General features: G+C 37.5%; 2 protein-coding genes, 2 long non-coding RNA genes and 1 pseudogene across 6 annotated transcripts; 2 read left to right on the forward strand and 3 right to left on the reverse strand.

The window, feature by feature from the left end:
• The first annotated feature begins 25,745 nt into the window (after positions 1-25,745).
• LOC100615773 (elongation factor 1-alpha 1-like) lies at positions 25,746-27,173 on the forward strand (annotated as a pseudogene).
• Positions 27,174-47,175: 20,002 nt separating this feature from the next.
• Positions 47,176-151,547, reverse strand: MOXD1 (monooxygenase DBH like 1). Its single transcript, XM_527504.8, has 12 exons — positions 151,135-151,547; positions 124,971-125,117; positions 123,168-123,335; positions 122,946-123,029; positions 79,468-79,647; positions 79,066-79,168; positions 74,990-75,156; positions 73,735-73,926; positions 71,687-71,746; positions 66,695-66,837; positions 48,905-49,073; positions 47,176-48,435 (listed from the first exon to the last, which is right to left on the reverse strand). Exons 1-12 carry the CDS (start codon positions 151,396-151,398, stop codon positions 48,271-48,273), a joined length of 1,842 nt encoding a protein of 613 aa, XP_527504.4. The 5' UTR covers positions 151,399-151,547; the 3' UTR covers positions 47,176-48,270.
• LOC129144327 (uncharacterized) lies at positions 151,545-192,381 on the forward strand. The gene is made up of 3 exons (XR_008548668.2): positions 151,545-152,259; positions 184,466-184,608; positions 191,214-192,381. It is a non-coding gene; the product is annotated as an uncharacterized LOC129144327 (long non-coding RNA).
• Positions 192,382-195,816: 3,435 nt separating this feature from the next.
• Positions 195,817-207,296, reverse strand: LOC134810374 (uncharacterized). Its single transcript, XR_010158202.1, has 4 exons — positions 207,233-207,296; positions 206,585-206,871; positions 205,903-206,163; positions 195,817-196,291 (listed from the first exon to the last, which is right to left on the reverse strand). It is a non-coding gene; the product is annotated as an uncharacterized LOC134810374 (long non-coding RNA).
• Positions 207,297-207,870: 574 nt separating this feature from the next.
• Positions 207,871-263,213, reverse strand: STX7 (syntaxin 7). Of its 3 annotated transcripts, none has more exons than XM_518745.8 (10): positions 262,906-263,041; positions 253,447-253,589; positions 225,575-225,644; positions 222,277-222,370; positions 221,458-221,595; positions 220,538-220,590; positions 219,914-220,010; positions 218,362-218,434; positions 213,956-214,038; positions 207,871-210,792 (listed from the first exon to the last, which is right to left on the reverse strand). In XM_518745.8, exons 2-10 carry the CDS (start codon positions 253,529-253,531, stop codon positions 210,700-210,702), a joined length of 786 nt encoding a protein of 261 aa, XP_518745.1. In that variant the 5' UTR covers positions 253,532-253,589; positions 262,906-263,041; the 3' UTR covers positions 207,871-210,699. The 3 variants fall into 3 exon arrangements, with proteins under 3 accessions (XP_518745.1, XP_009450296.1, XP_054542303.1); XM_009452021.5 differs by lacking the exon at positions 207,871-210,792 and adding an exon at positions 211,152-211,809 and having other exon boundaries at positions 262,906-263,213; XM_054686328.2 differs by lacking the exon at positions 207,871-210,792 and adding an exon at positions 211,152-212,362.
• Between the last annotated feature and the right edge of the window lie 23,620 nt (positions 263,214-286,833).

A 286,833-nucleotide genomic window follows, 5' to 3' on the forward strand; every position in this document is an offset into this window, starting at 1 on the left:
GGGAGGGACTTGATGTGGTGGAGTATAGTTATCAAAGTGGGATGACATTTCAAAATGACATTTTCCTCTTTCTTAATTTTGCCAGAGGCCAGCCCTTTTTTTGTAACACAAAATGGCGAATTTTGTTTTCATCTGAATGCTTAACAGTATAGATGCAATCTTAATGTTCATGAACAATCTAGAAGTAAAAAGATGAGAGCACAAAATGCAGAAGCCAGCAGAATCCTTCCAAGGCTGGAGGAGGAGTAAACAAATGCTAATAGGAATGAGCTGAGCACATCTCCCCAAGCCACATGGTCCTTCCCAGGCATACTCAAAGACTCAACTGCTTGTCTTCCACAGGAAAGGGGTACAATGCCTGCCAGCAAAACTGCTTACCCTGCACTCTACAAGAACCCTCTTCCTTCTCAGAGGGTCCAGCTCGGTGCTCAAAAGCACAAGGAAAACCAAATGGTTTGGAAAGAAAAGTTGTTGATGTCTCTTGCCCCCAAAGGTCCTTCAAGCAGTAAATGAACACACACAATCTGTGTTTATTTTCTTTTAAATATATTTTTGAAAATATTCTGTGATCTAAAATATGTGTTTTCAATCTTGCCTGCCGTTCCCTGGCCATGAGTGATGTATTTTATCCACATTCATAATCATGCACAAATTTTCTATTCATAGCTCACTCTGCAGTATCAATTCTGGCGGCAGTCGGGATTTCCTTGTGCGGCCCGCATACGGTGATCCCTTACCAGAGGCCTGGCTCCACATCAGTGTTTGCATTCCTTCGATGGCTCAGGTTAAATGTAAAGGAATGAGGTACTTGAGTCTTCCTGCAAAAAATTAACTGCATTTACATGTCCGGGAAGGATAGGACAGTGTGTTCTTAAACTCTTGCTAGCTTCAGGAATGTCTAACCTGATTTCCTGTCATAAATATTTCATTACAAAAAAGACTTTAGAAATATGCCAGTTCAAACTCGGCACAGACCCTTCCCACCAGCTCTCTGCGGCAGCGGGAAACCAGCTCCACAGTGCCCGGTGCCGGGAGGTCACGGGCATCCTTACTGCCCTCCTCTTCGTTCTCAGTGTGAGGAAAAGCCATGCCACCTGGGGGTTTCTTCTGGGTGGTAGAGGTAGAATTGTGGGTGGCAGCCCAGTGTGTGTGCAGAGCTTGGAGAAGAGGCATGTTTTCTAAAGGGCAACTTCAAAGCTGTCTCACAGAGGAAGTATCTGTCCCCATGTCCACCCCTGCTCCATAGAACAGGCCTTTGATTTCAGGTAGGAATCTTGGTTGGATTTCCCTCCTTTGAGTGACTGCTGCCAGCCCCTTTTCTTTGCACTTTGATGAGGTGACACTGGCTAATCACAGGTTCCTCCTGGCACCCAAGTTTGAGGGGTACCAGGTAGTGTGTGCCTGCGGGCTGATATCTGAGATGATGTGCCTTTTGAAGTGAGTGAAGCTGCCTCCTAGGTTGAAGCAGTGAGGCCAAGCCATGTCACATTTCAGAGTCCTTCACTGAGTCACATCTTCCCACTTGGCATTGGTTCCTGGGACTGCTAAGTGAACTGAAACTGAGAAGCTATGAAAATATACACAGGAGAGAGAGTGTGTGAGGAAGGGCATGTGCTGTTTCTCTGGGGTCCAAAGTCATAACTCTCCCTGTTCTCTTGTTTTTGCTTTTCCTCATCTGGCCCTCCTGCCCCATGTAAGATATGCTCCTGCTTCCTTTGATTTGCTGTTCCTAGGAAAGCAGTATAAACTTTGGGAGAGGAAGCAAAGGGATGTGTTTAAATCCACTAGGAAGCAGCTACAGAGCGCTCCTTCTTTCTGACAGTTGATATTCTTCCAACGGGAAATAGCAAAATTTGGGTGTTTTTATCGTATACTTCTCAGATGCAGTTCTCAGGCTTCCCACAAGAGGAACTCAGGAAGATCCTATTTTTACTATTAAACTTGGTTCATTCATGTAGAGTTGTTGCAATGGCTGTTTTGAGTGCTTTTAAACTGACCGGCATAAAGTTAATAACATTGACCAAGGCCAGCTGTGTCAACAGAGCTCAAGAAATTATTGAACGGCTAATTCGTTGATGATATATTATAATTCTTGTATAATGATGTGTCAGTAATTATCATAATCAACAGGTAAGTGAAATGTTGATCTACATTTTGTATATACTGAAGACAACTTCGTCAAAAGCCCTCATATTACTAACTTGAATATGTGTCTCTTTCCAGAACAGGCTTACATTTTGCAACAGTCATCAGTGTGTACTCAGTAATGCATCTACGAAAGGATCAATGTGCACCTACATTTTTCTGGGAACTGTGTGATACACAGAGGATACAAGGAGGGAAGGCATGACTTTCTCCCTTAGCGGATAATACGGATGCAGAAACCAATAGCTATGACACAATTCTATAAATCTAATTCTGGAAATGTGTTTAAGGTGCAATAAGAGTAAGAGGTATATATCTAAGTCAGATTGGGAAGTGGGTGTCAGGAGTAATTTCTTTTTAGAATAGAATGGTAGTTGAGTCCTGAATGATGAAAAAGATTTACCAGGCCTGGATGGGGTGGAAAGTGTGGTGGGCTGTTCCCACTCACCACCATGGGATATGCAAAAGCATGAATGTAGGAGTGGGAATTTGAAGAATCCATAGTTTGCTAAGATTGGAATATTGTACATACTTTGGGGATACCAGGAGTTAAGTGGAAGAATTAGGTTAGGGGAGGTGTTCATGAAACTTTGATGCCACTCTGTAGAATTTGTGATCCATGAATTTTTGTCACCTTCCTGGGGAAGCCAACCCAACATTTTATCAGGAGAATGATGCACAGTTTTTATCTTAGAAAGATCATTTGGGCAGCGACATTGAGGACCATTAAGAAGAAAAGCGAGGCAATACGAGCAAGAGGACCTCAGGGATGCTATTAAGTAGCTACAGAAATTGGGCTTCAAAAAAAGAGGAACTCTAAAGCTCTGATGGGAAAATATAAAGTTCTATGTCTAGTATGAGAGAGGCATGTATACATGAGTGAGGGAAATGTTAAGAACTACAGTTAGTCTATACTCTACCTGCAGATTAACAATTTAGCCTTCTACAGTTTTATGGATGCTGACAGCAGACAGAAGTCTCCTGGATCAGAGACAAAATATAATTTATTACTCATAGCAATAGCAGCAGCCAGAGTATCTGCATTTTTTATGCCCGTTTCCTAAGGCTTCATGTCCACAGGGCATTACAAAAAAAAAAAAAAGCTGGGTGACACTTGCTCACACAGTAGATTTTATTACAGAAAAAGAACCCTGAGTTTAGGGAACCCAAAACTTTCATCATGGCCATTAAGCACGCCTGTCCTTTTCTCTAGAGGGATATACTCTCACTATCTTCCAAGACTGAAAGCAAATTTCCACTTTGCTACAGAGAAAGATACCAACTCTATCATCAAGGCTCTTCATTCTATAGATATCCTTGTAAAGATAATTTACAACAATGTGTCTTGCTTGCAAGACTTGCAGAAATTGGAGATACCCATGAAAAACTGTCTCCCAACAAGAAACTAGAATGACTCCCAGTCCTGTAGCATAAACAACTGTGGCAGCACAGTAGGAACAAGAGGAGAAGGTTGGGTTCCATGTACATATCAAAGCTGAAATGGTAAAGAACTGACTTAATTCTTGTGATACTGAAACTTCTCACAAGGTAGACATACTGAATTATATATGACAATGATTAACCTCTAAGTTTATACAGAGTTTAGAGTTCTGTTCTCTATACTTCAGTAATGAAACTCCTTAATCCATACAGCCTTTTCTGGAAGAAATTCAGAACTGTCGCCAAGTTTGAACTGATGTCCAGCTTGAATAGCCTGATATGATACCGGTTCTTCTTGCCTTATAAGAAGAGTCAGTGAGACTAGGAGAAATCATTGCAAGGGCAGAATTAGCAGATGGCAGGAAATGCATAATTTAATCTTTGACACACATTATGGGAGATGTTTCTCAAATTTTCCCAGACCAAGGATCCTAACAGTTAACATTCTAAAGACTTTTCTTAACCACTTGGCATCCTCCATGCTAAAAGAAAGAATACTGAGTTTATAATAGATTGGACTATGGTTTGGGAAACCCTAACATACCCATTCTCCGTCCTACTGTAGCACTGATTTCTCTGAATTATAACTCTGAATACAATAGTTCATCGCTTCCAATAAACCAAACATTTCTTAAAGCTAGGTAGTATCTTATTCATTTTCTAATTTTTCCCATGCTTATCATGATTATGATTATGTTATATGGATTATAGAGAAGTCAATTTACTTTAAATGTAACTTTTGGAATTTAATTTTTGCATTTTTAAAGCTCTCTTGTCCTGTATAGCATGCATCTTGAATACCATCCAATGAATCAAATTATCTTCAAAAATTAGGTAAAATGGCTCAAGTTGTTTCCACTAGCAAGATTTAGAAAATCTTATTTATGTGCCATTAATATTTTATTCTCAGATGAACAAAATTTTCCCATATGAAAATATTGAATCACTCTAATCCGTATGTTCCTTCTTAAAGTCATTAACGGATTTGGCTACTTTGATGGAATAATAGGTTGTTTTGTAAAGAAAACAGTGACATCATTATTATAATCTGCAGATTAAGTATAAAATTTTAGTTGCTCTGAAATTTAACAGCCCAATTAGCATTTGTTTTGCTGTTAGCCTTTTTAAAGATACAATCTGTTTACACATGTTAATGTTTTGCAGTTGCTATAGTTTGCCTGGGTTCCAAGGCTTATGTCACTAAGACCAGTACAGCTAAGTAAAGTGATTTTAGTAGTACACAGAGAACATTCAGTGGCTTTGTATACCACTAGGACTTATATCTGAAAATCCAAGGCCTAGAGTTTTGCCAGAGGATGGGATGGTAACCATAAAATTTGACAGCAAAGCAGGAGACAGTTTTTAAATGCTGGATTAGAATGATTTGGAACAGGGTTATGGAGACTTATCAGGATTTTCTTAAATCAGTAGTTCCTTACTAAAGGATTCACCTATTATATTGGTTTGGTAGGGCTGTTGTAACCAAGTACTACACATGGTACTCTGAATGGCTTAAACAGCAGAAATGTCTTATCTCACAGTTCTGGAGGCTAAAAGTCCAACTCCAAGGTCCCAGTTGAACTAGCTCCTTCTCTGGTTGTAAGGAAGAATCTGTTCCATGCCTGTGTCCGCTTCTGGTGGTTTTGCTAAAACCTTTGTAATTCTTTGTCTTGCAGACACATCACGCCTAACTCTGCCTTGATGTTCGTTCACATGGCATTCTCCCTGTGTTTGTGTCAGAATTTTCTCTTCTCATAAGGGCACTAGTCCCATTTGATTAGATCCCACCGTAATGACCTCATTTTGAATTAATTACTTCTATAAAGACCTTCTCTCCAAATAAGGTCACAATCTAATACTGAGGATTAGGAATTTAACATCAGAATTTGGGGGGACACAATTCAACCCATAACAGACATTAATACCAAAATCCCCACTTCACAGCTGAACCCCTTTGAGCACATTTGGTTCTTTTCTCTAAAACCCTCCATCTCTTTTGATGACATACATTAGCTAATGTGGAACAAATAATACTCCAGTGAACTCAGTTGATTGAAAAATAATTTCCTCCTCAATTTTTATAATTCAGATGGTCAGGCACCAGGGTTTTTGGGTTTTGAGTTTTTTGTTTATTTGTTTTTAAGACAAGGAAGTACAATTCCAATTAAAGTGAAATCACAGTTTTGATAGCAGCAGGAGGCAGACAAATGCCTAGGCAGGTAGGGGCAGGTCCCCAGTGAAACCCCATCTCCAAGCCAAAGACAGTTTAAAGCCTGAAAGCCAAGCTACTCATCAAACTTCCTGTTTGTTGTGCTTTCCTGTGATTGATCCCCAACCTTCACCTATTTCACATATACCTACCCTTTCCTAATTGGTTTTTACATTGTCATACCCACTTTTGAGTGGTGCCTTTAACTTTTTTTGCATACTCACAAACCAATCAGCATATACTACCCTATTCTGAACCCATTAAGGCCCTGGACCAAGCCACACTGTGGGAGAGATCATCCCCACACCCCCTCTCTGCTGAGAGCTGTGCCATTGCTCAACAAAATTCTTCTCTGCCCTCCTCTACCTTCAATTGTCAGCATATCCTCATTCTTCTTGGAAGTGGGACAAGAGCTTAGGAACCACTGAACATGAGTACATGCTATAACACAGGCAGGCTGGGGCATGCCCGGCCAGTCACGAGCTGAGCCAGTGTGCAAGCCAGACTCGGCCCTGGCAGACCGAGTGCATGGAGCACTTCTTGTGACAGGTAGTGTGACTGAGGGAGGCCCAGACAGCGGTGTCCCTGGCTGGAGTCTCCTGGCTGGCAAAGTGACCAAGAAAAATCCTGCATCCTTTCAGTGCATTACCATGTCAACTTCCATCTAGAATATCAAACATCAAGTAAAAGATAATAAATTATTTGCTTAGTTGTGTGTCAGAGTGCCCAGGACTTTTCTGAGCATACACCACCTCCTTGGTCAATATCGGTGAACTATTTAAATGTAGCAGTTATAAATCCTAGGCTCTAGAAATAATCCGTTTCTTTATTATGTACAAATCATGCTAATTCACTTACAAAGTCTTCATCCATTGCATGAGAAGGAAATTCCATCTCAATGGGATTCTAATGTTCTTGTACAGACACATCTTGCTGAACTATCCCCACTGGATCTGTCCAGGGAGATCTCTTTCTAGTTCAGAAAGAAATTCTTCCTTGCTTCATTCTTCTCCAAATAACTCCTTATGACTTCAAATCTTATTTTGAACAATAAAACTTATACCACAATATACTCAGGGCCTCACTCATGAGCAATTATAAAACTTTTTTACTTTCTTTTTGGACAAAATGATTTTAGCATTCAAATGTTCCAAAAACATGAAAGATATATTTATATTTTAGACTTCTAGTAAATTAAAGAAAGGGAAGAAGACAAGAGAATTAACTTCCCTGAGGACAGAGGGCAGATCTCTATGCACAGTGAGTTGCTGAATGAATGAAAACAAGTAGTACTTTATGAACATTGACATAGGAAAAGCTCTCAAGTATCTTGAGGAAAAAGAGGAGTGGGGGAAATAGGCAATATATTTTAGTTCAAAGGGCCTACGATTTGAAATGACAAGATCCATATTCAAATTCCTGCCCTGCAGTTAATTGCTTCTTTACCCATTAAGAGCCTTATTTTATGCAATAGTAAAATTAGAGAATATCTTGGTGTTCTTCCTACTCCACTGTGCCAGCAGACAGCTGCCCTTAATTAGCTAAGTATGTCATCAAAAGAGATGAGGGTTTAAGAGAAGAGAGCCAAATGTGCTCACAGTGGTTTAGCTGTGAAGTGGGGATGTTGGTATTAACGTCTGTTATGGGTTGAATTGTGTCCCCCAGAATTCTTATGTTAGATTCCTAATCCTCAGTATTGTGACATTATTTGGAGAGAGGGTCTTTATAGAAGTAATTAATTCAAAACGAGGTCAGAAACCTTTTAGTATTCTTGTGAGATGTAGGGGTAATTTATCTCAACATATCTTGGCACCTACAAGTACTTCCCACATTGGTAGCTGTGTTATTGTTTGTTATTGCAATTATTGTTTTACATTCTCAACAAGTAATATAAAGCTTGGCACAGAGTTGCTGCTCAATGAAAGTTTAACTATGGGAAGCTTCTGCTTTCTCATGGTTTCTATCAGGTAGTACTGGTCTACTGAACACTATATTTTAATGTTTCATTATAAGACACTGTCATACACAAAACAATGCCTCCCCCCAAAGATTTCCATGTCCTAATCCCCAGAACTTGTGAATATGTTACTTTATATGGCAAAAAGAACTTTACAAATATGATTAAGTTAAGGATCTTGAGCAGGAGATTATCCTGGTGGGCCCATTGTAGTCACAAGAATTAACATAAGAAGGAGACATGAGAACCAAAGGCAGAGAGAGGAGAATGGCAGAGACAGAGGGTGGAGTAATGTACTTCAAAGTGGAGCAAGGAGGCATGAGCCAAGGAATGCAGGAGGCTTCTGGAACGTGGAAAAGGCAAGGAAATAGATTGTCTTCTAGAGCTTCCAGACTCTAGAGCTTCCAGAAGGAACCAAGCTCTGCCAACACCTTAGTTTTAGCCCAGAAGACCTATTTCAGGCTTTTGAGCTCCAGAACTTTAAGATAGTAAACTTGTCTTGTTTTAAGCCACGAAAGTTCATGGTAATTTGTTACAGCAACAATAGGAAACTAGTCCAACCCCTTAAATGACTTCAAAGATCTCTGTCTGAAAGCAATTAACTAGAAGCTTTCCGGGTGCCAAGAAATGTTTTTCTATGAAACTAGGCATCTTAACCTCCAAATCCAGAGATCACTGGGAGTGCTAAGTTATGCAAAGCAAGCAAATAAAAAAGAAATTTGCTGCCTGGTATATAATAGATGTCTAATAGTAGTCATTTATTTATCATCATAAATCTGCTAATATCCCAGTAAGTGACTTCACTATGGAAGATATAAACCAGCCAAAATTGTGGCTAATCTTTGAGATTGTCCAGCTACAGTCCACCGCTAGTTTCTCAATCACATTGATCCCGTGTGAAAAGCCTACCCCATAGGAAATTAATGGTTCTGCATCTGCATTCCATGGTACATCTTCATCCTCTAATCATTTTGCTTTTTGTAATTCCATCTAATACAGCTTGGTTTGGCATGACAGAAGACCACAGGTAACATTGAAAGAAGAGAGATGCTGTTCTAGAGTACAGAGGACAACAGGCAAGACAATTCATGGATGGTACCAGTGACGGCAGAGTAACCAATGAGAGGGAAGAAAGCTATATGTAGGCAGTTCAGCAGGGAAGTTCTGAAGGGACCAGGAGAACGTGTTCAAAATCCATAGTGATTATTTTGGTAGATTCTTATAGAGTCAGCTATCAGTAACGTTTTGTCACCAGCTTGTTTAATAAAGAGACTCAGACCCAACTAACAAACAGTGGAGTAAGAAGAATACCAAGAGAGTGTGGTATCCTGGAACCCACGTGAAGTAGGTGTGAAAGAGATGATCCACCATGTCAGATGCTGGTGATAGGTCTCATGAGCAGCCCTCATGGCAGCCTGAGGTTTATAGTTGCTACACTGGAGTAAACCCAATTCTTATTTCATGTAAGTACAAATTTTATATCCAGACAGTGCTAGGTATTTAGGTATTATACATATTCTAGCACATAAGTTATTCTCTTTTTCACAATATTTTCTCTCTCCTAATTGTGAGGGGGGTGGCAATGTACCAAACTTTGTTTTTCACCTGTAGTATTAATTCATCCCCACTCTATTACTCCTCACATCCATGATACACTCTATACCCAAGTTCCTATGTACACTTTGCTTTTTCCAAATAATACCTCCACGTACTTTTCAACCTTGTGTCCCCTTTCTGGCTAGCCATCCTTTAACCAACCTCAGGTGTCTCTCCCCTACCAGATTAGCCCTCTTTCTTCTTCATTTTTGGCTAGCATTTATCAAGGGCAACTGTCTGCTGGCACTGGACTACTATTTTCCATACATGATCTCAAGTAATACTCAAAACAACCCAAGTAGGAAAGTCCTGCTATTATTCCCATTTCACAGAAAAGGCACAAAGAGATAAATAATTTGCCCAAGGCCCACTAACTAATAAATAGTAGAGCTTCACTTGCAGTGCAGGTCTGTTGAATGATTCCAGAGCTAGGAATCTTAACAGCTATACCATCTTCCCCAACCATTGCTCCATCCTTTCCCCTCTCTCCCTCTCCACGCCCTGCCCAGAGGGTAACACACTTCCCTCTGCGCACCTGCACCCCTTCCTTCCTGGCACTAGTGTGCTTCTATAGCACTTTCCATGTTGTTTGTTAGACAGTTTTGTGTCTGCCTCCTTGTTAGAATCTGAGTTGCTTGAAATCCATCTTTTCTCTTTTCCTCAATAGTATATTCTCTGTGCATGGTATAGGGATGGATACATACTAGGTTCTTAGTGTTTGTTGACATGGATCTCTTCTCCAGAGCAAAAAGGCTTACTATGTATTCTAGGCATAATATTCAGCTTAATAGCAAGGTGGTCTCATCATATACAAATGAATATAGTAATAAGAGGTTCTTGCTCATTCTAGTTTTACCATGGAGGCTCCCTGGGATGATATCATTTAACTGTTGTTTTTAAAGCTGGATAAAGTTATTATGAAAAAAAGCAGGATAAAACTGATTTTAGCTGATGTTTTGATGCAATTGATGTTATCAGTAAAGAAGTGCTAATTTTACAAAACTGAGAGTACAGAATAAGTATGTGAGATAAGGCAGGATACTCAGGGGATGTCTTCCATGTTTTGATTCCTATGCAACAGCAGATAAACTACTAAAATCAACAGTTCTATTGAACAGAGGGCTGTTTTTAAAGTAAAAAAGGAGGGCTGTTAGGAGGGCTGTTTTTAAAGTAAAGAAGGGAAAGGTGCCTATATATTTTTGTGTCTCAGGCAAAGACTTCTGGTCCATTATTTAAAGAGTCAGCATTTTAGTTAAAACTTTATCAGTGTTGGTGAGATACTTCTGGACCCCTAGCCCTTAACTGAAAAATAATTTATGCACCTTTATTTGCTAATATGTGAATCATATTCAATTTTTTTACATCTATTATGGTAAAATAGGCTACGTGAAAGTTCTGTAGACAGAAAAACCAATTTCCATTGGTCCTGCTTCCAGACTGGGTCTTGAAAGCTGCACCCACCCTGAAGGACCCCTTCCTGCTCACAGCCCCACTCTGTGTGATGGTACTGTGTGCCCAACAGGCATCAACTCTACCCATGCGAGGCCATGGCACTCAGCATTTTTGTTTCAGGAGTCACACTATCTTACAAAAGTAGAAAAATATATTCAACTTCAACTTTTTGGACCCTTCAAAGAATATTGCTATGGATAGATGAGTTTTGGTTCTAAGAGGGTATTTTCTCCCCAAAGTACTACTTATCGGTTTGAAAATGATTAGCTAATTTGAACAGAGATCTTTCCATACAGCATTTTATGCTCTCTTCTTCTTGAACCAATAGTCAAAAGTGGTTTGATATTTTTTTCATGATTTATTGTCACCAGCATGAACATTTCTTAATGAACTCTGGTGCAAGGCTATGTTTTTTCTAGGGTTCATTAAAATTGATAAGAATTTGGGCTCTTGCATTAAGTGACCCGATGTAAACTCATTCCCTGCTGTGAATATAGATGTCAATGAAAGCAGATCTGAATTTCCTTGGATTTGGAAACCACTTTTGTCTACAGTAACAACAGAGAAATTGTGTAATACAATAATAACAGGTACATGCAGTGTATGTGCTAATTAATGGCAAATACAGTTGAGGTAAGGGTCAGCTATACCCTCCCAAGAATACTGTAACTGTTCTTTGGTGCTTTGATTTGGTGTGTATTTTATCCGCTCACAAGCTGTTTTTCCCCCACCTGGTTTATAACTGTATTTCAAATACATAAGATTGCCAAACAGATGAGTTCCTTAGTAGATTAGGTGATGATGCAATGAGTTTGTTTATTTTATACCTGTACAATTATGTTTATCTACAGCATTCAAATGAGAGCTTGTATCACGCAGTGGATAAGAGACCAGGCCTGGCTGTTTGCAAATCCTGACTCAGCCACTTAGCAGCTGTGTGCCTTTTAGGCAAGTCATTTAACCCTTGTATTCCATGGTTGTCTTATCTGTAAAATAAAGATAATAGTAGCACCTAACTCATGGGGCTTCTGTGAAGATTAAATATGTAGAGTCCATACAGTGATGCCTAGCACACACTAAAGACTCAGCTAATGCTGGTTTTTGTTAACATTGCTTATTGCAAACAGGATTGTGAATCTCAGTGTTAAATTGAGTCACTACAGGTGCTCAATATTCATGTCCCATTTATAATTCTGCTTCCTGCAAAGACCTTTTCCTAAACGTAATGAACCCTCTCTTTAAAATACCAGGGGAACTTTGATCTACTTTTCTTTTGGTGCTTATGTTGCTGTACCTACCACATAAGCAGTCATGAGGATACTGGCTCATTTTCCCAGTGGGAGAAAAACTCAGGAGAGGGCAAGAACTATAGTATCCATTACCCGCTCCTAAAGCACTGGCATTTAAGACCAATCAGAAACTAGTATGGAACTGAGAATAAATGAATATTTATATGTTAGGCAGCTCTTTCACTCAAAAGTGATATATAAATTGCTTCTTGAGGAATGCCCCTGTAATGATAATCTTACAGAGGAGAACTTGCCCTGGGCATGCATAATGTTTACCATGAAAATAAAGTTTTCTAAGTGCTTTTTTGGACTGGCTTACTCTCAGATCTGCAAACCAGTAGAAAAACCAACCACTCCAAAGAATGTGACTTTCAGTAAGAACAGCAGGGCTTTCCTTTCATGCCCAAACCTTTCTCTGGGAAAAGGAAAATCAATACCCTGAAGGGGATTTTCCAGGTTTGTTTTCTCCAATTTTGCCCTGCTCGGGCAACACATGTTGACAGCCCAGATGGAAAATGTTGAAACACTCAATAAGGATGCTCTTCCAACTACATCAAGCTAAAGCCTGTGGGATATCCTTTCGATACAACTACACTTTTTCATACTCTTTCAATTCTCTCAAGTTAAGGAGAGAGAAATGTGAATTAAAGGCATAATACTTATCAGTGATAGGCAGTCTGTATGAATCATTGCTTATAGATTTTAGTCCTCGAACAGTTCACATTCTGTAAAAATAGTCATAAATTCTTAACTCAAAAATGTTTTATGGCTGAAGAAGAAAAGTTGCACGCTGTAGGGTGTATGTATTGTGTGGTTACTTCTAAAAATAAAAGTCATCTTTCAAGACACTTTAGAAAAACAAAAAAGGGATTCCTATCAGTTAAAGAGGAAGAGATGCCAGGAGGAGCATTGTTGTTTTGAAGAAAGGGAGGAACTCAGCCTCTGAAGAAAATACTACAAGTCCATCCCAATTTCTTAACTTACAAACACCTCCTACTCCCAGCTCCCACCTCCACTGCACCACTTCTCTGCTTTACCTCCTCTGAGGCTGCACTTTACCCTTTTAATCTCCATTATTCCCTCCTTGCTATGAAACAACCAAGCTAAACTGGACTCTTCACACCACCTTGTGGCACATCTAAAAACTTGGGATTTTTGTTTGTTTCTTTTACTCAGAAGTACTTCCAAAAGTCTTCATAATATGGTTTGGCTATATCCCCACCCATAATCTCATTTTGAATTGTAATCCCTATAATCCCCATAATCCCTACATGTCAAGGGAAAGACCTGGTGGAGGTAATCGAGTCATGGGAACAGTGACCCCCATGCTGTTCTCATGACAGTGAGTGAATTATTACAAAATCTGATGGCTTTATAAGTGTTTGGTAGTTCCTGCTGAGTTCATTCTCATTCGTGCCACCTTGTGAAGAAGGTGCCTTGCTTCTCCTTTGCCTTCCACTGTGATTGTAAGTTTCCTGAGGCCTCCCCAGCCATGCTGAACTGTGAGTCAGTTAAACCTCTTTCCTTTATAAATTACCCAGTCTCAGGCAGTTCTTTATAGCAGTGTGAAAATGGACTAATATACTTCATTTAGCTCTTCTTTTTCTAATTAAGCTTTTTTAAAAATGGTAAATAACTAAAATTTTCCTCATCCCATTAAATGGTTGAATATATACTATTTTGTACTTCAGTAGTATGGGTTCTTGTTAAGGATGACTTATCATCATTGGTATTTATGTTCTTAGTTTTGTCCTACCGATTAACAATGAACTTCTATAACATAAACTTCATTTTTACTTCAAAAAACTTAAAACAGAATTACCATCGAATCAACAAAACAATGATAGCTTAAAATACAGACAACAACAATAATAGGAAGCACAAGGAAATTAGCTGCACTTCTGCTTTGGACACAAAGACCTCTTCAAATAGTCTGTAACAATCACAGGTCTGCTATTATTCCTCTCCCTTCCAATAAAAATCCTATACACATTTGATATCTCCCAGACCCTGCTTTGTTTCCAAAGATTCAGTAACTTGAAAAATATATGGTGTGTCCTAGTTGAACACTAAAGTCTTTGTACAAGAGCATGGGTGTTTGAAGACTTATTACAGCATTTGAATCAGGTTCAAGATAAAAGGGATTTGAACAAATAGCTAAAGGCATGAAAGTGTCCATGGATAAAAAGCAATGTAAGCTTCAGAGAAAATAACAGAGATTTCTAGATTTGGAAGAAAATTTCCAAACTCTCATTCATTAGTGGAGGAGATGAAGAAACATAACAGGTTACACATGGCTTATTGGTAGCGGTGTGGGATGAGTCAAGGTCCTCTGATCTCCAGTTTATTGGACTTTCCTCCAACAGGGAAAGAGATTCTTGGCATCTTGAAATCATACCAATGACAGGAAATAGGACAGTGACAGTAATGGTCCCCTTCTAAATCTAGACTTACCTTGCTGCATTGTTCTAGGTTGTAATACACAGATTTCTGTATAGAAGGAGAAGATCTTGGAGACACAACAGTTCTAATCATAAAGGTAAATATACCAAATCACTTTGTCCAGCACTTCTAGATGACTCAATGAATGAAACAACAAGGGCTACTTTTGGCTTTCTTGCCAGCCACACAGGCATATTTCAGCAGATCATTAGACTACACATTGGTTATGAATGAGTTTTCCAAACCTATTTTATTCTTGTGCTTGTAACAACTGCAGGCTCAGTCCTTCAGTCTGTACTGGAAACAACTGGAGCAGTCTCAGAATGAAGCTCTTGATGGATAACACTCCTCTCAGTACATCTCATTTCCAGCAAAGTCTATCTTCCCTGTGACTCTTATCTGTTCTACTCTCTCAGTCATGGATGTCAATGAAAAGTCTACTTAATGTAAAGTAGAACATCACATCTGATTTTTATAATATTCAGCTAAGGAGAATTTCCCTCTTATAAGTAAAAATTCTCTCTCATTTGAATTACGACACACTGACCATTTCTTTTTGTCTCTCTCTCTCTTTTTTTTTTTGAGATGGAGTCTTGCTCTGTTGCCCAGGCTGCAGTGCAGTGGCGTGATCTCAGCTCACTGCAACTTCTGCCTCCTGGGTTCAAGTGATTCTCCTGCCTCACCCTCCTGAGTAGCTGGGATTACAGGCGTACGCTACCATGCCCAGCTAATTTTTGTATTTTTAGTAGAGATGGGGCTTCAGCATGTTGGCCAGGCTAGTCTACAACTCCTGACCTCAAGTGATCCACCCACCTCATCCACACTGACCATTTCTTATATGACTCTTGTATCTGTACTTGAGGGGTAAATGTTGGGAAAGATGCAGGAGCCTTTGGAATCTGGCATGCCTCCCAAGCATGTGGTGTTACATGATCCACATCACTGTTATTGAGCACAAGAGAGACAGACATGTTGGGACAGCTGTCATTGTGTGATGTCAAAGAAGGGGTTTGCTGCAGGCTTTGGCTTGACATGCTTTGAAACATTTCTCAGCTTTTTGGAAGCATAACTATATTTTCCATGTATAACAGATCAACTTTTTAATTCTGAGAAAATATGTTACATGAGAGAGACAACATGGAAAGCTGCCTATGCCTACAGGATTCTAGCTTTTTTGAATCTCTATGATCAAGTTAGGACCTGAGCCCCATCCAGAGAACAATCATCACTAACACATTATATCATTGAGCTACTAATCTTTATGTAACATAATGTGTCTAAGCATTCAGACAACAAAAGCTGAGGTAGTACAAAATAGTGGCCAAGAGACTGGCCTCAGGGTCACATCATATAAGTTTTCCAATATGTAAAATTGAAAGATATGTCTTTAGGTTTGTTGCAAATATTAAATTATATAATGCAAGTAAAGTACTCACATTTACTGACGCAGATGGAGTGTTCTAAAAATATTACCTACAGTCAGCATTACATGATGCCAACACCCAGGATTAAAAGTGGGAACAAGACAATAATTCAGATTTTGTTAAAATGATTAGGGATATTAAAATATTTGAAATAATTTGATTAATTGATTTTTTTTAACTTGGAACAACACAGACTTATCTTTAAGTTACCTTCTCGAAACACTTTATTTCACATAAGGTGCCTAGCAAAGAGCTTTGCATATAGTTTGGAACAATTAATGTTTGTAAAATGAATGAATGAATGCATGATGTGTTGCTATCCATCACACAGCACATGATTTGTTCTCTCAAACCCCATGCAAAAAATACAAAGACATGTATATTTAGCCTCCATTTTCCTGAGGACATATGAGAACCATAGGAAGATCTATTTGTATGTAAGTGAATAAATTTTCTTATTTTCCTGGCCCTCATTTATATGAATGTGGTCATTCCTAGTGATAATTATGTTAGTCATAATGCTAATATCTTACTTTTGAAGATAAACTCACAGTTTTCAAAGAACTTTTTTTCAAAGCATTTTCTTCCACACACACAAATGAATATTTCATTTAGACTTCAAGGGCAAAGAATAGATAGGAATCATTGCCATTACTTTATAGGAAAGAAAAAGTATTCAAGCAGGTTGTGACTTGTCTAAGGTCACACAATCAGTAAATAAAAGGAAGAGAAGAGTGTCCACATATGGCCGGCGCTTAAGACATGCTGAATGTTTGCATGGATGGATGGATGGATGGATGGATGGATGGATGGATGGATTAGTGGATGGACAGATTAATGAACCTGCTGTAAATATTCTAAGTCTACTGCACCAAAACAAAGAGATTAAAGTATTGTCTTAGTACTTGTGTCTATTTCTAGTTTTTAACATCTTTTCTATGTGTTTATGGTAAAATTATTTGCCATATTTGATCAGCAAGTTAATCTGTACACATACAATTATTGACACCCTACTATTCACTAGGCATTGGTGAGTAAACAGCTGTGAGTGAGAAAGAGCCTCTTCAAGGTATTCATATTCTGTTTGGTGACTGGAGAGCACAGACAAGAAACACTATAAGAGACAGTGACCCATGGCCTAATATCTGCTATGGATTTCAGGCAGAGGAACAAGCTGCAGACAAGGGACCCTTGTCTATCTAGTCCATTAATTTAGTGGTCAACTGTAAGAATGGTATTTGTGATTTTCAAAGACACACACAAAATCATACCTACATTGAGGAAAGGGGAATTAAACTATGTTATTTATATGTTCAGTAGTAAACAAGGTAAATAAATGTATGTAGAAAGTATACAAATTTATATACAAAAAATATACAACAATGATAATAAAGTGATCAAAACATAGCATGTCCATGAAGCGGCTAGGGCTATGAAGATACAGGCATTTATTTACTACATAGCTTAAGAATTTTAAGGCACCAGACTGAAGATTCTCAAAGGCTTTTAATACAGTTCCACTCAGTTCAACATATATTGACTGCTTATTACTGACCAGACATTGAATCTAGGTCAATTTCATCAGTATCTTTACAAACCCAAGGCCTAGCATGCAGTGTGTGCACTACAAATGCTTTCTGAGTGAATAAAAAAATGAATGAATGAAACTTGATGGCCCATCCAAGGAGCTGAATCAGAAACTAAATTCAATCATATTTTTCATTCTGATTCCGTTTCTTATATTAACTATTTTACTTATAGATACTTGCACATTTCTAGCAACCCAAGTTGACCTTAGCTATTTCCTTGCTTGGATTTTTTTTATTACTTTTGTAATAAATTAGTATAACCTTAGTAGCCTAGAGCAACACCCATCTATTACTTCAGTTCTCCAGCTCAAAAGCCCAGGTGAGCTCAACTGGGTTCTCTGCTTAGAGTTTCTCAAGGCTGAAATTAAGTTACTAGCTGGGCTGGGCTCTTATTTGGAGGCTCTCGGGGAAGAATCACCATCAAACCTTATTCAGGCTGTTGGCTGAATTCAGTTTCTTGCCGTTGCAGGATTAAGATTGCCTTTTTTCTTGCTGACTGGTAGCTGGGAGTCTTTTCGAGCTTCTGGAAGTAATCCTCAGCTTACCCTTTCTGTCTTCAACCAGCAATGTGAAGTGCTTCTCACAGAGGTGGAATAGTTCTCATGCTTCAAATCTCTCATCAAATCTCCCTTCTGCTCCCAACCAGAGACAACTCTGCTTTCAAAGGGCTTGTATGATTAGATTAGGAGCATCTGGATAACCTCCCCTTTGCCACACAAGGTAACATAATCACAGGAATAGCACCAGGGTGCCAAGGTCATATGGGCCATCTTAAAATTCTGCTTACCATATTCCCCACCATCTTGCACATCCCGAAAATGATCAAGTCCTACAGACCCTCTCATTCTCTCCTTTGCATTACTATTACATACAAGTGAACAAAGTGGGTTGATGCATTTACCATGAAGTGGGAGTGACTAAAAAATGCATGTCTGCCTAGGCAATAACCCAATGTCAGATTTTCAAGAAAATTCTAAATATCCAGAATTGGAGAGAAAAGTATCCGTATTTTGACATATATATATTTAAACTCTGCAGATCAAAACAAACATTTCTGCCACCTACTTTTTAATTTTTTGAGATGAAGTCTTGCTCTGTCTCCCAGGCTGGAGTGCAGTGGCACAATCTCAGCTCACTGCACTCTCCGCCTCCTGGATTCACACCATTCTCCTGCCTCAGCCTCCCGAGTAGCTGGGACTACAGGTGCCCGCCACCACGCCTGGCTAATTTTTTTTGTATTTTTAGTAGAGACGGGGTTTCACCGTGTTAGCCAGGATGGTCTCGATCTCCTGACTTCGTATTCCACCTGCCTCGGCCTCCCAAAGTGCTGGGATTACAGGTGTGAGCCACCGCACCCGGCCTCTGCCACCTACTTCTAACCCTGGGTTACCAGTTTATATAATCTCTGCACTAGACTCTGCACAGATTTTGTTTAGCCCTTCTTAAAACAAGGGTTCTATCTCTATATGTCCAACATCTGGAATTTCTCTGACACCTGTTAAGCCCTCAGTTAATGTGCATTCAATGAAGTAATGGTTATATTAACTTTCTGGTTAAAATGGGTTTATGCTGTATATTATCTGCCTTTCACAGGAATATAATGAGAATCTGATATGTTTCATCTCCTTAGCTAATGCTCATTGCAACTGATTTAGGACCGCAAGAGTGGGTGTATTTTTTAATGTTTATTTTTAATTGACAAATAATAATTGTATAGATTTATGGAGTACAATGTGGTGTTATAATACATATATACATTGTGGAATGATTAAATCAGACTAATAAAAAATTCATTACCTCATATACTTATTTCTTTGTAGTGAGAACATTTAACATCTACTCTTTTAGCACTTTTGAATGGTACAATACATCATTATTAACTATAGTCACCATACTGTACAATAGATCACTAGAACTTATTCCTTCTGTCTAACTGAAACTTTGTACCCTTTGACTAACACTTCCCTTATCTGAGTTCATCCACCCTACCTCCAGCCTCTGGTAACCATCACTTTCTACTTCTAGGAGCTAGACTTCTTAAGATTCCACATATAACTGTTATCATGCAGTATTAGTTTTTCTGTGCCTGGCTTATTTCATGTAGCATAATGTTCTCTAGATTTATCCATGTTGTCATAAATGACAGAATTTCCTTCTTTTTAAGGCTGAATAGTATTTCTTTTCCCACTCATCCATTGATGGACACTGAGGTCGTTTCCATATCTTGGATATTGTGAATAATGTTGCCATGACCATGGCAGTACAGACATCCCTTCAACATACTGACTCCCATTCCTTTGCATACATATGCAGAACCAGGATTACTGGATCATATGGTAGTTTATTTTTAGTTTTTTGAAGAATCCCCATACTATTTTTCAAAATGGCTGTACTAATTTACTACCAACAGTGTACAAGGCTTTCTTTTTCTCTAGATCCTCCCAATGCTTGTTGTCTTTCTTTTTTTTATGATAGCCATTCTAACATATGTGAGATTATATCTCAATGTGGTTTTAACTTGCATTTCCCTAATGATTAGAAGTGCTGAACACTTTTTATGTACCTGTTTGTCATTTGTATGTCTTCTTTGGATAAATGTCTATTCCGGTCCTTTGCCCATTGTTTAATTGGATTATGTGTTTTCTTCTTATTGAGTAGTTTGAGGTCCTTATATATTTTGGATATTAGCCCCTTATCAGATATATGATTTGCAAATATTCTTCCCAGTCTGTGGGTTGTCTCTTCACTCCACTGTTTCTCTTGCTGTGCAGAAGCTTTTTAGTTTGATGCAATCTCATTTGCCTGTTTTTGCTTTGGTTGCCAGTGCTTTGGGGTTATATCTAATAAATCATTGCTCAGACCAATATTGTAGAAGTATCTCCATAGGTTTTTTTAATACTTTCGTAGTTTCAGTTCTTATGTTTACATCTTTAATGTATTTTGAATTGATTCTTGAATATGGGGTGAGATAAGAGAGGGTGCATCTTAATATGTGAGAAATAATATATGTTCCAGGAGCAAGAGCATTCGCAATATATAAAATATTTCCATCATTGAAACTGAGATTGCTCAGGGAACAAATCAGCCTTTGACAATATTTATATCCACATCATTTAGAGATTGGCCAAAAGTATTTATTATGTATGTGAAGCTACACTTTGAACTTCCATAACCCCCTGAGCTATCTTTTGAATACTTTAAAAATGACTTCTTCACTAGCTGTCTGAAGCCCAGGTTTGAAAGTACATTATCAATCTCTTATAGCTGATGCATTTCTCACATGGCTTTTTACCAGTGTGGCAGTATTGTCTGATGATATATTTAGTACTAACTTTGAAGCCTCACCCAAAATTTAAGCATTGTATGTTCTCAAAAAATAAGGTGACCCCAAAATCATGGTCAGGTGTTAGAATGGGGGCAGGATTAAGAGCATGAATAATAATTTTGTGGAATTACTGAAAAGTCCCTCAGTCCATTATATAAATGAAAGGTCAATCCACAAAAGAACGTGCAACATATTTTGAATTTCTGAGCCAAATATCATGCCTCATTTCTATGGACTCTCACAATCTATTTCTTACCATAGCAAAGAAAATTTATTTCTGAGCTCAGAAGCTATCAACAAAGAAAGCTAGGAGAACTGCCAGTTCTATTACTACTGTACAAAGATGAATGACCTCCAGTGAATTAGCCTGAAGACTAATTTAGACACTCAAAGCTAGAGTGTTGGGCAGGGCACAGTGGCTCATACCTGTAATCCCTGCACTTTGGGAGGCCGAGGAGGGTAGATCACTTGAGGTCAGGAGTTTGAAACCAGCCTGGCCAACATGGTGAAACCCCAACTCTACTAAAAATAAAAAAAATTAGCCAGGTGTGGTAATGTGCACCTGTAATCCCAGCTACTAAGGAAGCTGAGGCAGGAGAATCACTTGGACCTGGGAGGCGAAGGTTACAGTGAGCTGAGATTGCGCCACTGCACTCCAGCCTGGGCGACAGAGCAAGACTGTCTCAAAAAAAAAAAAAAAAAAAAAAAGCCAGAGTGTTGTTATAGTGTCATTTACTATAAAAATTAAAATTAAAGGATATGGGGGCTGAAATGAAGAATTTTTTAAAAATAATATCTCTCCAGGCTCATCATTAAAACATATGGTTGTAGAGATGTTGTTTCCCAACAGATATATAAAAATGTTATTCTCCCTTTAATATCCAAATAGTATGTTCCAAAGGCCATTGCATTGGGTTTAGATGGATCACTAGCCATTTTCAGTTGGCAATTTTCACTTCCTCTTTGAAACCTCAATGCTTTACATTTATAAACTAAAAAGAAACCAGACATTTTTAAACACCATGAAGGAAGCTAATCTATACTTTGTAGTAGAATGTTATGATTTCTATTTTATGACTACAAAACTAAATTTAGTTATCCAGCCAATAATGTGTAATATCTTAAGCCAATTGAATCATACTGAGTTCTCAGAAAAATAAATGAAACAAAATGGATTGTTTTAAAGGGAGTAAATCTTACCCCATAAAAGACAGCTGCTTTTCAAATAACATCAATTGGATTTTTAATATAACCTACTAGGATTTTGTTTTCTTCCTTTTTTGGAGACTTTCTTAGTCAAATATAACAACCAGAATCTACAGCTTGGCTCACTTCTCTGTGAGCATTCTTATGTTCAATTCCCACTATTTTTAGCTTTATGCAGTTGTTCCAAGAACACACCTTTTCTCAGAAAGCAATATTTTCTCTACCTTCAAAGAGAAAATTTAGAAAACGTCAGAAAACACAGAGTCCCTAAAGTGGGATTTGGCCTGCTTCTTAGAACTTAAAAACAATTGGGTATTTTTAGTCCAGTCATTCTAAACTACAAAGGCAACAGCAGAATTTGTTGCTATAACTATATAACTTGACCAGTTGCAAACCATCAAACATAGACCCCAATCCCATTTAAATGTTTATGTCCCTACTTAATTAACTTACTTTGTTTTGTAATTAGTTCCACATTTTCAGTCTCTTGCAGTAGAGACTGGGCTTGATTGCCTAAAAAATAGTAGCTCAGGCTGGGCGTGGTGGCTCACACCTGTAATCCCGGCACTTTGGGAAGCCGAGGTGGGCAGATCACTTGAGGTCAGGAATTCGAGACCAGCCTGGCCAACAAGGTGAAACCCTGTCTCTACCAAAAATATAAAAATTAGTCAAGCATGGTGGTATGCACCTGTAATCCCAGGTGCTCTGGAGGCTGAGGCATGAGAATTGCTTGAACTTGGGAGGCAGAGCTTGCAGTGAGCTGAGATTGCACCACTGCACTCCAGCCTGGGTGACGGAGTGAGACTGTTTCAAAAAAAAAAAAAAAAGAAAGAAAGAAGAAAGAAAGAAAAAAGAAAGTGGTAGCTCAAAACACTCAATTATTATTTTAAAAGCTTTTTCATTAAAAAATTAGGGTACTCAGCAGCATTTATAACTAACTGGTATCTAATAGTAAGAGAAATTGGCATGAGATAATCTGGCTAATTAACAGTATGCAGTCACCGCATTTATGTTTTATTGTAGGGATGTGACGAGTTATAAATAAGTAAGAACAAGTAATGCTAGTATAAAGTACCTAGAAATACCTGACCTCTTTGAGGTCAGGAGTCAAGTGTTATTCACAGGGATGAAAATTATTACAAATGAAAGCTGACCATGGTGACTTCTACTGCCTAGGGATGGAATAGGTATTTGAATAATTAGTAGTGGAATAAAAAATCTTTATTCCATTCCCTTCCAGTCATAGAAGCTGTTGGAGAAAAGGAAAGGCTGAAATTACAAAGCCTCTGCTATAGGATAAGACCCAGAGCAGGTGATTCTTTTTTGAGAAAGAACAAATTAACAGGTGTTTTGGAGATGAAACGTAGGCTCAGAAGTGAGTGGATGGTGGAAAGGTAACTTGCAAGACACCATTATGTCATGGGTTAGATAAATGGAGGAGATGGGTAAGCTAGGAAAGGCCCCGATAAAGGCGCAGGGACTGATTAAAGTGACCGGACTTACCAGGGCAATGAAGAGACCCAAGAACAAGGATGGGCAATAATCAATTTTGAAATGTTTGCATTCTGTAGCTGTAAAAACCCACTGGGTTGCACCTAAACTTTGGTAAAAGTCTGAAATAAACACAGTGCCACCAGTTGGTCTGGTGAACTCTTAATGATTCTCAAGCATTAGCTCAAATGTCTTCCCCTCTTTGTGACTTCATCTGATCCGCTCATCTCTCAGGAAGTCCATCAGAGAAAAGCCATCTCTTTTGGCTCAGTGCTCTCATAGTAAGTACTTCACACATAACTTCCAGAACTTACTTACCTGCATTATAGTATTGCTTTAAGAATCTGTCTCACCTGTTAAGACTATAAGCTATTTTTAGTTAGGAGCTTTTCTATGCATTTTTGTAACCCTCAAATCCTAGTACTCTGCCTGGCTGGCCCCTAATAAGCATTTAATAAATGTTGGTTGAAATCTGTCAAGGAAGCCTTCTAAGAATAAGTGAACTTTTTATAAAGAAAGAAAAGCTAAAAAGAAAAAGCTTCCATAACTTATTAATCAGATAGATATAGCAATAGATAGCTATAGATAGATAGCAGAAATAATTCATTAAATTAGTAATTAGTGGGGATTTTAATGTTTTGTAGGTTGTTAATCTGGACACATGGTACCTTGTACGTGAGTCTCTTGGTGGATCGTGTTGCTATTATTTGTTTTCAAAACTTCACTAGATTTGTAAACATCCTGATGCAAAACTATTTGGTATTCCTACATACATACCCAGTAGCTGCATAGGATGTGACATGCATAGTAAGGCTCTAGAAAATATTTAGGGAAGGATACAGGAAAGGGAAGGAAGAAAAAGGAAAAGTTTTAGAAGAGTGAAAAAAATTCAAAGGGTAAAATTTTGAGACTACGGTATAAAAATATTACAGAGGTGTTTTTTTTTTCCCCCATCAGCTTGGGGGTGTCTAGGCCAAAATAAGGCACTCAGACATGCAAGAGTTTCCATCTTGACAGTGATGGAGCCAAAAGGGAACCTGATCCTTTGTCTCCTCCTTGTTCCTCAGGTGCCACATATGCATCTGACTAATGTCAAAACAGAAGGCTGGATTCCTCATATAAAAATGTGCTGGCGAGCACTCCTGTGACCTTTAAAATCAATCACTGCAAATGGGTATTCAAGCAAGAGGAAATGATCTACAGCTGGGCGGTTTCTCGTCTACATCAGCTGGCAAAGAGGCAGACATACAAATTACAAGCAGCATGATTTTTGTTTTCAGACTCCCTGCCCAAACCTTCCAGTATTTTCCATAGCTTTACTGCAAAAAATAACACTAGCCTCAAGTTTAACAGGATGTGAAAACTCCTTCCATGTCTTGAGACAATTTCCCTCCTATGCTGTTGCTCAGCTTGTTGGTCTGTTCTTACTCAGCCCAGTGTGATTTGCGTAAATTGCTTTAACAGCCAGATATTAAGAGCAAACATTGGCCTTTCTTATTCCTGTGTTCCTGAGTTTTCTCTTTATCCAAGTGCACCTGGCAATTCACCCAAATCACGAGGTATTGCCTAGGTTGTATTTATAAGCTCAGTGTGGGTAAACACAGCTGATCACTGGCCACTAGTTTTCCTTCCTTGCTGGGTCCTTTCCTTTCCCTTTTCAAGGCTGGCTTCCAACTTCCTACCTTTTGTGGCTCCTTCTGGAAGACCATGTGGAGTGGGATGTCAGGCAGCAAATGCAGGACCTCTCCAGATCTTGAAAAACAAACCGAAAAGATGGTTTCTAGAATAATATTGCTCCTTATTTCTCCAAGCTCCTTCTTGTGAAGCTTATCCTTTTTTGTTTCTGAATAGTTGATAGAAATGGACAGTTTCTGGTTTTCCTGTAATGAGGACACACATGCATGCACAGTCTCTCACACACACACCTTCCTGCAGAAAACATATTTTGTTTCTTTGTTTCTTCTTGGAATAGAAAAGAGGAGGTGGGAAGAGGAAGTTGTTTTGTTTTATAGCACATGTTGTTTTAAGGTTAAAAAAAAACCTGATGTATTGGCTTTCAAAAATGTATATTTCTTCATACCAAAAGTATTAGATTGCACATTTAATTGGTGAATCATATGATATATGAATTATATCTCAATAAAGCTATTTTAAAAATCATACTGTATCAGAATATTAGATGTAAGTCATTTTTTTCTAAAAGATAAATTTCAAGTACAAGTAAAACAGGTCAGAAAAGACGCTGCTTTCCAAAGCAATGTTAAGCTTTTCCTTGGCTACAGGAACACAGGTGTTGCTGCCAGAACACAGGTGTTGTGAAATCCACCCCTAAAAGCCAAAATGGAAAAGGAAAAGACTCACATCAATATTGTGGTCATTGGGCTGGTAGATTTGGGCAAGTCCACCCCTACTGATCTAAACATGTGGTGGGACTGACAAGAGACCCTCTGCAAAATGTGATAAGAAGTCTGCTGAGATGGGAAAGGGCTCCTTCAAATATGCCTGGGCCTTGTATAAGCAGAAAGCTGAGTGTGAACGTGGTGTCACAATTGATACTTCTCTGTGGAAATTTGAGACCAGCAAGTGCTATATGACAGTCACAAGGCTTTATCAAAAACATTATTACAGGCACATCCCAGGTAGAATGCGCTGTCTTGATTGTTGCTGCTGATATTGGTGAATTTGAAGTTGGTATCTCTAAGAATGGGCAGACCCCTGAGCACACCCTTCTGGCTGCATGCCAGATGTGTAACAAGTAATTGTTGTTGTTTACAAAATGGATTTCACTGAGCCACCCTATAGCAGAAGAGACATGAGGAAATTGCTAAGGAAGTCAGCACTTACATTAAGAAAATGGGCCACAGCCCTTACACTGAGGCATTTGTGCCAATTTCTGGTTGGGATGGTGGCAACATGCTGGAGCCATGTGATCACGGGCCTTGGTTTAAGGGATAGAAAGTTTAGGGTAAAGATGGCAATGCCTATGGAACCATGCTGCTTGAAGCTCTGGACTCCTTCCTACCAGCAACTCATCCAATTGACAAGCCCTTGCGTCTGCCCCTCCAGGATGTCTACGAAATTTGGGATATTGCCACTATCCCTGTGGGCCAAGTGGACACTGGGGTTCTCAAACCAGTAGCGTAAACACTCTGCTCCAGTCAACATCACAACTGAAGTAATGTCCGTTAAAATGCACCATGAAGCTTTGAGTGGGCTCCTCCTGGAGACAATGTGGGCTTTAATGTCAAGAATGTGTCTGGCAAAGCTGTTCATCGTGGCAACATCACTGATGAAAGCAAAACCACCCACCTGTGGAAGCAGCAGGCTTCACTGCTCGGGTGATTATCCTGCATCCTCCAGGGTGAATCACACTGGCTGTGTATGCCCCTGTACTGGATTGTCACACGGCGCACATTGCTTGCAAATTTGCTGAGCTGAAGGAAAAGGTTGACTGATGTTCTTGTAAGAAGCTGGAAGATGGTTCTTAAATTCTCAAAATTGGGTGAAAACTATCGTTGATATGGTTCCTATCAAGCCTAGGTGTGTTGAGAGCTTCTCTGACTATGCTCCTCCAGGTCATTTTGCTGTTCGTGATATGAGATAGACAGCTGCTGAAGTGTCATTAGAGCAGTGGCTGCTGGAGCTGGCAAAGTCACTGAGTCTGCCTGGGAAGTTCAGAAGGCTAAATGAACAGTATCTCTAATATTTTTCACCCTAGTCTTTTTTTTTTTTTTTTTTTTTGAGATGGCGTCTTGCTCTGTCACTGACGCTGGAGTGCAGTGGCACCATCACGGCTCACTGCAGCCTCAACCTCCTGGGCTCAGGCGATCCTCCCATCTCAGCCTCCCAAACAGCTGGGACCACAAACCTGTGCCATCACACCAAGCTAATTTTTTTTTTTTTTTTTTTTTTGGTAGAGATGAGGTCTTGCCGTGTTGCCCAGGATGGTCTCAAACTCCTGAGCTCAAGTGATCCTCTCACGTCAGCACCCTAGTCTTAATCAATGGTGGAAGAACCATCTCAGAACTGTTTGTTTCAATTAGCCATTTAAGTTTAACAGTAAAAGACTGGTTAATAAACAATGCATCATAAAACCTCAGAAGGAAAGAATGTTTTGTAGACCATTTTGTTTTTGTTTTCGTGTGGCAGTTTTATTAGTTCTTAAAATCATTACTTTTTAACGGAAACACCTTGACTAAAAATCTATCACAGAATTTTGAGACCTATTAAAACAAAGTTTAATGAGACAAAAAAGGTAGAGCAGAATAATCAACTTAGAATGTAACATTTTGTCACCAGCTGATGATAAGTAACTACATCACTGAAGAAGTTTACATCATATTCAGTAGTGAATCTAATATTATAGATGGAATACTACCAATAAAAATATTTTTCTGTTTTGAAAAATCTGTCAACTATAATACATATAATGGCCATTGTACATCCATCTGCAATTAAAATATGTTCATGTAAATGCTTTTGAATAAAATTTATATGGCATCACTTCCTAAAAAGCTTTTTCAGTACTCTGTTTTCCTCTTAATACATCATATGGGAGTAAATTTCAAAATCTCTTAATCTTTGTCCTGTTCTGTTTATGTTTCTCCTTACAAATTTGGGGTGACCTCAAAGTCTTCCTAAGCATTAGGAAAGGCTTCTTTTCAACAGGATGGTTTAAAATTAAGTTTGCTAAATAACATGATTGCCATCACACCATTGGCACCAACACCCATAGCAGACATCGCTAATTAAAGAACTAATTTCTCCTGCAGAGTATAGATTAGACTCAGCTGTGGAGCTCCAGCCAGCTAGGAAAACCTATCTCTTGAACTGGTTATACAGCTGAAGGAAGTCAGTTCAGTTGTCCAAAGTCCCTCTCACTGTTTTATAATGGTGGTCTCTATTCTACCACAATCACTGTGAGGGTTTGTAATGCCCAGTTTGAGAAACGTGGTCATGACGTGATTCACTCCTGCTCTTCCATAGTTCTGTAAGAAAAAGGAAAAAGTTTTTACCTCTCCAATTTTATAAGCCAGGGAATTTTCCAGAATATTAATAGTACTGGAAAAGACCCTGAACAGTTAGTGCCGTGGCAGGAGGGTCCAAGCGGCTGCAGAAGAAGCACATTCTGTTCCTTTTCTTCACCAGCCAGCCAGACCAAATAAGAGTGGGTCTCCTCTCCTCTCCAGAGCCACATTCCAGCCTGGACAGGAGAGGTGCCCCCGACACACAGTGTTTCCTACTAGGAAATGTGCTAAAATTAACTGAAGTTCCTCAAGTCCTGGCTGGGGAGGTAACACCGTCAGCAGAGCTCCCCGTTCCTTCCTCAGCACACTGCTTTCCTTGCTATCTCTGGGGCAAGTTGTCTTTGGCATCTTGAAGGATTTATACGTGTTGTGTCTTAAATGTGTAACTCATTAGTAATGAGCCAATAGTGGAAATTTCAGTGAACAGAGCTTTTTACTCCAGTAATTCCAGGTGTGAACCACAAATAGAAAGGTTCTTTTTGTGAAGTTTTCCTCTACGGGCGCTAGCTATCTGGTGTTTGCACCCTGAGTCCTAGGAAAGCTAACACGGAAATAAAGCCTCCCAGTGTTTGTGTCTGTTATCTATAGGTCCTCCTAATATTGCCCTTCTAGGACAAAGGTGCCTTCCTTTCCAATAAGCTTTCTTCAGGGAGAACGCAGTGAAGGAGCCGGATCCTCTGAGACCAGTTCAGAGGCACCCCCTCTCCCACACAGCCTGGTGCAGCTGGGGCCGGCAGGCAGGAAGTTTGCCCCACGGGATAGCAGTTGCGGTCCTGCAGGCTCCCTAAGAATGGCATTTGGTCTCCTCAGAGAGGTTGTTAAAGTCATGTTAATCTCTAAGGAATTTCCTCACTTACCCCAGGCTGACTCCAAGCCCCAGCACAAAGTTTTCACTTTGGATCTCCTCCCCTCACCCACAATCCCTTTGGCCTGAGGTGATTTCCTGCCCTCTGGTCAAGACTGGCCCTGGTGCCCTCCCCTCTCCATTACCAGCCTCTCTCCTGTGTCCCATGCAGACCCACAGAGAGTCTTGCCTTCTGCTGACAAAACATTCCCATGCTCTGTGATCCTTCCTCTCCAGGGCTCTAGTCTCTTTCTGGATGTCTTCAAATCAAGATTCCGCTTCCTAGAAAGCAGGAAGTTGGGCCAAAGCACAACAATATGGCTGCCGGTAGAGCGATGTGGCAGGAGAGAAGGTGACATGGGCTCAGAGGCACAGCCTGGGGAGCGCTGTTCCTCACTTGCCTCCTAATCTTGGGCAAATCTCTTACCTGCTTTGAGACTTTGTTTTTTCATCCTAAAAAAGATTATACTCTTATCCCAGGAGTAATTAAATATTCTCTTCAGCCCATTCAGTACTGGGCTGGCAACAGGGTGCTTCTCGATATTAGTATTACTTATTAACAGTGGCATTCATCGAAGTATCTCCTGAAGAAACTAATCTCATGATTCACTGTAGCAAATAGGGTTCAAAATTCAAATATGCTTGGGAAATTTGAACTGTGAACTGAAGCTTACACCGGGCCATATGGAGATTTATAATGATCACAAGTAGTTCTTCCCCTGGACAAGCTACTTAACTTCTCTGCCTCCATTTTCTCATTCATAACATGGGGGCTAATAACAGTTTCTTCCTGTTATTATTTTTGTGAGCACTAAATTAGGTGCCCTATATTAAATGTTTTGCAAAATGCCTGCTGTATCACATATGTGCAACAAATGTTAACAAGTAGTATTAGAATTAAGTAGTAGTATTACAATTAAGTAGTATTACAGTTTATAGTGCTATCACTATTTAATGATACTGAAAATTCCTAAAATTAAAAACAACAAATAACACCGTCTTTTTAATGTTGCTGAACTGTTGCAATGTTGCAAACTTTATTTGGCCAGGGATCTCTTTTCTGGTGACCAGTGGGAAACACTAGCTAAAGAATTAAACCTTTGAGAGATATTTGGTTTGGAACAGAAAGCACCTGAAGATATTGTGTCTTGATCCAAATAACTTTTCAGCTTCTAGGATTTCCCCCGAACTCTTATTGGCATAATGGTTCATGCTGTCGGAGAAGAAATGTTGAAGATGGCGCAGTAGTGTCTGACTTGTGGGCTTCAGTGTCCAGACAAGAGAGCATCCTAGCAGAGACCCAAGAACATGGATCTAATGCTCAGATGGAACAGAGTCTAAATCCTCACTGAGTATTCTTTATTATTTTGGAGGAGGGAATAAAGAGAAATTTTCTAATCTCACTAAACTTCAGTGTTCTCATCTACAACATTAAAAATAATTGTACCTACCTCATAGGATGGTTATATAGTATAGTAAATGTCATGTAAATTAACCTCAATAAAGTCTGTCTCCTAGTTATTATCGCAATGTATTAGTCTGTTCTCATGCTGCTAATAAAGACATACCCAAGACTGCGCAACTTATAAAGGAAAGAGGTTTAATGGACTCACACTTCCACATGGCTGGGGAGGCCTCACAATCATGGTGGAAGGCAAGGAGGAGCAAAGCCACGTCTTACGTGGCAGTAGGCAAAAGCTTGTGCAGGGGAACTCCCATTTATAAAACCATCAGATCTCATGAGACTTATTCATCACCATGAGAACAGTATGGGGGAAACTGCCCCCATGATTCAGTTATCTCCACCTGGCCCTGCCCTTGACACATGGGAATTATTACAATTCAAGGTGAGATTTGGGTGGGGACACAGCCAAACCCTATTGCATTATATCATTAGAATCTTTGTTATTATTATTCCAGATTCTCTGCCTGACTGGTATGTGACCTTTCACATCATACACTTGTATGCCTGGAAATTCCTTACAGACTTTTCAGGGTTGAAAGAGAAAATGGACGTGAAAAGTGTGGCCTTGGAAAACACTCACTGGGTAGAACTCCATTCCTTCCCCTGGCTTGCAGGACAGCCAATGTATTTCATTTTTTACTGTACCTCATTGCTTCTTATATGGAGACATTGCTTTGACCAGACTATAAATCTTGAAAAACAGATTGAATATTTCCTCCCCTTGCTCTACCGTTCTCTAAGTACCTGGAATATGCTGAGCTTACAGGAGAGTATCAGATTCACTGCATGAAAGGAATAATGGAAAGTCAGGTATTAAACCTGACCAGTGTGGGAGAAAGTTTCAAACTACCATCTTTCTAGAACCTTCAAATTAAAACCAAAGAGAAAAAACACATTAAGAAACTCTTGTCTGGCTTTGTGTCCCAGAAACAGGCACCATCTGTTCTGTGGAAAAGGGCAAATTTAACTCTTGGCATGCTTTATTCTTTCTGAATTAAAGTATTCTTTTTGGGGGGATGGAGGGTGGCCTGTGGGGAGACAGTCTTGCTTTGTCACCCAGCTTGGAGTGCAGTGGCACAATCTCAGCTCACTGCAACCGCTGTCTCCCAGGTTCAAGTAATTCTCCTGCATCAGCCTCCCAAGTAGCTGGGACTACAGGCTTGCGCCACTGTGCTCGGCTAATTTTTTGATTTTTTTTGGTAGAAACTGGGCACCATGTTGGCCAGGCTGGTCTCCAACTCCTGACTTCAGTTGATCCACCCAGCTCAGCCTCCCAAACTTCCGGGATTACAGGTGTGAGACACCATGCATGGCCCTAAGTTAAAGTATTCTTATGTGAGGTGTTCCTTAAATTCAACCTCAGAGTCCTCAACTTGAGGAAGCAAAATCCTATGGGTAATTTTTAACTGTTATTTTTAATTGGCATATAATAATTTTACATATTTATAGAGTATAGCGTGATATTTTGATACATGTATACAATGTGTAATGATAAAAATCAGGGTAATTAGCACATCCATCCCCTCAAATATTTATCATTTCTTTGTGTTGGGAACATTCAAAACCCTCTCTTCTAGCAATTTCCTATGTGTATTTTGTCTTGCAGAATCTGATCCTCCCAGAATTGGTCTGCCAGTTTCCAGGTCCTAAATAGCTCCCAGAACACTGCAGAATGGCTAACAGCAGTCCCCTAGTGTAGAAGTCAATGTCACCTACTTTGTTCTGAAGATTGTGTACTAAGGTAATTAAATGAAAAAGGAAACTTCTCATCTCTGGATGTCTTATGATCTCAAAATTCTACCTTATATAACTATTCAGAAGGCAGGAATAAGCGTCATAGGATGGCCATAACATGCAAACAATTTTATATTAGTTACATTTTCATTTATACTCTCTTTATTGTAAAAGTTGAGAAAATAACAAAATTAGCCATAGAAGTAGATCTCCTTTGGGGAAAACTAAATTAACATGTAGTTTATTATTAGATAAATTCACTTTGTTGAACAATCTGATTCATTTTTTAAAAAATAAAATATAGTAGGTAGTTGTCTGCTTCTTTAGTCAGTAGTCAGTGCATTCCTGGAAAACAAGGGCTTTACCTTCTAGTGTAATGAACTTCCTTTAAGCATACTTAAAATATAGAAATTAATGTGCGCAGCTTTCATTGCCTAACCCATCTATTTCATGAGAAGGACCATATCTGAATTCTTGAAGACAGATAATATAATGCGAAGCTTCCTATTTATTTAAAAAATCAATGGTGCCAATATGTTTCCATTATGCCAGACACTTGCCAAGCATTCAGTTTCTTGAGACTGAAAATTTTAATTTAGCAGCATTTCTTACAAATGGACATGAATAATGAATTTGGGTGCATTTTATTGTTTGTTTAGTTGTTTCAGTTTGAAGTGAATAGAAATATGTGGCCATGTCACTTTTTTCAATATATTCCACGAATGTACACAAGACACTGTGAAGGAAACACTGTTTGGGTCCAAAAGCAATACTTTCTAACAAATTTCCTTTAAAAAGCTGTAGTAAGATAACATTTCTTGTCTTTATTATGTAATAATAATAGTAAATCCCATTAGTATTGCATTTGAGATTCCTATGCAGATCCTCAAATGTCCACCCAACCATATGGCAATATTGAAGTCCTTCTTTTAAGTCTTACTTTGGGTTGTTTTAGGAAAGAATTTACGACTCTCTTTGCAAAGTGCCAGATCTACCAGAAGAGGGCACTGTGCTCCTAATTCACTCCGAAAGAAGCAAACATTCTCATTTTGAGAAACAGCTCTGTGTCCTGTCTTATCCCAGAAGATTCCAGGGGCTGAAAAAGGAATGTTTACACCACGCATCTATTGCATTTGGATGGAGATGAAACAGGGAAGTCGTAATGAGTTCAATAGTTCCAAAGGCAAGAAAACAAAGGTGACAACTATTTACTGGTTTGTCACCACTTCGAGTCATTTTTCGTCCATGCCACACGGTGGCGCCTCTTCATCAATTATAGCTGCGCTGCCGCAGGGAACCCGCAGACAACTTCGGTCCCAAAACCTGGAGTTGACAATCAGCACTGTCACTTTGAAAGTATATATATATATTTTTTTTACATAAGTAAGAAGCTTTATGGAGAAACTTTGTAACAGCTTAGTTTTCTTTTTTTCCCTCTACTTATAAAAATTTTCTTCTTTTAGAGAATGTTTTCCTGTTAGAGATGATCAAGTGTTGGTTCAACGAAACAGAGAGCTATTTTCTTTGTATCTGGGGGATTTTCACCAGTCCCTGAGCAGAGTCTCCATTCAATGTAGAGAATTCTCAGCTGCACCTTGTCACTTGTTTCCACTACTAGGTTAAAATTCTCTCAGCAAAACTAAAGGAAAGCTTTATTTTAAGCAATCCATCCATAACAATCCACCTGTCCAAGCCATGAAAAAGATAAATTTTTAAGGAATATAATTGTATTACTCATGTTGCAGTTAGGTTTTCAGTTATGAAGAGCTTAGCTGGATAATTTTCTAACTCATAATACTGGCTCTCAATTTGCATTTTGACTTGTACAGTCTCGTGAGCTTGAGACATTTCTGGGCTGTACTGCAGAAACTGGAGCCGCGGTCTCTCTTTGTCACATTAGAGTGCTGCACTTTCTAGAAAGACAAAAGAAGAGAGCAGCCTGGGCATCAGTGGGTTTATGTAAGGAATGCATACTGATACGATGTCACAATAAAACTACTGATGAGGGCTGGGCGCGGTGGCTCATGACTGTAATCCCAGCACTTTGGGAGGCCCAGGTGGGTGGATCACCTGACATCAAGAGTTCAAGACCAGCCTGGGCAACATGGCAAAACCCTGTCTCTACTAAAAATGCAAAAATTAGCCAGGCATGGTGGCATGACCCTGTAATCTCAGCTACTTGGGAGGCTGAGGCAGGAGAATCACTTGAACCCGGGAGGCGGAGGTTGCAGTGAGCCGAGATTATGCCACTGCACTCCAGCCTGGACAACAAGAGTGAAACTCCATCTCAAAAACAAACAAACAAACAAAACAGACTACTGATGAGTATCTTTTTTTTTTTTTTTTTTTTGAGACGGAGTCTCACTCTGTTGCCCAGGCTGGAGTGCAGTGGTGTGATCTTGGCTCACTGCAAGCTCTGCTTCCCGGGTTCACGCCATTCTCCTGCCTCAGCCTCCCAAGTAACTGGGACTGCAGGTGCCTGCCACCATGCCCGGCTGATGAGTATCTTTAAAAACCCACCACATTGGTTAGTTAATCATTTGAGAATGCTCTAGGTTCATCCTCTACTCTCATGCTTCAATGGGTATGAGGTGGGGACTGGGAATATTTATTTTTACAAAATATGCCAGGTAATTCTCCCTCACTTCCAGGTTTTGGGGTCACTGAAATGGAAAATATGGTAAAAGAACAGATGAGAGATAAGAAGAACTTGAGTTAAACCTCTAACAGTGAGGATGGCAGGAAGCATTTAAGACACAGGGACAGATAGATTGTGAGGACTGGATAAATGAATGAAATCTATGATAATTCCAAGTTTATGGCTATGTGAATGAGAACACTGTGGTGCCAATTCACTAAAGCAGGAAATAGATAAGAACATAGAATTATAGAGTAAGATGAGTTCTGTTGGGGATATAATACATTTGAAATGAATGCATGGCTCCAAGTTGCTATGTCTAGTCCAGTTTGGAGGCCAGGAATTATCAAGATACAAATAATGTTGAACCCTCAGGAGAAAATGAAATGCTGAAGAGCACTGACATTTAAGCCTGGAAGCTGCTGAATCGCAAAAAACATATTTATGGCCAACTCAGAATTGTTTAAATTAAAAAATATATTGAAGCCTCTACTTGAGACTTGTATTCTCCCATTTGGCTAAGGATTCCTTTATTTCAAATTTTCTTAAAATCAACAAGAATGCTTGCTCACATCACCTTCTTGGCCACCACAGTTACTGAGTTTGCCAGCCCAGATATAAGGAGTGGACAGGGTTTGAGAAAAACTGAAAGACTGGGAAACAATGATGAGAGACAACATAACCAGGAGAGAAAAGTATGAAGCAGAAAGAAGGTTTCAGCAATCATTCTGTTGAATGCAACAGAGAAGGTCAATGAGACTGGTCTCAGAAGCAATTTGACTTTTCATCTAATAATTCATGAGAGAGATGCATTTTTTCAACAAACGTCTGTTGAGCACCTTCTCTGAACCTGGTAGTATGTTAGGACCGAGTGAGATGACAATAAACAAGATAGATGTAATTGATGTCTTCGTAAAATTTATAGGCCAGAGGCCATAGAAAATATAGAGGGGATACAGAGAGATGAAACCTATGAAAAATGTGAGTGCCTGATGCTATCAGGGAATAGGAAGAGTGCCCGGGACAGTCTCCTTGAGAAAAGGACATCTACTGCTGGCCCTTTCTGCTTGGGTATCCGGCTTCCTATGGCTAGGACCAATCTGGCTTAGCCTTTGGCTTTCTGCTCTTCTTTGGCTCTGCACATTCTCCTGGTCTTAGTGTTGCTTTTAAACCAGGCCCCATCAAATGGGTGGAATCTTTGTATTCCTGCCATGGGCCCAAGGAACCCCATTAACCAAGTAGATAAACTTTTCCCTACATTTATGAAAATAGGAAGAATTTAAGTGGAAACCAAGTCATTTCAGATATTAGGCCATATGAGCTTTTTGACATGTAAGCTTATCAGTTTCATGAATATTAATTTAGAATGCTACACATTGGCACCTAGAAGTCTGAAATGAGGAGACAGAGCTGAGATTATGGGAAAGTCAAGGCTGCTAGGATTCGCAGGAAGAGTATGAGAGAGGAGAGAGACGCACGGAGAGAAAATTCCAGGAGTTTTCCCCATTAAGTATTCAGTTGACTACGAATCATTTCTTGCGGAAGCCAGGGAGAAAACCACTTGAAAGGACTACAGGGAACAGTGCCTGGAGGTCACACAAGCTGGGAATAATGCTAGCGCCTGTTCACAACAGCCAGAGTTGAAATCTCACAATTTATCAGGTAGAATACTGAGACGAATTTTGCTTCAGTAGTGGGAAACAATCAACCCTAGACTAAATGCTGCGATTTTCACCAACAAAGCATAAAAGCAGATTTGAGGATTAAACCGTTTCCAAGTAACTTAGGAGTGTTCCAGAATAAAGTTCAAGAATATTTATATTAATATAAAAACATCTGGCAACCAACATGGTAAATCTTTAAATGTTTGGCATTCAGTCAAAAATTACTGCAAATAATTTTTGCAAAGAAGCAGGAAAATAGAGTCCATAATGAGAGAAAAAAAGTCAGTCAGTTGAAACTGACCTAAAGATGTCAAGGTGATCGAATTAGTAGACAAGGGCATTATAATAGTTATTATAACCATATTTCATATGTTAAAGACAATAGCAGAAAGATTGGGCCTGGGTAAGAGAAACACAGACGATATTGAAAAATTAAGTTAAAATTTCTAAAGATAAAAATTACAATGCTTTTGATGAAAAACAAGCTGGATGGGGATATTTCCTGGTGAAAAGATTGAATTTAAAGGCAGCTATAAAGACCATGCAAAATGAAACACAGTGAGAAAAAAGACAAAGAAAACAAATAAATAAAAAATCAATTAACTATGAAACAATGTCAAGGTGCCAAATGTATTAATTGGAATCTCTGAAGGAGAAGGATAGGGTTAGAAAAACAATTTGAAAAAAATCATAGCTGAAATTTTCCAAATATAATGAAAAACCATAAAACCAAGATCTGGGAACCTCGAGCACAAGAAACATGAAAAAAGTTACAACAGAGCATATCATAATCCAATTGTTCGATACTAATGGTCAATAGAAAGCAGAGAAAATACCCATTACATGCAAAAGAATAAAGATAATGATGACAAAATATTTTTATCAGAAACAATACAAAAGAGTAACATCTTTAAAACACTGAAAGAAAAAACTGTGTCTAGAATTTGCTACCTGGCAAATATATTTTTCAAAAATAAGGTGAAGTAAAGATTTTTTAGAATACAAAAGCCAAAAGAATGTGTTACTAGTGGACTTTCACTACAAGAAATGTTAAAGGAAGTCTGACAAGCAGAAGGAAAATGATACCAGACAGAAACCTGGATATGCACAAAGGGATGAAGATCATCACATGGTTGCTAATTGCATGGATTAAAATAAAGGCTTTTGCATATTATTTAAATTTGTTTACAGATAATACACCTTAAAGCAAAAATATGTGTCATGGGGTTTATAACACATGAAGAAGTAAAATATACGACAAAAATAGCAAAAAGCTCTGAAGGGAAGAAATGGGATTTACTGTTGTAAGTTTTTGTGTATAAAACAGTAAAATATCACTTGTAGGTAGACTGTGATACGTTAAAGGTACACATTCTAAACCCTTCAACAACCACTAAAATAACACAACTAAGAGTCACAGCCAGCCAACAAAGGAAATAAAATGGAACTATACATAACACTCAATCCAAAATAAAGCAGAAAAAGAAAGAAAAGAGAACAAAGGACAAACATAACAAATAGAAAACAAGATTATAAATTTTAACCCAACAATATCAATAATTGTATTAAATATAAATGGTCTAAATACCCCCTATTAAGAAACAAGTTACCAGATTATCTTTTTAAAAAAATCAAGACCCAACTATATACTGCCCAAAAGAAATTCACTTTAAATACAAAGACAGAAATCAGTTAAAAGGATTGAAAAATATATAGCACTATTCAATATGAACTTAGTACATGAAGGTTATTTTGTTATGAACAAGTGGCAGCCTGTTCATAACTGTAAGACAGATGAAAATAAAACTTTATTTTATTAGAATATAATCACATTTTATAGCATCTACTAAAGGAAATGAAGCTCCTAAATTGGAGAGCAGCAGTTTATATTGTTGATTCCAGCCACCAAGAGAAAACATTGTTACTCCTTTGTCCCAGTATATACTGACAGAATTCTTCAAATGATGCTTAAGTTGGTAAGAAAGACAATTTCTGTAGAAACTCAGAAGGCGTGGCCTTTCTTTGGAAAACTGTTCTTTAGAAGTTCCATCAACTCTAGCAGTGACACTGGGATGCAGGAGCAGCCTTAAGGAATCTGGAGTGACCCTCGAAGCTCCAGCCAAGGTTGGTCAAAAGCAGGAAAGGCAGCTCAAAGGGCTCCACTGATAAAAAGACACCTGCAGCTTCTGTCCTCACCGTGACCGCAGCTGACCCTGAGCTGGAGCCGAGCTAACTTAACGTTCTAGATTGTTTCCTAACTCTCATCTTGAAATGAAACACCCTCCTAACACCTTGTGCTTTTCCACTGAGAACAGATCATAATTCTAATAAATTATTTATTTGTGTGATTTTTTCCCAGCATATACATAGCAAATGATTTTTACTTTCATTATTTAAAAAATATGCATGTATACTTTTTATTTTGAAACAGTTTCTCACAATAAGTTGAAAAATTAACACAGATAACACTTGCATATCCTTCTCCTGGCTTCTCCTCATGATAACATCTTAAAAGCAATTAAACTGACATTGGTACAATAAAATTAAACTACAGACCATATTTTGATTTCATTAGTATTTGCATGTACTATCGTGGTGGGGGCGGGCGGCAGTGCAGGTTATGTAGTTCTATGAAATGTTATCGCCTAAAACACAGTCATGTAACTAGCACCACAATCAAGATATAGAACTCTTCCACTATGTAGGGTCCTCCAGTTCCCCTGATTTCTTTCTGTGTCCTGATCAAAAATCACAGAATGAGTCAGGCACTGTGGCTCATGCCTATAATCCCAGCACTTTGGGATGCTGAGGCGGGAAGATTACTTGAGGCCGGGAGTTCTAGTCCAGCCTGAGCAACATAGTAAGACCCTATGTCTACACATTTTTTTTTAAATTGATGGGCATGGTGACATTCACCTGTAGTCCCAGCTACTCAGGAGGCTGAGGTAGGAGGATCACATGAACCCAGGAGGTTGAGTCGAGGCTGCAGTGGGCTATGATTGTGCCACTTCACTCCAGCCTTGGTGATAGAGCGAGACCCTGTCTCTATTTAAAAATATTAAAAAACACAGAATGCCTTGACTTCTCTGTGAGACAGACAGCTGTAGGTTTTTCCCAGCAAGTTTGAACCTAAATCAGAGCCTTGAACATTTTCAGGTACCGACTTCAGGCACTGAAATGTATCTAGGTTGTTGCCCAAAGAAACTGGCCCTGGCTCTGAGCCAAATTCCTTTAACTCTCATATGAACTCCCTACCCTGACCTTCTTGCTGCAGACGTACCTAGGCAGAACACTCCCTTTCTCTCGCCATATGTAAGCATGTTCCCTTAATAAATGCCTTGCACTGATCACTCAGCGTTTAGTGCTTCTCTCTTTGGAACCCCAACCAGCCCCCTCTCTGGACAGTTTGGGGCACTCCCTTGTGGGAAATCACCTGGCATTGCTTTTGGGGAGATGCCAGCTGTGGTTCAACAGGGCAAAAGACACTACCACAAAGATACTTCCTCATTTTATTTCTTTATAAGCAAACCCTAGCCCAACCTAGTCCCTGGCAACTACTCATATGTTCTCCATGGCTATATTTTGTCACTGTGATAATATTATATAAATGGAATCATACCTTATGCAACCTATTGAGATTGTCTTTTTCATTCAGTGTAATGCCATTGAGAACTATCCAAATTGTCATGTGTGTCAATGGTTCATTCATTTTTATTGCTGAGTAATATTTCATTGGTTGCATGTACTCCAGTTTGTTTATCCGTTCATCCATTGAAGAACATCTGGTTGGTTACCAGCTTTCAGCTATTATTTTAAAAGCTGCTATGAGGATTCATAAAGGTTTATATGTGAACATAAGGTTTCACTTCTCTAGTGTAAATACTCAGGAGTATGATGGCTGTGTTGTACAGTAAATATATGCTTAACTTTATAAGGTACTGCAAACCTTATTTCAAAGTGGCTGTACTATTTTATATTCCCACCTGCAATGGCGAGAAATCTACCAATTATTACTTCACATCCTCATCAGCATTTTCCAGTTTTTATTTATTTTAGTCATTCTGATATATGTATAGTAGTAGTTGTGTTATTATTGTTCATTGTGTTTCTCTCCAGTGAGGCTGTCAGTTCTAGAAGGTCAGAAAATGTGTCTTATTTATGGCCTGGCAAACACTGACATTCAATAAATATGTACTGTCTAGCTGAAAGAGTACAAAAAAAGACAAGGAAATGAACGGAGAAATGGAGCAGTAGAAATGGAGTGTGGGGAGGAAACAAGGAAGAAAGAAAGACGGGTGAGGAATCTGTGGGTGTGGGTCCACAGTGTTTGCTCACACTCTAGGCTGCTGCTCTGTCTGTGAGACCAGACTGCTGGGCCCTACAGGAATGATGTGTTTCTGTAGCTGCCTGGGCATCTGCCCACACAATGGGACTTATGTTCTTTAAGACCAAATAAGTATCTCAATGATATGTCACCTCTTCTATTCTTTGGTAAAGTCACACCTACCACCAAAAGGGAAAAGGAACATCTCTTATCTCTTATCCCATAATCTTGTTGCTTAATCAAGTCCATCTCTAGTTGCAGAAGACTGAAAGAAAATGTTTCTCTTGTGTATGGGGGTAGGGGAGAGGGGCATTTTAAAATTTGAATTCTGTTTTTCCACTTGTTAATCCATGGACTCTCATTTTACACTGGAATAAATATTTTGCTGCTTTTATGGATACCAGGAGAGAATCATTGAATGCAAATTATCTTGAAAATCTTGGATGTGCAGTTTATGCACATATATAGTGCTAGCACAGCAAAAGGGAGAGGAAGTTGTCTTAAACTCCTTTTAGCACCCATCGCCTTTGCAGGTAGTCTTGTTCATTCTTTCCCCGGAGTATGCCAACCAGTTCATTGCCTCCAGCCTTCCTGTCTTCACCACATTCCCATTGTATTTCTTCTCTCTCAGGAAGAAATAACACTAAGATGTAATGTGTTACCTTTCCCATTACCAAATAATGATGATCTATTTTTGGAATTTCAGGTAGCAGCCTGAAATGAGCACTGGTTTATCATCTATCCTGTAGGCTTCTGAGTTCATGAAGCTAAATCACATGAATGGTTATCAATTTTAACAAAGTAAGCCCTGCCTGTAAGACCTAGCCTCAAGCTAGTCTTATAGTTCTGTTTACTGTGTTTTTTGACCAGCAATAAGATGGCCCATGAAAGGGGTTTATATGGAAAAGCTTGATTTATTTAATCTGACATTACATGCTCTATATCACATTGATACAAAACACTCTAAATTCATATTTTTAAGAGCTATAAAAAGCATATTTATGCTAAGCCCCACTTAGCCTATTGGGCTCTTGGCAATTTAAAAGAAATTTTAAAAAACATCCTTGGAGATTATCTAAAACTACACGATTTCATAGCAATTCAACTAATATTTATAATAAAATCACTATATGCAATTGACTGTGCTGAAAACTTTACAGGGGTTACAAAGAGAAATGTGAAAGCTTTTCAATTAAATCACATTAGATACTCTAATACACATACATTTTTAAATAACGATTTTAAGATGATTTTTTAATTAACATTCTATTCTAGCTTCTTCATTGTACTTGGATCAACTTTAAATCAATCCTTTGTTCATTGTATTGAAGTAAGACAAAGACTTAATGTCAGTTCTTCACATAAGAGTAAGTACCAAAGGTACTATTACCTGGAGACTAAGCATTGTATAACAATTCCAAGTGTTTTTCTGTAGATATGCAAAATTAGCTACAGTACAGAAACAAGATTCTCCTTCTTTAAAGACCCTATGCTCACTGATCCCACCTTTCCCTTTCACTCCTGCAGGCAGAGTGCTCAGAAGAATAATTTATAAATTAGGTAGAGTTGAATCAATCCAAATAACAAAAAATAATATTCTTATTGGAGATGCAAACATATCTTACTTAAAGAAAGTTATTTTAAACTATTGGATGTTAATAAATTCTTCTATATTTAGAAGAATTCTTCCACTTAAACAAAATTTTTTTAATTCTTCCCTTTTTTTTCTACAAAGCGCATTCTCTCCACTGCTCACAATCAGCTTAAGCACTTCTCAAGTTGTTATTAAAGAGTATCTCTTCTTAAAATAACTAATTTCTAAATATAGAAAAATTTATATCTTTTCTATATTTTCTATAATATAGAAAATATGATAGTTCTAAAAATACCACTAACATTGAGGGCAAATACAATACTTAATTGAACACAACATATATGCCAAAGATTATGAAAAGTAAATATGTATACCATATGTGAAAAGAAATTATGCCCTATGGCCATCAGAACTGATGCTATGTCAGCTAAGTAAAGAGGACTCAGAAATAAGAGACTTTAAAAAAATTTGTAACTACAGTCTCTGTTTTCTTCACTAGATTTCATCATTAGCTTTCTTGTTCACTCGTGTATTTCAAGTATGCGGCAGACTGGTTCAAGGGTGAATGATTGATGACAAATTAAAATTATTTAAAAGCTGCATATGGACTTCCTGCAGAACCCATATGTACAACCACATGTCAATTAAGCAAAGAACAGACTATAGGAAATCTCTGTTAAGCACACAAAAAAAGGAAGATTTTAAAAGAAGGAAAGGGAAAAGTTCTCTATCTAATTAGCAACCACCAAATAAGAGAAGAAAGCTGGCAACTTGCAGAGAAGGCTTAGTACACCGCATGGCTCATTTCTCCAAGTGCACTGCACAAAGACAGCTCCTGACTAGGGAATGGAAATTGTCATAGTTTACTCCAAACCCTATGGTTTTGTCATTTGGAGATAATGGAGTATTAAAGAACATGGTTCTTCATACGAGGACTAAATGGTCTATGGAAAGCAATTCCATTCTTGCAATTCCAGTATCCCATCTGAATGACGGTGCTTCTAACTCTAGCAAGATTAGCAAATGACTAGGCAAGTTCATTGCAGAATCTTCATTTGGCCTGGGAAATTCTTTACAGGGAGCCAGTGATGTAAATGCAGAGAGTTCTAAGGGAAAAAAAATCCTTCACTTTTTCTGTCTACAAAGTGCATTCTCACCACTGCTCACAATTGGCTTAGGCACTTCCTCAAGCTGTTATTAAAATAAAGAAGTATATCTTCTTAAAATAACTAATGGGCTAAACAATTAAAAGATTAGCAAACAATGCTTAAACTGATTAGATTAGAATTAAGGCTGGAAATTAAATTTAAAAACAAAAAATTGAAGATAAAAGAACAAGAAGTTAAAGATTTAAATACAGTAATCTCAAAACAGAAGGTGAAGTATAAAATGCAAGCTACTACAAACTAACAATTTGGAAAATTTCAAAAGAGACTCAGAATCATTACAGTAAAAGGTTAGGAGACTTAAGGTTGATCTTAGAGCTCAACCCTCAATAAGAATTATTTTAAAATTATTTAAAGGCTGCATGTGGACTTCCTGCAGAACCCATCTGTACAACCACATGTCACTTAAGCAAAGAGCAGACATTAGGAAATCTGTGTTAACCTTAAAAATGGGAGATTTAAAAATCTTTAAGAAGCTTAAGGTAATTTGAATTTAGAATTAGCAAGAAAATGAAGGCAATAGGGAAATAAGTATGTAGGCTGGGAAGGGCCGGGGCAGGTTCTTTGAGAAGTCTAATACCTCCAAGCCAACATTGGCAGGATTTATACCAGATAGATATGCAGTAAGCCATCTAATGGCTGTAGGGGAGAAACACATCCCTTGTTTAATACACAAAATCCCCCTCTTCCCTTTATTTCCCATATTATTCCTTATTTTCAGTTAATAGTAATATAGTTTTATTTGATAGAATTATTTCAAAAAGTCTGTCTTTTAAATATATTCTAAGAAGAGAAGACAACTTATGAAATAGTCAAAGTGAGGTGAAGATACATGAACAAAATGTGGAAGAAAAGTCTCATGAAGCAAGGAAAAATAGGCCAAAATTGTAAAGCTTTCCTCATAAAAAACTAGAACTCCATTTTTGCAAATCATAAAAAAAACGAGAAAGGTAGATTGGTTCATTTTAACTTTATTAGTTTCATGACAGCAGATTATTTCCAGGAGGAAAAAAAAGCAAAGAATAATGTCTTTCCTTTTCACAAACATGAGAAATGACAGGTAGCCAGTCATTGATTTTTTTTCTTTTTGAGAGTGATTGCCAAATTCACTCAGACCTAATATTCATTTGATTAACTGTCATTCACTTTGAAAAACTGATTCAGTTAAAACAAAATTTCAATTGATTATATCTGGAAAATGGTATAGAAAATAAAATAGGAAACCTGCCTCTGTTGCCAGGAATTGTGCACCCTAAACATGGGGTCTTGCAAAGGAAAGAAGAAAACTGATATTGAGTGAGCTCAATGTGTCAGATGCTGTATCTTTATTACCATATTTAATCCACAAGCAACTTCTTAAGATTAGAAATTATTATCACTACTTTACTGATGGGAAAAGAGAAATTTACTAAGTCATTTTGGATATAGTTTATGTCCACATAGTTTAAAGTAAAGCAATTGGAAATTAGGTCTCCCATAATTACCACAGTACAACATGCTGTCTACTTACCTTTTCTGAATATAACTATTCACTTGTAAAAGCAGTTTTAAGCATTAATGAGAATATTGTGAAAACACTTTGCAAATTCCAAAACATTATAAAAATGTATGGCATTATTTTGGTTAGTAATATTTAATGGATTAGTAAAAATAAGAGGGAAACTTGGGTAATTCAGGCTTTCATTCTACATTTGTATATTATTCCCCCCAAATTCCTTTTTTCACATTATATCAATTCCACAACAAATATTAAAGAAGTTGGAAAAGAAATGTCTTTATTAAATAAACCTTAGATTGAGGCCACAGAGTCCTCATGCTATTGTTAATCAAAGGACAATGAAGGGAACTCTATAAAACAACTTTCATTAAAAGTTGCCTTTTTAACGTAAGGTTTTCCTTATGGTAAAGCAATTTAGCAACATCATGATGACCAAAAAAGTCACTGGAAATATTTTGCTCTTTGTGATGGAAAACCTTTAGAAAGGGCAAAAGCTGTGACTGGTCAAAGAGAGTCACTTATAACTCATCTGATGAATTTTGTTTTTTAATTTTTCTGCTTTCATTGTTGGGAAATAAGGCAGGATTTTGAAATTTAGCATTCTCTTAAGGAATAAAATTACTTAGGAAATAAAGGTAGTCTCTATCTATAGGTCTGAAATGTTCCAAAGATATGCCGCCTTGTCAACATTTCTGAAATACCTTATTGATGTCAAATAATTCATTTTAGCATATTCCCTGAGAAAATGGTAAATTGTTTTTCATTTTTTCTGTAAGTTGTACCACTCTAGATTAATAAAAAACAGAGGGCCGGGCACAGTGGCTCAAGCCTATAATCCCAGCACTTTGGGAGGCCAAAGAGGATAGATTGCTTGAGCTCAGGAGTTTGAGACAAGCCTGGGCAACATGGTGAGACCCTGTCTTTACCAAAAACAGAAAACCTTTTTAAGATTTCATCTGTGTATAATGGTCACACTATTCACTCTTAACAGCGGGGCACCAGAGGCTTTAGGCAACCTAAGCACCATAGTAAAGCTGTCGTGCCACCTTGTGGTGTTTCAGATGGTTACAGACTGATGATTTTCCCCTAGCATTTATCTGGTTATAAAATTGATTTTCTCTTTTTCAAATTAGGCATTTTATCTTTTTGAAAAGTAAGTTTTATTTTTAATAATTGACTTAAAAATATAATATTACAGAATATTTGTTCTTGGTAAGAACAAATATAATATTACAGAATCTCAGGAGGAAATCATTTGACTTTGATACCTCAAATTCAGAAATTCTGAAGTAAAAATCAACGTAAAATTTCAAATAGGGAGCATTTGGAATTATATTTCTCATATAAATATTTGAATGGAAAATCATAGAATGTGAAATAGCACTTATAAAATAAAAAGAAATAAAGTAAACTCAAAAATATGCCTCAAAAATATTAAAAACATTTCATCAAATGTACAAGTTCTAAGAATCAAGAAGGAAATACTCCGAAACATATTTATTCAAAAGGCAATACGGTTTGTGTTGAAGACATTGTGGGGCAAAAAGGGCTTCAAAACGGAATGGAAAATGCAACATTCTGAATTGACTTTTACTGTCAATACTAGTACTGAATCACTTACTTTTCTTAAACAATGTATAAAATACCACACAAAAGTGTAATTTCATTTAGTTTATTAATATGATCCAAACAGATTTAGCTTAAGAGATGAGGACAGGACATAAAACAAGATTTGGCTGAGCTATATAAAGAAAACCAAAAGAGTGACAAGATTTTCAACTGGTGACAATTTAAAGTCATTTATTAACTAATATAAAAATAAATCTACAATAGAACCATGACTTAAACTGAGCCAGTATGTGGTACATGTGTCACCCAAAGTCAGCAAGGAACCATTCAGAACTTACACCCTCCTGGACTGGCTCACACGGTCTGTCTTTGATCTGGAACCTCATATAAGTCACCTCACAGCACTGGGTTTGCCGCCAGCTACATTTTTTCTCCTCAGCCTATGATCAGTTATTAATACATACCATTTCTATGTTTCCCATAGCCTCCTTCTTTTCAGATAGTGACAGAGCTCTAGAAAAAACTCATCTGGCCAGTACTAAACAGGGAAGGTGAAAAAAAGTACTTTAAGATGGGTGTGGGGTCATTTGGGGTACCAACAGACTCAGATAAACAAGGGAACCAGAGTGGGCATCAACAAAAAGCATTGAGGTAAGGGGCCCAGTGGTAATTCACAGAAAAGACCAGAACTGGACAATATTAAAGTCAGGAAGAATGGCTGTTACACTTGAAAAGTCACACTAGAAGAACAACAAAGAAGAAGAAAACTGGAATGAACAGTAGTCCCTTTTATGTTTTTTAAAAGGAAGGAATTTTTTAAAGAAATATAAAAGTCAAGTCAAAAAGTGAAATAGCAACAAGTATTTAAATAAAACAGAATGTAGTAGGAAAGAAAGAATTCTTTTATTCCTGCATGACAGCCCAATTTTTAAAAATGGTTATCTTAAGTCAGGCCAGTTTTATTTTATTGACCATGTATATATAACATCAGATATTTCTAAGAAAGAGAAGAGAACCTGATTGATGTCTCTCATGTAACATGGAAAGGAAAAAGGAGGGAGGGAAAATGGGGAAGAAAAGTCTCCACACTCTTCATGCCCAAAGTGGACACAGTCTTTAACCTGTACTTCAAATGACAGGTTCAGATCATAGAAAACATTGTCAAGTCCAACAGAATTTTGATCACAAGCTCTTGGTGCTCAGCGTGCAGCTGAGTAGCAGAAGGCACACAAGCAAGTTGATGGAGAAATCTCTGTGCAGGGAAGAGGAAGAAGACGTGCCACACACCAAAGGTTCTGCTTTATAGGGTCTTTCTATATCTGGAGGTAATGCTGTCATTCCTTGAATCTGAAAATGGAAGCACAAACCATGCAAATGAACATCTGATTTAAGGCAGCACAGTGACCAAGTTGCTCAGCTGCCCACACTTCTGCAGGGGATAAAGGGGGCAGGAGTGGTTACTAAAGGAGTCACACACTGGGGGAGTCAGAAACCTAGGGTTAAGGAGGAAACAGAAAAGAGGGCCAGACACTCCTTTGGGAAAGAATACAAAGCAGGCTCTATTGCTCTTTGCAGCACTCATTCCGGCCTGTTCCTGCTCTATCCCAACCTTAGTTTTAGAACTAATTTTTCTCTTGAAAGGGGGTAGAATGAGGAGTTTTCAGTCAATCCAAGTAATCATTGAACAAAAATTATCAGACATTAGAAGGCAACTGGACCCCTGGATTTATGGATATTTGTCTTCTCCTTAGGTTTTCCTGTAATAGATTCAGATAAAATGTGTCATCTGGGTTGTCAGAGGTTAAAAAGAGCTTACCGACCACTCAGCATTGTCTGTCTTGGAACATCTCACATTCACTGGAAGGCTGAGGACCAGCTTGTTGAAGGAGAGACCTTCCTTTTTAGTCCATTTAAACTTATTCATAGCATCCATGAAAGAAAGGTTTTTATATTGCTTGGGACTTTTGATAATGAAAGGCCAGGTCCTGAATTTAAAAGACACAGTTAGTCATATTCAGAACAAATGCATTACATGTTTCCTTTACTTTTCAGCATCCTAAAATAGATCTCACACTTATTCATTTTCATACACATAGATAACCTAATGCAAAACGTTGATGAGCTCATCAGTGATTACTAGAAGAAATACCAAATAAAAGATTTTTAAAGAATGATATTTATTTTTTTAGTAGCAGATTGGCATTAATTTTATTTTTAATTTTATATTTTTTAATAGAGATTGGGTCTTGCTACGTTGCCCAGGTTGGTCTGGAACTCCCAGGCGCAAGCAACCCTCCCACCTCCACCACTCAAAGTGCTGGGATTATAGGTGTGAGCCACCATGCCCGGTCAAAATTTAAACAAATAATTTTGTCTCAGAAAGCTTCTACAGAGTCTCACAATTCTAAATTAATTTGGTTTGGTTCTAGTTAAAAAATTAACTGGTAAGCATTCATTTCTGAAAAGTACAATGCTAATGGTGTAATCAAGAAACCTGCAGGTTCCTAAAAGATACTGTGAGAGATGGAAAGTTCAAACCCATACACTATAAAAGCCTGACCCCTGCTGGCTGATCTGTTTTGGCTTAGCTAAGTGAGAAGACAAATACAACAAAAAATGTGATTTGATCAATGCTTCAAAAATTTTACTCATTTCTCAAAAGAAGACATACATGAGGCCAAAAAACATGAAAAAATGCTCCACATCACTAATAATCATCAGAAAAATGCAAATAAAAACCAGAGTGAGATACCATCTCACCAGTCAGAAGGGCTATTATTAAAATGCAAAAAAAAACAACAACTGATATTGGCAAGGTTGCAGAGAAAAGACAATGCTTATACATTGTTGGTGGGGATGTAAATTAGTTCAGCCAACTGTGGAAGCAGTTTGTAGATTTCTCAAAGAACTTAGAACAGAACTACCATTCAACCCAGTAATCCTATTACTAGCTATATACCCAAAGGAAAATAAATAGTTCTACCAAAAAGACCACATGCATTTGTATGTTCATCATAGCACTATTCACAATAGCAAAGACATGGAATCAACCAAGGTGTCCATCAAAGGTGGACTAGATAAAGAAAATGTGGTACATATACACCATGGAATACTATGTAGCCACACAAAAAAAGAAAGAAATCATGTCCTTTGCAGCAGCATGGGTGCATCTGGAGGCCAACATCCTAAGTGAATTACACAGGAACAGAAAACCAAAAACCGTGTGTTCTCACATATAAGTGGGATCTAATCATTGAATACACATAGACATAAAGATGGGAAAAACAGACACTGGGAACTACTAGAGAGAGAGGGAGAGAGGGAGACAAGAATGAAAAAACTACCTGTTGGGTGCCTGGCTCACTACCTGGGTGATGGAATCATTCATACCCTAAACCTCAGTTTCACACAATATACCATTGTAACAAACCTAAACATGCATCCCTTGAACCTAAAATAAAAGTTGAAATTTTAAAAATGTACTGAGAAAAAAAATACCCTATATAGAATACACTCTGCCTTCACCTGCCACTCCAAAAATCACATGCCAAATATTCAAGAAAGGAAAAAGAAATCACAAGAATGACATGAGCAGACAGAAAAAGTGACAGAAAAAGTGAAGTGAAAAAGTGAATGACATAACTTGCTTGAAAAGATAGTTTTCAGGTGTTGTCTTTCATTAAATATAAGTTTTATATTATTGATTCCTGAAAAAGGGAAAAGTGTAAGTGCTGGCGTGTCACAAAATTTTACATTAATCCATGGACCTTGCAGGAAATTATCATGGTGACTAGAAAGTATCTGGCACTCATAACATCCCAAGATGTTACAGTAATTTCTATAATTATCAAATAATCTCAGCTGAAGAATATACATTAATCTTCATATTTTTTAAATTTATTTATATCATTTCTCTCTCCCTCTCTCTCTCTCTCTCTCTAACATACATAACCCACTCAGGCACATTGAATATCATCTTTTTAAGTAAATTAAAAGTTCCTTATTAATTTCTTGGAGTTATAAAGATAATTTTTTATGTCTAAATTTGAAATATTTCTTCCATATCTAATAAGTGAGACAATGAGGAAAATAGGTAATATATATAGATCTTTACATTTTTCATAATTTCCTTTAATTAGAATCAATATATATCTTTGTTGAGTTTTAAATGCATTATTTTATACAAAGACCTTAAAGTGAAGCCCCATAAAGTAAGAGCAATCAGCATCGCATTACATAAACATACCTAGCAATGGCCTAAAATCTATAGCATTTGAAAATTAAACATATTGTGACAATTTTGTAGAGACACAATCCAGAATTAGTATCAAGCAAAAACTTGACTTGAAAGAAGTTATTATATTTGCATACAATGTCCTTTTAAAAGCACTAAAAGCTACAGCTATTGATCATTTTAAGTCAATTATTAAAAATAAAATTTACTTTTCAAAAAGATAAAATGCCTAATTTGAAAAAGAGAAAATCAATTTTATAACCAGATAAATGCTAGGGGAAAATCATCAGTCTGTAACCATCTGAAACACCACAAGGTGGCACGACAGCTTTACTATGGTGCTTAGGTGGCCTAAAGCCTCTGGTGCCCCGCTGTTAAGAGTGAATAGTGTGACCATTATACACAGATGAAATCTTAAAAAGCTTTGCTGCTATAATAATTTACTAAATTGCCTATTATTGAGATTGTCCAACATAAAGTGACAGAAGAGGTGTAACCCCATTTGTCAGTTTTTAGAACAGATACGTAGAAAGGCCAAGCCCAATGGCTCGTATGTTGGAGACAGAATGACTGAGGCTGGGTGACCTGGGGATGTGGTCACCAACCTTTCTGAGATGGCATCTTTGTCTCATATTTATCATCTCCTTTCCACTCCCACTAACTTGGTTTAGGCCCCTGTTCTATAATAACTTTATACTAATAAACATCCTACTTGTCATCTCTAACCTTTCTAGCCTATCCTACACACTTCCAAATTATCTCCTAGAGAAAAGAGCAGACAGAAAAAGTGAATATTTATCCTGAATACTTTTTTTCAAAAAGACTAAGCTTTAAACCAGGTAACCTTAAAGTAGCAAGTATTTCTGCTTTTACTGGGATTAGGGATTAGTTGGAAATAATTGGGAATGTTACAGAAATAAAAAGTTACATTTCTGCATATCTTGTCAGTGTGTAAATGTCTCTCCATACATACATGTAAACGAATGGTATTATATATACATATATATATATTACTGTAGTCAATAAAAAACAGTGTTATTATTATGCTTTAATATTGATGGGTAATTTTCCTTTGTAAATTCCATCTAAACTCTGAGACATGTTTTTCTAAGAAGATAGCAAAGTTGACTGCAATACACCATGGTAGAGTAATTTTTTAAATTTTTAAGTGGAACATAAAGCTATTTATTCTTATAAATTCAAACTGATCAATGGGAATTTTAAAAGTTTAATGATTTTTATACTTGGTCCCTCTGTTCTATATAAATTGAAAAGCAGATGGAGAAAAATAATCTGTGGTTACATTTCTTATCTGAGCCTCTCTGGACTCCTGTTTTAAAAGTTTTATTGCTAGTGTCTTTCTCGGGGTAGAGAAGGAGAAGGAAGGAAGAGAGATGGAAGATTTAACCAAGAAACAAAGTCCATGTACTTATAGCTAAATGAACTATATTACAGACTCTCCATCCATCAAGCAAGTAAACATGTGATCAAAAACTAGCAAAAGGAACAAAAATTCATTAACAGACTTCCACTTTTGGCCATGTTGGAGTAACTGACACTAACTTCCTGTAAAAAACTCAAAATTCGACAAACCATATGAAACAGCTGGTTTGGACATTGGAAAATAGCACAGAACTATGATCCCCAAAAGGAAGGAAACAAATAAGGTGTTTGAATATTATGTTCATCCCAGCTTTCTGCCTAGAAGCATTCTCTGGACCAGAATGCAGGAAAGGGAATTTCGAAACAGAAAATGACGATCTCAATAAGTTAAGGAGATAAAAACCAGAGTTAAGGGAGTCTGAAGAAGCTTACATATTCAAGGTAGACTATTGCAGAGGAAAAATTTGTATAAGGATCCTCTGAGTCAGTAACTAAGCAATAAGCCAACTATATTTAGGGTAAAATCCACAAGACTGGGCAATGAACAACTAGAAGATTGTGACCTAAACAATTCCCAGAGCCTGTATAGAGCTAGCAGACATTTGAGCTCAAACTAGCCAGAGTGGAATGTCTCTGTTGACTACACGGAGTAAACATCTATTCTAGACTCACGCTAACAAGGTTCTTTAAAGAAATAAAAACAACCTAGTACTAATTAACAGAATGTGCATAATGTCCTGTTGTCTATGTCTAGTCAAAAAATTATTAAACACATCAACAAGTATGTAAATGTGAATCTAAACTAGAAGAAAAAATCAGTCAATACTCCAAGATCTTGAAATGACAGAGATTAAAGAATTAGCAGACAAGGATAACTAAAACTTAAAAAAAACATATTATTAACAAAACATGCGCAAAACTTCTATATTGAAAACCACAAAAAAGTGCTTAGAGAAATGAAAGAACAGTAAATAAGTGAAGAGGCATACCATGTTCATAGATTAGAAGACTCAATATTGTTAAGGTATCAATTCTCTCAAATTGTCTAGAAATTCAGTATAATCCCAATCAAATCCCAGCAGGTCCTTTTTAAAAATGAAATTGACAAGTTGATTTAAATGTATGTATGAAAATAGAATAAACCTAGACTATCAAAATAATTTTGGGAAAAAATGACAAAGTTTTGGAGACCTACATTTAAGACTTCCTATAAAACTAAAATAATTAAATGTGGTTTTAGAGTAAGGCTAAACATATAGAGCAATGAAACAGAATAGAAAATCCAGAAAGAACCAATATATGGACAAATGATTTTCCAGCAAATATTCCAAAGTAATTCAATAGTAAAAAGGTAGTTTTCTTTCATCAAATGGTTCTTGTACAACTTGATATCTATATGAAAAACAAAGAACGTTGGATTTACCTTACACTACACACAAAAATATGTTCAAAATGGATCCACCTAAATGTAAAAGCTAAAACTGTGAACTTTTCAGGGGGAAAAACAAGAGAAAGTCCTCCCTTGAGTAGGCAAAGACTTTTTAAGCAGGATATGAAAAGCACAAAACAAACCAAAAAAATGATGAAACAAACTTCAATAAATACAGCTTTTATAAAATGAAAGTCAAGCCACAGACTGGGAGAAATTGTCTGTAAACAGGCATCCAACAGAGAACTTACATCCAAAGTATAAAGAATTCTTACAACTCAGTAATAAGAAAACAAGTAATTCAATTAACAATGAACAAAAATTCTAACAAATAATTAAAAAGAAATACACAGTTGCCCCTTGGTATCCATGGGGGACTGAGGATAGCAAAATCTGTGATGTTCAAGACACTTATATAAAATGGTGTAGTAGTTACATATAACTTATGCACATGCTCCTAGCTACTTTAAATTACCTCCAGATTACTTATAATACCTAATACAATGTAAGTGCTATGTAGATGGTTATTATGCTGTATCATCAAGGAATGATGACAATAAAAATATTCTGTGCATGTTCCATATAGATGCAATTTTTTCAAACATTTTTTATCTGAAGTTGGTTGAATCCATGGATGCAGAATCCATGTTCTGCATCTGGGAAAGCAGAGGGCTGACTGTATACATACACACACACACACACACACACACACACACACACATATTTATTTATACACATGTACATATATATACACACACATATATACACATATATATACATATATACACACACATATGTGTGTGTGTGTGTGTGTATATATATATATATATATACATAAAACCTTAGGACAATTCTCTGGGTGGCCCTGGACCAATCCAATCCATTCTCATTTTTGCTTGTAGTTCTCAAGAATAACTATATAATGTGCTGGAAACAGAAAATCTTGAGATAGGAAGGGACTGACTGGAATAGCCCAGGTTCTGTTCCAGTACCCCCAATAGGGTTTGAATGTTCATGTCCCTCCAAAACTCATGTTGAAATCTCATCTCCACTGCAGTGTATTAAGAGGTGGGGCCTTGAGGAGGTGATTAGGTCAAGAGGGTTCCATGCTCATCAATGGAATTAGTACCCTTACAAAAGAGACTTGAGGGAACCTTCCAATTGTACCTTCTACCTGTGAGAACACAGCAAGAAGGTGCCGTCTTGGAAGTGGAGAGCAAGCCCTCAGAAGACACTGAAACTGCTGGTGCCTTGATTTTGGACTTCCCCATCTTCACAACAATAAGCAATAATTTTCTGTAGTTTATAAATTACCCAGTCTAAGCTATTTTGTTATCCCACCCCAAGCCAACTAAGAGACTCCCCTGGAAACAGAGAGTCCTTCAATGCTTTAGCCTTGAATCTCACATTGCCCTGGGATATAAAACCAAGAATGGGCTGCTTGTCAAGGTCTTTCAGCTGTCATGCAACTGGGACATGTACAGTAGAGGCTCCATCTATTCCAGGCAGATTTCCTGAGCCTTGGAAAACTGGCTTACAATAAATTCTAGGATTCTGTTGTTTTCGCTGCCTATCTGTAAGCAATAAACCCATTTAATGTAACTTGTTGTGTATAAGTATGATTTTTCTTACTGGACTCAGACAACCTGCACAGCGAACCTGCTTTACAATAACCAATAAACATGTGAAAGAGGCTCAGTATCATTAGTCACAAGGAAAATGGAAAATAAAGCCACAAGAAAATATCACTAGATACACATTAAAATGGATAAAATGCAAAATACTGAAAATACAAAATACTGCCAAGAATATTGAGTAACAGGAGTTCTTACACATCACTGGTAAGGATGAAAAATATATTATTTTAAGAACATTTTGAGAGTCTATGGAGTAAACATAAACTTAGCCAACAGTCTCTCAACTGGAATCTGCTTAAGCCTACCAAACTCCCGAGGGCAGGGTCGACCAGCACCGCAGCTGCCTGCTGTCTAAGCTGTTTGAGCTCCTTGGGAGAGGAGCAGCAGCCAGCACTAGGACTCGCAACTGCCTAACATACTAAGCTCCCTGGGCGAGGGAAGGGCAGCATCCATCTCTATAGCTCCAGACTGTGCTTTTCCCCTGCTGGAGCCAGAGAGGCTGGATGGCTTGGTCACAAGACTTGTCCCCCTCAGCCCAACACACTGGCTGTGGCAGTCTTCCACCAGAATGCCTCTTCAGGCTTGACCCTGACCCATCCTTCCTCACTGGGTGGGGCTTCCCTGGAGGAACTCCAATGACTCCAACTAGAGGCTCAGGGACAGAAGCTGGATCTCCCTAGTCCTAAGCCCCTAAGGGGAGGGGTGGCTGCAGCCTCTGTGGACCAGCAGGCTTCGCCTTTCCTCCTGGTAGTTCTGAGGAATCCAGGCAGCCCAGATGAGTGGGTTTTCTCCCAACAAGGCACACACCCTCCATCAAGGGACAAAGTGCTTTGTAAAATGAGTCCTGTTCCCTATGCCAGCCAAATGGGTGAGACCCTTCAATAGGGGTTGTACAGGAGTAATCCTACTAGCATCAGGTTGGTGCTCCTTGAGGTCAGAGGTCCCAGAAGAAGGAGTAGGCACTCATCTTTGCTGTTCTCTAGCCTCCTGGAGTGTCATCTCTAGGTGTGGGAAATAATCAGATGAATAGGGCCTGAAGTGAACACCCAGCAAACTGCAGCAGCCCTACAGAAGAGGGACCTGACTGTTGAAAGAAAAACAAGCAGGAAGCAACAACAACAGCATCAATGACAACAAAAAAAGCACTCACAAAAACCCCATCCAAGGGTCAGCAGCCTTGAATACCAAAACTAGACAAACTCATGAAGATGAGAAAGAATCAATAAAAATATGCTGAAAATCCAAAAGGTCAGAGTGCCTCTTCTCCTCCAAATGATTGCAACATCGCTCCATCAAGGGTGCAGAACTAGATGGAGGATCAGATGGATGAATTGACAGAAGCAGGCTTCAGAAGATGGGTAATAAAAACTATGCTGGGCTAAAGAAGCATATTCTAACCCAATGCAAAGAAGCTAAGAAACTTCATAAAAGGTTGAGGAACTGCTAACAAGAATAATCAGTTTAGAGAGGAATATTAATGACTTGATGAAGCTGAAAAATACAGCACGAGAATTTCATGAAGCATACACAAATATCAACAGCTGAATCAACCAAGCAGAAGAAAAGATATCAGAATTTGAAGGCCACCTTGCTGAAATAAGGCATGCAGACAAGACTAGAGAAAAAAGAATGAAAAGGAATGAACAAAGCCTCCAAGAAATATAGGACTTCATAAAAAGACCTAACCTATGACTCATTGGAGTACCAGAAGGAGATGGGGAAAATGGAAACAAGCTGGAAAACATGCTTCGGGATATTATCCAGGAGAACTTCCCCAACCTAAAAAACAGGCCAACATGCAAATCAGGAAATACAGAGAACACCATTAAGATACTCCACGAGAAGATCAACCCCAAGACACATAATAATCAGATTCTCCAAGGTCAAAATGGAGGACAAACTGTTAAGGGCAGCCAGAGAGAAAGGCCAGGTCACCTACAAAGGGAAGCCCATCAGACTAACAGTGGATCTCTCAGCAGAAACTCTACAAGCCAGAAGAGATTGGGGGCCAATATTCAACATTCTTAAAGAAAATAATTTTCAACCCAGAATTTTATATCCAGCAAAACTAAGCTTTATAAGTGAAGGAAAAATAAAATCCTTTTCAGACAAGCAAATGCTGAGGGATTTTGATACTACCAGGCCTGCCCTGGAAGAGCTCCTGAAAGAAGCACTAAATATGGAAAGGAAAAACTCGTACCAGCCACTGTGAAAACATACCAAATTGTAAAGACCAATGACACTATGAAGAAACTGCATCAACTAGTGTGCAAAATCATCAAATAGCAGCATGATGACAGGATCAAATTATCAAATTCACACATAACAATACTAACCTTAAATGTAAATTGGCTAAAGTCCCCAATTAAAAGACACAGATTGGCAAACTGGATAGAGTCAAGACCCATCAGTGTGCTATATTCAGGAGACGCATCTCACGTGCAAAGACACACATAGGCTCAAATTAAAAGGGATGGAAGAAAATTTACCAAGCAAATTGAAAGAAAAAAAAAAGCAGGGGTTGCAATCCTAGTCTCTGACAAAATAGACTTTAGACCAACAAAGATCAAAAAAGACAAAGAAGGGCATTACGTAATGGTAAGGGGAAAAATTCAACAAGAAGAGCTAACTATTCTAAATATATATGCACTCAATACAGGAGCACCCAGATTCATAAAACAAGTTCTTAGAGACCTACAAAGAGACTTAGACTCCCACACAATAATAGTGGGAGACTTTAACACCCCACTGTCAGTATTAGACAGAAAAACAAGACAGAAAATTAACAAGGATATTCAGGACTTGAAATCAGCTCTGGATCAAGTGGACCTAGTAGACGTCTACCGAACTGTCTACCTGAAATCAACAAAACATACATTCTTCTCAGTGCCACATGGCACTTATTCTAAAATCGACCACATAATTGGAAGTAAAACACTTCTCGACAAATGCAACAGAACTGAAGTCATTAAACAAACAGTCTCTCAGACCACAGTGCAGTCAAATTAGAACTCAGGATTAACAAACTCACTCAAAACCATACAATTAATGGAAATCGAACAACCTGGTCCTGAATGACTCCTGGGTAAATAATGAAATTAAGACAGAAATCAAGTTCTTTGAAACCAATGAGAACAAAGAGACAACGTACCAGAATCTCTGGGACACAGCTAAAGCAGTGTCAAGAAGGAAATTTATAGCACTAAATCCCCACATCAGAAAGCTAGAAAGATCTCAAATCAACACCTTAACATCACAGTTAAAAGAGATAGAGAGGCAAGAGAAAACTAATCCAAAAGCTAGCAGAAGACAAGAAATAACTAAAATCAGAAAAGAATTGATGGAGATAGAAACAGGAAAAACTCTCAAAAAAATCAATGAATCCAGGAAGTGGTTTTTTGAAAAAAAAAATAACAAAATAGATAGATCACTAGCTAGAAAATAAAGAGGAAAAGACAGAAGAATCAAATAGACACAATGAAAAAATGACAAAGGGGATGTCACCAATGGCCCCACAGAAATACAAACTACCATCAGAGAATATAAACACCTCTATGCAAATAAACTAGAAAATCTAGAAGAAATGGGTAAGTTCCTGGACACATACACCTTCCCAAGACTAAACCAGGAAGAAGTCAAATCCCTGAATAGGCCAATAACAAGTTCTGAAGTTGAGGCAGTAATTAATAGCCTACTAACAAAAAGAAGCCCAGGAACAGATGGATTCACAGCTGAATTCTACCAGAAATACAAAGAGGAACTGTTACCATTCCTTCTGAAACTATTTCAAATAATTGAAAAAGAGGGACTCCTCCCTAACTCATTTTATGAAGCCAGCATCATCTTGATACCAAAACCGGGAAGAGACACAACAAAAAAAGAAAACTTCAGGCCAATATTCCTTATGAACATCGATGCGAAAATACACAATAAAATACTGGCAAACCAAATCCAGCAGCACATCAAAAAACTTATCCACCACAATCAAGTCGGCTTCATCCCTGGGATACAAGGCAGGTTCAACCCATGCAAATCAATAAACATAATCCATCACATAAACAGAATCAAAGTCAAAAACCACATGATTATCTCAATAGACGCACAAAAGGCCTTTGATAAAATTCAACATCCTTTCATGTTGAAAACTCTCAATAAACAAGGTATTGATGGAAATATCTCAAAATAATAAGAGCTATTTATGTCAATGCCACAGCCAGTACCATATTGAATGGGCAAAAGCTGGAAGCATTCCCTTTGAAAACTGGTACAAGACAAGGATGCCCTCTCTCACCACTCCTGTTCAACATAGTATTGGATATTTTGGCCAGGGCAATCAGGCAATAGAAAGAAACAAAGAGTATTTAAATAGGAAGAGAGGAAGTCAAATTATCTCTGTTTGCAGATGACATAATTTTATATTTAGAAAACCCCATCATCTCAGCCCCAAGACTTCTTAAACTGATAAGCATCTTCAGCAAAGTCTCAGGATACAAAATCAATGTGCAAAAATCACAAGCATTCCTTTACACCAACAATAGACAAGCAGAGAGCCAAATCATGAATGAACTTCCATTCACAATTGCTACAAAGAGAATAAAATACCTAGGAATACAGCTAACAAGGGATGTGAAGGACCTCTTTAAGGAGAACTATCAACCACTGCTCAAGGAAATAAAAGAGTACAAAAATAAATGGAAAAACATTCCATTTTCATGGATAGGTAGAATCAATATCATGAAAATGGTCATACTGCCCAACATAATTTATAGATTTAACGCTATTTCCATCAAACTACCATTGACATTCTTTACAGAATTATCAACAACTATTTTAAATTTCATATGGAATCAAAGAAGACCCTGTATAGCTAAGACAATCCTAAGCAAAAAGAACAAAGCTGGAGGCATCACACTACCTGACTTCAAACTATACTACAAGGCTACAGTAACTAAAACAGCATGATACTGGTGCAAAAACAGACATGGAGAAGAACAAAGACCTCAGAAATAACACCACACATCTACAACCATTAACAAACTTGACAAAAACAAGCAATGGGGAAAGGATCTCCTATTCACTAAATGGTGCTGGGAAAACAGCTTAGCCATAGGCTGAAAACCAAAACTGAACCCCTTCCTTACACCTTATACAAAAATTAACTCAGATGGATTAAAGACTTAAGTGTAAAACTGCAAACCATAGAAACCCTAGAAGAAAACCTAGGCAATACCATTCAGGACATAGGCATGGGCAAAGACTTCATGACAAAAACGCCAAAAGCAATTGCAACAAATGCCAAAATTGACAAATGGGATCTAATTAAACTAAAGAACTTCTGCACAGCAAAAGAAACTATCATCAGATCAGAGACAACCTACAGAATGGGAGAAAATTTTTGTAATCTACCCATCCAACAAAGGTCTAATATCCAGAACTTACAAGGAACTTAAACAAATTTACAAGAAAAAAACAATCCCATTAAAAAGTCAGCAAAGGATATGAACAGACACTTCTCAAAAGAAGACATTTATGTGGCCAAGAAATATGAAAAAACTCAACATCACTGATCATCGGAGAAATGCAAACCAAAACCACAAAGAGATACCATCTCATTCCAGTCAGAATGGCAATTATTAAAAAGTCAGGAAACAACAGATGCTGGCGAGTCTGTGGAGAAATAGGAATGCTTTTACACTGTTGGTCGGAATGTAAATTATTTCCACCACTACGGAAGACAGTATGGCAATTCTTCAAGGATCTAGAACCAGAAATACCATTTGACCCAGCAATATCCCATTCTTGGTATATACCCAAAAGAATATAAATCATTCTACTATAAAGACACATGCACTTGTATGTTTATTGCAGCACTATTTACAATAGCAAAGCCATGGAACCAACCCAAATGCCCATCAGTAATAGACTGGATACAGAAAATGTGGTACATATACACTATGGAATACTATGCTGCCACAAAAAGGAATGAGATCATGTCCTTTGAAGGGACATGGATGAAGATGGAAGCCAATGTCCTCAGTGAACTGACACAGGAACAGAAAACCAAACACCACATACTCTCACTTGTAAGTGGGAGTTGAACCATGAGAACGCATGGACACAGAGAGGGGAGCAACACACACCAGGGCCTGTTGGGGGATGGGGGGTGAAGGGAGGGAATATAGAAGATGGGCCAATAAGTGCAGCAAACCACCATGGCACTCGTATACCTATGTAACAAAACTGCACATTCTGCACATGTATCCCGTTTTTTGTTTGTTTGTTTGTTTAGAATAAATAAATAAATAAAAACACTTTGTGTTCCAGGAAAACTTAATTCAGATGCTCAATACTAAAGTGTATTCAATTTAACTTATGAATCCTACAAGTAAAGGAAAAATTCCTCCATTCGTCCAGAGAGATCTCCCAAGGGAAAGAAATATGACCCTAAAATATCATATCCAGCCAAACTGCTATCCAAATAAAAGAGTAGAAATTCCCAAATTGAAAGAACTTGAGGCATAAGGCACTCAGAAGTCCTTACTGATTAAACAACTTGAAGATAAAATCCTAATGACTCAAATTTAAAATCTCATTAATGTAGAAATCATAAAGATTAGGGTTATCATTGAATTGATTTATCTAATCATGTTAAATATTCTGGGAATTACAGTTTCATAATTAAGTGTAAACATTAAAAATCTTGAAAATATAATAATTATAAATAATAAATACTTGGTGGTATAGAAAGCAGAAGTGGGAAAAATGTGAAAGTATAAATGTCTCCATCTTTCATGACCTAAAATTGAAACATACAGTGAATCTAACAACTTGATGATTTTATGATCTATTTTGTCAACATTCGAGATCCTCTTCATAAAATATTATTTCTTGTGCTTAAAACAACACCAACAACATTTATTTGAACTTCAACAGATGTTCAGTTTTACTTTAGTTTCTTTCTAATAAGTTAAAACAAAATTAAAATTCAATGGTTTTTCAAAAATAGTGCATAAATTGTAATCTTGTAACAGTATTTAATCAATTCATTTTATACAAATATATACATATTAAGATGTTTATAATAACATTCAATCAACATGTTAGCAATGTTTATGTTGAGTAGAATTGGAGGTGGTTGCTTTTGCCTTCTTTATAACAACTTGTTCTGCATTACCTGAACTCTTTATAATAAGCATGTGTGAGTTTTAAATAGTAAAAACATAAAGTGATTTTTCTGCAAAGAGGAAGAGAAACAGCTATTGATGCTTTTTTAGGAACAGAACCAATAACACAGGAACTATCCATTACTTACATCTCACCAGACCTGCATATTCAGTCTTGATTTATGGTACAACAGGGAATACACAATTTATCTAAACTCATTATCTATTTTGTTGTTTGATCTTTGTGAGTTTTTTGTTTTTCCTTAAGACTTGCCAGATCTGTAGGAGGCAGACAGAAATAGCACCCCCGAGAACAGACAATAAAATTGAGACAAGACATAGTTGTCTCATTTTTTCTATCAATCCTTCCTAGGATTGCTATAGAATGTTTAAAATAAAATATAGAACCTGATTAATCATTATATGAAAAGCACAGAATAGAAGAGTTTTGTTCATATGTTATATGATATTCCTTTTTAGTATTATATGCTGAATACCAATTGGTAATATTCTTTTAAGCAAAACAGAAAAAAAGCACCTAAGCCATTTTTTGTTCTGATGTTTGAGCCAGCACCTGGTTAGTTTGGCCTTCACTATCACTTATGTCACTGTGGTGATGAACTAGATTTAATGTCTAATTTAAAGTCTAAACATGTATTTTTAAATAGAGGCTCTTTTGTGCTCATATTTTTGAGGAATAAATTTAACCATGAAGTTAAATGGGTTTTGTCCTTTTTTTTTCTTTTTTCTTTTTTTTGGCAGGGGAGAATGACATCTCAAAACTAGCCTTGTTCTGTAAAGCAATTCTCCCTGTCTTTCCAAATTATGAAAACCCAACTTGAGTATTTCCTGAGGGAGACCAAAGGTATGGACACTGGTGGAGCTCATTGGGAAACAGGAGAGCCGAACATTTTGAGAGGCTTCATACCATTTAAACTTAAAAAAAAAAATAGGCCATAGAATGCATTTAAATCATCTTGCAAACATACAGCTTTTAATATCCATTTGTTTTTAACATTCTCTCAAATTAACCATCGATTAGAAAATTTCCATTCAATATGTAAAAAATATTCTAAATGAGAAAAAGACTACTCAAGGCTAAGTAAGGAACAATATAACATCAATATTTGAAAACCAAGACTACATCCTAGTGTTTTTAAAATGATATTTTATGTGATGCTTGGATTTTTGTTGTTTTAATTTATTTACATATGTAATTATTTACTTGTTATATATTTATGTATATTTATATATTGGCCTATATGTGCATGTTGTATGGGGAGAAAGAGATCAGAGACTAGATGCAAACCCCAACTCTCCCTTTTATTATGTACTATATAATGTTGAATAATTTCTTAATCTCTTGGTTTCTATTTCCTCCCCTATAAAACTGGGATTGCATGTCTTGCTCTACCTGTTGGAATTGTGTAAAAATGAATTATAAAATCATGCATATGAAAATACTTAGTAAACTATAAACCAATTTATGTAAGCATTTTGTTATTTGTATTTTATTAGATATAGGCATTTCTTCTAGTGGTCATTTTGTTGTTTGCAAAAAAATTCAGTAAAACCTATCTATGAATCATAAATTTAATTCAAAAAGAGGAGTGGGTCTCAGTTCATAATTTATAATCCTGTAATATTTAGGCACAAAAACTTGACCATATTTCTATTCTCCTTCATCATCTGCATTTTACCATATCCTCACTGAATGTTTTTTCACTCTCTCCTTAAATACATGTCTCAAAACTCTATGTGTGGCTGGGCATGGTGCTTCACGCCTGTAATCTCAGCACTTTGGGAGGCCGAGGCGGGTGGATCACCTGAGGTCAGGAGTTCGAGACCAGCCTGCCCAACATGGAGAAACCCCGTCTCTACTAAAAATACAAAATGTTAGCTGGGCGTGGTGGTGAGCGCCTGTAATCCCAGCTACTTGGGAGGCTGAGGCAGGAGAATCACTTGAACCCAGGAGGCAGAGGTTGCAGTGAGCTGAGATCGCGTCAGTGCACTCCAGCCTGGGTGACAAGAGCGAAACTCTGTCTCAAAAAAACAAAAACAAAAACAAAAAAAAACCTCTATGTGTATATTTTCTCTAATTACATAATTACATCAGTCCCTTTCATTTTGAATAGTAGTGATCATTAGAAAATTCTTCTCTATATTAAAACAAATTCAGCCATCCCCAAATTTCCACCAGCCATTCTAATTCTTCTCACTGACATCAATAAGAATAGATACATCAACCTTAATATATCCAAAACAGAATTCTCAATATCATCCTCAGCATGTTCCCCTAAAACCATTCACACCATCACTGAGCCTTTACTCTGCTCTATCCCTCACTGCCTCCATGAGATGCCATTGATCAACAAGCCTGTGGGTGCTCCTTTCAAAAAGTAACCTGAATGGAATGTGTCTCATCAAGTTGGTGTCACCACCTTGGCACAAGTGACCCTCATCCCTCAACTAGACAATCACAATAGTTTCCTGATTGATATTCCTTCCAGTCTAGCCCTCCTAGAGTCCTTTTCCAACATAGTAGCCAAATTGACTTTATTTATATCCTTTAATTGCTTCCCTTTGCACTTAAAGCCCCAAGGCCTTATGTTGCCCATAAAGTCCTAAATCATCTGGTCCCACCTGCTCTCATGTGTCCTCACTTATTCTCTACCATACTTCACTCTTCTGCAGCCAAATGCACTCTCTTGCTGCTCCACAAACACGGTAGGTTCAGACTAACCACAGGGTCATTACACTGGCTCTTTCCTGTGCAGAATTTGCATATCTCTATAGCTGGCTCCTTATCATGGAGGTCGCTGCTCAGATATCACCAACCCAGAGAGGCTTTCTTTATCCTATTGACAACAACTACATACTTCCTTCACTGTTTTGTCTTCATAACATCCATTACTATTTAAAATATCTTTTTTTGTTTATTACCTCTCCCTTACTCCAGAATACAATCTCAAGAGGGCAGGGATAATATGAATCTTGTTTATTATATCTTAAATAGCTCCTATAATTATACCTAAAGAGAACAATTATACCTAAAGAGTTAACATAATAGGCCCACCTCAGAAAGGCCTGCTTGCAAGGATAATCCTTGGCAGGTGCCTGGAAACTTAAATAGTAAACGATTTCCTATATTGACATAAACTTTCTCTAATGATAAGAGTGACTCATTGTGCCTAGACTGTGCAAACAATGCAGTTTATGCTGAACAACTGCTTTCCATCTGGAAGTATGGAATTTTACTAAGTGGTAGGCAGAGACCACCTATATGACTAGTTCCTCCAAAAAACTCTGGGCACTGAATCTGTGATGAGCTTCTCCAATAGACAACATTCCATACATGTTGTCACAATTTGATGATGGTGTAATTTGGTGCATTCTGTGTGACTCCACTGGAAGAGGGCTCTTGGAAGCTTGCGCCTGGTTTCCTCTAGACTTTGCTTTATGTAGCTTTTCCTTTTGTTCTTTCTGCTTTGCATGCTTTCACCATATTCATGTTTTCCATGAATACAACTATTTGCTGAGTACTGTAGGTACTCCTTGCAAATCACAGAACCTGAGGGTGGTCCTGGGGACTCTGGACATAGTAATCAAAAAGGTTACTTGGTCTCCCTAGTTAAAAGTAATCAAATAGAACAAACAGTGCATAAAAATTGCTATAATGTGGTAATGGATCCAGTATGACAATAAAGCCCATCTTTCTCTGAAATACGTTACCCCATCATAAAACACATTTACTACTTACGTGACTGGTCTGTAGATCTCCTTAACCCCAATGAACTGAAGTTGCTCCATAATGTCTGGAATACTTGCACATCGAGTAAGATTAATTCTTGGGTAATAAAGAAGGTATGAGAGACACATTTCACTCCTGGTGCTTAGTCCTCCCTGAAAACAGATAGTTTATTTAGCAAAGTATGTGTTCTACCAATTTTGACATTTAAAGCACACAAGTCATTAATGTCATACAGTTCCTTCCAATATTAAAATTTAATACATCTTAAAGCTGAAAAGTTAAAAAACTGGCTTTTTAAAAAGGTAGTGACAGAATTAAAAATTAATAGAACTATTTCCACTTTAAAAATTTGCCTTTCTTAAATAACCTAATAAATTCTGCTGATGGGATGTAAACTTTTCAATACAGTGAACATTTCAGAGAATCATAAGGATGTTTGGTTAGCATAATACCAATCAATCAGGAATTTTTGCAGGAAATTTTTCTGATTTAATTGAATTTTCTAGAATCTTGTCTTCATGTGTATAAACATTAGCAGTTGTATACGACAGGGGAGAAAGATTTCGTATTTTGAATCTGGTAGTTAATTATCTACTAAAATTTGGAAAAAGATTAAAGACCTTCAAAAGAACAGAATCCAGAGTTACTACAACATATTATCTAATATGTCTAATTTCAACCAAAAATTATTAAGCGGGAAAAGAAACAGGAAATTATTATCTATCTTCAATGGAGAAAAGTCAGTAGAAATGGATTGTAAGATTGAGATGCTGGATTTATCAGACAATGACTTGAAAACAGATAAAAATATGTTCAATAAAGCTGTTTTACAAAGTGTTCAAAGAGTTAAAGAAAAACATGCTCAAGTAGTTAAAGGCAAATGTCTTAAAAATGAGTGAACAGAAAAAGGAATGACATCAGGAAAAGAAGAACATTTTTAAAAATAGAAATTCTAGAGCTGAGAGGTACCAAAACAAAATAAAAACTTCACAGGATAAGCTTAACAGCAAGTTTCAAATGAGCAAGGAAAATATCAGTGAACTTGAAGATTAATCAATAGAAATTGTCCTATTCAAATAACAGAGAGATAAAAGACTAAAGAAAGTGAAAATACTTCAGAGATCTATGGGACAACATTAAATGTTCTAGCATTTATGTCTAACATATATGTATGTTTTCATGTATGTTAAATACATGTAACTGGAGTTCTAGAATGAGAGGAAGAAGACAAAAAGGTAGAAAAAATATTCAAAGGAATAATGCCTGAAATAACCCCCAATTTAATGAAAAACATTAACTTACAGACCCAAGAAGCTCAACAAAAACCAAATGTAAATACAAAAAGAGCCATACCTAGACACATCACAGTCATACTGCTGAAAACCAAAGATAAGAAAAAATCTTGAAAGCAGCAAGAGAAAAATGACACATCATATATAGGTGACCAAGAATGCAATTGACAGCTGACATTTCATCATAAATGATGGAAATAACAAAAAGATGTTGAATTATATATTCACAAGTGTTGCAAAGGAAAAAGCAACTGCCAACCAAGAATTCTGTATCCAGCAAAATCCAACTTTCAAAAACAAAGGTGAAAAACTTAATATTGTTTATATTCTAAATTAACATAGGGGCTAATATACAATGATTTTACTAATTGCAAAAACATGATGTTTTGCACTTGATGAGCAAGGCAGGATTAGGCAAAGGAAGATGCTGATCTGCAAATGAAGTTGCATTTGATGCCTCAGTAAATATTGTATTTAATTTATCCTTAAGTTAGGATGGCTGTTCAGAGTTGTACCAAATTGTAGAAAGAAAGCTGGGCCTTTGCAGCATCTTATCAACTAGTCATTGACTGCTGGCTCTCCTACTGTAGGGAGTAAAATTTTAAGAAGTTATTTTCTAATACCAAGGGGAATGTCCAGTGAGGTACACAGCTGTGAGCTATCATATTATCATCTGATATTCCCAGTGGCTGAGGTTTGGTTGTGTTGGCCCTGAAGAGGGTATCAAGACAGTGCACCAAAATACCCACTATAATAATAACTCATTTATTATGTCGTTAGTAAAATATTTCAACAACAAAAATTATACATAAGGCATGAGAAAAAAATAAAACCAACACCAGTACATTGACTACTCCATGTGTCCAGCTTCTATCCCTCTTCTTCCCATTTCAACCAAAGGTGATTACTATCTTAATATTTTATCTTTCTGTTGTTTTTCATTACACTTTACATTCAGTATATTGAAGTATGTATCCCTAAACAATATATTGTTTAATTTTCCTGAACTTTACATACATAATATCACACTATATATATTCTGCTACAAGCTTGCTCTTTTCAATCAACATTATTTGTTCTTCAGATACATTCATGTTAATATAGGCAGCTTTCATTCATTAATTTTCATAACTTTACACTGTTTCATTAAATAATACCACATTTATTTGTTCTCCTTTTGATGGGTATTTGAGAGATTTCCAGAATTTTTTCTTTCCTATATTATTATATGTTACTATGAATAGTTTACATATTTCTCTCCTGAAACACATTCTGCAAAAGTAATTCCAAGGTTAAATCTACATAGGAATGGAATTGAGTAGAGTATATATGAATCTCTAATTTTACTAGATAAATGCCATATTTTTCCCCAAGATGGTTTTACAAATTTAAGTCACTACTAGTAGTGTATAAGTGTTCCAGTTTCAGCACAATGGAAATGCTATTTAAAATTTTGCCAAACTGGTTAGTTCAAAACATTTCACTCTGGTTTATATTTGGTTTTAAACAAAATTGAGCATCTTTCCATATATTTATAGTATCTATTATATGGGTTGTTATTTCTTTGAAATGCTTTTGTCTTATCCTCTTTTATTGTATGCTTCTCTTCTGTTACAGATTTATGGACTTTGTTTTATAAGCTAGATACTAATGTCCTGTTAATCTATGATTGCAAATATTTTTCCCAGTTTAAAACTCTTCTTAATTTCTTCATAGTGTTCTATTTTGGTAAGCAAAAGCTTCGATGTAGTCAAATTTGTTAATCTTTAATTTACAGTTTGTGCTTTTTATGCTTTGCTTAAAAAATTCTTAAGTACTCCAAAGTCATGAAGATATACTCAGGTATTTTTTCTTCCAGCGGTTTTAAATTTTTGCTGTTCACATTTAAATATTTAATACATCTGGAATTGATTTTTATGCATTGTGTAAAATTAAGACTCAGTTTTATTTATGTCATATGGATAGCCATTAGTGCCAGCATCCTTTAATAAAAAGTTTATCCTTTTCCATTTATCTAAATGCTATGTCTATCATAAACCAAGTTTCCATCTGCAGAATTTGTAGGTCTGTTTCTGAGATGCCTCTTCTGTTCCAAGTCTTCTAACTTGGGACTCAAAGCATATTGTATTAATCGCCAGTTTTAAAATAAGCCTTCTTATCTAGTAGATTGTTTTCTATCTTGTTCCTTTCAGTTTTGTCCTGCCTATTTTTAACCTTTTGCTCTTCTGTGTAAATTTTAGAATCAACTTGCTCCATGTAAAAGCTAAAACAGCAAAATGTTTATATAAATAAAAAAATAGATGAAAATATTTGCAGCCTCGGTCTGGTGAAGATTTCTTAGCTAGAATACCAAAACCTCAAATCGTAAAATTTCTCTGACATTTTTTTACTAGAATAATATCAAATTTATGGGCCAATATGAATAGAAGTATTTTCTTTATTTTACTGAGCCTTTCAATCCATGAACATGGTATCTCTTACTGTCTTTAGGCATTCTTTTAATGTTTCCCAATAAAGATTTATATTTTTTTCACAGAGATGAAACACATCTAGTGTTAGATTTTATTTCTGTTTAATTTTTATTTTAAATTGTATTTTCTTGAGATAATTTCTTATACACTCAAGTGCAATTAATTTTATATAGTATCAATTTGGAGGAGGGTTTGATGCAGAAAATTACAGTATCTGTGAGTAATGTGTTTTGCTTCTTCACTTCTTCCTTTCTGATCCTTATATCTCATTTTCATTTCTTTTCCAGTACAATGTTGAATACAAGTAGTGATAACAAATACCCTTATATTCTTCCTAACTTGAAAAAAAACACGGTATTTCACTTAATTTAATATTTGCTATAGCTTTTTCATAGCTAACTTCTACCTAGTTAAGACAATTCCCTGTTATTCCAGGCTTGCTAAATGTCTCCCCTGTCAACAATAAACTTGAATTTAATGAATGCTTTCTCTACCTCTGTTGAGGTGATTATATATCTTTTTCTTTCAATAAATATATTTTCTAATTTAAATCAATTTTATATTCCTTAGCTAAACTCAAGTTGGTCTTATCATTAGATTTGTATATAAAAAAGGATTTGGTTTGTCAAACTCTTATCCAAGTTATTTCCATCAGGTGCATACTACTGGCCCCTTTTATACTATCCTTGTGAAGTTTTAGTTTTCAGATTATGTTAACTACATTTTATGACTTGGTGGGAGGTGTTCCCTCTTTTAGTGTTCCTGAAAGAGATTGAGTAATACATGAATTATCTATTTCTTGAACGCTTGGTGGAATTCCCCCAGTAAATCTGTTGGGACCAGATTTCTCTTTGAGTCAGAGGCCTCAAGGTCATGAAATTCATTCTTCGTTTGGAAGTCTGTATTTATCTAAGCCAGACTCAAGCAGACAGTAAATTAAAGACCACAGTTCTTTTAAAAATATTAGATGAGAAAAATTAAAAGACTAAGGATAGCTTTTCATGAAAGAGTCAATAAATTACACTCCAAGTATTATTTAATACTATAATATCATTAGTTAATTTTAAGTCTTAGAAAATGCTAAAAACATCTCTGATGTCACTTTTATGATACTTGATACTCAAGATTTTTAGAACTTTTCTTTCCAAATGGAAATGGTTTTTACTTTTTTCTTCTAAAATCAAGTTTATTTCTTTCTCTCCATAAATGAACTTTAATAATAATAAAAGTTTTCTTACCCAAGTCATCTCAGCTCTATCTTTCGTGTTGTAGCGACACTCAGTAATTAGGTTATCTCCCTGAAACATAAAAGTAAAAGCTTTCAGATTGAAGTTTTATGCTGGCTTATTTATCAAATACACTTGTACGTCAACAGTTAATATTTGCTGTATGAATGGATGCACCAAGTAATTTCATTCAGCAGAAGACCCCTGATCTGTTTAATTCTAGGTTTGCTGATATAACAAGCAAGCAAATAAATAGGACTCTCTGTGTTTCAGCCAGACTCCACAACATTCTAGCTGGATGAACTACATATAACCCAGGCACAATTTGTTCATTTAAAACCTGAAGATAAAAATTGTTCTTATTTTTGGCCCTGGCACGGTGGCTCATGCCTGCAATCCCAGCACTTTGGGAGGGCAAGGCAGGTGGACCACGAGGTCAGGAGTTCAAGACCAGCCTGGTCAAGATGGTGAAACCTTGTCTCTACTAAAAATACAAAAATTAGCCAGGCATGGTTGCGGGCACCTTTAATCCCAGCTTCTCAGGAAGCTGAGGCAGAGAATTGCTTGAACCCAGGAGGCGGAGGTTGCAGTGAGCCGAGATCGCACCACTGTACTCCAGCCTGGGTGACAGAGACTCCATCTCAAAAAAAAAAAAAAAGTCCTTATTTTTTTCACAGCTGTTACGAGGAGATTAAATGACATAACATAGGCATTAGTAACAAATGAACATTTAATAAACCTCAGACATAGATAGTAGTTATTGTGATCACCTCTTCATTTACATTATTTTCTTTAAAGGTCTCTAGTCATGCCTTTATTTCCTTACAATAGAATTGTGAGGCAAATTAATAGAAGTTTATTGTTCTAGTGTTTTCCATCCTTTTGTACATTACAATACATATGGAAAATGATAACATTTTCATGTTTCCCCTTTAAGATAAGCAGATGAAGCTATTCATAGACCTGAGGCCATAATCTCTGGGCTTTCGCTCTTAAATTTGACCTCCCTGCATGCCACTCAGAGGGCCCAGAGAACAGTATCTCATCGCACTTATGCCATAAACATGGTGCGTCAGTTAGGAAGCTCTGAGATAACACTGTTTGGAAAACCCCAGAGACATCATAATAAAATAGAGTGTAGTCCTTAAGAACCTTGACAAGATCACCATTTCTCAAACTTCTTTCTACTCTCCGGATGTATCAAAGAATTTCTAAGATCCAAAGCTATGGATTTAAGGGATAGCTATTAGTAAAAAGAAGATCCCTTTCCTCTTTATCACTTGCTTCTGTTTTTTCAGCTTTCCTTTTACATCCTATTGTGCCATGTCTTCTCCCTGACAGTTCATCCCATCTAAAAACCCTGTCTCCAGCATCACGTAGAAAAGATATTGCCATTACTCTCATTTTGTAAATGGTATAGGGATCTGACTTTTAAAAGTAAAATAAGGGTAGAAAATTATACTACAATTGAGCTTGATGGTCATGGAATAAAAATTTGAGAAAACAAAGCATTATAACCTTTTTAAAGCCTTCATTCTCTTCTCTCCTTCACCATAACCCCAAGTATTATGTCAAGCTGGATCACACAGCATAGTTTAATTAGCTATATTCACATAGCTTTATCAGATAAAAGAATTATCCTTACATTCCTTCTTACTAAAATGAAACTTCTAAAAATATCCTATCTTTTCAACATAGCATAAAGACACCTCTATTTTACCACTGCAGGAATTGCAACCCAAAGAATCACTAACTGGAATGTCAAGTATAAAAAAAGAGTAATGTTTAGTCCTCAGAACCTGAGATTTTTGTTTGGGGTTGTTTTTATTTTTCAGTCAACAACTTGAATTGCTCCTGGGAATCATAAGAAAAATGAGTTTCAATTTTGGAAAACAGATCAAACACATTCCATCTGGGTTGTACAAAACCCACAGTGGGTGGTGTTAAGAATACAGATGCAAGGAAAAATTCATTTCTCTAGTAGAAACCTTGCCACATCTCAGCAGATATGTCTCATGACTTTCATAACAGTCAATGAAAAAGAACAAAAACATGCATACTGGTAAGATTGTTTGTTCTTCCTTTAGATACTGAAACTCCTGGAAATTGAAGTCAAAATCATCATCATAGGCAAGTAATTTCATTTCCTTCCCTTTTCGAAAATGACGCAGCCTGATGCCTCTGCCAGCCAGGTGAGCATGGAGAAGAACAGCAAACACATGAATTCCACTTGGCTTTTCGGCTTCCAGAGCCTACAGGGGACACCGAGGAAGACCCGATTAGCCCACATTAATGCATGTTCAGACAGTTCACATTCAAACACACTTGGAGGGACAACTGAGATAAAAAGCTAAAGCAATTTAAATGAATGCTTGAACTGAAAAAGAGTTTGAATTCGGATTGTTCAGTGTTCTCCTTGTGAAGCAACATTTGCCGGGAGAAAAGTAGGGGAGCTGATGCTTATAAGGGGCCTCCCAGACCATTTCTACATGTTATCCTCCTTTTTCCTTCTTTTAGGAGGATAAGAGGCAATAAACACTCTTAGCAAAAAGATTCCAGTATGTTAGTAACCTGAAAACCCAAATTCTTAAAAGGAAATATTATTCCCACTTTTCCAGATAAGAAAGCGAAAGTGGGTCAACGGAATTAAGTGAATCGCCCATGGTCCTACAGCTTGTAAATGAGGTCATGGCAATTTGAATTATGAACTATGGCCTAAATAACTCAGAAGAGCATAATCTTTCCACTTCACCAGTCTGCCATACTGTCCTCAACCACAATATCATATAATTCATAAAGAGTATGATCCATGTTGAAATATTTTCATTAAAAAACTTTAAGTGAAAATTGTCATTACTAAATACTTATACTTTTCTCCTATCCTATATATTTTTTATATTAGTTATTTTTGCTCTGTGGTGAAGGAAGGGAAGGAAACTATAAGGCAGAGAAAAATGAAAATAAATGATGGAAAAATCAATATGGATAAAAGGTAAACTAGGGAAAAGAAAAAGACTACACAAACAAAGGTCAAAATTGTAAAAGATGATATACAGTATGCAACATGCAACAAACAAAAAAGGTAGGAGTAAAAAGAAAAACACCCTGCCAACTACTTCTGTCTTTAGAGTTCTACTCCTGCAGCTTCAAGATTTAAAAAAGCAGTCAAAAGTCCTACTAAAATTGCGATAAGGGTTTCACAGTGTGTCAACAAGAAAGGAATCGATAATAAACATGTGCGGAATTTTTCACACCACAGTTTCTAAGAGCATTGATGAATCTGCAGAGAGCAGCTCAGACTCAGATGCTGCATACCTCTTCCAGGCACTCCAAAGTGCAGTGACCCTCAGACTGGAACTCAGGCATCCCTGGAGGGATGGTATGGAAGAGGCTCACCCAGAGGCCAGCCTCAATCACCCCGGCATCATATTTCCTTATATCCATTGTGTAAAATAACCTCAGTCCAGAATTATCTATTAAGCCTAGAACAAAAGCACATAATTAAAGTGATTTTTGGTTCTTAAAAAGTTTTCATTCCCAAGAAAATTCTTGGTTTGAATTTTTTAAAGTTTTCATATTCTGTTGAAATAGGTTTATTTATTTTCCATAAACTGTCATGAGGGAAAGGGATTCAAGCAGAGATTAGTGGCAGACAACATTCAGTTTCACAAGCAAGAGTTAAAAGATGAGTAGCCATATTGCCTGCAACCTTTGTGGACTCACACAGCATACCACAAGAGAAATGTTTCCGTTATCTGGCTGTTATATTCCACAATTATCTAACATGAAGACAGAATGAAGATTCTAAAGTCATTCATTAGAATATAGAATAAATAACTTAATAAAATTTTATTTTATATTGTTTCGAGATGAAGTTCAATAACATTTACTTTGAGGTAAAACCTCCTTAGTTTAGAAACCATCTGCTGATGAAGAAAACTACTAAAGATTCACTTTATTTCTTTAAAGTTTGTCACCATTTTCTTCTTCATTCAACAGCCATTCAATCAACACACAGTCATTAAGAATCCATTATGTAAATGGCACTCCATTAGGCATTGTGGGGATGAGAGATGAATAAGACACACTTGTTGTTATGACATATTCATTACAGGGAGGGAGAGTATGAGCCCCAAACATTTCATAAATTCATTTCATTAACTTGGAAATTAATTGACTTCCTTCTGCAGTAACTAACAGATTGATTCCTTCCCCTCAGTTTCCTTTCTTGTCTCATTTAAATCAATCAGCTTAATCTATTTCTAGTCAATCATTTTTAAACACAAGGTCTTTATATCAAATATTCCTCATTGCATGTTATATACCCTTCACTCACAAACACACACACACACACACACACACACACACATACTTAGAAGATATCCATTACTTTTAATTTTTTTCAGATGTAGTAAGTTGTTAAAATTAAGTATTTCAATAATTATCCCAGGAAATTCTTACCTCTCAACCTCCCTAACAGCCTTGGAAAAAAATCCAAGCTTTACTTTCCTGCTTCATGAGTTTGTAATTGTGAACATAAAATAATTTGCTATGTGTTTGTTGACTCCAGCTTCTTCAGATATTCAGGGTCATCACAAGGAAGCACTGTGATGTGACAATTAAGGACACTGACTCTGGAGCTGACCAACCTGGATGCAAATCCCAGCTCTGCTGCATATGAGTTATGTGACCTGGGGCAAATGCTATGGTTAAATGTCTATCCCCTCCAAAAAGTAGGTTTGAATGTTGTTGAAAATTAATGGCCATTGTGATGATATTGAATGGTGAGAGCTTTAAGAGGCGTCTAGGTCATGAGGGCTTGGCCCCTGTGAATCGATTAATGCTATTATTTCAGAAGTGGCTTTGTTCTCTCTTGCTGTCTTTACCCTTCCACCATGTGAAGCCTACTGCCATGTTATGACCCGTAAGAAGGCCCTCATCAGATGCCAGTACCTTGTACTTGTACTTCTCAGCAGCCAGAACTGTGAGGAATAAATTTCTGTTCATTATAAATTACCCAGTCTGTGGTATTCTGTTATAGCAGCACAGAACAGATGAAGACATAAAGTTACCTAATCTGTGCTTCAGTTTTCCAGTATGGAAAATGGCCATAATAGTAGCACTACTACCTCATAAGGGTGATGTGTGGCTTAAACACCAAGTTCTAAGAACAGTGTTTGGCACAAATGAGGTGCTCAATAAATGGCAGCTAGTCACACATACAGTGGTCACACATCTACCAGGGTTTCAATCAATTGTTAAACAAATAAATCATAAAAATCAATTCTCCTTTTGTGTTATTATCAGTGCAGATACAAATAAGCATGATAATGTAGAATATCTATACTGACCTTAGAATTTTCTCTGGACATATCTTGCAAAATTTTGTTTTGTATTTTATATTTTTGGCGTCTACCTCCTTATAAGTTTGACAGGGAAAAAATATAAGTAGAAATTCCAGTTGCATTTTGTATAGTTAGGTTCATTAGTTGCATTAGCTGTTTGGAGCATTAATAGATAATCTAGTAAATAAAGTAATAATTTCTTAAGCACATATAAAATGATTATTAAAAAACTTTTCTGGAAACAAATTCGTATTATGTTATATTTATAAAAATAAAATTACTATAATCTAAAATTTGGTCTAATTATGTACATGAATAAAAATAGAAAGTACTAAAAATCCTGAGTCCTCTATTAACCTGTTAGGAAAATAAGCTTATGTTTCATTTTTACATTGAAACTATGAGAAAGTCAACTTAATTGACAACAGAGAAGGCAAATAAATTAAGCCTTCTACTTTTGTAATAAAGACTAAAAGGAAGAAGTAGTTCACATAGAATTTCCAATTGGAGAAGTATTATACATTGTATAGAATATTTATTCTATTAATAATTTAAAATCAAAAATGTAAAAAATTTTTAAAAGTTGCAATATAAGACATATTCAATAATTAATCCCATTGTTATTGTGATGACAATTTTTATGTTTTATAGTCACATATGATTTAATGGAAAATCTAACTTTTAGAATTTATTAATAGGTTATTTTGCTTGGTTTATGAAAGTTTTAAACTTTTAACATAGATTCATGGTTCAGAGTATGGGATATAATTGGTGGGTGGAAATTAAAGTGAATTCAGAGAGAAACTATTTCCTATTAATTACTTTAGGGTAAAAAAAGTTACTTTATTGGCTTGCTCACAAATAGAATAGCTTGACACCTACTTTTATAGAAACATCACTCTTTAAATATCATACCACGTGTCCTCTCTTCAAAATCTTTTATTCATGCTGCTGCAGCCAGAGTGGTCTTTTCAAAATACAGATCTCAATATTTGACTCCACTGTATCAAACTCTTCAATTGCTTCTCATTGTCTTCAGGGTAAAAATCCTTAATGGGTCCTACAAGATCTTAGATGGTCTGCTTCAGCCTTCCTCTGCAGGTTCATCAGCATCTTTCTTCACTGCACCCTAACCCTTCAGCATCTCCAGTCACCCAGATGAACAGTTTGATTCTTTAATGAAGACTTTTTAGCCCATCCCCACCAATACACACTCCTGGCTGGATTAGGTCACCAATTGAATACTCTCATAGTGTTAGGTATCTTCTTTGGACCAATTGGCATATATATAATTTCATATGATTGCTGTGAAAAATTGTTTCTTTTTCACATTGGGCTATAATTTCCATAAGGGTGGGAACAGCATCTGTTTTTCACTCACACTATATCCTCAAGCACAGATCTGGCACATAGTTGGAGCTCAGTATTTGCTGAAAAATTGCATGAGTCAATATAAAATAATAACTTGGAGTTACTTCTGTTGACAATTTCATGTTAAATCTATCAAAGTTGGGATTTGGAATATCATACAAATGATTTCAGAAACAAAATGTACATCCTTACATTTCTTTACTTCAATATCATATTACACGGTGTCACTGCATAAGTACTTTTTGAGTATATCTATGGTTTGCTTACCACACAACAAAATGCTTACACTTTTTAGTATAATAAATGGTAACTTTTTCTTACGTGCAGTTAGAAAGAAAATATTCCATAAACACCATGTATTGGGACTAATCTACATCACAAAGGAAAAGTTTATTATTCTACTTCCTGGTAGGTAGTATGCAAGTGTTTTTTTTTTAAGATTAGCGACTGCGTGTGCTCATTTACCTGGTTTGGTGCTGGTTAATGCCTGCTCTTACAGTATAATTATAAATAGTACCCACTTTCACTTTAAAAAGTATCCTAATTTGAATGACAAATGTATAGGCTAATTCCTTCTAACACTGGCTGCTATTTTGTTTCAACTCTGTTAAAGACTTACAAGGTACAAAACTTTTTATAAAAATCATAGGTAAAACATATGAACAATAAACTCACCTTCCTCATAAGTGGGATTGTCATAATGGACTTCTAGGAGCACATAATGCGGATCTAATGGAGTGCCGAGGGATAATCCAACATGAGGTGGATAAGAAAAGCCCTAAATATGGAAAATGCCATGAGACAATGTCCTATGAAAGTCCCTGAGAGCTCTATTCCGCTCAAAAACCAGCTATCTTCAAGGATATTTCAACCCTCTGGAACCCCATTCATCTACAACTGATGAAATAAAATAAAAATGACTTAAAGAAAGAATCCCTTCCTACGAAAATGGAGTTAAGCCACCTTCATATCAAAAGTAGCGTTAAAGCTTTACTTCTAAGTATTAATTAGAACCATATTTGTGGCGGGAAATATGATCAGTTAATTGTGTTACATCTCAGTAATCATTAGCCCCACCTCTCCACCAATAGCCCAGGCAAAAATCACAGTTTCACAGGTGAGGAACGCATCGGGCATGTTGGGGTGATAGCACTCGTGGCCGGACTCCAGAACGCTGTTGTTAAAGTTGTTGCTGCACTGATAGAGCAGGATGTGGTGCACCAGACTCTCATGGCCTCTCTGTATCACTGGCTCAACCTACACGAACATAAATGAGAGGGAGGACACAATAAATAAGACCACCCTACAGCATCCCACAACAAACGTGAAACTAGCATAAATTATTGTCAGTTTCTCAAAGGGATATTCTTCTCAATTATGTCAAGGTTGTGTAGTTCAAGTCTAATTTGTTCTGGAGACAGTGACAATGGTAAAGATATGATGATGACAACGGCAACAACAAAGATGAGATAACCATTTAATCCAAGAAACAGGACTTTACTAATCGGCTTTTTTTTGGTTGTTAATTCACTGTCCTGTCCCTTGCCCATTCTGCAGAGCAATTGTTTTGAAAATTGCTTGCTTTTTCCCAGGTTTGCTCTTCCTCCTCCTGCCTCTCACTTTTTAAAAAATTTTTATTATTATACTTTAAGTTCTAGGGTACATGTGCACAACGTGGAGGTTTGTTACATATGTATACATGTGCCACATTGGTTTGCTGCACCCATTAACTCGTCATTTACATGAGGTATATCTCCTAATGCTATCCCTCCCCTCTCTCCCCACCCCACTACAGGCCCTGGTGTGTGATGTTCTCCACCCTGTGTCCAAGTGTTCTCATTGTTCAATTCCCACCTATGAGTGAGAACACGCGGTGTTTGGTTTTCTGTCCTTGCGATAGTTTGCTGAGAATGGTGGTTTCCAGCTTCATCCATGTCCCTACAAAGGACACGAACACGAACTCATCCATTTTTATGGCTGCATAGTATTCCATGGTGTATATATGCCACGTTTTCTTAATCCAGTCTATCATTGATGGACATTTGGGTTTGTTCCAAGTCTTTGCTATTGTGAACAGTGCCGGAATAAACATAAGTGTGCATGTGTCTTTATAGCATTTTTTTTCACATAGAAAAAAAGAAGTCAAGGCTGTGGGCACAAACGCTCTTAGTCTCCCTCTCTTCCACCTCAAAATGTTATCTTTACCCATCCCTACCAGTGGTGAGAGGTGAGATCTCATTCATCTCTATAAATGCATGGTGCTGAGAAGAAGGCTAGGGCTTAATCATTTTTACTGGTGATTTTATCATCAATGAAATTCAAGAAGAATTAAATTGTAATCTGACCTCCAGAATACAAATTGAGGGTATAGCCTAAAATATGAGGATTTCCTAAGAAAAAAAATCCACCCATGAAACAACAAGGAAACTTGCTGCAAGTTTCCTTGCACATTTTATTTTTATTTTAATGATTAAGATCAAAAGCCAATAACAATTTTATTATTAGAATTTGGAAGAGAAAAAAAAACATTGTTAGCTATGTGCGCTTGTGACACTGCTCAAATTAAAAGAGGAAAACTAGAAACAAGTAGAATGGGCAGTGAAATTGGTCCTAATGTGGAAAGCGTGATCCACATGAATGTGGTCCTTCCACTGTTTGCTCTGTTAGTTCCCTTCATAACACTTGCCCACTTTAGTCCAAGAACCTAGGAATCAACTCAGAATGAGTGAAGCACACCCTAGCATCCCAGAGATTCTATATGCAGACCAAATGGAGCCTTGTACTTGGTGTAGGTGGGCTGTAGGTGTTGCATCAGTTAGAGCAGGGGTCCCCAGTCCAGTACTGGTCCGTGGCCTGTTAGGAACTAGGCCACACAGCAGGAGGTGAGCAGTGGGCAAGTGAGCAAAGCTTCATCTGTATTTATGGCTGCTCCCCAACACTCACATTACCTCCTGAGATCCACCTCCTGTCAGATCAGCAGTGGCATTAGGTTCTCATAGGAGTGCGAATCTTATTATGAACTAACTGTGCATGTGAGAGATCTAGGTTGCGTGCTCTTTAGGAGATTCTAACTAATGCCTGATGATCTGAGGTGGAACAGTTTCATCTCAAAACCATCTCCCCCATCCTCCAGTCCATGGAAAAACTCTTCCATGAAACCAGTTCCCTGTTGCCAAAAAGGCTGGAGACCGCTGAGTTACAGGGTTCTTTTTTCTTTCCCCTCAGAGTTCTTGGAATCTTTGTTCAGCTGATAAAGTAGCCCTGGTGTGCTGCTAAATACCCAAGAGTTTAGCCTTAGAGTTCATCAACACTTCTGTGTTTAGTCCTAACTACTCAAATTCAGGCACTGCATTTTAAAATCCTTGCTTGCTCTCTACTTTCAGCACGCACATTTACATGAAGTGTTTTCAGCTCTTTTCTCCTATGGCTTTGTTTTCCATTTTCTCCATAGTTTTTCTCTTTTCTGTAGGGAAATCTAAGCAAGGGGGGAAATGGTATGTAGTGGGTCGTGTCTGAATGGGCAGCCAAGAAATTCCAGTTTTTAAATCCAGTTTTCTTTTGTGTTACATAGTGAGTCATGCCACACCTAAGCCTCAGGTACATTTTCAACATCACATTCATGGAAAAAACATTGCACATGGTTTTGTTTGCACTTGTTTCGTCTCTAAAAGGTCGTGAGGCCTGAAGGCAGAAACTTTTTTATTTTGCTTGAAAAGGGTAGTTATTGTTCAAGCATGGTTGCATAATAACAATGATTGCACAGAAGTAAAACCCAGAATTTCTATAAGAATTTCATTTTTATGTCTAGTTTGAGCTTCTGTCTGAGACTTGATGTTTTTGGGTTCCTCAGTCCTCCAAGGGGGACAGGGCACTGCTAAGATGTCAACAGTAAAATATTCAGGCACATGTGAGATTTTTGCTAAGTACCTCATAAATTCAGGCAGAACCTTAAGGTTGTACTGAGCTCTGTAAGGTAGATCTTGGGAAGAAGCCATTAGGGCAAAGGAGAGTTGGTTACTGTCACGACAGTTTCAGAAACTAGTGGCCTTCACTGAAGTAGAGGAAGAGGGAGTTAAGGGTGTGTGATGCTGGGTGGTGCTTGACTTTGGGGAGCTTCAAATAAACAGCTTGAAAGAAACTTTTAAGAGCAAGTGCTTTTTTTTTTGTCTTCATAGGAAGTGCTAAAACTAACACCAAACTGCAAAGCTACCAATTTATCCCTGGAATAATAATAACATCTGTCTTTTATTTAGACCTACTATCTACTAGCCACATATGAATCATTCTATGTATTTCATTTAATATTTACAACAAATCTATAAGAAAGATGTTATAATCCTTATCTTACAGATTTACTGAAACTCAGAGATTAGACAACAAGCTCAAAGTACCACAGCTGGGAAAGGGTGATGGGATTTTAAACCAGGCTAGTCTGACCCCAAAGTCTGTACTTTCCTATGGCTACACATTATTGTAGGAAGCGTGTTGGAGATGCATTAAGGACCCTGGAAGTTGCTGCCGGTGGGAGGGAGGATGAAAGGCTTCAGTAAGGCAAGTTGTCGACAGCTGTCATCAACAAGGGTGACGACCTCAGGAGCCAATGCCAGAAGGTGCTTCTGGAAGCCACTAGCAGGGACCACCACATGCAGATGCCCTCAGAGGTGCAGTGCCAGACTGGGAGTCTTACACCTGGGGAGGGGGCTCATGGCCTCCCTGCCACTCCAGTCCCAGTGCCCCTTGGCCTCTAGGATGAGAAGACAGACCCATGGCCTTTCAAGGTGTTCCTTCTTACAAAGGGCAAATAACAAGGCTTCTCTTTGAAACTTGATGAGGGCTTCAAGAAGAATTAAACTGTAATCTGACCTTCAGATTACAGATTGAGGGTGCAGCCTAAAACATGAGGATTTCCTAAGCAAAAACACCAACCCATAAAACAACAAGGAACCTTGCTGCAAACTTGGGTACGGATCACGGGAGGAGAGGATAAAAAGGCTTGGAAGAAGCAAGCCCTTGGCAAAATAGAAAGGATGTGAGCAAAGAGAGGGAAAAAAAGAAAGAAAAAGAAGTGCTAGGAAATGATATGTAAGGATAAATATAAATTAAGAGGCTGATAATATGGGAGAAAAAATTACCTGACTATCAAACTCCTGAAAAACGAAGAATAATTTCTAGAGAGGAAATTTTCAGACCACCATGGGGATATTAAGTGAGACACCAAGAATGTTCCTTAAGGATGGACATAACTTGTTTAGTGGAGGGTACAACTTGAGGAAATGGGAGTACTTTGATCAGTGCAGGACAGGGCCATTGGCTCAAATGCTTAGCACAGGATAGGATTTCCCACAATGCTTCACGCCATGCTTACAAAGCCTGATCAAGCCAGGGCGCTGCTACCAATCCCCTGATGGAGGCTGCTCGTTATTTTCTGCTCCCACAACAAGTTCTACAAACATTTTAAGCAGTCAACAAACTTGTGTTTTAAACTATGTTATGATATTCTTCTTTAGCCAAGGCACCATCTGAGGAAGCAGAGTGAGGCACACACAGAGCTCCAGGCCCCTTCCTGCTTGTTGGCTGAATGCTGCATTAACCCGACTTTCTGATGTGCTGGGTAACTGTCCACGGAAAAGACAAGACTTTTGTTTTTGCATTATTACATTATTTGTAATGATGACAGAGTTATACATTTTTTAATTAAAAATACTGAGGCTGGGCCGGGCGCTGTGGCTCACGCCTGTAATCCCAGCACTTTGGGAGGCTGAGGGGGGCAGATCACAAGGTCAGGAGATCAAGACCATCCTGGCTAACAAGGTGAAACCCTGTCTCTACTAAAAATACAAAAAATTAGCCAGGCGTGGTAGCGGGCACCTGTAGTCCCAGCTACTCGGGAGACTGAGGCAGGAGAATGGTGTGAACCCGGGAGGCAGAGCTGGCAGTGAGCTGAGATCGCCCCACTGCACTCCAGCCTGGGCTACAGAGTGAGACTCCGTCTCAAAAAAAAAAAAAAAAAAAAAAAAATACTGACCCTGTAATGTATCAGTACATTAAAGAGTAGCATTTAAAAAGTGTTCCTTATTCTGGTTACTTCACACATTCACATTATTATCACAATCACAGGGGGAATGCCAAGAGTTGCCTCTATTCAAAAATATTAAAATTGTACGAATTATTAAAGAAAGTCATGACCATAGAAAGTATACGAATATAGATATATTGGTATTCCTGACACTGGAATGAACATTTAATTTAATCTTGCTTGTAGCCTGGCTGTATGATGGCAGAAGAAATAAATAAAAAGAAATACAAAGCAGTGCATATGGAAGTGGAGGCAAGACACAAACATGGAAATTCCCCTGATGACATCAAACTATGTTATTGATCCCACATTCTTGTACAAAGGTGGGGTGTACAGACCCAGAATGGTGACAGGCCCGTGAGCTTACCTTCTGATGGCAAAACAGACCAGGCAAGGAGGGCCTGGCAGCCGTGGGTTATTTATTAACTACTGTGTGTATTAAAGGAACAGCCCAGAAACCAGAACACAGATAGAAAGGGAAAGACTTCAACCTGAAAGAGGAAAACAGTCTCTTCCATTAGATCAAGTAACGGGAGCTTTCAGATACACTTGAGATATCTTAGCAAGAAAAGCAGAGAACAACAATAAACAGTTGCTCAAGAGTAGCCAAAACCAAGGTGGAAATTAACACTGACCATAAAGCTGACCTTGACAACGACCGTTTTTCCTAATCTCATCATCTCTTCTTACGCACTTTATCCAGGTCAAATATGCCTCACATAGCCCCTGCAGCACAAAGAGTGCTTAATAACTATTTATTGAATTGAAATAAAATGAATACTACCCTTTCCATGAAGCCAACATCAATGAGGCTGAATCATAAAATTCATTTGCCTCTTAGTTTCTTGATTATCTCCACTATACTGCATCCCACTTCAGCTACTGAATCCCATTGTCACACCCTGCCCATGAGTACACTACCTCTGAAATTCTCTTTCTGTGCCTCTTTCCTTTCCTGTTAGCTCTTTCACACTTTTCCAGTTGCTCAGCCAGCCATTTTCTCCTGGGAGGTCACTGAACTCATCACTCACCAGCACTCACAACTGACCCAAATGCTCAAATGGTGAATCACTCCTGTCATCTGCTCCTTCTCATCCTCCACTAAGGACACTGGAGATATACTTTATACAAGTATTCGCATGAGACTTCAAAGTTCATAACTCACACTTTTGCCTCAGAACGTCAATCTTTCTTTGGTTTTGCTCTGCATTCTGTTCAGCTCCCTGAAGTGGCTATCCTAAAACCTTTCCCAATTTATGCACACCTCCTAATCAGCTCTCAGCAAATGTCTTCATTATTTTGATGAGAGAGGAAAGCGTTTCTATCCACTCTGTAGCTGCCTGAGGGCAGAGCTGGGGGGATAGAATTTGATGCAAAGGACACAATATGATTGAAAAAATCTTAAATGTCAGGAACCCATTCTATATATTCATTTTTTACAATGTAGAAAGTAATGAAACGATTCAAAGAATCTACACTTGGTGGCATCTTATTCTACTTAACTTGAGCTATACAGGGTGGGATGAGACATAGAGAACCTAAGACCAAGTGACTGGGTACAGAGATAAGACCAAAAAATTCTATGTGTTGCAGAACTCCCTAGAACTTAGAACGAAGAAAATGTTTCAGAATTTGAGGCAAGAAAATCTTAGGGGAAATGTATATTTCCCTTCAGTGACTGAAAGAATGAGATCTTTGACAAAACTGTGCCTACCTGCTGATCTCTCCTCACCAGCACCTACCCTGAAAACAGATTCAGTTCAAAAAGGGCTTTTTGTGAAAGACACCGAGTATTGGAAAAAAAAAATCCGTATGGTTTTGGAGGCTTCAAATAGCCAATTACCTAAACAATAATGCTGGCTGAAAGAAACATATTTTTTTTTTTTTTGCTTTATTTCCCTGTGCTGGGTTGAACAGCGTCTCCTGAAAATTCATGTTTACCTTGAACCTCAGAAGGGGACCTTATTTGAAAATAGGGTTTTTGCAGATGTAATTGGTTGAGAGGAGATCATACTGGATTGGGGTGGGATCTAAATCCAATGACATGTGTCTTTATGAGAGAAAGGAGAGAGAGATTCAGACATAGATACGTACAGAGAGAAGATGGAGGAATGAAGATGGAGGCAGAGATTGGAGTGATGCTGCCACAAGCCCAGGAATGCCAGAAGCTACCAGAAGCTGGAAGAGGCAAGGAAGGGGAGTTTTTGGAAGGAACCTGGCCCTGCCTATATCTTGATTTCAGACTCCTGATCTCCAGAGCTGTGATAGAATAAATTTCTGCTGTTTGAAGCTATCCAGCTTGCAGTCATTTATTACAGCAGCCCTAGGAAATTCATACATCCTCAATTTTCTACCACAAACTAAAAATTTGGAGATTTATACATTTCTACCTAGGTCATGATTGTCCCTGTCATTGTTTGTGACACGAACTCATTAACTCATCGCAAATACACATTTCTCATACATGACTGAAGCTAAATAGGTTTTTTTATTTATAGCTAAATATATGTGTGTCATGCTTTAGCTATTAATTTTGGGGGTAAAGCAGGAGAAAGTACCTTTCTTGTCTTGTCTGATTATACTCAGCAATATGTGAGAAACACAGGGAGGTTACTAGCGCCCTTTTGAACAATTTTCCTGTACTCATTCTTCCAACTCTACCCATTTAACCTGTGGCTCCTTGCTTGTTAAAACATGAGTGGACGAGTGGAACACAGCTCTTCAAAAACAACTTGCGACTCAATAAATGCAAAACTAAAACAAAAGGAGAGAGGCGATGGGTGTAATCTGTAATGAGCTGGAAATTTTGTAAATTCCCATCACTTTTCTTCCTGCCTGTTCTTGTTCCTGGCACCCAGCTTTACATACCCACCTGAGGCACAAGTTGCTGCCCACATAAAAGCCCGTAATCCATCTCTGAAAAAAGTTATCCAGAGGTCAGCTAGCTCCTAAAGTGATGCTGCCTATGGGAACATTTTAGCCAGAACTAACCGTGTAGATGGATGAGCATATGATCATGCTGACATGCTCATGTGACAATGGGAGCACAGAGGTATCTGCCCCTCTCTCTCCATGTCTCCTGCCATATCCTCATCCCTAACAGGAATGGCTCTTTTAGCCTGACAATGTATCCCAGGTATGAGAGACAACCAGAATTAACAAGGAAATGGCATCTTTGCACCACAGACACTCCACTCTGAAGAAGGTAAGGGTGCAACGCAAATCCTGACTTGCTGATGTGGTGTCAAGGGGCCACAGCATGAATGGACTTGTCAGCTAAAGCACATAAGGTGATGGCAAGAAGAGATGAAGTGGGAAAGAGATGAAGAAAAGGAAGGAAAAAGAGAAGAAATGAGGGCGAGGAGGCTTCTGGGAAATAACTCACCCCTTACTGTAATCCCGAATTCTCATGCGTCTACCATCTTCAAACACAACCTTGCCCTGCCAGCCACAATTGGTCAGTTCAGGGAAGGGTGCCCAGCCTATCTTGGAACTTTTCAAACGACGAAAAAGAATTCAACCCCCTCTAGAAGCTGAATATGAGCTGTGAGGTTCAGCAACCTCCAGGGATGATGTTTCTCAGCACATGAAAGAAGCCAGCATTCAGTGAGATACTATCAAGCAAGCACACAGAGAGGTACCAGAGACAAGATAAGACAGGTTTGGCAGAGTTCGAACACTTCACTGAAGCCGTTCCTGAAACCAGTTGCATCTCTACCAACTGTGGTTTATTTACTCAAGTTTTCCTCTTAATAAATGAATCGATACATTCCTTTCTTTTTCTGAAACTAGTTCAGCTTGGGTTTCTATTACTTGCAAATAAAAGTCCTGATTAATAATCAAACACAAATAAGTATAAATCATCAATTCATCAATATGTATGCGCAATCATGCATGTGCTACCTGAAATTTTTTTCTTCACATTGGAACATTGCCACATAAAATACTTTGCTTTTGTTTTACTCTTCCAGTTTATTTACTATTCTTAATTGGACCTACGTAAGTTAAAAATAGTTACTTCAGTAAATGCCCTTGAAGAGTAATATGTTGGGAGAGAATCACTTCCTCTACTACATACCTCTACTACATACCAATATCTTTCTCCCTTGCTTATTGATTTCTGAATTTCCACCTAGGCACTTAGGATTAAGGTTATTTGACTTGATGAAAGAGGTAACATGTTATGATTTACAGTCATTTATTTTTAAATATGAGTGAATTAGGTCCTTTGGCCAAACACTTCAAGAATATAAAAACAAACAAAACAGAACATTACTTTTAAGACAGTTTATAACACAGCATGCTTAGTGTATATATTGTTGTTTGAATTTTTAATAGATTACTCATGAACTCTAAGGTACCTTCTGTACCTATATTAGCATATATAGTAATTTTCAATTACTTGAGATATTCAATACACCAGAGATCACCTAGAACTTTATGAAAATTTGAAATTAACATATCTATGGCCAACAAGAAGTAGTTAATTTTAAATTCATACGTATATGGCCAGCAAGAAGTAGGAGTGTCCCAGAGGTCCCATCTTGGCTGTGCGACTAACCAGCTGTGGGACATGCCATAAGTAAGTCACATGATAATAGCTCTGCTTCCAATCCAGCTCTAGTCTATGTACAGACTAGATGAATATATATATTCATTTAATCCTCAAAGCAACCTTATGTGTTTAGGTAAAAGAATTATTCCACATTTTACAGATACAGAAGATGAAGCACATATAAGTTAAGAAACTTGCCCAAGTGTCACAGCCCAGATTTGACTCTGGCGGTCTGGATCAAGAATGTGCTCCTCACCACCACGTGATATACTCGTATCTTTATTAGCAGGGTCACGGATGGGACAGCATCAGTGCTCTACCAAGAACACTTCAGATCCCTGGAGCCTTTTCAGTGCACCTACCACCCGGTTCTGTTCTAGGTTCCTCATTTCTAATCACTTGTATCTGCAACTTTCCTCGGAGGACTACCTTGCAGAGAACTAGTGCCACAAAATATACATTCCCCTGGGGCAGGTGAAAGGTATGGAGATGGGGATGTCCAGCAACCTTGCCCAGATGGGACATGTTCTCCATGGGTTTGGGTTGAGGCTGGAACTGCAACAGAATCACACTCTTGCTCAGCTTCTTCTTCCCTAGCCTTACTCTCCCCACCAGCCAACCCCCGACCCAGTGTTTTCTCCTGGCACTTCCTTAGTAAATCAATTGCACATAAATCCATGTCTCAAGGGGATACATTTCAAATAAGACAAGCAGCATAATGATGGAACTTTTTTTGGAACACATTTTATTGGGTTTGATTCTTGCTTTATTATTTTCTATCTCTATTTCTTTGTTGTTTAACTTCTCACTAACTCGGTTCCTTTAGCAGTAAATTAGTGATAATGAGGCTTACTTATAAGATTATTTAAGCATTCAATGGCTGGTCCATGTGAAGCAACAAATACCTTGTAGGTGCTCAAACAATAGTACTAGTATTACTATCTTAAGTTGGATCCTGAGTTTTTAAATGCAATTTTAACATTTTACACTCACAGACAACAAGTAAATCTATACAAGTAATCCATTCACAAGTTCCAATATTTCAAAATCTAATTTTAAGGCTTGTATGTCACAAATATTCAGGCAAAAATATTTCCATAAATATTAATGATATTGCAAACTATGTAATCATGAAATATATATTTGTGAGTGCCATCTCAATATATTAAGGATTTGATTTTCTAATTTTTATGTATAAGACTTAGCTATATTTTCTTTACAGAGATCTTTTTCTGAAATATGGCATCCCTCTTTTATCAAAGGAAACTTATTTACATTCACTCGTGTATGTTTATATATAGTTTTAAGTATAAATTTTCCTTATCACTTTGATTTAAAAATGTTTTCTTTCAAGAGATGTTCCTATGAATGAATGTTCATTCTTGGACTCAAATGACAACTCCCCACCCACCAACAAAAGCCCCACCTATATCTACATACTATGTGCTCTTCGTTAGGTGCTGAGGGAGGAAATAATGATGCATCACACATGAATCTGACAGTCTTATGGATCAAATTCTAGAACAGTAGAGAAGCTAAAGCTATATAATAATCATTTTCTGTTGCTTTCCAGCATCAATTCCCCAATATTTTCCTATCAGGAATCCTGAACTTCCGAGCTACATCTTTTGGCTAAGAATGATCCCCAACTTCCTTGGGTGGCCTAAGCCCACTTATGTAATCCCATCCTTGATATGAGCTGAAATTGATCCAATCACAAGGAATCTGTAGACTTTTACATGGTAGCTAAAAGCTATGCTCTCCTTTCCCCTGGATGTGAAAGAGAAACTGTGCTACATCAGAAGTCTGTGCTGCCATTTCTCTACCATGAGGCAAAATAGCCTAAGGATGAAGATAATACAATATTAAGGGCAAGCTCAAAATGAAGCTACAGCTCTTTTTTTTTTTTTTTTTTTTTTTTCTGTGATGGAGTCTCACTCCGTCACCCAGGCTAGAGTGCAGTGGTATGATCTCAGCTCACTGCAACCTCTGCCTCTCCGGTTCAAGTAATTCTCCTGGTTCAGCCTACCGAATAGCTGGGATTACAGGCATGCACCACCACACCTAGATAATTTTTGTATTTTTAGTAGAGACGGGGTTTCACCGTGTTGGCCAGGCTGGTCTCAAACTGGCTGGTCTCAAACTCCTGACCTTGTGATCCGCCTGCCTCAGCCTCTCAAAGTGTTGGGATTACAGGTGCGAGCCACCGCGCCTGGCCAAAGCTACAGCTCTTGAAATATCATGAACCTCTAGGCTAAGGGATTTGCTTCAAATAAATCCAAGCAACATTCAGTTGAAATAAAAATGGGTTTGATGATGATAATAACTGTCAATGACAATTATTTTCTTCAATCACCCTTTATTTGTTTCTTCCCGTCTTCAGACAAGCAACGAAGGCTGAGGTGACTACTCAAATCTGGATTAACCCATTTCTTGTTTGCTCTGAGAAATGAGCACTGGCAGCAAGCAACACTTTCTTTTTTTTTTTTTTTTCTAAATGGGAAATAGGTTAAGGTGGAAATTTTAATTTGGCTATCTGGAAAAATATACATATAAAACAAAGCATTCCCAAAATAACTAATAGCTAAGCCTGGTTCTATAATGTGCTTGAAAAACACTTTTTAAAGAGAACAATGAGTATTTAGAACATGCTAAAACAACAAGACTCATCTTATTTCCCATTTTTCATCTTCAAAGTGTCCTCTAAGTTGCTTTTTAGTCATAGCTATCATCCTAATCCACATCTCTCATTAATCCTATAGGAATTATAACAATAGTCATCTACTTATCGTCTTGGATGTTGCTATTGGTGTGAATGTGTCCCCCAAAAATTCTCATGTTGAAATTTAATCATCAATGTGATGGTATTAAGAGGTAGGGTTTTTAAGAGGTGATTACATGGATGGGATTAAGGCTATTACAAAAGGGTTTGAAAGACTGGGTTCATTCTCATGCCCTTCTACTTTCTACCATGTGAGGACACAGCAACAAGGTGCCATCTTGGAATCAGACAATAGCTTTCACCAGACAGCAGACACCAATGACAGTGCCTTGACCTTGAACTTCCCAGCCTCCAGAACTGTAAGAAATACATTTGTGTTCTTTATACATTGCCCAGTCTAAAGTATTTTGTTATAGCAACACAGACTAAGACATGTTTAGTAACTTGCCTTTGGAGAACACTCTATATCCCAAGCAGATGATCTTCCCAAATCGCACTTTTCACCTTGTTAATCTGACCAATCATATTCAATGGCTCCACACTGCCCGTCCTGTAGCTGATAAAGTCAGTACTTCTTTTTCTGACATTCAGGGCTCACTGTCATTAGCTGCATGTTACCCCCATGGTCCCATATGCATGAATTCCAGTCATAGAAATGTCTTCCCTTTATGCACTATGTTCATTCTTACACTTACGATTTCATTCGTGCTGTTTTCCCCATCCAATAAGTCCCCCTTATGCAACTTTGCTTATTTGAATCCTATTCATTTTTGAAAGCTCAAGTTTTGTTTTCCCTGGATGCTTATGTGATTATTTTGGCTCACATTTGCCCTGTTGCTCAGAACTTCTTTCAGGAGGCAGTACTATGTGGTAGCTTAAAGCCAAAGACTTGGTTTGGAATCCAAGGTCTGCCCCTTACTAGTTGTGTGACCTGAGGCAAATTACTTAACCTTACTGAAACTCAGTTACTTTAGTTATAAAATAGAAATACAAATCAGCTTTTTTTTTCTTTGAGATGGAGTCTCGCTCTGTTGCCCAAGCTGGAGTTCAGAGGTGTGATCTCGGCTCACTGCAAACTCCACCTCCCGGATTCAAGCAATTCTCCTGCCTCAGCCTCTCAAGTAGCTGGGATTAGAGGCATGTGCCACAACACCCAGCTAATTTTGTATTTTTAGTAGAGATGGGGTTTCACCATGTTGGCCAGGCTGGTCTCAAACTCCTGACCTCATGATCTGCCTGCCTCAGCCTCCCAAAGTGCCAGGATTACAGGCGTGAGCCACCACGCCTGGCCCAAATCAACTTTTAATCTATTATAAAAACTAAAGGAGAAACGTGTCTAGCACATAATCTGTTGTAAACATTAGTTTAAAACTATACTCAGTTCTGTACAATTTATCACATATGTAACTTTTTTACTGAATGCAATTATTTCATATGCAAATTTTTTCTCCTTAGTTGGAGTAACAGTTCATTGTTTTACTACTTGCTGCCAATTCATTACATGGGGCTGACTTTTTTTAAAGCCTTTGTTATTTGTGTATGAGTGTCTGTGTGTGTGTAATTAAGAAAACACAACATGAAGATTAGATCTTGCTATTCTTTGACATGCTATTGCATACATCTCTATAGGTATGAGCTGTTTTTAAATGATACATGAATTGTTTTTTAGTTTAACTTGTGTTTTAAATTCCAGCATTTCACAGAGTCAAATGCACATACAGTTCATACAGAGTAGATATATATAATTTTGCTTTTTCATGCTGCAGAAAAAATGATTCAGAGAACTTTTCCAATAGTTTTTTGGTGGTTTCGTTTGTTTCTTTCAGTCAATGCATGCGCTTCAATTCAGCAATACATCAAAGGGGTGAGTATATCTGAATTTCTGCCAGTCCTATGCAGGATACATAGATGCACATGTACTAACATGTTTTATGGAGGATGAAAAACTGCAGAAATGGGCAATATACAGGAACATAACTCCATATCACAGAACGACAAGGGAGACAGAACTATGCACTAAAAAAATGCTTGAATACTACAACTTTATTTTATGTGACCCATCCTCCTATCCTGGGGAAGTAAAGATTAACAGAAGAAATTCAAAGCAACATTAAACTAAGGAAAGATAAGTAAACATTAAATTACCAAAATAATGGAGAAATTATTTGCAACACTTATATCAAACAAAAGGCTTAATTCCCTTAATATAAAAAGTTCTGATAAAACAAGTCAAAAAACAAAATGGTGAAAATGGGCAAAATACATGAATCAAAACTTCATGGAAGTCTGGGCACAGTGGCTCATGCCTGTAATCCCATCACTTTGGGAGACTGAGGTGGGCGGATCACCTGAGGTTGGGAGTTCAAGACCAGCCTGGCTAACATGGTGAAACCCCGTTTCTACTAAAAATACAAAAATTAGCTGGGCATGGTGGTGCACACCTGTAATATCAGCTACTCAGGAGGCTGAGGCAGGAGAGTCACTTGAACCCAGAAGGCAGAGGTTGCAGTGAGCCGAAATTGCACCACTGCACTCCAGCCTGGTCAACAGAGTGAGACCCTGTATCAAAAAAAAAAAGTCCATGGAAAAGAGATCCACATGGTTACAAACAGAGAAAAAGGTGTTAAATAAATATATTGAATTCAATATACTGAAATGAAAACAACAATGACATACCTATCAGATTGGCAATATTCACCTATCAGTTTGGCAACATTTAAAAAGTCTGTCAATAGGCGATTTGAATAGAAAGAATATAATAGCATAAAACCGGAAATAATTTAATATTGTTATTTAAATTATATTAAATTCAGATATTCATACAATAATAAAATGGATCTATACATACTGAAGGGGAACATTTTTCAAAAGGTACTGTCAAATATTAAAAGCAAGTGTCAAAATACATAGTGTTATCCTATCAGGATCTAAAAGTTAAAACAAGAAAGTTATATACACATATAAGATATATGAAGTTTTTTCTATATCTATTAAGAGAAAGGAATGAAAATATAAACAGAAATAGACATAAAGGTATTGATTTCATATGTATAGACAATTTCAGAAAAATACAAGAAAACATTTATGATGGCTTTATAAGCAGTGACACTTGAGTAGTATTAATAGAAGTTAGGGCATTTTACTTTTCACTTTACAATCTTTTATATTTGAGTTTTTACAGTAAGCAAATATTACTTTTACAGTGTATTTTTAAAAATTCTGGTTTCATTGCTTACTAACTGAATGGCGCATGACAACTTGACAACTTAATTAACTGTATGAGTCTCTGTTTCCTACCACACAAGGTGATCATGAGGATTGCATGAGATAAAAAATCCCACACAGGAGAAGAAAGTCTTCTCAGTAAATGACCTGAGGTCAGCTGGTTATTCATATGGGGGAAAAAAATCAATCTTGACTCTGATAGCAGCAGGAGGCAGACAAATTCCTAGGCAGATAGGGGCGGGTCCCTGGTGAAACCTGACCTTCAAACTAAAGACAATTTAAAGCCTGAAAACCAAGCCACAAGTCTTGGATAAATCCACAGACTGGATTGAGAACCTCTGTTCCCATTTGGCACACATTCCTTTGATTGATCCCCACCCTTCACCTATTTAAGACATATCTACCCTTCCCTAATTGGTGTTTTACACTGTTGTACCACCTTTGAGTGGTGTCTTTATTTTAGCCTTTTTTGCATACTCACAAACCAATCCACACACATTCTCCTATTCTGAACCCATGAAAGTCCCAGACTCAGCCACACTGGGGGACTGACCACCTTTGAGTTGGGAGCACTACCCAACTTTGGGTAAATGGGCTGCCCAACTTGTGTCTCACTCTCTGCTGAAAGCTGTTTCATCACTCAGTAAAACTCTCCACCCTGCTGACTCTTCAGTTGTCCAAGTAATCTCATTCTTCTTGGACATGGGACAAGAACCCAGGACCCGCCAAACAGCAGGTGCAAAAGGAGCTATGTGACAGGAACCAGCTGCCCTATGTGACAGGAACCAGCAGCAGAGCCAGGCCAACCCAGGGGCCACGGTCCAGAGTGGGGCAATGGGAACAAATGAGCAGAAGTTCCATCGGCCACAGAATTTTCTGGCTTGCAAAGTGGCATCGAAAAACATCTTGTGTCATTTCCTACCCCACACTATAAACTATAAAATGTCAATTCCAGGTAAATTTTAGGTTTAAATGTGAAAGCCTAAAATAATATTTGTAGCAGATAACATAGAAAAATACTATCATGTTGTTGGATTCAGTGTTATAGTGTTTTTGAGAATTTCTGTGTCTACATTTATGAGGAATAATGGTCTGTAGGTTCTTTTTTGTGATGATTTTGTCTATCTATATTATCTGCTTAATGCTGGCCTCATAGAATAAATTGCTAAGTTTTTCTTCCTCTTCTAAGAAAAAAGAATAGAAAAGAAAAGAATTCCATACAGTGCAGGGTATATATAAAGCATTTATCCTATTAGTTCTCAAAATGTTAGTTCTCATAATCTCCATCCATTATCTGTCTATAATATTTCCTTGAAAACTACATTCATTTTATATTTGTGGTAAGCTATCATACTTAATTAGATAATAGTCTCCAAAAGCCTTTGAAAATATTTACTTCCCTATTACTGAGTCAATGCAACATAATTTATCTCCTCTTATTTTTTAATGTAAAATTTGTATTTAGAGTAATAACTGACTAGGAAGGATTTTGAGCTGGGTTTCTAGAACAACAGAGTTTTCTTCTGTAAACCCAATTATATCCTCTGAGTTTTTAGGCCTTTAGAATAACTAAAGGAGTCTTTTTTTTTTTCTTTAACCTAAATCTGCTGTCAAGATTGACAGACCAAATGACAGATGCCAGTACATGTGGCTTTACCTCCAACCAGTTACATCTCCTGATGGGGGGATCCCAGCAAAGACACCAAGACCCTTCTTTGGTTCTGTATCAAACATTTTCTGTTTCTCTGGATTACATTTTGCTTTTTTGGTCTCCTTTGAAGTTATAGCTGTGGGTCTGTTTTTTTGTTGTTGTGTTGTTGTTGTGGGGGATGGGGGGATTTTTTTTTAATGATTTCAAGGCCTAATAATTCTATCCAAGAAAGGGCAGAACTTAATTACTAACACATGATTCTCATGATAAAATACCAGAGCCCAAATTAGAAGAAAGAAAAAAACTTAGGTTTTTACTTAGTAAAATATAACTTACATATAAAAATAACCAATTTAAATATGCATGTCTTTAAACTAACTTCCTTTTAATAAAAGTTTTCATATCCTGAAACTTCTAGTACCTGTGTTTATATGTAATTTGTCATGGTTTTGGCAATTTTAAATAAAGTATATTATTTTAGCACTTATTCATCATAATTTAAGGATTTTATTTAATGAAAAAATGTAATAAATGGCCCATCTTTTATTTCTAGCAGCAGGGGAATAACATCAATGACTTTTTTATTTCTCTGAGCATAGTCTTAAGGCTAAATCTAATTGTAGGCAATACAAATTAATAATATTGCTTCATGCAGAATTCTATGTTGGTTTTTATCCAAAGGTCTAGAATTCACTGGCCTTTTAAATGCCTGCAAAGTAAGTTCTGTTCTATCTGGTAATGAAAGCAGGAGAAATTTATGATAAGTGGTCTCTAAGATACAAAATAAATTTGCTTTAGAACCGATAATAAGTCCAGGTCTTTAAATCATATTTTTTTGCCCCTTCCATGTACGATCTGCAAGTAGCACAGCAGAGCTGTTTTTTGATTAACTAGATGCATAATCCACAGTGCCACCCATTCAAAATGCATTTGTCCCAGGAACAAAATAAATTTTTTGAACATTGTTTACAACTCCCCATTATTGGCTTGAGTCTAGATTTGAGTCTCTCATCCAACAAGCATTTACTAAACACTATAAGAAACTATACCCAAGGCTGCAGATCTAAGCCACAATTGGATCAATTGTCAAGGAGTTAAAGTTTTATGATCAGGTAAAAGATAAATTCCACTAAAAAAGGTGCTAATATATCAATAATAGCTATCGTTTGTGAGTGTTTATATGTACCAAGGACATTACACAAGTTATCACATTTAATCTTTATACGACACTGAGACTGGTATTACTGTCTTCATTTTGCAACCAAGAAAATTGAGGCACAATTAAGTAAACTGAAGAAATTAACACGTATTCTTAGTGGCAGGCTTAGATTTGCACCCTGGTCCAACTGGTTCAAGTTTCATTCTCCGGGTGACTGATTGTCTACCTTTCTTATCTGTACAGGATACAGTGGAGATACAAGGGAGGGAGCTATGGTCAGAAAATGAATTAAAATAAGGTTCAAAATAATTTTGTACTTTAATTTTGTAGGACTGTTTCAAAATGTCATTTGGGCTGGGTGTAGTGGCTCACATCTGTAATCCCAGCACTTTGGGAGGCCGAGGCAGACAGATCACTTGAGGTCAGAAGTTAGAGACCAGCCTGGCCAACATAGTGAAACCCCATCTCTACCAAAAATACAAAAAGTAGCCAGGTGTGTTGGCGGGTGCCTGTAATCCCAGGTACTTGAGAGGCTGAGGCAGGAGAATCGCTTGAACTCCGAAGGTGGAGGTTGTAGTGAGCCAAGATTGTACCACTGCACTCCAGCCTGTGTGACAGAGTGTGACCCTGTCTCAAAAAAAAAAAATTATTTGATTTATTTTATGGAGTGTTGCCCTCTAGTTGGAAAAGGGATAACAAAAATATTTAAAAGACTATGCTTAACTTCTTGCAGAATTTGTGGTGAACCATTGCTACAATGAAGAAATACCGTCTTTTATAAGTCATGAAAGTTAAACAAATAAATGAATAGGAGTGGATGACTTTTTTAGTTCTCACTCTTCTCTCTTTTTTTTTCTTATTCTCCATGTGTTTGAACATGAGGCCCCCATTTAAAAAGTTCTCATTTATAGAACAGTTCCATGAAAAAGAGAAAACAAACTAAACTCAGGCTATGGCTGCATTAAATAAACACTGGCCTTCATGTCCGTGGGTGAGGCTCCATCCTAGGTAGATACCCCCGACTCCAGGAAGTCTGTTTATCTTAGTAAAGAGGTTCACACTGAACTCACTTTTTCAAAGGTCCTAAATCTCCTGTTGCTTTCCAGATACTGCATAAAAAAGTATTTTCCTATAGATGTAGGTTTCTTGAGAGGAAGGCAACTGTCTTATTAATCTTTGGGTTTATTTGATTGTTTGCATTTTATTTAATTTGCAAAGTTAACAGAAAAAATAATGTAACATCATTCATATAACAACCACCCAGGATTCTGTCATTTTTACTTTGCTATTTATCTTCACCCTAACTTAATCCAGTACATTTCAGTGCACTTCAGTGTTCCCACTGGGTACTCAAATGTTGAAGTGACCTGCCAAACTCAAAGATCAAGGTGGGTCCCAAGGACAAACGCAGGGGTCATTAGTCTTACAAGTCTGATTTGTTTTTTTCCCTAAACTTGTCAACATCTCCTTTAAGTTAAGCCTAAAATAACTTTTGCAATTAATACTTTTTGTCAGAGTTTAAATATTCTCAGGTATGCAGCCATAAAAACTACATTAAAATGGATGTACATATGAAGAAAACATATAAAAAACACGGGTGATTTATTCCATATTGTATAAAAACCACACTTAATCTAAATGTTGTAATTCACAACCTGCATAAGTTTTCAAAGAAAAATTTACAGTTTCAGGAATGTGGCCAATCTCTTTTCTTGGCAGATAAAGGAAGAAATCTAACAAAAGAGCATACAAATCAAGTTATGATAATGGTTCCAAAAAAGACTGCATTGTCTTCACTCCCCGCTAAACCAGCATTTCTTTTTGGATTTTTACTAAAGTCCTAACCCCTAACATCAAAGAAGGTGCCAAGTCTTTCATCTTCTACCTGCACAGTAACCTTTGTGTGTATTCTCTCCTTATTTATTTTTATTTTATTTTATTTTTTATTTTTCCAAGGGTTACGGGGGCACAGGTAGTATTTGGTTAAATAAGTAAGTTCTTTGGTGGTGATTTGTGAGACTTTGGTGCACCCATCACCTGAGCAGTATACACTGCACCTTATTTGTAGTCTTTTTATCCCTTGCCCACCCCCACCCTTTCCCCCAAGTCCCCAAAGTCCATTGTATCATTCTTATGCCTTTGCGTCCTCATAGCTTAGCTCCTATATATCAGTGAGAACATACAATATTTGGTCTTCCATTCCTGAGTTACTTGACTTAGAATAATAGTCTCCAGTCTCATCCAGGTTGCTACAAGTGCTGATAATTCATTCCTTTTTATGGCTTAGTAGTATTCCATCATATATATAGATATATTCCATCATATATATATATATATATATATATATATATATATACACACCACAGTTTCTTTATCCACTCATTGATTGATGGGCATTTGGGTTGGATCCATGATTTTGCAATTGTGAAATGTGCCGCTATAAACATTCGTGGGCAAGTATCTTTTTCATATAATGACTTACTTTCCTCCGGGTAGATACCCAGTAGTGAGATCACCAGATCAAATGGTAGTTCTACTTTTAGTTCTTTAAGGAATCTCCACACTGTTTGCCATAGTGGCCTTACTAGTTTACATTCGCACCAGCAGTGTAGAAGTGTTCCCTGATCACCGCATCCACACCAACATCTCCTGTTTTTTGATTTTTTGATTATGGCCATTCTTGCAGGAGTAAGGTGGTATTGCATTGTGGTTTTGATTTGCATTTCCCTGATCATTAGTGATGTTGAGCATTTTTTCAAATGCTTGTTGGCTATTTGTATATCTTCCTTTGAGAATTGTCTATTCATGTCCTTAGCCTACTTTTTGATGGGATTGTTTGTTTGTTTTCTTACTGATTTGTTTGAGTTTGTTGTCGATTCTGGATATTAGTCCTTTGTCAGACGTATAGATTGTGAAAATTTTCCCCCACTCTGTGGGTTGTCTGTTTACTCTGCTGACTATTCCTTTTGAGGTGCAAAAGCTCTTTAGTTTAATTAGGTCCCAACTATTTATCTTTGTTTTTATTGCATTTGCTTTTGGGTTCTTGGTCATGAAATCCTTGCCTAAGCCAATGTCTAGAAAAGTTTTTCCAATGTTATCTTCTAGAATTTTTATAGCTTCAGGTCTTAGATTTAAGTCCTTAATCCATCTTGAATTAATTTTTGTATAAGGTGAGAGATGAGGATCCAGTTTCACTCTCCTACATGTGGCTAGCTTATTATCTCAGCACCATTTGTTGAAAAGGGTGTCATTTACCCACTTTATGTCTTTGTTTGCTTTGTCGAAGAACAGTTGGCTGTAAGTATTTGGGTTTATTTCTGTGTTCTCTATTCTGTTCCATTGGTCTATGTGCCTATTTTTATACCAGTACCATGCTGTTTTGGTGACTATGGTCTTATAGTTTGAAATCAAGTAGTGTGATACCTCCAGATTTGTTCTTTTTGCTTAGTCTTGCTTTGGCTATGCAGGCTCTTTTTTGGTTCCATATGAATTTTAGAATTGTTTTTTCTAATTCTGTGAAGAAAGAATGATGGTGGTATTTTGACGGGGACTGAATTGAATTTGTAGATTGCTTTTGACAGTACGGTCATTTTCACAATATTGATTCTACCCATCCATAAGCATGGGATGTGTTTCCATTTGTTTGTGTCATCTGTGATTTCTTTCAGCAGTGTTTTGTAGCTTTCCTTGTAGAGGTCCTTGGCCTCTTTGGTTAGGTATATTTCTAAGGTTTTGTTTTTGTTTTTGTTTGTTTGTTTGTTTGCAGCTATTGTAAAAGGGGTTGAATTCTTGATTTGATTCTCTGCTTGGTCACTGTTGAAGTATAGAAGAGCTACTGATTTCTATACCTTAATATTGTATCCAGAAACTTTGCCAAATTCTTTTATCAGTTCTAGGAGCTTTCTGGAGTCGTCTTTGGGGTTTTCAAGGTAAATGATATCAACAGCAAACAGGGACAGTTTGACTTTCTCTTTACTGATTTGGATGCCCTTTATTTCTTTCTCTTGTCTGATTGCTCTGGCTAGGACTTCCAGTACTATGCTGAAGAGGGGTGGTGAGATTGGGCATCCTTGTCTTGTTCCAGTTCTCAGAGGGAATGCTTGCAACTTTTCCTCATTCATCATTATGCTGGTTGTGGGTTTGTCATAGATGGCTTTTATTATATTGAGGTATGTTCCTTGTATGCCGACTTTGCTAAGAGTTTTAATCATAAAGGGATGCCAGATTTTGTTGGATGCTTTTTCTGCATCTATTGAGATGACCAGGTGATTTTTGTTTTTAATTCTGTTTATGTGCTGTATCACATTTACTGACTTGCCTATGTTTAACCATTCCTGCATCCCTGGTATGAAACCCACTTGATCATGGTAGATTATCTTTTTGATATGTTGTTGGATTTGGTTAGCTAGCATTTTGTTAGGGATTTTAGCATCTAAGTTCATCGGTTATATTGGTCAGTAGTTTTCTCTTTTGGTTATGCCCTTTCCTGGTTTGGGTATTAGGGTGATGCTGGTTTCATAGAATGAATTCGGGAGGGTTCTCCCTTTCTCTATCTTGTGGAATAATGTCAAAAAGATTGGTACCAATTCTTCTTTGAATGCCTGCTGTGAATCCGTCTGGCCCCAGACTTTTTTATTGTTGGTAATTTTTAAATTATCCTTTCAATCTCACTGCTTGCTATTGGTCTGTTCAAGGTATCTAATTTTTCCTGATTTAAGGTAGGAGAGTTGTATTTTTCCAGAAATTTATCCATCTCTTCTAGGTTTTCTAGTTTATGTGTATAAAGGTGTTCATAGTAGCCTTGAATGATCTTTTGTGTTTCAGTTATCAGTTGCAATATCTCCCATTTTGTTTCTTAATGAGGTTATTTGGATTTTCTCTCTTCTTTTCTAGGTTAATCTTGTTAATGGTCTATCAACTTTATTTATCTTTTCAAAGAATCAGCTTTTTGTTTCATTAATGTTTTGTATTGTTTTTTGTTTGTTTGTTTCCATTTCTTTTAGTTCAGGTCTGATCCGGGTTATTTCCTTTCTTCTGCTGGGTTTCGGTTTAGTTTGTTCTTGTTTCTCTAGTTCCTTGAAGTGTGACCTTAGAATGTCAGTTTGTGCTCTTTCAGTCCTTTTGATGTAGGCATTTAGGGCTATGAACTTTCCTCTTAACACCACCTTTGCTGTATCCCACAGATTTTGATAGGTTGTGTCATTATTGTCATTCAGTTCAAAGAATTTTTAAATTTCTATCTTGATTTCATTTTTGACCCAATGCTCACTCAGGAGCAGGTTATTTAATTTCCATGTATTTGCATAGTTTTGAAGGTTCTGTTTAGAGTTGATTTCTAGTTTTATTCCACTGTGGTCTGAGAAAGTGCTTGATATAATTTCAATTTTCTTAAATTTATTGAGGCTTGTTTTATGGCCTATCACGTGTCCTGTCTTGGAGAAGGTTCCATGCACTGTTGAAAAGAATGTGCATTCTGCAGTTGTTGGATGAAATGTTCTGTATATATCTGTTAAGTCCATTTGTTCCATGGTATAGTTTTAATCTATTGTTTCTTTGTTGACTTTGTCTTGATGACCTGTCTAGTGCTGTCAGTGGAGTATTGAAGTCCCTCATTATTATTGTGTTGCTGTCTATCTCAATTCTTAGTTCTATTAGTAACTGTTTTACAATTTTGAGAGCTCCAATGTTACGTGCATGTATGTTTAGGATTGTGATATTTTCCTGCTGGACAAGGCCTTTTAACATTATTTAATATCCCTCTTTTTCTCTTTTAACTGCTGTTGCTTGTTGCTTTAAAGTCTGTTTTGTCTGATGTAAGAATAGCTACCCCTGCTTGCTTTTGACGTCCATTTGCATGAAATGCCTTTCTCCACCCCTTTACTTTAAGTTTATGTGAGTCCTTATGTGTTAGGTGAGTCTCCTGAAGGCAGCAGATAGTTGATTGGTAAGTTCTTATCCATTCTGCAGTTCTATATCTTTTAAGTGGAGCACTTAGGTGATTTACATTCAATGTAGTATTGAGATGTAAGGTATCATTGCATTCATTGTGCTATTTGTTGCCTGTGTACCTTGGATTTTTTGTTTTTTGTTTTTGCTTTTTAAATTGTATTTTTGTTTTATAGGTCCTATGTGATTTATGCTTTCAAGAGGTTCTGTTTTGATGTGTTTCTGGATTTGTTTCAAGATTTAGAACTCCTTATGGCAGCTCTTGTGGTGCTTCCTTAATAGTGGCGAATTCTCTCAGCATTTGTTTGTCTAAAAAAGACTATATCTTTCCTTCATATATGATGCTCAGTTTCACTGGATACAAAATTCTTGGCTGATAATTGTTTTGTTTGTGGATTCTGAAGATAAAGCCTCAATTCCTTCTCGCTTGTAGGGTTTCTGCTGAGAAATCTGCTGTTAATCTCAAAGGTTTTCCTTTATAAGTTAACTGGTGCTTTTGTCTCGTAGGTCTTACGCTTCTTTCCTTCATCTTAACTTCATCATAACCTGATGATGATGTGCCTAGGTGATTATCTTTCTGTGATGAATTTCCCAGATCTTCTTTGTGCTTCTTGTATTTGGATGTCGAGGTCTCTAGCTAGGCCAAGGAAGTTTTCCTTGATTATCTCCCCAAATATGTTTCCAAACTTTTAGATTCCTTTTCTTCCTCAGGAATACCTCTTCCTTATTCTTAGGTTTGGTCATTTACCATAATTCCAGACTTCTTGGAGGCCTTGTTTATATTTTCTTATTTTTTCTTTGTCTTTGTTGGATTGGGTTAATTTGAAGACCTTGTCTTTGAGCTCCGAATTTCTTTCTTCTACTTGTTCAATTCTATTGCGGAGACTTTCCAGAACATTTTGCATTTCTATAAGAGTGTCCAAGGTTTCCTGAAGTTTTGATTGTTTGTTCTTTAACAATCTATTTCCTTAAATATTTCTTCCTTCACTTCTTGTATTGTTTTTTGGATTTTCTTGCCTTTCGCTGGTGTCTCCCTGATTAGCTTAATAAGTAACCTCCTGAATTCTTCTCCAGGTTAATCAGGGATTTCTTCTTGGTTTGGATCGATTGCTGGTGAGCTAGTGTGATTTTTTGGGGGTGTTAAAGAGCCTTGTTTTGTCATATTACCAGAGTTGGTTTTCTGGTTCCTTCTCATTTGGGTAGGCTCTGTCAGAGGAAAAGTCTACAGGTGAAGGCTACTGTTCAGATTATTTTGTCCCAGGGGATGTTCCCTTAATATAGTACTCTCCCCTTTTTTCTATGGATGTGGCTTCCTGTGAGATAAGCTGCAGTGATTGTTATATCTCTTCTGGGTGTAGCCACCCAGCAAGTCTACCAGGCTCCAGGCTGGTACTGGGGTTTGTCTGCACAGAGCCCTGTGATTTTAACTGTCTATGGGCCTCTCAGCCATTGATACCAGCACCTGTTCCAGTGGAGGTGGCAGGGAGATGAAATGGGCTCTGTGAGGGTTCTTACCTTTGGTGATTTAAAGTTCTATTTTTGTGCTGGTTGGCGTCCTGCCAGGAGGTGGCACTTCCCAGAGAGCATCAGCTGTGGTGGTATGAAGAGGAACTGGTGGTGGGCGGGGCCCTAGAACTCCCAAGAGTATATAGCCTTTGTCTTCAGCTACCAGGGTGGGTAGGGAAGGCCCATGAGGTGGGGGCAGGGCTAGGTGTGTCTGAGCTCAGACTCTCCTTGGAAGGGTCTTGCTGCAGCTGCTGTGGGGAATGGGGGTGAGGTTCCCAGGTCAATGGAGTCATCTACCTAGGAGGATCATGGCTGCTTCTGCTGAGTCATGCAGGTTGCCAGGGAAATGGGGGGAAACCAACAGTCACAGGCCTCACTCAGCTCCCACACAATCTGAAGGGCTGGTCTCCCTCCCATCATGCCCCTCCCCCAACATCCTGTTTCCAGGCAGTAGATGAGCACGGCTTGAGAACTTGCCCCAGACTAGCCACTTCCCAGGTGCAGAAGAAAAGGGATTTGGTTCTTCCCTCACCTGTGGAGTCTGCACACCAGATTCGTGCCCTTCCCCAGGTTCTGGCCAGGAGGCTTCTTGCTGGATTCAAATTGTTACAAAGTTCAGCTGGGGACTTCCTTCTCCCTGTGGCATTTTACCCTGTGCCTCTGGTCACCCTCCCAAAAGATCCCTGTGGTACCAAGCAGGGATGGCATGCTTAGGGACCCAGTGAGCTCCCAGGTCCTTTCCCACTGCTTCTTCTATCCCTGTATTTTGCTCACCTCTCTAAATTGACTCAACTCCAGGTAAGGTCAGAAAGTTCTCCCACAAACTAGACCTTCAGGGGTTGGAGTCTATCACCATTCTCCGGTGTGTAGGCTGGGCCTGCTTCTTATGGCAGGAGCAATGGCGTGCTAATCCCAAATCAAGCCTCAAGTGGCCTTACAGTTTCTACTCTCTCTTTTGGAACTGTGCCATCACCATTTGAACAAGCCCAGTCTAGACTTCTAGAGAACAAGATACTATAAAGGAGAGCCCACTTGTTCAGCTGAGGCCTCCTAGACCTGCTTACAACCAGCTGACTCCCAACAAGAAGAGAGAGCCCAGGCACTATTAGAAAGCTGCATACCCAATCCAAGCTGGTTACATACCTGTTTGTAGCCCAGCTACAAACAGAAGAACCACCAAGCTGACTTGTAAACTATAACATGTGCTTCTTCATTTAAAGCTTATTTAAAGTTGTTGAACTTCGGGTTGGTTTGGTTCACAGAAATAGCTAACCAATAAAAATGAATAAAAAATTCTGGTATGTTCAGAAAATGAAATTCAAAGATGAAAATGAACACATTATTTTCTACAAACAACATGGCCAACTTGCACATCCTGTTCGGCAAAAAAAGCCAGACACAGAAGAGCACTAGCGTTTCTGTCTACCTACAAAAAGTTCACAACAGGCAAAATTAGTAAAGAGTGATTTAAGTCAGCAAACTGGTGACTTCTGGGGACAGACAGTACCTGGGAGGGGATGCAAAGGACACTTCTGAGTTGATACTCTATTCTTGATCTTGATTCTGGTTTCATGAGTCAGTTCACCTTATGAAAATTCAATGAGTTTTATACTGTTTGTGCACTTTTATCTAGGCAATTCAATAAAAGAATGTTTTAAAAAGAAATCGGTAAAGGGTTGAACAGCAAACTGACAGAAGAGAGCATAAAAAGAGCATAAGCCTCACTAGTAGTCTAAGGAAAGCAAGCCAAAGCAATCAGAAATATTAGTTTTCACCCATTAACAGGCAATAAATTTAAAAGACTAAAATATCCAGTGCTCAAGAAGGGATGAGAAAATATTCACATACAGCTAGTGTGTGAATTTTATAAAGTAATCTGACAAATATATTAAAGTTTGAAATACATGTAATCTTGATTCAATCCATTTAGCAATCTAGCGTATAGGAATGAAACCACCAATACATAACGATATACTTACAAGAACATTTACTGAAGCAATGTTTATGGTAGCAAAAAGCTTACAACATCTTGAATGTGCATCAAAAGTGGATGGCTGCAAAAATTATGGTTTATACATAATAGGAGATTAAATTATGTAAACATTAAAAATAATGTGTTATAATATTTTGTCCAGTAATGATGAGGGCATTAATTTGAAAAGCAAAATTCAAAGTAATAGATATAGAGTGATCCTAATTTGTTTAAAAATAAAAGAGATTAACCCAAAAAAATCCTATATAAATGTTGTAAATGTTTTCTTCAGCATAAAGTTTTAGAAAAATACAAATAAATCTGTTAGCATTAGTCACCTCAGGAAAGTAGAATTTGGAGAAAGAGGGCACTACTACTTTTTATTTTATATATTTTTTACTTTTTTACTTATTATGAGAAGTACATATTACACTGGAAATGAAACAAATACACATGTTAGAAAATATTCTCATATTAGAAAATAAAGTTTTCTCTAGAGAAAAAAACTCCTTAATCTTTCAAATGATGAGAGATAAAAACTCAACAGTTGTGACCTCTTTGCAAGATTGTTAAAAGCCAGTCCAGAAGCACATCATATCACATATGAATTTTATCTGATTATTAATTCAAGCTGAAGAAGAAATAAATTATCCCATAAAATATCTCTTAGCACTTGGAGTAAATATAGTTTGAAAAAAATGTGACTGAACTAACAATCTTTTGGAAAATCCTATTTGCTATATGAGTAGAAAATATTACTCAGAGTACTGACATTTCCTGTTTACCACTGAAAAAAGAACTTAGTTCTCTAACCTTGTAAATGTAATTCAACTGTGAATCTTACAAACACTTACAATAAGAGTTTGCCTTACTAAACAAATCAGGTTCATCTGGCAGTCTAGTTCTTAAAGGAACTAAACTTTATCTTAAAAGGAAGTATAGAAATAAAAAGGAAAGATAGTAAAAGTAATGAATTCCAAGTTATAAAGGAACTAATATACCATATAAAATCTAGTTAAATATAAATATTTCAATTTTTCCCTCTTTTAAATGTCTCAGAAAAGTCAATGAAATCAAAGTGAGTGTCCAGCTGTTCTAAATTACTGGATAATAATATCCAAGTAATTTAGAGCTTTTTGAAAAGCTTTAAAAATTATTTAATTATAGATTGTTAAGAGATGATAAAATGGAGATATAAATCTTAGGTGTATTTTTTGCTTTGAAATTGTTTTATATTTCATACTTTGAAAGAGAGATAGAGATAAGTAATAAAAATTTATGACCTAAATTTCACTCTCAATTTCAATTAAGTAACTGGATGAGAAAGGCAGTTTTTTCCTCTGGACTTCATTTTCTGCAACCATGAAATAAAATGTTGACAAAAGCAAACAGAAGGTTTAGACTGTTACAGGAAAGAAGGATTACTATAAAATGACAATATTTCACATCTATTGTGCCTCAGGTATTCTATAAACATTTTCCAAATAACTTTACAGTAGTATTGTGATAGGTCATATCTCCATTTTGCCAATGGGAAAACGGATTCAGAAAAGTTCTGTAAGTTACTCAAGGTCATATAAGTGGTAAATGGTAGAGCCTGGATTTGAAATCAGGTCTATGTGACCAGAAAGACAGGAAGGGCCCTTCAAGCTTAGATTCATATAGGTTAAATAAAGTGTTAAAGCTCCCCCTACTAGACTAAATAAATGGTGTTCATAATACACGTACTAATAACACCTATGTGTGTAGCACATTTGCACTGAAAAGAGTTCAACACAGTAATTCAGATCTCAGGCATTAGAATTAAACAAGGCTAGGTTCCCACTCCATGTTTACAACATCTGGCTCCATGACATTAGAGACGACATTACATTTTTCTGAGCCTGTTTTCTCATCTAGAAAATGGCATAGGTAGTAAGTAAAGCACAGTGTTTGGTACATGATGAGCAATCCATAAATACTTGTCTTCTAAAATTCAATATTTTAAAAGCATTTTCAAAGTAATCTTGAGAAGATATGAATTGTTATTTTTATGTTATACATGGGTATATACTAACACCAAAATCATAAAAGTTAAGGGAAAAGTAAAGGGGCATATTCAAAAACCCTGTGTTTAGTTTCCATCCTAAAGGACCAATTTTACATTGAAGGTATGAGGCTAAAATCAGCTATTATGGAGAAAATACCCAATTTTATTAATAAAGGTAATTTTATAAAGACTATGGAAGATTGTGATGACTAAGAGAAACAAACATACATCTTTGGAGGATGACCTTAAAGCAGTATTTTTTCAAAGCTTGGTAAATAAATAAATAATTCCTTGAGAACTTTTTTTAGGCCCATGCTTCAGTAAAATAGAAAGCAAAATGAGACAAACCTTTTCTATAAAAAAACCCACATATATCACATACATTTAAATTATTAAGAAAACACAGCTGACATTAGCGATGGAAATGGACATGGCTCTAACAAACTCCACTGTCAAGTCACTGGCTCTAGGGAAGACCTTGTCATTTCCACAAGAACTGAAAGGCCATCGTCCTCTTAGGAACTGCCTGCAGCTTTCCTTTTTTTTTTTTTTTTTTCTGAGACAGGATTTTGCTCTGTCTCCCAGACTGGAGTGCAGTGGTGAGAAAACGGCTCACTGCAGCCCCAAACTCCTGGGCTCAAGTGATCCTCTCATTTCGGCCTCCCAACTAGCTGGCACCAGCTAAATTTTTTAAATTTTTCTTTAGAGACAAGAACTCCCTCCATTACCCAGGGTGGTCTCGAATTCCCCTCCCAAGATGCTGGGATGACAGGTGAAAGCCACTGCATCTGCCTAGCTTCACTTTAAAGAACTAAATGGTTACATGCACATGTGTGCAATTAAGAGGTTGGTTTTATTTCTATTTTAGAGAATATGATACAAATTGCCAGAGTTTTAACAATAAATAAAATTTGTTAAAGCCACACAAGAGTAATACTCAAGATAAAATTAGTGACCCCATTTAGGTATTAAAGGCCTCAGACTTCAGTCCCCCCTTCAATATTACACAATGGGGACTTTGGTATGGTTAAGGTATTCTCTGATCAAAAAATCCATTTATCCTGACAACAAGTAACTGCAGGGATTCTGCATTCTAATTTGATGTATTAGACTATGGGTTTAAAGTTTAGCCAGCAGCTGTTAGCTGGCTTTAGTATGGGCAGATGTTGGTTGTATCAAGTATTCTTTGCCACATGTGGGACCAAGTGGAGCTTCCTCAGAGACCAATGTGTAATACTTCAGAATGTTAATGTTGAAGTCAGCGTCCTATTTTTTTAGTCAATGAATGCTGTTTTCTGTAGACCTAACAGTCACGTTTGGAGGCTAAACCAGCAAAAGTGTTTATGTCTGTTTACTTTTTAAATAGATCATCTTCCCAGCAATGGGCAAATTACTTAACCTTTCTGGGCTTCAGTTTCCTCATCTGTAAAATGAAGATAGTAACACTGCCTACATCATAGGTTGTTTATGAGGACTGACAATCCCCAAATTGGACAGTTCTCTCAATAAATGTTGGTTCTTATCATCTAATTTTATCTTGATGCTTAAGCACATCAACAGAGGTTGCCTCTGTTTATGCCTCTGCAGTCATACTCACCACACCACTACTTCCACCTACCTAAAATTCATCTACTCTGTGCTTTCCCCAAATTATTCTTTCCATATGGCATGGGACTGTGCCCAAACAATCACTGCTTTCTCTTTTCTTCTTCTCCTTTACTGCCACTATCACATAGCTTGACATGAATGTTCATTCAGCAGCTTTGGGGGCTCTCTAATATTTATGTGTACATCTCTTCCTCCCATCCAGACTGTGAGGTCTTTGGGCTGAAAAACTACGTGTTATATTGCTCTATATACAAGACATAGCACTGAATGCTGTCCAAAGCAGACACTCACTAGATACTCTGATTCTTCCTCACGATTTACAGGTGTAGTGTGAAGGAATGTTTCCAGCTGATTAAAATATATAGTGGGCATATCGAGTATACATCTGATTTCTGAAACATACCATAAACCAAAGTGTCTCTCCTATATTTTCAACATTTCCTCAGGACAAGCTAAAGACCAAGAGGCTATGGGAGCATTATTAACAGTTACTTACATGGTCTTGCCTTCACTAATTTTTATAATTCCACTCAGAGCAATTCAGTGAGATTTCAGTGGTGCAAAGATCTCTCTTTATTGGTAATGAGATGCATTTTAACATCAGTGAGGTGGTTTTCAGTGTATGGTTCCTAAAATGGACCCATTACATTATAAACATGAATGTATAGCATTAACCTCCATGTATATATTTCACTAGAACATAAATCTTTTTTCTGTCTTAGAAGAAATTATCCCTTCTATCTGAATTAGTTCATAAAACTCAGCTGTGGTTCCAGGAAACAGCTGGTGTTTTTGCCTCTCCATTTTCACCAAAAAAAAAAAAAAAAAAAAACAGCAAGCAATGCATCAAGGAATAAACTATCTCAAAACCATAAACTGCTTAACTCTTCTTCACGTGCATGCAACTAACATAGTATATTTCGATAGACATTCAATATGTGTTCACCCTTTACAATATTTGTTGAATAAAATACTTTATTACTATAATAAGATGTATTACTGCTACTTAATATGAAGGGCATTTTACTAGGTGCCATAAAATGTAACTTGACAAATGCAATCTCCTGGGAAATTTTAATATATATAAAACAGTTATTTTCAAACAGAGGGTTTATATCAGAGTCACTTGGGGAACTTTTCCCAAAAAACAGCAACAACCACTATCATCACAAAAGCCTGGACTCCCTCCCTAAAGATTCTGATTCTAACATGCACCCTAGGTTATGAATCAAGAAAAATACAATAATAGCTCAATGAAGCAAATCTCAACTATAACATTTTTGATATGTTAGTGTAGTATTTTTCTTCATAAAAGAGATATACTATTAAGCTCTTATATATAATCTGAATTTTTGATGCACAAATACATTCATGTTAAATGACCCAAAGAAAGTCTTGATACCTTAAAGAAGGTATTGATAACTCAGTAAAGGTGTGAAAAAGTATCCTCTGATTTATGAGTTTTATAAACTTGAATACAAAATATCTCACTTATCAAAAGTGAGTTTCAACATATAATTTTTCCTGCTAATCACTAAAAGCTCCATTTATAAAAACTATTAAAAATTTCATTGTTGTATCATAGGGCAACAGATATCTTCCTGTTTTGATAAGTATACAATTGTTTCCATTGAAAATAGAAAACATAAAAATAAAATTGACCTGTGATATCCTATGGCAACACACAAAAAATATCTGAATTCCTTTCAAAATTTTAAGAAAATCTTTTATTATAATTTTATTCATATATATTTATACACGTATTCTATAAATTTCCAACTTTGTCAATTCCAGTAATACAATGAAAGAAGTCATAGAATTTTAAGGGTTAAAGATCACTTAGAACAACTTCTCAGTTATACAGATTTATAGTCTTTGAGTTGTTATTAACATGAATTTGGTCTCTTGAGAGGCATTGTGGTGCAGTCACATTAATTTTCAGCTGACCAAAGGTTAAAGTAAGATTAGAACCCAGACTGTCAGTCTGGTTCTTAGGTCTTTTCTGAGATGCCAACACTTCTAGTTTTCTCTCCAACAACATATATCTCTTCGTGTTTTAGAGCACTTTAGGTATTTTGTCATAAATTTAACTGCCAAGTGAAAAATGTTAGTATTTCTTCTCACGAGTAGCTTTTTACAGATCGTTATAGCAAAGGGGAATCAAACAGTCCATTACCATTAATTTCACTTAACTCCAAAGAAGATCTTAGCTCAGCTTAAACAGAAAGCTTTTGGCTTGCTTCCAGCAATCTTTATGCTACAAGACGTGTCCAATAAGATTAGCAGTCTCACTAACTTCTTTCCACGGAAATTATTTCCAATTCCTTTCTCCCTAATATCATCTCCAAGATTTAGCATGAAGCCTTTTTGCAGCCATAATCTTTAGCCTAATCATCTTACTCTAATCTTACTTAAACGACTTCCTAAATCACAAATGAAACTTCGTATGTATCATCCATTGTTAATGAGCATTTGTAATCCCCAAGGGTGAAATCACCCAGCCTCTGTGTACTCATATGTGACTAGATCTAAGTCACTTTCCAGGATCTCTGGACTGATGTCTCTGGAAGATTCTGGTGGGGTCTGCTCACACAGTCCTGTGTCCTGTGTCTATGCATTAATTCCGTAGGACTCAAAAGTAGTCCAGCAGAATATAGTATTTTGCACTTCCAAATTTGTTGAGTGTAGATCTCATGTCAAATGTTCTTACCACAATAAAAAACAAAAAAAACCAAAGAGACTCAAGGAAACAAGGGAGGTGATGAATATGTCTATTACCTTGGTTGGTGATGTCACTATAAGTGTCTGCATATTTCCAAGCTCATCAAATGGTACACACTATAACTGTGCAGTTCTTTGTATATCTGTTATACCTCAATAAAGCTGTCAAAAAATAAAAAGTAGCTCAGGTTCTGACAAGTTTACTTAAAGAACTCATGGCTGGATATAAGCTATCAGACTTCTTCCACGCAAATTATTTTTCATTGTAACTTACGCATCTTGAAAAAATAATAAGGCCTGGATAGATATTTAGAAGTAGAAGGCTAGCAAAATTGTATGGAAAAAGCCCCATTAGTATTGCTCAGAAGATCTGCATTCAAGTCTTGGCTCTACTTCACCTAATTTGTGTAATGTTGAGCAAGCTACATAAGCTTGCTGTGTCTCAGTGTGTTCATATGGAAAGTGGTGGTTATTCAACTTACTTTGTGGGAGGCTGTGAAAACCTAGTGAAATAATGTATTTAAAGTATCAAAAAAACAAGAAAGTATTTTACCTACATACTTCCTTGCATGTAAGTAAAAGTCATTCATAATTTAATGTTACCACACCTCTTAATCCCATTGTGCTATCAACATCTAGAATTCAACATAAATATCTTAGTATTCTTTCAATAAAGTGCTGTTAATTAAATTATTTACTAATTTTTATAATGAATAATTACCAAGAAATGTGCTAGTGCTATTCAATTTTCTCATCTAAACTTTTGTACTACCTGAAAAAGATATACAAGGTTGGAGTAGACTTGGGTGGTAGAAGAAAAACTAAAAAATAAAAAAAAATTGTTTCATGTCAGTTGAAAATGGCATTATTTTAAGGCCATAGAATGGAAGACTAATGGGTGACTTAAGAATGTCAAAGATTATTTCCCAGAGGATAGTCACCAGTTGGTTTTCATCCTTACTTAGACAAGAACAGGAGGAAATTAGCTTAAATTTCATTTGGGTTAGAGTAATGGAAGCAAGCTATGAAATCTAATTCCCAGGGAATCTTTTCTTCAAAATAAAATAGACTTACTGCCTACCATTGTTTCAGTGCAGCCCTGACTCCAAGAATGAGAAAACACTAGATGAAGTTTTAGTCATTCATCTCTATAATTCCCTTCAAGGGAAGAAAACAAGCAACGACGAGCCTATTATGCAACAGGTGTTTTCACATGTTTTCATTTCATCTTTGCTGAAAATTATTTTCCTCACTTTGCAAGTCAAGATGCAAGCTATGAGCATTTAGTCTTCCCAAGGTTATCCAGTGAATGAGAAAGAGAGTTTGAACACAACTGCTAACTACCTCCAGAGCCAATTCTTGTACACTGCACCAACTTATCTCAGTAAAGTCTTGCTCACCCTGGCACTCCTAATTTTTATCTTTATTTTAAAATGACATTATCTCTGTGACTTAAGAGGTATCTGAAAACTGAAGCAAATTGGGAATATAGCCAGTACTTATTGAGCTATCTAATACATTGCCAAACATATAAGCACTCTACAGATACTGCCTTCATTTGATGACAGCTAACATACGAGGCAAATATGGTTATCAGCCCTATGTACAGATGGAACCTAAGGCTCAACGAAGTTAAATTGCTTGCCCTGGATTCCACACTAGTAGGCTGAGGAGCCAAGATTCAAACCAGTTGCTCTGACCCTGTAGGCCATGGTACAACCACTAGATAATATGGATATTATAAAGATTTGTGGTTTCAGAATTTGATTTGTTGTGAATACTTTACATTTGCAGCCTTTCTGTGGTTAGAACCAGCTGTTCCCAAAACTTAATAGCCATTAAATAATATCAGTAACAAGTTTAGTTAAGTGCATGGGAATTTAAAGATCAAAAAGTGAGTGTTGTATAGCCCAGAAATAAGAAAGTCTATGAGCCTCTTTTTAAAAAATCAAGTATTTCTGTCAACAGACCAAGCAGCCACACATGTCTCTAGACATTCTGGATTCTCCTGGGGATTCTGGGGGCACTTTGGCATGCTCTAGAAAGGACTAAGATGCCTCAAAACTTATCCTCCAAGTCCATGCTCGAGGTGCTAAAGAAAGGGGCCTTTTAACTTCAAGGGAGGCAGTGGCGTACTCAGTATTTTCACCTCAGCATGCCCTGTGACTGAAAAGCATGCATGTCAGGAACTCAGACCACAGGGCAGCAGCCAAATCCCAGTGCAGACTTTTCTTTTTGTTTTTGTCAAATCACAGATATTTAGAAGTAGAAAGAGCCTATTGAGGTCATCTGGTCCAATCCCTTTATCTTACAGACAAGGAATTTGAGGACCAGGCAAGGTTAAGTACTTTCTCTAGGGTCAGAAAGCTAATTAGTGACAGAGTTGGCAATAAATCACTTCCATGAAAAGACATGCTTTCAAAGCAAATTTAATTACCTTGTACTCTCAAGTGACTAATAAGAACACCCATGTAGCTAGACGATCTCCAGTGTTTCCATGAAGTAGATGTAACTCAAGAGGATCTTGAATGAACTTTACAACATTGAACAATCTAAGTCAGCAGTCTTTCAAATGCACTAATTTGAGTAAAATCATTACTTTCAGGGGAAGTGTTCCTACCAACTTTTTTTCTGTACAAAGTTACAGTTTCAGCCACAGTAAATGCCCCAGTATTTTCATCTCTTGTCTAGTAGATAAAAAATAGATAAAACTTACAATACACTTAGAAATGAGGAATAATTTTTGGCATCCTTAAACATTGTAACACAAATTATTAAAGGAAAAGATTCTTTTGATTTTTATAGCATAACTTTTTCTCTAGAAGATCAAGAATCATCTATTTTATCAATTGATGACAAAACCCAGAGGTGCAGGGGTAATCCATTGGTGTTAATAATTTAATAACCAAATAGAGTGTTGCAAAATATTTAAAAGAAATGGAAAGTATTTTCGTATAAGATAGATTAAGAAAGTTAATTTATTTCAACATGAATCTAGCTAAAAATCCAAAGATTTGCCTTTAGAAAATAAATAGAGTTAAATAAGAAAGGATAGAAGGGAAACATCAATAAGTAAGAAGAAAAAATTCTAGAGTTGGAATGGATATGGGTTAAAAACACAAATAACCATTAAGTCAGTAGTTAACAGCAAACACCTAGTCTCCCATATGAAAAAGTGAAACAGAAGGTGAACACATGAAAAAACAATGAGAACTAGACAGGGCAGTCTGTGCAAATGCAGGCTGACAACAAACCAAAATGCTGTTTCCATCGGGGGAAAACTGCATCAATTAAAATATGTCTTGAAATATTATTTCAGGAAAGAAGGAAAGAGATATACTGTCAGAGAAGAGCTAATTCTGACAGCCATAAAAGCATGTAGTTTGACATTGAGAATGCTTAAATTCCCACAGTTTACTAAATTTAACCCCAAAGACTTACACATTCTCAGAAAATAGAAACCCTCTATCGCACTTAACATTTCAGAAACGTGTTAATGATAAGGTTTTCCATTTGACTGTGTCTTTTTAAGTGAGCACAGTAGAAAAGAGGCAGCAATGTCCATTTGACATGTTCTATTAAGCCTAACGTTCATGTTAGGTGCCTACTATAGGAAAATCAATTTTCGAGTGGCTATTTCATGGCTCTACAGTAATCTGGCTTCAAGGACATTCCACGGCTATTCAATGTCAATTATTCTTAAATTTTTCATGTTCTAGGAAACACTCCCCAAATGAAATCATTGAGATTTATGAGTGCTACCAATAGAAGAGAACCGAAGCATGGATATTTCATGGGAAAAAAAAGATGTTCTGTTCAGTATCAAGTAATAAAGCATAGCATTTCTCTTCCTGTAGCAATTGATGATGAAGAGGATGATGACAGTGTTTTACCTCAACTTCACATTTCTCCAAAGCTGAAAATTTTCAAGGTGACCTCCCTAAATGAAGTGATGGACAAACTAGGTTTTCTTTGGAACTCTGACTGCCTAGAAAGGGTTGACTTGTTTGGGATCCCTCTGTAATCCGGAAACCTAACAAGATGATCAACAGATTAGCAATTGAGTGTTGCTAGTGATCTACAAAATTTTATTGAATTTACTTACTTTGTTTAACAGAAATTATGTTCCCAGCACTGTTGTAAATACTTTATAAATATTAAACTCATTTGATTCACTTAATACTCATAGCAATCTTGTTAGGTAAGAACTATTATTATCACCATTTTCCAGAGGAGGAAACTGAGGCACAGAGAGGTAAATTGATTTGCCTAAGGTCACACAACTAGTAAGTATAATCCTCTCTTAAAACCCAGCAATGGTCAGCCTTTAAGCCTGATACTGCATCCTTTTCCGGGCCTTCTCACTAAATGGGAGTTTTCAATGAAAAGTCATTCAAGGAGCAACATTGAAAATAAATAGTTGCCTGATCATAATAGTTGAGTTTATTAATAGTTTTGTAAGTGTCAGATACTGTGCTAAGTGCTTAAAAAACAACAACTCCTGTTTGATCCTTAATGTAAGCAATTCCATTAGGAGGCACCATTTCCATTTAAATGAAAATACTGAACTGTGTGTGGCTAACAACTTTTCTGTAAGTTACATGACTAATAAATGGAAAGGAGGAATTCAAACCTGAACTATCCATCCAGTCACGGAACCCACCTACTGTAGTATGAGGTGTACTGCCTCCCTATTTAGGGAGCTAGTCCTTTAAGGAGAGAGGACTAAGGGATGATGATTTTGGCTGGCTGTTTTTCTTTTTTCTCCCCTTTGCCATAATAGGCCATCAGCAAATTTTCTATTAAATGGAATGAGACACATCACATTTAAACAGATATATTAGGAGTGTAGTTCATCTATGAGAATTCCCAGACAATAAAAGCACCTCAAAAAAAGCAGTGTGTTAAGCCAATTCAATAACCCCCATTTCTAGCAAAGTATATCCAACCACGACTAATAGTCATGGCAATGCCATTACTGTTGACTAAAGAGAGTGGTAGAATCAACCGTCTTTAAAAAATTTTAAATTTACTGTAAAGTCACATCTAAAATAAAGCTTAAAAAGAGTCATGCTGAAATATGGAGAGGTGGGCTGCAGAGTGGTCTCGAGTACCTGACAAAGAGATGATCTCACATGAGAAGTACAGTTTAAATATAAATTACCAAGAATATTCTTTTCTACAATTTCCATATTCACCTGCAATGTGATATGCTGTCATCTGATAATACCCACATTTTCAAGCCACAATTTTAAACATTTTTTTAAGAATCAAAATACAAATCAATAAATTGAGATCACAAACGAGTTTCAACAGCCAATAATTGTATTATAATCCTATCTTTTCTAGAGATAAAATCATTTATGTTTATTTTATATTTTAGTCATTTTAGAGATTATTTACCTTATTTTATAATTTTAGAAGCAAATAATTTTTACATGGTTAAAATTTAAATTTTAAATGTAATAAATATTTTTAAATTTAGTCATTCTTATCAAACTACTGATATATTTTCTTTGCTTAGTCTTATAGTTATTATAAGTATAAAATGTATGCAGTAGTCTTCCCTCATCTGAGGGGAAAACATTGCAAAATCCCCAGTGGATGGCAGAAACTACAAACTCTACACATACTATGCTTCTTCCTATACATGCATTAAAGCTTAATTTATAAATTAGGAGATTTCCAAATACTTTCTTGTAAGAGCTTAACAACAATAACTAATAATAAAGCAAAACAATTATAACAATATGCTGTAATTAAAGTTACGTGAATGTGGTCTCTCTCTCTCTCTCAAAATATCTTATCATACTGTACTCACCCTTCCTGTGATGCGAGATGATACAATCCCTACATAATGAGATGGAGCATAATGAATAACGTAGGTATTGTGACATAGTATTAGGCTACTACTGATCAGAATCTATATTCCTGAATCTCTGCAACTATTCCTCACTTGCAGTAAATGGCTTGGTGTCGCTCATTTCAGGCAATCCCTTGTTGAAGTCTTTGTATAGGCTCAAAGCTTTCTAGTGCGGCATGTTGCTGTCAATCGGAACACGTTTCTGTTCATGTCTTCTACCCACAAATTTAATGCCTTTTCCATTTCAACTAAGCACTTATCATGCACTGTGGCCATAACTTTTGCAGTCTGAAGTGAGACAGCAAAATTGGCATGAATTTCTTTTTCCTTCTTTACAATTTCACAGAGAGAAGATTCATTCTTAGCATAGGTCTTAACCACCTTATCATTTTTTTTTTATTAAGTTGAGAGCTTTCTCCTTTTCACTTACAGAAGCACCTGATGGCTTCTCCTGGGCATATCTGAATTGCTAGCTAGCATCACTACTCTTGTGCTTTGGGGTGCATTGTTAAAGAAAATAAGGGTGACTTAAACACAAGAACTCTGATACCATGACAATCTGATAACTGCAAGAGTAAGTCTAATAACTGAGATGGCTACTAAGTGACTAACGGATGGGCAGCGTTTCCAGTGTGAATATGCTGGACAAAGGAATGATTCACGTCCCAGCTGGAATGAAGCAGGACAGTGCAAGATTTCATCAAGCTATTCAAGATGGCATGCAACTTAAAATTTATGAATTGTTTATTTCTGGAATCTTCCATTTAATATTTTCAGATCACAGTTGACCATAGGCAACTTAACCCATGGAACCACAGATAAGTGGGTCTAGGCACTATCAACATTTAAACTGCAAATACAAACAAATTCTTTGTGTGAATTAGACACCAGAAAATGAAACTGACTTCTCACAATTCAACTGTGATCGATATTCTTAAAACTCACTGCAAATGACACACCACACAATATGATATAAAATCAATCTTCTCATTTCTGTGAAAGTACTTTTTGTTTGCAGAAGAAAAGGACTGAGGCTTTTTGATACAGTGATTTATGGAACATAAAATGAAGAATAAGGAGAAGCTCTTAACTGATGGCTTTTCAAAACATAGGAGTCTTTGATTTTATGGAAAGAATATATACTTTTCTTAAATTATTAGAAATCCTCTCTACTAGAAAAAAGAGCATGGAAATCAGACAACTTAAGGCAAGTCCTAGATTTATGAATTCTACATCACTAAAATTTTGTTGAAACCTTGAATAAGTTGCAAATAAAAACTGGCTTTGAAAGGCTGCCTTAAAACCACTTACATATTACTAAATATTTTGAATTTATTTTTTCAGTAGAGTTTTCTTTATTTTTTGAATAATATCCTATTTTAGTTAATTTTCAAGGAAAATGTTTCATAATACTTAATAAACTTTAAAATATTTTAAGGTTTAGCAAGATAAGGAATCTATCCTATAAGTGGTATTCTCACATAATAATAGGATTTTAAATTCTAGCCACCAAACCTCTGTCCCCTGTAACAACAAAAGTTTGTATGAGCACTCCCTTATGACCTACTGTCCTTCCCTAAAATCCCTTTTGCTCAAGGTAAATAACTTTTGTTGTCTAGAAGACCTCCAAACATTGCAAAAAATGCTCCAATGCCTTTCATGTTAATGCAAATGTCTAGTGAAGACAGCTATGTATTCCCAAAAGTACTTAATTCTAAGTTCATGTGTCTGAGAATTACTTGATACGCTTCTTATAGGAAAGTTTATCTGAGTATCATTTAATATGCTTCATATAGGAAAGTTAGTGAAGAAAGATGAGGTACCAAGCAAATATCCTACATAGAGGGTTGAAACATACACTGACCTCCCTGAAACATACATAATTATTTTATTTCATTCGACTCAATTATTAGCATTAACAATGGCAAGAATAAAAATGCATTAACAGTAAGTGGTTAAGAAATTTACAATTAATGTTTGCCAGAAAGTGGATAAAGGACCGATTGTTTGAAACATTTGTTTTTATTTCTGAATCTACAGTTTTACATTTGTCTCTTAAGCCTGGTTCCAATTAAATTTACTGCAAATGACATACAGTACATATAAATGAAACATTCTCTTTCCTGAGGAATACTTTTCACTGGTACAAGGGAAGGACTTGGGCATGGTATTAATTATACAAAATTAGAATTTGCATTCCCCTTTTCCATACACAAAGTAGAAAATAACTTATTGCACAGAGGTAAATGATTCACCGGCAGTCACAGTCTCCTGTTTGCAAAAATAACCTATAAATATTTAGGACTACATATTAACTCAATAACATTCCCTAAAGCCACTCCCTTTGCCTCTGTATGTAGTTATGAATCATTTTGTAAACCAAAGGCAGAACTGTAAACAAAAATACTTGTAAACAAAAGAAAACTAGGGAAAATATTAGAAATTAACAAATTTTAGCCACAAATAAACTTATAGAATGTGCTCAGTGTTTCTATCTCTGCTAAAATGTCTTGAGGTTGGTAGGAAAAGTGTTATGGCTGTCCATCTTTTACAGATGAGAAAACCTAAGGCTACAGCATTACCCCAGAGTGACTTACCTGAGAGCACATAGTTTAATTAAAGGATGGACTTATGATTCTCAAACCCATGTATTTCCCTCTAGATTCCAGAGTCTGGCAATTCATTCCTTATCCACATCGCTTCATTACATAGTCTGGGAACTGACAGAAAGGCAGCAACATCTGGCCTTCTGAATGTTTACAGTATTCTGTATGCACTATTTAATTCTATCTTATTCTTTCTTGTGTCTTGGCCATGTCTCCCCAATCTCACTGTAAGTTCTTTGAGAGCATGGATCATACCTTTGGCCTCTGTGGAATTAACAATTACTAGCACGGAGCCAAGGACTTGTAACTTTTTAAAAATATTTGTTCATTCGCTAAGTAGATGCAAAAGTTCTGGGAGGCCCATTCCAGAAGGGTGGAAAATAATTGTATTGCACAGGCAAATTGGGTTTATTTACTACCCAATTCTGTATTTTTTTATTTCTGTAGAAATTCACTAATTTTCTTTTTTCTATTTTCAAAAAAATATTATAACTGTTTTTTTATGACAGTACCCAGTGTTTTCAATGAAGCAGATGTTCTCAAACACTATTGGTGAGGAATGTAACCTTTATGGGTATAATTTATCAATATGTAAACATACTATTTTAAATTGCAATTCCAGTAATTCCAATTGTAGAAATGTTGCCTAAAATAATAATTAGCGGTGTTCATGTGCATACCAAAACTTGTACCTTTGACATGTAAAATTAGGAGATAACCAAAATATTAGATATAATCTAAGCTTTCAGACTCTTGAAAAAGTATGCAGGTCAGCCAAGCCAGTTCTTTTTTCTCTAAAAAACTTTCAAATAATTGAAAAATATTTCTATACTTTTACTGTTTTCATTATATTAACAACATCAATTTCTTTTTCCATTCATGCAAATTAATTTTAGCCTATGAATGAGTCACATACCTTTATTACATGATGCTTTTCTTGGAACACAGGAATCTTAAACATTTGGCACCAATATGTTGTATCTTTGTTTGGGATGGGGACCTGTCTTAATAAAAAGGGGAGGAAGACACAAAGTCACCTTCTCTTAACATGCTCCTGAATACAATAATGTAAGCAAAAATGCTCGTATACACTTTCAATAAGCCCATCCCTACAATCATAAAACCTGAAAACACTTACGTCCTGATTTACCAGATCAAAGTATGGTAAGGCTGTAGATAGCACACTAGTTTTCTCAGGATTCAATAACCGCAAACTCTTGGTGCCCCTATTGGAGTCATGGTACTTGGGACCAGCTTCTCCTGCATCTTCATGGTGGTAGGCCCAGATCACTCTCACAGTGCTATCCTGGGGATCAGACATGGGCATGATTAGATCTCATGAGAGCACTTTCCTTACCACTGAGTTGAGTTTAAAGAACTCTATTGTAAACAAGATATAGAAGTGAAGAAAAGACAATAATGACATTTGGAGTTATCAACATGGTCTCTAATATTAATTGCACAAATTTGATTAAGTCATTAAGGATCCAAATATATGAGTTACTTTTTGGAAGGAATCATCTCTCAGCATGCAAGATTATGTGTTCCAAAACATACTGAAGGACAATTGACTCAGTAATTACACTTTTAAGTATATGACAACAATAAATCATTGTCACGCCAAAACTTTAACCTTGCAACTGGTAGCTTCTAAACAAATATTCTTGTTCAGCAGCAGAGACTTTGGAAAATTAAATGCCATGGAAGATTTTAAGGAAAAATTAATACAATAAAAATTAAAATTACCTAATACTTTTCCTTTTACAGTAGATGTTTTCCTAGGCACTAGCCTAGTCGCACGTATACATTTACAGAAAATATAAATATAGAAGGATTTCTGATTCTGAGTTTTTAAATCATACTACAGTTAATCTACAGTCATTTTATGAATCCTGGGAATTTCCTAGGGACTGGTTTACCGCAACTATGGAAAGTACTGTCAGATGAAATCGGTTTCCATTGAGCAACCAGGAGAGATTGCCCAAAGGGCTATGGGTTGGGGAGGGTTTGCTGGGGTGTAAAGAAATTGTTCAATCCTCCCACAGATAAAGGTGTTTTTGCCAGATCTTTGTAATAAGAACTTTGAAAATAAATAATAACGCAAAAGCTATTTTAAATGTTCTCTTTGCTATATTCTTTCTTAATAAGTCAAATGACTATAATTATTATTCCAATTAAAGTATAATTGCACTGTATATTGCATTAAAAAGTAATCCCTCTCTTTGCATGCATATTTTCTGCCTCGTTCACTCTTTATGCTGAATGTTAATCAGAACTGCTTCATATTTTTTACATTCCCATTTTTGAAGCTTTGATTTACAAAATAAAAAGGTAATCGTATTGGTCTACACAAAATAAAATTAATCCAAACAATTCATGGAAATTTCTGAAGTATTACATATCTTCTAAATATTTAATTTGAATGCACATAAAGATATTAATTTTTGCATGAAGTCTGAAAATAAGAAATCTCATTTAATATGCCAATAGGCAATTATAATCAGCCACCTATTCATCTTGATTTTAGAAATTTACAAAGATGAGTCCATTACAAATCAGATGAATTATATCCTAATATTCAGATTCATAATTCTTTCTTGTGTAATACATTTCTTCAAACATTTATCTGTTGTGTATTTTCAAACTTTATGGAGAAGAAAGTAAAATGTATTTATGGCTAAATCATACAAATTTTAAAGGGATCTTCAAAATGTTAAACTCACACAAAAATGGATTTTATTGAAATTTTTGGTCTTACACATTTTTGGCTTCTAAAAAAGTAAAAAAGTAAAAACTAAAAAAAAAAACTAAAAAAAAATCAAAAAAGATTTCAAAAATATTAGAAAAAAGACTATATGACTTGTTTCTCTTATCTTTAAAGTGCTTCACAAGTGTAAACATACAATTTGTTCATGCATGCATTCACTCATAGATGCCTTACCGTTATACTCTTGTCATTTATGTCACATGTATGCAGCTCTCTGGTAAATTCAATTATTGTGTGTGTGCTATTTTCCATGGCATATTCTAGATGGTAATCTTGCTGAGCATCTTTTTTCAACTCTCTATTTGCATTTGTAAAATAATCCTGTGGAAAATATGGAAAAGAAAAATCAGGATACCTAAATACAGAGAGAAAAGAATTCATAGGACCTTTAAAGACAAAGTCTTATTATCTAGAGTTATTTTATAAATCCCGGGAATTTCCAAGGGGCTGGAGTATTCCAACTGGGGAATCAGGTCCCTGGGAAACTAGTCCATCTTTGAACTTCTGGCCTTTCAGGAAAGCATAGTGTAGACTGATAATATCGTAGAGCATCAAGAGATGGAATGAATGAACATTTGATACCATTGTGTGCCTTTCCTTCCTTGGAAAAATTAAAAGAGGGACTATAGCACTATGAAATGTCTTACCGCAAAGTTTGCATTTATACAAAAAAAGTTTGATAACTAGTTAGCAGCAAAGCCAGAATCAGCCCTAAGGTCATCACTCTTTCCATTACAACTCCTGGTGGAGCCCCACTTCACCATTCATAAGAGCAAAGAGATCCGTGGGCAAGTGCGGATTATAGGTTGTTTCAATATGACTTTTAATGGCATATCCTTATTAAAATAAAATGCAATGGGAAATATGCAAAGAAACAAAACTAGTTGAATTACACGATATTGAAAAACTAGGGAAGCTTTGTTTTGGGGGATTAGCCATAATTTTTGTACTAAATTTGTTCAACGGTGTACCTATCACTTCTTTTTGAGACGGAATCTGGCTCTGTCACCCAGGCTGGAGTGCAATGGCATGACCTCTGCTCACTACAAGCTCCACCTCCCAGGGTTCACGCCATTCTCCTGCCTCAGCCTCCTGAGTACCTGGGACCACAGGTGCCCGCCACCACGCCCGGCTAATTTTTTTGCATTTTTAGTAGAGATGGGGTTTCACCATGTTAGCCAGGATGGTCTCGATCTCCTGACCTCGTGATCTGCCCATCTCGGCCTCCCAAAGTGCTGGGATTACAGGTGTGAGCCACCGCGCCCAGCCAGTGTACCTGTCACTTCTGGGAGGCAGACCAGTGCAGTGGAGAGAACATGGGCTTTGGAAGAAAATGACTAGGATGTGACTCCCAGCTGTACTCCTAAACAGCCTTGAAGAATTGTTGAAGTAAAACTCTGAAAGCTTAAGTTTTAACATTACTAAAATGGGGATAATATATACCTATTTTATAGATTTTGAAAAATAAACAAATGAGATGGTTTGGGCGGGGTCATAACTGCCTACATGGTTAGCGCCCGTTCGATACATATTTTCTTTTTTGCACCATAGTTTGGTTTTATCCCCAAAATATCTTCTTATGCCTTTTACCATTCGCCTACTCTGTTGAGTCATCCAAATCACAGTATTAATTTTTGTCACTTATAAAAGACACGAAATTTGCCTTAATAACTGCCTTTCTGGTTTTTCAGTACCTGATGATATTTTATTTTTGAGAAGTTGTACAGTTGATTTAGAATATACATGCTGAAACATAATTATAATTACTTTTGCTAACAGTAAAATTGTATTTGAAGAATTTATAGCTATGTTTGACTGAGAAAATGCAATATACAAGATAAAACCTCCCATTGTCTATAAAAGTCATACTCAAATAGATGGCATTTGGCATTTTTATTCCTAGCACCTTTGTATGGTAATTATAAGTGTGTATATGTTTCCCATCCAGGGTACCACATCTAGATTTTCTTTAGTATGTTAAAACCCCAAATTATTGGCAATGCAGAGTCTAACTCACCTTTCTTGACAATGGTAACAATAACTACAGCTTCTTATATGCACCAGGCCCTGTTTACACCTGTTACATGTATTAACTAAACTAATCTTCAAATCAAATCTATCAGATAAAACTATTTTTCCATTTTACAGATGAAGACATCAAAGAACAAAGAGGCTAAGTGACTTGCCCAGGATTTACAGCTAGTAAATGGAAAGGCAGGATTCAAACCTTGGCACTCTGGCCTCAGAGTCTGGATCCTTTTTCACTCTTCTACAGTGTAGTGGCCACTGCTGGGATAGGATGGGTACGCTTATTTTTGTTTATTTTTTTCTGTCTCCAGAAATTAGCTATGTCAGTTTTTCAGATAAAATGTTACTTTTCTTCTGCCAAAGTTGAGGTTTCTCAAAATTCTTATTTTGAGAACTGGGTTGCAATTGTGAAAGCAATTTAAATGAAATACTCCTGTGAGTCTGTGATTTTCCCATTTTTCATCACATAGATTTTCAATATGTAAATGAAATAACAATGTCTGTAGACAATGAGAAATTTAGATCAGTTAACTGTGCCTTTTCACTGAACTCATATTTCATTACATGATCCAAGCAGTTTTTGCAATACAATACAAACTGTAATCAGTTCAAAGAGTAGAATAATTATCCGAGTCTTGCAAATATGTTTCCAAAACCATTATTTCCACAAAATATCCAGCTGGTTTGCCAATTTTCCACTCATTCTATTTCCACTCAACAATACCAACTCCTTCCAGCTATTCCACCTTTTTCTGGCTTTTCAGATAACTTAGTTATTAGAAAATGAGAGAAACTTCACTCAACTTATGTTGATGACCCCTTGTGCCATCTGCCCTATGTAACCAAGCGAGTGCTTAACATTTAGAAAAGACAGCTGCCAATTATTTCAAAGTTCTGAACTCCCAGAAAAAAAATGCAGTTGTCTAAAAGAAGCTCATATCTTCAACCTTACTGAAGGAAAATATGGTTGGATCTTATTTGAAATAAAATTTAAATATTAACTAACCTAACCACCATGGTAATTCCACTATAATTTTTTTCACAGGCTGGGCGCAGTGGCTCATGCCTGTAATTACCCAGCAATTTAGGAGGCCAAGGGGGGTGGATCACCTGAGGTTAGGAGTTTGAGACCAGCCTGGCCAACATGGTGAAACCCAATCTCTACTAAAAATACAAAAACTAGCCGGGCGTGGTGGCAGGTGCCTGTAATCCCAACTACACGGGAGGCTGAGCTGAGGCAGGAGAATTGCTTGAACCTGGGAGGCGGAGGTTGCAGTGAGCCAAGTTTGCGCCATTGCACTCCAGCCTGGGTGACAAGAGCGAAACTCCATCTCAAAAAAAAAAAAATTTTTTTTTTCATATTTTCCAACGTTGAGGTCCTATTTTGGAGGCAGATCTTCAGATTTGACTATAATACACCTTAGCTATCCAAATAATATTATTATTTAACATGTTTACTTCAGCTGGGCCCTCACTAATGGCTGGAAATCCATGTTAATCTCTTGCTATTTTCTGAAGACACCTCCCAAAACAAATATTCTAAACCTTCTCTTTGCAAGATTCCGAAATTTCCCCACCCTCAGCTTATGATCACACATCTCAGTTTATTGAGAGAATTTCAGTTATGATACATGAGAGCTCCCATTTTCATTCTTTCTATCCTAAAAAATATCTACTTTATGGAATCAAAATAAAAATACTGATTGTAAAAGAAAGCAGAAAAAGATTAAAAAAAGCAAAGATGGAATAAATAGAAAATAGATGTAAATGAAATGGAGAAACATCACAATAGATCCTACAGACACTAAAAGGTTAATAATATTATGCTTATCTTGAAGCCAAATAATTGGATCCTTTAGATGAGAAACAAAGTCCTTACAAGACAAAAACCAGCCAAAGTCATTCAGAAAAACAGAGATACTCTGAATAGCTCTATAATCTACTCATGGGTAAAAACCTTCCTAAGAAAATTCTGGGCCAAGATGCTTTCACTTGGAATTTTACCAAATATTTAAGGAAGAGGTAATACCAACTGTTCACAGTTTCTTCTGGAAAATGAAAGAGGACAGAACACTTCCTAACTCTTTTTTTTTTTTTTTTTTTTGAGACAGAGTTTCACTCTTGTTGCCCAGGCTGGAGTGCAATGGCATGATGTCAGCTTGGTGCGATCTCAGTTTACCGCAACCTACGCCTCCTGGGTTCCTAATTCCTTTTTTTATACCAGCATTACTTTGTTACCAAAATTAAAGACACTACCAAAAAAACTACACACCATCATCACTCATGGACCTAGATGGGTATTTCCTTAAAAATAGAAATAGAAATATTTCTTAGCAAATAGAAGCCAGCAACATAAAAAAAGAATAATATAGCATGATCGTGCAGAGTTGTCTTAACATTAGAAAATCAATCAATATGACTTAGCACATCAAAAGTCTAAAAAAGAAAAACCATATGATGAACCTAATAAATGCAGAAAAAAAACAGTTTATAACATTCATTCACTGCAGAATCCCTCAGTAAACTAGCAATAGAAGGGCACTTCTTCAACCCTTTAAAGGGCACCTATAAAAAACCTACAGCTAACATACTTAATGATAAAAGACTGAATTCTTCCCCCTAAGTTTAGGAACAAGTCCGGGAAACAAAGCAAGGCACATTCTCCATGTGGAAAGCCCTACAGGTGATTGTCCACCTTGAACAGTTTATTTCTGTTATTCCCTGACTCTATTTTCACCTCCCATTCTCTAACTAAGGACTTCAAAGTTCTGTCCTTAAAATTATATTTCTGTCTTCATATTTCACCATTTGGGGATCTCATCTGCTCCAATAGTTACAAATTATCACCTTTATTCAGTATCACATATTCAAAAGTATTTTTCACTTGGAAGTCTTATTGTCATTTCAAATGCAATGGATCCAAAATTGTATTCATATTTTACTTGTGTTCCTGAATTTCTTTAATTATACTACCATTCTCCTAGCTATCTAAATTCAAAACTGTAGTCTTTATTTTTCTTTTCTTTTTTGTGACAGGGTCTCACTTTGTCATTCAGGCTAGAGTACAGTGGTGGAATCACAGCTCACTGCAGCCTCATCCTCCTGGGTTCAATTTTATTTCTTGTAGAGATGAGTTTTCACCATGTTGCCCAGGCTGGTCTCAAACTCTTGAGCTCAAGTGATCTGCCTGCCTCAGCCTCCCACAGTTCTGGGATCACAGGTGTAAGCCACCATGCCCGGCCTGTAGTTTTCTTTAACTTCTTTCCTGTGACTCACATCTCCACACATAGCCCCTGCTTCTATCAAGTCTTCCTTTGAAAACAAACCTACTTTTTAGTTCTATTTCATTTTGACTGTTCCTATCTCCCACACTCTACGTTTACATACTCTGTCATAGTCTTCCTTGAAAAATCACCCTCAGTGTGTCATTGCATTTTATTCAACAGTATATAGTACAAAGTCTATAATTTAGAGTCCAGGTTTCCTCACATTGAGCCTAACCTGGCTTTCCAGGTTACCTATTATCAATCTCACCACAGGACCTGTACTAATTGCTCCCTTCAATTACTCTGCCTTTTCCCAGCTCTTTGCTTTTGTTCACATTCTTCTTCCCTATCCCCCCTACTCTCTTCATTCAACTAAGATATCTTCTCCACTAACTCCACCTACTGAATCTCTTTTTCCTGCTAAGGCTCATGAGTCTATTTCCCCTATGAAGTTTTCTTTGATCATTCCAACCAGAAGTGATCATTCCCTCTCTGAATTCCTATTCCTCTATTTACATTCCCATGTAGCATGCAATCTATTTTAGGCATTGCCTTATCTTTTCAACCATGTGATAATTGCCTAGAATTCAAAAGTTAATCTTAGTATTTCAGTTATAAATTTGTGCCTTTAGAATACTTATTTACATTGTCAATGGAACAAAAAAAGGGGGGAAGACAATTATGTTCCCATTTGCTCTTAATTATATTTACACATGGTTAAGACCGGATATGGATTGTGTTTAACCAGATGCTAGAATGAGTTTGGGTCTGCATGATCTGTCATACAGACACATCTGGCACTGAAATCTGGGAATGTTGTTGTGACCTTTTAGCCCCTACACGCACATGAATCTTAGGAGACCGACATTAGTATTCAGAAAAAAAAGGGTTTATACATGCAACAACTATTTTAAATCCTTTTACACAAGGAGACAATCCCCTACCTATTTTAAATAAATAAGAAAAAAAAAATAGATCTAAGAGGGAGAAGTCATGTTTCAGAAGGTTTTCTGATGTTAATTTATATCCTCAGTACCTAACAAAGTGACTGGCATATTGAAGATGCTCGTGAAATACATGCATGTATTTGAAAAGGAGCATCCTGCTTTTCTTTCTGTTAAATCTAAATAAGGAGATAATTTTGAAAATAAAAGATAAAACACAAGAACCTATCATCTGATATTCACAGCTTTGTGGTATAGAAATAGTTTAACTTAATGGGACAAAAGTATTCCCCAGTAGTAGCTTATTTCTTCTGTCTGTATTAAGAAAATACATGGACTGTAATCAAACACAGCCTTAATGCTGTCAATATTATACAACAGAAGTGGCATATTGGCCAATCTTAAAAGCACAATTAAATGAAGTAAAAGAAGAGAAAAAGGCAAAAAAAAATTGGGATCCTAAACTTCATAGCATTCAACTATTCTTGCCTGGAGGATGAAAAGCAGAAAAGAAAAGAGGGAAATAGAAGGAGGAAAAAAAAGCAAGCCACTGAAAGAACAGTCAGCAATAAAACCATCAGTCTTGAGATTCAGATTGGTTAAACTGAAAAAAGTGTTAAATGAATTTAAGTCTCCTGACAGTCTGACAAAGGGATAAATGTTATTCAAGTGGATAATCAATGGATAAGTATTGTGTTACTATCATCCTCTAGGAAAAATACTAGAGAATGAAACAGACACAGTAAAACATTGACCAATTAAGAGTTTGAATACAGGTAAAGTCACTTAGAAGTTGATATTCACAAAACCATACTGTATAGTACTTAACAGATACTTAAGAAAACTTCCTACATCATTTTCACTACATCTGATTTCACCTTTAGAATGAGAACCAAATGACATCCTCACCCACTCCTCATTTTATTTAGCAAATAGAATCAAATGCAGCTCTATTATGCACTCATGGTAAAGGCCATTCCTCAGCTATCTTCCTATGGTGCTTTATATTCCAGGATTTAAAAAACAAAAATAGAAATATTGATCACTGTGCACTCTCGTTGTCATGGCCTGATATCACAGTCATTATAAAAATGTAATTGTATAATATACGTATTTAACATATCATATACACATATCATATACAATATTGATAAAAGTCACTCCAATTAAGAATCATTAAAATTAGACTTTATGTGGGTAAGAAGGATGGAGAGGATTCAGAGAATCATGATTCTGTATAAATTTTGTAAGAATTTAAGGAAAAAAGTAGATGTTTTTTAAAATGTAAATATAAAAGCTGATATACAGAAGTCATTCTCACATTTATACAGTATTAATGATCTGCAAAGTGAAATATACTTGAGGTAATGTTATTCTATATAAATGGCTTTATGTGGCTCTCAGTCATATTCTAATTCAAACACTTTGATTTAGATCAGTTTCAATATGAATCATCACTGAGGTATGATTTTTTTTGGTTTTGTGGATTATATTGATTATGTATTTAGCCTGTTTATACATTTTTAGATAAAAATTACTTGTTACACCTGAAAATGAGTTAATAATTCAATTCCAATAATAAAGCTAGTTTTCAGTTGTACCGTAGACTATTACTCCTGAAACATGTTGTCACAAGATATTTTTTCTTTTGAACACTTCGTGCTTTGAAAAATGTATGAAATATATACTTGAGGTTTCAAAATGCTATGTAGCAACAATAACAGAAATTGCCATTAGAAGCTGATAGTAAGTTGACATCTGTTATTTAGCATGATAGCCTCAGTACTTGCTGTCACTTTCAAACTGAGATAACATATACCAAAAAAACCTTGCTATGACCTCTTGTTTAAAAGCATGATGACACAGATGTTAAATTGGTTCTCACTCATTGTCAGTCTATTTTTCTCTCAAATAAAATCTTTGACTGGTGCTGTGTTACACAGGAGGAAGTAAAAACTCTTACGGGTATAATAAAAGATATGAATAGACCTTGGTTGAGCTTGGAAAACTGAATGTAAGCACAGCTGCAGGGAGATTCTTGAGAAAAATGTTACCATCTGTCATCATTTTCTTCAACAGGTGCTTGTAGTTTTTCTTTTTCTAAATCTCAAAAGCCTCGTTACTTCAAACATTTGTTTATAATATCAATTTCTACAATAAGTGTTATGGTGGTTTAATAATATTGATAGTATAATAATAAATATTTTGTGTTAAAGGGAATCTTTGATCCTAAAAAATCACAGAGCTGTATAAACAAATTATATAAACACAATCTTCAGAGTTCAATATAAGCTGATCTTAATAAGTTATTTCTTCAGTAATCTTAGAAATTTAAGTGGAATGTCAAAATAGAAGGCACTTACCTTTTAGAAACCACTTCAGATAAAGCTGAAACTGTCTATGTCTAATAAGGGATCTGTTAAATACCTACTAAAATGCCAAAATATGAACCCTGTAGCTAGTGTTCCAATGAGAAAGAGGCCCACCTGAGCAACCTGTTTGTTCTTTAAGTGTCACCTTCTAAAAACGAACATCCTGAATTTTCTCCCATGCCAACTGTCTCATTTCAGTTGTCACGTAGGATAATGTAATACCTTGCTATAATTATAGAATCATGAAAGATACAGCATAAAATCAAAATTTTGACTATTTGGAATAATATATTTCAGTGGAAAAAACAATTTCAGACTACACCATCTGAATAAGATACTACTTTGCCTTCATCCTATCCCATCACCTTAATTTTTAAAAAATTTGGACGATGGCTGGGTGCAGTGGCTCGCACCTGTAATTCCAGCACTTTGGGAGGCCAAGGCGGGCAGATCACCTGAGGTTAGGAGTTTGAGGCAAGCCTGGCCAAAATAGTGAAACCCCATCTCTACTAAAAATACAAAAATTAGCCGGTTGTGGTGGCTGGCGCCTGTAATCCCAGCTACTCGGGAGGCTGAGGCTGGAGAATCACTTGAACCTGGGAGGTGGAGGTTGCAGTGAGCCGAGATCATCCACTGCAGTCCAGCCTGGGCGGCAGAGCGAGATTCTGTCACAAAAAAAAATGAATTATCTTAACTGGTTATGTCTATTTTTTGCAAGGAATAAATTTTGAAGTTAAAACTAGTTCTTTCCTTTATCCTTCCCTCCCTTTCTTCCTTTCTCCCTCCCTCTCTTCCTTCCTCCCTCCCTCTCTTCCTTCCTCCCTCCCTCTCTTCCTTCCTCCCTCCCTCTCTTCCTTCCTCCCTCCCTCTCTTCCTTCCTTCCTTCCTCCCTCCCTCCCTTTCATTCTTCCTTTTTTCCTCCTTCTCCCCTCTCCTTTCTTTCCCCAGCATATACTTTATTGAGTTACTATTCTTCAGACCTTATGTAGGGTTGAGGATACATGACTATACTGGACAGTAGACAATGGAACTTATAGTTTAGTTGGGGGGGACAGACAATTTCTAAAGAAACTTAAACAATAAAATATCCAACAATTTTTAGATAAATACTTACAGAAAAATAAAACAGAGATAACAGGGGGATCAGAAGGCTATTTCAGGGTGAGTGATCAGAAAAGTCACCACTGAGGCAGTGATACTTAGGCTGAGAAGTAAACCACAATTAGGAACCATCCATGCAATGTGTGGAGAAAGTAGTTTCCAGGAAGAGAGATTAGCTATTGAAAAGGGCCTGGACAGGAGGTTGGGTTATCCAGTGGGATGAAGCAAATAAAAGCCAGTGGGACTGAATTACAGTGCCCAAAGAGGTCCCTGAGGTCAGCAGAGATCAGATGAGGCCCTAAACATTGTGATAACTTACATGCCATTGTAGGGAGCTATAAGCAGCAAGTGGCATAATGTGTATCTGTATCTGTATCTCTATATTTCTGTGGCTTCCATGTGAGGAATGAGGAGAAGAAGGAATAGGAATGGTGGTTGGAAGACACTCAGGAGCCTGGCAGTGGTCCTGCAGGTTCAAGCTTGAGTGGTAGTATCACTGGAGAGAGGTGGGCAGGTGTTAGATTTAGTTTCGAGGAAGAGTCAATAGAACTTGACGATGGGTTTTATATATTGGGTGAAGGAAGGAGCAGAAAGAAGGATGGCTTCTAATTTTTGACTGGAGCTAAAGCTAACAAGAAGTGCCATTTGTAGAGATGGGGAAGCCTGGGAAGGAAACAGGTTGGAGTTTAGTCAGGTTAAGTTTAAGATGCCTACCCAGAAGGAAGGCCAGGAGGCAGAGAACATGTAGACTGTTCTTAGGTCAAAGTAATGTACCACCAGGGGAGGGGCTCAGGACCTCAGAAACTTCACGCTCAGCTTTGCTTTTGAAGCCCTCCACCTTCTTTTGAGTATATACCAGTCAGAAAACATTCTTTTCCCTCTTTTAATTATTTTTTCAGATTTCAAAACTTATACATAACAACTACAGAGAATTCAAAATATACTGAAATTATTATTATTATTATTATTTGAGACACAGTTTCACTCCATTACCCAGGCTGAAGTTCAGTGGCACAATCTTGGCTCCCTGCAATCTCCGTCTCCTGGGTTCAAGCGATTCTCATGCCTCAGCCTCCCAAGTAACTGGGATTACAGGTGCCTGCCACCATGCCTGGCTAATTTTTGTATTATTAGTAGAGGCAGGGTTTCACCATGTTGGCCAGGCTGGTCTCGAACTCTGGAACTCCTGACCTCAAGCGATCTGCCTGCCTTGGCCTCACAAAGTGCTGGGATTACAGGCGTGAGCCACTGAGCCCAACCAATACACTGAAATTAAAAACAGGAAAAGAGGCTGGGCGAGGTGGCTCACGCCTGTAAATCCCAGCACTCTGGGATGCTGAGGCGGGGGGATCACGAGGTCAGGAGATCGAGACCATCCTGGCTAACACGGTTAAACCCTGTCTCTACTAAAAGTACAAAAAATTAGCTGGGCGTGGTGGCGGGCGCCTGTAGTCCCAGCTACTCGGGAGGCTGCGGCAGGAGAATGGCGTGAACCCGGGAGGCGGAGCTTGCAGTGAGCCCAGATCGCGCCACTGCACTCCAGCCTGGGCGACAGGGCAAGACTGCGTCTCAAAAAAAAAAAAGAAAGAAAAGGCCAGGCGCGGTGGCTCACGCCTGTAATCCCAGCGCTTTGGGAGGCCGAGGCGGGCGGATCACGAGGTCAGGAGATCAAGACCATCCTGGCTAACACGGTGAAACCCCGTCTCTACTAAAAATACAAAAAATTAGCCGGGCTTCGTGGCGGGCGCCTGTAGTCCCAGCTACTGGGGAGGCTGAGGCAGGAGAATGGCGTGAACCTGGGAGGCGGAGCTTGCAGTGAGCCCAGATCGCGCCACTGCACTTCAGCCTGGGCGACAGAGCGAGACTCCGTCTCAAAAAAACAAAACAAAACAAAAAAACGGGAAAAGAGATGAAATACTCTCATAACCATTGTGATGATAATGATTCAATGCATATCTATCCAGAGACCAGGCAAACTTCTTGAGGCAGGTGAAAAAGCAATATAGACAGTTTTATAGTTGCTAATGTCTTCCCTTCCATTCATTTCTTGAATAACCTGAAAGTGTAAATGCAAAGTAATTTTAGCATCACATGTAAGTTGGAAGACAGGCTGAAGGAAACCTAATCCCAGCTCCCACCAAAGGAGAATTTGTCTCAAAAATGTTTTAAGAAATGATCACACAGTATTTAATACTTCCAGTGACAATGCTCATGATCTCACAATCTTACAAGGCAATCTACTCAATTTTAATATCTCTGCTTGTCAGAAATGTATTCCTTATAGTAAGCTAAATTCTTCTACTCTTTCATTATATTTATTGGGTCTTCTCTTCTTTCTTCTGGGGCTTAATAAGTAGGCACTAATCCACCTTTCCTGAGCAAGACTGTACACTACAACGCCAAAGACAATGATCATGTCTTTCTCATTGTTCTTTCTCCAGGCAAAATATTGCCAGCTGTTTTTTGTTCCTCAGGTACTCAGATTTCCCAAGGTTTCAACCATCCTTGTAATTCTTTGATATGCTCCAGTTTATCCATATGTCCATTAAAAGCTATTTCCAGAAGGAGTCCTCTGGTGTGGTCAGCCTAAGATAGGGTGCTATGTCAATATTACTTCCTTTGATATGAACAGTAGAATTTTAGGCTAATATTGCATTTATCTGTTTGGCAGCCACATTGTATTGAGCTAATACAATATAGCTAATACGTAGAGCTTTTTCCTATGAATTCCAGTTAAGTACAATTTTATACTGTGTACATGCACAGATCATTTTTTAACAGAGTTGTTGAACTTTACTTGTATTCCCAATGAATTTTTAACTTTTAGTTTCCTTTTATTATTTAAGAATATCGCTATCTTTTAAGTCCTCATTATGTAACCTAATGTAGCCAGTCTATTAATAATGAGTTTGGGGCGGAGCACGGTAGCTCACACCTGTAATTCCACCACTTTGGGAGGCCGAGGCAGGTGGATCGCTTGAGGTCAGGAGTTTGAGACCAGCCTGGCCAACAAGGTGAAACTCCATCTCTACTAAAAATACAAAAATTAGCTGGGTATGGTGGTGCACGCCTGTAATCCTAGCTACTCCGGAGGCTGAGGCAGGAGAATCATTTTAACCTGGGGAACGGAGGTTGTAGTGAGCCAAGATCGCACCACTGCACTCCAGCCTGGCAAAAAAGTGAAACTCCATTTAAAAAAAAAAAAAAAAAGAGTTTGGGTATGGTTTTAAAATATTTAGGATTATAACTAATTCAACTTTATTAGTGCATCCTCTACAAGGATATAGTGAGAAACCCTGCAAAATACCTTACTATTACTCAGATGCACCTATATTTAATACCCTAATCTACAGGTCCAGCAAATCAAATGCAAAAGAAAATGCAGTCTTGTATAATCTGTGTACTGAAACCATACTGGTCTCTAGTCATTAATGATTACAAGGTGTTCACAAACCAATTACTTCAAGTTTGACTTCGAAGTTTTTTCAAAAATTACTATAATCTCTCCCACCTATATATTTAGTGGAGACCTTTCCCCTAAGTTCAAAAGCTGGAATATTTGTCTTCATGTGGTCTTCTGACCATCCTCTCATTACACTAAGCGATTGATTCATTATATCTTGTATTTATTAAGTGTTTTCAGTGTGTCACATACTCTCCTAAGAATTTTACATGCCTATTTCATTCAATCCTCACAAAAGCCCATGCATTAAATATGATCTCCCTTCTTCACAGAAAGAAACTGTCACTTAGGTTAAGGAGTTTGCCAAGGGCCACACAATGAATAAGCAGCAAGCAGTGCTGGGATTCACACCCCGTCTAGAAGATTTCCTGCTCTTTACCGCTCAGCAGATATTTATTGAATATCTGCCAAGCACATGGAATCATTCCTGGTACCTCTAGAAGATTTGGCAGCATTGACACAATCATCAACTTGCAAATGCTCCTTCCATACTCTAATAAGATACTAATTATCCACCACTGCTGTTACTCTTCCTCCTCCTCCCTTCTGCAACTATAGCTTGAGGGCATTTCACTGCTTATTAGTAACCTTGGAGAATGGAGAGGAAAGGGAAGGGAAGGGATATCTATTTACATAACTGGAAAGACGCTGGAGAATTTTTCAGAATAAAAAGGGGGTCCATTTTGTTACTGTTAATTCTAATAAAAGATTTTGGAGAAGAATACTTCTCTTGGCTTAAATACAAGCCTAGAATTACCTAGGACTTTCATTTACTAATGAAATGAAATAACATTGCTTTGATGCCCTGTGACCACACACAACTGTTAAATTTTAAACTCTGTGTGTGCAGTTATTCGTGTTGCTTAGAAATACAGCAGCTGGTACCGGTTGACAAAAGGTGTGTAGGAATGGGAGAGGGCTATGAGGATGAAAGAAAGGCTCCTAGTTCAGAAAATTTTGAAACACACCTCTACCCTCAGTTCAACAATTGCTGTGTCAGTCCATAAATTATTATTATTATTATTTGGGGGACAGAGTCTTGCTCTGTTGCCCAGGCTGGAGTGCAGTGGTGCAATCATAGCTCACTACAGCCTCAAACTCCTGGCTTCAAGTGATCCTCCTGCCTCAACCTCCTGAGTAGCTGGGATTATAAGCATGAGCCACTGTGCCCAGCCCTCACTATATAAATTAGAGAAAATAATTACTTATTAAGCTTATCCCAGAAGGGTTTCCATGCCAGGAAAACCCAGCTTATTTTCCTATCTTAAAAAATAATCTTAAATGTGCAAGCACATGCTAGCCCTTGTTTAAAACATCAGATGGTCACTCTGAATGGCTGTGTATGGAATCTTGCTTTGTATCCCCATGTCCTATGTCTGCAATTTTCCATGCTTCTGCAGGTCAAATTGCCTGATTCCTATCAAAGAACCTAACCATATAAGGTCAGTAGTTACTCAACTTGGCCCACATTGGAATCAATGGAGAAACTTGAAAAATATATTAATGCCTGTGTCCACCTCCCAAGGATTGTGCTTTGACTGGTGGGGAATGGGGTTGCCTGGGCACTGGAATTATTAAAACATCTCCAAGTGATTCTAATGTGCAGATGAACTTGAAATTTTGACATAGGAATAAAAAGTATCTTTCCCAGTTCTCACTTCTCTATTAACTCGGCCTGCTCATGACTGGACTGCAATCTGCCATAGCATGAACTCATCTTGGCCCTATCCAAAAGGATCTGGGTCTGCCAAGTACCAGGAGGCCTAGTGTCTACCTGGTTACATCTATCATGAGTTTCCTTTTATAAGTGAGGTTTCAATGTATAAACTTCATAGAAAAAAAAGGCAGAAATTTAGTTTTTCCAAAGAAACTTGAGATTTCAAAGTTTTAGTTTAAAAATTGCATGAAAGATGGAAATCTTCCTCAGGCATACATTTTTGTTGATCTATCTTCTCAAAGGCCTTTAGCTCTCTAATATTATTGAAGATGAGAAAGAACACAGAATATAAGAGAAATACATCCACGCCTAGTACTAAGAAAGAAACTTCTATAAAATCACCAAGTCTCTAGATCAAAGCTTGAAAGACTCTAGCTGAGCTTACTAAACATCTGTGTAACAATGCCACAGAAATAGAAAAGAGAGCTCATGCGGTTCAGACACATTTGAAAAAAAACATTAATTATATTTTCCCCAGGTAGGTAGTTTCCTGTATTCAAGGTCTACTGAGTTCTTTGATGCCTATGCCAGATCATCTTCTTCATAGTACATAATGCTTTGAATTGTACACACTATGGTTAACGTCGAAAGACAACCTTCAAAACTTGGGACACTTGTTTTCTTTCATGTTTTGAGTATCAGCATCCTGATCTCAAATAGCCACACAGACACACTGCTTATCACATCACTCCGTTTTAATTATCTGCACAGCACTTAGCACTTAACACTTTCTGATGTTTTTCTTGCTTATTTATTTGTTTAATGCTACCCCCACCACCACAATATGGGCTCCATGATACCAATGGTTTTATCTCATTCAATGTTGTGTCCCCAGCATCTCGAAGTGTTCAATAAACATTCAGTGAATATTCAGTAAATGAACATTCCAACATTCTGAATACTTTCCTGAAACAGTCATATGGCAGCCACAGACAATTTCCATGCTGTGTCACATGAAGGCCCACGTTTATACACCTACAAAATGAGAGTAATAAGATATTGACCTCACAGGACTATCACGAGAATTGCATGAGAACACACTGTAAGGACTTATCACAAGGTATGGCATATGATGAATGAAAAATCATAAAAATCATATTATGGAAATGTGTCAGTGTGCCATTTATAGTGGAATAAAAGCAGTAAGAGAAATGCCATGATTTCATTTTATCAATTTGTTTAAAATGTATCTGATTATACATGTTCTTTCACTATTTAGGAGGAAAATTAACATATGTTTTTATGTAAGCTACAGTTTGCTTTCAGGAGAGGAAGAGTACCAAACTGGGACTCAGAGGAATAAATCCAGGCTGCTGATCTGTATGGCCCAATACGCCATTTAATAGTTACCTAAGGTTTAGTTTTCTCACCTGAAACATTGAGGGGAGAGGCAAGGAAGAGTAGGAGGTTTGAGGGGAATCAACCGAAGTATGAGCTCTTAAGAGGCAGCGAGTAAATACGCAAAACATCAATATTTAGCTCATAAAAGAAAGAATGGCGTCAAGATTTTCTCACAATGTTTGGCTAAATTAGATGAATAAGATAGACCTTCATAATAAATTAAATCTGATCTATACATTATTTGTATGATACTCAGATATACAATCCCTAGCTTACAGTTAATAAAAATTATCCATTTGAAATTATTTTTGCAGACATTTTTGCGTATATGCTATATGGTGTCCTTATGAACAGCTTTTTTTTTTTCTACTGAAATTTAACAAGTTAAAAAGAAATAGATTTAGAAGAAGCTTCCTGGAGAAATGTTTTTCCTGTTTAAAAGTTCTTTACCAGTTTTTTTTTAAGTTACAATAAAAAGCATTGTGAGTCATCCATACGCAGTTTTTTTGTATTACGTATGGATCAAATACTTCCAGAAACATGACAATGTGTAATGAATTCATCCCCTTCACCAGTAACTTTATTTTAATATGGCTCTATTACAAATGAAAAATCAATAAACCACCATTCAGTTTCGTTGAAGTAGACTCTTGCCTCTCCTTCCAACACTCTAGAAATATGCCATTGGTTGCCTAAAGCCTTGAACTTCGTTTGTCAATTCAGGTGCATTGTTTCCTTGGCTGTTAGGTCTGCCTGTTTCCTCAGGCTAATTATGAAATCATCTGCTCTGCCAGGAAGAAGCACACAGCTGAAGAGCATCATCCTGTGTTCCAGCATTACTGTGGAGCATGTGTCCTTATTACTAATGCACAAAGCACGACACTTGGAGAGGTCTCTTCGTTGCCTGGAAATTGGGGGGCATAATCTGAAGACTTATAAATATCTCTTAACAAAGCACCAGCTGAGCTGTGTCAGGGTTGCACACTCTCTTCATCTCTCCCTTATAGCCTTTCAATTTGCTTTCCAAACATTTCTTTGTTGCCGTTGGCTGGGGTGTGCTTAAAAGAAGCACATCGTTAACCACAAAGAATGCTCACTGTTTTCTGTGATTTCAAATCAGTTCCAAGCACTTCCTCAGCAAGTGGCCCGGCAGCAATTACCCTGCTGCTGAAGACACTTCGCATCACAGGCCTTAGTTTTTGAGACAAGCAAGCAAGGCTGTAAGAAATGATAACATATGTTTCAGCCTCCATTCACCAGCCATTTATACCCCCATAAGAAGGGTGAATCAATTTTCGTGCAAATTCAACAGGCATATTCAACAACGTTGCTCTCTTCTCTAATTCACACAAACTCAGCATTCATCGGCTGCATTACTTGCCTCAAATGGGCACTCACAGTTGCTAAATGATTCGGGCGGGGGTGGAGTTGCTCTGTGTCAAAAAGGGGCAAAGAACAAGGAAAGGACATGAATCCATCAGGGCAATGAGAGCTGAACTGATTCACTGAGACAAAATAGTGAGGTTTTGAAAAGCCAGTGCAAAAGGAGATGGCTTCCCACCTCACCCTGACACTTCTGTGAAAGACGGTGTAGAAACTGACCTCGGCAGCATTCAAGGGAAATGTTTCCACAAGCATGAGCTGCTCCAGAACAATTTATCCAATAGATTATGTTGAGATAGGCTTCACTTTACAACCACATTTCTCTCTTTTCTTTCCCATCTTGATCATACCTGTTAATATCCTCTTTGCAGAAATATCTCCAGAAGGAGTCAAAAAGGTTAAAATGGGCAGTGCAAATTTCCATATGCCAGGTCCCTGGATATAGTTTTAAAGGGCCTGTGGCCTTAAGTAAAATCTGATTTCTTAACTCCACAGGTCTGCAGGTAAATGTCACACTGCCCTCTGGAGGTAGTCTCATTGGATCTAACCCTGAATTAATGATTGCCAGCTACTGAAAAATATATGGTTGCTGAATTTCAGAAGTCTTTTTCTAGGGTGGAGAGGGTATAGAATAGGAGGACAGTTGAAAAATTACCAACTGCTTCCAACTCCTTGTGAGTGGAGTGAGTGTGTGTGCGTGTGTGTGTGTGTGTCAGACAGAGAAGGGGGTGGGAAAAGGAAAGGAGAATAAGTAAAGATTGCCCCCAATTTCAGTAGTGCCAAGAGAGAAAGAATGCGTGTAGACAGGAAGCTTCAAGATGGCTGACTAAATGCATCTGGTACTCACCTTTTCCAGAGAGAGGAGCTAAAATAGCAATTAGATAATCACATTTTGAAGAGATCATCTGAGAGAGAACACTGGAATTCAACAGAGAAGTGATGGGAAGCACTGAAAGCAAGGAAGGAGAGGGAAGCAAGGAAGCCAGCTTAGCTGGGATCAGCTGGGAGCCCGAAGAGGCTCCTTAATGTGAGGAAAGGGTAAGTGAGAGACACCAAGTGGTCCACATTCCTGCCACAGAATTCTACAATGCTAGCCATAGGAGAGCCCCTGGACTCTCATGGGCCCTGAGACTCACAGAGAACTGCCTAGAGATCACATAATGGCATTGTTCTAGACAGGGAGCTCATGCTGAGTCCTACAAACCCCCAAGTCCTAAGCAGCTGCAGCACTGTGCCATTATGAAAGCCCCACCCCTGCCAGAATGTGTTCTGCCTGGGGGCCCAAGAGCCCCTGCACCTCCATATCCCTGGAGCCCAACTGACACTCATCACCCACAGACACCACTGTTGGGCTGAGGCAGGAGCCACTGGAAGTGACCTTGCCACCCCAACAAAAAGGCAGCTATACATTTTCATGTGCCATCTGCAGGACTGAGGACCAGCTTGCCCAGTTCATCATGGACATCATCAACACCAGCACTGACCACTTGGGTTCCAGAAAGTTGTCCCACCACAGCTACTGCCATTGCCACAGCATACCTGCTACCCAGAAGCATGATAACCTGCCCATCCTCCTGACCCACCATGATATTCCCAGCACCTGGAGAGGCTAATGCTCAACCCACTGCTGCCACCACTGAGGCCCAAAGACTGGCCCACCTAATGTCCTAGTTCCCAGCAAAACTTCACCACAACCTCCACTAATAATCACACCCTAAACCACTGAGGAAATCACAGACACCACTGACACTGTTTACAGCTGGAAAAATTACACAGAGACTATACAACCACCCACACCTAGAGTCAAGGCCAAAGTGCCCTACCCAGCCAACACCATAGATAAATCTTCAAGAAATGTCATCCCCTATGAAAGCAAATTCAAAAAACTGGAGCAACTGTTATATCAGATGCACAAATGATCAATGTAAGGACACAAGAAGCATGAAAAAATAAGGAAATATGGTATCTCCAAAGGCACACCATAATTATCCAGCAACAGATTCTCATCAAAAAGAAATTGAAGAAATACCCCCCAAAAAAGAATTCAAAATATTGATTTTAAAGAAGCTCAGTAAGACACAACAGAATACTTAAAAATAATGCAAAGAAACCAGAAAAGCAATTCAGGAAATAAATGAGAAATTTACCAAAGAGATAGATGTCATAAAAAAAGAGAACCAAACAGAAATTCTACAACTGAAGAATTCATTGAATTAAATAAAAAATACATGCTAAAGTTTCAACAATAGACTAGATGAAGCAAAATAAAGAATCTCAGAACTTGAAGAGAGGTATTTTGAAATAACTCAGACAAAAATAAATAAAAAGGATAAAAAAAGAAGGAGCAAAGCCTATATAACATCATAAAGTGACCAAGTATTTGAATTTAGGATCTGAGAAGGTGAAGAGAAAATGAAGGAGTTAGAAAACCTATTTAACAAAACAATAGATAAAAACTTCCCAAGTCTTGCAAAAAACTTTAGATATCCAGAAACAAGAGGCTCAAAGGTCTCCAAATAGATACAATTCAAAAAGTTCTTCTGCTTAGCACATTATAGTCAAAATATCAGAGGTCAAAGACAGAGAAAACTCAAAAAAGCAAGAGAAAAGCATCAAGTCACTTATAAAGGTACGTCTGTCAGACTAGACTAACAGCAGAAACCTTATAGACTAGGAAAGAATGGGCTGATATATTCAAGATGCTGAAAGGAAAAAAAACTGCCAACCAAGGATACCATACCCAGAAAAGTTATTCTTTATAAAATGAAAGAGAAATGAAGTCTTTCCCAGACAAGCAAAAGCTGAGGGAGTTTATCACCACTAGACCAGATCTACAAGAAATGCCAAGGGAGTCCTACATCCAAAGTGAAAGAACAATATCTAATATCATTAAAACACATGAAATATAAAAACTACTAGAGCAAACATACAAAGAAGGAAAAGACTAGAAGGTTATCACTACAGAAAAACCACAAAACCACAATAATAAAAAATAAGAGAGTAAGAAAGGAACAGAGGATACACAAAACAACTAGAAATCAGTTAATAAAATAAGAGGAATGAGCTCTCACATATCAATAATAACCCGGAATGTAAACAAATTAAAACTTTCACTTAAAAATACAGACTGGCTGAATGGATTAAAAAACATGACCTGACTATACACTGCTTACCATACTCATCTCACCTGTAAAGCCACATACTAACTGAAATTAAAGGATGGGAAAAGAACTTCCATGCAAACAAAAATCAAAAGTGAGCATGAGTGGCTATGCTTATATCAGGTAAAACATACCTTAAGTATAAAACACTAAAAAGTGACAAAGAAAGTCATTATGTAATGATAAAGGGATCAACTCAGCAAGAGCTGCATATATATTTAGAAATACAACAATTCTAAATACATACGCACTCAACACCAAAACACCCAGATCTATAAAGCAATTATTATTAGATCTAAAGGGAGTGATAGACTCCAACACAGCAATAGGAACGTTAACAGCCCACTCTCAGCATTAGACAGGTCATCTAAACAGAAAATTAACAAAGAAACATTGGATTTGAATTGCACATTAGACTAAATGGACCTAACAGACATTTACAGAACATTTCATCCAACAGCTACAGAATATACATTCTTCTCATCAGCACATGAAACATTCCTTAGGACAGCCCATATGTGAGGACACAAAACAAGTCTCAACAAATTTTAAAAAATCGAAATCATATCAAGTATCTTCTCAGACCACAATGAAATAAAACTGGAAACCAATAACAAGAGGAACTTTGGAAACTGCGCAAATACATGAAAATTAAACAACATACTCCTGAATGACCAATGGGTCAAGAAAGAATTAAAGAGGAAATTTAAAAAGTCTGAAATAAAATGGAAACATAACATATCAAAACCTATAGGGTACAGTAAAAGCAGTGCTAAGAGGAAAGTTTATAGCAACAAACACCTACATCAAAAAGTAGAAAGATTTCAAATAAACGATCTAATAATTCACCTAAAAAAAACTAGAAGAACAAGAAAAACCACACCCAAAATTAGTAGGAGAAAAGAAATAATAAAGATCAGAGCAACACTAAACAAAACAGAGACAAAAAAAATACAAAGGATCAATCAAAGGAAAAGTTAGTTTTTTGAAAAGATTAACAAACTTGATAAACAGCTTGCTAGAATAACAAAGAAAAAAAGAGAGAATACCCACATAAAATCAAAAATGAAAAAATAGACAAGTATAACTGATATCAAAGAAATGCAACAGATTATCAGGGACTATTATGAACAACAATACACTCACAAACTAGAAAACCTAGAGGAAATAGATAAATTCCTTGACTCATACAACCTACCAAGACTGAATCAAGAAGAACTAAAAAACCTGAATAGACCAACAATGAGTAATGAGATTGAATCAGTAATAAAAAGTCTCCCCCAACATAGAAAGTCCAAGACTTGGGGCTTCACTGCTGAATTCCCATGTGACTGTCTTCTTACGTGATGTTCAGATAGAGTCTACATTCCCTCTTGAATCTAGTGGGCTTGTGACCACAGTGAAAGACTAAGTCATAAAAGGCTGTACAGTTGCCACCTGGCCTCTTGGTTCCCTCTGGGGACCTGCCACCATGCTGTGATGAAGTCAAGCAGCCACACAGAGAGGCTATGATCCTACCACAGCACCAGGCAAGGTCCCTGCCAAGAGCCAACATCAACTGCCAGCCATAACTTCAAGGAAACAAGGCTTCATATTCTTCCAACCACCCACTTTGGAGTTGTCCCCACCAAATTTCAGACTTGTGAGCAAAAGAAATTTGTCATTGCGTTAAGCTACTCTGTATGGAGATGGTTTGTTACCAAGAATAGACAGCCAAAACAATGGGCAAAGCCCCCAATACTGGACCCATTTCCTGGCATAGAATAGAACTGGCCTAAAAAGAAATGGGACTTGCTTCTCTGCCTTTCATGAATTTTCATTATTTGGGTTGATTCTTTATTAACATTAGACTTTCTCTCTGAGTCCCAGATTAGGCTGTCTATAAGATATATCCCAGCTGAAATTGTGTGTGAGTGTGTGTGAATGCACACTATATGATGGTTGAATTGTTGCCAGTATTTAGTAATTAGATTTTTATTTAAACATACACACACACACACACACAGAGAGAAAGACAGAAAGAAAGAAAGAAAGAAAGAAAGAAAGAAAGAAAGAAAGAAAGAGAAAGAAAGAAAGAAAGAAAGAAAGAAAAAGAAAGAGTAAAGAGAATCTAAATTTTGTCTTCTCTCAAAATAAAAGAACAAACAGAAGATCTGGCAATACTGAATTTACACTCCTTTTTAACAGTAATTCACTCACAAAACCCCCAGTTCCCTCAGTGCCATCTCCTCTCTGTTGCATTACATCCTGCCTGTTCCATTCAAGCTCTCATCACTCTTTTTTTTCTCATTTTTTAATTTATATAAATGTATGGGTTACAAGTGCAGATTCTTTACACACAGAGATTGCATAGTGGTGAAGTCAGGGCTTTTAGTGTATCCATAACCCGAATAACATACATTGTAACAAATAAGTAATTTCTATTCCTCCACACCTTTCCACTCCTTCACCCTTTTGAGTCTCTATTGTCTATCATTCCACACTCCACATCCTTGTGTACACATTATTTATCTCCCACTTATAAGTGAGAACATGCAGTATTTATCTTTCTGCATCTAGCTTGTTTCACTTAAGTTAATGGCCTCCAGTCACTCTTAGATTTATTTCCTGACATCTATAGACATTTGGACTTGTGACATCTATTAAGCCAATGATTCTCTACCTGATCGATAAAAATTTACACTTACATAGTTCTCAAGGAGTTAATACCCTTTTGAAAAGAAGAGTTTAATATAATTAGGAAAATAAAGGTCAGAAAAATTTTTAAAAACTAAAGTTTTAGTTTAAAATTAAATTTAAAAGGATAAAATAAAATACATGCAAAAAAGCCACATGATGAGGTGACTAGGATAGCAACTTAGGTTATTATCATACACCCTGGTGTAATTGTCCAACTCTTAGTGGCTGCTGTGCATATATTGATGCCCCGGGAGCCAATGTTTTTTGTGTCATTGTTCTATATAAATGTTGTTCTCGCCGGGAGCAAAATTACACAAAACATGAAGTCTACTAATAGAATCAAATATGCTACATTTAAGAATCCTATTTATGGCCTGGCGTGGTGGCTCACGCCTGTAATCCCAGCACTTTAGGAGGCCGAGGCGGGTGGATCACCTGAGGTCAGGAGTTTGAGACTAGCCTAGCCAGCCTGGTGAAACCCGGTCCCTACTAAAATACAAAAATCAGCCTGGCGTGGTGGCGGGCGCCTGTAATCCCAGCTACTCGGGAGGCTGAGGCACGAGAATCACTTGAACCTGAGAGGTGAGGTTGCAGTGAGCCGAGATTGCACCAGTGCAATCTAGCCTGGGCAATAAAGAGAGACTTTGTCACAAAAAAAAAAAAAAAAAAAAAAGAGAATCCTATTCACTTTTTGGTATAGTTGCTGAAAATACTCTTCTCACACTAGTGTATGAAGAACCTTAAATAAATAGTTTCTAGAGAGGAGACTGAATTTCGAGCATTGGAGAATGGAATCATTCAGCCTGAATAATAAAACTGAAATTGATACATTTATTTCATTTATAGTATTTGGTGTATTTCATCTTATTAAACAGATTTTAAGTAAACTGTCTTTCCATTTAATTGAATAGCATAATTTTAACGCATTTTATATGTCCTAAAATGAGTAGAATGTTTATGGAAATGGAAGGCAAAATATGTCAGCCAAGTAAGAAAACGATCATCCTTTACATGTAAAAATGATTTTATTTCCTTAGGAATAAAAATGGAGGGGAAATCCTATTTATTGCTCATTAAATGTATTGAGAATGCAGCCAGTCATAATTTATCTCATAGTGATGTGTATTCACTAATTACTTTAAGAAAATTTCTATGTTTCAAAATCAATCTAAAGAGTACTTAACTAAGTCCTATGCAATCTTTATGAAGAACCACAAACAGGGTGAAAACACTGTAGTTTAACCAAGTTTATCTTTGTGGTGGGCCTATTATGGCTTGTTGAATCAGAATTCTACTCACGGCTTTTCATTTGACATACAATTGGCTGGGCTTTCTAGAAATGCTACTCTTTGAGGGAAAATAATATGGAGTTAACATTCAAAGTATGTCCCATTTTATAATATTAGCATAGTAAGAGTTATGCTCCCTTTTGTAGAACATGCAAGGATAGTTAAGGGGCATACTATACTCCTCTCCCTAAACGGTAAAATTTCTTTTTTAAAAAACGTTAAATAGGTATTTAAATAAGGTATTGTCTACTTTATATCACAGGAGAATGAGTCATTCCCCTAGTGAGGCCTGCATTTGTGGTCAAATACTTGGTTCATAAAGTTAATGTCTGAGATGTTGCAGGAGGAGAATATTTATACATCAGTGACTTCAGCAGAATGCAATCCTCATAAAACTTTATTTTATTGGAGTTGTAAAGTTACTTATTTGGGGGAAGAAACGATTAATTTATGAAAAAATAGATAATAGAGTGGTTTTGAACTTTTTATTGTTGTCACTTTATTTCCTTCCAGAGTTAACAGCTCAGTGCCAGAATCAGCGTTCAAGTTTGATGGCATATTTCAGTCGAAAAGAACCTGGGGATAAAATTACTAAGAAGCGCACTCTAAATCCACCGAGAACACTGATTTAAATACTATCAAAGCCTTAATGCAATGCCAGAACAATTCGGAGTTTTCATCTGGATCAAGACTTTTAGCAAAGGGCAGTATGTTCGGATGAATTTTTATAATAACAAAGCGTGTACGTTCACCGCCATCCAAACGTTGGTCACGATCAAGCAAGGATGTCCAGGAAACCTAGCCACCTAATCATTCTGGTCATCTCACAATCTTCTTCTTCCTTTTTTTTTTTTTTCTTTCTATTTAGTAAAGCACCCATGAACAGGCAAGGTGGTTACTTAGGCTCCTTCAAAGTAAATCAGCAGCGGTCAAATTAACTTTATTGGTTATTAAAGTAAGCCAAAGTTTTGTCACTTCATAGGATATTTTGCCTGGGGACCTTCGATTTTGGTCTCTAAATGTGGCTTCCTGAACAGCTCTCGGAATAGGAAAGTCCCTAGGCGATTCTTAGGGACCCTTCATTCTTCTGGAGAATGGTGTAGCTGACATCAGCCCCGCGCCTGGAGGCTCCCAAATAGCCACGATTTGGGAAGTTCTGAGATTTCCACTCCTAGACAGCAAGTCCGCGACGTACTAAAGCGCTCTGTCCCTTCCCTCCTCTGAGAGCTGTCCCATTAGGTCCCCAAAGCCAAAGCCTAGGTCCTTCTCCCTTCCCATCAGGGATGAAGGGGGGTGTATTGCAGGTGTGTAGGCGGGGGGGCGTCTATTAAGTGGGGCGCTGGGGACAGGAAAGTGTTCAAAGAAGGAAACCTGCCTGGGGTCATCCGTGCTCGGCTTCCCTACCGCGCGCCTTCTGGGGCTCCGGGAGCGCAGGCGCTGCCCGCGGAGGCGAGAGTGAGCGTGGCCGGGGGCGCGGGGCTGCGCCAGGTGAGAGAGAGCTGCGGGCCCCGGGGACGACCCGCACCTGCGCCCTCTCTGGGGTCCGGACGGGACCGGGCTCGGCCGGGCGGGCTCCGGGAGGAGACGCGCTTACCTGGAGGTAGGGCCGCCCGTGGGCCACCCCGCCCACGACGATGTCGGCGGACGCCATGGCCCCGGTGGGCGAGAAGCCGAAGCCCACGTAGCCTGCAGTGCGCACCTGGAGGCGGAAGGCGATCTGGCTGCCCCGCTGGCTCCAGCCCAGCCAGTACTTGCCCTCCGAGTCCAGGAGGGTCCGGTGCGGATAGGTTCGGCCCGAGCCCCCCGCCGCCGCCCCGGGGAGCAGCCCCCACAGCAGGAGCAGCGGCCAGCAGTACATCCTCGGGCGCCTCCTGCCCGCCGGTACCGGCCTCCAGCTGCTGGGGAGTGAGGAGCAGAACGAGGAGCGGCGGCGGCGGCGGCGAGCGGGAGCCCAGGGACCGCCCCTCGGGCCGGCCGCGCGCCCGCCCGGGAGGGGCAGGACCCGCTCTCCCCGCCCCGGGCCGCCTGCAGGGCGCGCCGCGTCCGGTCCGGTCCCGTCCCGTTCCGTCCCGTCGGGTCCCAGCCCCGCCAACTCTCACCCTGCCCGGCCCTTCCAGCGGATCCACCTGCAGCCCCCGACCCCTGACTTGGTCCCCGAGGTCGGGGCTCGGTGGGAAGGAAAGCGAGGGGCTTCCCGGAAAGAAAGGGAGGAGGAGGCAGGAGGAGGCAGACGCCGAGAGAGGAGAAAAGGAGGCCAGAGGCAGAGGGAAAAGGAGGAGGGCAAGAGAATCCTAGAGCGGGAAGAGCGTGGGCTCTGCGGGACGTGGGCGAGAGGTTACCAGGGAAAGAATGGACATTGACGGCAGAGAGCAAGTTTAGCCTGGAGAGGAGGAATTGAGTGAGCAAAGGGGGTAGTCTGGGGTGCGATGCACAGAAAGGCCCGTCCAGGGTAACCTTCACGTCTCCGTATCCGTTGCTGTCGACTTCCCAGAGCCTTTGTTCCCAGTGACGTCCCTATTTCAATGGAGGGACACACTTCACCTTCCCCAGCCCCCCACCTCGAGAATTTCTCTCACCCTCCCACCCTGCGGGGCCACAGAGCTTGCTCCTCACGGCAGGAGTTGGAGCCCTGACGCTTGCCTTCACCTAGTTTTTGTTTGGTTTGGTTTGGCGTTGATGGGACAAAGTCAGCCAAACTACTTTGCCATCAGCAGAGAAGGTAAGGGGTGAATTGTCATTTGAGAGTTATATTTTAATTTAACATTCTCTTTTCTTGCTATTCCAAGTTCTGGCCATAACCATGTTTGTCAAAAGTTTGTTTTGTTTTGGTTTTGCCTCTACCTTTGACCACTCCTGTCTTTAGAATGCTAAATACAAATATGGCCACTAAAATTTACCTTGCTTATTTATTCCTTTATTTATGATCTGCCAAGTTTCCAAAAAAGTTCGAAATTTTGTCTTTATAAAAATACAAACAATGCAAAATAGAAAAACAAATAAGAGAGAATATCAGATGAGAAATATGGGTAAGAAGAGCAAGCTCCACACTAGCCACCCTACACTCCTCATTCTCTCTCCTCACCTCGTATTTCAGCCTGTTTTCCCCCCTGCCTATCTTTTCCCATAACTTTTCCAAAGTTACCGTCATGCATCTAATTTATATTCTTCTAAGGATACGGGAATATTTGATCATGTCTGGAAGGTGACCTGTAGGTGGATCTGCTTACCAAAGTGCTCAGGGACTTGCCTGGGAAGGGACTTTTCCCAAGGAGAGATTGGATCAAGGTCCGCAGGGCTGGCCAATGGCAATAGGCCAGCATCAGAGAAGAGTGATGTTGGAACCGCAAAATAAAATGAGAAATAAAAGGGCCTGCAAAGCCTTACAAGAACTGGGCATGGAGACTATGAAATATAAGTAGCTGGTGCCTCACCTCCACCAGGACCCACTGGGCAAATGTCAAGGGCAGTAACAGCCATACAGCAATGTAAGGGTGGCAACCTTAGAATTGGGTTTTTACAAGCACCATACCAGGGACGTGGCTTCAGCCATGAAGAAAGGAAGGGGGATATGGAGAGAAAGAGGAACAAAATAGGGGGAATGGAGTCCCAGAGGAGTGGCTCATGGCACCGGGTGGGACACACTCACTATCCTCTCACTATCCTGGGCAGGGATTTCAGGGAAGTTAAATTACTGCAGAGTGACTAAAGGCAAACTTTCTGTTTTGTGACCCTACTTTTATTCCTAGTGTGGAGGAACCTGGAACAAGCACATTGCTACATCTGCTTCCTGGGGTTCATTATATAAACCCCAAATTCACATCTATTAGGACATTTTGTCTCCTTATTGAAACAAAAAGAGGTCATGCCTTCCAGAATTCTTCCCCCATTAACTGTTTTAGCTTTACCTTCCATCACTCCCATCTCACTCACCCATCGGCCTGTAGACCACATGAAAACTCCCTCTGGAATCCTCAATGGAGAGCCGTGCTATTTTGCATCACTGTGCCTATTCGCAGGGTTTGTCACTTCTGCCTTCCTTCCTTTGAAGTATTTTCTTGTCCTCCTTCTCACACTTCACTGTAAGATAGCATTCTATCTGTGGATACTATCCACGGTAGTCCCCATGGAATGTTCTGCCAGACCCCATATGGCACCCCTGACACTTCAGTGTACTTTCTGTCTACAGGCTTGTCTTCCTCCAGTAGCCTCTTTAGGTCAGGAACCACGTCTGGTTTCTCATTGCCTAGAATGTGGACATCTTGCAATAGGTGCTTAATGAATACTTGTAGGACAAGTGAACAGATGCATGCCCAGATGCTCCTGTAAGCATCCTCGTAACAAAGTTGTTCTGTGGGGGAAACCTTGGCCCCAGATGTAATTGAGTGTTCTGCATTGGTATTGAGGCAAACATAGAAAAGACCACACATGAATACACAAAGGAGAAAGTTTTAAATTGTTTTCATTTATTATTTCATTGAGTGTAAAGTTATTGTCTTTTGTTGTGACTGGCATTGCATCCGAAACGCCTTGAACACTCAAGAAACATTAAAACTAATATAACCATTTTGAGATCAGGTCAACAAACAGAACATTAGCATAATTCATACTCAAGAGATCCACTCTGCTTTGGCTTGAATCACCCAGTAATTTGAGACAGAATAGAAAATGTTATCTATGTGTGCTTTGTACGCTGCTTGAGTTTTCTGGATCAAAAGCAACTCTACACTTCAGTTGCATAGAGGACTCAATTTTCTGATGTTGGAAATCAATTACTGCATTGCTGCTTGTCTTAAATTTGTAACGAAGGCAGGAAGAAAGCATAGGTCTGTTGAAAACTTAGGGAATGTAGCAGAGAGGAGAATGAAATTAGTGGTAAAGGATTTCAAAATTAGTTTTTAAAACTACTGTTTTTGTTAAAACTGAAACTTGCTGGTTATTTAAAGAAAAAGGTCAGGAAATGCAGAAAAGTGTGAATAACAAAGTAAACTTAAAAAATCACCTGAAATTCCACCATCCAAAAATAACCCTTGTATGCATTCCAGGAACGTCATTCCAGAGCCCAGTTCCATTAAAAGGTTGGAGGAGCAGTCTGTTGGGCAAGCATTTGCAGAGAAACAGGTGAATTAGCTTTGTAAGACTCTGCTTGAAATAAACAGAGCGACTTTAAACATATTAGTTACAAGCACATTTTTTAGGCTTCTTCTCTCCACATATATCCTTTGGATACATGAGTAGACAAAAGAAATCAAATAGACAAAACTAGCGATTCAGTGAGGTCTTACTTAAGTTCAGAACATTCAACCAAATTAGTCATTCCTAAAATGAATCATTTTCTCACACTTTTCAATCAAGGATTTGAAATGTTATATTTATTTTAACTCCTCACTTTGATACATAGCTTGCAATCTGCCAGTGTGACTGCCCCCATGCTGAGTTTCCTTACCTCCAAACCCTCTGTTGCTAAGGTTTGTTTGTATTTCTACATTAGTCAACTGCAAGGGGTTGGGGGAAGGATTGAGGAAAAAAGAAAACCCAAGGGACGATTATAAGCCAATGCAGTCTCCCTATATGAGCTAGGATGGGCTAAAGTATTTCTTCTTGAGAGTATCATAATTTTCCTGCCTACTTGTACCTAAGGTTCAACAATAATACTAAATATTTATAAAGTTCCTGTCTTCTAGGGAGCTCAGAGAAAAATATTTATGTAAGTGATCTCAGCAGTTCTCCAAAATAGGGAAGCTGAAGCATTTTCTCACATTAGTCTATAAACTAAGTCACTTGTGTGGATAGGTGACTGGTTCAAGTTCATACTATGAGTCAGTGGCAGAAAAGCCAAAAATAGAACTACGGTGTTTTGAGGGATTTTTTTTAACTACATACTTTCTCCAGCTCTCACCTCACCTCCAATAAAAAAAAAATTAAAGCTATTAGGTAATGATCATGAAACATTCTTTCAGCAGGGCTGATATTTTTTACATGAGCAAGATGCTATGATCTACTATTAGCTCAATGTTATATATTCATTTTAATAACAGATGATATTGATGATAGTCATGTGGATGGAGAAGGTGAGGATATAGTGCATTTACTGCTATTATCAGGAAACTTGAGACTTGCTTAACTGAATTCTTGAGGTTTCTTTGAAATTGAGTGCCAGTTGGCACAGAAAATCACTCTTAGGTTCTTATGAAAATCACAGCAAGCAAACCACTTTCTCTGTGCAAATCCTAAACTTTAGTAGTATCTATAAACTATGCTCTGAAATAAAACTGTTTAACTAAAAATAGTCTGTGGAAAAAAAAGGAATGCTCTTTTTTTTAATCACTAATGACCATCTGTTATAATTTCCCTTTACAGGGAACCATAATGTGTATCAAAAATATGGTAGGGAAGAAATAGATTTACTAAATAGTCTATATTAATGCAAAGCCATGTTTAAAATGTTGTGTAGGGGATTTATGAGACTAATCGATGCTGAAATTGTACTCATCCGAGTGATCGGTGGCACAAAATAAATATCAATGCCCTCACACTTTGGCAAACCTCACTTAAAAGAGGGCAAGCCAACTGAAGCTGCCAGTGATTATAGTAAGAGAAAGTAGGAGTAATAAAATGTGCTGAATTAGTTATAAGAATGTCAGTCTTGCAAGGGTAGAGACTCTCTAATCCATACCCTCATCTTGCAAATAGAGTCCTAGAGAGGAGTGAATTGTTTAAGCCTACAGTATTTTTAATAGATACAAGCAGGAAGGTTGGTGGCCTGACACAATTAACAACAATGCCTGGCTCCCCCACATCCTCTTCTTAACAGTTGTTCTTTTGGGTGTCTCAGGTCACCACTGGAATTACTTTTACCAAGCTTTAGCTTCTATATACGTGTTGAGAGAAAAAGTAGAAAGGAAGAGGGCATTGTGAAAATAGTGATATTCTCTCCAAGTAGAACTCCCTAGAAACCACCTTTTTGATTATTCTGTAGACTTGGCCCTTAAATACTTGTACTTCTGTATGCTTAGAATTCTATGGCCATTAATTTAAAGAAAAGCCTAGGTTTAGTCAAATTGAGCAACCAGCATCAATTCAAAACTAAAAACAAATTGAACTCCACACTGAGAATAAGAGGATTCAGTACTACTCACTTGATTCAAAAATGCCACATGTGGTTTTGGGGAGCTTTAAAGAAATTTCTACTATGATAAAGAAAACATAAGGACTAGATACATAAATATAAAAATTTAATTTTCCAGAAACCTAATTGAAGTCATTACAGTCATTACTAGGAATAATAAACAATGACTAGAGGTTCCCTTAATTGAAAAGCTGAAATAATTAGCAATTATTTTTCACATGGAAACTGACAAATATGACATATTCTGGGAATGGGTGTTAAGCCTTTGAAGCTTCTTATCAATACATGAATAAAAAAGAAAATGTGTGTGTTTGTTTTCTATGCTGCAAGATTTTATTTTCTTTTATTTCTAAATCTAAGCTCACATCTCAATTCTTTGAAAATTTCCACATTTAAATATGCAAATTAATGATCGCCTTCTAACTGGTATGAGATGGTATCTCATTGTGGTTTTGATTTGCATTCCTCTGATGGCCAGTGATGATGAGCATTTTTTCATGTGTCTTTTGGCTGCATAAATGTCTTCTTTTGAGAAGTGTCTGTTCGTATCCTTCGCCCACTTGTTGATGGGGTTGTTTGTTTTTTTCTTGTAAATTTGTTTGAGTTCTTTGTAGATTCTAGATATTAGCCGTTTGTCAGATGAGTAGATTGCAAAAATTTTCTCCCATTCTGTAGGTTGCCTGTTCACTCTGATGGTAGTTTCTTTTGCTGTGCAGAAGCTCTCTAGTTTAATTAGATCCCATTTGTCAATTTGGACTTTTGTTGCCATTGCTTTTGGTGTTTTAGACATGAAGTCCTTGCCCATGCCTATGTCCTGAATGGTATTGCCTAGGTTTTCTTCTAGGGTTTTTATGGTTTTAGGTCTAACATTTAAATCTTTAATCCATCTTGAATTAATTTTAGTATAAGGTGTAAGGAAGGGATCCAGTTTCAGCTTTCTACATATGGCCAGCCAGTTTTCCCAGCACCATTTATTAAATAGGGAATCCCTTCCCCATTTCTTGTTTTTGTCAGGTTTCTCAAAGGTCAGATAGTTGTAGATATGTGGTATTATTTCTGAGGGCTTTGTTCTGTTCCATTGGTCTATCTCTCTGTTTTGGTACCAGTACTATGCTGTTTTGGTTACTGTAGCCTTGTAGTATAGGTTGAAGTCAGGTAGCGTGATGCCTCCAGCTTTGTTCTTTTGGCTTAGGATTGACTTGGCTATGCGGGCTCTTTTTTGGTTTCATATGAACTTTACAGTAGGTTTTTCCAATTCTGTGAAGAAAGTCATTGGTAGCTTGATGGGGATGGCATTGAATCTATAAATTACCTTGGGCAGTATGGCCATTTTCACGATATTGATTCTTCCTATCCATGAGCATGGACAGGTGCTAGAGAGGATGTGGAGAAATAGGAACACTTTTACACTATTGGTGGGACTGTAAACTAGTTCAACCATTGTGGAAGTCAGTGTGGTGATTCCTCAGGGATCTAGAACTAGAAATACCATTTGACCCAGCCATCCCATTACTGGGTATATACCCAAAGGATTATAAATCATGCTGCTATAAAGACATATATGCACACGTATGTTTATTGCAGCACTATTCACAATAGCAAAGACTTGGCACCAACCCAAATGTCCAACAATGATAGATTGGCTTAAGAAAATGTGGCACATATACACCATGGAATGCTATGCAGCCATAAAAAAGGATGAGTTCATGTCCTTTGTAGGGACATGGATGAAGCTGGAAACCATCATTCTCAGCAAACTATCGCAAGGACAAAAAACCAAACACCTCATGTTCTCACTCATAGGTGGGAATTTAACAATGAGAACACATAGACACAGGAAGGGGAGCATCACACACTGGGGCCTGTTGTGGGGTGGGGGGAGCGGGGAGGGATAGCATCAGGAGATATACCTAATGTTAAATGACGAGTTAATGTGTGCAACACACCAACATGGCACATGTATATATATATGTAACAAACCTGCACGTTGTGCACATGTACCCTAAAACTTAAAGTTTAATAAAAAAAATCCAAATTAGATAATTAACTCAGCTTTACAGAAATACTATTTGATCTTCAAAGGCATCTTTTCCCTTACTTAAATACTTAAATAAAAGACTGTACAAGTTAAACCAAATAATCTATAGCAGTGACTGTCACTGCTATAATTGATCAGATAACTTCTGTTACTTCCCTTAAAATAGTATTGACAAGACAGGGTCTATCAAAACCCCAGACAATTAGAAAATTAGCCTTAGAAGTTAAACCATCAATAATAATGATAACATAGGAACATAACCAGAATGATAATTTCGAAGGAGTCCAGACTTGGAAGAATATCACTATGTTTACAATGCCCTCTTCCTCTTTACTCTTTCTCCTTCTCAAATGTTTATGGAAATTAATACTTGGCAAAACCAATCCCAACAGTGAAACTGAGATACCAAAAGAATAAAGAATAACTTTTAAGAGGGGGATATGGAAGGAGTCAGGCATTGTTAGCATTAGGAATAAAACCATGACCATAATCATAATATGCTTACTGAGGGGTACAGGTATGTTACATAGATTGTCTCATTTAATCTTTACAACAACCTTATGAGGTCAGTGTTGTTCTCTCCATTTGGAGGAAACTAAGGGAGAAAATTGTTTTTCAGTTATTATAAAAGCAAAGACAACAAGATATTTTCTCAATTGTGAAGGAATTCTTTTTTAATATTACATGTTGCAGGACATGGTGGCTCATGCCTGTAATCCCAGCACTTTAGAAGGTTGAGGTGGGAGGATCACTTGAGGCCAAGGGTTTGAGACCAGGGATCACTTGAGGCCAGGGTCTCAACATGGTGAGACCCTGTCCCTAAAAAAGAAAAAAAAAATTGAATGTTTCACAAGTTATTCCATATCTTATTAAACAATTCTATTGGTAGTATTTTTGTTAGATACAAATAAGCAAACCATAGTAAGTCAATTTGCTACACATGTTTGGAGTTTTTCTTGACACAAGTTTCTAAAATTTTATGTGCTTACTGAGTTCCCAGAGGAGTGGCTATATACTGAAATTGGTTATATAGCAATGGGACATATACAATTTTAGTGTTAAAAAGGGCATTGTGGGGGACGTGATATGGAGAGGGAAAATGATTTTGAGTGAAATCGAAGAAAGAGAGTCATCTTTTTTCTTTTTCTCTCTTATCCTGTCTCTCTCCACACACACAGACACACACAGTGACACACACACACACACACACTAAAGTAACTTCAATTATTCTTGTTAGAGGAAATGGTAATAATCATTTTTCTCCTCTTTTCAAACGTTAGGAAAAGGAGAACTAATCATGTAGAAAATTTAAACTTTATTTAACATAAAATGAGAGTGGATATTTTTTAAGGAGAAACTTAGAGAAAAGTGATCTAGCTATCTTTTTCAAATATATCGTCAGTGATTAGAATACACAGCAACAGAAAGTTATGGAGAAAATTGCCATGATTACATTTGTTTTAAATTGTGAGTTTATCTTGTGACCCCTTGTGATATTAGAGAGTACAGGCACTTAGATAATTCAGATCATGACTACAAACATAACATTAACCAATTAGTGGGCACAAAATATTTTGAAAATCTAATTTTAAAAAGAAAATTTGCCAGGCCTGGTGGCTCATGTCTGTAATCCCAACACTTTGAGAGGCCAAGGAAGAAGGATCACTTAAGCCCAGGAGTTCAAGACCAGTCCGGACAACATAGTGAGACCCCATCTCCACAAAGATTTTTTTTTAAAAATTAGCCATGTGTGGTGGTGCATGTTTGTGGTCCCAGCTACTCAGAAGGCTGAAATAGGAGGATCAATTGAGCCTGGGAGGTCAAGGCTGCAGGGAACCATGATCACTCCACTGCACTCCAACCTGGATGACAGAAAAAGGCCATGTCTCAAAAAAGAAAAGAAGGAAAAGAAAAGGAAAAAGGAAAGGAAACTTGTTTTCCTTTTAAAAACTGATAAATAATATTTATTTTTGCTAATTACACTGTAGGACTGTAAAATCAGAAAAATAATCAAACCTAAGAGAGTCAAAAGATATCATGATTTGGTATCTAAACCAGAGAAATCCAATATTATTTGTATATTTAATATATTGTTAAAAAGCCCTTTTGACTAGCAAAACCAACGTTTTGATTTGAAAATATTTCAAAAATATCTACTCTTGTGATTTATCTTGTGTAGGTTCATCTATGTGAAGAATATTTAGGAGGCCTAAATATTCAAGGAAAGGAACTTTGACTTGACCTCTAGGAATCACTTTCATCTGCCTCCCAGAAAGAGGAAGCCAAATGGCCAGCCAACACAGACCACGTCTAGCTCTGAGAACTTCCTCTTTAAAAGCGATCTCTTAATTCAGTGTTGCAGAAATTCCTGGATCGATCTATTTCCCTAGGAAATAATAAGTAATAGTGAGGAAAGCATATTCATTCTTAATTCTTTAATTCACAGTGAACAAGAGCAAATGCCATGTGGTAAACTGCATGTTATTTAATAACAGTGGTAAAGTTAGACAAACTGATCGATTATGTGGTAGTTATTCTTAAAGCATATTTATTGTCCATTCTGCATTACCTAATGGAACAAATGACTCCTTTAATATAAAGAAATTACCTGAAAAGCATGTATTTAAGATAATGTCAATTCCGCATGTTTCTTTTGGCTGAAAAGAGAAAAAAGAACTAGAAAAAGCAACAGATTGAATTCCTCTGAATGAGTCAGAAGAGTGGGAGATGTGTAAAAATCAGGACGAGGGTGACAGCGGGATACCAGAGTCCTACCTGCATCAGTCCCATGGCCTCAGCCCATGTGATCCCCACCTCCCTTGGATACCACATTTCAAGGTAAATTTCCATCAATTATGGCCACTGCATTAATTTGGCTAGTTCGTAGCATTTCACAAGGGAGCTTCTAAACCTGGAGAACAAGAGCTTGGGTTTTTCCAACAGACAACAGAATTTAACCTAAATAGATTACCCAGGAAAGCTCTGCCCAACTGACATAGACATTGATGACAGGGAAGACAAGCTAGTGCAAAGAGATGATAGTAGCAGTAGAGCTGAACTAACAATCCAGCCTGAAAAGGAAAGTTAAAGATTAAAATACAGTTTAAATATATGTGAGATACTATGTCAGATTTGTGAGCAGTCTTTTATGTGGTTGTGATTAGAAGAATGATCTTCATCTATAGAACAAATTTTAGTTGGGGGAGCACCACAACTTTAAAACCAGAAAGTCTAAGAACATTGTGATTTTTATGGAAAGAACGCTTTAAGAAATAGTACTCAAATATTTAATAGAAGGAAATGTTCACAGGATTCATTCTATAATGGAAAAATATTGTTTTCTGAAAAATCTCCCTTTTGTAAATATTTATCATGATTTACAAATCTCTCTACTTTTACCAATGATTAAAAATTATTAAAGCAGTTGATTTTCATGTAACTAGAGAATGTCTAAGCAAGAAAACATTTAAAAATTTCAAGTATATTATGAAACAAAACCTTTCTAAGAAACCATCCACTTCCTTAACTCATTGGGATTCACCCGTTTGTATATTTTGTTTGCTTGAAATTTGTGAAATGTTCATTTAGAGGTTGAAATGCAGGATTTTACTTTATTTATTTGCAAATACATTTGAGAATCTTTTTTGTACCTATAGGTTGTAGGTACTGGAGATGTGCTAACAATACTCATTCGTTCCCCTCGTGGAGCTTGCATTCTAGTAATGTAAGTAACTCAGGAAATATTAGAGGTAGAATCAAAATAGAGGTAGTCACAAACCTGACAGATTTTTTCCCTTCTTGAGTTGGACATGAAACATTTTTCTTTAATATAAAACCATTTTTGAAATAGTATCACTTTGTTATTTTGAGCTCCTCCAAAAGAAAGAACAAAATAAGGGCCTCCATTCCCCTAAATAAATAAAGTATGGTGTGTTTTCTCCATGTGGCAAGAATTATTGGAACAAAGTAACCAAAACAAAGCAAAAATCTGGGGAAAGAGTATTTATATAAAAAAGAACAGTATCAAGATACTCTTATGGAGCCAAGACACAAAATTTAAACCACCATAAAGAAATAATGCATCCACGCACTAAGGAAATGAATAGAGATGTGTCATTCTGAGCAACGCTTGAGTATGATGTTCACGAAGGTCTGAAATGCCAGTGCATTTCATTATGTGATATCCCAAATACCTAAAGCATAGATGTTTAAACCTATCAACTTAATTTATTGGGAAGCAAATTCAGCCAACAAAATCAATGTTTGGGTATGTATGGGACATTTTTTTTGGTTTTGCTCCCCTGTGGGATCCAAGTATGGAACATTTTGAATCATTGGCTTTGTTGCATAAATATTCTCAGCCTCCTCCCTTCTTGCATTTGCTCAATGTAATCTACACATTACAATCATTCTTTGAGTCTCACTATTTCAGCTTCATTTCCCAGCTTTATTTCCTCTGTAGCATGACATCACTGTCCAGGACCCAGGCTCCACCACACACACAAGCACAGAGTTAAAATACATCTCCAATTCTGTAGTATATTTCATAACCACGTGTTATGGAAAAGCTGTATTTTCTTAGAAAACATACATTCTCACAGAGCATCTCTCTAATATCTATTTAACCCATTTTTTGCAAAAGTTAAGACTCATCTACTGAGTCAGCATATTGAAACAGAATATAATTTTTAGGAACACAGTAGAAACTGAAATCTTTCTTTTATATAGATTTTTTTCCTTAGATATTGAGAAGCTTTTGAATATCCTGAAAAATATGATGAAATAACTTCTTTATAACCCCACACTCCTAGTCTACCAAGCAAATTAAAATGTCTGATTTAAAGCAGATGCAGATTTTAATGAATCATTTCTCTGTTTTCAAGTGCAGGCACACTTTATTTTGCAGCATATATAAGATTACATTGCAAGCATTTTTTTCAACGGGCACGTACTTTATTTTGAATTAAATAAACCCAGCTTGTGATGATAGTGGTGAAAGTGACTGATCATTGAAATTTATGATTGTCTTTCTCCTCCCTCTCTCTCTCTTTCCTCTCTCCCTCTCTTCCTCCAACCCTTCCTCTCCGTCTGTGTCCTTCCCTCTTTTTCTCCTTCCCTATCTCCTGCTTTTCTTTCTCCCCTTTGTAGTTTCTATAGGCAGAGTATAAAAAAAAGTAAATAACATTTCATTTGGGGGGAAAAGAAAGAACATGGACTTTGGCACAGGGGATTGCCTGGAATTGAATCTTGGCCCTGCCACTTACCAGCTATGCCACCTTAGGAAAGGTAGTTAACTTTTCTGTGCCTCATTTTCATCATTTCTTAAATGTGGATAAATGAGTAACTATCTCATAGGATTAATAGACTTAAAGGAGCTTGTATTTGTAAAGTCCTTAGAGCCTGGCACAAAGAAGTGCTGTATGAGTGTGCAGTAATAAAATAAATACATAAGCCTAAAGACAAAACTCTTCTTCATTTCAATAAATAATTTCTCCAGAACAAAGCAATAGAAAGTGAGTTAAGCACCTAATTTTTGTTTACCTCCCACATTGCACCTGTTCTTGCATAACAAACACATTCTATTTCAAGAAGTTGAAATCCCTTCCTTTTTGTCCATCTAAGTTGTCTATTATTTCTGTGCCACGGGTCATTAATGAAAGGCAGGATTCTCTCTGAAATTAAACAGTGGGGAAGTCAACTGGAAAGAGAGAAAAGTGCAGCAGAAGTGACTAAAAGTGAAATACAAGAAGCAGAAGAAAACATTAAAAAACACCGTAATTAAAAGCATGCACAGAGTCCTGTTAACCTCGGCTGACTCCAATAACATGGTTACAAGAGAAATGGTCTACTCCAGCATGTCGTTAGCCATAAATACGAGGTAAAGTGGTCCAGGGCAAATAACATCAAAGGCAAAGGGAAAGTGGGATGGGCGAAGGCGCCTCACCCAACCTCCCTGGATGAGCTTAGCTTAACATAGTTTTCCAGCAGACTAACCAAACCAGCAGCGTTGACCTTAAATATGAATTTTTCACCATCGCTGGCAGATGAGCCTTTAAGTGGCGTCAGAGGCGGTTACTCCGGGGACCAAGGGGCCCACTGAAATTAAAGACAGACTTTTATTCCCCTGTCTCTTGAGTGTTGACTGCTTGGGATCCTTGAATTTGACTTGGATGAATAAAGGCCCTCTCAGACTTGCAGATTCCCCCTAAGGGTTTTGACATCACTTCCAAAGCACTCGCCCTTATCAGCTGCATCATGCTGACCTCTGACCAAATGGAAAGACCTAGTTCCTGAGAGAATTCTGAGATGGCTATTCATTTGTAAGAAAGTTCAAACACAAGTCTGTGGCCTTAGGAAATCATTTTGAACTACTTATTAATTCTGAGAATTTAAAACATGAATACGTCTTGTTATTTTGTATTGCTCCATAATTACTACATTTACTAAATTGCTATTTAATATCTACTCTCCTTAAAAAACAAACAAATGAATAAAATCAAAGGAGTGGTAAAATGTGAACATGTGTAGCAAAAGGCCAAGAAGTATTTTTATTTATATTTTTATTTTAAAAGGATAGTAATTTTGCTTGAGATCAAGACAAATGTGATTTCTCTGTGTGATAGAGACAGGTGGTTCCATATGGCTATGCTAACTATGCAGTGTCGTTCTTCCCTTTACCAACAGCCAACCACTGGCCTTGCCCTGGTTGTCCCTATTATTTAGCATAAAATTTTCTAACCAATTTAAATTATGAAAACTTTCTGCCACATAAAAAGATATAAGGAATACTATAACCTACTTCTGAATAAAGGTGTTCAGCTGAACACCTGATTTGCATGGACTCCCTCCTGAAACCCACCAATGTAAGTTTTTGGAGCTCTAAACCCATAAAGGAAAAGAGAATACAAGGAGGAAAAGAGCAGCAAACTTTTTGGGAGCTATAAAGCCTATGGATCGATGGCAACCTGCTTGGCAACTTGAGAAAACTAAATATTAACTTGGTAGTAGAAACATTTCAGGAGAAAGGTGATTTAAGTCACAAGATCTTCAGATGATGAAACACTGGGGACTCAAGAGGGCCCTGCAAGTGAAGGTGAGGGAGTGGGGAAGTGTTTGAAAACTTTAGGAGTCAGGGAATCCAACTCCCCACTCTGACATAGCCTTATCCAACATTATAACAGTGAGAAAATTATGACGGAAAAAGGAATCTGACCTAATCAACTCCGTCTTGTCTTTACCCTCCAAACTGCCCTTGTTTATTCCTGGGCATAGACCAGCTACCTTTGGGAGGAATTTAGTTTATAATATAACTTTGAAACAAAGACAATAGCCCTTCTCCAAAACAAACCCCCTCCTTGCTTAGGGACCAGACCGCCTTTGTAAAACCAACAAATTAGCCATAAGATTAGAAATTATGGCTTAGGAGTCATGCAGCCAGAGACCACAGGATTCCTAACTTCCCCAGGTGCTCCAAAACATAATATTACTATTGTAAAATCTAAGATTGGTGTTTGAGTTATTTTTCAGACCCTGCATTCTGATGGATCAGCTGGTGCTACCCAGACAGGTAAACTGGCTCATCTAGTCTTGTGGTCCCCACCTAGGAACTGATTCAGTGCAAGAGGATGGCTTCAACTTCCTGTGATTCCCTCCCTGACCCAACCAATCAGCGTTCACCATTCCTTAGCCCCCTCCACACCAAACTATCTTTTAAAAACAAACAAACAAACAAACAAAATCCTTAGCTCCATGGAGACTTACCAGAAAAAAACTAAAAGTATCGATATAAAATAAAATAGAAACTCTGGCCTCAGAATTTTCAGGGAGGCTGATTTAGGTAATAATAAAACTCTGGTCTCTCATTTAGCTGGCTCTATGTATATTAAATTCTTTCTCTATTGCAATTCCCCTGTCTCAATTAACTGGTTCTATCTGGGCAGTGGCCAAGAAGAACCCATTGGGTGGTTACACCTCTATTCTACTCAGCTGCTCCAATGATTCTCTTCAATTCCAGGCCAAAATGAAGGTTTATTCTGCAGAAAGGATAACAGAGAAATTTTAATTGGGAGAGAAAGGGACCATGCAACACTGAAGACAGGAGTCCTATAAAGGAAAGAGGGAGCATAAATGAAGTGATGACTGTCAAATGACTGCCCCTTCTTTTCCACTAGCTCCTAGAATGCTGAGAGCTGACTTAAACCCTCCAAACAGGAGATAGATTACTCACTGGAGGATCTACTCAGCCTAAAGATATTAATGTTGGAGACTCCTCAATAAAAGTGCCAAGTCCAATCCCAGGATGAAGCCCACAGTGTACAAGTCCTACCAGGCCCTAGAATTTCCTATTTTGCTGTCCAGCTTTCAGTATGAATGAACTTCAAAGGATCTTTAGGTATTAGAGGAAACTTTCTACTGTTTTAAAATGAAAGCGACCAAAACAGCAATGAAAAACTAATAAAGGAAAGTAGATCATCCAAAAAAAAAAAAAAAAGCCAGCTGAGAAGGAAAGTGGGAGGGAGGAACAAAGAGAAGTTTGTTAACAGATACAAATATATACTTAGATAAAAGGAATAAATTCTAGTATTAGATAGTACAGTAGGAAAATTATAATTAACAATAATTTGTTGTGTATTTCAAAATATCTAGAAGAGAAGAATTGTAATGTTCCCAACACTAAGAAAAGATAAATGTTTGAGGTGTGGATATCCCAGTTATCCTGACTTGATCATTATGTGTTATATACATGTATCAAAATATCACATATGCCCCAAAAATATGTACAACTATGATATATCAATTTAAAAAACACAAAAATTTCAACTCAAAAAAGTGGATACTATCCTGAGAAAACAAAACATAACAAAACTCTTTCACTGATATACTCAGAGAGCTAAGAAAAAATATAGCATCAGTTAAATAATAGCAGGATACTAGAAGAAAGAACAATTTTATAATGAAAGGAGTCTGAGAAATTAACAATAAAATATCAGCAATGAAAAACTCAAAAGAAGATTAGGAGCATAATGTTGAAAAAAGAAACGCTCAAGAAAGTTAAGCAAAAATCAGACAGGAGAATAAGATTTTAACTACTTGACCAAATTAGTCAGTAGTTCCTATCCAAATAACAGAAGTTCCAGAAGACAAAGCAGAAAGATTTGGGAAAAGCAGGAGAGGGATCAGATAATTTACAAAAATCTCACTGGGCCAAGAATGAAAATGAAATTACAGAAGATCATCATGAAATCACTGCATGTGGATGATTGCCAGACGAGGAAAAATTTTCATTAACAAAGAATCAGATTTGCTGGAACATCTCAAAAGCTAATTGGAGGCCCAAATTCATTAGAATAAAGCCATCACAATTCTTAAGGAAAGTGATTTCCAACCTAAAAATAAATACCCAGCTGAGTTACTGTATTAGTCCATTTTCACACTACTAATAAATACATACTCAAGGCTGGGTAATTTACACAGCAAAAGGGTTTAATGGACTCAGTTCTGCGTGGCGGGGGAGGCCTCACAATCATGGTGGAAGGCAAAGAGGAGCAAGTCACATCTTACATGAATGGCAGCAAGCAAAGAGAGAGCTTGTGCAGGGAAACTCCCCCTTAGAAAACCATCAGTTCTCGTGAGACTTATCCACTATCACCAGAACAGCTCAAGAAAGACTCATCCGCATGATTCAATTACCTCCCACTGGGTCCCACCCACAACACATGGGAACTGTGGGAGCTACAATTCAAGATGAGATCTGGGTGGGGACACATCCAAACCATATCAGTTACCTATTGAGCATGAGAGTAAAATAAAGAATTTTTGAATTTGCAAAATCTTAAAATTTATCTTCTATGCATCCATTCTAAGGTATGCAAGAGCAAGAAAGAGGATTATTATGGAGCCATGAATCAGAGTCCCAGACACAAAAGAAACAGAGAGCTTCTCAAAAATTTGGTGAAGAGAGATTCAAAGATGTTGACTCAGTCATAGAAATAAACTGAACCACATTTGCAGAGAACAGAAGACTCCATGAGAACTTTCAGAACCCTGAAATTAACAGAGTACAGAGTGTGTTTGAGATATTTCATACATCTGGGAGAGTTTAAGGATAGATAAATGCCAAACACAAAGAAAACTAAGCAAACAACACACACACGGCAAAAGATAGGACATTTAGCTCTTACATTTAGATCTGTGATCTATTTTAATTATTTTTTGTGTATGGTATGAGGTAAGGGTTTAAATCCCTCTTTTTGCAAGTAAATATTCATTTGTACCAGATTATTTTTTGAAAGGACTATCTTTTCTCCCAAGGAATTGCCTTGGCATCTTTGTTGGAAATAAATTGACCATAAACTTAAGAGTTTGTTTTAGAACTTAAATTCTGTTTCATTGATCTGCAGGCCTGTTCTTATGCCAATACAACATCATCTTGCTTACTGTAGTTTTATACTATCTTTTGAAATCAGGAATTATAAGTTCTGCAAATTTTTCTTTTTTTCTCAAATTGTTTTAATATTCTGGGTTTTTTTGCATTTCCATATATATATTTTAGGATGAGTTTGGCAATTATTGCCATTCTTCTGCTAGGGAGAATTTGAAGAGAATTTGCCATCTTGATATTGAGTCTTCCAATCCATGAACATGAAATATTCCTCCATATATATAGATCTTCTATATACTCTCTCAGCAATGTTTAATATTATAGTTTTCAGTGTATCTATCTTTCACTTTTTTTGTTAAATTTGCTCCTAAGTATTTAATTATTTTAATGCTATTGTGAATTGTTTTCTCTTCTTTTCCTTTTTATTTTATTTTAAGTTCTGGGTTACATGTGTAGGATGTGCAGGTTTGTTACATAGCTAAATGTGTGCCGTGGTGGTTTGCTGCACCTATCAACCCATCACCTGAGTATTAGGCTCAGCATGCATTAGCTAGTTTTCCTGATGCTTTCCCTCCCACTGCCCCACCTCTGACAGGTCCCAGTGTGTGTTGTTCCCCCCCCTGTATCCATGTGTTCTCATTTTTCAACTCCCACTTATAAGTGAGAACATGCAGTGTTTGGTTTTCTGTTCCTGCATTAGTTTGCCGAGGATAATGGCTTCCAGCTCCATCCATGTCCCTGCAAAGGGCATGATCTAATTCCTTTCTATGGCTGCATAGTATTCCACAGTGTATATGTACTACCTTTTCTTTATCCAGTCTATCATTGATGGGCATTTGGGTTGATTCCATGCCTTTACTATTGTGACTAGTGCTGCAATAAACATACATGTGCATGTATCTTTATAACAGAATGATTTATATTCCTTTGGGTATATACCCAGTAATGAGATTGCTGAGTCAAATGGTATTTCTAACTCTAGGTCTTTGAGGAATCACCACACTGTCTTCCACAATGGCTGAACTAATTTACATTCCCATTGTGTGAAAGCATTTCTATACCTCCATAGCCTCACCAGCATCTGTTGTTTCTTGACATTTTAATAATCACCATTCTGACTGGTATGGGATGCTATCTTATTGTGGTTTTGTTTTGTATTTCTCTGATCATCAGTGATGTTGAGCTTTTTTTCATATGCTTGTTGACTGCATAAATGTCCTCTTTTGAGAAGTGTCTGTTCATGTCCTTTACCCACTTTATAATGAGGTTGGGTTTTTTTTTCTCGTAAATTTGTTTAAGTTCCTTATAGACTCTAGATATTAGACCTTTGTCAGATGGGTAGATTGCAAAAATTTTCTCCCATTCTGTAGGTTGTCTGTTTGCTGTGATGATAGTTTCTTTTACTGTGCAAAGCTCTTTAGTTTAATTAGATCCCATTCGTCAATTTTGGCTTTTGTTGCAATTGCTTTTGGTGATTTCACAATGAAATCTTTGACCATGTCTGTGTCCTGAATGGTATTGCCTAAATATTCTTCTAGCATTTTTATAGTTGTGGGGTTTACATTTAAGTCTCTTATCTATCTTGAGTTAGTTTTTGTACAAGGTATAAGGAAGGGGTCCAGTTTCAGTTTTCTGCATATGACTAGCCACTTCTCCTGGCATCATTTATTATATAGGGAATCATTCCCCCATTGCTTGTTTTTGTCAGGTTTGTCAAGGATCAAATGGTTGTACATGTGCAGTCTTATCTCTGAGATCTCTATTCTGTTCTGTTGGTCTATGTGTCTGTTTTGGTACCAGTACCGTGCTGTTTTGGTTACTGTAGCCTTGTAGTATAGTTTGAGGTCAGGTAGCATGATTCCTCCAGCTTTGTTCTTTTTGCTTAGGATTGTCTTGGCTATGTGGGCTCTTTTTTGGTTCCATATGAATTTTTAAATAGTTTTTTCTAATTCTGTGAAGAATGTCAATGGTAGTTTCATGGGATAGCATTGAATGTATAAATTGCTTTGGGCAGTATGGCCATTTTCATGATATTGATTTTTCCTATCCATGAGCATGGACTTTTTTTTTATTTGTTTGTGTCCTCTCTGATGTCCTGAGCAGTAGCTCTTCTTGAAGAGGTCCTTCACTTCCCTTGTTAGCTGTATTTTTAGGTATTTTGTTCTCGTTGTAGCAATTGTGAATGGGAGTTCATTCATGATTTGGCTCTCTGCTTGTCTGTTGTTGGTGTATAGGAATTTTTGTGATTTTTGCACATTGATTTTGTATCCTGAGACTTTACTGAAGTTGTTTATCAGCTTAAGAAGCTTTCAGGCTGAGATGATGGGGTTTTCTAGATATAGGATCATGTCATCTACAAAGACTATTTGACTTCCTTTCTTTCTATTTGAATACACTTTATTTATTTCTCTTGCCTGATTGCCCTAGCCAGACTTTCCGATACTATGTTGAATAGGAATGGTGAGAGAGACCATCCTTGCCCTGTACTGGTTTTCAAATAAAATGCATCCAGCTTTTGCCCATTCAGTATTCAGTATGATATTGGCTGTGGGTTTGTCATATATGGCTCTTATTATTTTGAGGTATGTTCCTCCAATACCTAGTTTATTGCGAGTTTTTAACATGAAGTAATGTTAAATTTTATCAAAGGCCTTTTCTGCATCTATTGAGATAATCATGTGGTTTTTGTCTTTAGTTCTGTTTATGTGATGAATTACATTTATTGATTTGCATATGTTAAACCATCCTTGCATCCCAGGGATGAAGCCAACTGGATCGTGGTGGATAAGCTTTTTGATGTGCTGCTGGATTCGGTTTGCCAGTATTTTATCGAGGATTTTTGCATCAATGTTCATCAGGCCTCTTGGCCTGAAGTTTTCTTTTTTTGTTATGCCTCTTCCAGGTTTTGGTATCAGGATAATGCTGGAATCACAAAGTGGGTTGGGGGGATTACCTTCTTTTCAATTGTTTGGAATAGTTTTGGAAGAAATGGTACCAGCTCTTCATTGTGCCTCTGGTAGAATTCAGTTGTAAATCTGTCTGGTCCTGGGCTTTTTTTGTTTGTTTGTTTGGTAGGCTATTTATTACTGCATCAATTTCAGAACTCATTATTGGTTTATTCAGGGATTTGACTTCTTCCTGGTTCAGTCTTGGGAGGTTATATGTGTCCAGGAATTTATCAATTTCTTCTAGATTTTCTAGTTTATTTGCATAGAGGTGTTTATAGTATTCTCTGATGGTTGTTTGTATTTCTGTGGGATCAGCGGTGATATCCCCTCTATCATTTTTTATTGTGTCTATTTCATTCTTCTCTCTTTTCTTCTTTATTAGTCTATCTAGCAGTCTATTTTATTAATTTTTTCAAAAGATTCATTGATTTTTTGAAGGATTTTTCATGTCTCTATCTCCTTCAGTTCCACTCTGATTTTGGTTTTATTTCTTGTCTTCTGCTAGCTTTGGGATATGTTTGCTCTTGGTTTTCTAGTTCTTTCAGTTGTGATGTTAGGATGTTGATTTGAGATCTTTTTAGCTTTTTGATGTGGGCACTTAGTGCTATAAATTTCCCTCTTAACACTGTTTTAGCTGCATCCCAGAGATTCTGGTATGTTGTATCTTAGTTCTCATTGATTTCAAAGAATGTCTTGATTTCTGCCTCAGTTTCATTATCTACCCAGGAATCACTCAGGATCAAGTTGTTCAATTTTCATGTAGCTGTGTGGTTTTGAGTGAGTTTCTTAATCTTGAGTTCTAATTTGATTGAGCTGTGATGTGAGAGACTGTTATGATTTCAGTTCTTTTGTGTTTGCCAAGGAGTGTTTCACTTCCAATTATGTAATCAATTTTGGAGTAAGTGCCATGTGGCACTGAGATAATTGTATAATCTGTTGTTTTGGGGTGGAAAGTTCCATTGATATGTACCAAGTCCACTTGATCTAGAGCTGAATTCAAGTCCTGAATATCTTTGTTAATTTTTTATCTCAATTATCTAATATTGGCAGTAGAGTGTTAAAATTTCTCACTATTATTGTGTGGGAGTCAAAGAGACCTCTTTGTAGGTCCCTAAGAGTTTGTTTGATGAATCTGGGTGCTCCTGTATTGGGTGTGTGTATATTTAGGACAGTTAGCTCTTCTTGTTGAATTGAACCCTTTACCATTATGTAATGCTCTACTTTGTCTTTTTTGATCTTTGATGGTTTAAAGTATTTTTTGTCAGAAACTAGGATTGCAATCTCTGCCTTTTTTTCTGCTTTCCATTTGCTTGGTAAATTTTCCTCCATCCCTTTATTTTGAGCCTATGTGTGCCTTTGCAGGTGAGATGGATCTCTTGGACTACAGCACACCAATGGGTCTTAACTTTTTATCCAGCTTGACATTCTGTGTCTTTTAATTGGGGCATTTAGCCCATTTACATTTAAGGTTAACATTGTTATGTGTGAATTTGATTCCATCATCATGATGCTTGCTGGTTATTTTGCAGACCTTTTAATGTAATTGCTTCATAGCAACTGGTCTGTGTACTTCAGTGTGTTTTTGTAGTGGCTGGTAATGGCTTTTCCTTCAGGAGTTCTTGCCAGGCAGGCCTGGTGGTGACGAATTCCCTCAGCATTTGCTTGTCTGAAAAAGATGTTATTTTTGCTTTGCTTATGAAGCTTAGTTTGGCTGGATATGAAATTCTGGGTTAGAAATTATTTTCTTTAAGAATGTTGAATATTGGCCCCCAATCTTTTCTGGCTTGTAGGGTTTCTGCTGAAATTTCCACTGTTAGTCTGATGGGCTTCTCTTTGTACGTGACCTGGCCTTTCTTTCTGTCTGCCCTTAATATTTTTTTCTTTATTTCAACCTTGGAGAATGTGATGATTATGTATCTTGTGGTTGATCTTCTTGTGGAGCATCTTATTGGGGTTCTCTGGATTTCCTGAATTTGAATATTGGCCTGTCTTGCTAGGTTGGGGAAGATCTCCTGTATGATATCCTGAAGTGTATTTTCCAGTTTGGTTCCATTCTCCCTGTCTCTTTCAGGTACCCCAATTAGTCATAGGTTCAGTCTTTTTACATAATCTCATAGTTCTTGGAGGTTTTGTTTGTTCCTTTTTATTCTTTTTTCTCTAACCTTGTCTGCCTGTCTTATTTCAGCAAGATAGTGTTCAGGTTCTGAGATTCTGTCCTCCACTTGGTCTATTTGGCTATTGATGCTTCTGGTTGCATTGTGAAGTTCTTGTGTTGTGTTTTTCAGCTCCATCAGGTCATTTATATTCCTCTCTAAACTTGTTATTCGGGTAACAACTCCTGTAATATTTTATCATGGTTCTTAGCTTCTTTGCATTGGGTTAGAACATACTTCTTTAGCTCAGCAAAGTTGGTTATTACTATTACCCACCTTCTGAAGCCTACTTGAGTCAATTCATCCATCTCAGCCTCAGCCCAGTTCTGTACCCTTGCTGGGGAGGTGTTGCAATCATTTGGAAGAGAAGAGGCACTCCTACTTTTTGAATTTTCAGCGTTTTTGCATTGATTCTTTCTCATCTTCATGAGTTCTCTGAGGCTGCTGACCTTTGGATAGCATTTTTATGGGGTCTTTTTGTTGATGTTGTCGTTGCTTTCTGTTTTTCTTTTAATAGTCAGGCCCCTCTTCCGTCGGGCTGCTGTGGTTTGCAGGGGGTCCACTCCAGAGTCTATTCGCCTGGGTGTCTCCTGCACCTGGAAGTGTCACAATGGGGGCTGCAGAACAGCAAAGATGGCTGCCGGCCATCCTTTGGGAGTTGCATCCTTGAGGGGCACCTAGCTGATTCTGGCAGGAACACTCTGTATGAGGTGTCTGATGACCCCTGTTGGGAGATCTTATCCAGTCAGGAGCCACGGGATCAGGGACCTGCTTAAAGAAGCAGTCCAGCTGTCCCTTGGTGGAGCAGGTTCACTGCACTGGGGAGAATCCCTCATCTGTACTGCCAACAGGCAGGAAAGACTATGTCCCCTGAATTGTGGAGACTACAGCCTCCCCTCCTGCCAGGGGCTTCTTCCCAGGGAAATCAGAGTTCTGTCTGTAAACCCCTGGCTAGAGTTGCTGAAATTCCTGCAGGGAGGTCCTGCCCAGTGACGAGGGATGGATCCGGGTCCCACCTAAAGCAGTAGGCTGACCACGATCTGCCACAGCTGCTGTGCTGCACCATGGGAAATTCCTCCCGGTCCAGACCACCCAGTCTCCTTGCACTGGCAGGGGAAAGCAGCCAACTGGAGCTGCAGTGATGGTGGCCACCCCTCCCATGGGAATTTGGTCGCTTAGGCAGTCTCCAGCCTGCTACTGCTGGCTGAAACCTGAGCAGGTTGAAACCCAAGGCCCTGTGCTTGAAACCCAAGGCCCTGGTGATGTGGGCTCACAAGGTGATCTCCTGATCCATGAGATGCACAGTTCCGTGGAAAAAGCATGGTTTCATAGGCAGGGTAGCACAATCACTCACTGCCTCCTTTGGCTGGACGGGGAAGAGTTCCCCTTATTCCATGAGGCTCCCAGGTAAGCCATCACTTCACCCTATTTTTCCTTGCTCTATGTGGGTCCCCCAGCTGCCTAGTCAGACCCGGTGAGATAACCTGGATACTTCAGTTGATGGAGCAGGATTCACTCGTCATGTTTGTACTTCTCGGTGGGAACCACAGACTGGAGCTGCCTCTATCGGCCATCTTTTCCCCTCCCCTCTTTTTCTTTTCTTTTTTTTTCTTTTCTTTCCTTTTCCTTTTCTTTTCTCTTCTCTTCTCTTCTTCCTTCCTTCCTCCTTCCTTCGTTATTTTTTTTTTTTGTCAGAATCTCCTCTGTTGCCCCAGCTGGAGTACAGTGGCACAATCATAGCTCACAGCAGCCTTGAACTCCTGGGTTCAAGTGATCCTCCCACCTCAGCGTCCTGAGTAGCTGGGACTACAGGTATGCATCACACCCAACTAATTTTTTTATTATTACTTTTTGTAAAGACAGGGTCTCACTATGTTGCCCAGGCTGGTCTTGAACTCATTGGCTCAAGCGATCCTCCTGCATCAGCCTCCCAAAATTTTGGGATTACAGATGTAAGCCATTGTGCCTGGCCTGAAATTGTTTTCTTAAATTTTCAGATTGTTGCTAATATAATAAAAATAAAAATAAATATTTATCTTATAGCCATCCTTGCTGAACTTATTTATTAGTTCTAAATTTTTTATTTTTGGAATATTTGAGGTTTTCTAAATATAGGATCATGTCATCTGGGAATAAATACAACTTTACTTTCCTTTTCTAATCTCAATGCCTTTTATTTTTTGCCAGAACCTCCCATACAATGTTGAAAAAAAGTAACCAGAATGAAAATTCTTGCCTTGTTTCTGAAATTAGGCAAGAAACATTTAGCCTTTCACAATTGAGTATGATATTAGCTGCCCTTTAGGAAGATGAGGAAGTTTCCCTCTATTTCTTATTTGTTGAGATTTTTGTTATCATAAGTGGGTATTAGTTTTGTCATATCCTATTCTGCATTTACTGAAATGTTCATATGATATTTTGTCCAGATTTATGGGGAGGAGATTTATTTAATTCCTTGCTCTGACATGCTACAAGTAGGACATTTCCATGAGATTATAACCTTGGTGATTATATTACTTATTCTTAGTTTGTGGTTGGTATTGTTATTTCTTTTTGAATCTGCCTGATCATTTTTATGTGTTTATTTCAGTTTTAATTCTTTCACTATTTTATCAAAAGTTATGCTGCATTCTTATTTTAACAATTCTTTAATTCAAATTTCTGCATGTTCAATTCTGTGACTTCTTGTTCCCTTTTACTCTCATGTATAATGCTTTCTTTTCTTGTGTGCTTTATAGTTTAGTAGTGTATTCTCATGTTTGCTAAGCATATACTACATAGGAATCATGGAGGGCATGGCTTGAAGAGAGGATTTATAATTGTTTTTGCCAGGCACCTCAAGGCTACCCAAGTCAAGACCATGTTCTGTGAATTTTTTAGTATGGGGTTCTTGGATTTTGCAGGAAGTGTAAATCCAAATTTGAAGCCACGTGAAGATCTGGCTGTGGCTACAAATTCTTAGGGAACATTTTCTCTCCCAAAACCCAGGCCAATATAAATGACACTTCTTATTGTTTTCTTTTCTTGGTGGGCGAACTTTTCTATTTCTTCTTTTGCAATGGATGTAGCACTTTCAGACTTCCTATTATATTGTTAGTTCTTTATTCCAAATCTTTGTCTCTCTGGGTCTAAGCCTTAGTTATTAGTAACTGCTGTGGTTAGAAGACTATGCCTTACTCGCAGGAAGATGGACACTGCCGTCTTTTGGGGGTAACTATTAATTGAGTGCTGCTTAGTACTAAGATTTTTAGCTTCTTCTACCTGTTTTTCTGCATTTCTTGAGTGTATAACTGTGTTTATGTGGCAGTGTTGCATCTGGTTTCCAAGATGAGCTATAATGACCTTTATTTCCTGGCACTCACATACTCGTGTAGTCTCCTGGAATCATGGTGGACTCCTGTGAGCATTAGAATGATGTGGAAATGACAGTGTGTTTTCTAAAGTTAGGTCAGAAAAGCATGGCAGTTTCCATCTTGGCTTCTCTCATGGATAACTTGCTGTAAGGGAAACGAGTCTTATGTGTTAGGGACACCCAAGCAGCCTGTGGTGAGGCCAACATGGTGAGGCCCATATGGGGATGAATTGAGGCTTCTGTCAATAACCAACATCAGTTATACAACTATGTGAGCAAGCCTCCTTGGCAGTAGATCCCAGCTATGCTACTCCTGACTTCCTGACCCACAAAAACTGTGAGAGATAATGAATGGTCATTGTTATTTAAAGCTATTATTAAATAAGAAATTTTATTATACAACAACAGAAATATAATACAGGTAGCATTTATTATATGGTACCAGCATTTAATGATGTTTCCAAAGAGATGCTTCACAATTTTTTAGTCTACCATATTCTTAGAAACAGAAATATTGGCCAAGAAATAAGCACATCAGGTATTCTCCTGCCTCAAGTCTTTTTCACTAGCTAGTACCTTCTCTGGCCACCCTATCTAAAATTTCAAGTCTTTTTTTTTTTTTCGTACTTTCTATTCTCCTTCCCTTCTTTTTTTCCTCTGCCTTAAAACTTATCACTATTTGAACATACTAATCACTTCATTTATGTTAATTGTCTGTATTCCAACTACAACATATACTCTATAAGGGCAAGGATTTTGGTCTGAGTACTTCACTGCCTCATCCCATGACACAAGAACAATACCTGGCAAATAGTTAAGTGTCCAGTAAATATTTGTGGAATTAGCAAAGGAGTAGATAAAATTTTAGCCTGAGCCTCAATCAGATTATCCTGATAACACCTTCCCCTATTATACTCTGCTATGCCCCCAAAGCTTTCATGACTCCCAAACGCATTAAGTGTGAGGCCCCAATCCTCCAGATTCAGGGTGCAGTGTGCCATGCCCTCCCTCCCATTTATTTCTAGTTCTCTTAATGTCTAGACAACTGAGTTGGCTTTTAATCACTAAAAATTTTTGACTAGTCAAATTCCCCAAGTTTCCCATTTTTCTAGACAGAACTTGCTTTAACTCAAGTTTAATATCTCTTCTTTGCTTCTTCAATCTTATTTAGATAGAGTACCAGTCCATAATGAAATTAACCCTTTCCAGATCTCTACAGGGAAAAAAAATCAGGGTAAATTTCACAACTGCATTTATTTACCTGGGTTCAACATTTCCTCCATCACCTCATCTAATTTTTTAACTTAAACAATGTGGATGCTGGTGCTGTCATAATATTCTATTTTAAAAATTAGACGTATATGCAATGTAACATTGGAAAACTTCAGAAGGAAAAATTAATACAAGCTTTTTAAGAATTGTATTCTTCTTTAGCCAAAAATAGTCTTTTTATGTTAGTTTAATTCCACAAAACAGTATGTTCATTGGTTATTCTTCACTAGAGAGGTGTGCTTGCTATTATAAATATGAAAGTGGAGAAGAATGCTAGTTTCCAAATAACAAGAATGTGATCTTATTAGAACTATTCCTTCCTCTTCTCTTACAGATTTTTGTTGTGCCAACACAATACTAATCAAAGCATGGCCATTTCTTTTACCAAAGGAATACAAAGGAGTAGTTAATTTAAACAATATTGCCCTTAGAAATACTACTAGGAGGGTCGGGCACAGTGGCTCACGCCTGTAATCCCAGCACTCTGGGAGGCCGAGGCAGGCAGATCACAAGGTCAGGAGATCGAGACCATCCTGGCTAACACGGTGAAACCCTGTCTCTACTAAAAACACAAAAAATTAGCCAGGCGTGGTGGCAGGGGCCTGTAGTCCCAGCTACTCGGGAGGCTGAGGCAGGAGAATGGCGTGAACCCAGGAGGTGGAGCTTGCAGTGAGCCGAGATCGCGCCACTGCACTCCAGCTTGGGCGACAGAGTAAGACTCCATCTCAAAAAAAAAAAAAAAAAAAAAAAAAAAAAAGAAATACTGCTAGGAAATACTTACTTGGACACCAGTATGGAGGAGGAGGTTATTTCTGGTTCCTAGAACATATGGATGTTTTAAATATGCCATGAGACTATCATTTGGCCGACTAGTCAGATCTCCACACGGCAACTGAACCCTGCCAGTTACACAGAAAATGCTTGGTGCTTTGAGATGAATTCAGCTGTCAGGGTGGCAGAGCAATGAAACATTCAAAAATCACTTGAAATCCATGGTCTACGTACCAAATTGAATACATTTGTAGTTTTCCAGGATGTTTTTCATAATATAGAAAATTTAAGAAGAAAACATGTACCAATTTTTATAATGTATTCTAATGATGAGGCCACTACTATTGTTATTTTCAAGTTAAATAGAACAGTTAATAGTTTTTACAATTCACAATTACATGTGAAAATACTAAATTCTCCTTTCTTCGAGATAGACATATGTTGTTTTATTGAGACCAACTCTGAAATGAGTTTAGAGTCTGCAATTCACTAGGGAGAAAGTTTTTCAGGGTGTGTACAGGGGCAAACAGCAGCATGTATGTGAACCTGCTTGGAGGCAGGGAAGGAGCAGAGATGAGCCTGCCTTTCATCCGTCCTTCTAACCTGCAGCCCTGAGACGGAGCTGGCAAGCTTGTATCTTCTCAGCACATGGAACCCATTTTGTTGAGTTTGTAAAAACCTAAGTACATGTAATTTTCTTGGAGACAAGTTTCCCAGGACACCTGTGCCTGCATATGCTATTCCAGTAGGTATTCAGGCTATCGTCTTCTAGGAAATCTGAATTATATTAATTTAATAGTAATTAATGCAAGAATGTATATACAGATAATAGAGTAATAAGCAGTTGTTTTGAGGTCACAGCGACAACAGCCACTGAGAAGACAAAGAGACTCAGGTCTCAGTGGAAGGTGAGGAGGAGAAGACTGTGCTAACCTTTAGAGAATCCCTAAACTTGAGTGATGAACATGAATTTGGGCTGATTCTCTTTATTCATATACCACTGGAGATAGTAAAGTTGTGGAAGGGGTAGAGTATTGCAAGTGAAAAGGGAAAGTCTACAAGACAAGACTAGAGACAAGTAGGACCCTATGCCCTTACATGCAAATAACTGAGTATTTATCCCTCTGGGCCCCTGCTTCCTCCACACAGAAGCCTGAGAGGAACTCATTATGTTAATTTCTTAGGATATCTTTTGAAATATAGGATAAAAGAGTTAATTTCCTACTCCAAGGGATGGTAGCTCCATATACCTACTCATATGGCATCCAACATATCTTCACTCCTAGCTCTATCTCCTAAACTGTGGGTCCTGGAATATGAGTGCCTGAGACACTATATGCATCATACACACTCCGCTGCCATCTCCAAATGGAAAAAATAAATATGTATTGCCTGCCTACATATTACTCACTTAATAAATACTTTTTGAATGTAAAGTGTGAAGGGCAAAAATATAAACAAGGAACTCAGTCCCTAACTGAACAACATCATTCTGCTATGAATTTTTTAAATTTATTTTTATTGACACATAGTAATTGCACATATTTATGGGGTACAATGTGAGGTTTCAATACATGCATACATTGTGTAATGATCAAACCGTGGTAATTAGCATATCCATCACCAATTTATTGTTTCTTTATTGCAAGAACACTAAAAAAAATCCTTTCTTCTAGCTATTTGAGATATAAAATACATTATTGTTAGCCGTGGTACCCCTACTGTGCAATATGGTATCAGAACTTATTCCTCCTATCTAACTGTAACATTGCACTCATTGACCAACCTCTCTTCATCTCCCCTCTCCCCCTTCTCCCAGTCTCTGGTAACCACTATTCTACTCAACTTCTAAGAAATCAAATTTTTTTAGGTTCTACATACAAGTGAGATGATACAATATTTGTCTATCTGTGCCTGGCTTATCTCACTTAACAATGTCCTCCAGGCTCATCCATGTTGTCACAAATGACAGGATTCCATCCTTTTTATGGCTGAATAGTATTCCATTGTGTATATATACCACATTTCCTTTATCCATTCATTTGGTGATGGGCATTTAGGTTGATTCCGTATCTTTGCTTGTTTTGAATTTTTTAAAATTCTGAGGTCACATATCTATATCCATAATGTATCTTGTTGTACACAAGATTTAATACCCTATTTTACATTAGAAATTCAATAGATTACCTGGGTAAAATATTTTTATGTGTTTCCTTTCTTTGTGTATTCTGGCTATAAATTCACAAATTTGTTACTCTATTGATAACTTATTTCCCAATTATGAACCTATCAAGTGTTCACCTTTTTGTTTTAAAATCATTTTAAGTGGGGAAATGCTTTGAACTTAAGTATAATGCAAATGAGAGTTAAGATTGTTGTCTGCTTTGGACATATGGCTTCATTTAGCATGTTTATACTTATTGAACTTTTGGGAAAATATAATTGAAGAGAAGTAATATGAACATAGAATACAGTTTACTTAAGTCTTTATAGACCTCTTTAAACTCATTAAAAACAATCTATAGTGAATTTTCTTAAATGTAAACAATGTTGATTTTCAAATGTCAAAAGTTGCTCATTCAATCATATTCTTTCTTCAGATGGAGCCAAATGGTGTAGTCATCACCATTGTACAATATAATTTTAAACAAAATCTGAGGCTGCAAACAGAAAATGTCTCTTTATTTCTATTCTTCTTTAAAAGTTAAGTGTCAAGAGGTTTAGAAAGCAAATTTGGTGTTTCCTAATATTTTCTTCCTTGTAGTCCTTATTCTAGATATTCAATGTCTCTTAATTCTGTCATTTACTGGTTTAAAATATGCTTTTCAATATTTAGATATGTTATTTGCTGGACTAGTTGACTGTATTTTTTTCTGTGAAATTATATATATATATATATACACACACACACATATATATATACACATACATATCTCCATTTTTTCCTGTATTCAATTGAATCAAATTAGATATCAAGTAATGTGAGTGAGATACAAAAAAACTTAAGACATTTAAGTATTTTGCTTAGGAATAAACAAATAAGCATGCCATTCAATGTTTCAAGTTCTGCTTTAGAGAAAAATCATGGCATTATAGTTGAAATTAAAATGCATATTAATTATGTGTTAGGTTTACTCCATTCATCCTGCATGGGGTTGACTCTTTGAACATAAATATGAACACAAGTATGTTTAAAAATGATAATACCACAAATACCCTCAAAAGTATAAGCCAGTTAAAACAAGTTTTCTGATACACCAATGCTAAGATTATAAATGAATCTCGGTAAGCATGGCTAGACATGCCCAGAGTCATGTACCTCCACAGGAGCCAGAAAGCATACCTCAAAGGGGTTAATACAAAGGTGGGCCTGCCTGACACACAACAGGCTGGCGAACTACATCACCAGTCGGGTGTCTGGATTGAAAGAAGAGTCAATTTACTCACTGAAGCTTTCGATTGAACCAATAACCTGTTAAATTCCTGGGAGACTCCCTATTGAAGCTGAGAAGAGAAAGCATCTTTATCTCTGCTAAACACACTGCAATCTTCTCTCAAGTGGGACAGCATATTCCACAGAAGAAATTTCAGTTTTGAAGTAAAGGGAGCCAAGGGCTACTTCCAGGTCAATGTGTTTGATTCACTTTTTAAAGCTGTTGTCTTCTTATTACCATTATTATTTGAGAGATGATAAACTCATTTAACCCATAATGCCAGTTGATATGGTTTGGCTGTGTCCCCACCCAAATCTCGGCTTGAATCATAGCTCCCATAATTGCCACGTATGTAGGAGGGACCCAGGGGATGTAACTGAATCATGGTGGCAGTTTCCCCTGTACTGTTCTCATGGTAGTGAATGAGTCTCATGAAATCTGATGGTTTTACAAGGGGTTTCCCTTTCACTGGGCTCATTCTCTCTTGCCTGCCACCATGTAAGACATGGCTTTGCTCCTCCTTTACCTTCCACCATGATTGTGAGGCCTCCCCAGCTATGTGGAACTGAGTCCATTAAACTTCTTTTTCTTTATAAATTACCCAGTCTTGGGTATGTCTTTATTAGCAGCATGAGAACAGACTAATACACCAACCAAGAACCAAGACATAAGGAGGATGTCATAAGAGAGCACATGTTCACACAGGAATGTTCACAAGATGTGTAGATGGGAGAGCACAAGTCATGGGACCCAGATGAGTCCCCTTTGTCCCTGGGGCAGGGGAGTATTGGAGCTGCTTACCCTCAGTCACAGAGACTAGGATGCCCAAAAATATTTTGGGGGCAGGAGACAAATCACAATTCATCTAATCTTCTGTTATCAAGTAAAGTGCTTTTCTAAATATATTAATAGATGGAGACGAGAAAATCAAATCTCTAATCATTTAGTTTCTGGAGTCCTGGGCCAACTTTTGGTGAAAGTGAAAACAAATTGTGCCCATATTGTGCACCAGTCTGCATTTGAATTCGAAAGGTGTATATTAGAGCACCCCTACTATATAAATATGTACTTCCATGCCCAGATATGTGGTGTTAATCTTGATTTTTCATGCTGATTTTTATCTTCCCAGAACATGGTGGAGACACGCAGAAAATCAATGCCAATTTTTTTCCTTATTTTTTGTTTGTTTTAATGGAAAAGTTAACTGATGATGATTTTTCATAGAGAGACTTTAAAAGGCAGGCCAATTTGGAATTTGTAAAATATAATTGACAGTCTTTTTCAAATAAACACTATTGTTGGATGAATGATTCAATCAAGAAATAAGAAACATGCCCTTTTCTGGAGGTTATGCAAATCTTTTTAGTATTTTGGTAAATTAAAATAAAAAGATAACTTTAACATATAATTTATTTGCTTGTTTTTGTTTTTCTATATTGAATTGGGGCAGGGTGCCACAAACACAGGTCAAGAGGAAGAGACCATAACCATATGTCATGAGAGGACTGTGACACAGAGAATGGTGATATTTTGGCAGGGAAGTCATTAGTGAATGTTACTGATCCTCCCCAATTCCTCATGCCTCTTCCAAAGGTAAGTGAGCAGAGGACAAATGTGGGGAATGTTTTGAGAAACATAGGGTATGGGGTCTAGTTGCTGAACTGCAGAGCTGCAGATCTGCAGAGCTACAGCAGAATGCTTCTTAATAGTATTTTTTTTAAGTCAAGCAGTGCTGAAAAGCACATGGAAAAGCAGAAGTATACAATTCTGAAGTCCTAGGTTCCTAATGATCATGGGCCTTAGATGGCAAACCTGAGGTGCAACACCAGGAAGGGATGCACAGCCAGGGAGGCAAGAGCCAGCCAAAGCACTAGTAATGCAGGAGGAAGGGAGGGGGGTGAAGCCTTGCAAGGAGAGAATATGATAGGGTAGCACAGTTCTGTCTGCGAAATTTTCTGGGAAGGTTGGCAAAATAAGATTCCTGGACCATAAACACAGGGATTTCTGATGCTGTAGGTTTCCTACAATCTCAGGAGCATGCTTTTTTTTTTTTTTTCTGCAACTCTGCCTCCCGGGTTCAAGGGATTCTCCTGCCTCAGCCTTCTGATTAGTAGCTGGGACTACAGGTGTGCAGCACCACGCCCAGCTAATTTTTGTATTTTTAGTAGAGAAGGGGTTTCACCATGTGGCCCAGGCTGGTCTTGAATTCCTGACCTCAGGTGATCCACCCGCCTCGGCCTCTCAAAGTGCTGGGACTACAGGTGTGAACCACCACACCCGGCCAGAAACCTGCGTTTTAACAAGCACAAGAGGTTATTTCAATTGAGGGTCTACTAACTATACTCAAGAAACCCTAGCTTAAGGGATCAGAGGCAATATGGCCTTGGTCTTCTGGCAACAAGGTGTACACTTAAATATTTGTTCAAGGAGTGGGAAAAGTTTCTGTCCTAGTCCTTATGCATGATCAGTTTCTATCTTTTGAGAGGTGTGTGGGTCCAGACTCTGGGAGTTATGAAGCTGACACCATTTGCACTTAGTTGTAGCTCTGATCATTTTTCACCGTCTGAGGTAATAACCCAGGGAGTTTCGAGAAACTCCAGGCAGCATGGCAAGCCAGGAGGAAGACCAGGAGTCAGAGAGCAGTCTTCTCAGGAAGCTCTACTCCTTCTTCCAGAACATACAGCTACATAATTTACATTGTTGTAAGCAAAAGGAGTACACCATTTCGCATATATTTTATTTATACCATATCTTTAACATTATTTCATACTTTTATGAAATATTTATATTTGCATAAAATGCACTTAAGTACATTCAATAATTTGAACAACTATACCACAATGTTGAGCATAACTAACTTCTAATTTTTTCTATGACATATGTTTGCAATTAAGATACTTAATGATATAGCATTTTTTCTTGTTTCCTGGAGTAAATACCCACAAGTCCCAGGACATAGGTTGGGACACTGGTCAAATGTCATATAAGTTTTTAGTTGCATTGCTAAATTGTGATAGTTGTTTCAGAAAAATGCAGCATAACCTTTTTTTCAAGATGATTCCATTTATAGTCAAAAAGGAGTGTCACAAAATCATCTTTAGAAGACAGTGGTTCCTAAGTCTAGGAATCCGTTTTCAAAGCTTCTGTGACATTACACCAGATTTCTCAAGATATTTTTCAAGCATCTGGGATAGGGTGGAGGAAACTAATATCATTCCATCTGGACCTGCACATTTTATTAATTCACTTGGTTGTTAGAAATGTTTTTTTTATGGCTGGATGCAATGGCTCATGCCTGTACTCCCAGCACTTTGAGAGGTTGAGGTGGGCAAATCCCTTGAGCCCGGGAGTTTGAGATCAGACTTGGCAACAAGGCAAAACCCCATCTCTACAAAAAATACAAAAATTTGCTGAGTGTGGTGGTGCACACCTGTAGTCCTAGCTACTCAGGAGGATGAGATGGGAGGATCAGATGGGAGGATCACTTGAGCCCTGGAGGTTGAGGCTGCAGTAAGCCATGATTCCATCACTGTAGTCCAGCTTGGGTGACAGAAGGAGACCCTGTCTCAAAAAAAATTACGTTTTTTTATGTCTTATGGAAGGGATACAAATAGATAAGATTGGTCAGATCAGCTATGGGTGTCCTTCACACTTTATTTCAATTATTTATTTATTTATTTATTTTTGAGATGAGGTTTTGCTCTGTTGCCCAGGCTGGAGTACAGTGGTGCAATCACGGTTTACTGCAGCCTCAACCTCCTGGACTTAGGTGATCCTCCCATCTTGGCCTCCCAAGTTGCTGGGACTACAGGTGTGCACCACCACACTTGGATAATTTTTTGCATTTTTTGTAGAGACAGGGTTTCATCATGTTTTCCAGGCTGGTCTCAAATCCTGGGCTCAAGCAATCTGCCCGCCTTAGCCTCCCAAAGCGTTAGGATTACAGGTGTGGGCCACCACACCCGGCCCATCACACTAGATAACTGCATGTTTGCTAAAACTTTTTGTGTGTTTTGTGAAGACAAGTGCTTTTGTGACACAGCTCTACAGCATCTGCATTCATATTCAGGGACTACACTCAGCTAGCTCCTTGCTAATGCACAGTTTGACCAAAGTTGCCTAGCATATCATATATAAAATCTTCCATTTGACACTTCTGTGGCCTCTGGGATTTTTCCATGTTTTGTGGAAACTGATTTCTAGAGTTCTCCAACAAGATGCCTTTATAGGAGAAGAAATGTTTTTGGCCTAGGGAAACATGTTTAAAAAGGTAACAGAGAAGTAATAGAGCTACAGTTTAATATAGACATTGATTTATCTTAATGCCGAGGTGAGTCTTAAAGGGAAATTAAGGTAGTCAGGCTCATTCAAGACTATTAAGGCTAGAATGGCCACTGAGGGGGAAAAAAAGAAAATTGATTTGGAAGGAGATTTTAAGAATAAAACTAAAGAAATGTTTTGAAAGATGAATGTCTCAGTCCATTTATGCTGCTATAAAAAAATACCTAAGACTGGGTAATTTATGAAGAACAGAAACTTATTTCTCACCATCTGGAGGCTAGAAATTCCAATGATTAAGGTGCCAGCAGGTTTGGTGTCTGGAAAGGGTCTGGTCTTTGCTTCCAACATGGCGCCTTGTTTCTGGATCCTCCAGAAGGGAAGAGCACTGTGTCCTTACATGGTGGAAGGGTTGCAAAGTCAAGAGAGCCTCTCTTCAATCTAAGTCCTTTTATAAAGGTGCTAATCCCATGTGTGAATGACCAAGCTCCCAAAGGCCACCTCCTAAAGACCACACCTTTTAATATTTGTGCACTGGGGATTACATTTCAACATGAATTTTGGAAGGGAGATCAGCATTCAAACCATAGCAATGGAGACGTAGACCACAGTAAAGGCTGTAGCTGCCACATAGGATGTGATCCAAGTGGGACTAATTTTTGTGAAACACATTAATGATCACCAGAATGGGCAGCATTTATGATCCTTATGAAGGCATGAGGGCAGAACAGCATAGTGACTGAAAACATGAACCTTCATAGCCAGACTGCCTGAGTTTAAAACTTGGCCTTACTTTAGTTAGCTGTGTGACCATGGATCAATTAATCTTTCTTAGCTTTAGTTTGCAATTTGTAAAATAATTATTATAATAATAACTACTTCCCAGGGTTGTTATGAAAATTAAATAAGGCAAGGCATAAAAAGTCCTTAGCATGAAGATTGGCCTCTAGCAAGCATGGTGTGAATGTTAGTCATTAAAGATGATATGTATCATAATGGTAATTGGTAGTAATTGCCATAAATAGCACAGGACCAATAACTATAATCAAGAAAAAGTTAAATGTAAAGCAAAATATGAACAAGAGTTAATTTCCATACCTTCTCCCTAAACCCCAAACCCTCAGTAAAATTTAATTTCACACAATAGTAGCTGGGCACTGAAAAATAATGAGAAGAGGCTGTGTTCAGGTTTTGAAGAAAAGTAAACCAGAGAGAACCTGGGGGCAGTCAGCAGGGGTAAGGAAAAGGCAACAAAACCAATAAGGAATTAAGCGTGGAACAAGAATCCAGAGTAAGAAATAATAACCACTCTACCAGCGTCCTCCTGGGGAATTGTTGGGGCAATTGGAGGAAATGCTAGATTCTCAAAACTACCTAGGATAGGGACTCAAGCTATTTTATTCAGATGCTATAGTAAAAGGTGGTTCCAATGTCCTGGGAACTTAGGAAGATTTGAGTTATGCATATATAGATATGGATGTGTATGTCTATATGAAAAAAAATTATTGAACGATGTAAACCAAACTGTTAAATAATATTTACTGGAGAGCAGGATAAATGAAAGTTTTCAGTTTTCTACTTTCTGTGTTTAAAATAAGCATGGGCTATCTTTATAAACATGAAAACATGAAACATAAAAATCAATGAAGGCATTTTTATGATCATGATGTTTATGAATGTAAAAATCATAACCCAGTGATAGCTGATGGTGTTGTTTATAAGGTATAAACTTTGTCATTCTCACTTCCTCTGCTAGCTGGTCAATAGGAGCATGGAAGCATCCATCATCCCTGCCACATGTTCTAGAAGACTCCTGTGAGAAAGAGTAATAGCACCTCCTCATTAGCCACTAGTTTGGCAATTGCAGAATGAGGAACATAGAGCTGGGCATTTCTTGGTTTGGAGGGAACCAGGTGATTCTCAGTAGAAGTGTCTCTTCCCTGGAGAATTCTTACTGTGAAGGCAATTCAGAATATGCCATCCAGTGATCTTCAAAGTTCCACCAACAGCAGTTTCTAGTGTATGGTTACTTTTACCTTAAATTTGATAGATTAATAGCCCCAGTATGTCAAGTCACAGAATGTCAGGCCCTTCCTGCTTATATCTGTCTGGAATTCCCAGAAAACAGAATGTGTGTTGCCTTCAATGAGCCAGCTCTTTGGTCCCTTTGCAACAGCAGATGCCCTGCCCTCAGAAAAGCCATCTACACCTGCATCTCTAGCACCTTAAGCACATGCCCATAGGCACAATAGGGGACCCACAGGGTCTTAGTGACTTCAGTGTCATCTCCTGGGTGTCTACTTTCTTGCCACAGCTGCCTTCAGGTGCCTGAACTTTAGAAGGTGCTGTGTAACTAAACTAAGATACGCCCATGACCAGGCTGTTGGGGCCTGGCCTGTGCTGCCCTAGGGCACCTTTCATGCACTCACTGCAGCTCTTTTCTGAGATCCCTTCTGCAATATGCCTCCTGATCCCTAGTGTTGACTGTTCTCTCTGCCAGTTGGAAAAGTTATCTCCTCCCTGTGTCTAGTCCTTTCAAAGAGAAGTTACCACAGCAGAGAAGCAGACTCAGTGGCAATTCTTTCTGGTCTTCTTTTTCCATCCCAGGGCAGCCTCACGTCGTAAAACAAACCACCAAACCACTGTTCTCTCCTTATGCTCAAGCACTGTTGATGAGTCTAATATCCACTTCAATTATGACTAGGGAGTTTTCTCAAAGGGCCCTGTTGTCCCTCCCTGCTATCTGTCTTCCTTCACTTCTACACTCTCCATCCCTCTCACCCTACTCAATCTGGCCATTGGCATATCTCCTTTTAACTAAATCCAAACTCTGAACTGACTGCAAGGTTTTTTGTAGGGATGGCATGCTAATGAGTCCATGTGGCTAACTGCCTTCTAACATTCTGTGACAGGGAAGCTTTGAGGCTCTGCTTGGCAATGTATACAAGACACCCTCCAGAGGGATGGCAGCTGTAGTAATGTACAGGAAAGGGGTCCTGATCCAGACCCCATGAAAGGGTTCTTGGATCTCACGCAAGAAAGAATTTAGGGCAAATCCACAGTGCAAAGCAAAAGTAAGTTTATTAAGTAAAGTGGTGAAAGAACAGCTACTCCATAGACAGAGTAGTGGCTTCCCGAAAGTAAAAGGAGGAACACGTCCACCCTAGGTATAATGCGTGTGTGTGTGTGTGTGTGTGTGTGTGTGTATGATAAAACAATATCATGGTGAGATGTGCTCTGCTACAAGGGTTTGTGATAAAGGATTAATTTTCTTAATTACATTTCACAAGAATAAATATTATTATCTTTAAAGCAAAATTAGGAATGCTTTTGTTCTCAAGATATCAGGATATTAGGACACTCCCAAGTCTGGGTCTGTTGAATAAACATTATCAATCTGTTCCCTTGACTGCAAACATCTAGAGGCTAGAAATACCTTTCTTTCTGGGATGCAGCCCAGCAAGTCCCAGCCTCATTTTCCCTGCCCTCACTCAAGATGGAGTCGCTCTAGTTTGAACGCCTCTGACAGTAAGAGGTGGATTTATAGATTTACTAGGATGTTAATGAAGCTTAATCTCGAGGACTTGTCACTTGCACTAGCCCATTCTAAGACTTGTTGTGTTCTTGGGGTAACCACGGAAGAAGCACTGACCCCAGCCATGCACAGGCAGCATGAAGTACAAAGTATTGCCCAGGCTGGGAGTCACCCTCTATAATCTGGCCAGTGGTACAGGGACTGCAGCAGGACTAGTAGGCTGTCAACAATACCTCCATATCAGCTGAGCTCCAACACACAACCTGAGCCTCAGGACCCAATCTTTGAACTTAAGAGAAAGGAACAAGGACATGCCTCCCTGCCTGTAGGCCGCTATGACCAAGGATTAAAGATAATTTTTTCTTCCTCTCACTCCTCTTCTAAGGTACTGCCCAGTAGGAACAGGAGGCAGCAAAGACCTAACAAAAGTGGACCATATACATAGTAGCAGCCATCGGTGTCCATAAGCCGTGATATCAAAGAGCTGGAGTTTTCCCACTTCTTTTCCGAGCACTGCCTGAACCAGAAACTCAGATGTGACATTACCAGTAATGAGTGGTGAAGCTTCAAGAAAGCTTTCTGAACTTTCCTTTTCCATCCATTGTGCTAGAGAGAAAATTGAATTATATTTTCAATCTCTCTAGAGAAAATGTTATAAAATTTTTCATATGAGGAGATAATCAAAGTGTACAACCCAAAAATGTAGAATACAATTGTTACAGAGGTGAAAGGCAGTTAATTAATAACTTATTTTTCTGGATTTTGTGATGTTTGTGCTATTTGTGTGCTTTTTAAAAAACGTTGTATTTTGCGATTTCCTCATTTTAAATACTCATTTTCATAGCTAATTTTGCATTCATAATTTCATGTTCTTTTTCTTAAACAAGGCCTACCCATCTAGCTCTGGTCTGTCCAACACAAGCTGATCTCTGGCTCCCATTTGGGCTGTTACATATTGAAGGCTAACCTTTCTGGGACAGACGCAGAAGGCACATCTCATCTTTATGAGGTCCAAGTTAATTAAATCAATTGATCATAAATGTAAAGATTTATATCTGAACTCTCAAGTCTCTTTCATTGATCTGTGCCAATTCCTGTGCCAGTATCACACTTTCTCAATTCCTGTGGCTTTATAGTAAATTTTGAAATCAAATGTGTAAGTCCATCAATGTCAGTCTTTTTATTCAGAATTATTTTGGCTACTCTATGTCTTCTGCATTTCCCCATAAATTCTAGAATCAGCAAGTCAATTTCTATAAAAATTCCTATTGGGATTTTGATAGAGATTGAGTGGAATTTGTAGATCCATTTGGAGATATCTGCCATCTTGACCATATTTAGCTTTCAATCAATAAATACAAAATACATCTCCAGGTATTTAGATATCTTTTGATATCTCTCAGCAATATTTTATAGTTTTCAGTGTACAGGCCTTACCCTTCTTTTGTAAAATTTATTTCTAAAAGTATTATACTTTTTTGATGCTGTGAATCAATAATTTTTTTAAATTTTATTTGTAGAATATTCATAAGAATAAAATTTTCTTAATTTTATTTGTAGAATGTTCATTGCTGGTATACAGAAATATAACTTTTTGCATACCGATCTTGTATCCTACAACTTTGTAAAACTCAGTTAATCTATTTGCTTTTTTGTAGACTTCTGATTCTCTACATAAACAGTCATGTCATCTGCAAGTAATGAGTTTTACTTCTTCATTTCCCATCCAGATACCTTTCGTTTTCTTACCTTATTGCAATGGCTATAATCTCAATGACGATGTTAAATAAAAATAGTAAGAATGAATATCCTTTTCCTATTCTCAACCTCAGAAGCAAAGCACTCTGTTTTTCACCATTATAGATGATGTTAGCTTTGAGTTTTTTGAAGATACCCTTTATCAATCAAGCTAAAGAAATTTCTTTTCTTTCTAGTTTGTTGAGAGTTTTTATCATGAATGAGGTTTGGATTTTGTCAAAAACATTTCTAAATCATGTGAGTTTTTGTTTTATCGTATTAACATATTACATTAATCACTTTCAGATATTAAATCAACCTTGCATTCTAACATGTTTTTTTTCTTTTTCCTTTTTTTGGAAGCAGAGTCTCACTTTGTCACCCATCCTGGAGTACAGTGGTGCAATTTCAGCTCACTGCAATCTCCGCCTCCTGGGTTCAAGCAATTCTCCCACCTCAGCCTCCTGAGTAGCTGGGATTACAGGCGTGCTCCACCATGCTTGGCTAATTTTTGTATTTTTAGTAGAGATGAGGTTTCACCATTTTGGCCTGGCTGGTCTTGAATTCCCGACCTCAAGTGATCCACCCACCTCAGCCTCCCAAAGTGCTAGGATTACAGGCATAAGCCACCACATCCAGCTCCTAACATGTGTTTTTAATGGCTATACCTAGTCTTTCCTCATTTTTATCCTACTATAACTAATTTTTATGAGCAAATACAGAGCTACATCAACTGGGGATCCTCCAAAATTGACAGTAAGAAACATGCTGTTGCATTTGCAGGCATGCCCAGGGTCCAGATAAGTATGCATAAATATTGTGTTGCCATAGTGATTAAGGGCATTCTTCCCAAGATGATTTGACAACAGCAAATCTTTTATAAGTACCTTCTCTAGAAGTATTTGGCAATGATCCTACCACTTCTCTGAATATTCAGTAGAAGTACAGATGAAGTAGGATGGTCTAGTAATTAAAAGTATGATCTCTGCAGACAGGCAGGCTCCCCAGTTCAAATTCTGGCTCTAGCATCTACTTGCTGTGTGACTGTGGGTAAGTTAAACTCTTTGAGCCTTAGATTTCTCATCTGTAAAATCCCTCTTTGGTAAAATGGGATAATAAAAGCTACCCCAAAGGGTTAATGGGAAGATTGCCAGTAAATGTTAAGTAGAACATACAGTTCAGTACCTGGCATGCAGAGCTCAACAAACAGTAGCAATTACAACTAAGACAGCTTCAACAATCCCCTCAGCTTGACTAAACTTTAGACAGGTTTCTTTGTGAGCACAGACCCCTTTTCTTAGATCATTTACTTTAGAAAACTTGCAATTATAATTTCTTTCTCTATCCCTTTGTGAAGTAAATCTTCTACGACCCAGGAGCATCTTTCTCCAAAGCCTAAGAACCATGCCTTTGAAATGTAATCACCAAGAAAACTTGCACCTCTGTTTCTTTCTATCTGTGGGAAAGGAGAAGCCTAACTTCAGTAGGTGCCAATTAGCAAACACAGATAGCCTGATCCCATTTACCGATCTCACCTCTAGTGTCTTTCAGTACTTACTAACTCACCTCAATGCTTAAAATTCTCCTGTCTGTTTCAGTGTGATTGAGTTCAATTTCTCCTCCATTGTGATAGTCTTGATCTCTTTTGCAATAGTCTTGAATAAAGTCTTCCTTGCCTAACTTGTCCAGTGTAACTTTTCTTACATTATAATGGTTATTATACGGAGAAAGAAGCATGGGTTCTCCTGGTTGTTTCAGCTGTATAACTTTAGTCAATATCCACTGGAGAGAATTTCAATAAAAGAAAACTATTTCTTTATGGGTTAAAAGGGACGGGCATGGGGGGCAAAATAAGAAGCACTGTGGTTCAATTATAGTGTTCTCATTTCTTCTGAAATCCTCTAGTTGAGTATTGTAATTTAAATGGAACAACTTATCTCCCTAAAAGTCTGATTTTGAAAGACTATTTTCCTTTCCCTGTTAACTGCTCCCAACCCAACAGCCATCATCATTTTTAAAGGAATTCTAAGGTCAAAGAAACTAAGAATCTAAGAGAATGTAATACAATTGATGACCCAAAGAAAAGCAGCACATATTAAATTGTGACTTAAATGCTATTCAAAACATAAAATCGTGCCATTGTAGTATGTGTTTGCCTGTGTGTCTGTGCCTTTATTTCTCAATGATGAATTATATTTCAATGAAAAAGAATAATGCCTTCCAAGTAATAGTATCGTTATATAAGAGACAATTATGCCACTAAATTTAGATAATTTAGAAATAGTCTTAAGGAGAGAAACAAAAATTAAAGAAAAAGTATTGAAATACAAAGTAAGGAACTGAGATTATTGTTTTTCTCAATGAAGATAATATTTACTTTTGCTTTAAGATCTAGATATGACAAATGTTTTCTGGTTAACAATTTATCCAAAAAGAAAAAAGAATGTCAACCTTTTTTTTTTCTCTATTCCAGAGAGCTCCAGAAGGTTTTTAGATTTAAAAAAGAAAACAAAAAACAATAATAATACTCAAATGTCATATTGGAAGCCTTAGGCAAGAGCTGTTGGTCTTTTAATTTGCTCTTAATACTATGATCAAATAAAAAGAAGGAAAATTTTACAAATCATTAACAGCTTCGAGGATGAGGGAAGAACAGATTTTCAAGCATTCTTCTTTATTTAGTCAGAAATGACTGGCTCAACCTCAGCCTACTTCTCTGAGGCACATTCCTACCAACTCTTGCATATTAAATTTTGCCAGAGCAATGGGCCTGACATGGCCTTTTGAATCACAGTGAATCACAGTGACCCTTATCCAACTGAATGTCTCCTCCAATCATGTTTAATGTACATCAAGCATTCTACAGTGCCAAGATGAAGACCTGCATTGTTTTTTTAAAACCCACATTACCTTGTCATTGTGTAAGAGAAAGATATATTTAGGATTGAAGGGTGCTTCTTATTAGACCCATTCAGGAAGAAAATAAGTCTAGAGGAGCCAAGCTCAAAACATACTCTTCACCATACACAAATTCCTCTCAGAAATAATGTTCTTCTTCTCCATCTATATTTTGGAAAATTACATGAAAATCAGTAGATACTTGTAATGCAATCAGTGCTGAATTATTACCCAACAAGCTGAGTCTTCGAGGGCACCAGCAAAACAGCAGGAATGACTAAGAAAAGTTTAACTTTGATGAATTTATGTAGCGTCTTGAAATAAAATGTAAAAATGAAGCCATTTTCATTTCAGTATTCAGAGTTTTATAACATTTTGAAAAAGTAAATGTTCTTTTGAAGATTTTATAAATTACACATGGGGTTGTTATTACAATCTCTTCAGTGTTCAAGGTTTCTAAAATTCTCAATTCAGCCCTGGATACAAAAACTCTAAACACAGAGGGTTAAGGTATTAAAGATGAAAGCTAGTACCCTTACAACTATTTATATTGCAAAAGCTTTGCCCTCCTGCAAGAACATGCAGTTTCCCAAACAGTAACCTCTCTTTACAAGGTTATGCTTATTAGCTGGGATTCGAAGCTCAATAGCAACACTGTTCATCCATGGTTCAATTCAGATTGTAATTTCTTTTTAAACTACCTGACCCTTATAATCATATGGTGAGTTGGTCTGATCATTCATCTTCTCGAGGCCAAGTACTTGGTCTGAACACAGAGTCACTTGTGTTTCTGAAGCCTCTCTGCATCAAGATGATTGGGGTGAAAAACTGTCAATTGAAAAAAGTTTGAAAGAAACCTTTTATACAATGTTTTCATTGTCTTGTTCTTTTTCTGGAACCACAATTTCTGATTGGGAAAACAAAAGTCTTCCTAGATACAAGAATGAGGTTTTAAGAGATAATCTTTGTTTCTAATTAAGTGTGGAAGCTATCAACTATCGCATTGTCCCCAATGTCAGAATGTGCTGAATAAGATTTTGCTTTTTCTCAGGGCCCAGCATTTATTAAGCACTCAGCAAATGCTTACTGAATGAATGAATGACTCTACCTAAGCTTGTGTCTTTGTCTCGAAGCTGTATCTTCCATCACAGTATTAAAATGTTTTTTATGAACATGAGCATCTGGCTGCACATACAGAGCAGCACATTCCACACACTGCCCTAATTGGATCACCAATTGGAGGAAAGTAAGTCACAAGCTGATTGCCTAGAGTCGGTTTTTCCCCATCTCTGAACCAACCTCTGAGGCAAAAAGAATGCTATTAGGCTGACTGATTTATGTAAAGCAGTGCCTATCATTTCTGCAGTTAGGATGGAGTCAATTCCATCCAAAGCCAATAGAAGAGAGACAATACTCTAAAAGAAGGCCTAGGAGCCATGAATAACTGCCGAGGGTACCATAGACACTGGGTTGGACAAGCAAGAAATAGTGACGATGTGACTTCTATTTTTATCATGGCTCAGCGGAAAACTAGTAAATACAACCAGTGTGTTAGAAATAATTCCATATCTCCTAAGATACATTGGTTAAAAAGATACTAATAAGTTTTTGTGCGTGTAACATTTGACACCAGGCTTTTAAGTAAAACACCATAAGATGCAACTTACTGTGTAGTGGAAAGAGTTAGACTCACTAGACATTGATTAGCTGACTGACATAGAGCGTTTCTTATCAGTCAACAAAACTATTTCCAGAGAGGCTTGAAATAAAACAGTTGACTTTATGTAGATTATGGTTAATATCTTTTGCAGATTTTCTAAGAAATCTTTCCCTATCAGAGGTCCCCAAAACATTCCTTTATCATTTTCCTTCTAAATCTTTTATACATGCTTAAGAAATATGCGCATGCTCTAAATTGGGGGAACATGATCCTTTATGTATTAATTGAATCAACTTTGGTTACCATGTTGTTCTATTTACTTTTTTGCTGCTCGAGCTAAAAATTGAGTGACTTCAAATACAACATAATAGTTTTTTTTCCGTTTTGCCCTCTACATTTTTTTTACTTTAATAACTTTGTTTAGAACTGTTATACCTACTTCAGTTGAAATTTTTATTATTTTTGAGAGTCTCCTTATCCTTATTAATGCTTTTCACTTTAATATTTGTAAGGCTAATACTGATACAGCTATCCTAACCAGGTATATTTGCTTGTTTTATTTTCCCTAATTCTACTTTTTGTCTTTCTCTGTCCTTGTACTGTCTTTTGTAAACTGTATATATTGAACAAGGTAGACTTTTTTTTTTATTAATCTGGTGAGATAGGCAATTTATATTTATTGTAACCATTTATTATATACTATGCCATTTCTTTGCTTTTTCTATGCTTTTTCTTCCTTCTTGCATTTTTGTGGTCTATCAAAGTTGGGATTCCTAAAGTGTTTTTCCCTTATTTCAGAATGTTTCCTCTCTACTGGTTTGAAAGTTATATTGTATTGCTATTCTTTAAAGGTTATCTGAAAATTTCCTGTTAAGTACTTAGATTAACAACATCTAAAGTCATTCATTATCTTAACTTCCATCCTAAAGAGTATCAGGATCTTGGAGCACTCACACTAACTTCTAAGTGCTCCCGGACACTTTCCCCACATATACATTTCCTGAGTTATGTAAAATGTTGCTAGTATTTTAATTACGCTCTTTTTTACTCCACAGAGTAAATACTTCTTAATATAGACAGTATTTATTTACATTTCCCATGATTACTGATTTTTTAGCTCACCATACCTTCTTGCATCTCAGACTTTCCTCCTAGTCATTTTGCTGTACTCTAAAATTCATCTTTATTCTTAAGTGAAAGTCCCTTGTTTGTAAATTCTCATTTTGAGAAAAAAGTGTTTTTAATATACCCTTGATTTTGAAAGATAATTTCACTGGGCACTCATTCTATTGAGTTATTCTCTCAGTACCTTAATGATGTTATTCCACTGTCTTTTGCCTTCCAGTTTTGGCACTGAAAAGTCTACTGTCGGCCAGGTGCAGTGGCTCACGCCTCTAATCCCAGCATTTTGGGAGGCCAAGGCAGGTAGATCACCTGAAGTCAGGAGTTCGAGAACAGCCTGGCCAACAAGGCAAAATCACGTCTTTACTAAAAATACAAAAAAATTAGCCAGGTTGTGGTGGCGCACACCTGTACTCCCAGCTACTCAGGAGGCTGAGGCAGGAGAATCAATTGAGCCCGGGAAATGGAGGTTGCAGTGAGCAGAAATCACACCACTGCACTCCATCATGGGTGACAGAGCAAGACTCTGTCTCAAAAAAAAAAAAAAAAAAAAAAAGGTCTGTCAATTCGTTATTCCTTTAAAAGTGGATAAGTTATTCTGGCTGCTTTTAAGATATCTTTGCCTTTATTGTTCTGAAGTTTGAGTATAATGAATATACATTGGCTTCCTTTTCCTGGTTGATATACATTTTGCTTCTTGTATATGTGGATCCACTTTTTTTTTTCAGACAGGGTACAGTGGCACCATCATAGCTCACGCAGCCTTGAACTCCTGGGCTTGTGTGATCCTCCCTCCTCAGCCTCTTGAGTAGCTGGGACTACAGGTGTGTGCCACCATGCCTGGCTAATTTTTGTATTTTTTGTACAGATGGAGTTTCACCATGTTGCTCAGGCTGGTCTTGAACTCTTGGGCTCAAGTGATCCTCCCACTTGAGCCTCCCAAGTAGCTGTGACTACTGGTTCATGTCACCACATCCGGCTAATTCTTAATTTTTTTTGTAGAGATGGAGTGGGGGCTCTTGCTTCATTTCCCAGGTTGATCTCAAACTCCTGGCTTCAAGTGATCCTTCTGCTTTGGCCTCCCAAAATGCTGTGATTACAGGCATAAGCCACCATACCAGGTCCCAGGCTTTTCTTAGCTCTGGAAATTTGTCAGCAATTACCTCAATTTTTTTCTATTTTTTACTTCTTAGACTCCAATCAGCACATATTAAACCTTCCCATTCTATCCTTCAGGTCTCATAATCTCTAATTCATATTTTCTATCCCTTTATCTGTTTTTGCTGCAATATGTTGTTTCCTCAGTTAAAACTTGATAGTCAACAATTCCTTTAGTTGTGGTGAATCTGCTCTTAAACCATTCATTATGTTATATATTTCAATAATTAAATTTCATACCTAAGTTGTCTTTGGTTCTTTTTAATATCTGCCTTTTAACACATCTCTCATTTCATGTTCGTTTTAATTCATACATTATTTAAACATATAACTGTTATTCTACTTCTGCTAATTGCAATACCTGAAATCCTTGAATATCTAAATCTACTGTTTCTCAATGCAAATGGTGTGTTTCCTTGCATGTTTGATTAATCTAGAAGCATTAATTAGGGAGGCTTTCCTTCGGAGGGGATTTTCATCCACTTCTTAGAGTAACCACCAGAGTCCACTGACTTAGGACTACTTTAATGCTTTAAAGCATTCCTGGTTTTATGAAGGAGTCTTAGGTTCACTTTCTTTACTTTGCCTGGAGTCCATGGCTTAAGTCTCAGAGGCACAGTTTTCCTGTTTCTCAACTACTTTAATTTTAGCCCACTCTCATTGGTAATAGCCTTTAGTGATTATCTTTCTTTCTAATGAGCCAGGAAATGAACTAATATTATGTGTGTTGTATTTTATCCAAGAACTAACTGTATTTTAGCAGGAGGATCCTTGAGTATACCTTAGTCAACCATATGGCAGGAAGCAGAAATCATCTACTTTTGGTAATTTGCATTTTTCATATAAATTATTCATTTTCTGTTTTGTGATATATTGGCATAAAGTTGTTTATAGTGTCTTATTATTTTAAAATCTATGTTTGGTTATTTATCTGTACTTTCATTCCTAAATTCTTTATGTCTTCTGTTTTTTTCCAAATCGGTTTCACCAAGTTATGTGTACTTTATTTATTTAAAGAGACCAACTTTTGTTTAAATTGATCCTCTCAAAAAAAAAAAAAAATTGATACTCTCTTCTATAGTATAGGTTTATACTCCAGGGGTCAACCAACATTTTCGGTAAAGGGCCAGAGATTTTAAAATTGAAAAATGCAGGAATCAATATGAAACACTTAATTGATAGGCTCAATAGCAGAATGGAAGCTACTGCAGAAAGAATGAATAAATCTGAAGATAAAATGATAGAAATTACACAGTCTGAACAACAGAAGAAAACAGGCAGAACAAAGATGAACAGAACCTCAGGGACTTACGGAACCACAATAAATCTAACATTTGTGTCATCAAAGTCTCAAAAGAAAGAAGAAAGAAGGAAGACTGAAAAAGTTCTTGAAAAAAATGATAGCTGAAAACTCCCCAAAATTGGCAAAAGACATAAACATATAGATGGTGAGAAGACCTCAAATATAATAAACCCCCCAAATCTACAAGATACATCATGGTTAAACAACTAAAAACTAAACACAAAGGAAAAAAAGAAAAAGAAAAAAGACAAATGACACCTATCTATAGGGACCAAAACAATTTAAAAAACTGGATTTCTCATGGGGAACCATGAAATTTTCTTTCCTTTTTTTTTTTTTTTTTTTTTTTTTGACAAGGAGTCTCGTTCTGTTGCTCAGACTGGAGTACAGTGGTGCGATCTCAGCTCACTGTAATCTCCGCCTACGGGTTCAAGTGATTCTCCTGCCTCAGCTTCCCAAATGGCTGGGATTACAGATGTGCACCACCATGCCGGCTAATTTTTGTATTTTTAGTAGAGGCGGGGTTTTACCATGTTAGCCAGGCTGGTCTCAAACTCCTGACCTCAAGTGATCTGCCCGCCTTGGCTTCCCAAAGTGCTGGGATTACAGGCGTGAGCCACCCCTCTTGGCTGGAAGTGGCAGAACAATTTTCAAGTGCTGAAAGAAAAGAACTATAAACCTACAAGTCTATGTCTAATGTAAATATTCTTCAGATATGAAGGGAAAATCAAGACATTTTCAGATGAAAGAAAACTGAGAGAATTTGTTGCCAATGGAACTACAATAATAATAATAAGGCTAAAGGAGTGCTCTAAACAGAAAGGAAATGATAAATGAAGGAGTTTTGGAATATCAGACATCAAAAGTCTAACAAAAAATACAACCAAAAACTCTACATATAAATCTGAGAGCTTAGATGAAATGGACTAATTCATCTAAAAATACAAACTGTCACAACTCAATATGAAATAGATAAATTAAACAGCCATAAAACTATTGTAAAAGTGGAAATTACAATAAAAAGAACTCCCTCCCCCAAAATCTCCAGGCCCAAATTTCATTGGAAAGTTCTATCAAATGTTTTAAAAAGCGCTGACACCAATTCTATACAATCTGCTTTAGAAAACAGAAGAGAAAGGAATACTTTCCAGTTCATTTTGAAGCTAGTATTACCCTGATACCACCAACCAGTATGTCGCATTAAAACAGATGCAAAAATCCTTAACAAAATATTAGCCAAAAGAATTAAGCTATATATACAAAGATACACCATGACCAAGTGGAGTTTATCTCAGGGATGTAACAATGGTTCAACATTCAAAAATCAATCAATGTATCCACCACATTAATGGGCTAAAGAAGAAAAATGGCATTATATAAATTAATGCAGAAAAAGCATTTGACAAAATTCAACATAAAATTCATAATAAAAACTTGCAGAAAAAAAGGAATAAAAGATAACTTCCTTAACTTTAGCAAGAGCATCTACTTTAAAAACCTACAGCTAACATTATACTTCATGGTGAAACACTGAATCCTTTCTGCCTAAGACCAGAAACAAGCCAAGGATCTCTACTCTCACTGCTTTTATTTCTGCTGGAATTTCTACCCACTGCATTAAGGGAATGAAAGGAAAAAAAAGGAATACAGGTCAGAAATGAAGAAATAAAACTATTCATTATTTGCAGATGACATAACTATCTATATAAAAAAAAATCCCAAGGAATCAATCAAAATCCCCTAAAATGAGTAAGTGGGCTCAATAAGGTCTCAGTATACAAAATAGAAAAATTCACTTTATTTCTATGTACTTAGAATAGACATGTGAACAGGAAATTCAAAATACAATGCCATTTACGATCTCTCTCAAAAATTAAATTGCTTAGGTATAAATCTAACAAAACATGTACAGACCTTGTATGCTGAAAACCACACAATACTGATGAAGGAAAACAAAATTTAACTGAAATGAAGTGAAGTGATCCTGTGATCATGATCGGGAAGGCTTAACATGGTAAAGATGTCAAATCTCCCCAAATTGATGTATAGGTATAACATAGTTCCTGTCAAAATCCCAGTAAGATATTTGAATAGATACAGACAAGATTATTCCAAAGTTTATATGGGAAGACAAAGGAACTAAGTGGCTAAAACAATTTTGAAAAAGAAAGTGGAATAAACCAGCCTATTTGATTTCAAGACTTACTACAGTAATCAAGATTTTGGTGTTGGTGGAGGTATAGACACATAGTCTAATGGAAAAGAATAGAAAACCCAGATATAGACCCACACGAATGTGCCCAACTGATTTCTCATTAACTCATTTTTGCTCAACTGATTTTTGACAGAGGTGCAAAAACAATTCAATGGACAAAAAAGAGCCTTTTCGACAAATATCATGTTGGAGTAATTGAATATCCATAGGCAACAACAAAAAAAATGAACCCAGACCTAAGTCTCACATTTTATACAAAATTAACTGAAAATGGAATATAGACTTAAAAGTAAAACGTAAACTATAATACTTTTAGAAAACAACATAAAAGAGAAAATTTGGGGGATCTAAGGAGAGAGGCAAAGTTCTTGATACCAGAAGCATGATCCATAAAAAGAAAAATGGATAGAGTGGACTTCATCAAAATTAAACACTTCTGCCCTGTGAAAGGCCCAGAAAAGAGAAATGAAAAGACATGCTACTGACTGGGAGGAAATATTTGCAAATCACACATCCAACAAAGGACTAGTATCTAGAAAAAAATACACACACACACACAGAGGCGCACACACACATTATTTAAAAGCCCTCAAAACTCAACAGAAAAAAAATCCAATTAGAAAAGACATGAAGAAACATGTCATTAAAGAAGAGATACAGGTGGCAAATAAGCATATGAAACAAAGATGCTCAACATCATTGCCATTAGCGAAGGGAAAATGGTAAATCAAAACTGCAATGAGCTGTCACTATACACTTATCAGAATGACTAAAATAAAAGAGAGACACCACCAAATGCTGAAAAGGACATGAAGCCACTGGATCACTCATACACCACTGGTGGGTATATAAAATAGTACAGCTACTTGGTATAAGTTTGGCAATTTCTTAAAAACTAAACGTTCAACTACTATATGACCCAAGTACTATATAACTGCTGGGCATTTGACCCAGAAAACTAGATTATGTTCACACAAAAACTTGTACACAAATGTTTATAGCAACTTTATTTATAGTAGCCAAAAACTGGCCCAATGTCTCTCAGCAGGTGAACAGTTAAACAAACTGTGGTACATCTATACTATGGGATTCTATTCACACTAAAAAGTACCTGTCAATAGACTTGATACACATAATAAGCTGGATTAACCTCCAGAAAATCAAGCTAAATGAAAAAAAGCCAATCCCAAAAGGTTACATATTATTATGATTCCAGTTATGCAGCTTTATTGAAATGAAAAAAAAAAAAACTATAAAAATGGAGAACAGATTATGGTTGCCAAGGGTTAAGAAAGGAGTAGGGATGGGAGTGAAGTGGGTATGGTCATCAAAAGCAAGATGAGGGATCCCTGTGCTAGAAAAAGTTCCGTGTGGAAACGTTCTCTATCTTAGCTATAAGTGTCAGTATCCTGGGTATGATATTGTATGACAGTTGTGAAAGATGTTCACTGTGTGGGAAACAAAGTGAAAGGTACACGAAAGAGGTCTCTGTATTATTTCTTACAACAGCATGTGAATCTAGTTTCTCAAAAGTTTAGTTAAAAATACTAGCATTAAACATATTTTATACTTTATAAAGAATGGGCTCTTTATTTCAAATGTCCATACCATTCCAAAGGAAAGTATTGGTCACATACTCCATTCTAGATTTAAAGAAAATTTAAAACAACATAGAAAATTTCTAAATGACTAAGAAAAATGTTTGACCACAGATCAGGAAAAGACATAAGGACAATAGGGTAGCCCTAATTTTGAACAAAAAATGTTTGTTTATTGCCTCCAAGATAGAACTAACATGAATTTCTTGAACAAGAAATGTTTATTTATTGCCTCCAAGATAGAACTAACGTGAATGATATATAACTAAGGTTATCTTACTATTAGCAAATTTTGGTATATACCCACTGCAAAATAGTACTTAAATGTTAAAACTATGATAACCTTTATGCGGCTGAACATTAAATCTGGCCCTGGGAAGAGGTTGGATGTGGCCTGAGGCACACTGAAAATGCCTCGAAATGAACTCAAAACGACCACAGCACCTAGGTTTGAGATAAGAATGAAATAAAATATATTCCCCATTAAAATCTTGCTTATTTTTAGAATCATTACTGACAGAAGGATCAGCTTTGATCTGAGAGCTTTTCACCGTCAAGTTTTTAGCTATACAAGTTATTAAAAAAGCAAAAGCTTGCATCTTACGTGGATTAAAAACCTAATTTCTAGAAAACAGGTTCTCTTCTTTCTGGTCTGAGTTTAATATTTCAGATCTCCCATTAAACAATTGATCAAAAAACTTTCAGAGGGCATTAAAAAGTGAAACTAGGTATCAGAAAAATCTTAGTCGAGGCTAAATAACTGCATTTATAAGCTTTCTACCAATGCTATTAGGTGTTGGAGTTAGTAACTACTGTCTAACGATACTTACAGTAAACACTTAAAAATTTGTACTTTGGGTTGGCCAAAGTGGGAATTAATGCCCTTTCAAGTTTATTTAAAGATTCAATTCAGTTCTAGAAAACTCCCTCTCCAACAAGCAGAGGTGTTGTGCGTGTAACGACTGGACAGGAAATCTGGTTTTGCCTTCCACCACTTACATTTTAAGCATAAATGCCATCACTACACAAAACCTACGGGAATCCCACTCTAAGCAATTAAGTGACCAACCTCTTAAAAACTTGCCAGAAGCTACAGTGTCTACAAAAACCTATTTAGTGTGTTATTTAGCTCTATTTCTGCATTTAAAATTAGGATTATTTGGAGAAAAATATTACGTAATATTCATGTTAACCAAATGATTACAAAAACAAAGAATTAAAATTGGTGTATTGATATGGTATTTGAATAATGAGAAAATGGGCCAATAGGAAGATTTTCTTCTTTATTCCTATTTGATTTAAAAGAAAAAGATTTGCCAAGGGATGGGTAGGGTTAAATTAAAAACATTTTAAGAAACATTTCTTTATATGGAGCATACTTACTGTTTTTGCTTTGAGTGCATTCTGATGAAATATAGATTCCAAATTCCCCTTGGATCTCACCCTTCTGTCTAGTGCTTTGCCCTCTATTTGGGGCAGTAATTCTATACATATCCTGTAAATGTCTGTCCTGATGATCAGGATGCCCAAGCTCTGAATCCAACTGCTGCCACCAAGAGAACGGCTCCTTTTTGGAGCCATTACACACAGATCATCACTCAAATCAGTAGTTTCGCTTTAGAAAACTAGCAATTTTCTGGTAGTCTGTCAATTAAGAAAAGAAAATGAAATTCAGTTACTTAGTAAGGAAAACTGGATAAACAGGAGGCTGGTCCAAACGGAGATTTATATTTAGATATTCCCTTTCTTCCTTGCCTCATTCCTTTCACACAGCTATTTCCCTTCTTTTAACACACCAAGTTCTTTTTATATGCCAAATAACAAAACATAAACTCCCTGAGGGCAGGAAGCTTATTCTTTTGGTTCACTCTTAGAACACTATGCCCAGGCATGTAGTAGCCTGGCAAAAAGCCGGCCCCAAATAAGTGCCAAATTAAGTATTTATTAAGCAACTACTACGGGAGGGAGGAAGGGAAGGAAGGAAGGAAACTGTGTTAAGTCCTGGGGCCCCAGAAGCTTAGTATATGTATTTTTTATTTTGGTTGGAAAAAAATGACTTGCTTACCATCTAGAGCCAATGCTTCTAAATTTTTCCATCAAAGAATCTTTAATGACAGTGAGGAGAATTCTGAGGCTTCCACTTCACGTGGTTTGAACTGTACATCTCAGTGTTTGTTTCACAATTATGCTAGACTGTCAACTCACTTCTCTTTCTAGAATGTCCTCTGCAGTGCAGGTAGACCAGAAACCACACTTCCCACAAACTCCTTCTGTCTCTGGTTCTAAGTTGAGAGTTGACCAGTGACGGGCATTTCCATGAGAAAAGGAGAGACCATCTTTCCTCAGAGGCCACTGCAGACAGAAGTGTAGGCGGGCAGAGGACATGAGTTTCACAGCAGTTTCAAAATCTCTTGCAAGGCACTGGCTTTGGAGCTATTAACAGCTGACAGCTGGGGACAGCTCCCTGAGACACACTGTCAGTGCTGCACGCCAACAGCACAGCCTTCTGGATGTTCTCAAGAGTCACAGCAGTGCCTGGGCCAGCTCCTGAGATCCACCCACTTTGGGGCTGCAGACACCTTCCTCACCCACCCTTTTGATGTCTAATTCCCTATGTTAAAACACTTTACACTTATAATCCATCAAGTGGTTTCTGTTTTTCTAACTGAATTGTTAAAATATGCAAAATTCACATTAAAGAAAAGTTTCCTACCTATCTTGTGACCTCAGTGAATGAGATGCTGCTTTATCCAATCTACTGACTTTGGAAAATCCAGCTGAAATGAGGAAAGATAATCGTGCATGTCTGGCAACCAGGTAATTTCTTTCCTATCTCTCATGTCACAGTATTTTGAGGACACAAATTCCTAAATACTCAGAAAAAATGGTTTTATCTTAATTGATTTATAAATTATGTTAGGGTAGTTGTTAAACAGAGAATTTTGTCAAAGAAGCAGTACACTGTAACACTTTCAGGCTCCCACTGGTTTAAAATTTGATAAGTGTATTTCTTTGCTGACAAGTCAAACTGTTCAAACGTTATGGAGGACTAAAAAGGCCTGGGATTCACAGGCTCATTTTTTGTTTTAACTGAATCATGAAAATACACAACTTTTTTTTTCCAGGAAAGACAGATGTTATTTACCACCAATGAATTTTTATCATATTTAAATGAACTTGAAAATGTCATTCAACTCAAATCCCTCAATCAACTTACTTCAGCCCATTCTGAAACTTCATATTGCAGCAAACCAGCCATGTGAAAGAAATAAATTCAATTTTGACTTTCAAAAAAAATAAATGCTGCATAAGTTACCCTTGTGGACCTTCGCTATTAAGGTGGACAATGACTTTATTTTCTTTACGTAAGTTTTATATTTTATTATGACATTCATTTTTTCTACACGAAGACACAAATAAAAATTATACCAACTACATAAACTATTTTATACTTTCCTTGCTAAACCACAGATGTATTTCATCGAAAGAGGGGCCTTTAAAGGCACTTATTTATCATTGTAGGTGTGTCTAAACAATTGATATTCAAAAACACAACTTTTTGTGTACAAAATTTTACAATTTTTAACAAAAGCAGTGAAGACACTAAATAACCCAGTGGCGACCTCTTCAAAGTGCAGTGTCCTTGGTCACCAATGCAGATGCTACTGGGGCAGCCAGCGGGCTCAGAGGGTCCAACTCCAGACACTGCATCCATGGCTGTCCTAGACTGAGTTGCACTTGTAAAAGAGATGGTCCCACGCCTACTAAAAAAACAAGCTACTCTAGTATCAATATGACATCACTCTTTTACCATCAATCATATTGCAAAACCATAGTATTTAACGACCAATACAACAGCCAAATACCTAATGCCACACTGTCATTCAATTTACCTGGCTGGTTAATATCAGTCTGTGTTTGAGTATTTCTTTTGAGCACACAAAAACAAATGTATAGTCACTTGATGAGGAAATTCTTCACTTTGACTCAAATGGATTCACCATGCTGTCAGTTATGAAAACAACTCTAATTTTATTCTCCACAGGGCAACCTTCACTTTTCACAGCAATTCTAAAACTGACCTACAGAAAAGTTCAAGATTTAAAAAAAAATTTGGCTACCATACTATGTTTCTTATTTAATTTTCTCTAATCAATACTACTCTTACGTTCCAAATATTTCATGGGAAATTTTTCCCTCAAACTTAATATGTTTCTTAAACGAATTGAAGCCACTAAAGTTCCTGTTTAAACCACTGATAACTGCCCCAGTTAAAATAATAATAATTTAAAATGATTACACTTCAAATAAAGGTACTAAAATCACGCCCCCCAAATTTGTAAGCGCTTTTGTTGTTATTGGGTACTCACTGTGAATAGAAGTAAATGTACTTGACCTGTATGAGAATAAACATTTTATCAAGTACAGCAAAAAAACGGAACTGATTGTGAAAGCCATGGGGATGGGACTTTAAAACAGCAGTAAGACGCTGGTTTATCACCAGAAACCTCATGTGCCTCTGTGCACTTGAAGTAAAGACCACATTTGAGCAGGCCTGGTGGGCTGGCACAGGCCTCAGAACAGGTGCTGTTTGTGTGAACTCTCCTTCCTGCATTGTCCATTCTGTTCTAGGGCAGTCTGATTCTGGCAACAGGAGTCTCTAAGTTCCAATCACTCACTCACAAAAGAGTTTTCTGTAATCCCTTTTGTGGAAAAAAATGGAGTTTTTCTGATATGCAAAGCAACTTCTACCAGTCTGACAAAGTAGGTAAAATCGATGATACCCTAAAATAAAAACCTGGAGTGAACTGGTGCTCCAGAAAGATGCTGAATGGCCACAGTGCATGTGGTGATGTCTCCATGCTGAGGTTTCAGGCAGCACAGCACTAAGTATCAGGTGACCTGTGGTCCCACCAGAGCATAGTCCTCATGAACTAGGCCTAACCAGATACCTTTTAACTCATCTTTATTTTGGTTGCAAAGATGTGGTTTACTTAGCTACTTATTGAAGTCTCAGAGCTTGCCAAGTTAAACACCGCCTTCAGTACCGAACTGCTATACAAGAACATTATAAAATACAAAGTATAAACTAAGATAATCCTCTTTACAGAATTCAGATTAGTGCATTAAAACAACATTGATTTAAAAAGGGAAGTGAGATAACTGGCAAACCTCCAATTGCTTTTCTAATGAAGGATGACACAAAATGGCACGCAAGGTAAACACTAAATTTTGTCAGGTGCTCAAAAACAGTTAATTGTGGGAAAGTTACTTTCCAAAAGTAATTCTGACCTAAAAATATTAACCATTATTCTATAAGACATAAGGGAAGGTAAATAACAGCCCACAAAACCAGATGATATGGTTAAGATAACTAGTTTAGTGGAATAACAAACTGGGGTCTTAAGAATCCAAACGCAATAGGTATTGGTATTGGTTGTTCATACTCTTCTTCCAAATTATGTTAAACATTTTTAGTAACTACACTTTCCCCCGTAAACATCAGACTTAAATAGACCATATGTGAAAACAACCTACCCTTAGTAATTTTACTAGGCAATCTACAGCAAAAGCTTAATATATACACAGAAGGAGTATCAAATAAACTAGAAAAGTATTCACCGACTTCAGGGTAAAAAAGATCTTAAAAGAAAACCAAGAAAAAAATGAAAGACACTTTGTGCTGTTGTGAACCAGAAAAATACAACCCATGTATAGACCTTAATTATTTTACATTATTGAGAATATTTTCCCTGCTGAAGCAAATCAAAATTAAATTTGAGAATTTTAATTGAAGTAACACACATCTAGGTGTGTCACAGTGACAGGGAGATGCAAACAGAATACACACACCTTTAAATTTACGAATTCCCAAAACTAAGTCAAGCAGGGTAAATAAATTATAAATGAAAGGCATATGCAATGTGGGCAAAAACTTAACAACTATTAAATTGAAGACCAAGGGAGTTATGTCAGCAGTGACATTTAGAAAATCTTTCAGTATTAGAAAATATCAGATTTAATCCAAAGGAACCACCCCAACCCCCCCAATAAAAATAACAAAGTATGGGAACCATCCTTTATACAATAGCTTTAAAATAATAATTAAAAAAACATGATTACAGGAATCTTCCTACATAATTTAGACCATGTAGTGCGACAGTGTGCTCCTTTATAACTTCAGTGGTTCAATCCCCATATGATGAGACTGATAATCGCAACTCCAATGACAAGGATAAGAATGATGATGCACAAGGTTTTTCTGGATTTGCGCTGCAGACGCAAAAAACAAAACAAAACAAAACAAAAAAACATGTTTACAGATTTAGTGGAGTACCTCTACAGCAACTAAAAATAATTTGGTTCATTTCTAGAGTAAAATCAGTAGCAGTATATTGCCCTCAAATTTTTGACTGTGTTTTTTTGTTCCTCAAAAATCTCTTTAATAAATATGGCACTATTCTTTCAAAAAAAATTCTTGAACTAATGCTACAATTAAGGGAGCAATTTTTCAACTTTCATTGGTAATTTTTCTAAGGGTGTGGCTGACCTTAAGAAAGAAGACACCACGAAATAAGTTACTGACTTAAACAAGAGACTGAGGTTACCTATGAATAAAAACAAAGAACAGCTTACGAGCTTAAACATTCTTTACCTTTTATTAAAGTTTTTCTTAAAAATGAGTTCTCTGAAGATATCAGTAAGTACAAACTGGCAACTTTTCTTCACATATATTTCTTTTCTTTTTTTTTTGAGATGGAGTCTTGCTCTGTCACCCAGGCTGGAGTGCAGTGGCACAATCTCGGCTCACTGCAATCTCTACCTACCAGGTTCAAGAGATTCTCCTGCCTCAGCCTCCCGAGTGGCTAGGATTACAGGCGCGTGCCACCACACCCAGCTAATTTTTTTTTTTGTATTTTTAGTAGAGACGGAGTTTCACCATGTTGGCCAGGATGGTCTCATTCTCCTGACCTCATGATCTGCCCACCTCAGCCTCTCACAGTGCTGGGATTACAGGCGTGAGCCACCGTGCTCAGCCCCTCACACATATTTCTTGTTTCCAAAATACAATGATTTTGGAATGAGTTTCCAAAATCATTCTCATTCTTTAATATTAATGGGAAACTACATTCAAAATCTCAACAAACAAAACCACAGAGCAAACAAAATCATAATGCTGTCATTGAAAAGCGAATGGTTAAGAACTTTGTTCCGTTCTTCATTCCTGGTTCAGTTGTAGATTTCTTTAATGGCGTTTGTACCTCACATCAACATGCAGGAATCCTTTTTCTTACAAAGTAGAAAAATTTGTAAATTTACTTTGTGTCAAGTAGAAGCACCAAAATATTTATAAAAAGATACATTTCTGAGTCTGAAATTACCCTGAAAACCATAAATAGTTTGAATATTCCACATATTCATCTAATTTTTCCAGTGAATACTCCTTACGTATCACACACAATTTCTCTAAAATTTCAATACCATGCATAAATATTTTTCCCAGACTCCAGTTGGTTACCACAAACACACATGTAATGTACCTGTGAGTAATCACGGGTATCCCACAATGGTGTATTTGTTGCCTGGGGTACTCCCCCTAGCGTGGGGTAATGAGACCCTGGGGCAATGTGGTGATAAGTGAATTTCTCACCTTCCTTATTCTTAGGGTTCACCCAAACATATCAAGGCTTCCAAACAGAACTATTGGAAAGCTGCCTCTTTTCTCAGCACTTGTGCTGCATGGCCATCTCGTCCCGCTTCGGGAGCCGGGGGAATTAAGCCTGGGGCAGCTTCCAGTCCTGGGGTGTAGCTTGGGACATGTGATTTTTCCTGTAGGCTTGGCCTTCCACAAGGAAGAGGAAGAGTAAAACTTGGCAGTATATCCACATTTCCCCCAAATCCAAAAGCAAAATAAAGTACCATGTGAACCTAGTCACTGATGGATCCTGTTAAGTTTCAGCAGTTATATGCTAACAGCTCCAGAAGACTTCTGGCATTTGCAGGTGTGTGTGTGTGTGTATGTGTGTGTGTGTGTGTGTGTGTGCGCGCGCGCGCGCGCGTGTGTTTTTTCAATTATTCGTGAGGGATACCTAAAGTCCATGACACAGTGATATAGTGATATTAATTTCACTGAGCTGCATATCTGAATGACATGGACAAAGATAATAAACAGGAGTGACTGTCAGTGAATACAACTGGTTATAATTCAGCAATCTCCATAGCTTCATTATTATTTACTTATCACTGAATATGCAGTAATTTGTCCAGTAAAAGATGGACTGTGAAATGAAAGGCAACTTCTAAGGTTAGTGAGAAAAACAAAAAGCAATTGAAAATGTCTGAGAAGGTGACAATATCTTAGATATTTTATAAGAAGTTAACAGCGGCTGGGCATGGTGGCTCCCATCTGTAATCTCAGCACTTTGGGAGACTGAGATGGGTGGATCGCTTGAGCCCAGGAGTTCCAGACCAGCCTGGGCAACACAGCAAAACTCTATCTCTACAAAAAATACAAAAATTAGCCAGGCGTGGGGGTACACACTATTCGGGAGGCTGAGGCAAGAGAATGTCTTCAGCCAGGAGGCAGAGGTTGCAGTGAGGCAAGATGACACCACTGCACTCCAGCCTGGGCATCGGAGCCAGACTCTGTGTCAAAAAAAAAGTTAATAAGGTCAAGAAAATGATAATTATGAATGACAGCAACAAAGGAATGGAGTTTAAAAAAGGAAATCAAATGCGACATGGTATTTAGGGGTTTCCAAAGAGCCTGGCCTTATCTAATTTGAACATCAAAGGTCTGCATATTGTATGATGTATTAATAGTTGATAGTTCTAATATTTGTATAGTACTTGACACATAATTTATATTTGACACATGCATGTGGACTCCCTATATGAACCCGACTCAAGAAATAAATTTATTCCTGGTGAAGGGTCTGCTGAATGTGGACAGAATATATAATGAACAGTGACACTCTAAGCTAATATGATTTCCACAAGACCTGAAGCAATCTCTCTAGGACAAGGAAATTTGCCTCTTTAGTCCAGTGTGTCACTGACAAAAAGAAAGAAAAAGTAAAAGGGAGCAGCAGGAAATGGGAAGGAGGGGCCTATCACAAAAAGGTTTCTGGGTACAAATGTCACAATGACATCAGAGATCCCCGGCCATCAGAAAGCCTAGAATTGTCTGTGCCGCCCAAACACTAAACTTTCTCTCCCTGTGGGCCAACAATTCTGGTTCAACCCTGAGAAGAACACAGGCTAAAAACAGTTCTAAACTGACTGGTATTATTTAAACAGACTTCTCTTCCATGGGATTTTAAATTTTAACATCTTCAGCCATTTTAAACCTAATCTCTCCCTGCTTCCTCAACACAAACACACACACACACACGAAAAGGATAAGTTATAAGAAAATTGATCACAGTTAAATTACCTGATAATCTGCTGCCCTTGACAGCTGCTGATTTGCTTGCTGAACGTGCACCTCTGCATTTTCCACATTGGCTTCTATGCTATCTGTAAAATAAAACACACACACACAAATGTGTTAAACATGGATTGATGCTCCAGTAACAAATCACTAAATTTCATTCAAGGTAAGATTAAATATGGTCATTATTCAAAGGTTAATAGTAGTATATCGTAAGGTTGAATTTTTTTAAGCTGGCTATAAGAATTATAGTATACACCTATACTATTTTTCAGGTGATCCAAACAATATAAGAGCATTTGTAGAACAGAACCTTGATCATCTTCATTACAGAGCAACTCCAGCTCTACCTGGCAACCCCTGAAAAGTACTGTCACCCTGACATTATCAAATCAGTGTCAGCACAAGAGATGTCTCAGTGTCAAACTCCACAGCTTGGTCTATGTCAAGACCAATGCACAAGAGATCAACTCTCTTCTTTCTACTGCTGAAGATTTTGTTCATCATGATAAAAACTGGTACCTTGACTTTTCAAAGAATATTATGTCCTCAGAGGGAAACAAACAAACAGAAAAACCCAAATGCTAAAACTTGATCCCTTAATCATTATGTTAGTCATTAATGTTTCTCAATTTCTTTTCCCTCTATGTCTTTGTAAATGGAATGTACTTTAAGTTACTGGAGCATAATACCTATGCTCTACTTAGTTTGTGTTCGGTAATGGCCGACTCAGTAGCAAGCGTGTGACAATGTTTATTTAAGGTAAATACAGAGTGCTGAAGGCCATTTACTCTGTGGTCATCAACATACTTCTGTGCTAAAATCTAGCCCTCACCGAGGGCCCATGAAGCCTTCTCAATTGGTGGCAGTTTTTCTTCCCACCCTCCAGGGGCCTGGAGGTGGAACGGGTGTCATTTTGAAGCATGAGACCCTTTGCCCTTGTCTCTTCCTCCCTACCAGCTCTCAGCTTTAAGGCTCATGCTATCAAACTCAACCAACTCTCTTTGTTGCAGACATCTATCAATCGCATGGCCTTTTCTTCTCATTCCTTGAATATTTTAGCCTCTGACTCACTGATGCTCTCTCCAATACTTCTCTTATACATACTGGTGACTTCAGGATCCAACTGCTGACCCTTCTAACACCCTGGCCTCACAGTTCACTGACCATACTTTTTCCAAAGACAAACACCTTTCCTCACCCACCCATTTCCATGGTCACATCCCAAACCCTGACATTCCAATAACTGCAGTTGTTCCATAATCTCAATTTCAAGGGTCTCACTCTCTGATCACCACCTTCTATCTCTAGAGCTCACTCCTTCTAATTCCCTGGCTCCAACAATTTTCAACTTTCATTGATCCTACCACTTCTTCACTGTCCCTCACATATGGCATGTCCTCACTTCCCTCCTTACCCTAGCCTTAGAGTCCTTGGACAATCACTTAGCCTCAGCTTACTCTCATCCTTAGCCCCCTTGCCCCTCCACTTTAGTCATATGACAAAACCCCAACCAGTACCCATGCAGCTGATTATGGATGTAAAAAGGATTAACCGTGTTTCACTTTAAAGTCATGACTGCCAAGCAGGTCTACTTCATTTCTCTGACTTCTGAAAGACTATGTCATACTTTCTCTTCTCTCCTCAAGCTTCTCAGGCCTCCTCTGGCATTATCATTCTCAGCCCATGACCTTGATTTCCAGCTCTTTGAAGCAACAGGAACCATCAGAAGACATTTCCACACGTTTTCATGACCCTATCTACATGCAATATTTGTATGTTCTGACAACTTTCTTGTTGCCAGGAAGAACTATATACCCCGAGCAAGAGCCAACTTTTCCATTTGTGCACTTTATCACATTTCCTATCATTTAACTCAAAAACCTCAGTCCAGCAAACTTCCTCTCTCTCTTACTTATCATCAATATTTCTTTCCCTGGTAGATCACCTTCATCAATCCCATAGCTGCCATCTTAAAAACAAGCAAACCAAAAACCTCTCATTTATTCCACATCCATTTTTGCAGCTATGACTGCATTCTCTGTTTCACTTCCCCTCTTTACTCCTTGAAAGAGTTATCTATACTTGGTATCCACCACTGTTCTCCTCCCATTCTCTCTTGAGCCTACTTTTATCATGCTTTCACCTACACTATTTCACCAACACAGCTCGTATTGAGGTCACCTATGCCCTACACACTGTTAAATCCAGTAGTCAAATCTTAATCCTCATTTTTCTTGGCCTAACAGCAGCACTTGAAACAGCTGACCATCTATTGTTATGGAAGCACTTTTTTTCACTTCCCTTCTAGGACGATGCATTCATTTGGATTTCCTCCATATCACTGGCTATTCCTTAGTCTTTTTTATTTGTTCTTCTTCAACTGTCTGGGCTCTAAATCAGAGGTTAAGAAGCTTTTTCTGCAAAGAGCCAGAAAATGAATAAGCTTTGTGGGTTGTATGACCTCTGTTACAAGTATTCAGCTACCCCTTCACTGTGCAAAAGCAACCATAAACCATACATAAATGAATACATGTAGTTTGAAGACACTGTTCTAAACATTTAGAGGATCCAGGGCTAAGTCCTCAGACCCCTTCTATTCTCTACCCAGACTTAATCCCTGGATTATCTCACCCAATCTTGTGGTGTTAAATACTATGTGTACACAGATCACTCCTAAATTTAGATCCCCTGCCCAGACTTCTCCCCTGAACTCCATGTTCACTTTAATAATGTCAAGAAAACCTTCACTTGGTGTAAAGGGGCACCTCAAACTTAACATATTCAAAAATGATTGATTTATACCCATCTAAGCCTGCTCCACTTACAGATTTCCCCAACTCAGAAAACAGTAACTTCACCATCATAGTGGGCCAAGCTAAAACCTTAGCATCACCCTTAAATTAACTCTTTCTTTCACACTCATACCCAGCCAGTCAGTAAATCTTTTCGGCTGTCCACTAAAAAAATATCTGAAATCCATGAACTTCTCACCATCCCTCTAGTTCCATCCTAATCCAAGCCAACAAGATTGAGCATCTGGATGACTGCAATAGCCTTTTAGGTGACCTCCTTGCTTTTGGTCTTTTTCCAGCAGCCAAGCGAGTCTTTCGAAACTGAAGCAGGGTTATAGCACTCTTCTGCTCAAATCCTCCTTGGCTTCTCATTCGTTTGTAAAAACTGAAATCTTCCTACATGACATCATCCCCTGCACTTGGACATGATCTCCATCTCCTTCTTGCTCATTAAAAATGTCAGGTATGCTTCTGCCTCAAGGCCTTTGTACTCGCTGTTCTCTCTGCCTGGAACACTTTCTCTTACTTGCTCCCTTAAATCTACCAAGGGTTTACTAAAATGTTACCTATCAGTAAGGACATACCTGACTACCCTGTGTCAAGCAGCAACAATTTCCACCCCTAGCAGTCCCATCCCTCTACCCTGGCCTTATTTTCTCCATAGCACTTATCACCATTTACTTGCTTTTCTCGCCTTTTTAAAAAATTGTCTTTCCTCCCATTATAAGATCAATTGAGATAGGGTATTTTATCTGTTATTTAATTTCAGCTGAATCTCCAATGCCTAGATTTGTGTCTGGACATAGTAGCCACTCAACATATTTCGGATGATGAATAAATTGGTTTTTGAAATTTTACCCTGTGATCTACTGGGGATACAGAGGACGGTAAGAATGGATAAAAAATAGTTACACTGAAGTAAAGGTGCAAATATTTCAGTTGGACCAAATTCAGAAAATATACTAAAAGCATCTTTAGACATACCAATACATAGCTCCAGACTTCAAGATGGTCAGGATCCTGGTGAATGTTAACAACTACACCCTAATTGAAATGCTATTACATTCAATACTTAAGGGATTCTTAGCAACTTTAGAAAAGAAAATCACTTCTAAAAAGAATTCCTAACTTCTATGTAATACTACTAAATTCATCTACCAAAAAGCTATTAAAATGAATGATTAGGCAAATGTCTACCTATTCCCTAATACCTAAAAGACAAGATGTCATGCACAGTTACATATACCACAAGTTTCCCCAAAAGTGCTTAGCATGATGACAAATAAATTGGAGTAAGACTAAAACCAGAGGCCCTGGAAATAAGCTGGAATAATGTTTCATGGTGCCTTCCATGGTCTTGGCAGCAATAGGCCCTGATTAAATTTGGGCTTCTGAAATAAATGAAGCTGGTTATTTCAACCAGCACGAGTTAAAAATGAGATCTGTTTTAGATAATGCCAAGGGTGATGCTTACTGTGTTTTATAGACCATGCTTTTGGTTCCAGGGAAACCAAAAAAGGGACAGAAAGTGGTTACTCTTCTGTGAGAAAGTTACAGCAGGTAAAGTGCATGTAGCTTGCTCTCACCTCCAAAATCTAAGTCAGCAGGTCTTACCTATTACATCTCCTTGTTCATGAATCATCATTCCCAAATCTTTAAATATTTCATTAATATCCATAATATCAGCCTAAGAGAAAACGCATATATTATTATAATCAGAAATTCAGTCCCCATTCCACAAAAGAGGAAAAATTTTAAAAACCCAAACCACTACTCACACATGGGTGAGCATACATCTATAATACATAAATACAATACATAAACTTTGGAAATATCAGGAAAATATTTGACAATAATTAAGAAGAATTTGAACAATAGCCACCAGTTCTCTAAAATAAGTTTGTGGCATTAAAAATACCAAGTGAGCGAGGCAGGATGGAAATGAATGGAAATGAAGGATCTATAATAGAGAAGAGCCATGGATTGCTGAGTTCATTTTATACAACCTGATAGTTTTGTTATCACAAGCAGTATCTACTTACAAGGGTATAAAATATTCTTAGCACGTATTTCTAGTAAAATTTACACATCAATTTGACAATTTAAAATAATAAAACATTAGGTGTAAATTTAAAGTCTCACTTTAATAATTTGAACATGCAGTGGATTAGTGAAATGTCACTACTGAATAAAGAAGTTATAAACTTGGTGATTAAAGAAAATATAAATTTACTTTTCTTCAATGACACAATTAACTGCTTCATAAAGTTTTTATAAGGACTAAATGAGATAATTAACATAAAGAATTCATCCCACAGTGCCTGGCACATGGAAGGTCTTCAATAAATTGTAGCCATTGTTAGCTATTATTAGCCTTCTTTCTAGGAACTAAGTAGGTTCCATAAGAACTATGACTTAATAAATCCTTTAGATCTCTTTGATGTCATAAACATAGTAAAGAGAAATAAAATTCTTTGAAGGCCTTATAAAAGGTCTTACTCATGCAGGTATGATGTGTATCATGTGCTCTGGGAAGACATCCAGACTCTCGGACAGATATTTATCTCTACACTGGTATTTTCTCAATACTAAGGTGGTCCATAGATGGCTTGATATAACAATAATAATTTTTAAAAAGCTGCAGTAGGAGGGAGTATGATCCTTCGTCCTAGCACAAACAGTAAGGACAATATTATTTTTTTAAAAAAGGAATTATTCCAACTCATACATTAAAAATGCTACCAAACTGATACATTAATTTTCTTTCTCTGGGCCAGACATGGTGGCTCACATCTATAATCCTAGTACTTTAGGAGGCCAAGGCAGGCAGATCACTTGAGACCAGGAGTTTGAGAACAGCCTGGCCAACATGGTGAAACCCTTTCTCTGCTAAAAGTACAAAAAATTAGCCGGGTGGGGTGACACGTGCCTGTAATCCCAGCTACTCGGCAAGCTGAGGCACAAGAATCGCTTGAAGCTGGGAGGCGGAGGTTGCAGTGAGCCGAGATCGCACCACTGCACTCCAGCCTGGGTGACAGAGGGAGACTGTCTCAAAAAGAAAACAAAATTTTTCTGTCTCATGCATTCTCCCAGCATTACCTAAGCATCTTGAGAACAAACTCACTAAGACCAGAGCAGCAGCCCAAGTCTACAATGTAAGCCTTACTTCAAGTTGCCTGATAGAAGATTCTCTCTCATGAATAAGACGGAGGTCATCCTCTGTAATTTCTTCATCCTGCACCTGCACTTGAGGTTGAGTGTGGCTAACAGAAAAAAATGAATGTGGAAAAAAACAAAGATTGGTATTCAAAACAATGGGACTCATTTCCTGTTTAAGATATATTCATTAAATAGGATATTTTATTCTCCAAAGTCACAGAACTACTCAAAAAAATTCTAAGAATATAACAGATATATTAATAAAATTTTATTCATTTTTCATTTCACTTATATCATTTTAGCTAATGTGAGTTTAGAGTTATTACTTAATTATTGGAAGCTGTATTTGTCAACTGGGTATTTCTTCTCAGCTGATTTAAACCTCATATAAGGGAATGTCTATATTAATAATTAAGTCCATAAACATTTATTTGGAAAATTTTATATATTTTGTAATAAATACTTTATAATTACTTAAAATTTTTTTCAAATTTACTCTGTTTTCAACATATAAACAACTTAGGATATTTATGATATAATATATTGAAAGCTTTAATTCTGTTCCAGGGACCTTAATGTATAAACTTTGAAAAATTACCTTTTGATCTGTAAAATGTTTTGTATTTCTTACCTTTCCCAGGATACAAGATTCCTTTCTTTTGAGCTGTCCTCAGGAAAACTGCCCTGAATAATTTAGTAACAGGATGGAATGAGAAGGGGCAAAAAAAAGCAAAAATGAGAAAAAATAAACACTCATATTTTCCCTTATAATAAACTAAACTGATTTATGTACGTGTCTGTGTGTGCGTGTGTGCGTGTGTGCGTGTGTGTGTGTGTGTGTGTGTGTGTGTAGAGACAGAGAGAAAGAAGTTCTTGTTCTAATTTTTCAGGTCAACTGCTTCAAGTAATAATATAATTATAAGTAATTTTATATTCTAAGTAGACAAGAAAGGAATTCACTAAATATTCTCAAGGATCAAATAAGTATTATTTAGTTAAAGCTTAATGTAGTCTTGGAATCCATATGTTAATGAATAAGAAAATAACTCATGATAGTTTCTAAGGGAATTTAAAATTAGATTAATTCAAAATTCTATTGTAAAGCTTCCTTTCATTTATTTTCTCCAGGCTCATGTTCATTTTCAATATTGATACAACATACTTGCGCCATTCATCTCCGTCATCTTGGTGTAATCCAGGAGGAAAGTGCTTTCTACACTAGCGTGTACACAAGCAGAAAGCTTCAGTACCAAGACGATGTGAGAATACTACTCAGGATTTGATCCCTAATCTTTTTTGACAAAATATGTCTCTATATTTTTATATACTCTGTAATCTTCTGTACTATGACACAAAAAATAACCACCGTAATACAAAATTATCATCCTTTTCTAAAAATGGAGCAGAAAAGCATAAAAATAAATATTCAAGAGCTGATTTCCAAGATATTCACAGATCTTTATGACTTAAAAAATTATGCTACTATAGACTTTTATGGGACCCTTAGCAAGTAACCATGTTCATTTCTAGAATGTCTTTTAAAATACTTACAGACACTCTGGAACTGGCTCTTACTCGAGCAACAAACTCTTTCTCTCGCTCAGCAGCCTGCCTCTGGACCTTCTGGAAGTTTGTCAGTGATGTTGTGAACTCTGCCACTAAGCGATCCTTCTGTATTTTCCTTTGACGCTAGAGGAAAGAGAAGAAAAAGCCAACTAGAATCTAGCTGTGAAGTTCAACTGAATTTGCGGTAGTTGGCTCTTTATTTAACCCTGAAGTTTTCACTTACTCCCCAATTACAGGGCCTTACAGATTAACTCTCAGTAACATTCTGATAGTATGTCAAATACTGTGCATATTTAACTTGAGGCAAAAGACCCATTATGCTGGATTTCTCACCTCAGGTTTTCACACTGCTAAAAACTAGCTTATTATTTTGAGGCTATTTTAAAGTAATTCTTTTTCAGGCAAATAAAGCCTTATACTTTTAGCTAAGTAATAACTTCCATTAAATAAGCAGGGAAATAAATATGTGCCCCCAGGACACCTCACATCTTGAATGAGCCTGCATGTTCCACGCAGTCAGCCCCGGAAGGCCAGGAAATAATTACTCAGGAAGCATTTTCTGAGAACTTACTTAATTATGGGTCAGGGCAAATGCATGGAAATAATTTTTGCTTTATTGAACCACAGGATACTACCTGAGCAATTAAATATAGTTTTGTGTTCTGTGAACTAATCTCAAACAGAATTATTTTTGATTTCCTTTCTAGCATCATTTCCTTTCTAGCGTAACAGTTCAAAGATCCTATAGTGCACTGGGTTTTTTTCACATTCAATACATCAACAATGTGTCTTAAAGCTTGATACCTGTTCACTGGGGGTGGTGGGCAGAGATCCAAACTCTTTAATGTACTTATCTGTTTCTTTGGCAAGCTGGTTAGTATACTGCTGCTTCTGTTGCCTAAAGTGAGAAAACACGCATTACAGCCAAAGGACTAATATACTTCTTTAAGCTTCAACTCTGCCTTTTGAATCAACACTGATAAACAGTTGTACAAAAATTGCCTTTTCATAAACTGGCTCTCAACTTTCTCTATCAAAAAAAATTTCATATCCTATTCTTTGATAAATAATGAGCAAATATTACATGTCAGGTTCTTCACTCACACAGCGTAGGCAAGCTTAGAGAAATCAATTCAACGGCCATTTAGAAACACAGATGACTCGAATCAGAGGGAACCTGAAGGAGAGACTGTTACATGTCTGATCCTTTATGTTTGAGATACTGGGGATGTGGAAGCCCTTTATCTGCATCTCACACCTGGAAGGTCAGGTAAGCAAGAAAAGATTTGTTACCTTAGACTTTGCCCAGTTCCCAGATCTAGTTATATCTGGCCTCTCTTATTTCTCTATGTGAACATGTATATGCTATAGATACTTAAAAAAAGGGGGGGGGGAGGGGCCAGGCACGCTGGCTCACACCTGTCATCCCAACACTTTGAGAGGCTGAGGCAGGCGGATCACTTGAGGCCAGGAATTTGAGAACTGCCTGGCCAACGTGGCGAAACCCCATCTCTACCAAAAATAACAAAAATTAGGTAGGTGTGGTGGAGCATGCCTGTGATCCCTGCTACTTGGGAGGCTGAGGCAGGAGAATCACTTGAACATGGGAGGTGGAGGATGCAATGAGCTGAGATTGCACCACTGCACTCCAGCCTGAGCAACAGAGGAAAACTCTTGTCTCAAAAAATAAAAATAAAAAGGAAAGAGGCAATATTGGTACAAATTTACTATTATTTAAGTTTACGCTGGAAAAAATAATGGCATTTCCTTGTAAAGGGAAAGAACACAATAAATAAAAGAAGTAAATTATAGTCATCCCTCAGTATCTGCAGATTGGTTCCAGGACCCCTGTGGATACCAAAATCCGTTGATGCTCAAGTCCCTGATATAAAAAGGTATAGCATTTGCATATAACCTATGCATATCCTCCCATATCTTTAAATCATCTCTAGATTATTTATAATACCCAATACAATAATGTAAATGCTATGTAAATAGTTGCTATATTTTATAGTTCAGTTTTTTTTATTATTGTGTTGTTTTTTTTTCTCGAATATTTTTGACCTGCAGTTGGTTGAATCTGGGGATATATAATCTATGTAGTCAGAGTGCTGACTACATATCCATATTTTATCTAGCTATCTTATAAATTGAAAAGATTTCCAACTTAAAAACATGACACTAAAAAAAAGCTCATATTAATTGTGATGTTTTACAAATCACAACATCAGTACCTCTTATATATTTCATCTCATTTTAAATATGGTCTGGTCACACTTAGGGTCCTTTAAAATAATGAGATATTGTATAAGAATATGCTTAAGAATAGGGATCTGTATTTGACTGACAAAGGGTAATTAAAATCTATTTCTATCTCTATTTACCAAATACCCTATCTTTAATGCATTTTTGTAAATCTCTGGAAATCATAATATAGTCAAAGTTTTAAAAAGAAGACCTTAGGTTGGACATGGTGGCTCATGCCTGTAATCACAGCACTCTGGGAGGGTGAGGTGGGTGGACTGTCTGAGCCCAGAATTGAAGACCAGTGCCGGCAACATGGCAAAACACCATCTCTACAAAAAATACAAAAATTAGCCAGGCATGGTGGATGTGCCTGTATTCCCAGCTACACAGTAGGCTGAGGTGGGAGAATCAATTGAGCCTAGGAAGTCCAGGCTGCAGTGAACTGTGATAATGTCACTGCACTCCAGCCTGGGTGACAGCATGAGATCCTGTCTCAAAAAAAAAAAAAAAAATCCTTAGTGACTACGGATATATATTCAGAATCTTCATTATTAACTCTATCAAAATATTAGAACTTTTATGAATTATGTACTTCTATTCCATTTTACTTTAGTTTAATGAATTGTGGTTTATTATTTAGATTTGTAGCATTTTTACCATTCTGACACTTACCCACTGTGGAAAAATAAAATATAAATTAGAGATAATCGTAAGTCCTTCAAATTGTACTTCCTAAAAATATGAATTCCTATTACCTATCTTTTAATATCGTCCTCTTTGCAGTTTTCCCTCTATAGTTAATGTTGTTTAGAAGTATTGCTTACTAGATACATGTGACTTGAAATTTACAGCTGTAACAGTACTGAAATAAAATTTAAGAGTTAAGTTCTAAATGACATTGGGTAACTCGTTAAACCCGTAAGAGACATGAACAAAATGGAAACAGTTCTTTTGGTCTATTTCTCTTACTCCAATTCTGTAAGGTTTAAATGATAAAATATGTAAAAATACTCTGTAAAATCCACAACATACCACAGACAAAATATTATCACTATGACTGCTGGTCTTCTAACAGCATATTAATTTACTGGAATATGTACTATATAATTCATTATAACTTTTTTTTAAACGGAAGCTAATGCTCTCTGAAATTCAAGGATGTAGGTATAAACTTGTGGGGAGACAGCTCACGTAGCTGGTTATGTATTGGATCTAAACCAAATAAAACTCTGGTGACTGCGGAGATTTTTAGCTATGGAAAGTAAATCACATAAATTGAGATACTACAGTATAATTTTTCAACAGCTGTCAAAAACAACCTACCTAAAAACTGTAAGAAATGCAACTAAAGAAATTCTGCTTTGATAGGGAAAACCTATCAAGGAATTTTTTTTTTTTTTTTTTTTAAGACAGAGTCTTGCTCAGTCGCCCAGGCTGAAGTGCAGTGGTGTGATCTCGGCTCACTGCAACCTCTGCCACCCGGGTTCAAGAGATTCACCTGCCTCAGGCTCCTGAGTAGCTGGGACTACAGAAGCCCACCACCACGCCTGGCTAATTTTTTTATTTTCAGTAGAGACGGGGTTTCACCATATTGGCCAGGCTGGTCTCGAACTCCTGAACTTGTGATCCGCCCACCTCAGCCTTCCAGATCTTTAATATAAAAACACCTGCCTACTCCAGACAGGGAAAAATCTACACAAAAGCTTGGTACAAATGTATGGATAAGGTAGCAGAAAAACTCCATTGTTTTTCCATTTTTTCCTCCAGTAAACATAATACTACATACTGTAAAAGCAACAGAATAATAGCAATAGAGTTTTTTCTTTCTCTTTTATTTATTTAACTAGATACTTACAACTGTTGCCTCAATTCAGGTGAATCTTGAGGTGTTCCAAGTTGATTCAGAGTTCTTTGTATTTCCACAGCTATTATAATAGAAAATTCATGTATTAATTGTCACAAAAGTTAAGTTAACAGAAACAAAGAGTTAAAAATTAATATGTACAAGCAATTGGGCAGTTGAAAAGAGACAGAAAAACAAAGATGAAAATACAAAATATTAACTGGAAAAAAGAATAACTAAATGGTTTACTTAAATCTAATTAGTAACAAAAATTTTCAAGAGGAAATTGTGTGAGAATGTTAACTTGTGAAAATGCACTTATGACCCAAAAATACTATCTTCTTCCTTATCCCATCAGGATATTAAGTAAATACAAGGTCACACAGACTTTAACACTAATAGCATAAAAACTGTGAGGAAAATAAGTAACAATTACATATTTCATTAGAATATAATATAAATAAGTGTTAATAAATGAGAGAGGAATAGAATTAGAAAAAATCATTTTTCAATTATCCATGTAATAACTGATTTCAGCAAGATCATCAAAAAATGCTAAAATCACAGGACATTCACACAACTTAAATTACCACCACACAGATGACATTAATTATAAAAGATATAACTTTATCATATATAAATCTGTTGTCTGAAAACAAATGACCAAATTTAGCAGTGAGAATGGAAAAAACTGACATTATGAACCTTGTGGCATGCTGCAGCGAGAAAGTCACAATATGATCTGAGGATTTTTCTTGCCAAAATATTTAACATGAATCTAATCACAAAAAGAAATTAGACCAGTCTAGACTGTGGGACAATCTACGAGATTGTCCCTGGCGTTTAAAGACGTCAATGTCACAAAAGGGAAAAAAAAAGTTGACAAAGACAGAGGTGCTTTCTAAATTAAGGAATTAAAATACCCAAAAGACACTGTATGATTTTTGACTGGATTCTGAATCAGGAAAAAAGCAAGCACTATAAAGAAAATCATAGGGACAATTGGAGAAATTTGAATACAGAAAGTAAAAAACACATTAAACAAAAGTTGAAAAATGCCCACAAATGGTAAATCCAGGTGAAAGGTTCATTGTAGTATATACTTATATATATATATTTTGTGAGGTTTAGAAAAGATTTTAAAATAAAAAGTCCAGGGCTTAAAAGTCATGTTAAACTCACAATCCGGAAGTCTATGACTATTGCAATTTTTTTAAAAAAGGCTCTACACAAAAGGGGAGGACCTACAGTTTTATGTATGTGGGGACATAAATAAAATGTCATGGTACATAAATAAAACGTCAAGTAGAAATAAGCTGAAAATCCAAAGAACTCTTAACAATCTAACCCCCTCATTCTTTTTATTTAAATGAGTGGTTTACTTATATAGCTTAAATGCTTTAAAAATATTCATTATTTACATGCTCAAGGGAATGATAAAGTATTACAAAATGCAGGATAAGTTTTGGTCACCGCAAATGATGTAATAAATACTGCTTTTAAGTGAAAGCTGAAAAACAGAAACACTAGAGAAGAATCAAAGCATATAGCAACTCTTAGCGTTTGGCTAATTTAATAGGAATTTATTTTAGCTTTTTGGGGGTTGATTTTTCCTTTCATAAGACAAACAAATTTTGTTTGCCGTGTTTAACTTATGGCTGCTTATAATTAGCTATATATTCCCTCTCAACCTCAACAGATTTTCTTGAACTGCCTTATAGGGGCTTTATTTTCTTAAGCGTATTGATAATACAAACTGTAGTATGGACATCAATAGACTATTGGCAGGTATTTATCTCAACTCTAAAGCGTTATTGTTCTTTAGGAAAAAATCATAGCAAGTGAGAAAAAATAAATTATTTAATAAATGACACCAGGAAAAATGACTAACCATTTGGGCAGGGGAGAAAGAACCCTACCTCCCAGCATATAGCAAAATACATTTTTAATAAACCATTAATTTAAATAGTAAAATTGAAAATATTAAACTGCTCTAAGAAATATAAATGTTTTTATTATATGATCTTATACATGATCTTGGAGTAAGAGATATAAAATATTAGCTAAGCATGACACAAAACTAAAATCCACAGAGGAAAATATTGACAAATTTGACTACATAAAATAACTTGGTTAAATGTTATATAAAAAATGTGTACATATATCACAAGTATATATGTAAGTGTGTGTTCATATACACACGGGAGACAGTAACTGAAGGTTATGATGAGGAAAGAGGTTAAACTACAATGGTAATTATTTTTGGTAACAGAACAACAGCCCAGTAAAAAATGGACAAAGGTTATAATCTTGCAATTTACAAAAGGCAAATGTGTACATAACAAAACTTCAACTTCACTGATAATTAAACTTTTACATTTCTGATTGGTAAAAATTATGAAAAGCAGTTGAGAATATAATTACAATCAAAGGCCTTAAAAACAAAAGGTAAAGACTACATAATATATAAGAAAGAGGGAGCAATAGTCAATAACTACAAATAATTTAGAAAATGTCAGACAATCCAGTAGAAAAATGGGCCAAGACACGTGTATATCTATACAACAAACATGCACGTTCTGTACATGTATCCCAGAACTTAAAGTATAATAAAAAAAAGAAAAATGGGCCAAAAATAGGAACTTTAATATTCATGAATAAACTGAATAGCAAAAAAAGGACCGAAATGCATATCAATTTTGCAAAGTACAAACAAGTACACCACATGAATGCTATATAAAATTACTCAGCCAATTAAAGAATTGAGTAGAAATGGATTCTGACAGGCCCATGGGAGCCTAGTTCCACCATGTGGTAATTTCCGGTTTCTGAACAGATATACTGAGCAACCCCCAGTTCTCACTCATACTCCCTGAGTAAGGGCTCTTATGGAAGGAAGAAATCATTGGAAGCCCCTGGGGACCCACTCTAATAAAAAAATAAAACCAAGGGCATTATCTATTCCCTGGGAATTACTCAGAAATGCCACCATCAAGGACAGAAAGAGCAGGGAGTGGAGATGCCTCTCATTCCCATTTAACCGGCCTATCTGGAGGATGCAGAAGGCTAATGCTCATGATAACTAGCAAAAGCTTATTCACGTGGTGACTCCAACTGCAATGTTCCTCAAAATGTGATGGATTTACTACAACAGAGCATCACAATCTCTAGCAACTTGTATAGACCTGCTTATATGGCAAATACTTTTTGCTCTACCCTAAAGGACAGAGAACATGAGAAAGGATTTGCTATCAATGGGATGGGACATCAGCGAGCCTTCACAGGCTTATCTCACGGTTATGCACACTGTCTATCTTTGTACTACAATTTCGTTGTCAAGGATACGGATCATCTCCTCCTACAGGACACTACATTAGTCCAATACACTGGTTACGTCTGCTTTTAGGACCAGAAAAGCAGGAGGCAACATGTACTCTTAGATGCCTGCAAAGCATAAGTAAGCCAGCAGGTAGAAAATAAATCCATGAAAATACAGGGCAGTGTTTCCTCAGTGAAAAATCTTGGTGAATTAATCTGTAGATAACTGGCATACTTCTGCAAAGTGCTTTTCTTTGTAGCCTCAAGTACAAATGAGAAACAGACTTTTTATGCTGCTTCCACCCTTTACTGAATGACCCAAAGGTTACCAGCTTTAGCTTCAACTCCCAAAAAGAAAAGACCATCCAGCGAGTTCAAGTGGTGGTATAAGCAGATCTACAACTTGGCTTTAATGACCCAGCTGATGCAACGGTACACCAAGCCTGTGCAATTTCAGGGCACCGAAGAAAACTAGCAGCAAATCCCAATAGGAAAAACACAGGGGTCCCTTAGAATGTTGGAGCAAAACCTTCCTTTTGAGACTTGTTCTGACCTTGCTACTGAGCCCTGGATAGAATAAACAATGGTACAAGGTAACCAAGTGACTCTAGCTGTTCACCATGAATTGTGTCTTGTTGGTACAGCCTTTCTACATTTTGCTCTACATATGTCAGTCAGCCTATCCCTCACCCCAACTCCTGAAGCACTTGTTCAGTGAAATAATAAACTAGCAATGGCTGTCAGAACAAAAGCCACATATAGACTCAACAATATGGATTTCCCCTTACTCAGACTGACATGACCATGGGTATTGCCATACACCAATTTGCAGCAATAGCAATCTCATGTTATACTCTATTAAATCATTTTTGTTTGATTTTTTGTTTTAATTTTTTCATTCATCCTTTGGACTTCCCAGATGCACATCCATATGCTCTACAGAGATGATTTTACCCATTTTATTTTCTATGGCTAATTATCTTTACAAACACTTTCAATAACGTGCTAATTTAAAAATAAAAAGTAAACTAGTGATGTGCCGTTGTTGAGGGTTGACCCAACTAGCTGCTCCTTCCATCTTGGAGGAGGCAGAATTTTATATTCACTTCAATGGTATTACTCTGGGTTCTGTTATGCATCCTCTAAGCACCCACTGTGTCCCCTGCGGCCCGTCCCCACTCCCCCCACCCCATGCTTCTACCAGACTCCTAATCCACCTATTAGTCACAATCAAGGTGTTCCACACACCGATGCTTCTGATCAAGAAATTACAGAGAAAAAAAATTAACGGTGTTCCAAGGACAATGGGATTCACTGCTCTGCCATGTATTCTGTTATCTAGAAGCTGCTGGACTTCTAGAATGTTTACGGCCTACTGAGACTCAATCCTGGCACCACCTGGGAGACAAGCATCTTGGGAAACTGAAGTGCTGTCCTATAGGATCCTTATGGTCTCAAAGAACCACCACTCCAGGGTGCTGTTTCACCTACAGCCAGAAAGAAACTTGGATTTGGGAAGTAACAGGTCGAAGTAAAGTCCAATATTTCACGATTACACCTAATCATCCATTTGTACAATTTTTTCCATCTCTCAAGGTGACTTAGAGACAACATCCAAGGGAGGAAAACAATCATGTTTTCAAGACTACAACTGGTCATTTAGGGCCAAGGCAGTATGTTGATTGAGGTAATTATTAAGCGGAATTTGAGTTATGCTCATACACAAGTAAAAGGGAGATGAACTGGAGGGGGCCTGATAATACTGCCATCTTCAATCATAAAAGTGAGTACCACATAGCCTGTGAGCAGGAGCAACAAGGACCCAGGGCTGAAAATCTGGGTTATCCCAAACAGCTGAGGTGCTGAAAGAAGGCAAGAGGAAAGTGGAATGGTTATTATAACAGGAAAATAGTAATACAAACTGCAGCCTGTGATCAGTTGTAGAGTGATAACTTAGCACCTGCCAGTATTCTTTTTCTTGCTCTGCAATGTATATATTTAGATATATTAACTGTTCGTCTCCTTCCCTATTTCCTCCACTGTTATATATAGAATGTACCATTTGTGGTTACTCTGAGACACTGTTCCACAGGCTAAGGAATACTGCTGTTCAGTTTTGCTGAAAGAGGAGGAGCACACAGGAAATCACCCCCTAAATTTGGCATTGGCTACAGGAACTGAATAGACCTCAGTTTTATCCCTTCTGTGGAAATGGGAAAGGAGTTCTCGTTGCATGAGGGATAGCAGCAGTGTGTCACGCAGGAGCTTTTGTTTTTAAGCTTAGGTATGAAAAAAGGAAGCATGTTCACTGTAGAAAACAAAAGGGATCAATTATAGTGAAATTTATTTTGGGCCACCTAATACCCAAAACTACTATTAGATTGGGATCTTTTTGGTTATAATATTATGACCACTGAGAAGTAGCACCACAGAGCCAATCTTTGGAGGGGGAAAAAAACTGGTTGCTAAAGCAACAAAACTGTTTTAAGATTCTTTGAACATTGCTTACCTTCATTATAATACAGGTGATTAATAATGAAAGTATTAGTCACTATCACTAACAATCTAGTTATAATCAAAAGCTACATTTACTCTGTGCTTTTGGTTTTGTAGATTTAGGTTTTATAGATACTGAAATTTCTTAAAAATCAAAGGCTCTGGCTAACAACCTCCTTGTCACTCTGAAACAATTTTTTAAGATAATACAATGTCTCATAAAATGAAGCCTCTCAGAAAACAACCATTATGTTATTGCCTAATAGAATGCATTTAACTAATGAGAGCTTCTCATGAACAGAAATGGAAGACAAGGCCCCCTACACTTATGGAGCATACAAACTAGAAAAGGACAAAAAAACAAAACAAAAGTACAAACACCATATAAACTCAAAGAGGGAGCAGCAGCAACAAATGCTATAACAATGTTTCAAACAATGACCTATAATATGTGTGTTCTATTGGAGGACAATCCAAAAAGCTGTAATGAAGGTGGCATTTGTAATGGTTTGAAGGGTAAGAAATAGGACATTTCAGTTTGGAGATTCAAACCTCTAATATCATACTCAGACATACACTGAAATGATCAGAATACCTATTAGTCACCCTAACTAGAAGGCAAACTTCTTGAAGGCAAGGCCCAAGTTTTATTCATTTTGGTTTTTCCAGAATTTATCATATTGTTGACCCTCAATGAATAGTTTTATGAGTGAACCATAAAAAGAATACTGGAAAGATCAAAACTTACGTTAAATAATACGTATTTCTAAAACATACAGCATAAATAAATGGAGAATTAAGAAAGGTAGTTATGCCCATTTATTATTCATTCATTGATTCACTCGACATTTACTGGGCATCTGCTACGTACCAGGCACAGCGAGAGGGCTTCTGAACGTCAACATTAATTTGGTTGTATTCCTTTAAATTGAGCAGGTCTACACTTGAGGATCAATTAAAGGCATCATCTGATCAGGTGATAAAGGGCTTATAGGAACATAAATCTGAAACTACTAAATCAAATTTGGAAAAAATATTACACGGTATTAGTTCAATCCTATTTTATAAACAAAGAAGTTGAGAACCAGACAGAATAACTAACTTGTTCCAAAAACTATAGCTATTTAGTAGAAGAGCCAGGGTTAGAATGTAGATTTCTTGGTTTTCAAAAAACTTTTTTTCAATATGCTAAAAGGACTGAAAGTAAAAGATGTTAAAACACATTATTTCATAATCCAGGTGTGTGACAGTTGACAAAGCAAACAAAGAAAAAATAAGTGTGTCTAGATTGAAGAAGTAATTTGAAGGAGTTGAATTGAGATGTTAGATGTTTCCAGCAGTGCTCAAAGTAAGTTTAGGTCTGGCAGTGGATCACAAGGCTCCTTCTTCCCAGCTGAAAGTGATCAAGGAAGAAACGCCTGCTCTTTCTCTGGGTTTTATGAACTGCCAAGATTCCACAGACTTGATTTTATATACTACTAGCATTAGCCTCCTACACCAGGGTCAACAAATTATGGCCCGTAGAGCCTGAAACCTGGTTTTGTACAGACTTCCAAGCTAAGAACTGTTGCTACAGTTTTAAAGGGTTAACAAAAAAGAAAAAAAAAAAAAGAAAATGAAAGAAAGTCTAAAAGAATCTGCCCTTTACAGGGAAAGTTGGCCAGTCTTTGTCCTCAGTTATTAAAAATTACTAAAACCTTGTATTTAAAAACTCAACTTGGCATGTTATTTGAATGTACTGTCATCCTTCACTATCCCTAGAGGATTGGTTCCATGCTTCCCTCCATCCACCTCCCAAAGACAACAAAATCTGCAGATGCTCAAGTTTCTAATATAAAATGGCATAGTATTTGCATATAACCTATGCACATCCTCCTGGAAATCATCTCTACACTACTTACAATACCTAATATAAAATAAATGCTATGTAAATTGTTATAGTGTACTGTGTTTTATTTTTAAAATTTTTCTGAATATTTTTGTTCCATGGTTGGTTGAATCCATGCAGAATCCATGGAAAAGGAGGGCCTACTGCAGTCACTGCATTAAGTCTATCTAGTAAAATATTTAACAATGTTACAAAATTTCCATTGAACATGCATGTACACTGAGTTGAAGTTCTTTGATTCTCAGAATATGCTATTCACCCATCATAGGTGCTGGCTTGAGTACCTCATTTTCATCTGCTGCTCTTATACTAATTTAGAAACAAAACACTTTTTCATTCTTTTGGATGAGCATTTTTATAGCATATTTGCTGCAAAAATATTGTTAGCACTCTATCATGTTATTACTCTCTGGTTTTTGGCTATCTCCTAAGTTCTTCCCCTTCTAGAAGGTATGGATAGTAGGATATGTGGTTCACAGGATCTTCTGCGACACCCCAATTGACCATGTTCAAAAATGCTTGAGAAAAATAAGCTTAGAGAAAGGGAGATAAGAGGTTTCTAGTCAGATGACAAGCAGTATGGTGATCTGGAAAAATAAATAATCCTCCTACTTTCTCCCAAGTCCAGTCTGTAGGATTTCACTTCATTATCTAGCCTTAGGTGCTATGAATTTATAGGACAGTCATCTTCTATTTTGATTGGCATAGGTCCAATTAAAGAAAAAAACTCATGAAACAAGCCGCAGTTTTTCCAACCATAAAAAGAATTATTTAAGAATAAACAGTTTCTTGAAGAAAAGTTCATCTAATGCATACAGGTAGGATTAAATCAACATGTGTCTCTACGAGAATACAAAGAAAAAATTATTTTTGCATTATCTACAATTTTGAACTATCTGTACCACTACTCACTTCCACAGATGTGACTTTAAAGAGTATGTTACATTTTTCATAACAGAAAAATAATACCATTTCCTACACATCCGAAAAAGATGCACTACTGGGTCATCAAAAACAAAACAGTGTCCCGTTTCTGGCTCTTCTACAGCAATGAAGATCCATTCTGTTCCACGTGGGTCTGCTGCCATCTAGTGGATTATTTAAGAAGAAAGCTTTACAGTAAAGAATAGTTTGTCATAAAATTGTAGGCTGAATTTGGTATCAGGGGCTATTAATACATAATGTTACCACCTGTCAGACTTCACCAGCAAATGGATGCTGTCTGACAACTGAGACTGGCCAGGCTGTGGCGGCATGGCAGATCAACCTAACACACACACAGAGTACCTTCAAAGAACTGTCTCCAAATAACTAAGAATAGCTATCTTCTCTTTTAGCAGAAAACATCTGTTTTCAACGTAAAATAACCAACTTGTAACAGCCAAACATAGAAAAAAAAATAATGGTTAGTAAAATCCCTGGACAGGTGATTTTGAGATTCCAACACAGACTCAGACACATCACACTGAGGAAGAAGTACAATTGAAGGCTGACCAGCAAGTAGAGTTGGAGCCAGACAGCCTGATTTGGAAACCTTATCTCACTTCTTCCTGGCTGCTGACCCTGGGCAATTTACCTAATGTCTCCAAGCTATAATTGCTTCAACAGTGAGAAAGCACCTATTTCTCAGCTGTCATAAACTTTAACCGAGAACAACATAGGTAGGCACCGTGTACTGGATATAGTAAGCGCTCAACAGAGTCTGTTGTTCTCTTGAAGGTCAGAAATGAATAATAAGAATATTCTTATTAACGTTTTTTATTTAAATGCCACTTTATTGAGGTACAACTGACAAAGTGCATAAACTATAGTTTTACAAGTTTGGACATATGTGTACATCTGTAAAACCATCATCACACTTAAGACAGTTATTAGATTCTTCACCCTCAAAAGTTTCCTTGTTGTAGTTTGCAATTTCCTCCCTCCTGCATATCTCTGTTCCTTCCTCCCTCCATCACCAAGCAATCACTAATATGCTTTCTGTTGCTTTCTGTATTTTGCATTTTCTAAAGTTTTATATAAATGTAATCACAGAGTATTTACTCATTTTTGAAAAAGGATGGTGTCTGGCTTAAGTTAGCCTAATTATTTTATGATTCATCCATGCTGTGTATATGAATAGTGCATTCCTTTTATTGCTGAGTATTCCACTGTATGATACAACACTATTGATGGACATTTGTGTTGTTTCCCGTTTTTGTCCATTACAAATAAAGCTCCTATAAGTATATGCCCTACAAGTCTTTGTATGGGCATATATTTAATTTTTGTGTGTGGATAAATAGAAGTAGAATGGCTGGATAGTATGATAGGTGTTACATTTAGCTTTCTTAAATCAGTCAAACTATTTTACAAAATGGTGCCACTTTACACTTCCACCTGCAGTGTATGAAAGCTTCTGTTCCTCTACATCCTCTCCAGCACTTGGTATGCTCCGTCTTTTAAATTTTGCCAAATAGGTTAATAGTGGTATCCGTGCTTTTAATTTGTATTTTCCTAATAACTAATGATGTTGAACATCTTTTTATGTGCTATTTGTCATCTGTATATCTTCTTTGTTGAAGTGTCTGTTCAAATAACAACACTGTCTTCTGATCCATGATCAAGGTATATCTTCCCAATTATATAAGCTTTCTTTAATTTCAGCAATATTTTGTACTGTTCAGTGTTCAAGTGTTTCACTTATATTGCCTTCTAAGTATTTCATAATGTTTGATGTTATTGTAAATGCCAGCTTTTTAAATTTCAAATTTTTATTTTGATTGCTCATTGCCAGTATAGAGAAATACAATTTATTTTTGTACACTGATCATATACTTACTAAATTGACTTTTTTATCCTAGTAGGCTTTTTTAAAATTGTAGATTCCATCAGATTTTCTACATAGACATTTATGTCTGTGAATACAAATGGTTTTAATTCTTTTTTTCCTAATGTGAAGTCCTTTTATTTGTTTATATTATCCATCTGCACTAGATGGATCCTCTAGTACAATTCTGAATAGAAGTGGTGAGGGCAGACATCCCTGTCTTGTTCCTGATCTTATAAAGGAAAGCATTCTGTCTTTCACCATTAAGTGTGACACTCTATAAGTTTTCATAGATGATCTTTTGCCAGGTTAAAGAGCTCACTTCTACTCCTAGTTTACTGAGAATTTTTGTTAGGAATGGAAGTAGAATTTGTCAAATGCTTTTTCTGCATCTATTGAGATGATTATATAGGTTTTCTTTTTAAGTTTGTTAACATAATGAACAATATTTATTGCTCTTTCAGTATTAAACCAACCCTGAATTCCTGGGATATACTCCACTTGTTATATCCTTTTAAAATATTGGTGATTTGATTAGTTAAATTTTGTTTAAATTTTTTGCATTTATGTCATGAGATGAAATGGATGTGTAGTGTTTTTTTCTGGGTTTTTTTTTTTTTTTTTTTTTTTTTTTTGAGACAGAGTCTTGCTCTGTCATGCCCAGCCTGGAGTGCAGTGGCGTGACCTCAGCTCACTGGAACCTCCCGCTGCCAGTTCAAGCAATTCTCCTGCCTCAGTCTCCCAAGTAGCTGGGATTACAGGTGCCCGCCACCATGCCCAGCTAATTTTTGTACTTTTAGTAGAGACAGAGTTTCACCATATTGGCCAGGCTTGTCTTGAACTCCCGACATCAGGTGATTCGCCAGCCTCAGCCTCCCAAAGTGCTGGGATTACAGGCATGAACCACTGCACCCAGCCTAGTGTTCTCTTCTTTTACTGTCTTTATCTGGTTTCAATATAAGGATTATGCTGACCTGCTAAAACGAATTCTTCAATTTTTTGGAACAGTTTGTGTACAATTAGTTAAATATTTGATAGATTACCCTAGTGAAGATATTTGAATCTGGTTCTTTGTGAGAAGGTTTTAAGTTGTAATTTCAATTTCTTGATATAGAGCTAGGCAGGTTACTGACTTCTTTTTGAGTGAACTTTGATAATTTGTGTCTATCAAGGAATTTATCCATTTCATCTAAGATGTCAACTTTATTGTCATAAAGTTGTTTATAATACTATCTTAATTGCAGCCATAAAAAAAATGAGTTCATGTCCTTTGCAAGGATATGGATGAAGCTGGAAACCATCACTTTCAGCAAACTAACACAGGAACAGAAAAGCAAACACTGCATGTTCTCACTCATAAGTGGGAGTTGAACAATGAGAACACATGGACACAGGGAGGGGAACATCACACACCAGGGCCTGTCAGGGGATGGGGAGCAGGGGAGGGAGAGCATTAGGACAAATACCTGATGCATGTGGGACTTAAAACCTAGATGATGGGTTAGTAGGTGCAGCAAACCACCATGGCACATGTATACCTATGTAACAACCCTGCACGTTCTGCACATGTATCCCAGAGCTTAAAGTGAAATACATAAAATAAAAACCATTTCAAAGGAAAAAACCTTTAAATATATGATAGATTCTGTAATGTACAGAATATATGTAAATATGTATAGATTTTTACATATAAAATATGTAGAATTTACAATATATCATCTCTCTCATTCCTGATATTAGTAATTTGTTTCTTCTATTTTTTTTCATGTTCAGTCTGGTTAGAGGTTTATCAGTTCTATTGATCTCAAAGAAATAGCTTTCGGTTTCATTGATTTTTTTTCTCCCTTCGATTTCCACTATGATTTGTATTTCCTTTGTTCTGCTGACTTTGCAATTTCGGTTGTTTTTTCTAAATTTCTTAGGGTGAAAACTGACGTCATGATTTGAGACCTGTCTTCTTTTCTAATACAGGTGTTTAGTGCTCCCTTAAGTACTGAGTTAACACCATCCAACAAATTCTGATATGTGATGCTTTCATTTACGTTCAGTTCAGAATATTTTCCAATTCCTCTTTTTGGCTTTCTCTTTGATCCATAGCTTATTTGAAATGTGTTTGGTTTTCAAACATTTGGGGATTTTCCAGGGATCTTTCTGTTACTGAGTTCTAATTTAATTTCACTGTATTCAAGGAATATTATCTTGTATGACTTGAATCTTTTAAAGTTTGTTGAAACTCTTGATTAATGCCAGGAATAGAGTCTATCTTAATAAATGTTCTGGGTGCACTTGAGAAAAACGTGTGTTCTGCTGTTGTTGAATAGACTGTTCTATAAGTGGCTGTCACCATCAAGGTGATTAGTACTTTGAATCTTCTGTATCCTGATTTTGTATCTACTTGTTCTATCAATTATTCAGAGAAGGGTACCGAAAGCCATAATTGTGGCTTTGTCTATTTTCCTTGCAGTTTTGTCAGTGTTTGCTCCATGCATTTTAAAACTGTCTTATGGGGGAGTTCTCAGTTTTTTTAAGTGTTCAGCTTCTTATTTACATTTCTTGACTATCTAATGTGAACCATACTTGAGTGCTAATACTTAATAATCTATGATATAATTATAAGAATTGTAGAGATGATAAATATCAATTGACATAAGATAGTTATAGCCCGTAATTGGGAGGGAGGAGTCAGCTACTATGTGCCAGTGACATGTATCTAGCAGTTGCATATAAGTGACATATTTAAAAGAGGACTAGAAAAAAAAATCTAAATATTGAAAGAAACAAACTCTGTTTTAGACTCCAATCTTTCCTCGTCTATCAAACCCTCTAGCTTTGTTAGCGGGTAGTTTGGAGTGTTAAACAAAGTGATATAGGCCAGGCGCAGTGGCTCGTGCCTGTAATCCCAGCACTTTGGGAGGCCAAGGTAAGCAGATCACTTGAGGCCAGGAGTTCGAGACCAACCTGGCCAACACGGCGAAAACCCATCTCTTCTAAAGATACAAAAATTAGCCAAGTATGGTGGCACACCCCTGTAGTCCAAGCTACTCGAGAGGCTGAAGCACAAGAATAGCTTGAACCCAGAGGAAGAGGTTGCAGTGAGCCAAGATTGTGCCACTGCACTCCAGCCTGGGTGACAGAGTGGGACTCTGTCTTAAAAAAAAAAAAAAAAGGTGATATATATGTAAACATTTTAGAAATGGCATAGATCTTTGTAAGAATAAAAGTACAAGATGTTATTACTCATAAGTCTTGTACAATTAGAGTTAGGATCCAGGTTCGTTATAGGGTACAATGTGTAGAGAAAAATGTATCATTAGAAATACCCATGTCTATCTATTTTTCAAGAAAAACCAAGAAAAGTGTATTAAAATTCTAAAAAGTGTATCACAAGTAGAAAAACTTCCTGGAGAATCTGAAGGATGGCTACTAAAATAATTCTGGCTTTTCCCCTCTAGCACTAGTATATCTCATGCTCTGTCTTATGACCTGAAGAGAACACTTGTCTTCTTTGTGAGCAAAAGCACTGATCCAAACTGCAGAGACGAGAAAGGGTGGGAAGGGAGATGGAGAAGGATCTTCTAAAGGATGAGTCTCGAGGCTGGAAGCTCAATGGAGAGCATCCACCTGCAAGGCCCAACTACACTGGCTTCCTGTGCTCCCCTTCCCAGCACAGAATATCTGAAGGCATAGCCCGCTTCCACAAAGCAATCTCAAATTTACAACACACTTAATTTTCACTTTGTCATTGGTTCTCTTCCCGGATACTTTAAAGGTAGAAAGGCATAAAGGTCAAATCAGTGGAAATTTGGGGGCATTTTAAAGCTATTGTAGATTAATAAAGGGTTAAATCTGAGGGCACAGTTCTTAAAAATAAAGTACAAAAACAAGTCATCTAAAATTGTATGTAAACAATAATTTGGACTTCTAGATGGCTGGAACATTACAAGCTGGGTCTTTTAGCAAATTTATTCATCCTAACATTTTTCACATGGATCTGCTCAGTTTACCTGCTCTGAGGTAGTCTGGAATCAGAAGCAACAACGGTTCCATAACAATGTGTGATTTGTGTAAGAAGCAAACAGGAAAGGACTGGGCAGTGGTGAGGCCTTGCGCCTTGCAGTTCCCCAACCCCGCTGACACATCTTTTGCCCATCGTGATGAGCTTCCTTCCTGTCACCCACTCGAGGGCCCAATAATTCTCCTACTGCTCCAAAAGCAGCTGAATTGTTGTCACGAGTTCCCCTCTAGTTTACAGGCAGTGATTCCCAAACCTTTTACTTCAGTCATTTCTGATCAGTTCTAACTGCCAACACATGCTGGCAGCTGTTTCTAAAACACTGAAAATCGATTTCTGCTTCTTATAGAAACACGGTAGAAGCATGTTTCTGAATATTCCTCCTTCTTCCCTCCTCAAGGCATATTATAGAATGGGGGAGCAGGTAGAAAACCCATAAAAATTACATTTTCAGAGAAATTAACACAAAATGTGTAAATATGACCAAATTCTCAAAAACGTGTACATACGGCCAAAAGCAACAGAAAATAGCAGGTCCTGAGCAGGAAGCCGTATGGGTGGGGTGGAGAATAACCGGGGTTGCAGAGCTCCACACTGTCACCAGCAAATCATCAGAAGAGCTGATCCCACCCGGAGTGGGAATGGGCAGAAGCAGGGCTGAGAAGCACCGGGGACTCTGCTGGAGAAGGTGGGAAAAGGAGACGCGGAACAGATTCAGGAGGCCGTGGGCTGCCGACCCTACTCAAAAACCAGGTGGGGAACACCTTGGAAAGAGGTGTCTGTGCATCTTGGAGTCGATGAAGTGATTGGGATGACATCAGGGATGGAGCGGGAAGCCCTCCTACACCAGGCTAGGGGCTGAGAGGCAGAGGAGGAAAGAAACAGTCCCTCGGTGCAGTGCAGCACAGCACAGCACAGCAGAGAGAATAGAGCCCTTGAGCAGAGAAATGGGCACTTCCCTCTCCCTTCACAGGAATCTCCTGCCAGGAAATTCAAACTCATTCCATTGAAAAACAAACAAAAAAATGGGTAGAGTAACCACACAAAAGACTATTTTAAAATGTGGAAAAGAACAGTAAAACTCCCTAAAAGAACTCACAGCAGGAGAACATGTTGCCACAAAGTGAATATGGTAAAAATTATACCCCAAAATACCCACAGGATTAAAAGAAAAAAAAAAAAAAACTCAATGAAGTAATCACAGTTTAAAGGAAGATCACAAAAGAACTCTTAAGAGATGGCCAGATAACATGCATGCACTGACTAACTAGAGACTGAAGGAACTCAGAAAAGAAGGACAAATTCAAAAATAAAGGCCCCATGACAAGGAGCACAATAACAGACAGACGCAGAACACATCAGGCCCCATGATCACCACCCACTGCAGGTTTAGTCATTTTAGGTTCCTTGGGCCGCCCCTCACTCTTCATTGGTTGTAGTTTCTGGCTCGCTGCCATTCTGTCCAACATGACTCCTATCTTAATTTTTTTGTGATTTCAATACACAGGCTGACGATCCTTCCACCATCCTGCTGGCCTCCATTCTTTGCACACGTCTCCTACTGAAATGATTCTGTCCTCCACCCTCCCTCAGCCACACACTCCAAGATCCCATCAAACACCTTCTCATTACCAGGAACTGTCACTCTTCCATAATCTTGGTTTCAGGCAATCTACTTAGAAATCACCTCCTGCATGTCCAGCTCACTCCCCTGGCCCCAACTCCAACCTGCCATCCATTGATCCTGCCACTCTGCCACGTTTCCTCACCTCCAATGTCGTCACCCACTCCCTACCCAACTTAAACTCTGGAGTCAGTCCATATCCAGACTCTTGCATATATCTTAAGCCCCTCTCTCCCTTCTTAACCACTTGACAAAGTCTAAAATTCTGGTTGAGTCCAACATTGCACTGCCTCTGCACCAGCACTGCACTCCTCTCCTCATAACCCTTGCTCCACCCAGAGTAAAAGTCCTTACACAGCCTGCAAGGCCCTACCTGACCTGGTCCCAACTCTCTCTCCTCCCTCCTCTCCATTCCTCTAATGGCCAGGGGTGCTTACCTCTGAGGGCCTATGGACATGCTATTTCCCCATCTAAAATACTCTTTCCCTAGATACTGTGGGACACATTCCCTTCCTTCCTTCAAATATGTGCTCAACGAGGAACTCCTCAGTATGGTCCATCCCGACTTCCCGTGCACCCTATTTATCAAATGCAAACCCCTCTCCAGCACATGCCGGTATGTTTTTGTCATTGTTTCTTTTTGTAACACTTAACATCTCCTTCTAACATATGACATAATTTACTTATTTATTTTATGTCTGTCTTCTCTCATTAAAGGTTCACTCCATAAAGGCAGGTATTTTTATTTTATTCGCTGACATAGCTTCAGCATCCAGACAGTCCCTAGCACATCACAGGTGTTTAATAAATACTCACACAGGGAATGAACATAAATGCACAAGTAACACCCTGGTACAATATACAGCATGATCCAAATACACCATGTTATATGAACCAGACTCTCCTGGGCTCAAATACCAGCTTTGCCACTTAACAGTTGTACAAACTTGAGCAAGTGACAACCACTCCAAACCTACATTTTCTCACCTGACCAGGGTGACTGGAAGATCAAAAACAATGCATAAAAAAAGGAATAAAAGATACCTAATACAAGGCACAAAGTAAACAGTTAATTGAAAATAGTTTTAAAATACTAGCTTACATATCTTCCAGAAAGAGATTATTGAACAAAGCAGGGTATATAGGAAATACCATACAACTAAAATCACTGGATGTACTTGGGCCACCCTGCCCCACTCTCCTCCCATGCCCAGCAGCAAGGCAGTGTACTGGGTATTCACAAATAAGCAGGCCTTGGCTGGATATCTGTTGAAGGTTTCCATGCTCCCAAGCAGGAGAACAGTCCACAGACTAGGACAGTATCTTGGTGATGTCTGTGGGCATTTTCTTTGACTTTATATGGAATAAAAGGCAAACTATCTTAAAGAAGTAGGTGGCCATACTCAATATAATTAATACATAACTTCAAATAATGATCATGATAATGATACTATAATGAGAAAGAAGAGTAGGAAAATAAATGTACCAAGACTTGCAGAATAATATCTTGTATGACTTTTAGTTTTTTCCTAAGCAACTAATAGGCACACCAATTAACAATTGCTTTAAGAAAAAAAGTTTGGATTAAGTATAAAGGGCAATCACTGTTTGATATGGTTTGGCTGTGTCCCCACCCAAACCACATCTTGAATTGTAGCTCCCACAATTCCCACATGTTGTGAGAGGGACCCAGTGGGAGATAATTGGATCATGAGGGTGGTCATTCCTGTGCTGTTCTCATGATAGTGAATAAGTCTCATGAGATCTGATGGATTTATAAAGGGGAGCTCCCCTGCACAAGTCCTCTCTTGCCCATGGCCATGTAAGAAGTCCCCATGCTCTTCCTTCGTCTTCCGCCATGATTGTGAGGCCTCCCCAGCCATGTGGAAATGTGATCCATTACACCTCTTTTTCTTTATAAGCTACCCAGTCTCAGGTATGTCTTTATTAGCAATGTGAGAATGGACTAATACACTGTTCAATAAAAACATTGTTCAGTAATTGGTGAAAACAACAAAAAGGGATCAAAGAGATGAGGACCATAATTGCCAAAATCACTACAGGAAACCAAAACTAAATGCCAAGCTTAACTTATACTGTTCGATTCCTACTTCAGCACCAAATCAACCAAAATCTACAGAGGGACAGCCTCACAGGGCAGTTGAGTAGCCACTACACAACTAACCATGAATATGTGTAATCAAAGAGAAACTACCCTGTCATACAATTACTGAGCATAGATCATGTTGGAAAAAAACTAGTAATTATTATAGAAATTCTTAAATAAATGTAGTATCAAAACATACACATGAGGATTTTTATCACATGGTCACCATGACACTTTATCTACAGAGAACTCAGAGGATTCATTTGTGGAGGCACCACAAATGGTTAAGTTCTCAGGTTTTTAAACATATACACTTAGGATAAAATGTCTGTTAATGAAGGATTAATTAAAATCATTTAATGGCATAACCACATAAAAAAGTAAGCAACCAATAACAAGAGAAAAAAAAAGTAAGCACCAAAAAACCTGTATAGTGTGATCTCAATTTCATTAAAAAATGAACGAATAAAATTATGTGTAAATACTTCTGTAGCCAAGACATGAGCCCTTTATCTCTGGGGGCCAAGGTTTTAGTAGGAAAGTAAAAAAATAAGTAAACAATAATAGTACTTTAATTTACTGATAAAAGGCAATATAAAAACAAAACAGGTTAATGAGAAAAAGAATGACTGGAGGAAGCAAAATGATAAGGCAGGGAAGACATTGCTAAACAAGTGAGCTTTGGGCCCTAAGACCTGAATGCCAGAAAGAAACCAGTTACATGTAGATCTGGGAAGATGTCTGAAGCAGAAGAGGAGCAAGTGCAAAGGCCCTGAGGTGAGGATGAGCTGACTGTTCATTAAGCAGAAAGAAGATCTACCTGGTGGAATGTGGAGCAGCAGAGCAGCACCATGGGAGAGAGTGGTAGTTGACAAGTGGGGGCAGGGATCAGATCTTGGGGATACTGTGGGGCATGGTGGGGATTTATATCTGATTATAAAAGCCACAGAATTTAACTGTTGCCTTTCAAGCTATAGGATGACATGATCTGATTTACAGTTTTACAGGTTTACCTTGGCAACTATTTGGAGAAGACTGAAAGAGGCAGGAATGGAAGTGAGAACAATTTGGAGACTGCAGTCATCCAAAGAAATAGCAGCAGCTTGGGCATATGTGGTAATGGCAGAGATGGAGAGACACAGACAGATCTGACCGGTAGAACCACTAAGATTTACACTTAGATTAAACAGAGGGAGTGAAGACACCCATTACTATGGTTTGGGGTTGGAACCAAGGGTAAGAAAGTTCATGTTCAGGGCAGAAGCATATGTATGGTTCACAGATAGGAGAGTGAGGGATAAAGCTCCTTGAAGCATCTTGGAGCCACATCTTAAAGATTTAGTTCATAAAACAAAGAATTCACTCATATCCGGCCATAAACACCATGTTCAGTCATAAAGGAAAAGTCACTGAAGAGAAGAAAAGTTGTCACACTCTGTTAAAATTTCCTTGGACAAGATAGCAACTTTCACATCTATCTCTGTTTTATGTCAGCACCTTAGGCATGAAGAAAATCACAATGAAATAAAAACTACTGAAGTTTTTCTCCTCTAAGTGGGGGAAAAAAACCATCCAACCACATTTTCAGATGTGCAATCTTAGACATAAATATTTCAAACAGCATTTTAGAAGGAGGGAAGCAACAATTTTTCAACTCTTTTTCCTTTAATAAACTGCCTTCCCATCCCACCAACAGACTACCCCAGAAAAAAAGGAAACATTCTTAATTCCTGAGTAAATATATGGTTCCAATAAATTCATTAATTTCTCAGGACTGGAGCTCCTTTTTTAGAAAAATATTTGCCCTGGCACCAAAAAAAAAAAAGTGATAATATTAGCTTCCCTTTTGTGCAGTCATGTGTTAAAATGCAAAAACAAGTGTCCCCTTCACCAGACCCTAACTAATTAAAAGAACTGTGATCATTCTAAAAGTAACAAAAGGGCTCACACTTTTACATAGACTTTTAATTTCATCTCAAAGAACCTTATGGGGACAGGAGCCATGCACCAATTCTTAATAAACAATTTTGAAAAGTATACTTGCAGCATAGGAAGCTAATTATAACACAGAGAAACCAAAAACATCTGTTTCGATTTTAAACTAAAATCTATGCTGAACTAATACCTTTAATCTGTAGGAGAGATGATTAAAAATGAAACAAGTGAAGATTCAACAAAAATATTTTTCAGTCACCTTCTCTTAGCACTTAAAAGCTTACGTTCATACTTTATGTGCCCCTAGAAGGTTCTGTCTTTCCAAATTTTCTGGAAAAAAACACACATACACAAGCCCATGTGATACATGATGCATATTTTAGCAGAAACTTCTATACTCATAAATTCTGATGAGTAGATTTTATGTTTCCAATATATCTGTTTTATTCACTTTCCAACTTTAGCCACACTACATCTTCCTCTTTCAGGTTATTATTTAAAAAAAAAAAATACTCAAATGCGAGAATTCACATTAGCACTAGTGGAAAGGCTTACTATGTTATTTAGGAGTTAGGGAAATTTTTATCTCAAGGACTGTGTTTCATAGCTATTCTCATTTCTATTCACCAATTTCCTTCAATACAAAATTTTGTTAATTCTGACAGGATACAAACCTCTGTGCCCCAGCTTTCCCATCTCCTAACACTTAAAAATAATACATAAGCCTTGGTGGAACTCTAGCTAGTCTTGAGTGTGATGGCTTCTTCAATTATGGGATTTTATGAGCATGCATTATGGATTCAGATATGGCAATCCGCCTCTTAACAACACATAAAATAATCTTGTACCTGTTAGAAGAGTTTTGGGACTCTTAAAAAACTTTGGTTAGAATTATTGCCTGTTAAAGTTTGAAGAGACCATAACCTAGCCCACAGAAAATACACATGAGAAAACCATGTCTTGGAAGGTTCGAGAGCTTACTCAAGGTCACACTGCTATTTGGATCTGATTTCAGGAAATGTACATGCAATCACATACAGCTTGCTTGATTAGAAATGTTTCCTATTATCTCATTGATTTCTTTAGCTCAGCTACACTCTAAAAACTCTGATTCTAATCAGAGAATTGCAAAAGTAAATCATGAGAAACCTATGACTAAAATGAATAAAAAGCTGTAAACATCAAATGTTGACAAGGACTTTGAGCAGCACAAACTCTGATACACTGGCTGTACTCATATCTGGTACAACCACTTTAGGACACTGTTTAGCTGTTATCCACAAAAGCTGAACATAAACATATCCTATGAGCCAGTAACCCAATTCCTTCACATACATGCACCAAAAGAACATGTAAGAATGTTCTGGGAAGCACTGTTCATCCTAGCAAAAAATAAAAACAAAATCAAAAACTGGAAACACTACAACCAGTAGAAAGAATAAATAAATTGTGGTATGTTTAAATATGGAATACTATACAGTAACGAAAACAAATGACCTGCAGCTGCATGGATGAATCCCACAAACATAATGTAAGAAGCCCATCATAAAATAATTCTATTTGATTATTGATTCTATTAGATTAAAAAAAGGAAAATTAATCAATGATGTTAACAAAGTCAGGACACTGGTTATCTCTGAAGGGCATGGAGGGGTGTAAGCACAAGAAGGTTTTAGGGGACTAAGGAATGTTCTATTTCTTGACATTTGTGGTAATACAATAGAAAATTTATTCAGCTATACACAAATAATTTGTCTAGTACTCAATGTATACATTATACTTCCATTTTTAAAAAGTCTGAAAAAGCAAGCCTGTGTTTACTTATGTGATGTATTTTGATATATTGATTCTGCTGCTTTTAAAAACATGAGTTTCTCTGTGTGTTCTCAAGACATTTTTCTATGTTGTTTGTGTTTGGGCAAGGATGAATGGCCCTTGTGAAAATGCCTACTCTGGTTTACCTATATGATAGGTACCTTATACTTATAAACCCACAAAGGCTTGCTTATCCTTATACTATACATCACAGCTAGGAGTATGTCTGACAGAAAATACGGAGAAATGATAGAAGGTAAACAGGCATAGATGTTGCTAATAAAAATGTCACTTTTGAACATCTCAATCCAAAGTTTGAAAACTAAATCTAAGCCTTTCTAAGAGGCATGGTGATCTTCTAGACCTGTGATAACAAACGATTTTGTTTGCCTGCCAACTCCAGTCTACTGGGAATGGTTGCCTGGAGCCTTGGGTTGAAAAAGACTGGATGGCATGCTAGGCCAGCAACAGAGAATACTGTCTATGCCATGGGTAAAAGATGGAGCATGGGTGGCACAAGGGCCTTGTTGACTGTTATGGAGTCAACGCTTTCTCTCATAGGATACAAATATTTTCTTAATCATTTTAAACTGTCTACAGAGCCTGTAATAAAGTCATAGTTTGTTATAACTATTTACCAGTTTTATTATTTTAATATAATTAAATTTCTAATTTATTTTACATGTAAGCATTTACAATATTTAAATATTTTATGCTTAATATAAATTATATCATTATAATATGGTTTAAATGCTTTACTGGTGAAACAAATTCAAAAGACTGCAGATGGTCTTAAACCAAAAAAATGGTTTAAAAAGATTTTTGACTGCCATTTTCTTTTTTTGGGGGTATAAACTAAACCATAAAACTTAATATTTTATAAGTGTTTATTTATTTCATCAAAACTAATGTGAAAATAAACTTTCCCACTGCAACACTCAAGAAGACTTTAGCTTTAGTTTAACAGATGCTCATATTCTAATTACAGGTTACCTTACTTACAGCATCTTCTCTTTAGGTTTCTTTTGTAAAATCAGATAATTGTACTGACACAATTTCAAAAGTTGCAAATGTAGTGTGAAGAGAACCTAAATGTGGTGCAAAGTATCATTTTATTCAATCGCACCCAGTATTATTAGCATTACCAAATGGGGAAAAAAGTGAACTGAAATTTCACACTTCTGCCTTTCACTTCCACGTGATTTCTGCATAGCCCTTATCAGTACACATACTTGACAGTAGTTAGATTTTTAACAATACTTTATCTAATCTAAACTCCCCTTCATTTAGACATTGAATCTCAGAAATAGAAAAAGTACAGTGATGACTGGTTTCACTAAATTCATGGCCCCAAATCTTAAATGTATACTCAACACATTTGCTAAACCCCCTTCTTTCCCGCCCATTCTCTATCTGATGACCTTGCTTCCCATTTCATTTAAGAACAGACCCACTCAAACAGGAAATCTCCCATGTTTGCCCACCATGTTTCCATCTGTACCACACGTAGCCTCACCTCTATACGGTGGATGAAATGTGAACTTGCTAGTGGTCCATTCCCATGCCCTCTCACTTTCAAAACATTTCCTTTGCAATTATACGCTTACCAGAATTTCTCTGTTGCAGTGTAAAATGGAACCCTTTCTTTGATCCTCTTTCTACTTTCATAGCAGAGTCTGCTAGTTGCCTACTAAATATTGATTCTCTCACCCTTCTTTCTCAAATAGAATAATCCCCAATTTTAGTGAGCACACTGAAATCCTGCTAAGATGTTTTCAGCCTCTCTGGCAGCTAGGTGTAGCCACCTGATCAATGACATAAGCAGAGATGAGGAGAAAATCTGGAAAGTCTCTTTAAAATGGAAAGAGTGGGTGCTTCTCCTTCCCTTCCTCCATCTACACTTGCAATATGGCTATGAGAATGTTCTTTTCAAAGTCACCAGTTTACCAAATCCAATTGTCTGCTTTTATCTTAGTCTCTCAGCAGCATTAGAGAGAGATAATGCCTCACTCATTCTTGAAACATTCTTTGTTTAATTTCTAGAAATCTACCACATCTTGATTTTTATCTTACCTCACAGGTCACTCCTTAGATTCTTCATGCTACCTTCCTGATTTCCACATTTTTTAATGTTCCAGGCCTCTTCTCTTTCCTCACTCTTACGTGATTACTTTACACCTATGGTTTTAAATACCATTTATACTCTGAGGACACTCTGACTTCCAAATTCCTGCATCTAAAGTAGATGTTTGATATCTCCACTTAGATATCTAAATGATATCTCGAAATATACTTAGTCAAAACAAAACTCTCCCCTACTTGTCCTGAACTGTAGTCCCTCCCATTTCAGTACACACTTGCCACCACCTAGTCCGTTGCTCAATGCAAAAACTATGGAGTCATCTTTAACTCCTTCCTTCCTCTACCATCCCTACCCACATGCATCAGCAAGTCCCGCTGGCTCTACCTCCAAAACACACTCATTGCTTCTCTCCATCCCCACTGCCATCACCCTGGTGCAAGCCAGCATCCGAGCTCTCCCCAGACCTCTGTGATGACCAGCATACCTCCCTGCTATTCCCCCAATGTCTATTTTCTAAGCAGCAGCCAAAGTAATTTTTTCACAGTGTAGATCTGATTATGTCTCTCCTCTGCTTAAATGCCTCCAGTGATTTCCACTGCCTCTTAAAATGAAATCTAAACTTCCTGAATGACCTGCAAGGCCCCAGCTGACCCGCCAGACCCCTCTGGTTTCATCTCCTGGCACTCTTGCCCCAGATGCTGTGCTTCAGCCACACTAGCTTTTTCCCTTTTCCCTATTTTCTGAGTATTTCAAGCCCAGGTCTGCTTTTGAATTTTTAATGCTAGTTATTCCTTCTGTCTGAAATGCCCTTTCTCTGAATCTCCTCACTACCAGTCCCTCCTCATCCTCATTCAAAGACCATCTAAAGTAAAGGTAGCTTCCCCAGTCACTTGCTCTCACCTCACTTTCACTATATTTTCTTTACAGAAAATTAAGTTGCTCATTATTTCTCCTTACTACACTGTAAACTACAATGAGAGCAGGACCTTATAGATTGTTTACTGCTACATTCCTACAGTTTGGAACAGTATCTAGCAAGTACTATGTGCCCCAAAAATTATTTGTTGAATGAATCACAATAGAATATCAAAATTAAAACCCTCTTAGTCTGAACCATTATTCCTATGTTTAAAATTCTTATTAATAAGTCTGAGAAATATCTGACCATCCTTTTTCTGGTCACTGATAAGGAATCTCATTCCTCCTGAGGGAGGCAATTCTACCTTAACAACTTGGATTATTCAAAAGCCCTTCCTCCTTCTCAAGGTGAAATCTGACTACCTGTAGCTTCCGTACATTTATGGAGGCCCCTATGTTCATGCAGGACATATGGCTTCTGTTTCACATATGACAGTGATTCAAACATCTGCAGATGGTGACTGTACCTTCACCTGCATGAACAGTCCCAGTCTTTTTTTTTTTTTTTGAAACGGAGTTTTGCTCTTGTTGCCCAGGCTGGAGTGCAATGGCGTGATCACTGCAACCTCCGCCTCCCAGGTTCAAGCGAGTCCCCTGCCTCTGCCTCCCAAGTAGCTGGGATTACAGGCATATGCCACAACAGGCCCAGCTAATTTTGTATTTTTAGTAGAGACAGGGTTTCTCCATGTTGGTCAGGCTGGTCTCGAACTCCTGACCTCCCGTGATCTGCCTGCCTCGGCCTCCCAAAGTGCTGGGATTACAGGTGTGAGCCACCATGCCCTGCCAACAGTCCCAGTCTTCTTAACAGCTCTTCACATAGACTGTGGAGTATCATAGCCAGCCCTTCACATGCTCCAATACTGCCCCGGATGTACTCGCACACTTAGCTACCAACCTGCCATAAATATTCAACTCTGGCCCAATCTGTCACTTCTCATCCACTGGATCAACTGATCTCTTTCTTAGGGAACATGGCCTGATTTAAGTCAACTCTTTTCTCCTTCCAGTTCATGTTCACACACAATCTTCAATCCATGTATCTTTCATACTACCTACTGCTTGCTACTTCTACAATCTCAGTACAGGACAGTCATTCCTCATCCTCAATTCCTAACACTGTTTAGCTTTCCCAACACAGGATGCTTATCCTCTTCTTTGGAGAAAGGCCTCTTGGCCTCCTTTCTTGCATAAAGGTCCTAATTTTCCACATATGTAATTAGAATTATAAACTTCCTTAATTTTTGCACAGGTAGCCAGATACACTTGGGGCAGACCAGTGCTATTTCTAACCAGCAGCAAGGGAGCCATTAAAAAAAAAAAAGAAAAGGAAAGAGGCTCTTCTGTGGCCACCATCAGAACAGATCTGATGCCAGAGGAGCAAAGCAGAGCCAACGCCGGTGGCCTGTGACAAACTGCAGCAGTTCTCAATGTACCATTCCTACAGTCCCTGCTGTGGACAACGTGGTGCCTGGCACTGTGCACTTCCTTGTTCTTCCAGAAATAGGTAAAAAACCCAGAAATCACCCCAAATCAGAATAAGGGTTATTTTATACCACTGTGCACAGCAGCACCTTTTTAGAGTCTAGTTTTATTCTCTTTGCTCCTAAAACACACTAGCATCTCATTTAAATAATTCAGGTAGAGGAACAGCTGTTGAGGAGTTAATGATTAGATAAAGAAACAGAGTATGGTCATTTGAAAACACTATTTCTGCAATGTGTTAACATTCTGTTAAAAAGAATAGCCTTGTAAGGAACTAGGCTGAAGAATAAAACTATATTAACATACTCCGAAGGATGAAAGAGTTCAGGTAATGCCCCAAGGGCCAAACACTGAGAGCAAGACTAGAATCACCCAAGGTATCTGATTAACCATAATTTACAAACAAAAAAAAGTAAAAAAAAAATAAAAAAATAAAAACCTATCCACTCAAATCTGCTATAATGATTTTTTTAATACATATCCTGACGATGAATAGTTCCGAATGAAGTGCCACACTGCATCAGTCTACTGGTAATCTATCTCTGACAAGTACAGCAAAGAATAATTTGGCCGGGCGCAGTGGCTCACGCCTGTAATCCCAGCACTTTAGGAGGCTGAGGCGGGTGGATCACGAAGTCAGGAGATCGAGACCATCCTGGCTAACACGGTGAAACCCCGTCTCTACTAAAAATACAAAAAATTAGCCGGGCGTGGTGGCGGGCGCCTGTAGTCCCAGCTACTCGGGAGGCTGAGGCAGGAGAATGGTGTGAACCCGGGAGGCGGAGCTTGCAGTGAGCCAAGATCGTACCACTGCACTCCAGCCTGGGCGACAGAGTGAGACTGTCTCTAAAAAAAAAAAAAGAATATGTGGGGAATGCAGGTCTGATTTTCTAAAATACCTTCCTCAATAGATTAAAACGTCCTCTCCTTAGTTCCTCTTGCTCCTTAATAAGGTACCACATACTTGCCCATCATAAGATTAACCTAACCCATATCCAGTCAGATTTTATTTTTAATAAACTTTATGTTCCTTAAGCCCTTGGTAGTGCTACCTGGTTCCAAACCTATGAGACTGAGTCATCAGGTCTCATCATCTCATCTAGAACCAGATAGCTTTAAAGCAGATCTAAGAATCCATTATCCTTTTAAATCTTGATTTTATTTAATGAAATAATGTATTATGTGCCTGGCCCTGACTTCCTATAGAAAAATGCAGTAAGTGTTATCTCAAATATAATTCTCTTGCATTCATTCTAAAGAGTTCGAGCCCTTTAAAACCTGTTGTTAGAGGAATGCTCCTCCCTCTCTCAATCAGCAGAGTTGTCCTTTCATGAACCTCCACCAAGTTCAGTTAAGAGTGGATACAAATAGTGAAGTCCATTTAAAACTCAACTCACAACACTGTGTGATCTTCTGGATGTTAGAAGAGATCCTCTGGGCCAGCTGGGCGGGGTCACCACCAACTCCTGGAGTGTAAGACATGGCTGATGTTCTTATTCGCTAATTTCATCAGATGCTGTGCAGTTTTCTAAGCAGTCACCTAAATAATATAAAAGTCACACAGATATATTTTTTAAGCTACTGGCTTACATTTTCCAAATTAACAATCTGTGAAGTTACAAGGACAAACTTGATTAATCTAATAGAGTTGAAATCTGGCAAAGTGACACATCAAATAGCAAAACTCTCATGTCTATTAAAAAAAAAAAACTGGACTTCAAAGGACAGAGTCATGTTAAACACATCAAACAATTAAAAGAAGGTTCAAATTGCATATTTCCTTTGAAAACGTCTTTGATCTCTTCAAGAAAAATTATTAAATCCCTTACCTGTATATAATTTTAGTTGTTTACATATTTTTTCCTTAACTAAACTCCAAACAATTATAAGGCAGGGCCCACATGCTATTTATCTTTCTCCAATATTTAAAACAACTCTTAGCACAAACAGGCATTTAAATATTTATTAAATGGAACACAGACTTCAGGCTATCCCCAGAAATTTCACTGTATTAGGTTGTGCCAAAGTAATTGCAGTTTTTACCATTACTTTTAATTGTGGTTTTTGCCATTCAAAGTAATGGTAAAAATGGCAATTACTTTTGTACCAACCTTAATATCTAATTTAACACACATACAGGACCTGCTCAGGAATGTATGATTAATAGGGTTCTAATTTTAATGGAAAAGGTTAAATCTGAAATAGCAGAACCAACTACTGTGAAGCAAATGTCATATAAAATGTTTATCAAACCTTCCTGACAGAGGAAGGAGAACGAATGACTCTCCCCTTTCAGCAGCCAGCATCTCAGAATAGAAGAGACACTGAGATACTGCCACAGGAGGCAGGTGAGATGACATTCTTTACCTCTTCAATCCACACCACTCCAATCAGCGTTTGGAAAGAAGGTTGAAAAGGAATGTCCCTGCATACAGAACTGCGCACAGCAAAGAATTTCAACTACCGCCACCCCATCTTTTCCATGAATATGCACTGGAATACTGCAAAATTGTTGGTGGTCAATTTGTAAGCTAGCTCTCTACTAAGAGCCTGGTACATGCCCAGCATTAAACTAAGCACCTGGGAGATGCAAACAAAACAAAACACACTGACACAGTATCTGCTCAAATCAAGTTTGTCATTTAGGAGGACGGATAAAGTTAATAATGCAAACCAACAAAAAACCCCACAAATCCATAAAAGATCACGTGCTAGGCTAAAATGAGAAGGGCTACAAAAAGAAAAAATGACCATCATCCTTGTCTGGAAAGAATTTATGAAATAGAAACATAAGATTTGGATGCTTGGTTATGACCAGTATGCAGAACAACAAAGGCAAGGACGTGAAGGCTGGGGTGGAGAGACCCAGAGCACGTGGAAAGGCCACACGCAGTATGGTATTTACTAAAGGAAGGGAAGGTTCCTGGCCAACCCTGGATCAGATGATTCACAGCTGGGACAAGGGGAAAACAACATAAAGGGAAAGAGAGGAATGGCCTAACATTTCTCGCACATCTGCGACACAAAAAGTATTTCACAGACTAATTTAATTTTCACAACCTCCTTCAATTAAGTGGCATTATTCTTGTTTTAATGATGAGCAAACAGCGGGCTTATTATGATTAAGTAATGGTAACCCAACCCACCCACAGGTGGAGGTGGGATTCAGTCCCAGGGTTCTGATGCCAAGGCTATCCATGCTTGCTACCACATAGAACTAATGCCACAGAAGATTTCTGGTAGAGAAGAAGCCACAGTGAAATATGTGTCTTTGCTCTAAGGGACAGTGTTGGCAGGAAGTACAACAGCTGAACTGTTGAGACCATTAGAACAGTACTGGTTCTATGCCTGGAACTCTGGTGCACTTTGAATGTGCCTGGCCACCCTGAAAGTCCTGGCGGCTTTTAGATATTCTCCAACTTCCCTCTCAGGTACAGCTGATCTATTCTGGGCTCTCTGGGTCTCACCAAATCCTAGAGATGGATCCAAAAGCAATTTCATTAAAGGGTAAATTCAAACCTAAAGTCAGACAGCTGGACCACTACAGTGGGGAGACAGGAATAAACTTCCTTCCAGGTAGCCTTGGACTTGGGCCCAGACAGAACAAGAGTAGACATGGGGATTCAATGACACCAACACCATCCGGAACATCCTTGAAACCATGCAATTTTAAATGCATCTCCAAGTCACTTAAAAAAAAAAAAAAAAAAAAAAAAAACACAGGTTTTGAATAGCCAAAGCAATTTTAAGAAAAAGAACAAAGCTGGAGGCATCTCATTGCCTGACCTCAAATTATACTAAAAGGGTATAGTAACTAAAACAGCATGATATTCATATAAAAACAGACACATAGAACAATGGAATGGAATAGAGAAGTCAGAAGTAAAGTCACGTATCTACAGTCAATTGATCTTTTTGACAAAGTTGACAAAAACATACACTGAGGAAAGGACGCCCTTTTCAATACATGGTGCTGGGAAAATTGGATCGCCCCATGCAGAAGAGTGAAACTGGACCCTTATCTGTCAACATATAAAAAAAAAAATCGACTCAAGATGGATTAAAGACTTAAAAGTAATACCTAAAACGATTAAAATACTAAAAGAAAATATAGGGAAAACTCTTCTGGACATTGGTTTAGGAAAAGAATTTATGACTAAGACCTCAAAAGCACAAGCAACAAAACAAAAAATAGACAAAATGAGATTTAATTAAACTAAAAAGCTTTTGCACAGCAAAAGAAATAATAAACAGAATGAACAGACAACCTGCAGAATGGGAGAAAAATACCTGCAAACTACACATCCAACGAGATTAATATCCAGAATTTATAAGAAACTCAAACAACTCAACAAAAAACCCCACAAATAACCCCATTAAAAAGGGGGCAAAGCACATGAATAGACATTTTTCAAAAGAAGACATACAAATGGCCAAGAAGCACATGAAAAATGTTTAACATCAGTAAGCACCAGATAAATGCAAATTAATACCACAATGAGACATCATCTCACAACAGTCAGAATGGCTATTAAAAATTCATCCACAAACACATCTTGAACAGAAAAAAAAGAAAAAAAGTCAAACAAGTACAGATGTTGGCAAGAATGCAGACAAAAAGGAACACACACACTGTTGGTGAGACTGTAAAGTAGTACAACCTCTAGAGAAAACAGCATGGCAAGTCATCAAAGAACTAAAAATAGAATTAATATTTGATCCAGTAACCTCGTTACTGGGTATCTACCCAAAAGAAAAAAAAAAACCATTATACCAAAAAGATAATCTGCACTCATATGTCTATTGTAGCAATATTCACAAGAACAAAGATTTGGAATTAACCTAAGTGCCCATCAAGTGTCTATTAACATTCCTGAATGGATAAAGAAAATGTAGTGTATACAAATGCAATGGAATACTATTTAACCTTAAAAAAGACTGAAGTTATGTCTTTCACAGCAACACAGATGAACTGGAGGCCATTATCTTAAGTGAAATGACTCAGAAAAAAGTCAAATGCTGCATGTTCTCACTTGTAAGTGGAACCTAAATAATGTGTACACATGGACAGAGAGTGGAATAAGAAGACATTGGAGACTCAAAAGGATGGGAGGGTGAGGGATGAGAAATTACTTAATGCGTACAATGTACATTATTCAGGTGATGATTACACTAAAAGCCCAGACTTCACGCTATGCAATATAACCATGTAACAAAACTGCATGTGCACCCCTTAAATTTATATAAATAAAATGGCTTTATTGAGATATAATTTATTGAGATATGGCAATACAATACACCTACTTGAAGTACACAATCCAATGGTTTTTAATATATTTACAACATTGTATAATCATCACTTTTAGAACATTTCTATTACGCTAAAAGGAAAGTTTGTAATCATTAGCAATCGCTCTCCATTTCTCCCCAACCTCACTGGCCAAAGGCGACTACTAATCTACGTTGTATCTTTATAGCTTTGCTATTCTGGACATTTCATAGGAATGGAATCATACAATGTGTTCTTCGAGACTAGCTTCTTTCTCTTAGTATGCTTCCAAAGTCCATCTGTGCTGTATCATATATCAGTCCTTCATTCCTTGTTATTGCCAAATAATATTCCAAGGTATGGAGAAAGACAATTTTCTCTTGGTTCAATGACATCTTCCTTTCTCCTTTCCCTCTATCAAGTAGATCTCTGGAAAAACTGGCTTACAAGCCAAAACAAACACATTGAATGAAAAAATGTTCAGTTTGTTATTCATGTAATCTCTGGGGATGCTCCTCCATATACATGGTTCCATTTTAATCTATACCTGAATGAGTCGCACATCCATGTCTCCAGCTCGTACCCTTGGCTTTCTCTCGTGTCTACATGTCTGTGAAGCTACAAGAACTCAGCCATTGCCTGTGCAGCACACCATGGAAGTAGCAACTGGAAATTTCTACTTTGGGCAAGACACTTAGCATTTGGGCCCACTGCCAGGATCAAAATGAGATAATGCACATCCAGAGAACAAATGCTTTTCCACCCTACACAGAGGAAAGTTATGATCTGTTCTTGCAGCTGCAGGACCAGCATCAGCACAAGACCAAGAGAAACTCATCACCTGTCTCAAAACCATGCAAGCACACCTGAGGCCTACTCTCTCTCCCATAAACAGTTCCATCAAGTCAAGGACAGTATTCTACAGCATTTTCCTTACCCTTAAAACTCACACCAGTGTAGCCCAAGTCTTCTCACTGTTTTCTTTCAAGGCCACCTTTTTTCCTCTCTGGAAAATCAATCAGTCACAAACACAATCAATTTTCTTCATCCCTTTCCTCAAGCTACTAAATGTGAGAAAGTTCCTGCTGGTGAGACAATTGGCAAGTGGCTTCATTCACCCAAAGAGGTGCTACTTAGATTGACTGGAATCATGAGTTTTGTTTTACTTTTTCTTTGTTTGGCGTTGTTGTTGTTTGAGACAGGAGCACCCAGGCTGGAGTGCAGTGGTGTGATTACGACTCACTGCAGCCCTGAATTTCAGGCTCAGGCAATCCTCCCATCTCAGCATCCCGAGTAGCTGGGTCCACAGGCACCTGCCACCACATCCCACTAATTTTTTGATTTTTTTATAGAGATGGGGGGTCTCACTTTGTTGCCCAGACTGGTCTTGAACTCCTGGGCTCATGCAATCCTCCAGTCTCAGCCTCCCAAAGTGCTGGGATTACAGGTTTGAGCCACTGTATCTAGCCAGGAATCATGTGTGAAGAATGAAATGCAATTTGCGAAAGATAGAGAAGAAAGATGTGTAAAATAAAACAAAGTTAACAATGGCCAACACTCATCCAGGACTTACATTTCCTAAGCATTGTGCTTGTGACTTTTAAATTTATTTTCTCAGTTAATTCTTATAAGCCTATGATGTGGGTATAATTGCTAATGTGATTTTTTTTACATGAAACTGAGGCATAATGAGAATAAATAATTTGCTTAAGCAAAGGAGCAAATAACCACAGAGCCGACATTTTTTAAACACTAAGCCATACTGCTTCCTTGTATAACAAAATTGAGGGCAGGTGAACTCACTCAGTTAGAAAAACCAAATTTGGGCTGGGCGCGGTGGCTCACGCCTGTAATCCCGGAATTTGGGAAGGCCAAGACAGGCAGATGACAAGGTCAAGAGATTGAGACCATCCTGGCCAACATGGTGAAATCTCATCTCTACTAAAAAAATTAACTGGGTGTGGTGGCATGCACCTGTAGTGCCAGCTACTCAGGAGGCTGAGGCAGGACAATCGCTTGAACCCAGGAGGCGGAGGTTGCAGTGAGCCAAGATCACGCCACTGCACTCCAGCCCGGCGACAGAGCGAGACTCGTCTCAAAATAAAATAAAATAAAATAAAATAAGACAAAAGAAAAACCAAATTTACCACTTTTCTGCAAGCCCCATATGAAGTTTTGCTATTCTTAAGATGAAGGAACATGTTTGGGATAACTACATGAGTTGATCAAGGTAACACAGAGGAATAGCTTACTCCTTTTCTCTATTATTCTGCTAATAAGTGGTATCTAAAAGGCAACAACAGTTGGCTCTTTTGATAATGAGACACACAAAGGAAAGGAACCAAATTGTTGTCTTTAAAATATATATATACAAATACAAGCATAGACAGATAGGATAGGTAACTACAAATTGATTAAAAGCTTATGATCTCTGCATATAGGCTAAATGGATGCTGAGTTATTCAGATGTCTGCTTTCCACATCAGTCTCCATTACCTAGCCCAGAGCTGCTACGCACTAAAGTACTCTTGTTGAATACTTTTGAAAGCCCACTCAGAATTCCTATTTAATTGCTCAGAATAATAATTATATAATTCATTACCTAGACCTGTACTAATAGACTAGCCACTAACTAAATGGGCTGTTAAAATTATAGTGGTTACTAGAAGCAGGGAAGGATGGCGGGAAGGGGATAGCCAAAGGTTGGTTAACTAACACCAAAATACAGCTAGGTAGGAGGAATGAAGTCTAGTGTTCAGGGGACTATAATTAATTACAATTTATTGCATATTTTCAAATACTTAGAAGAATGAATTGTGAATGCTCTTAACACAAAGAAATGTTAAATGTTTGAGGTAATGGATATGCTAATTACCCTGATTTGATCATTACACATTGTACACATCTACTGATGTATCACATGTATCCACAAATATGTAAATCATTATCTGTTGATTAAAATAATAAAAGCAAAAAAACTTATTACAGGTTATTTTAAGCTGCTAACAAGATAACTGATTGCAGTAAGAAACTACACTTTTACTCTACATTTCATTTTTTGATGTGACAATTTACACCGTTTTATATTGTGTATCACTTAAATTACATTGTAGCTCTCGTTTTTAAAAAATTAAAATTAATTAAAATTAAGTTAAATGAAAAAATCAGTTCCTCAGTCACACTAGACACCTTTCAAATGTTCAAAAATTCTGTGTGGCTAGTGGCCAGAAGCTTGGACAGCTCATTCATAGACCACTTCCATTATCACAGAAAGATCTATTGCACAGTGCTAATCTCCACATTGCAATAATCATCTTTCTATGAAGATATACAAACACTATAAAGAGAAAAACAGGAAGGGAGAATCAAAGTGCAACACTCAGATGAGAGTCTTCTCAAGACGGCTTCTAAAGAACACAAAGGAATGAACAAAAAGAATGTTAAAATTTAATCTTGAAGTGTCAAACACTACTCCCAGTTAAAATCAGATATACTGTAGAATCCTTAAGATTTCCATTTAGCATATATCTCATGCTCTATAAATCTACCCTGGGCAAAGAAGTAGTCAATTTCACTTTCTTAATCATTAACATCAGCATAAACAACTGGACTTCTCTATACCCTCTACCCCAGATAAGTTCTGAGGGGTGGGGGGTAAGCATTTTTTTGTGTTTTGTGGACTGCACTATTCTCAGTGCCTGGCTACATCACAAGTGCTTAACAAACATTTGCAGAATGAATGAATGTACCCACCTCCTAAGAACACACACCCAGCGTGAGGGTAAATATTACCATTTCCAAAACATAAAATTCCAGTGCCTTCTTTCAGATACCGAAGGTCCCAGGCTTCTTGCTGCCTTGGGCCTTTGCTGGGTGCCATTTCCTATTTCTAGAAGGCTCTTCCCATGATCTCCACGTGACTGGCTCCTTCTCCCCAGCAAGGCCTCATCACATGCTAGAGAAACCTTTGTGACCACTCTGATATGAAAGTGAGAACTCACCACTGGTCACTCTTTGTCAATCTAACTTACTGCTTCACAATACTCAAAAGCCGAATTAATCACTGTTTATTATTTATCCCTACACCTCTGGAATACAAACAGGAGCTACTTCTGGAATACAAACAGGAGAGAGATGACCTTGTCATCCTGTGTAATCTACAGTGCCTGGTGCACAGTAAATGCTCAAGGAATGTGAGGGTGCTCTGTCTACATAAGTATCCTCTGCACAAACTACATTAACTGTATTCTTTGGCCTTAGCTCTTTCATCACTGAACTTTTGTACTACTTGGTTGTAGTTCACAACACCGAGGATTGTTTTTTTCACACTTTCACACATGAAACTTGCAAATTAAATGGAATCACAGCAAACTTCACTCAGACTTACTGTGAATATTTTCTATAATTTACTTTTCAATCATCAGCACTTAAAGTTTGGGGTCATAATCAAAATGAGGATTGATTTTGTTATCAAGAGCAACATAAGTAACATATCTGAGGAAAAATTATGATGTTAATGAGTTAATATGGTATCATATTAACCTCTACAGAAACTGTGAAGTTAAGAGCATAATTCTTAACTAGTCACGAGTCTGAGGCCAACTTCTCAAAGTAGCCTATAAGGCCTGTCCACAACACAAAACACAGTTTAAAACACCGTTATCAGCCTCTGCCCAGGTGTGCTCAGAGAACCTGCAGAAGAAATGTCCACTTCCAACATTGTTAAATAGCACAGCATTTCATAATTACTTTCTTTTCTTCCAGATTCTGGGCAAGTTTTATATATTATATATAATTATAGTCAGAATACAACGATCTGAGGTAAACAAAAATTAACGTATACAGATAAGAGCCAAACAAATGTAAGAAATTTGTGGGAAAAAACACACAGCATTTGATCAGAAATGCAACTTTTTTTCTTTGTCTGAATTTAAAGAAACTAACTAGAAAACAAGGTGGAGGAAATACTAGAAATATTTTATGTATGTTTAAAGGTTTTTATGTAAATTAATTAAAGGTGTATACTAAAAGAATGTCAAAGTATGTTAAAGTCATCAAGCCAAATTAAAAAAACAATACTACGCGCCTCTGAATAAACAAACATACACGGTTCGCCTGCTACAGCCATACATTTTTCAGTTCCTCTATATTCGGGAAGTTTAATGTGTTTTTCAATCCGTGAGTTGAAAAGAGGAAGAGGTCATTTGGTCGTGTCTGGATTCCTGAGCTGGGCCCCAGCCGGCTCTGGCGCCCTCCCCGGGGTGCGCTCCGCCAGCCGTGCGCCTCCGGAGCTCTGCCCAGGGGACCGCGGCGGGTGCGTGGCTGGGTAGGCCCACCTGACCACAGCCGCGCGCACCCGGAATGCGGAACGCGCCGCGCCCTTGCACCCGGCCGGGGGGCGTGGGGAGCCGCAGGCGCTCCGGGAGCTGGGGCAGTCCCGCCCTTCCCAGCCTCCCGAGTGCCTGCTGCAGAGCGCAGGGCGGCGGCCACCTGACCACGCGCACAAACAAGAAGGCGCAGCAGCCGCAGGGGCACCGCGCCTCCCTGTCGCCCGGCCAGGGAGCCCCCCTCCCCAGGGTCCTCTTACCTGGACCTCCACGGCTCCCTCCTACACCTCCGACCGCCGTCACCCACCTACCCCGGAGCCCTCAGCTGCAATTCTCAGCTGATGGGCGGTGGCGTGGGGACGCCCAGTGCGCATGCCCGCAGCACAACTCAGGAAGAAGGCGGGGTTCACCCCTTTTCTATTGGCCCGCGGGGCTGAGTGACAGCGGCCCTCACCGCCCCTCCGGTTCCAAGCTAAGGAATGGGGGTATCAGCAAAATTGCAAGGGAGCTGTTCTTTGAAGCCTGACGTAGAGATGGTGAACGCCTCTTAGCCTACGTGCAAAAAAGGACAGAATGGAGGACAGTTGTCTTCTTTATCTGGTGAAGCCAGCCTTCTTGCACGCGAGTCTTCACCCCGCCCCATTAGCTCTTGCCTGTCTTGTTTGCTAACCTTTAATTGCAGTAGATCGCGTTCACAGCTCTATCGAAAAATGCAAAGGCGAGCACACAATCCTAGCAAGAACAATGAAGGAATAAGTGAAGAGTCATCTCTGGGTGCTCACTTAGTAAACAAGTTTTCCTAGTACATACAAGTCATTCTAAGCATTCCTGAAAAGCAGGGCGTAGTTTTCACAGGGTTTAAAACAAGCAGAGACAGTTCCAATGATAAATATGCAAATATATTGTAATTGTTAGATGAAAAGCATCAATTGCTACAAATGAAAGAAAGCCCTCTCCAAATTAATTAGAAGATAGATCGGCTTAGCCTTTGCCTATATTAAGGCAACACTATTTTCTAAAATGATTACCCGGATAGGTGATATCAAAAGTCCAGACGCACTTAGGTGGAAAAAAACAAAACCCAGGATAGAATTCTGATTGGAACTCACCGACACTAAGTGTGGAATGTTATCTGCTTAAGAGAGATGGACAGAGAAAGAATAACCCTGAAAACGAGTAACCCACAAGATAGGAAATAAACCAGGAAAAGGTAAACTAGAGAATGAAGGAAAAAAAGAGGGAATTGTCCATGATGTCACCTGTTACACAAAGTTCAAGTAAATAAAGAACTGAAAGTAGTGCATTGTACTTGAGAATTAGGAAGTGGCTGGTGAACGTAGGAAGAAACATTTCAATCATTGAAGGAACTCATGAAAGGATCTTACATCCGTGTGAGGTTTAGTGCACTTTCCAAATACCCATTCATATTACCTTTGATAGAACTCTGGACTCTGGGGAGGGAAGGTACAATGCACTACAGAAGAACCTGAGATTAAGTGGCCTCTTCAAGTTGCCCTGATAGTTACTGACTATGCTGGGACCAAAACTTAGCTGTCTGAGCCCTCATCCTGGGCTCATTCCAATTCCTTGTTTTAAAATATGTTATGAGTGGATTCCTTCCAGGTCTTTTGAAAACTTAGAATAAGATTTCATCCTTTGGTATTCAAATGGGAAAAAAAAGAAGTATAGTCTAGACAAACTTGCAAAATTTAGAAGTATTAAGATAAATGAATTACTAAGAGTTCCTGACATGGTATTCCATCTGCGAATCTGGCTGCTACCAAGTTAAATTCAGCCAGGTGTCTTGAAACTGGTAGGGCTTTAAAAGTCTCCTAATTTGATGAGTGATAATGTCACATCTCCCAAAATAAATCATTTCCATGTGCAGAAGTTACCTATGACTGAAGGCTTGTAATTTGGATTTTCAGAAATAGTAATTTGCGAGATTTGGGCCTTCTTGGAGAGATTTTGAAGGAAACCAGAAGTTGTTGAGTGGGGAATGTTATCTGCACACTTGTGGTGTCCTTATTAATGTAAATACCATAAATACCTCCTATGTAATATCTCTCACGTAGGATGGAGAACTGTCCACTGCTGTATCTCCAGTGTCTGGGATAGCAATTCCAGGGAATAGAAGGAGATAATTGCTGGTTCATTTAATAGTTACTGAACTAAAAATATTTTTTACATGACCACTATGTGATCTTCTGGGAAAGCCAAAGAAGTAAAAGACGCAAAAAGGTAAATAGAGCAAAGAGGGACTTATTGGTAAGTGAGAAGGACAAGTTGACTTATGAAAGTTTGTTTTTATTTATAATACAATGGGAAAACCACAACTGGTTTAAAAAATCTGTGCTAGATTAAAAGGAAGCTTAAATTAATACTTAATAAACAAGAGTTAGTTCAGTTGTGCCTCATTGTTAAGCACCTTCCATGTCTCTCTACAGTCTACTTGTTTTCTGTTTAAGATCACACAAGTGCCTAGTCATATATCAAGCACAGAATTGATTTTGCCCTAGCTTTTGAACATGGAGGTAATAAACAGATATCCCAGGGGAATCTTACACGGGCCATTATAGCATGATGACTGGTATTTTCGTTTCTAATTTTACCTCCTAAGTGTTGTTCATATGTGCCCTCTTCTCTCAGTCCCTCACGGTTGACATCCTGATCCACTGCAATAGCCTCCTTGTTGGATCTTCTATCTCCGGGTCTTCTCAACTTTATTATTGTCAAAGCCACCACTGAATATTTGAAGCTCTAATCTGAGAACTTTGCTCCAGGCTTCATGCCATTTCCATGATTGCAGCATTCCCTGAACTGTATTTCTTATGAAAAAAAACCAAAATGATTAGATTGGGGAGAGCTGGGGAATTGTGTGGGTTGAAGTAAGGAATCAGGGAATTGGTCTACAAAGAAATGTTTGGGAAACATATTATATTACATTCTTGAAGATTCACAGAGCATATTTGTAAATTAAAGACGCTGAGAAGTGGTTCAGGAAAGAAACAAGTATAAATTTCTTTTACCCAGTATTTTATGAGTGTATTTGATGGTGGAACTTGCCTGTAAAACTTTTAAATATGCATAATGGAAAACACTGCTCTCAAAATCAAGTCCAAGCCCCCTGCATATACACAGGGTGACCATATATTTAGTTTGCTAGGACAGTCCTAGTTTATGCTTGTCCTGGCCGCCTGTCTTCTGAGCATGCCCTTTCATTCTCAAACGTGCTTCAGTTCAGATGATGCATCATATGGTCCCTATACATATAAGGACCACATGGTCTGATCCTGCCTTTCCAAGCATCAAAATTTATGCTTGGAATATGTTGGCTTAAATAACTTCTCTTTCTCTGTCTGCTCTCCCCTCCCTCCCAGCAGCTAGCTCCCCAGTCACAAACCAGGGGTTTTCTTATTTCTGTGCTTCGCTCACGTAGTTCCCATCAGCTAGAATACATTTTTTCTTCTCTCCCATGTTTTAAACGATTCTTTATTTTGAAATAATTTTAGATTTATAGAAGAGCTGCAAAGATAGTACAGCACTCCTATATATACCTCACCCAGGTTCCCCTAATGTTTCCTTAATGTTAACATCTTACATAACCATGGTCCACTTGTCAAAACTAAGAAATCAGCATTGGTATAGCAGTACCAACTAAATTAGCTTGTATTTTCCCTGCACCAGCTCTAGAATCAGTCATTTTACTATTGAGCACTTCTTCTTTTTATTGGAAAAAGTTATTTAGAAATCAAAGGCCAGGACCACCAGGCACAGTAGCATGGCTCACACCTGTAAACCCAGCACTTTGGAAGGCGAAGGCAGGCAGATCATTTGAGCCCAGGAGTTCGAGGCCAGCCTAGGCAATGGGGCAAAACCCTGTTGTGATGGTTAATACTGAGTGTCAACTTGATTGGATTGAAGGATGCAAAGTATTGATCTTGGGTGTGTCTGTGAAGATGTCGCCAACAGAGATTAACATTTGAGTCAGTGGGCTGGAGAACACAGGCCCACCCTTAATCTGGTGGGCACCATCTAATCAGCTGCCAGCAAATATAAAGCAGGCAGAAAAATGTGAAAAGGCTAGCCTAGCCTCCCAGCCTATATCTTTCTCCCGTGCTGAACGCTTCCTGCCCCTGAACATCCAAGTTCTTCAGTTTTGGAACTCGGACTGGCTCTCCTTGCTCCTTAGCCTGCAGACAGCCTATGGGACCTTGTGATCATGTGAGTTAATACTTAATAAACTCATATATATATATATATATTCCATTAATTCTGTTCCACTAGAGAACCTTGGCTATTACACCCATCTCTACAAAAATTAGCTGGGTGTGGTGATGTGCACAGTAGCTATAGTCCCAGCTACTCAGGAGGCTGAGGTGGGAGGATTGCCTGAGCCCAAGAGGTCAAGGCTGCAGTGAGCCAAGATCATGCCACTGCACTGCAGTGTGGGCAACAGAGTGAGACCCTGTCCCCCACCCTACCAAAAAAAAGAAAAGAAAAGAAATCAAGATCAAGGCACTAACCTTCTCATTGTTACTAGGGTGTCAGTGCTTCTACGCTCCCCTCAATGGACAGAGCTAGGAAATAAATTTATATATACTAATTCATGCATGTAGGATATTTACTCCAGTCTTCATGCCATCCCCATGTTGGCTGCATGCCCCAAAATATATTTGGTAAAAATAAAAGTGCTTGGACTGGGCAGAGGTGGGGTTTGTGTGAGTTGGGGTAAGGAATCAGGGAATTGATCCATAGAGAAATGTATATAGTATACATTATATGCAGTATAAGTCTTGTATAAAATATGTCTATAATTTTACAAGAAACTGCCAAATTGTTTTCCAATTGTTTTACATATCCATAGCTATATCAGATTTTATCTATATATATAAACACGAGTTCATCTAGGCATTCCCAATTCTAGTCCAACATTATAGGGGTCATTCTAGCCTTCCCTTGTCCTAATTTTTAGCTTCTTTCACTAGAAGTGAGAAACCTAGCTCCCATTATCTGCCATTTATGTTCTTATTTCTATAATGTAAAAAATTAGGTTGGTGCAAAGGTAATTGTGGTTTTTGCCATTAAACCGCAATTACCTTTGCACCAACCTAATAGCTTCAGAATTTCTAACTCCTACTCTGTGTGAGAAAAAAATCTTTAGTGCAGTGTTTATGTACGATTCTTTTTGTCTTTAGCCTTATAATATTGAGTCAAAACAATGTTTTCTAAAAATCACCAAGGTCGGCTCTTTACCCATCTCCTTCAGTGAAATTAGGTTATGTTGACTTTGCAGTTAAATTCAGTCGTCATAGATCTGCATTTTATCCTATGATCCACAAATATACTGATTGATTTTTTAAATTTGTATAAAGCTCATTGTTTGTGGTATATAGTTCTGTGGATTTTTGACAGATACATAGAGTAATGTATCCATAACTCCAATACCGTAGAGAACAGTTCTACCATACTGAAAATTCCCTTTCACAACAACCTTTATTCAACCCATCCCCCTCCTCCCACCCTTGGCAACCACTTATGTTTTCTATCACCAGAGTTTTGCCTTTTCCAGAACGTCCTATAAATTCAATCATACAATATATAACCTTTTGGGTCTGATTTCTTTCACTTAGCAGAATGCATTTAAGATACATCCACATTGTTGTATAAATCTATAGTTTGTTTTTTTTGTGGCTGAATAATATTCCATTGTTTGGATATAACACAGCTTATTTATCCATTCACCTGTTGGCTGTTTCCAATTTTTGGCAATTATGAATAAAACTTCTATAAATACTTAAATACAGATTTTGGTAAAAATAGAAGTTTTCAATCATTTGAGTGAATATCTAGAAGTAGGTCTGTTGGGCTGTATAAGTGTATATTCATTTATTTTTGCTTTAAATATTGCTCTGGGGGAGGGGCCACCACACGTCTACTCAATGAAGAGAAATGTTTTTACAATTTACAGGTATTTTTTTTACACCTATTATGGCATGAATTCATAGGAAATAAGTTCTAGCAGCCTCCTTCTTATTGGTTCTCACACAGTGTGCTTCTCTGGATGGAGCAGGCTGCTGCTTTAATTGAACTCAGGTGACTTTCTCCTTGAGATCCTTTTCTGATCATTTTCCTTCACGTGTTTGAGGAAGCTGTCTCGGCACTTAGAGTACTTAATATGCTCAATATGCACATCAATTATCTTGGCAAGAATCATGCCCTTAACTTGTTTGTTTACAACAGTGCCAACAGTATGCTGGGTTACATTGTAGACTCTTCCAGTTTTTCCATGGTGATAGTTGTGGGGCATTCATTTTTGAATAGCACCCAACCTCTTGATGACTACGGTATAACCTTTCTTGTAGATTCGCATGTATGTGACCAAAGGAACAACTCCATGTTTTCTAAAAGGCCTAGAGAACATGTATCAGGTGCCTCTCCTCTTTCCCTTTGTGTTAATCATTTTGGCAAATTACTGGAAGATGGCAATTCTGGCTCTACATTTAATTTTACAAAATACTTCCAAATTGTTTTCCAAGGTGGCTGTATCATTTTGCATTCCCATCAGCAATGATTGAGGATTTCTGTTACTCTACTTCTTTGTCACTTTTTGATATTGTTGAATTGAAAAACATTTTTTTTTTCATTCTCATGGGTGTGTAGTGGCATGTCATTGTGATTTTATGTATGCTTATTTGAAATCCATCTGTCTTCTTTAGTGAAATGTTAATTCAAATCTTTTGCCTGCTTTTTATTGGGTTGTCTTCCCACTGTTGAGTTTTAAGAATTATTTTTGTATTCTGGTACTTTATCAAATATATCATTTACATGTATTTTCTCCTAGTCTGTAGCTCTGTAGCTTATCTTTTCATTCTCTTCTTTTAAAATTTTTTAAATTTTCTTTCAGAAAAGATCTGGGATCTGGCTATGTTGCCCAGGCTAGAACGCAGGGGCTATACATAGGCCTGATTGTTGGACATACAACTTTTTAAACTTCTGGGCTCAAGCAATCCTTTCTTCTCAGCCTCCCAAGTAGCTAGAACTATATGCACATGCCACCACACCCAGCTCATTCTCTTAATGGTGTCTTTCATGGAGAAATAAGTCTTTAATTTTGATAAATTTCAGGTTGCCATATTTTTGTTTTATAAATTATGCCTTTAGTGATTAATTTAAAAGCTCATCACCCAACCCAAAGTTATACAAATTTTTCCTATATTTTATTCTCAAAGGTTTATGGTTTTACATTTTACATACAGGTTTACAATTCATTTTGAGTTAATTTTTGTAGAATGTATCAGGTATCTGTTAAGGTTCATTTCATTTGTTTTTTTGCATATGAATGTCCAATTATTTCAGTACCTTTGTTGAAAAGTCTATCTTTTCTCCATTGAATTGCCTTTGCATTTTTGCCAAAACTCAGTTGACTATGTTTCTGTGAACCTCTCTCTATTTTTCATATTCTCTTCTATTAATCTATGCATATATTTTCTCCGACATCATGCTGTCTTGATTACTGAAGCTCTAGAGTAAGTTTTGAAATTGGATAATATGAGTCCTCTGACTTTTTTGTTTTCCGGAATTGTTTGATTATTTCAGTTTCTTGGCTTTTCTGTAGAAATTTTAGAAGCAGCTAGTCAATATCTACAAAATCATGCTGGAATTTGATTGGGATTGTTTTGACTTTACAGAACACATTGGGAAGAATTGACATCTTAATATTGAGATTTTCAATTCATAAACATAGTATATCTCCACATCTATTTAGATTTTCTTATATTGTTTTTCATCAGTGTTTTGTAACTTACAATATACAGATTCTGCACATATTTTGTGAGTCATACGTAATTTATTCATTTGTTTGGGTACTATTATAATGTATTTTTAAATTTTAATTTTTACTTCTTCATTGCTGAAATACGGAAATATTATTGGTTTTTGTGTATCATCCATGTATTCTGTGACCTTACTAAATGAATGTATTAGTTTTATGAGCTTGTGTATTATTTGGAACTTTCTACATAGACGGTTGTTCTGTGAAAGGGTATATATAAAAAGTGACCCCCAAATGCCAAAGAAGCCAAGAAACCAAAGAAGGAGGCAGACAAATCTAGTTCATTGGTATTGGGTGACTTATTAGAGGGAACTTACAGACAGCAGCATGGTCTTGGGTGGCCACAAGACACATAGTTCTCTGCACTGCAAACCCTGAGACCCAGGGCATGTATCTTGAGGGAAAAGTATATGTACTCTGGAAGGAATGTGCAGGTGGCTATGAGCATCAGGGCCTAAGATTTCTGTAACAGCATCAAGGGAGGTTTTGGAGGAAAACTTACAATAAATAGGTATTTCTAAATAAAAAGTAATACATCAGCAAGACATTTTGGCAGCATTCCTGGACTTGGGGTTAGTCAGAAGTTACATGGCAGATTGGCATTTAAAATAAAGTCACTATTTTCCCCACAAAAAATATAATCTGCGAATATAGTTTTATTTTTTTCTTATTCTGTATGCATTTTATTTGGTTTTCTTGCTCTGTCAAACTATTTAGAACTTCCATTATGACACTGAATGGTACTAACGAGAGAGGACATTTGTGCTGGGTTTCTGCTTAGGAGGAAAGCATTCAGTTTCTTACCACTAAGCAGGATGAACAGCATGAAGTTTGCTGTAGGTTTTTTAAGATTTCCTTTCCTAGGTTAAGGATGTTTTCTCCTACTTCTAGTTTGCTGAGAATTTTAATCATTAATTAATGTTAAGTTTTGTCAAATGCTTTTTCTCCACCTATTGACGACATACTTTTACTTTTTAGTCTGTTAATGTGGTGAATAGATAGTTATTGATTTTCAAATATTGAGCCAGCCTTGCGTTGCTAGGATTAATCCCACTTGGTGGTGATATATTATTCTTATTATATATTGCTGGATTTTATTTGCTAATATATTGTTGAAAATGCTTGTATTTGTATTTTTGAGGGCTATTGTCTGGAGTTTTTGCTTGTCTTTTTCTTATAATGTTTTTGCCTGGTTTCAGCATCACGACAATGCTGATCTCATATAAATGGAATGTGTCCCCTCCTTTTCTATTTTCTGAAAAAGATTTTGTAGGATTGGCATTATTTTGTCCTTAAATATCAGGAGGATTCACCAGTGAAATCATATGGGCCTTACTTTATATGTTTTTAAAGACTTTTAACTATACAGCACATTCATTACATATAGGACCATTCAGTTGATCTATCTCTTCTTGAGTGAGTTTCGGTAGTTTGTTTCTTTTAAGAGGTTTGTCCATTTCATCTAAGTTGTTGAATTTATATGTACAGGGTTGTTTGTAGCATTCCCCATTCTCTCTTTGATGTGTCAGGATCAGTAGTAATATTCTTTCTTCTATTTCTGATACTGTAATTTGCATCTTCTCTCTTTTTATCTCTTAGCCTGGAAACAGGTTTATTAATACTATCGATTTTTTTAAACTTTTGGTTCCATTGATTTTTTTCTATTATTTTTTGGTTTTCAATTTTACTTAGTTTTGTCCTAATATTTATTTCCTTCCTTCTACTTGCTTTAAGTTTAATTTGCTCCTTTTTTCTCTTGTTTCTTAAGCTGGAAGCTTAAGTTACTGACTTGAGATCTTTCTTCTTTTCTTATGTAAGCATTTACTGCCATATATTTTCATTTAAGTACTGCTTTAGCTGCGTCACACACATTTTGATATGTTGGAATTTTTACTTTCATTTCGTTCAAACTATTTTTTAAATAACCCTTAAGACACCCTCTTGACCCATGGTGATTTTTAGAAATGTATTGTTTAATTTTCCAAATATTTGAGGTGTTTAAGATAATTTTATTTTATTAATATTTGGTGTATTTTTATGGTCAGAAAACATACTTTGTATGATTTATATTCTTTTAAATTTGTTAAGTTTTGTTTGCTGGCCCAGAATATGATCAATGAGTATTTCATGTACACTACAAAAGAAAGAGTAATATTGCTGTTGGGTGGAATATTTTATAAGTGTAAATTAGTTCAAGTTAGTTGGTAGTGTTTGGGGGATTTTGCTGATATTCTCCCTACTTATTTCATCAATTACTAAGAGAGGAGGGTTGAAGTCTCCAACTAGAACTGTAAATTTCTCTACTTTTTCTTTCATATCTTTCAGGATTTTCCCTATGTGTTTTGAAGTTCTGTTGTTATATGTAAACACTTTTAGGATTGTTATGTCTTCCTGATGAATTGACCCCTTTATTATTATATAGTACCCCTCTTTATCTCTAATAATAATCCTTATCTTGACATCTATTTTGTTTGAAGTTATTGTAGCTACTTCAGATTTCATTTGATTCAGTTTGATATGATCTATCTTTATCTTTTTATGTTTGTCCTATCCATGCCTTTACATTACAAGTGAGTATTTTGTAGACAGCAGAGTTGTGTCTTGTTTTTTTATTCTGTTTTAAATTCTTTGTCTTTCAACTAGTATGTATAGATCATTTAAATTTAAGGTTATTGACAATTTGAATTAAAATCTACCATCTCTCTAGCTGTTGTCTGTTCTATTTTTATTTTTCCTCCTATTCTTTCTTTCCTGGGTTTTATTAGGAATTTTTAAATGATTCTATTTTATCTCCTCTATTGACTTATTATGTGTATTCCTCCTAAAAATTATTTTTACCTCTTTAAAAAATTAACCTAAATCTACTTTCAAATGAGGTATTTGCAAGGACGTTGTAACAGTATATTCCCAAATCCTTCTTCTCATTCCTTCTGCTACTGTTATACAGAAAACAATATTGTATGGTTTTGTATGTATGTAGAGTATTGTTATACTCTCAAAGTCATTCATCTTTTAGAGTAACTTAAAATAAGAGAAAAACATTTTATTTTACCTTTACATATTCCATTTCTAAATCTCTTCAGTTCTTTGTGTAGAGCCAGGTCTATGACCTGTGTCATATTCCTTCTATCCAAATAATTGTTTTTCTACTTTGAGTGAAAACGGCAAGAAAAGCAAGAACCTTAAAGAAGATGATGTGTATTTATGGCACAAACATTTACAATGTCTTATTAAAATCATAAACAGAGTGAAAGAGAATGACAAATGAAGAGAAAATGCCTGCAAGCTCTAATACAAATGTTTTACATCCTATTATAAAGTATAAGATAGACAAACCTCCTGTGGTAGATGTTATTGACACCTCAGCCAAGTTCTCTTTGACTGCCTCAGTAACCAATCCATAGTTGCTGTGAGTAATCAGCTAAGCACCAATCACAGCTACCTTCTTCTCTAGAAAATTGCCCTTGGCCCAAGGGAGCTGCCCCACCCAGAGTCAATATGCGCTGACTCCCCCCAACCTCAACCAATGACAAATTGACATCAGTCCCTGGACTTACGTTGGAATTAATTCTGTGGTGCAACTTGTGCTCCAGAGCTTCCCTGTGGGATCCAACCAAAAGTCTCCAGCCAAGACCACAGTCTTTCTCAGAACATGCTGTGGAACCAACTTCTCTTACTGCCCTTCTCCTGTGAGAATTCTTTCCAAATTCTCCATTCTGAGCCCAAGTTTCTGGTTCTAGAGAAACCAAACCAAGACACCACACTAGAAAACTTAGTAAAAGCTCATAATAGACAATTCACAGAAGTCTTAGTCCAAGTGTCTTGAAAAATAGAGCCTAAGGCAAAACTTTACCTACTAAGGTTTTACAGTAATCCTACAGCAGCAAGAGCAAAGTGTTACAACAAGTTTAGCCTAAAGCTGCCTCCTTATGTATTTTAAGTTCAGCCTAAAGGTTTCTCTGTACATCGTGAACTACAAACAAGTGGAGGTACAGATCATAGCCTACACTTGTACCAATCACTGAGTTTTGGCCAAATGTAGCCAACTGTTTGAACCGTGTTCAGTTAAGGCAAATGCGGGGCTGTCACCAATCCAGCTGTTTTTGTGCTTACTCCTATTTTCTGTATGTCACTTTCCTTTTTTCTGTCCATAAATCTTCTTCCTCTACATGGCTGCACTGGAGTCTCAGAATTTACTCTAGTTTGGGAGGCTGCCCAGTTCACGAATCTTCTTGGCTCAATCAAATTCCTTTAAATTTAATTTGGCTGAAGTTTTTCTTTTATCAGATGGCATCAGAAATTGGATCTAAAGTAGAGCTTCTAATGACCCCCATGAGCACTGCGTGACCAAGGGAGGTACCCGCTGGACCCATTGTGTCTGTTGCTCTCTCAGAGCAGCTAGAGAATATGGTTAAGTTCTCGCTCGGATTCTGAGGCTCCACAGATTTGTGTTTTGAACGCTCTGAGTTTCTTTGAGCAAATTTCTGATCCAAGCTGGATTTGGAAGTCGCGACAGACACTGGACTGGGTCCAAGATCAGAATGGATCCCGTAATTAACTGGCTTGGATCCAGTTAGAGGTCTCTCACATCTGACTCAGTCAGAAAGAAACTGGTAGTAAATGGCATAATTGCAGGGGGTGTAAAATTTGGCTTTTGGAAATTTGCAGGGATTTTTGTGTTCTACCCCTTTGTTTCATTTTTCTTGTGCACTTAAATAGGAATAGAAATCAGTGGCTAAGTTGGTCAAGGGAACCTGAGAAAGCCCAATATTTCAGATAAAAATGGGATCTTTAATTTCTGAAGAACTGAATTCCTTCCAGCTTACACACTAGGCCCCGGAAGCAGCAGAGTCTTACAGAAATGGCAAAATCTTACTAAAGATAACTTACAGTAGAACATTCCAAATAACACTGCACTGAAGTGCATTTGAAAATGTGGGCTCCCAAATTAGTCTCATCTATGGATGCCTATTGATATGCAGAAGCTTCTAATAAAAGCTCAATTTTTTATTTAAAGACTTTACAAAAGCCAAATAAAAAGGTTAAGCAATTGATTTTTTAAAAACTCAAACTTAGTTTTTTAAAAACTTAGTTTTTAAAAAACTAAGCCAAAAGTAACTAACCTTTTGGCTTAGTTACTATGTCAATCCAAAGGATATAGACTGCAGCACCAATTGGCTGACTTTGGGTAAGTAGTGGGGTACATTTTGCCTGGAAACCTGGATGGGTTTGGGTTCAAGGCCCAACTTAGGAAAGTCAGAGTCCCTGGTAAGATGTAGGGGGTTAGAGGCTCTCCCCTCAGTAAAATCCCTCTTTGTTAAAAGTGGATTTGGCACTATAGGGTGTTAATGGCTATTCTCTCTGGATTAATCTGCCTTGCCCTTTTTGTTAATGACAATGGGTGACCGGATTAGGCAAGGAAAGGACCATGGGATATGGGAACTTTTCCCTCCCCAAAGGGGGAAACTTGAGAGCTCATGGGACTGGAAGAAAAGATCCCTTTGTGACTGATGAGTGGCTGCCTGAACTTTTGATTCAGCAATGCTGCAATGGGTGGGTCTTTCTCTGGCTTCTCTCAGCTCCTTGCCTTCCCTACCCTGCCACAGGCAGTGCTTTTCTCCCTTTCTCTCCTTTCTCTTTTCTATCTTTTTTGTTACTTGGGGCAACTGTCTGCTTTTTCATCATTTCCAGAGACCACATGTTGAAACTCCTGGTCAGAAAATCATTCCACCTGACTCTGAGTGGATCAAAGATGACAGACGGGGCCCAACCGGGGGCAAGTTTGAACCTTGCCAGTTTGATGTTCAGTGCTAGGCAGAGTGTTGTTTTGCCACATGTATTTTACCCTGGCCAGAATGGAAAATATTAATTCGATTCCCCCATGCAACACCTCAGGTGGCGTCTTACAAAATTGAGAGGCTTCTGCCTGTGGGTCCATGAAACCAAAAAAGATGATTTTCCTTTGTATTGCAGCTTGGCCCCCAGGGCTATGGTGCAGCCAGTAGGGTCACTAGGGTGACTCAAGGAAAGGGAACCCAGAAACGTGGCATGCCAGCAAAAATGGTAAGGATTTCTTACCAGTCAGACTTCTGGCCTCTCTGTCTCTTTGCAAACCAGTTGTAGGAACGGTAAAAATCACTGTCTGCTCTGCAAAATTTTAATTAATAAGAAAAAAGATTCATGAGGGTAATCTTAAGCTGTAGTGAATCTGGTTTACTTTGTGCTAAGAATTTGTCTTTCTGTGTTGTTCTGTCATAAAAAGAGGTCCTTAGGATAGAATGTGGGCCTAAACTCACTGTTCAAGCCAGCCCGGCAAACTGGTCAAGTACACGCTTTGCTGCAGGTGCCTGAAACAAAAAAAGCTAGTTGAGATTTCCCTCCTATCTTGTTTTATGTCCTTGGGAGCTTCACCCTATAACCACATGGTGGTAGTTTCTCTTGGTCTCTGCCATCCAGGAAACAGGAATTTTGGGGTTCATATCATAGTTAGCTCTAAAAATTATCTTAATCAGTTAAAAGCTATTGCAAGCTCAAAAGTGACTGCTTTCAGCTCCTTCTGGGAAGACCAATGGAAACTGCCCAATGCTTAGCTTGGTGGCTAAGGCTTTATCTTTTCACAGTGGTGGCCAGGGCTCAAATCCTGGCTTAGGGAATGAGTCCTTTCTCGTTCGATATCTCTGTGACTTTTGCCATTTATTGATTCCTTTCCCCTTTATGAACAACTTCTGACTTCCCATCTTGAATTTTCCTTTCTCTGAGGACGTGGGAGGTTACCTTTGGTAAGTTCAAAAGCCAGAAATAATTTTTGTTTGTTCTGGCTAGAGTCTAGCAATAAGATATTTGGTTAAAAGTCAGCTTAATTAAAAGTAGATATTCAAGCTATAGGTGTATTTGAAAGGCCTTCATGGTTTTTTCTATTCTTGGATCTCGTTTTTTTCAGGAAAACATTTTTTTTTTCTTTTCAGCCATTTGAATTGTTTTTCTTCATTTGTCTCCTTGCCACTCTTGATGCACACATGAGAGGAACTTCGGAAAGCCTGGGACTCCTTGGGAAAAACAGGAGGTGCCACAGACCCTGTTTTGGGAAAAACCTTTGTTTTCCCCATGAAACCTCAAGAATTAAGGCTAAATATACTTTTGGGGATAGCTAATGTCAGTTATGGGGGAATACATGGCTCTTTGCACATTTGGATCAGAGAAGCATGCTCTTGGCCACCTAGAAGGTATGGAAATGTCCCCATCCCCCTGCCCCCACTGAGAGATGACTCCCATGGGAGATCGGCTGATTTCCTCTTTTTATGACTCCCATGGGAGATCGGTTGAGTCACTCTTTTTATGACTCCCATGGGAGATCGATTGATTCCCTCTTTTTATGACTCCCATGGGAGATCAGTTGATTCCCTCTTTTTTGGGTAGGGGGAAGGATCCAGGATCTGGTATAAAAATAAGACCCTTAATTTTGGGAATCTCTTTTGCCCTCAGGATGTGCCTGCTAATTAGGCCCTAGAAACTGACGTCTTCCTAGCCCTGTTTTTCCAAGGACTCCACTCTGAAGCCAGTAATCCAATTAAGAAACTTGAAAACTGGCAAATGAAAAGTCTTATCAATACTGGATCCTCCTGTTTTTCTGTGTATTTATATGTGTTGTGTGTGTGACATTTATAAATAAAAGAGCTCTGATTAATTATCTTAATAATAAGCACTTAAATCAATTTTTTTTCAGAAAAATAAAAGCGGTAATGCCTTTTACTTTACGTGACTGTAGTAAGCTTTGGGAAATAAAGAGTTTTAAATACTATTGGTAAAATAAAGATAGTTGGTCTAAATTAGGCAGGTCAGACATTAGGTTTGCTAAATTCTTTAAGGTAATAAACTGCTTCTTTAACTTTTGAAAATTGTTCAACGTAACTGCTTTGGAGCCATTAGATTCCAGGTAAGGTCTGGAGACATGTGGAGTTAGTCAAGCCCCTGGCTATGCTAAAAAAAAAGTCAGACTTTATCTGTCTGGGCCCTAGGCTTCACACCTAGTACATAATTAAAATCCACTTAGTAGGTTTTTCACCAAAAATAAAAATCACTAAGAGTTAACATTGTAACATGTAAATAAGACTACTGAAAAAACAGTTTTACATGCAAGCTGTGTGAGTAAGGTGAAATGTGCTTTTGATAAAAGATTATAAGAAAACATGGGAATGTGTGTGTTTTCTTTTTGTTGTTCGTTTTTTGTTTGCCTAGATTAAAGGGCTAATGGACTGTTTTAAGTTAGAAAGGATATAGCTGAAGGTTTGAGCAAGTTGTGGAAGGTTTGTGAAAAATTAATCTTGTAAAAGAAATTCTGTGTGTGAACATATTGGCTAAATTTAAAGGGGTATTATACAGGTTTTCCATAAACTGAACATTGGAATAAAAGCACAACAAGGTTCTCTTAGAGCACTGATCTCTTCAACAAAAATTTGTAAAGGGTTATTAAAGGTTTATGAAAATCTCACCTTATGGTCAAACTGATTAAAATAGGATAGATTTGTCTATAAGATGTTATTAAAAATTGGGGTTGACATTAATAGTACACTAATGCAAGGGTGAAATTTGGCTTTCTCTCTTGAGTAAGACTTTCATAGAATATTAAAGACAAATGAAAGATTTTTGTTTGCCTTTTGAATAAACCACAGGAAAAAGAAGGAAAAGAAAAGAGACAGATTGTTTGGAAAGCTAAGTCTTCCCTCTATCAATGAGTAAAGGTTTTTGCCTTTTTTTTTTTTTTTTTGAGACGGCGTCTCGCTCTGTCGCCCAGGCTGGAGTGCAGTGGGGCGATCTCGGCTCACTGCAAACTCTGCCTCCTGGGTTCACGCCATTCTCCTGCCTCAGCCTCCCGAGTAGCTGGGACTACAGGCACCTGCCATCATGCCCGGCTAATTTTTTTGTACTTTTTTTTAGTAGAGACAGGGTTTCACCTTGTTAGCCAGGATGGTCTCGATCTCCTGACCTCGTGATCCGCCCGTCTTGGCCTTCCAAAGTGCTGGGATTACAGACGCGAGCGACGGCGCCCGGCCAGGTTTTTGCCTTTTTAAAGATTCCAGGTAATAATAGTGACCTGTGGTGACCTGGAATTCTATTTTGTAATAGCAAGTGTTTTAAACTTTTAACGTATCTGACAGGCTTCCTACAATCAAATTTCAGCTTCAAAATGGTCTTTTCTGACCTCTAACTTTGGGATGCAACAGAGAGCCCCTGAAGCATCCCGAAAGAGAGGTAAACAGGATTATTTGACATGTTAAGTTACATGGGAAGCATTGTCAAAATAAAAAATAATGTTTAACCCTCTTTAGGTTACATTTTAGTGAATGTTATTAATATATGTTCCAAGTTGAATGGAATGTCTAAAATTCTAAGATGTCCAAGTATATGCTATCAATCATAATTATGGTTAAGTTATTGCAGACCACAGAAATAACCAAATTTCTTTGTCAATTTTGTCTTTATCACTAGTCATTTCCGCAGTTAATTGCTTAATGCTGATGCAGTTTCTGGAAACTTCGTAAGCATGGAAAAAAATCCGAGAATACGGTGTCTTTTAGGAGGTTCATGAAATGATGGAAAGGACCCTCAAAAGCACCTTTGAACACAGGTTTGTTTTCTTTCTTTCTTTTTTTTTTTTTTTTTCGAGACTGAGACTCGCTCTGTTGCCCAGGCTGGAGCGCAGTGGCATGATCTCAGCTCACTGCAACCTCCACCTCCTGGGTTCTGCAGGGAAGGGAAAGAGTAGAGTAGAGAGTAGCCATACGTTAAAGTATTTGGCGTGGGGATAATTTTAAAACAGATGTTTCCGTTTGGGGCATTTACCTGTTTAGCTTTGGCGTCCCCTCATTCGCTCAACCGAGTGTTTTTCAGATTGACCGCTAGGGGGCAGAAGAGTATGGGAAAATAAGAGGGCCATAAACTAGACTGAAGCTGTTATCTTAAAAATAGTTCAGCAATAAAGAAATGCCCAGAAATAATGAGTAATATATCACAATCCCCTTTATATTTTTACCTACAACTTTAAAGATCTTATTTTCAATCATCATAATTTATAATATTGTTAAGTAAATTATTTCTAAATTATGAATAAACTTTCCTCAAAAATTAGTATTTGAAGACACTTTTTAAAAAAAGGTTAAGAAAACTATCATGACTTAATATTTCTTCTGATACTGATCAAGAAGTGGAAATTTTTTTTAAATTGTTGAAAAAACCATTATATCATTCGAACTCTGTAAGAATATTAATTAGATTTTGGTCTAGAAAGAATCTAATAATAGAAATTTCAGAACCATTACTATATGATATGGTTTGGCTGTATCCCCACCCAAATCTCATCTTGAATTGTAGCTCCCATAATCCCTGTGTGTCATGGGAGGTACCTGGTGGGACGTAATCGAATCATGGGGGGCAGGACTTTCCTGTGCTGTTCTCATGACAGTCAATAAGTCTCACGAGATCTGATGGTTTTATAAAGAGAAGTTCCCCTGCACATGGTCTCTCTTGCCTGCTGCCATGTAACACATCCCTTTGCTCTTTCTTCATCTTCCACTATGATTGTGAGGCCTCCCCAGCCATGTGGAACTGTGAGTCCATTAAACTTTTTTCTTTTATAAATTAACCAGTCTTGGGTATGTCTTTATTAGCAGCATGAGAACAGAGTAATGCATTATACCTAACTTCTTCCATAAGTCATAAAGTAAAATACAGCATCTTGAACAATTTTGTTCAGGCCATAGTGCAGGATTGTAATTATTTGACTTGCATGTGACATGAGAAAAGCAATTTCATTACTTTACAATGATATTTGGTAGATAACTGACACACAGAAGATTCATAATAAATAACCATTTCCTTAACTCTTAGTCCCCTGGGTGATTAATTGTGATATATAAGATTATGGCCCCCAAATAAATCTCTCTAGTCTTTTCAGCTCTACACAGATCTATCCATTTATTGGACAGTCCTCAATCTGATTGTTCAAAGGCATCTCAACATCAAAACGTGCCAACTGGAAATCTCCTCCTCTTCCATCCACTACCGAAGCTTTTTCCTCTACCAGCTTATATAGGCCAGAATGTAAGAAATGATCCTGGAATTTTCGTTTTTTCTCATCCACAACATCAAATCCATTTCCAGATTGTTTTAGGCAGAAACTTAATTTATTATAAAGGTTTCAGGAAGACCCCATAATTTACAGGAAGACATAAGAACCCAAGACCATGGGAACCCACCTGTTGTATCAGCATGACCTAGATGTGAGACATGGAGTCAAAAGATAAAATTTTGAAGCTTTAAGGTTTGATTGCCCCACTGGATTTTGGACTTGCATGGGGCTTATAGCCCCTTTGTTTTTACCAATTACTCCCATTTGAAATGGGTGTGTTTATCCAATGTCTGTACCCTCATTGTCTGTACCCTCATTGTAACTAGGAAGTAACTACCTTGCTTTCGATTTTACAGGCACATAGGCGGAAGGGACTTGCCTTGTCTCAGATGAGGCTTTGGACTGTGGACTAGTGAGTTAATGCTGAATAAGTTAAGACTTTAGGGGACTGTTGGGAAGGCATGATTGTTTTTGAAATGTGAGGACATAAAATTTGGGAGGGGCTGGGGTGAAATGATATGGTTTGGCTGTGTCCCCACCCAAATTTCATCTTGAATTGTAATTTCCACAATTCCCACGTGTCGTGGAAGGGAACTGGTAGGAGATTATTGAATCACTGGGACAGTTTCTACCATACTGTTCTTGTGGTGGTGAGTAAGTCTCACGAGATCTAATGGTTTTATAAGGAGTTTTCCCTTTCACTTGGCTCTCATTCTCTCTTGCCTGCCACCATGTAAGACATACCTTTCGCCTTCTGCCATGATTGTGAGGCCTCCCCAGCCACGTGGAACTGTGAGCCCATTAAATCTCTTTTTCTTTATAAATTACCCAGTCTTGGGTATGTTTTTATCAGCAGCATGAAAATGGACTAATACACTTGCACATGTACCCTCTGAATCTAAAATAAAAGTTAAAATTATATATAAAAAAGAGTGACATGTTGCTGAGAATTTCTAGCACTGAGGAAAGTAAAAATGGGTTTAAAGGAGCTGTTAATCATTATTATTTCTTGTCAATGAAGACTGGTGGTATTTCTGTGTCTGTGCCCTTCCTAGTTAATCAATTATATCTGTAGAAAACATTTCTGTTGCACTGATCAGAATTTATTTCAAGATTTTTTTCTTAGGCAATAAGGCACAAATGTAACAGACTGTAGCAAGTCCTATAACTGTATTTTTTCACCAGACCAGTGTGCTTGGATTCTGTCACATCCTATTTTTCTTTGTGTTAAAGGATTCGTGAAGATGATGATTATAGGAGAGAAGTATTTTTCATAACTACTCTTTCTTGTTAAACAGTCTCAGAGAGAGGGCTGGGTTGGGGTGGGGACAGTGATAAAGATAGGCAGAAATAAGTATGTATGTGTATGTTTAATGGATAGCCCTGCTTAAAGGAGAACTGTATTTTTAAAAATTTTGATGACTAGAAGTATTTGGCAACAGGTAGAAAACACTTGTTTAAAATTTACAGTTAATTTCCCGTCTTAGAAAACAGAGCATCAGTCCAGCTTTGGAGCACAGACTCATCTTCATTTCTGCAGGGAAATCAATAGAATAGCAAAATGGCCATTCAAATATATTGCAATTTTACATTCTTTGTTATTCTCAAAGAAATCATGAAGTTACCAGAAATACAAATATCGACATTAAGTCTTACACTTTGGCAGTGAAATTGTAGCATTATATTGAAATGAGACTGCATCTGAAAGCTTTTCACGTTGGGAGTAATGGTGTTGGGGAAAGCAGAGGTTAATTGAGGCAGAGAACCTGAACCACAGTTTGTAGAGTTTTATTTGGGTGTGGTGGTGGGGGTTTGCGAGCGGCTTGCACAAGATGATGAATGGACAGGATATACTAAACACCCAGTTTTTGAATATTGCTTTTTGTAAAAGGAAGTTTTTATCTGGAAATAATTTTAAAGCTACAGAAATTTGTGCAAGATTGTGCAAAGCACATTTATATTCCCTTTACCCAGATTCACCTATTTGAACTTTGCTCCATTTGCTCTAACATTTGTTCTCTCTCTCCATCTTTATCCCTGTGTATGTACTGTGGCAGGAAGTCAGGGACCCTGAATGGAGAGACTGGCTGGAGCTGCGGCAGAGGAACATAAATTGTGAAGATTTCATTTTAATATGGACATATATCAGTTCCCAAAATTAATACTTTTATAATTTCTTATGCCTGTCTTTACTTCAATCTCTGAACATAAATTGTGAAGATTTCATTTTAATATGGACATTTATCAGTTCCCAAAATTAATACTTTTATAATTTTTTATGCCTGTCTTATTTTAATCTCTTAATCCTGTTATCTTCATAAGCTGAGGATGTATGTTACCTCAGGACCACTGGGATAATTGTATCTAACTGTACAAATTGATTGTAAAACATGTGAGTTTGAACAATATGAAATCAGTGCTCCTTGAAAAAGAACAGAATAACAGTGATTTTTAGGGAACAAGGGAAGACAACCATAAGGTCTGACTACCTGTGGGGTCGGGCAAAAAGAGCCATATTTTTCTTCTTTCAGAAAGCCTATAAACAGATGTGCAAGTAGAAGAGATACCACTAAATTCTTTTCCTGGCAAGGAATATTAATATTGAGACTCTAGGAAAAGAATTGCATTCCTGTGGGGAGGTCTATAAATGGCTGCTCTGGGAGGGTCTGTCTTATGTGGTTGAGATAAGGACTGAAATATGCCCTGGTCTCCTGCAGTACCCTCAGGCTTACTAGGGTGGGGAAAAATCCCATCCTGGTGAATTTGAGGTCAGACCGGTTCTCTGCTCTTGAACCCTGTTTTCTGTTAAGATGTTTATCAAGACAATATGTGCACCACTGAACATAGACCCTTATCAGGAGTTTCTGATTTTGCCCTGGTCCTGTTTCCTCAAAAGCATGTGATCTTTGTTCTCCTTTTTGCCCTTTGAAGCATGTGATCTTTGTGACCTCTCCCTGTTTGTACACCCCCTCCCCTTTTGAAGTCATTAATAAAAACCTGCTGGTTTTGCGGCTCAGAGGGGCATCACGGTCCTACCGATGTGATGTCACCCCCGGAGGCCCAGCTGTAAAATTCCTCTCTTTGTACTCTTTCTCTTTATTTCTCAGCTGGCCAACACTTATCAAAAATAGAAAGAACCTACACTGAAATATTGGGGGCAGATTCCCCCGATAATGTACAGTTTTTTGGAGTCATCTGAGAGTAAGTTGAGGCCTAAATATTTCAGCAATTTAACATTTTTTTGTTTATACAAGGACATAAAAATCAAGCAATCAGCAATTTAACATTGATAAAATATCTTTACCAAGTACCACCCATATTCTAATTTTGTCAGTTGACCTAGTAAGGCGTTCCATTCTAGGATCACATACTTCTTTTTTTTTGAAACAGAGTCTTGCTCTGTCACCCAGGCTGGAGTACAGTGGCACAATCTTGGCTCACCGCAACCTCTTCCTCCCAGGTTCAAGCAATTCTCCTGCCTCAGCCTCCTGAGTAGCTGGGACTACAGGCACCTGCCACCACACCCGACTAATTTTGGTGGGTTTTTTTTTTTTGTATTTTTAGTAGAGACGGGGTTTCACCGTGTTAGCCAGGATGGTCTTGATCTCCTGACCTCGTGATCTGCCCGTCTTGGCCTCCAAACTCTCTTGCTCTTTAGTCTCCTTTATTCTGGAGAAGTTCTTTAGGCTTTTACAACATTAACATTTTTGAAGAATATAACTTCAAACCCCACCGCCCTCCACCCTTCTAAAAATAGGATGTTTCTCAACTTGGGTTTGTCTGAAATTTCTTCATGATTAAATCCAGGTTATGCATTCCTGACTGGAATACCATGTACAGTATATTTTGTGCATCTCATAGTATCTTATCCAGAGGCATACCTGGCCATCTGCCCTTCATTGGGGATATTAATTTTGATCATCTTGTCAGGGTCTTGTTTGATGTCTCCACTATATAGCTACTATTTTTTCTTTTGCAGCTAATAAGCAATTTCTGGGAAACACTTTAAACCATATAAGTACTACCTGATTCTCATAAAACTCCACCCCTCCTCAATTTAGCATCTAGTGATGATTGTTGCCTAAATCAATATTAACATGACGGTTCCAAAACAATAATGTTTCAAATTTATACTCTCTTCATATGTATCAGTTGGCACTTTGCATTCTATTGTAAGAAAGAGTTTTCATTTGTCATCTATCTATCTATCTATCTATCTATCTATCTATCTATCTATTTATCAATCATTTTATCTATATCTGATTAGTGTGGCATCATTGATTCTTTTTCAGTGTTTTATACTTTTTATTCCCCCTAATTATATAAGGACCCAAATTGTCCCACATTCAGTCAGTAGGAGCTCATTTATGCTAGCAACATCGTTCTTATGAAATACCCCAACATTTAAAAAAATCTTTCTTAATTTTTGGCATCCAAATGTGTTCCAGTTTCCTCCTGTACTTCCTTCCCTGTCCCATGCAGGAATGAACCATTTCTTTGAATAAGAAAGAAGCCCTAGTTGCTCTTACTGGATAAAGGTATTAAACACCAAGATGTGGGTCTTAGGGGTGCACCTTGCTACTCAAGTGTCTTGGCTTCCAGGAATGGGCAAGTTTTAAGACACTCTACGAGACTGAAGGCTGCTATTTTAGGGCTCAAGTATAAAAAACTGAGGAAAGTGGTCACTATCTTTTTGCACAACAGCATCCTCAATTGGGTGTTAGGGAAGTGGGGATTTTTAAAGTTTAGGAAAATAGCATTCTTTAAATAGACATTCAGAATCTCAGGCAGGGCACCACGTATGTGGCAGTGGTGGAATTTGTTTAGCCATTTTGAGAGTAAAACAAGAGATGCGGTGGACCTTATCAGGAGACCTGGGGAAGAAGAGGAGAACATAGGGGTATGGAATGTGATTTTATTGGGTAGACTGATTTGTGTGCACATAAATGCATTTTTCTGAGGGATCCTAGGAGTAACCAGGAGACATTTTGCAAGGAGGAGGTTAAGTCTTGTGCCATCAAACTAGTGAGGGCTCTGGTAAGAATGAACTGGGAAATAAAAGTAAAAATAAATTGATTTAAAACTCTTAGATCAGTGAAGCCAGAAAATACTAGAGAAACCTGAAAACACCGTACACACACCTGTACACACACAAACACACACACACAAAATTTAAAATTTACAGACTAGTGAAGCCTATTACCTAAAAACTGTAGCCTTATAAAGAAA

The sequence above is a fragment of the Pan troglodytes genome, chromosome 5 (genome assembly GCF_028858775.2).
Source record: "Pan troglodytes isolate AG18354 chromosome 5, NHGRI_mPanTro3-v2.0_pri, whole genome shotgun sequence".
In the NCBI taxonomy this organism is placed as follows: Eukaryota; Metazoa; Chordata; class Mammalia; order Primates; family Hominidae; genus Pan; species Pan troglodytes.

Excerpts from the sequence above, each read along its gene's own strand:
- MOXD1 (XM_527504.8), bottom strand. The coding sequence starts at position 151,398 with ATGTACTGCTGGCCGCTGCTCCTGCTGTGGGGGCTGCTCCCCGGGGCG. Across the intron at positions 125,118-151,134 it reads ACGGGCGGCCCTACCTCCAG|GATTATTTTACAAATGCAAA; the intron begins GTAAGCGCGTCT and ends TATTTTCCACAG. Across the intron at positions 123,336-124,970 it reads TAAATGACAAGAGTATAACG|GATAGCACTGTGAGAGTGAT; the intron begins GTAAGGCATCTA and ends TCTGATCCCCAG.
- STX7 (XM_054686328.2), bottom strand. The coding sequence starts at position 253,531 with ATGTCTTACACTCCAGGAGTTGGTGGTGACCCCGCCCAGCTGGCCCAG. Across the intron at positions 220,591-221,457 it reads GAGCCAGTTCCAGAGTGTCT|GGCAGTTTTCCTGAGGACAG; the intron begins GTAAGTATTTTA and ends TAAATTATTCAG. Across the intron at positions 212,363-213,955 it reads CAAGGGCAGCAGATTATCAG|GCCAAGCCTACAGGAAAAAT; the intron begins GTAATTTAACTG and ends TCCTTGTGGAAG.